Source organism: Melopsittacus undulatus, chromosome 6 (assembly GCF_012275295.1).
Source record: "Melopsittacus undulatus isolate bMelUnd1 chromosome 6, bMelUnd1.mat.Z, whole genome shotgun sequence".
In the NCBI taxonomy this organism is placed as follows: Eukaryota; Metazoa; Chordata; class Aves; order Psittaciformes; family Psittaculidae; genus Melopsittacus; species Melopsittacus undulatus.
In genome coordinates, this window is record NC_047532.1 from 45,589,738 (window position 1) to 45,878,095 (window position 288,358).

The 288,358-nt window shown below is 40.5% G+C and overlaps 6 protein-coding genes and 3 non-coding genes across 21 annotated transcripts; 2 read left to right on the forward strand and 7 right to left on the reverse strand.

The window, feature by feature from the left end:
• Nucleotides 1-7,334: 7,334 nt before the first annotated feature.
• Nucleotides 7,335-28,375, reverse strand: MCCC1 (methylcrotonyl-CoA carboxylase subunit 1). 6 transcript variants are annotated; one of them, XM_034063717.1, is made up of 20 exons: nucleotides 28,281-28,344; nucleotides 27,745-27,849; nucleotides 27,096-27,142; nucleotides 26,087-26,226; nucleotides 25,568-25,663; nucleotides 25,279-25,400; nucleotides 24,180-24,327; nucleotides 23,531-23,652; nucleotides 22,705-22,816; nucleotides 22,319-22,400; nucleotides 21,150-21,277; nucleotides 19,273-19,456; nucleotides 18,657-18,766; nucleotides 17,042-17,258; nucleotides 15,924-16,010; nucleotides 15,313-15,362; nucleotides 12,889-13,026; nucleotides 11,464-11,571; nucleotides 10,355-10,426; nucleotides 7,335-8,843 (listed from the first exon to the last, which is right to left on the reverse strand). In XM_034063717.1, coding segments are annotated over exons 2-20 (2,085 nt in total). In that variant the 5' UTR covers nucleotides 27,747-27,849; nucleotides 28,281-28,344; the 3' UTR covers nucleotides 7,335-8,723. The 6 variants fall into 6 exon arrangements, 4 of the variants coding, with proteins under 4 accessions (XP_033919608.1, XP_005147014.3, XP_033919609.1 ...); XM_005146957.4 differs by lacking the exon at nucleotides 27,745-27,849 and having other exon boundaries at nucleotides 28,281-28,375; XR_004549679.1 differs by lacking the exons at nucleotides 7,335-8,843; nucleotides 10,355-10,426; nucleotides 27,745-27,849 and adding an exon at nucleotides 13,446-13,912 and having other exon boundaries at nucleotides 11,523-11,571; nucleotides 12,939-13,026; nucleotides 28,281-28,375.
• A 6,928-nt stretch (nucleotides 28,376-35,303) lies between these two features.
• LAMP3 (lysosomal associated membrane protein 3) lies at nucleotides 35,304-56,124 on the reverse strand. 2 transcript variants are annotated; one of them, XM_031047136.2, is made up of 7 exons: nucleotides 55,983-56,124; nucleotides 51,277-52,061; nucleotides 49,838-49,960; nucleotides 47,026-47,083; nucleotides 45,135-45,302; nucleotides 41,262-41,402; nucleotides 35,304-35,473 (listed from the first exon to the last, which is right to left on the reverse strand). In XM_031047136.2, the coding sequence occupies exons 1-6, from the start codon at nucleotides 56,023-56,025 to the stop codon at nucleotides 41,263-41,265; spliced, it is 1,317 nt and encodes a 438-aa protein (XP_030902996.1). In that variant the 5' UTR covers nucleotides 56,026-56,124; the 3' UTR covers nucleotides 35,304-35,473; nucleotide 41,262. The 2 variants fall into 2 exon arrangements, with proteins under 2 accessions (XP_030902996.1, XP_030902995.1); XM_031047135.2 differs by lacking the exon at nucleotides 35,304-35,473 and having other exon boundaries at nucleotides 36,997-41,402.
• Nucleotides 56,125-59,878: 3,754 nt separating this feature from the next.
• Nucleotides 59,879-219,626, reverse strand: MCF2L2 (MCF.2 cell line derived transforming sequence-like 2). Its single transcript, XM_034064321.1, has 34 exons — nucleotides 219,485-219,626; nucleotides 204,222-204,305; nucleotides 191,890-192,004; nucleotides 182,465-182,555; nucleotides 181,125-181,244; nucleotides 175,570-175,686; nucleotides 172,205-172,354; nucleotides 171,063-171,187; nucleotides 169,377-169,491; nucleotides 168,542-168,661; nucleotides 167,084-167,275; nucleotides 166,088-166,279; nucleotides 165,537-165,714; nucleotides 155,496-155,599; nucleotides 151,936-152,024; nucleotides 106,477-106,543; nucleotides 105,248-105,363; nucleotides 103,893-103,962; nucleotides 97,413-97,505; nucleotides 96,803-96,895; nucleotides 93,045-93,170; nucleotides 88,188-88,406; nucleotides 86,807-86,899; nucleotides 86,331-86,409; nucleotides 83,121-83,193; nucleotides 79,835-79,944; nucleotides 75,812-75,907; nucleotides 71,810-71,899; nucleotides 69,610-69,681; nucleotides 67,813-67,899; nucleotides 65,533-65,651; nucleotides 64,858-64,970; nucleotides 63,766-63,869; nucleotides 59,879-62,544 (listed from the first exon to the last, which is right to left on the reverse strand). The coding sequence occupies exons 1-34, from the start codon at nucleotides 219,624-219,626 to the stop codon at nucleotides 62,444-62,446; spliced, it is 3,855 nt and encodes a 1,284-aa protein (XP_033920212.1). The 3' UTR covers nucleotides 59,879-62,443.
• Nucleotides 113,392-153,621, forward strand: B3GNT5 (UDP-GlcNAc:betaGal beta-1,3-N-acetylglucosaminyltransferase 5). 7 transcript variants are annotated; one of them, XM_031047066.2, is made up of 4 exons: nucleotides 128,807-128,935; nucleotides 129,123-129,409; nucleotides 129,791-130,296; nucleotides 146,241-153,621. In XM_031047066.2, exon 4 carries the CDS (start codon nucleotides 146,562-146,564, stop codon nucleotides 147,684-147,686), a length of 1,125 nt encoding a protein of 374 aa, XP_030902926.2. In that variant the 5' UTR covers nucleotides 128,807-128,935; nucleotides 129,123-129,409; nucleotides 129,791-130,296; nucleotides 146,241-146,561; the 3' UTR covers nucleotides 147,687-153,621. The 7 variants fall into 7 exon arrangements, with proteins under 7 accessions (XP_030902931.2, XP_030902926.2, XP_030902927.2 ...); XM_031047067.2 differs by having other exon boundaries at nucleotides 130,227-130,296; XM_031047065.2 differs by lacking the exon at nucleotides 129,791-130,296.
• A 31,943-nt stretch (nucleotides 219,627-251,569) lies between the features above and the next one.
• Nucleotides 251,570-266,379, forward strand: RFC4 (replication factor C subunit 4). Its single transcript, XM_005146933.3, has 10 exons — nucleotides 251,570-251,925; nucleotides 252,517-252,595; nucleotides 257,707-257,786; nucleotides 258,961-259,080; nucleotides 259,941-260,084; nucleotides 260,370-260,490; nucleotides 260,945-261,070; nucleotides 263,281-263,361; nucleotides 265,135-265,251; nucleotides 266,152-266,379. Exons 1-10 carry the CDS (start codon nucleotides 251,792-251,794, stop codon nucleotides 266,245-266,247), a joined length of 1,098 nt encoding a protein of 365 aa, XP_005146990.2. The 5' UTR covers nucleotides 251,570-251,791; the 3' UTR covers nucleotides 266,248-266,379.
• Nucleotides 266,380-267,248: 869 nt separating this feature from the next.
• EIF4A2 (eukaryotic translation initiation factor 4A2) lies at nucleotides 267,249-274,401 on the reverse strand. Its single transcript, XM_005146934.3, has 11 exons — nucleotides 274,275-274,401; nucleotides 273,081-273,126; nucleotides 272,857-272,989; nucleotides 272,458-272,597; nucleotides 271,252-271,420; nucleotides 270,953-271,062; nucleotides 270,686-270,829; nucleotides 270,148-270,285; nucleotides 269,779-269,868; nucleotides 269,462-269,541; nucleotides 267,249-268,053 (listed from the first exon to the last, which is right to left on the reverse strand). The coding sequence occupies exons 1-11, from the start codon at nucleotides 274,301-274,303 to the stop codon at nucleotides 267,909-267,911; spliced, it is 1,224 nt and encodes a 407-aa protein (XP_005146991.1). The 5' UTR covers nucleotides 274,304-274,401; the 3' UTR covers nucleotides 267,249-267,908.
• LOC115946176 (small nucleolar RNA SNORA63) lies at nucleotides 269,943-270,068 on the reverse strand. Its single transcript, XR_004080286.1, has one exon. It is a non-coding gene; the product is annotated as a small nucleolar RNA SNORA63 (small nucleolar RNA).
• LOC115946179 (small nucleolar RNA SNORA81) lies at nucleotides 270,460-270,638 on the reverse strand. Its single transcript, XR_004080289.1, has one exon. It is a non-coding gene; the product is annotated as a small nucleolar RNA SNORA81 (small nucleolar RNA).
• On the reverse strand, nucleotides 272,677-272,748 carry LOC115946180 (small nucleolar RNA SNORD2). The gene has a single exon (XR_004080290.1). It is a non-coding gene; the product is annotated as a small nucleolar RNA SNORD2 (small nucleolar RNA).
• Nucleotides 274,402-288,358: the final 13,957 nt, after the last annotated feature.

Sequence of the window (288,358 nt, forward strand, 5' to 3'; positions counted from 1 at the left end):
GGTTGTAAGCATTAAATCACAGTTTGTACCAATATCCGAGACAGATGATTTTTCCCTAGAAAGCTTACTTTGCCTACTGCAGATTTCTGGCAGCTGAGGAGGTTTGGGAAAGCAGAGTATTTGCTGATAAAACTCTCAGTGGTGGCAGACTGCTGGTTGCAAAGGACTAAGGTTTGAGATCTCATTCTTGTTCTCATCTCCTGCTGAGCTGGGAGCTATTAAAATAAGCTTCTGTATTTGTATTACATGACTGATATGATGGCACACACACAAAAGAAATAAAGACTTTAGAAAACCATTCTCCATGATTGATGTCCAGGGTTTATGTTTTCTAAGGAAAAGGGCCTGAATTGTTCCTCACTTATTTCACTGAAAAGCAGACCTAAGCTTAGATGGGAGTGTGAGGAGTTAAAAGTGCTGTTTGGAGAGGAGAATGAGGCCTGACCTGTGGAGTGTCCAGTTTTGCTGGTGTTCTGAAATGGTAAATTTAAGAGTTGTCTTCATATTAAGTACATGGTAATATGTGTGATTTCAGCTATCCTGAGAGACGCTAGTTGCCTAGATACCTTGAATCCTACTGAAAAGCGTGATTTTGGAATCAAGGATGGCTGCAAAATGGCCAGCATAAAGAGCCATGAACACTGCACACCAGCCCAGTCCACATGAACCAGGGCACAGGAGGCAAAGCCAAACCTGAAAATCTATTTCACTGAGTTAGCTAATTGCCATCACTATAGTGTGCTGTACAGACCTCCTACAATCTGAAGAAACAATTTAGACCTGCAGAATTACTGTGACATGTAACAATAATCTGGATTCCTCAGGACAGAGACAGGATTTATAAGTGGCTTTTTTTTTCCTAGTATCTGTGAATCTCCCTAGTTTTCTTTAGTGCAAGAACTGCTGGGTTTTTTTCTTTGAGTGTGTGTCTGGGGACACACTGTGCTTACTTTTTTAACAAGTTGTACATAAGGTTATTTTAACTTCAAAGAATGTTGAAAAGGTCTTTCATTTTACTTCTTTTGCTCACTGCATAATGTACTAAGCATATTTTGAATGTTTTCTTGTTTAGGACCTAATTAAAAACATATACCTGATTTTATGCATTCAATGTATGTTTAAAAACATTGCTTGAAAAATTCACCATTGCTACAACTTTCAGTTCAATCTATTATTTTCATTGTCAGCCTGGGTTACTAATTAGTAGTATTTAAATTAGCTGCAAGTCTGGTGGAATTTATTCTCAATACTTTAATATTCAGAAATTGTTCCTGCTGTACCATCTTTTTTTTCTGGGAGTCAGGATATCTGAAGTCTGCTTCCAACTTTGACTGACTTGTGATTTGATCTCTCCAACTTACTAAATTATTCCACATTATGAATTCCCATTGTATAAAATGTAGAAAATCATATTTAACTGCTTTGCAGAAGCTTCTTATTAGGGCAGATAAAAGCTGATGATTCAGTAAAATGCAAATCAAATAAAATGTGTGAAATGCAGATTAATGCTATTCCTATTGTACATGCTGTTTTGTTGTTGGCTTGGGTTTTTGGTTTTTGTTTGTTTTGTGGTGTTTTTTTTATTTGAGGGTTTGTTTGGTTTGATGTTTTTTCAAGTTGAGTTACAGAGTGAAATGTACATGAGAAAATGGGTGGCTTTCTATTGCCATTTAAGTTGTAAATCTTGGTGTTACTGATTTTAGTGGGAGCTACAGTATGCTCTTCTGTCTTGTTTATTACAGTGCTTCCATGGGTATGTCTGAATTGCCAAATCAAATGTAAGTTACTGTACCCAGAGCTCTTCAGTACCACAGCCAGGCTATCTGGTGCCTCAGCCTGAGCCAGTTTGATTAGACTGCTTGAGTTATCTTCTCCATACATGGTGCACACTGCAGTAGGCATATCCTGCACAGCAGATGCTTCAGGACACAGTCAGATGGCCCCAATTCCACTCATGTCCATATGCTTACTGGCAGGCTGTACATCTGCAGATGTAGATCTGCAGTTCATGACGTGTGTACCATCTGAATTTCAGAATTTCTGAGTAGAGGGAGATGCTTTATAAAGCAGGAGGCGCCATGAGGCTGCCAAAAAGTGTACGTGTACATATTCAGAGTAAATTGTCTAAATTGGGCTTTTTAGCTTTTGTACAACTCCGTCCAGCATGGCACACCAAGTCAGACCCGTGATAAACAGCTCTGTTATTTGTAAACATGACACATGTTCAGTGATACAGACTGGGAGGAAATATTATTCATTGTGCAATCTGCATGCTGCATAATCACTGTGACCACAGTACATAATGACTTGTTTAGTTTATGGTAATGCTGACATGCTTGCTTTGCTTTGTTGTGAGATCCAATGATGTTTTATCATCTCATGTGAACCCTAGAAGAACCAGTCAGTGATTTTTATAAATCCAGGTGTGTCAAATGCATAGTTGTGATATAACATTTATCTCTTTTACACTGACTTGAGCTCAGAGAAGAGGCAGAGAAGAAAGTCTTGGGTGGAATCACTACAGAATCCATTTAGTGTAGTCCCCTTGTTGAGAACTTCCAGTTAGAGCAATTTCTGAGGAAGAGCCCCAAGCTTTATGAAGTATAACGGTAACATGGAACAGCTTGGCATAGAAATGTCTTTCTAACCCACATATCTTTTTGTCAGATCTATTTTCTACTCTAGAAAGCTAAACCACCAATTCATCTTACACTGATGGAATAGCTGTAAAGTGGTTACAACTATGGCCCTTTGCCTGCAAATGCTGACCCCATGTTTAACTAAACGAGCAAAGTCCATGAACTGTTCTGCACAAGTTTTAATGCCACTTTAAACTCATGAAGTTTGTTAGCATCCACAGGTACAGACACTGTGGTCTGCTCCTATCCACTTGTTCAGCTGATACGGTTGGAACATCTCTATCCGTCTGTATTTTTTTCTGCATTAAAATAATCAGAGGAAGTAAACAGTCCAAGAACTCCTGTAGGTATCTGAGCAATTTAACCTGCAAACTGGCACGTCACTAATCTCTGAAGATTGTTGTTAGTAGATTGCAGGGACGGGTGTTCACCTTCTACCAAGTTTTTCATCCTTCATGGATTACACAAGAGGCTAACACGTTACTACACCCAGTCCATGGCACTGTTCTACATGGTATTATCCCTGGGAAGAAGCAGGACAGGTTTATGTGACAAAGGAAGAAAAGTCAGGTCAGGGAGTCTAAGAAAGTCTGAAAATTTCTCATGTATATAACTATGTACCCTGGCAGGCCTGAAAAAAACTGAGACTGTCCAGGACAACCGATGGACAACAGTCAGCAGGACTCGCATTGGTTTTGCTGGTTTGGGTTTTTTGGTTGGTCGGTTTGGGTTTTTTTGTTGTTTTCTTGGTTTGGTTGGTTGGGTGTTTTGGTTGTTGGGTTTTATTTAAACTCATCAGGAGTACTGAGATACATATACTAAAATTAAGGCATTTTAAGTAATATGAATTAAGAACTCAGAGGGCTAAAAATAGTGAGCTAGCTAGTTGACATTTCCTTAGTTCACAACTTTTGTAAAAAAGGTATCATCTTTATAAACAGAATGACTTGAAATTTTCCAACCTATGAACCAGTCAGTCAGACAGTGCCATCATAACTATGATTTCATGATTAAAATCTATACCTTTGAACCACAAGCAGCTTTCCATTCTCACTATGAAGAATTATAGGTAATTTTAAGAATCCAGGAGACTGAAACACACTATTTCCCTATTATGGTACATGCCAACTTTAATTGCTTAACTTAATAAAAATAAGCTATGCTAATTCAGAGCACATTCTGCTATTAATATATGAAACAATGATTTAAGTTACATGTATGGGAGTCAGAGCCTTTTGTTTTGAGATAAGCAGTCTACAAGAGTAATGCAGACATACAAAGCAAGAGTAGCAAGAGGGTTCTTACCTCCTATCATACCTGTTAGACATTTAGCTGTTTCCACTCCTCACAGTGTCATAACAGCAAAATGTCTTTGGAAACATGTCTACAAAACCCAGCCAATATTAATTTTCTGATATCAAAGTGGCAAATGGAAACATCCATGCCCCATGACTAGCTACCAACATCAGTACAGTGGGTAAACTTCATGGAAAATATGCATTAAGCATATCTGTACGTAATAGTTCTGGGTTTTAAATTGCTTCATTCTAGTACACACTTGATAACATTTTATAACTCTCTAGAGCAGGAGCTATGTCTTACGTTTCTTGGATTCTCAGCAGAGGACACATGGGGTTCTTGCCTGCAGTTACTGTTCCAGTGTTTATCTCTGAGTGCTTCCATGTGTGCCATAGCATGCTGGTGAGTGAGAAAAAAAAATACAGCCCAGGGTAAGATGTCTCTTTATGGAAAGGTAAAAGAGGGATGCAGCTCTTGACAGCAGTTGTTTTCACCAGTCAGTCTTCGCAGTTTTACTGGCTCTAGTAGGTTAAGAAGCAGGGAGAGTGGAAGATGTTAAGCAATTATGTTGGCTGCCCTTCACAGAGACCAATTACCATTTCAAAAGCAACTTTTTGGCACCAAACTGTTTATACTGAAAACAGATTGTCCTGGTTTAACCCCAGCCAGCAGTTGCTATCTCACACCCTGCCCAGGTGGGATGGGGAGGAGAATCAGAAAAAAAAAAAAGTAAAACCTGTGGGTTGAGATAGGAACAGTTTAATAATTGAAATAATAACAAAAAGGAGACAGCAAAGGGGCAGAAAACCCAAGGAACACAAGGGATAAACAGTACAATTGCTCACCACCTGCTGACCAACACACAGCCAGTCCCCAAACAGTGATCAGTGCCTCCCAGCCAACTGCCTTCCATAGGGAGCATGGCAACCTATGTATGGAATAGCTATTTGGCTCATTCTGGTCAGCTGCCCTGGCTGTGCATCCTCCTGGCTTCTTGTGTCCCTCCTCACTGACAGAACATTAGAGACTGAAAAGTCCTTGATCAGGGTAAGCACTATTCAGCAACAACCAAAACATCACTATGTTATCATTATTTTCATTGTAAAGCCAAAATACGGAATTGTACCAGTTACTAGGAAGAAAATGAACTCTATCCCAGCTAAAACCACAACACAGATAAAAACTAAAATCCAGTTACTGTTAGAATTTCAAAATCCAGTAGAACTCTAGACAGGCATTTTACTTGTTTATTACTGCTATGATAAAAATTGTGGGGCATTCAACCATAATATCCATGTTTATTTTAACATGGATTCATTGTATAATCAACACATTTTAAGCTAACATAAAATTACATCATTATGTTTACTGCATTACTTTTGAAAGAAGAGAGCCTGTGTTCTAAGAGATCCACATCAGTTTGCATAAAAATAAATGCCAAGGTTTCAACTCTGAATTTTTGCTTTTTTTTTTTAATATGACATTCAGTTATGTATATTACTTTCCAAATAGAATTCTTTTGCAGAGGTCTATGCCCCAGTATCCTAAAGATACTACGTGTCATTTACCGGTGAAGCCAGTCACAGCAGTTGGAGTATCTGTTGAGAACACACCCTGTGTAAAAGCTGTAAGTTCAGACCTTAACCCACTGCCATTGACTGCTCCATAAACACATTCAGTGCAGCACTGTTGGACTTTTTACATCCAGAACAGATAAATAATTCTTGATCTCACTGAACAGAATAATAATCAACAGAAGTTAATGATAACTGTGCTGGTTGATAAGCCCTTTAAAATAGGTACAAGCCTCTTCAATAAAAATAAAAATTTAAAGAGAGTAGTATGTTCAGATCAACACCCCATCCCCAACTGACCAAGTTTTAAAGGTCCTGCCAAACACTTGAGTATTATTTTCTTAACCCTGAAGACAAAAAGTAGGATTTTCTGGTAACTAGGTAGTATAACCATTACAACAAAGGACTCAATACACATTGGAAACTTTAGGCTTTATGATTCATTGGTAATATATTTACTGTCTAAAAGGTTAGAAAAAAAAATAACCTTACAAGTAAAAATAGTCTACACCTGAAACTATAGTTTTACCAGCAGGCATGGAAAAATAAATATAAGTCACTCTATCCACATATTTTGCAGTGTTTTGATAAACATCACCTTATTAAATAGGAGGAAACACAGTCAAATATCTATTAAGTGACTTGTCTGAAGTCACAGTGAGTCAGTGGCTGAAATAAAAATGCAGACCTGCTTTCGAAACTTCCTGTGTCCTAATCACTAATCCAGCATGAATTCAGGCTCCACACCACAGATCTTCACTAGGTATATAGTAATTAACAGCAGCTGAAGAGTGCAAGAGAGATGGAGATCCCACAGGTGGGTAACTGAAGTTTATGAAGGGCTGTCCTTTTGGTATGATAACATCCACACTACCAAGCAGGATGTTCTATAACTGGTATAACCAACTGACCAGTAAGCTCACTAAGTGTTACTCTCTGATCCCATCTCACAAAAGCCATAGTCTGGAACACTAGTGCCCTTGTTCTTTCCTGTAGGCTATCAATTGTGACTGAACTACACATCCCATGACTGGGTCCCCTCTCTCTTCCAGTAGCAAGAGTAGGTAATTAAAATTAGAATCAGTTCAAATTCCTTGTTTCTATAACATCTGTTACTCTTGTATCAGAACTACATCACTATTTGAAAAAGGTACATTAAAAATGAACAACTGGCAGAGATTATCCTTTTAGCTTGAATACTAAAATACTCCATTTTAAACAATTACCAGTTTTTTTCTTCCTTACTTTACACTAAGTGTTCTACAGACAACAGTTTAGTTACAGCTATGTTAGCATCATATGGCTCTTATCAATTCACATTTATAATACAAGGATTTATCTGTAATAAACAAAATTTCTGAATATTCTGTAAATTAAAGTCCTACACACCATGTCTCCATTTCTAAGGGATGACTTTTTGTCATATTGTTTCACTGGCTGGCTGAAGGAAGCAGCAAAGGCTTCCTGACAGAGAACCTCATGCTGTGAGTTTTAACGTTTTGCTACAGATTCAGTGTAGCAGAGCAAGTCTAGAAACACAGCAGTGACATGTAGAAATTAAAAAATAAATGCCAAGCTTCAGCATCTCTTCCGGACTGAGTTCACATTTCTATATGTAGATTCCATTTTTAGATAAAACAAGTCACTAAACTTACCTGCAGCACAATCCATTACAACTGTCTGGATTACTGCTGCCTAAATGTGATCTGCAGATTGTGGTCTACCATCATATGATATCTGACAAACAGCTCCTTAAAACACTCTCATGCATAAGTATAAGCAACCAAGGAAAGAACAAAATGGAGAAAAATGAAAACAAACCTAAATTCAAAGTTAGGCTTAATTTTTATTTGGCAGTAAATGAAAAAAAAAAATCACTGTGGCAATATTCTACATGATGATCACTCATTTTTTTGTCAGATAGCCATTGGATTACAAGGAAAATTGAAAAGTATTACAGTATGCTTTTAACATGTAGACCATCCAGAGACATTAGTTCTACAATTTTTGTCTGCATTGCAGGCAAGACTACACAGTTACAGCATCAGATCAGAGAACTGCCTGACATATTTATTAAAAAATTAGATTTCATGTAAGTATAAGGATCCATTTACACAGATGTAACTACAAGTCTGGGATCACTGCAGCATCTGTGGGTGTTCCTTTCTGCAGTATCAATCATACTATTGTCTTAAATTAGTATATCAAAAGTTCATATGACAAGCAGAACTTAACTAAAAAGGTGAAAATATTTTGCAACAATTAAAACACTTTTTCTTTCCCCTTTTCTGAGGTGCTTTTCAAAAGAAGTTGCATTTATAGCAAATGATCAGAATACTGTGTCTGAGAAATATTTTCTTTGCATATCCTATCAATAACCTACCAGTTTTCCCTATTGCAACACTGCAGATACAAAATATACTAAGTATAATATATATATATAAATACATAAACAATATGGGAAAAGTAGTAAGGATTTTGAAGTCAGTATTTTGGCACCTTAAGTACCCTTTAAGTATTAAAATAAGATTACCATTTTTCTATGCTACTTTATGTTTGAAGATAAAGTGATTTTTTGGAAAGCAAATGTTCCAACTGATTAGTGTAACAAATGCTAAAATGTACTTGAAAAATGCTTCGTATCAGATATTTCAAGGTATATTTTTGAAATTAAAATTTTCACTACTCATTGAGGTAAATAGGAAAAGAGATGCACCAAAAACAACCGAAGAGAGATCCCAAATTCTCTATTCAGGCAAAAATGTAAGCCACAAACAGGAATTTTTCTAGAGAAATGTATTCATAAAAAAATTGTCACCTTTCAGATGTTCTTGAAATCAATGCTGTCACTTGTCAGGCAAAAAAAAGCAGCTGTGAATGAAAAAATAGACAGAAGACCCCTGCTGTGTGTAACTTACAGTCCTAACTAACCTCTCCCATACTGTATGAGTTCCACATCTTCCAGTGTAATGCCTTTTCACAGGCAAACATAACCACTGAACAACAATCACATAGGTCCACAAGTTATATATATGATTACAGTACAGTGATATCCAAGTTTCAGTAAAGTCACCATAATTTACTGTCAAACTATGCAGGAAGTGCTGAGGAAACCAATTCCCCAATCTATTGTACAAAACAGCTTGCTGAAAATATGAAGAAATCTCCTCCTGAGAGAAAATCAGCAAAGTAGAAAAAATAAAATGCAGCTTCATTTTGTTTCTGCCTCTTCATCCATGAATTCAACTAACGGAGCATGTCTGTTGGCCTGGGCACCTTCTTGGAAATTAACCTTTTTTACCACTCCTGCCTTTGGAGCCCTTATGGTATGCTGCATAGAAACAGGTCAGCAGTGAACAAGTGGAGTACTTTGCACCTCACCCCCCAGCAAATGCTAATATTACTCTTTGGTGCAGTTAAAGCAGAACACTATTACTCCATCTGATATGTATATTTATTTTAATTCTTTTGTTGTTTGGTTGGGTTTTTTTAAAAAAGGTTATTCTACTCCTTTTTCAAGTTTTATTTTCACGTCAATATTTATTTTTATATTGATACTGAAGATTAAAATACTATGTTGTTATATTTTGAAGCACGAACAGCTGAATGTTATTTACTTCTCTAGCATTTTTTGTTATTATAATAAATGCCAAGCAGAGGTAATTCAGTTTTAATCCAAAATGTTAATCATATGGCAGATTTGTTCCCTTAAGTGGTATCTAAAGATTACTAAAGATATTTTTGTTTGCTGGCCAGGAAAGCTCTTAATTAAACAGATACTTGGCTACATCCAGATGAAATACAAATACAACTACTGACAGTAATGAAATAGTATGTTTACATACAATAACAAGTAGACCGGTTTGGGCATTGGTATCAGGTTAGTTTTCTGCTGAAGTTTTGTTTCTTGGTAGTTCTCTATGTAGAGTTAGTCTAATATTAAATATTAAGTCTAATATCAAATATTAAATATTAGATATTAAATCCTCACATCTAAGCAAGCATTAATTTAAATAACTGTTTTTTCAATTTAACATCTTTTATTTCAATAGCACTGAAAAAAAAGACAACTCAGATAATGTCTGTCTAAGGTATCATCTGGAGAGGCACAAAAATTTAGCATCCAATTTCAAATAATTTCAGGTGTAATTTTTTTTTAGTACAGTCGTATTTCATGCCATTTTAGTGTCATTTATGAAAGGACATGGTAAGGGAAAAGCAATTTTTCTCAACAACATTAATTCTGCTACCACAGACTGAAATTTAAAATAAACTAATAGCTTAACCAAACCAGTACAGGCCAGAGTCAGGCAATGTGGCAATATACAATGGCCAAAATGCTGGTCCACTGAATGTCACATGGACAATTGCAAAGTATCTTTAGGGTACTCTTGGTAAAATTTTATGTAAACAACAATAAAAATAGTATTTAAAAAAAGTCCTATGCATATTTACAAGGTCACTGTTAGCTAAATTTCTGTATAAAGTAGCTGCAGACATTACATACATGTGCTTATATCTTAAACAGTGAGCAAGAGTACACCCAGATAATTTTCTGCTAGGAAAGTGAAAGGAGGGAAGGGGAGAGAAGAACTGAGAAAGCTAACCAAATGAACATTAAAACATCTGCAGAGTACCATAGATTATATAACCATCATTTGTTAATAACAGCAAGTATAATCCTCTAAAATCTAGTCAGACAATGCTTGCTTTTCAGCATATGAAATGATACCGACATCTGCAAGCTACTGCACCATACTGCAATAATGCAACCAAAAAATGACTAAATTATGACCAGAATTTTATTTTCTCAGTAATTAGAACCCTTTACATCTCACCTACCTCCATTTTCATAGCTATCATAACCATCAGAGGGTCTCCAGTCTGAACCTTATCCCCTGCTTTCACAAACACCTACAATTCCAGAGAAAATTTAGAAGAAATCATGCATATCTGTACCATTAAACATCATCAGCTGACTTTGCCTAACACAATCTACTGAGTGACTCTGGTTTTGCAAAATAGCCTCATATCTTTATTACTGTTGCATTGGGTATCCAACTTCTCTAGATAATACTCAAGGAAAGTGAGAACCTATAGATAGGTTCAGTAACACACAACAGGATGACCAGGAAGCAATTTCTGTATCAGAGAAAAAACACTAAATAAGACAATGTATTCCACCTCTTTTGGGTTTATGAGCTTCTATTTTGAGGCAGAAAGTGCAGAACCTTTTTCCTGGAGTCCCTGAAGTCTTGAAAATAAAATCTATACAGAAGATTGCAGGAGCCACCTCGTTTTTCTATGGTAACCGATTTATATGTAAGAGATCCGTGTTCAGTCAACTCCACCCTCTGAAAGGGTTCATGCCTTTTTGTTGTTCATGCCATTTTATCACTAGCAGAATTCTTTCAACTGCTAAACTCTCCTGGAAATGTTTTTTTTCTGCTGAAACTTTGTCAATGTACAGAGAAATACGCAAGACTTGCTAGGCTAAAGAAACAAAAACAGAAACAGAAGCAGCAAAACACACAGCTTAGCAAAAAGGCATTTCTATTTCTTTTTTTTGCAAGTACATCTAGCATCTCACTCTTCTGGTTAGATATAATGAATCACACTGTAACACTGTAACTGAACAAAGCCTGTAACACTTCAGGGAACTTCGCTGTAAAAAGAAATTGAGATGAAGAAGAAATAACTTAAGCAGTAGGGTTACTTAAATATTCAGATTTTCCAGAGCTCTAGAAAAAGAAGACTAGTAGCCTGAAAAACTCGGCTGCTGAAAACTCAGAGTAAACAGGGCATTTTCCAATTGGAAGAAGTCACATAGCACGACATTTCTGATACCGATTCTTTCTTTCCTGGCAGTACAGAAGCAAACACCATTTCTGGAAGAGTAAACTTGTACACATATTGGAGAATTCATATCCTACCCGTATTCTTATAATTACCTTTTCAACTGTGCCTGTCATGGGTGCTACAGCACCACTTTTCATTCCCACTGAACTCACTGCAGATAAGTATTTGGGTACAGGAAGGCCAATCTGAGCACTACCTTCCTGCAGAAATAAAATCAATGACATATGAGTTAAAAGCATAAAATAATACTACTAGTGCAATATGCTAACATACAGGGAAAGAACAGATCCAGCTTCAGCGAAATGAGTCAACTGTTCAGGGTGGAAGAGGTGTGGGGTCAGAGCAGCAAAAGCACTGTCAGTATGCTTACTACTTCACCAGTATCCAAGTCCTCAAAAGCCATGGTGGCAGCTGCCAAGGGTCAGCAAGGAAGGAACTACCCCTGGGAAAAAGAGGTTCCACATGGACCTATGTACCAAACCCACACCTTCCCTATTCATGCAGCAACAGCACAGGTTTTAGAAAATGTGCAAAGGCAGGTTGTTGCAACAAGAAAGACAGACATTGGCATCTTCATTGCCAAGCATTACCAATGAGCATTTCACAACTTACAATAAAGTGGATTCAGCACTGAGTTTAGTGAGAAATTCTCACCATTATTCAAAATTCCTCTGTTCTTCTCAGACTCACTACCCAGAGTTTCCCAAATACTAATTCTCCTGCACATCCTACCCATACCCTAAAACTCCTATGATTTCTTCTAGATGCCCCCATCCTAGACTCCACTCTGATACTATACGAAAACCAAGCTTTGCCATTCCAGCATGAATTATTTTGTCCTCATCACTGGAGTAGCGAAGTTCTCGATGCAGTCTGCTGGAAGTCTTAAGGAGCTCAGAGCTAGAGGTTAATTACTGAAATTAGTACATAATAATTTACTTATTTATATTACATTTGTATTGAGTTACTTTAAGGGCCTATCAGCTTTTTAACTACAAATAAAAAATTACAAGCCTGATAATGCAAATTGGGCACCTCTTCTTTCAAATGTCATTATTCATGCAATACAAATAAGGCTATGGTAACTCGTAATTCAAATTTTTTAATATTAGCTGAAGTTACCCTTCCTCAGACAAATATACATTTTTATTATAATTTTAGAAATGTAACTGATCCAAATAATTATCCATTTGACGTAACTGCTACTCTTCTTTAATCTAAGTTAGAAACTTCAACATTTTGATATTGTGCTTTCCCCTCCCAAACCATTATTTGCAATTCTCATTCAACTAATTACATTTTATCTTTCTAAATGTAATTGATTTTCTTACTCACTGACCATAAGCAACTAACTTCTAACTGTAGCTATAAACCCAACATGTATTAAAACATTATGGGCCAACATAAGAACTTGAAGTTATGATTCTCTTTCACATTTTCTTGCAGTTTATATTGTTCATTTACATGGATAAAGCTCTGAAATTTTATACTTGAAATAATAAAGAAAGGAACTTTACCGAAAAGAAGAGATAAATTGTGTTGTCCAAAATGACCAATTTGGACTTACACACTGTTCCATTTACTGAAGACCTCAAGTAAACCGAATCATCTTCATTGAATATCTCTCCAGAAATCAAGAAAGTTTCATCTTGAATCTGAAAGTAAAATACTTTTATAAGGACAAAAGCTAACCCTTCATGAACAAAAAACCAAAAGCTAGTATTTGTAGTATACACTCATAGCATGTAATTCTTCACAGATTTTAAAGATTTTATCTTTTTTTTCAAATTCCAGAATTATCTTACATATCCTTTATTTTTCTGTTAACAGTCTGTATTCCATAATCAATGCAATCAGCTCCAAAGATTAGCTAACATGCTCTCCCATGACATTTTTTATCATAAACTATGCAATAGTTCAAATATGAATAGTATTCAAAATACAAAGGCATACTATCAGGAAAAACAACAACAGCAAAAATCAAAGTGTTTTGTTTAGCGATGATACTAGAACCCAATATTTTTAATTTGTGCTAGCATATTGACTTCTATCAAGTTGAAAAATCCATACTAACCAGCTGACATCATAAGATTACACAATGCTTTCCAAAAGATAGGCAACTTCCTCAGTCTTGGAAGCTTATAATACAGAAACTACAACATACTCAGTAAGCCTACAAAAGGAGTAGTGGAGAGCAGTAATGGAAACAGTGTCAATTAGACGTCAGAACTGCAAAAGAAATACCAAATGGAAAGGCTATTTATTTGTAGGCAACCTTTTCATCTACATCAATGGAAACTGAACCTCTGCCACAACTTCAGAATACAAAGACAGTAAGAATATGAACTTAAGTGCATTACATTTAACTGATATTTTTATTTCTAACATCACTGAGCAAAGAATCAAGAGACTTGCTGATCTTTTGGGATGTTACAAGTTGAGATAAAATTCAGTCTTCATTTATATAGTCCCACACTATTTTTCCACCGAACGAAGACTTTAACATGCATCAAAAGGATACTGTTGATCAGATATTGACCCCTGAGGATAAAGAAATAAATTCGTTGATCAGCATCCTGAGCTGGGGTGCAAATCTGGGCAACACCCTGGTCAGCACTGTGAGGGTTTACCAGTTCCACAGACTAGCAACCTGCTCTAGTTGCCTGGTCTCCAGGCAGGTTTTACGCCCCTCCAAAGGCACTGTCCTCCTTGTTATCAGCTCCCAGTTCTGTTTCTCCATCCCTTATCTCCAGCTTCTCTCCATTTCCATCTCAACACACATTCTCCTTTGTTCCCTGTGAGTCTACATTCTCAGCTGTTGCCCTTGCCCTTCCCCTCCCCGAAAGGCCTCACTTCATTTCACTTCCAGCCTCTTTTTACTTTTCACTGATATTACTTATGTAATGTGTAAAAGCTCTCCTGCATTATGTATGTAATCTATAACACTCAAAATCATGTGGATATTACTTGAAGGATGTGGGTTATCTCATATGAGTAGAAATAAGCGTTAGGGTTACCCAACATGTGGTTATACACATGAAAGCACAATAATTTTCTCGCTATTTTTCTGATATGTTTTTCTTTATACAGTCTAAGCACTTCATAAATACTGTCTTATTCTCTTAATTCCCCTTTTCTGAATATTGGTAACAAGAAGCTGAACTACAGACTGCATTCGTAAGCATACATTTATTCTGGGTGCCAAATAAAAGAAAAACATATTTACCTCCAAGTGATGCAAGAAGGATATTCCACACTCAGCAAAACACAACCCCCATAAGCCACACAACTGGAAACTATCAAACATGCACATACACAAATATCTAGTTTAAAACATCTTAAGTGGTATCCTATAGGATCTCTAATAACACAGAGAAAGAAGCCAATTTTATGTGGCATCATTCAATCATTTAACCAGCTTTACTAGTCTCATTCCTTATCTCGTTTGGTAATTACTTTCCAATTTCCATCTTCAAAATAAAAAAAAAAAAAGTTATCTTACAGGTAATGCTCTAGAAAGCTTTTATTTATCCCTCAGGAGATCCATTTCATGCACAGAATAAAGCAGTAGTCCCATGCAAAAAAAGCCTTTTTAAGTGCAGATTTAAACATAACTCTCAATGTTTTAGAAAGATAAATTTAAGGAAGAGAAAAATAAAGCCTGATCTTTAAACACTGGAAAACCAAATGCTTTCCTTAGCCTTATTTTCAAAGTATTTAGCACCTCTACCATGCCAATCCAGCGTCTAGCAAAGATAATTTCAGGCCAAAATAATACAACTGCAACACCAGCTGCAAGCAAACCAAGAACAGAGTCCTGTATTAGTAATTACCAAGGAACTTCAGTAATGGTTAATACCAAGAGCATTTTACAAGAAACTTTCTTCTTTTACCTAAGGAAATATCTGGGAAACAAAAAAAAATAAAATATGGACTTGTACCTGCATGTTGTATGACCCTTCTTGATTGTAAGTTACAGCTACTTCCACAGCTGTTCAATTAAAAGAAAAAAAAAAGGTGCATGTGAGTTGATTTAATTATAGGATCTAGAGAATAATAATGTATACACAATATTTAGTGCATCTTTCTTGGTAAAAAAAGAGACCTACCAATACTAAGAACAGGTATTTTCAAATTAGCTTCATACACACTGAATTCTGGACAATTTGTTTTTCAAAGACAAACACCTGAAGTCATGCTCTGAAATCTGTATCAAGTTACCTGGACAGAAAGCAGGTTTTGATGGGAGAAAGTGCTGAGCACTTTCATACTAAAATGAAGTAAAAAAAGTCAATGGCACTCATGCCTAAAAAATCTCAATCTTATTCATTTAAATGATAAACATTAGTTGTGTTGTTTTAATTTGGTTTGCATTTCCTCAAGAAATTTCCTCAAGTGGATTAAGCATTAAGTTCTGTGAATTCCCAGCTGAAACTGCTTAAAACTCATACTGCTTCTGTTTGCTGTTGGTTAGCCTGAATACTCAAGCACCAGTTGAAATAATTTTATCCATCAAGTACCTCCTCTCCCTCCACACATTTTATTAACTTACTGTTTTCCCCATCCAGCAGAGACAGCCTTCTAGTATGACATATATTTAGTCTCCTGCCAGTGCTGGATGCAAACGGTGAGAATTTATCTAAAACACAAAATACATAGATATGTTACTTTAATTGTACTTTAGCAATTTACACCACAAAAAAATTACTGTCCTACTATTTCTACCATCTTACTTACATATTTATATTGCACATTAAAGATTGAGGAACTACTGTAATAGTAACAGTCCCTCATTAAAGCTTCAACAATGAATAAACTGATGCTGTGTAACCTACAGAAAATGTAACACTAACAGCACTTACTAAGAAGGATATTGACTGCTCTCCATGAAGAGATTCTTGAACAGGAAAGCAAAATGGGACTTCAACTGCAACACAGCTGGTTCAGATTAACCTTTAAGTGAAGGTTCCAACTGTAAGAGCAGCCAAACATGGCAGCAAATTGCCTGGGAAGATGGAGGTGTTTTCGAGGATGGATCAGATATTGCTTGATTAGTTCATCATCTCTTAAAGCAAAGCAATAGTGTATGTGAATCTCTCCAATCCCACTCTCCCATTTTTCCAGGATAGTTAAAGTGGAGAAGAAAATTAACAAGGGTGTTTGCAGCATGTCTTAGATTTATAGGAAGCCTTTTTTAACAGCAATCACATGCCCAACTGGTATAGCCATTAACAGTGTCAGAACTCAAGATGTCCAGTTCATTCAATTAAACCCTATTGCCTCTCCCAGTTCTAGGAAGGTAAATTTTATCTCTGAAGGCCTTGGGCCAACTGTAAGAATAACAGTGACAGATACTCACTGTTTATGCTTGTAAAGAACAAAGAGTACACCGTGACACTAATTACGCATACCAAGGTCTTTCAGATAGTGCCTACCTGAAGTGCTGTTGGAAGGAGTCTGTACATTACAGTGCTGATATATTTGATATCTGTCCCTTTACAAGAGTTATAGTTTGCTGTCTGGGTAAATATCTGACAGATGCCAGAATGCAGAATTTTGAGCAGCACAAAGTAAGGCAAAGAAGGAGCACACAAATTAAATATTACACATGAGCTCACAGCACTGTCTCATCCAGTCACAGGTAAAATAAAACAAAAGAATGATCCTTACCATCTGACTGATCTCTAAAAGCTTCGGTTAGCATTTTCTCTTTCAGTATGAGTCCTAGAGCTGCCTGACACATAACTTCATGTGGGGTTGCCTTTTTGGTTGGAAATAGTTCATGATGGTGTTGAGGAATGAAATTAGTGTGCACATTTCCAGCCTCAAACTGTGGATGTCCTGACAGACTCAGTAAAAAATCAATATTAGTGCTTAATCCTACAATCTGTAAAGAAAAACAAACATATTGCCAAATTGAACTGAAGTTACGAGTATATAGATTTCTAGTTAACTTATGAGTAGATGAAAGATTGATCTTTCTTCAGATAGCACTAGCAAAATACAAAGTCTACCAGCAAAATGTAATGAATCCAACTGGTCGGGTTTATTACCAATGAAAACATTGCTTTTAAATAGAAAAACTAAAATTTAAAAAAAAACAATATGAATACTTTCTCAAAAGCACTATTTTTAAACTGCTACCTTTGTCCACTGTGAAGTCAAAGAAAGTTTTCCAGCAATGATAATGGGAGGATATTCAGAGGAGAAAAATAAAACACCCTCCCAAAAAAACCACAAAAAACACACAAAGCCACCAAAAATCTCACCCTACTGTTTCAGAAAATCATGCTCTGAGTATTTAAAAGATTACCAGTATGAAAAGCGCCTCTTACTAAAAATGAGTTATAATAGTTTAAATATTCCTTATTTGATCTTTAAAGAGTAAGAAATGGGAACAGTGACTTCTATAAGTTTACTACATACTATCCATTTCCTGTACTGCAAAATTACTATTCAACCAACATGAAATTAGAAATATTTTAGAGAAATCAGTGAAACTTGTAGCTGTATTGTGCTGTAATATTTATTGACAGAACTACTAAGAAAATTCAGGTAAGGGGAAACCCACAAAACACTCAATAGATTCCCCCCTCCCCCCATCTCTTTCACTTGCAGTAATCTTTTAGCTAAAACAATAGTGGGCCAAACATTTTCAGTACCTCAACCATGTTTGTTTTTTATTTAAAAGTATGAATTAATTCTGCACAAATAATATTCAGTCTCACCTCAAGTCAAACCTCCTGAATTCCTCTTTTGAAAAGAGATACACACCTGTAGTTTTTATAGGGGAAAAAGGGACCACTTCTTAAGAAGAACTAACAGCATTAAAAATTCTCTGTATTTCTTTACCATGTGTGTCTTTTAAAACTTATGGGTTTTTATTACTTAGAAGTTATAAGTAAACATCATCTGACACAAATTCTACCTACAAATTCCTTTAGGTTTCAGAAAGGTCACACTGCAATTGAAAGTGTTGTTATTCAGCCTTACTATTCTATAAAGTCCCAGCTGCATCACTCCGCTGAAGATACCACAAACTTAAGAGAAATCTATGCTTAAAACCAGACTTCACAGTTATCTTTACTCCCTCCACCAATTGCCAATTAGATAAAAATACAGTTTCTCCAAACAAATAACAAATCTTAAACTGGTAGTGGCAAAGCAGGCTCCCTCTTAGAAACCACTTTTGGTTTACTGTAGTATTTTATCCATATTTTGTTTGCCTGATATCTTCACAAATTTGGCTCAATATCTGAAATCATACTGGGTTCCTTCTACTTACATTATATTGATGCAAACTGTATCGCAACTTTCTCAGTGCTGCTTGACGATCCTCAGCCCAAACAACTAGCTTTGCAATCATTGGATCATAATGAACAGAAACCTCATCACCTAAAATATATTTAAAATATGCTGTAAGACTAACTCAAGTATTTCTGAAAGTTGGTAATGCCTAGTACTGCACACCATATGGCATTAAACTCTGACACAATTGATGGCCACATTTCTGTGTCCTTAAAGAATATTAATCTTTAATGATGTGATCTGGCATTTCAATTCCAAGGGCAACTTCAGTACAGACTTTTCAAGAGGTAACATTACTCAAATTCAGTTTTTACTGTTGCAGTCAGAATGCAGGATTGATAAATTGTGATGAGTATATAATCAGCATGATCCAATGGACAATAATTTGGATACAGGTAAGTAAGTAAAGAGGTAAATAGAATTTTCAGCGACTGACCAAAAGTAAATGGGCAATGACAAGGAAGAATAATTCTGTAGAGATTTGTCTTTATAACAACACCCTGACAGACAAACTTATTTAGGCTGAAGAGGGAAATGCTGAAAAAAAAAAAAAAGCTGCTGATGCAAAACATTTCTGCCTTTTTTTTTTTTACCTTGTCTGACTCCAGTTTCTATCCTGGTGAAACTATCTGGTGGTGGGGTGGATAAGTGCAACAATGGCCCAGCCCCCGGCATAAAGTTATTCTTAGGGTCTTCAGCATAAATTCTAGCTTCAAATGCATGGCCTCGGAGCAGAATCTCTTCCTGCATTAGGGGAATCTTCTCTCCTGCTGCTACCTGAAAACAGTAGTTTTTTGCCTTTAATGTGGGATCAGTATTCTGGAGTGCCAGTGTACAAAATAACTTTCTTCTAAACATGAATGAGTAGAAAACACACTCACAATGCACAAGAAGAAAAAAGTGGTACATCATACAAAGTTAGTTCTGAAGTTACTTCTTGTTTTCATCTGGGAGTCACCAAACAAAGGATTTTGAATTATTATTGTGTAATTTGGCCTCCTAATATTTCACAGATCTAAAACACAGCAGAAAAATAGTGGGGTTTTTTTCCTACTAGTTATGTCCAAAAATAATTAAATGTTTAAGTTAAAGTCTGGTCAACTAAGACAATATTTTATTAGCGAAAAATTGCTCCAAGAACAGATGATAAAATGGATTACTGGCAGCCAGCACTACTGGCATACACTGTTGATTCTCCTGTATAATGTCAGACCTGCACATTTCAGGGAATGTTTCTTTAAAGGGATTACTAACAATTTAAGACCCTTTAATGGGGCAGGAAGCATCATTTTATTACCCAAAGGAATTCACATTACAAATATAAGAATACAAATAAACACCCGCAACACACCATTTTGAAAAAAAAACAGGACTTTTAGGGACAAAATAATAACAAGAAGTCTGCTGCAATTAAGCACAGAGGAGACTTTACCAGGAAGCTACACAGTTTTAATCTGCATCGGAAAATACAATTTCCTATTGAAAAAATAGCAACAATTCATCTTTTAAGTGTCAGAGGTTTTCCATACCCTGCCTTCTGCCACCAAACTATGGATTTCAGCACAGACAGCAGAATATAACTTAGTTTTCAAACAAAAAGTAGTACTATACAGATTCACAAAAATAATCTCTCCAAGCACTGATACATTTTTATTCTATTGACTCATTAAGCCACATGCCAACAGCACAGTACCTTTCCACCTTATCTCTTTCTTCAAGTATTGTTTGATCCCTGTTCCAACTCAGCACTCAATGCTCAATTTCCATTCCCACATAAGGAAGCCAGAAGTTCCTTTTTTTTGCAAAAGCATTTGCCATTTTAGTTTTCTGTCTGGTTACACAGACACTCCCCTCCCTGCCACCTACTTAAGCTCAATGTGTGCTGCTGTCCTCACTTTTTGATTTATCTAACAAAAATTGTTTTTCATTTCCAGTTCCCTAAGGTCCAAAACTTCCTGTTATCATTTGATCCCATCTCCAAATTGGGTGTGTGAGGAAATAGCCTGCTTCCAGTCCACACAGCTATATATTTATTCTAGAATGTGACTATACTGATGTAACACCAGACACATGTTTTTGTGAAGATTTTTTTCTCCTACAGCCTGATCCAAGAATTTTGGGGCCAGAGATGCACTTCAACTAGAGTTTCCAGAAAAATTCAGCATGGCAAGGGAAAGATCAGGACCCTACTTCCTCCTGCTTTCCACATTCTCTATAATCTCTTTAAATATATTTTTTTAAATGCTTTTTCTTTACATAACTGGAAGAATTTATTGGAATTCTGAGCATCTATACAATGCTCTATAAATAAAGTTATACAAGATGTTCCTTTAGAGCAAAGGAAACTCTACCCTATTAGCTGAATAAGAGATGTGGATCTGAAAACCTAGCTGGTCTCTCACAGGCAATACCAAGGAGCACTATTTACCAGATAAGAGGAATTCTACACGTAAAATCAATGAACACTCACCCTAAGCTGCCATTCCACCAAGTCTGTTCCAGTGATCATCTCTGTAACTGGGTGCTCTACTTGCAGTCTGGTATTCATCTCCATGAAGTAAAAATTATGTTGGGAATCCATAATAAATTCCACTGTTCCTGAAGTAATAAAAGGGCATTCTAAACCAAGACTTCTTCAGAATGGATACTAAACACACCTAATTTATGTCAGGACAAGACTATTATTTCCAAATCAGATACCATGAGTTTCATTAAATTCTATATAAATTATCTTAAAGAGTCACACAATTGAAATTTGAAAACAGAAGTGTTGTTTCCTAGCACATTTACACATCCTGTGCTTAATCAGTTCAAACTTAAACAGGGGAAGTTCAGATTAGACAGAACGAAGAAATTCTTTACTGTGAGGGTGGTGAGGCGCTAGAACAGGTTGCCCAAAGCAGTGATAAATGCTCCATCCCTGGCAGTGTTCAAGGCCAGGCTGGATGAAGCCTTGGATGACATGGTCTATGGTAAGGTGCCCCTGCCCATGACATCAGGGTTGGAACTAGATGGTCTTACAGTCCCTTCCAATCCTATTTTATCATTCTCTTCTACAATAAAAGATGCATTTCATTACAAGCTGTTAAAAAATGCATCAAAACTCTTTATTGTGTTTATGTATAAGACATGCAATTATTGGGAAAAATAAAATAAAATTCCAAGGAAATAAGTGAGAAAAAGTCACTAATTTTAGCAGGCTATTTTTCATTTGGGAAATAGTGTGAACTTCACAGATAGTGAGCTGTTTTTCTCTTAAAGGCTTTACTGTTTGAATATAAAGTATTTTTCTTTGTTGTTGGAAAGTGAGTGTTATGAATGTTAGTTTGATCAGAGCAAGGGAAAAATAATTTCTCTTTCATCAGGCAATCCAGCTGATTGAATTATCTGCTCTGATTTTTTTTCCTTCTATTCTTCAGCTGGCATTAGTCTTGAGCTCAGACCAGGTGTGCAAATTTAAATATGCAACTGCATCAACTTTAACCATGTGATTACTTCCTTAAACCTAAAAAAAAAAAAATAAAAAATCGGGGGATGTGTATCATACTCCAAAACACACAGATCCTATTTGCCTTAAGTCTTATAGTCTTACTAAGTTAAAAGCATACCTCTGGAGCAGCCATACCTTCACAGACTTACCTGCTCCCACATAGTTAACTGCTTTAGCTGCTTTGACAGCAGCTTCTCCAAGTCTCTTTCGAACTTCAGCATTAATTCCTGGCTGTAAATAATAATAATTATACAAAATGTTATAAATTATTGTGAATTTTGATGATATTAAACCTACTATGCATGAACGTTTTGCAGTATTTAGTATCTGTAGTGAAATCCTTATCAATAAAATCTACATATTTTTTCCCCAAGAATCATTTTGCTAAAGTAATTTTTTCATTTAGAACATTTTCTGCAGCAAAATTAAAACAGGTACTGAGATTTAGAAATAAATTAGTACCTGCTAAATAAATTTCATTAGGGTTAGCAATTATTTTAAAAATATGTAGGGACTGTAAGAACTTTCTGCTCACCCCTGGTGCCTCTTCAATGATCTTCTGATGTCTCCTTTGCACACTGCAGTCTCTTTCAAACAAGTACACTGCATTGCCATGCTGGTCACCAAATACTTGGACTTCAACATGCCTGTTCCATAATAGTAAATGTTTCAGTGAATTTCAGTAAAGCCCCAATCCTGCAACTGACTTCACCCCAACAGACTTTGAACTTGTATAGAGTCCTGTATACTTCAGTATGACTTTATAGGTTTAAATGTCTGTCCTCAGATAACCAAAAATGTAGAAATGTGGCTGATATTATGCAGGATTTCAATTGGTTTAGAGTTCCATAGGTCATCATGCTCAGTATAAAAACTGGGGAAGTTGGCTGGGAGCCTTTAATCACTGCTCAGGGACAGGCTGGACATTGGTGGTGAGCTACTGTATTGTATATCACTTGTGTTTCTTAATTTTATTCCTCTCTCACTCTCTGTCATTACTATTGTTATTACTGCTGCTGTTATAATAATTTTCATAGTATAAAATATATTATTATATTTTATATTAAATTATATACATTACATAATATACAGTAACACACATTATAATATATGCTATATAATATATAGTACATAATTATTATATATTATTAAATATATCATTATATTTTACTTTGTTTCATTTCAATTATTAAACTGGTTTTAGCTCAACCCATGAGTTTTACCTTTTCCTGATTCTCCTCCCCATCCCACAGTGGGGGAACAAGCATCTGTGTGGTACTTCTTTGCTGTTTTGGTTTGCAGGTTTTTTTTAACATGAGAAGAACTATCACAGTGTTTATACTAAAACATCTATTTCTCACCTTGGATTATCTACAAATTTCTCAATCAGCATTGCATCATCATTGAAAGACTTCTTTGCTTCTCTCTTAGCTGATTCTAGTTGGTCCAGAAACTCCTTTTCTGAGTGAGCAATTCTCATGCCCTAGAATACAGAAGAAAAGCATACCTAAATGTCTAATAATCTGATACACAATAAAAATCCTTGTTATACACAAAGAGCAAGAAATTTCAGAGTAAAATCAGCTTTAGACAGGAAATTCACTGTAAATAGTGTCTTGATGCCAAATTCTTAAATGTTATTTCTAATCACTTCTTAGGCAACATTTAAAACTGTTAGCAAAAAAAAAGTCATAGAAACCATCAAAGTAACAATTAAAGTAATCTAATTTTACACAAATCCATCAAACAACTTTTTCTGCTTATGTGAATTACCAGAGATCCCTTGAAATAAACAAAACTCTTCCAATTCATACCAGCTACTTACCTTGTGCCTCACCACACAACAAAAGGAAATGAGATTTCGTAGTGCTAGACTGACTATTAGTAATAAATTTTAAGGAAAAGCAGTTTTCTATTTTCTTTGGGTTTAGATTTGTTTTAGAATATTCTATTACAGACACTGAGACATGATAACTTTACACCATGTGATGAACAGATTAGTTTCTTTACCTTTCCTCCACCTCCACGAACAGCTTTAATCATTACTGGATATCCTATTCTTTTGGCATGTTCCTTTAGACACTCCTCTGATTGATCTTCTCCATGATAACCTTCAACAACAGGAACGCCAGCAGCAGACATTATAGCTTTGGAAGTGCTTTGACAGAACAGTTTCATGTTTAGAATGATAATATTCTTTTTTTTTCTTGCTTTAAGCTCCAAACCTGTCTATGTTTTCAGTGTTAATTCTGCTCACATAAGTAGTTCCACTGACCTCAACAGGACTAATTACACAAGTAGGTTACATTTGGATTGTAATTAATAAAATGCTTCAAATGTTTGGTTGGATGGGTTTTTCCTGCAAGCCCCTACACAAAAGCATAGTCAATTTCAGGCTTATGCTTTTTTCCTGTCTTTTGAGCTACAGGCCAAACCTAGCATTTTCAAATTACAACACTGTATCCTGCCAAAGCTATATTTAAAGTTGTACAAAGGCAAAACTCTTTTTATGATACAGGCTGGATTCATATCAGACATAAAACACCTCAGCATAACAGCTCTGGCTTCCAATCTGCATGCAAAGTTAGTTAAATTACAGAGTTAATTTACGCTCAGATTAGGAAGTGATAAAAAAATTAATTATCTAAAATTAGTATTACATAGTTCATGTGTTAGTAATCACCTAATTTCCATATTCTTGAGTTATACTTCATACCCTGGAAACATTTCTTTGACTTAAGTAACTAAGAATAAGATTCTTTGTGATGAACAAAACTTATCCCCCCATTTTAAATAAACCCCTGATAATATGGGTATTTCTCTTCCACTGTTCTTTTGACCCATACACAAATATCTGATCTGACTGCTGAACCCTTACCTATGTAACTTTGCAATGCCCCAGTTCTGGAAAACTAGAATCAGTTACATATTTAATTACAAAAATTTTAATTACCAAACAATCTTGTTTAAGTCAAAACAAAAACTGACAGAATACAACCAACAAAAACTGACATAATAAAACAATTATGGAGCAGCTGGTAATTTGTTAACAAAATAAGCTTTGGCAAACTATAAACTGCATAGCCAAGTAAAAAGCAGAAATAGATACCTCTTAATACCCATATCTCTGATAGCAGATGAAGGTGGACCTATGAAGATGATTCCTTCTCGCTTGCACAACTCTGCAAACTCTGTGTTTTCTGACAGAAAACCATAACCTGGATGAATAGCCTATAACAGAATAATGTTACCATCCTATTTTTATATGTTTACCTTAGAAAACCCTGAAACTTCCACTGAGTTTCACGAAGACAACACAAGATGGAAGCAGCACAGGCAAAAATAAAGAACTAAAGGGCATGGTAGTAACAGAATATTTAAGGTCATGATCTACTTGCCTGAGCTCCTGAGGCCTTGGCCACCTGCATTATTTTTTCTGAGGCCAAGTAACTCTGCTGTGAGGGTGCTGGACCAATGCAATATGCTTCATCTGCCTGTTATAGAAAAAATACATTTAATACAGGTTGTTTAATAGATAATGAAAAGCGAATTTAACTGAATTTCTGAGTCAAATACATTGTTTATTAGATTGCTAGCATGCAATAATTTACACCACTGTCACTCTTCATACTCAACTGGGTGAAACAGTTTCGACTTTTTCCCCAAAACCAGAGTCCTTTCTCTAACTTCCTGGCTACTCCAGCATTAGAAAGTCAAACCTTAACTCACTTCCTGTAAAGCTGTCAAGTGCTGAGACAGAGACTAGACAAAATATTCAATGATTCAAGAAAAACTTGGAAGTCACTCTACAGAGGTGAAAATAAACTGCATTAGTACATAAATCTACTTGCACATTGAACTGATCAATGAGAAATAGTGTTGTTAATGAACATCTATCAAAAATGAATATACTTCACCATTGCTACGTGCATGGAATTTCTGTCTGCTTCACTGTAAACTGCTACAGACTTCACACCCATTTTCTTTGCTGTTCGCATCACTCTGCATGCAATTTCTCCTCGGTTTGCGATAAGAATCTTTCCTATGTTGTGACCTCCTGTTTGAAAGGATGAAGCCATCTTAAAATTCAGATTTCTTTTTAATCATTTATAGCATTTATGCATTTCTTCCAATAATGAAAAAAACCCTGCTTCACCAAAAAGCATTTCCATGCTAGTCTTTAAGGTTTATCCTTAGAGTCCTTATGCAGAAGTATGCTTAATTCAACTTCTTTCCTGGTCTGGACCAACTAGGGAACAATTAAAACCTGTCCTCACTGGCTCCTCACACCCCAGAAGTAATTCACATTTCTTTGATGAGCACAGTCACAAACTAATAACAAGGCATAAAGGCTTTGGGGGTTGGCTTGTTTGTTGGTTTTGTTTGAGTTTTTTTTAAGTAGCGACTCACTAGCTTTTATGAAGTCACATGACAGTTACAATGGTATAGAAATACGCACAGGCATAACTAAATAGCTTAAAACTAACTAATATAATCAAAGCATACCTCTGAATTCTGAAACATATCTTTTTAGACAACTTGACAACAGGGTCAGCTTAAATCACCTTGCTATATACTTCTTACTTTCCTTCATATATTGTTGAAGTACCATTTTACTTAAAAATCCAATTCTCTCACACTTTACATTTGTATCAGAAAAGGACTCGGAGGAAAACACCACAAAAATAAATACTTTTCATTGAGTATACGTAATTATGGCAAAATTATTCAAAATGTTCTTTACACATTAAAGAATATTTCTGTTAGGTCAGCTACAGACTCCTGTTTTCAAAATCTATACAAATATTTAATATTTATTTTTAAAGTGTACAGTTTTTCAGGAACTAATGGTCTAAATCTAACTGTAAAACCACCCACATTACACAAGCAATTAAACCTAGTGGCTAAAGAAGTTCAACTTCATACCTATCGTTGAGGCACATTTCACAAATCTTTGTACTTGGTTCCATCGCCTGTACAATTACAAACACACAGCAGTGTTAGAAAAGTGTATGAAAAACTGACCACCACTCTACTTTCATTTTCAGGTAAGAGAAGAACAGAGTTATGATACTACTTACACAGAACACACTCAAGTTCAAGGAAGGTTTGTGTGAACTTCACTAGATCTCTCAAGTGCTTGCATTTAGACACAAGATAAATTACTCCCTTGCTTTTCTATCAGCATTCAAAGTCTTTTTTAGTGGATAGTGGTATTTATTAGAGACAGCAACACATGAACAACCGCAACTTAAAAAAGCTTTAATGGGAAATAGGAGCTGTGTGTACAGAGAAAAGCTGTAGAGATAAATAATGTTAAAGATAACAAGAAATAAGAGCTATGAAGAGCTATTCTGAAATTGAAAATAAAACCTCAACCAATTAATACTAAAGAAATGAGATTGTGAAAGCTTAAGTAAATTCCCAGAATTGTTTTCATTTCACACATACATCAACTTTGGAATCTTGGATCAAGTCCAGCAATTCTTAAACAATATTAGACAAAAAGACACGAGATGCCCTTGGCACCACACAACCAAAGGCTGTTTTCAATAACAAGAGAGGGAAGTTATACATTTCCTAAGCCCCTTATAAACCGCTGTCGGAGTCACCAATTCCTATTGCACCGGCTTCCAGCTGGCGGAAGGTTAGGAACGACAGTTTTCAAACGCCGAGCACCCTAGACAATTTCATAGAACCTGTATCAACTACTAACACTATGCTTGAAACCCTGGGTGGTTTCTTTGCTGTTTCTAACCCCAGAGGAGCCTAGGGCACCAGCATCCCACGTACGCACACACCCCCCAGCAGCTGGCAAGCGGAGGCCCAGCTCCCTCGCTCCTCCCAAGGCGCAGAGCCTCTCCTTCCCTCCCTCCGACAACCCAGCCAGAGGCTCTGCTTTGTGAAGCGTACCCCGGCGACAGGCCCAGCACCCGCCGCCGGCTCCCTCCCAGGAACCGTCCCTGCCCCTGCCCGTCACCCCCGTTAACAGCCGCCACAGACCGCGCAGCCCCAGCGGGGAAGGTCACCCCCGGCTAAAGGGCAGAGCAGCCGCCCACCGCCCCAAAGGGGCCTTGCAGGCCGTGTACCACGTGCCCCCGCCACACTCACTGGCGCCGCAGACCCCAGAGACAGCGACCGCAGCACTTCACTGCCAGCAGCAGCGCCATGTTAGTGAGCGCGGGGGCCGGCGGTACAGGGGTGTGTGCGCCAGGCCTGCCGCTAGTGGCTGCGCGGCAGGGGCGTGATGAGGCGGGGCCTGGAGAGGAGGAGCCGATGGGCGGGGAGCGGGAAGAAAAAGCGCGTAGGGGGGTGGGATGTGGCGAGGAAAGGAGGTTTGAGGGGCGGTGGGGCGCTTTCCCCGGGCGACATGGGAAGGGGGTGTGTGAAAAAGCTATGGGGGGGGGGGGCAGACCGGGGAGGGCTGCCGGGGTTGCATGACACCGAGAAACAGGGCAATAAAACGGCAGGTCAAATAGAATTCATATAAATGTGAAATGATGTGACCTGCAGGACTCTTGGCTTTATTTGTGGATGTCTGGGCTCAAAGCTGACAGTGTTCCCTGAGTGACATCCAGAGTGGCAATGGAGCAACAACATGAAACGTGATGGGAAGTTCACAGGAATTTTCAGAACTTGTAACATCCTATCCCCAGGCCCAACTCCCCAGCACAGAAGTGTGTCCTCTAAGTGGAGGAGCACATCCCAGCCCATGGTGAGCACAAGGCAAGCAGGATAGGCTGGCCTGGGCTAGGCTGGACTGGCCTGGGCTAGGCTGGACTGGGCTGGGCTGGGCTAGGCTAGGATGGGCTACTTTAGGATGGACTAGGCAGGGCTGGCCTAGGCTAGGCTGGACTCGGCTGGGTTGGGCTGGGTAGGCTAGGCTGGATTAGGCTAGGCTGAGCTGAGCTGGGCTCAGCTGGGCTAGGCTCGGCTGGGCTGGGCTGGCTAGGCTGGGCTTGCTGCTCTTGGCTAGACTAGGCTAGGCTGGGCTGGGGTGGACTAGGCTGGGCTGGGGTGGACTAGGCTGGTGTGGGCTGGCTAGGCTAGACTAGGATAGGCTGGGCTAAACTGGGCTAGACTAGGCTGGGCTAGGATAGGGTGGGCTGAGCTAGACTACACTGCCCTGATTTGGTCTATGCTGGGCTGGCTGGGCTAGGCTAGGCTAGGGTGGGTTAGGCTAGGTGGAGGAGCACGTCCAGCCCTGTGGTGAACACAAGGCAAGCAGGATAGTTTAGGGTATGCTAGGCTAGGCTAGGCAGATGTCCTGGGTTCAGCAGTAGCAGTCATTTTTTCTCCTTTTTAGTAGCTGGTGCAGTGCTGTGTTTTTGTCTTTCAGCATGGGTACAGCACTCATAACATCGTTGTTTTTAGTTACTGCTCAAATATTTAGTCTGACCAAGGACTTTTCTGAGTCTCATGCTCTGCCAGGGAGAAGGGGAAGCCAGGAGGAAGCACAGACAGGACACCTGACATAATCTAGCCAAAGAGGTATTTCATACAACAGCACATCATGCCCAGGATGTAAACTGGGGGCAGTTACCTGGGAGGGCGAGTTCACTGCTGGGGTCAGGCTGGGTATTATTGCTCAGCAGGTGGTGAGCAGTTGTATTCTCTTCCCTTGTTATTTCCCTTATTATTATTATCATTGGTGGTAGCAGTAGTGGTTTGTGTTATACCTTAGTTACTGGACTATTCCTATCTCAAACAGTGGGAATTACATTCTTTCAATTCTCCCCATTCATCCAGGAGTGGGGGAAGAAAAAGGGGGGAGTGAGAGAGTGACTGTGTGATTTACGGCTGAGCTTAAACCATGACAGCAGAGGAGCACATCCAGCCCTGTGGTGAACACAAGGCAAACAAGCTAGGCTAGGCTCAGCTCGGCTAGGCTCGGTTCAGCTAGGCTACACTCAATTTGGCTAGGCTAGGTTAGGCTAAGATTAGCTCAGCTAGGCTAGGCTAAGCTTGGCTAGGCTAGGGTTGCCTAGGCCAAGCTAGGCACTAGGTTATTCTAGGAGCTAGGCTAGGCCAGGCTAGGCTAGGACAAGCCAGGGCAGGCTAGGCCAGGGCAGGCAATGAGGAGAAGCACATTCCACCCTGTGGTGAGCATAAAGCAAGCAGACTAGGTTGGGCTAGCCTAGGCTAGGCAAGGCACGGGTAGGCTAGGCTATGCTAGGTTAGGCTAGGCTAGGCTAGGCTAGGCAAGGCGCGGTTAGGCTAGGCTAGGCTATACGAGGCTAGGCTAGGTTAGGCTAGGCTTGGCAAGGTGTGGGTAGGCTAGTCTAGGTTAGGCTAGTCTTGGCTATGCTATGCTAGGCTAGGCTGGGCTAGGCAAGGCTAATCTCAGCTCTGCTAGGCTTGGCTTGGCTAGGCTCAGCTAGGCTAGGTGCTAGGCTAGGATCTAGGCTAAGCAGTAGGCTAGGCTAGGCTGGGCTATGATAGGCACTAGGCTACGCTACACTAGGTGAGGTGCTAGGCTAGGCTAGGCTAGGCTAAGCTAGGTGACAGGTTATTCTAGGAGGTAGGCTAGGCCAGGCTAGGCTAGGGCAGGCAAGGAGGAGGAACACATCCCACCCTGTAGTGAACAAAAGGCAAGCAGGCTAGCCTAGGCTTGGCTGTGCTGGGCTAGGCTAGGCTAGGCTAGGCTAGGCTAGGCTTGGCTGCTCTAGTCTTGGCTCAGCTAGGTTCTGTAGGCTTGACTAGTCTAGGCTAGGCTAGGATTAGCTCTGCTACTAGGCTCAACTCAGCTAGACTCAACTCGACTGAGCTAGGATAGGCTATGCTAGGCTAGGCTAGGCTAGGCTGGGTTACGCTCAGTTAGGCTTGGCTAGCCTATTCATAGGAGCACGTCCACCATTTGGGGAACACAAGGCAAGCAGGCTAGGCTAAGCTAGGCAATAGGCTATTCTAGAGGCTAGGCTAGGGCAGGCCAGGGCAGGCTAGGCCAGGCCAGGCAAGGTGGAGGAGCATGTCCAGCCCTGTGCTGAACACAGTGCTAGCAGACTAGGCTAGGGTAGGCGCTAGGCTAGGCTAAGCTAGGCAGAGGAGCTTATCCTGCCCTCTGGTGAATACAAGGCAAACAGGGTAGGCTAGGCTAGGCTATGCAGAGGCACATATCATGCAATATGGTGAACACAAGGCAAACAAGCTAGGCTATGCTAGGTTACATGGAGGAGCGTGTCCTGTGCTGTGGTGAACACAAGGCAAGCAGGCTAGGCAGGCTAAGCTAGGCTGGGCTAGGCTAGGTTAGGTTAAACTAGACTAGGCTCAGCTATGCTATGATAGGATAGGCTAGACCAGGCAAGGCTAGCCTCAGCTATTCTAGACTAGGCGCAAGGCTAGGCTAGGTGCTGGGCTAGGTGCTAGGTTAAGCTAGGCTGGGCTATGATAGGAGCTAGGCTAGGCTAGACTAGGCTAGGTGTAAGGCTAGGCTAGGTGCTAGGGGAGGGAAGGTGCTAGGCTAGTCTAGGCTAAGTGCTAGGCTATGTTAGGCTAGGCTAGGCTAGGCTAAACTAGGAGATAGGCTATTCTAGAAGCTGGGCTAGGCCAGGCTAGGCTAGGGCAGGCCAGGGCAGGCTAGGCCAGGGCAGGCTAGGCCAGGGCAGGCAAGGAGGAGGAGCATGTCCTGCTCTGTGGTGAACGCAAGACAAGCAGGATAGGCTTGGCTAGCCTAGGCTATGCTAGGCTTAGCTGCTCTAGACTTGGCTCGGCTAGGCTCCGCTATGCTTGGTTAGCTCAGCTAGGATAGGCTCAACTTGACCTGGCTCATCTTGGCTGGACTAGGATAGGCTCTGCTAGGCCAGGCTAGGCTAGGCTATGCTCAGCTAGACTAGGCTAGGGGCTAGATTAGGCTAGGCAATAGGTTAGGATATGCTAGAAGCTAGGCTAGACTAGGCTAGGCTAAGCTAGGCACTAGGCTATTCTAGGAAGTAGGCTAGGCCAGCCTAGCTAGGGTAGGCCAGGGCAGGCTAGGCCAGGCCAGGCAAAGAGGAGGAGCATGTCCCACCCTGTGGTGAACAGAAGGCAAGAAGGCCAGGCTAGGCTAGGCTAGAATAGACTATTTGGAGGAGCACATCCCACCCTGTGGGGAACACAAGGCAAGCAGGCTAGGCTAGGCTACGCTATGTTGCGCTAGGCTAGGCAGAGGAGCATGTCCCACCCTGTGCTGAACACAATGCAAGCAGCCTAGGCTAGGTGCTAGGCTAGGCTAGGCTAGGTGCTAGGCTAGGCCAGGTGCTAGGCGAGGCTAGGCTAGGGTACTCTAGGTGCTAGGCTAGGCTAAGTGAAGAAGCATGTTCTGACCTCTGGTGAAGGCAAGGCAAGCAAGCTAGGCTAGGCTCTAGGCTAGGGTAGGCTAGTCTCACCTAGGTGCTAGGCAAGGCTAGGTGCTACACTAGGCTAGGCTAGCCTAAGCTAGGTGCCAGGATATTCTAGGAGCTAGGCTAGGCCAGGCTAGGCTAGACTAGGGTAGGCCAGGGCAGGGTAGGCCAGGGCAGGCAAGGAGGAGTAGCAGGTCCTGCCCTTCGGTGAACAGAAGGCAAGGAGGCTAGGTTAGGCTAAGCTATGCTAGGCTAGGCAGAGGAGCATGTCCCAACCTCTGCTGAACACAATGCAAGCAGGCTAGGCTATGCTAGGCTAGTTGAGGTGCTAGGCTAGGGTAGGCTAGACTTGCCTAGGCACTAAACTAGGCTAGGCTAGGCTAGGCTAGGTGCTAGGCTAGGCTAGGTGATTGGCAAGGATAGGCTGGGGTATGCTAGGCGCTAGGCTTGCTAGGCTCGGCACTCAACTAGGCTAGGCTAGGCGCTAGGCTATGCTAGGATATTTTATGTAGGCTAGTCTCGGCTCGGTGGAGGAACATGTTCGGCCCTCTGGTGAACAGCAGGAAAGAAGGCTAAGCTGGGCTGGGCTAGGCTGGGCTAGGCTAGGTTGGGCTGGGCTAGGCTGGGCTGGGATGGGCTAGGCTAGGCTAGGCTAGGCTACGCTACTTGCTAGGTTATGCTAGGATATTTTATGTAGGCTTGTCTCGGCTTGGTGGAGGAACATGTTCTGCCCTCTGGTGAACAGAAGGCAAGAAGGCTAAGCTGGGCTGGGCTGGGCTGGGCTGGGCTGGGCTAGGCTAGGCTAGGCTAGGCTGGGCTGGGCTGGGCTAGGCTACACTACTCGCTAGGTTATGCTAGGAACAGGCTACTTTTGCTCTTCAGGATTTGTAGGTTTATGGGACCAGCTACTGCATGGGCTTGCACACCTCCTGTCCTCCCGTGTGCACAGGGGAGTTGGGCCTATGGTCTGCCATCATTGGATTACTGTTAGTTTCCATTTTGACCTGGATGTTGTAACACAGCAAGATGAGGGCAAATCACCAAAGTCACCTTATTTGCCTCAATCATGCCAATTTACTTAACTCAGGGTAACAATGATGTTCAGGTTAGCTGTGATACTGACTGACTATAATAAAACATTTTCAAAGTAGCTTCTCCCATGACAATGTTTTTAATATTACTTATATATAGAAAAAAAAAAAAAACAAAACCAAAACAAAAAACCCACAACCAGCACTTAGTCAAAATAAGTATTTCTATTTGCTGTTTACAAACAGCAATGCAACCATGCTTTTTCACAAAAGAAATACACAAGCTATCAGTCATAACAGTACTAATATTTCACGTGTCTGTGTTTTCCATACTCTGAATCATTAGCACAATTTTTTACATACAGATCTTTGTTGGTATGCAGGTAATCTCTGCTTGTTCCACCTTTGCTTTTTTTTGTTATTTGGCATGGTGATATCTCACACCAGGACTCAGTGGCCGTACTAGGTTAAACAGACACAGGATCAGCTTGGGGATATAATATGGTCCCTTGAATCTGACTGCAAGAGGCTGTGGGCTCAGCACTTGCTCTAAAGATGAAATTTTGGAAACTAAACTGTTAAGTGAAGCTTCCACTTTTCCATAATTCATTCACTCCATTTTTCTTCAACATAATATGCTGGCAGTTTAGACGTTACCTTAGTCTTTCAAAATTCAGATTTAAAAGAATACTCAGCTGGTTTAATTTGTCTGCAAACACAAGATGGCAGCATTTTGCGTAGTTTGCCATTGAACATTGGGAAGAGCTACAGCTCTTTTGACAATGCGTAAATCAGAGGCTGTGGAAGAGTTTATGCTTTTGACAGTAGAACTAATGGAAGTTGCAAACTCATTTATATTACAAATCTGCTCTTGGTGAAGGCATGCTGCAAGCATGGCTTTTAGGGCTTGCAAAGTCAAGTGGGATCACCCAATTATATACACATACTGTTGAAAGTGCAGTGTAATAAAACTGAAATGCAGAAATTAGTAATTTTCTCACTGCCACCAATAATATGCTTAATGTGCATGTGCGTAGATAGAGGCACTGTGATGAACCTAATGATGTACTGGATAGGTTGGATTGGCAACATTATATTTTATTGTGGAAGCTTGGCATGTCTTGAAAATTTCTTCAGGTTAATAATCTAAGTACTTTTCCCACTATTATTTTTATCATGAGCAGGTTGTGAACATCACCATTTGTTTGAAATATCCATTAGTTTTCCTTGAAGAGATGAAAAAAGGTCCTCCCATGACTAAATTAACGAGGTTAAACATTGTCTGGACTCATGAATCATATTCTTCAGAAATTTCTGGGCTATAGGAAAGCCCCAGTAAAGCTGAGGTTCAAACCATTAGGGTCTGATGATCTGTGTCTGCAGTCTGCACAGATTTTCTGACTCAAACTTAACACTTCCCTTTTCTTCAACAGCTCTGGTTTTTCTTGTGTGTTTGTTTCTGCATGTGGGAAATGCCACCTGCTCCTTTTTAAATTTTTGAAGAAAGAGTTAAATAAAAAACTGAGCCAATTAAATTATAATTTAATAAAACACTTAGGATCTACCAACTTCTTAGGCAACAGGACTTGCAGAAAAAGGGAAATGTAGGGTTTGTGACATTTTGTGGCTATCTGGGAAAGCCCAGGAGTATGAGCATTGCTGTGGCTGATAAACTTCTGACATACATACCCCTGCATTATTGGCATGCAAAGGCCGCAGCCATGGATGTAAGAAGGAAAGTGTAGTCTCCAGGTGTCTTGTCACCTTATTAGTGAAGGGTTACCTTCATAAAAATCTTTCTCTCCTCACCCTTGTTATGTTCCTCAAATTAACACTTTCAAAAATACTCTTTTTTCTTCTAGACACTCTGATATAAAAACATTTCTTCTGTGAATTCTCAGCTTCCATGCTTCTGGGACAGTCCATGGTGTGACTTACAGATGGGGCTTTTTGCCTTAAAAGGAAAAATGATTGAGTATTCATTCATCCGCCATTAAAGCTTGTCAAGCAAGAGAGACTTTTGAGACATCCAGCAGGCTTCTAAGGCTTACTTCAGACTCCCAACCCACAGGCAATGAAATGCAGAAGGCCCCATATAAATCCTAGTTCTTCAGCTGAAATACATCTCCCAAGTGTGTATTTACCATCCCAGCTTCAAAAACTAACACGAACAAGCCAGGAACCTTGTCCACTTAAGTGAACCCAGCACCAAATTTAATATTGTACCGAGCCGAGCAAACGTAAAAAAGCAGAGCAAACTGACTCTGGTCTCCCTGCAGTGACACTTTTCTACCAAAGGGGCTTTTAAAGCTTTCACTTTGCAACTTGGAGGCATTAAATTATCCATCATGTAGGGATGTGCACTGACACTAGAAACAGTAATAGCAAGTGAAACATTATTATGGTATGTTATCACTGATATACTTTCCGCTGCCCTCATTGGCACTTCTCTAGCAGGTAAGTTCCTTAACCAGCTGCTGGCAGCAGAGAGGCTTTTCTCCCCCAACTTTACCATGCCTTCTGCCTTCCTACAATCCATCTAAGAACCTTTGCTTCCTTAGCCATGAAAAGTATGCCATGTGAGACTTATTCAGACATTTTAGAGCCTTGTCTCACTACAGAGAATATAGTTTTCTGTTCCCACATCTGCCCACCCCTCTCCTTCCTAGGCACATGCCACATGCCAACAGTGACCTTAGACGCATTACAGGAACCTGCACCCAATTCAGGGTTTGACTGCAGTTATTAGCCAAATGTAGATCTAGACAGATCTAGTTTCAAGTTTCTTTGAAAAGCCTTAAAGATGAAGCAGAAGAATTTTTGAGTGCCCCTCTCTATTGAGAAGTTTACCTCACACAGCTGTCTCACAGTTTGGATATTTTAAACTAGCTGTTGACATGACAAACTTCAAAATCATGGCGAAGTCACACAGAACCATAGACTGATTGAGGTTGAGAAGGACATTTAGCCATCATTTAGTCCAGCCCCACCCTTTGGGAAATTCCTTTGACCAACTTAGAAGCTGTTGAATTTTTTGGTTTATGTGTGGTATTTCCCTAGCTATTTATTTCCTCTAATTTCCATAACTGCACACTGGAAGGACGCATTCTTCTCAAAAGACTCTTATCATAATGACTAAGATTATTATCTGTGAAAGCAATGTAAACATGAAGTAACAAGCATCCATCGTCTCTGCTGTGAGTTATGGTCTGTGGGTTTTGGTCCAATAGGAAACAAAAAGATTTGGTTGTATAAAGAAATATAGTGAATTTAGATACTCTGGAAGTTGTGCTGCTGAAACAAACATGGAATGGAAGAAATAATCATCAAAGTTATATATAGAATATAGGTATATCTGTCTGCGGCTTGTGTCCAGAGCTCATAGGACGCTTCCTGTTTGTTAGATTAAACTTGTATTTTAAACAATTTAGGTGAAACAGCACTTGAGAGATAAAATAATTGCGCAGCAATGCATACTTTCATGACTAAGTATGACCTTTATTATGGAAACAATAACAATAGAAAAATAAAGAGTGTATCTTCTCATAGCAAATTATTTTCTAGCAATCACATATTATAGCAAGCTAGAAGTGATCAACCAAACCATCTTCATACACTCAAGATGCCTATCTACATCTCCCTCTTTCAACTAGAATTAACAGCTGTTTTTTAATCTGTCCACCAGAGAGCAAAAAGAACTGAAAGAAAATAAATCTTGCTTTATAAACTCCTTGGTGATTTGGCTAAGTATGACATCATCACACCCATGGGATACTCTTAGTCTACCTTGGGTGTGCAAGAGCCCACAGTGAATGGTCTGAGGTGAGAGTTGCATCAGAGAATCAGGGAGCTACATGGACGTGCTCACCTCCTAATCTGTGTGGCCCCACTGTTTCCTGACCAGCACGTGCTTGCCAGTGAGTTCAGCATAGCTTCCCTAATGGGGCTCATCATATCATTATGGTTCAGGGACGGGTTGTTCTGAGCCTGCAGCTGGGAGAAGAAGTGAGCTGGGGGTGCTGAGTCCAATGCTGCTGGTCACTCTGGGACCCAGCTGCAACTTTGTCTCCTCCCTGTTCTCTTCTCTCTACTCTCTGGGTACATGGGCTCAAGTTGACTATATGAATGGTTTTGGCAGGCAGATTTTTAGGTCAGGTTTGTTGGTAACTCTCTGTTCCAAGCAGTAAGCAGGTTGTGAACAAGTGTCTGACTATGGCAAAGAGCAGCCCTGGAAGGGAAGCAATCTACCAAGCTTAGAAAATAATATTTTCATTTACATCCATATCAACAGGAAGCAAAGAAACTACGCTGCTCCCCATGGTGTAACTATTATGGCTCACTTAGTATACAACTAGTTTATCAGAAGATCCTCTCCTTTGTGTGGTGTTTTTTTAGGGATTTTTTTGCTCAGAATGTTTCCTCAGACAAGACGTTTAAAAAAAGTCTAGCAGGACCAAGACCAATTACACCTATAGTCTTTGCACTGGGAGGAGGACCTTAGAGCAACTCCATTAGATAAAAAAGTGCCAGCCAAATATCTTCCTAAATTCTGTCAGAAAACAGACATCAGCTGTAAAAGCTGCACATGGCAGCTCAGTGAGCAGCTGGGCTGTCTAATTCTCGTTTAATGTTAAATTCAGAGAGGTAGCGCTCCATGCTATGCTGGCATGCTGACACACCTCTGCTACAGGCTGCTTGTGTGTTTTGTGGTCAGTGAAGGAGGTGACAGCATGTAGGCTGGCCTGCAGGTGGAAGAAAGGCTGCACTTAGTGGCTGGGATCTCCTGATGCAGTAAAGAATTCTCCAATGGATCCTTTACCACTGTGAAGCTCTAACCCCATTGGATTAATTTTGCTGCATGTTGGCAGCATTTCACGTGAGTTTCCAACTGTTTCATCAGTTTATGCTATGTGCCCTTCCCCCGTGCTGTTTAAAGCAAGCCCAGAGTATTATTCATCTAGAAAGGACAGTATGCAGCTTCATAAAACCAGCAAATAACAGCAATAAAAAGCATTAAAATAAATCAGATAAACCTGAATCCAAACACTGCTCAATACCAAAGCTTGATTCACTATAGAAAGAAAAAAGATTAACAGTATTAACTAACCCTAAGAACCAGAGGGATCTTATTAAGCCCAGGGCCTAAACCATGCCACTGAGTTCAGTGGGCTGCTTGCCCACTAACAGGGGACAAAGGAAGAAGAGTGAAAATAAGCTAGGTAAAGTTCACTGAGCAATATTGAAAGTGCTGGAGCCTTTTACAAAACAATAATTGAAATACTCAAATTTAAGGTTGAGTATTCAGCTGAATACAGTTCAAATCACTGCATCTGTATTAAAGTCTTGAAGGTTCAGTATTCTGTTTCTTGTTCTACTTTACCTCATCAACTGCCTCCCTTGCTCACAGCTCATTCTGTGCAGAAATGCTTCAAAATTGTCTATCTTATCAGGGAACATTTCTGGAGATGTGATTACTTCCACAGCTACATATTCTGTCAATTATGAAACAATATGACCATGTTTCCTGCTTGATGCAGACCAGCATCTTTTAGTAATTGACGGAATGGAAGGATTTCTTTTTATTTCTTAATTTAAATAAGTAAAGTCTCAATGATTAAACACTAATAAAATATCAAAACTATTTTAAAAATATTTAAGGGAAATTAAACTCACACGATATCATCATCAGTTTAACCCAGTGAAAATGCAGTAAGGTTCCACCACTATTAATAATTGGTCAGGATGTGGGCCATTATTTGTGCAGATTAAACTAGCTCCCAGAATTTGTATTTTGTTTAGATCCAGATTCAACTGTCAACAAGGAGTTTTTGCAGATTACTTTGGTCTGTCTTTTTTTTTAATGGGTGCCATTCCACAGCCCTTTTCCAAGCAAAACTTTAACTGGTAAAATTTAAGCCATTACCCTGACTCCTAAGGGGAAAGTGTGTTCTTATTTAATATTGTTTTCTCTTATTTAATATTATTTTATCTTCTGCAAGATTTTCAGACATGATTTCTTGTAATTTTTATGTTCTGCAGTGAACAGATGGTGTGGTATGTGCACATGTGTCCTTGTGCACATTTGTGCATATGTTTAGCTTTGTAAATCTTTTGTGACAAGGAGATTTTTCCTTGTTACAGCAAAGAGCATTAGCTGAACTTAATTGCAAAAGCAAGTCTGATGCTTTCATCACTTGCTTAGCAGGAAATAGACTACAGAGTGTATCAATTAGTGTTCTTTAAAACAGCTCCAAATTATTTCCATATGAAAATCCAGCTCCTCAGCTGTGAGCATGCTGAGTAGCATTCACTTTGGGCAGAGTTTGTCCAAGGCCTGTGCATGTTTTTATTTCCCACAGAAGCCTTGAACATATCCCATCATAGTGGATTTCTGTTTGTTCATGGACCTTGTGCAGGTCTACCACAATCGTGGCCACTTACTCCCTGGCATTTTCAGTGACCATGGTATCTTCCTGGATTAAGAGAGACCACAGAGCTGCTGTCTCAGTAGAGGGAGTTACCAAGTTCAGTGGCAGGCATTGAATCAGATCTTTGTTTGAACAGGTGAAAGGGGTGATTTATGAGCTCTCACAAGACCACAAAATATTAAGCTCTTTGAATTTATCATGCAAAATCATCAGACCACATGTCACCGTGTTTTCACACCCTCATGTTAGATTTCTCCACATTGTATGGCAAACATGTTGCAAAAGGATGCTGTGCCTTGAGCACCAATTGACAAGCGGGGCAATTTGGCCTGGTGTGGCAGACGGATGCAGTTACTGCCTCCAAACTCCTGCCCAGTTCTGCTGCACACCTCAGCTGCTTGTCAATCAGCTCCTGAATTGTGCAGTTTGCAGGATAGCACTTCAGGATAAATTTACCAGTGTCAGATTGCTCGAATGTGCTGTGCTTTATGAGGCTGCAGCTCAAGAATTATTGACAGAAGTTCAGACATTTTGCAGCAGTGCTGAGACAAGCAATAAGAAGTGATAATTTAGGCACACACTGGTCAGGCAGCCCCTGTGTGACCTCAGCTGGGTAATCTCTTATTTGCATCCACAGTCACTGGAAACTAGAAATTTCTCTAAAAACACTGCCTCCAGGATAAGAATCACATATTAGTGCTCTGTCCTTGTCAAGGGTTTAATAGGAAAAACAAGGACTTGCAGAATGTAACCCTGTTACATACAGGACTGGTGAGAACTTGCCAATGGAAGTCACACACTTGCCCTGAGACTTCAGCATACACAGTGTTCCCACAAGGCTTTCCCTGAGCTCTGATTTAACAAGGTTGTCTGTAGCTGTGGACCTCTGGTTTAGTCACTTGAAGGTTGTGTTACTGGACACATCTATTTTAATAAATCTAAATGCTATCTTTAACAAACCTGATGGATTTTCTGGGGAATAGTGATACTGCTTGCTTTAAGCTATTTTTAGGCATCTGACTTGGGTGGTATGAACTGCCTACTTTGTTGATAATATAAAGAATTTAAGCTCCTCACTTTGGTCCTCTGAACTATATCTAAATTAGATGCTAAGAATAGCCTAAAGTAGATAGTATGAGTTCTCTCCTTCCCACCTTAAAGAAATCATTTCCAGAAATATTAGCTTTAAAGACATTGGTGTCATCCCTTAAAATCACTTAAAAATGTGGCTTCAGGGTAGTGAGATTGCCAGGTAGAAGCTAAAACTCCTGTGACTTCTCTACTCGCTATGCACATTTGGAAATACAAGTGCACCTCAGATACGTTCGTATCCTCTTTGCGGCTTTCTTCTGGAAATCAGGAAAGTGGCAAACATGATGACTAACAATCCCAGGATACTCAGCCCGACTGCAATGGGAGCAGCTTTGCTGTTTTTATCAGGAAAACATTCTTCTTCTGAAAGTAAAAGCAGATCAGGAAACGTGTTACAGCAGAACAATGTACCCCTGGACTATACATCTGCATTCCAGAAAAGATAAAAAGTTGGCTAATACAAGGAAGAATTTCTCAAAACCTTGGTTTTTTTTTTTGTTTCTTTTTTCTTTTCCTCTTTCTCCTTCCTGAGCTTTACTTACTACACTTTTATCTGTAGTGAACCCTGCCTCAAGAAAACAACACTCACCCCATTCAAAACAGCTAAATGCTTCACTGGAGAATGACTCTGCTCTTTCATGTCTGCAGTAACCGTTTTACCATCAAGACCAGTGCATACACATGCAGGAGTAGGAGGCTTTCTTTCTGCTAGCAGATGTGGAGCATCTCACTACAAAGTGCAAGTCTGAAAATAAAGAGCAAGACACATCCTACATGGACAAAAACTGTTCCTTTGTGGCATCTAGTGGCTTCTGCCCAGTAAGAAGAGTCAGATCAGAGAAGAGAGCCCAGAACATCACTGGTGCAGCAAGGACCCTAGTTAAGTCAGTATTTCCTAAGAAAAATAAAATTCTAATTATTCTCCATGTTTAATTCAGAATGTTTGTGGATAACTGTGGCTGAGAACATCCAGAGATGCCAGGAGCCTTGGACTTAGTCCAGGGGGTTGCTTTAGCAGTACCATTGTAATTTTATTGTGCATATGATAATATCAGAAAAAGTTTTCATAGAATGTTTATGTTTTTTTTCTTTTTATACAAATAATATTTTTTAAGAACCATCCAAAGACATATTCACTCTAAACATACCTGTTAGCTACAGAGGGGGAAAATACTGACTTTCTCAACCAGTCCCTACCCAAATGAATATTCAAGTCATCTTCCGATTAAATGGAAACTCATTACTTAAAAATCAACTTCCAGACTTGGGTAAATTGTTGGCTTTCCTGTGGAGAGACTGCATCATCTGGGTCACCAATCTAAACACAATATTTACTGAGTGACAATGGCAGAATCAGTGTCAAATTCACAATACAGCAGGTTTAGCCTTAGGAGTAAAGGCAAGGTCTGGGAAAGATCACTAATGTGTTATCCCAGAACAGGATCAGTCCTCCATCTACCATCTGATCTATAGGAAAGGTCCTTCCTTGGGCTCCAGGGAAACCAAGATCTCTAGCATGATGCTTTGAGTGGCACCTGAGTAGCAAACTATGCCTTTCACAGGGTAGCTTGATCAGCTGAACCCCACAGTGTATCCCAGCATAGCCATGAATCCAGTTTACAGCCATAGAGATTAATCCAGTTTACGAGGGAGAACCAACACTCTCTGCCTCTTTCACTCCCTGTGACTATTCCAAAGTAGATTTCAACAACATTCTAAGACAAACCCCTCTATTGTTATTGTCTAATTCTGATGACTATGCTGGCACAGATCATAGCTTAGTTTGGCTTTTCGCCGGTGGGAATCTTTATGCCAATGGTGGGCAGTTAGCCCAGGGAGCATGTGAATGTATGACATCACATCACAGCTCCAGACCCCCCACATGGCTCTGCCCCAAATCTGATCTTCTTGCCATCTGATCCAGATAGTGATTTCACATGGTGCAATGTCCCAAAGCTAAAAGCACCAGCATTCTACTAGATGCTGCCTTTAAAAGGTTTGTCTGATTAATGTAACCTGCAGTTAAGGAAGTGAGCTGAAAAGTATTTGCATTTAAATATTGCAAAAGCAGGGGATGTTTGAATTGGCCATTTTGCTTTGACAGAACATTGGGCTATGAACCCTAGGAGCTGTTTCTGATATACTGAAGTGCAGTTCAAAGGACACTTTTATGGTTTTCTGGACTCAAACAAATAACACTGCTGCAGTCTGTACAAAACTGTAAAGAACTTAAAACCAATGATCATGGGTGTTTTCTTTTTTTCCCCCTGTTAAACATAAGCAAATGAGGAGCAACAGAAGTGAAACTATCAGTCTTGAGACACCCAAAGGGAGGAGGCTGGTGAAAAGTCATTCCTTTGCTGAGGGTTTTCTCTTTCCAAATCTGCATAAACAACACAGGCATGTAACAGTCTCATAACCATTTCATGGCCACTGGGGAATTATTTCAGAGGTGGTAGCTGCTTTCTCAGCCTGTTGGTTAAGAGCAAAACCAATTTAATTTTGTATATGGTACTGATTAGCTGAGATTAGCCTGACCCTGGGATGGGGGAGGAGGAGGAAAAGAGAGAGTCTTTCTAAGCTCTGTCTCTCCTAGAGGTGAGGCCCTACCAAAAGCCATAAATGAACTTGCTCAGTATAGAAATTTGAATAGGAATGTGGGGACCAGACAGGATCTCATAAGTTGTTTCAGCTCAGTGTTATCCCTTGAAAAAGACCTTGATGAGAATGAGCGCATATATTGGATTCTCAGTGTGGCTTTTAAAGAAAAGCATGCAAAAAAGAAAAGAACAGAAAGTCTCAAAAAGCCCCAAATGTTGTTTCCCATTATATTCCTTTCAGAGTAAAAAATGCAGCCAAAATTGTGACTTAACAAAAAGAATCTAACAGAGCCAAACTGAGCCAAAAGTCAGATCTAAAGTAAAAAGAAGACTATAGGGGCAATATTTTTTAATCCTGCAGAAAGTCAAATGTCACAAGGGAATGTTTTATTAGTGCATCTGAAGGGCTGGAGAGCTGATGAGCTTGTCTGCCCACCTGAATTCTTCTATGGAAACTCCCTACGAGGAAGTCACAGAAATGAGAAGATGCACAGTTTGAAAGTGATCACAGGATCCCGTCTAGTCCATCTCTCTGCTTTTTGCAGGATCTTTCATGCATCTCATGAAAAGTATGGCAGTAGACCCTGAGAGTATCCATACTGTGAGGCACAGGAGTTTCCTGGTGCACCCAGCAGCGTTGGACCCCACAGCCCGGTCAGGTCCTGGCTGCATCACTGGACAAGAAACAAGGATGACATCTTATTTCCCTGTGGAAGGAGCCCCAGGTGTGGGTGTAGGGAAGAAGTTGTTATGAGCCCCAGTACATTCTCCCAGTGTAAGCAATCCAGAGATTAGGGAAGTCAGTACTGGTCTGTCCTTGTCTTTTACTAAGCCACATGGTTGCCTCTTTGTGGTGCTGCTCAAGACGGGACAAATCACAGAGATGAGCATCACATTCATTCTAGAACTGTGAGCATGCCAATTGTGCTCCTTCTCAGAAGCACATTTCATCATGTCTAGACACAGCTGCTCTGAAAGTGTCATCCTGCATTCACAAATATTCCTTATGAGTTGGCAGTTCTGCTGCTGCAGCTGTGGGACTTCATGAGTGTCAAGAGCCTTGCAAAATAGATAAAATCTGACTATACTGAGAACAGTGACCTTGAACAGATCTGTGTATTAGAGGTTTGGGCATTGCAATGGTAGTGAACACGCCCCTGCTTGCCCTGGGGGAAAATGCATGAAGAATAAAATTGTGGTTGTAGAGCTGAACAATGAGAAGGTGAAACAGAAGGTACTTAATGCAGGAGGAGAAGATACTTTTCCATCTTCCATAGGTATTAACACTGTGTTGAAAATGATTCAGAAAAGGGTGAGAAAACAGTATCAGGCAGGTTACACTATTTAGAAGCTATTACAAAGTTGTGATTGCACTATAGGTATTAACAGGATCACTGTGTGTGTATGGTTGTAATCTAGCAGATTATATCTGTGAGGCTACCAGAGTGCTGACATGTAAATCCCAGGAGGGTGGAAAAGGTATCCTTCTCCTTACCTTTTCCAAACTGGTTACCAACAATATCAAATGCCTGCAGCTGCATATTAACAAAGAGTAGCTGGAAGTTCTTCTCCAGATTGAAGGTTTGCTTGCTGGCACACTTAAAGGAATTCCCCAGCTTTGTTGTAAACATCTTCTCTTGTACAGCTCCACAGTAAAGCATACCTGGAGGCCATAAAGACAGATAAAATGAGAACCCACACTAACTGTTGGAATCAACATCTTTCTGAGATAAAATGGAGGATCCACGGTGCTTTGGTAGAGCAGCAGTCACAGATGTGACTAAAGCATGGACACTTCCCCCCTAAAGTATCAGTTACATTTCTTCCATGTTTAAATGAGTCCAACTCAGCTGAGCTTGGGTCTGAAAAGGTGGCTAAAATTCCAGATGCTCCTTCAAATCATATTTTAACAACTTGAGTCTGCAAGAAGGGGTTAGGATTCTCACAGGAACAGACATCTGTCTTAGGTCTCCAGCACAGCTATTTCCAGACAAAACAGAGATGCCATCTCTGTATGTATATATCATGTCCGTATTGCTTTATGCATTAAATATGTTCTTAAATGTATTCCCATGTCACAGTAATTTATGGAAAATCTGGCTCAAATTAAATTCATGAAAAGATCTTGTAACCTAGGCATATCCTTTATGCATATCCTCCTTTATAAGCAGATATACCAGTTTAAAGCAAAATCATCCACATTACCAACTCTGCATCACTGTATCTCAAGCAAAACTGCTGGCACAACAGCACACAGCATACTCTTGGTCCCCTTCAGTCAAAAGCAGTACACCAGTGTGTACTGATACAGATAGTTCAGTGATTTTTATCCCTGAAAAGATACGGGTTTGCTTACTGCACAGGTACTGCTGGTGGTCTGTGAAAAGGCAGCATCTGGCAGAGAGGCAGTAACAAGCAGGCAGGGATAGCAATGGCTCTTGCCAGCACCACTGGGAGGACTCAAAGTATATTTGAAGATTTTAAAACTTATGATTAAGCAGTTTAGTTTGTATTTGCTGCGGTTTGCACTTAGCGATGCACATTTAGACTGAGACCATCCCGAGGAGACATGTCATGTGGATCAGCTTTGCTTTTACTTCAATTGCTGTAGATCACATCCAAATACTCATGAGTAACAAATGGAGAAGTGACATAACATAGTCGTTATCCCATCACAGATTTGAAATATTTGGAAGAATTTGTGCAAAATTAATGTCAGAGAAAATCTGAGGTGATGCCTTAGAATTTTTCTCTCTGACCTAAACAATGTTCTCTTAGCAATTCTTGGTATGTCAAATCCAGAGCAGCTCCTGACTGTTCAAATGGTGAGAAGCAGGGTTGTATCAGAAAAAGAAAGAAAGAGAAGAGCACAGACAAGGTCTAAGATTTGAGGATAAAGAACTTCACCCTGGGTCACCCTGTATTTCTACAAAATCAAGACAAGCCTCCTCTTGATACTGGTGTATTTGAAATTTGGATCCAGCTCTGCATTTTTGTTATCCAGATACTGTATTCATTTAGTACACTTATTAGATTGGAAAGATGCGTCCAGACAAACTGGAGTCACAGCATTTTTGTGGTTCTGCAGGTAAAATCTTTGAGGGCTGTTTATATATTAAATTTAGGTTTCAAGTAATCTCTATTCAGAGAGAGGTGGGGCAGGGACAGTTTTTGAGGACAAAAGGAAAATTGAACAATTCTGATAAAACTGCATCCTAGTTCCTTCTCTCGCATATTCATACCATGAGATTTAGGTGAATGACATGTTGAAAGCCTGATTGAAAAAAAAAAACAGTTTGCAAAGATACAGTGTTTTAAATATGTAAAAGCCTATCTCACACCCAGAAGAGTTCAATATGAAATTAAGACAACGTAAAATTACTAACCTTCAGAAGATAACTGTAACCTGGTCTCAATTTTACTGACATAGTAGCTTGGAGCTTGCTGCAAAAGAAGATGTATCTTTATTCACAATACATCCTCATATTTGTAAAAAAAAAAAAAATACAGTTCACCACACCAAAATGGTCACAAAGTGTTTCCCAAAGAAAAACATTTTAAAGCTCCATCATCAAGACCCAAGAACCAACTTGCCTGTATGTATTGTTTTTTTGTTTCCAGGTCACTCCATCTAATAGCTAAGAAGCTGGTGTCATGGAGCCGCTTCAGCTACATCACCAGTTCTGCTCAGTTCAGTGAAACTGAACCATAGAGCTGTAGTTTACACAGATTACTAAAGCTAGACATTTGTGTGACGCTTGTGGCAACCAAAAGTAGGAGGGAGTTAAACAAATAGTATACGTTGCACAAATTAACAGGCATATTATAAGGACATTTTATTTTTATTCACCTGTTCTGCTTTACTGAGAGTCCCTACAGTGCTCTCCTGAGTGATCCTGCACTGAATGAATCCATGCTGACCTGCAGTCTGACTGCTTGCAGGACCTAAGCCTGCGCCTTCAGAAGGACTTGGGACTCGCAGTGCTGCAGAGCACTTTATGCATAGATGTCCTTCGCATGAGCAAACTGCAGAATGCAAAAGAGCTTCTGTGTTCTCAGTAATACTCCTACTTAAAGGAATAAAAAAGTGAGGTTAAATATTACCTTTTTTTTTTTTGGAGGCAGCTCTAACTTCTGTTTGGTCACAGTTAGTACCTTGGCTGGGGGAAACACCTGCTCCTACTTCAGGTCTTGTGGGTTGGTTACAAAACTTCCTTTTTTCAAGTTCTTTGCAAAAGGCAGCTGCAGCAGTGAGTACTGAGTCAGCCTCTCACCTCCTGCTACCCTGCACCAGCACCCCAGCCCTGTGGCCTAATCCAGCTCCTCTTTCACCAATGAAAATCAGAAGTGCCACCGTGGGAGCACTCCTGGTTCAAAGCAGTTAGAGAGACTGTGGAGGACAAACACATAAAAATCAGCAGCAAAATGATTTCATATTAACTTGAATTTCAAAGAAGTTTGAGGCAAGCCCTGCTATTCTCTTGAGGCTTATCTTTAAGTGAAGGGTGGATTGTCTAATTCTGTGCCAACAACCACTTCTTTTAGGGCAAGAGAGGTCAAGTATCTCCTAAAGGTTCATGTCACTCTCCTTAGCACTGCTGCAAGCTGGGGCTTTCGTGGGTACTTGAATCATCAGACTTTTTCTAAGGATCCTTGTAACACAGAAAATGCTCACCTTGTTGCAGGAAGCATACATTTAAAGCAAATACTTATGATCTGAACTGAACCTTTGTTTTAAAACAGCTCCTTGATTTTTTACCTCACTTTTCCTTTGTAGCTTTTAGAAAACACTCTGCCATAAACTAAAATTAAGATGATTCTTAATGGAAATCTTTTCTCTTCTCAAGCATTAATGACTCAGGAGTGGTATAATTTGCTGTTGTCTCTTGGACTTTCTATAGAAAAGACTAATTAAGTGCTTGTACTTAATTGTCATTAATTTGGGCTTGGAACCAGGCTGTAAGATTGACATTTTGGCTTGATTAACTGAAGGACACAGATCAGCACTGATGGCCAAATACAGCTCTGAACTGCTATGGAGCTCCAGGATATGGTCTTAATGCATGTAACATTCATTCAGAGTTTGATGGGAACCAAACCACACTGTATTCCTCCCTGTCCATTAATAACTTTATACACAGTATTCATTTCTGTTGTTAGCTCCACTGGCATTACCACCCAGCCATATTAGCTTTCAGACAAATAGTACTGCGCACTGCCTCCCAAAATGTGTAAACGATGCAAATGTCTGAGGAAGCAAGAGTATGGCTGCACTCAGCCATTTTCTCCCATGGTTACCAAAATAGCAACAGCACTTTTGGTAGCTTATGTTAAAGCCTCATCCATGTACGATGCAGTCCCAGTGGGGAACATGGTAACAACAGACACAATGTCAAAAAGAAAGCTTGTTTTCCTACCATGTAAGTAGGGCCTTTCTCTTGCCCAAGTTTCTCTGCATACTTATAAGTCTCCTTAGTGTGGTACATTTTAAGGGCACTTACCTACAATTTTGCTGTTGTAGTTCACTTGTTTGGAATTTTCCACTGAGAAATTAGATAAAATTAGTCCCTTTCAGGGGTGGATGGGCTGTGGCTCCTTGACACTTACAACTGCATAGACTGACCTTTCAATTTAACAACCACAGTTGGCTTTTGGCTGGGCAGATGTGATACTTGGCATTTATGGGAAGCAAATGACTAACCTCACCTGTATTCAAGTGGTCCTTGAGACACCATTTTGGAAGAGCAATTTGATAGTTTGAGTTAAGAGTTCCCAGCACACATACCTTAGTCATCTGCAGGGACTATAGTCCCAAACCTGTTTCCTCTGTTCTGCTCCAATCCAAACAGCACTTTCTATCAGAGGATGGCAAGGCGTACTTATCCTTCACTGCATATATGAACCTTTCCAAACTGAAAGTTCAGCTAGACAAGATGTGATTTAACGTTGAAGTTAGCCCTGCTCTGAACAGTGGGTTGGACCAGGTGGCCTCCAAAAGTCTTTTCCAATCTGAATTACTCTGTGGTTCTGTGAATCTAGCCTCTTGGGAAGGATGGGAGTAATAGTGTTTTATATACAGGTCAAAACTAGCATAGAGATAGATAAAATGCCTTTCGCACTGTACAAACTGGTTTAAAGGCAGTCTAAACTCCACCTCCCCAGTTCCAAACACTCCTTCTCTCTAAATGCAACAATTACCTTTACAAAGGTGAAGTTTACAAACCCTCCACTGAAAGTTATGTTCAGCTCAGACTGCACCATCCCACAGCTTCCAAATGTCTGTGTCACATTGGGGTTGACAGTCATGTACTTCATTTGCTTCTGTGGAGAGAAAAGACATTGCAGGGCTGCTGATGGAGAAGAGAAGGGAAGATTACTAAGAAAAAGATAGCAGCATTTATTTTCCCCAAGACAGGCGCTGGGGCTCAATTAATAGGCCAGTGGTGGTAGCAGCCTAACTGCTGTGTGCCAGGGCTGTTCCCTGCTCCTGAACCAGCACTAGCACTTGTCTGACACATCACCAGCCTGTTCCAGTGGGTAAGATAGCAGAAAGTAATAGTTTTCTGCTCATTCAGTGAACTGATACAATTCAGAGTAGGGTCAGATGAGTGCTGGTGGTAATTTGAAGAGGGGGAGAAGTGGGAAATTGTGCCTGAAGGCAGGAGAAAGATCAAGACAGAGGCGGATAAGGGTTTAATTGCCTTTGACATGTGTTGCTCCTCATATCACTCTGGCCCCTTCTTTATGTCCTCCATAGTTCATCTCTAGCATCTGCCAACCCACACTGTAGTCTGAAAGGAAAGCTCTGCAGCCCTGAATACAGTTGGGCTCCTTCAGTCTCATCTCAAACACACCTTACTATTGTAATAGGCATCTCACCATGGTCTGGTGAGGCTGGGAATCATGCTTTCCTGTCTGGCTTATGTCATGAAGAGGGATGAAAATTACTTTTACCAATATTAGATATGTAAGAAACTTTCAAACCCCAAACATGTAATGGGTTTGGCCCAAGGCATATGAACTTCAGAGCCTGAGACCCCACATATCCTATTAATGGAGGCTACAAAACCAAAGTCTGAGTGACATAATCACACTTTCAGGTTTTATGACATCTTTTGCTAGACTATTCACACCATTCACCACTGCTAAGAGAAGGTACCAGCTGCCCAGCACCCCTGCTCCGGTACAGCCTGGCAGTTCCTGTGATTCTAAAATCTTCATGTGTCAGTACCAGGGCAACCCATCCCTGGATCCAAGTCTGTGAACTGATAATTTCTTGCTTTCGTTGCAACTCACAATGTCAAGCCCTTCACAGAAGTCAACTCAGATTTTAACTAGTCTCCCATTCTAGAAAACACAAATAATAGAAGGCTGATCTACTCCCCCAGTACTGCTACTGCACACACATCAGTGAAATAAGAAAGCACTCATATGACCCACTGACATCATCATACAAGCCAAGGTGCACCAGCCGAGGTGCTGTGGCACAGAAAGGCCTGAGACTGGTAGCAAGCCACGTTTTTTTATCATACAAGCTGCCTCCTGAAAACTGATTTGAAAAGAATTAATTCCAGTGAATGAAGAAACCTTGCAATTAAGTCGTTACAAAGCTCAGCTTTGTAGTGCTTCCACCTCACCTGTGCATTTTGAGCCATCAACTGCAAACCCATGACTGCTTTGATGCAGGTCCTGTTCCCACTGGAAATGGTGTATGTGCCAGTGGGGATGGGAGAAGGCTGAGGTGCAAGAGTGGGCCTTGCTGTCATCATAGTAGATGGGATGGCTGTTTGAGTCCCTGGATGAATGGTTGTTGCATTTGTCATGGCTGGGGCTATTGAACTTTCAGGTAGTGTTGTTTGATTTCCAGATCCTGTGGTGGGCTGTACAGTTTGCATGGTGGTGGCTGTAGTATTTATGGCAGTAGCTGTCATTTGTGTATTTGGTGTTGTATGTTTTATGGTTGTGTTTGTGGCTGCCGCTGTTATTTCTGCACTCACACATGCTCTGTCTTGCTTGGTGAAGGACACAGGGTGTATGGTTGCATTATTCACTACAAGTGTAACCGTTTCCATTGCCTGGGTTGTAGTCTGACCAGCTGCAGTTGTATTGTCTGATGATATTGCAGATACCATCATGGGAGATTTCCGGCTGATCACTTGCGTGGTGGTTGCTGCTGCCTGGTCTGTCATGTGATGACCTGGTGCTGTTGTTACCTGATGCTGGTCTGTTGTCTGCACAGTTGTTCTATGGCTCGTGGATGTTGTTTTAAGAGAGCCTGTGCTGTTAAAATGAACTGTGGTACCTTGGTGGGATGAAGAATGATGACGGGGGTGTGGCTGAGAGGTAGTTGTATGTGTGAAGGATATGGTTTCTGGAGACACCTTGACCCCTAAGGCCACTTCAGCAAAGCAGGAGGAAAATGCTGCAAAGAAACAAGTAAGTCAGTAGTCTGAAAACCTTTATGTTTGACATTTCTGCTGATAGCTACAATGTAATTGCATTGAATTTGCTATCAAATGGCCAATGTGGTTTAATTCTTCATTTGGCTCCAGTCATGATAGGAGAGTAAAAGCAGACATGCTGTTGGACTATCTATAGCTTTTCACTCCTCTCCCAGTCTTCACATCTCTGAATAAACCCACTGCAGTGAAGCACATTGGCTCCCAGTTCCCTGCACTACTGTTACGGCTGAAGAAGCCAAAAGATGCCAGAGGTGTGAGCAGACCTTGCACAATCCCCAGACAACACAAGAATTCTCTTACAGGCAGTAGTACAGCAAGATTTACTAGAAGCAAATTATTAGGATCTAAGGCAGATGAAGTGTATATAACGGAAAGAGTGGTTGGTTACTTACCAACAAAGCATGGGGAAACGGGACATTTTTTATGCATGAAGGAAGTGAGGCAGTGTAATGGCCTTACAGTGATTCACAATAGTCTGGGAAACTGGTCTGGGAGACAAGGAAATTCCAGATATTTATTTATGGTTTTGTTGTAGCCAGGCCAGCTTGAACCCCAAAGTTCTTCCTCCTGGGAGGTATCCAAGAGGATGCTCCAAACAAGAAAAGACTTTTTAGTGATGGGCTTTCAGCCATGAGAAACACATTTCAGGGTACAGCATCCAGGGGCATTTGGGACACATCTGGAAATAGTCACAGCACCAAAATTACACTTCCATCTTATACCATTTACAGGAATATGTCCCTTGCAGGGCTGAAAAGAAAGCATCTGCCTCCTAAATAACAAAGTGAAGAAAAACTGGGAAAAGTATATTGAAGAGTAGATGAAGGTCAGAACTCTTCTGCTCAAGCCTGTCATTATAAATATGCAAGAAGACCCTGTAAAGACAAAGTCAAGCTAAAATAAACCATAAATCACTGATTTATATGAATTCGCTGATGTGCATGAAGCTTCAGGTGTAGTTAAATGCTTTTCTAAATTAGCTTGAGGACAGAGATGAATTCTCTATTTTCAAGAGAGAAGGGACCTGTGCTGTAACAAACTTGACTCCCAGTGTAGCTGCTATCATCAGAGAAGTGCAACTTGATACAGTTGAAAAGACACAAAAATAAGAGGACAGATTCCCCTGACTGCAAATTTATCAGAAGGAACCTAAAAATGACATAATTAATATGATACTTTAGTTCTTTTTCTCACTTTCCTTTAGTCTTTACCACACCTTATGGCAGAGTTGAAAAGCAGATAACTTCTCTCTTTCTCTGCGTGCTGGTGGAAAACCAGAACAGTTGCTGTATAGCAGCCATAGGTAGCCGCAGCTAAATGTGTTACCACAATAAAAACAAAAAAGAAGTTGCCATTTTCACTTTTTTTCCCCTGTAAGACTGCACAATAAACTACCTTTAAATTTACATGTCTTAAATAATCAGTACTTCTTAGCTTTTTGCTCAACAGATTGGTTTTGATTACTGACCAGATAACATTTATCTTACAGACAGGGAGAGAAACATTATTTCACTGACATTTGGATGCCAGACACAGCTTTTAAATGAAACTTTATTTTCCCCAAAAGATCACTTCAACCTAACTATTTTTCATTACAGAAGTGTTCAGCCTGATAGGGTCACTGAGGACTAAAGTCAGAAATGTCTTTGGAGTGGCCTATGGCTCACGGTCACCAGGTGACCTGCCAGCTCCTCCAGCCTCCCACAGTTCTCTCAGGCATTTGGAGGTTCTGTCAGGGCACAGCCACACTGCTAAACCTAGGTCATCTTCTCAAGAAGCATTCAGCCACACGAGCTCCCAGGGATAGGTAAGAATTGTTGACTGTTCTCTAGTTGCACCTAATGAGCTTTGCTCTTCCTGGGTAGCTGTTGGAGGTAGTTGGGTAGCTCTGCTGAGTGAAGGGACAGGTGGGCCCATGGGGTGCCAGTCCTACCCTCCTGCTAAGGTCTGGAAGGTTTCACCATGGCTCCCTCATCATCATAGCATTGCCTCTCAGGAAGCATGCCTCTCAGCAAAGGAGCCACCTGAAAAGCTCTCCATCCCCAGCCCCTTTCACAGCTCTGCCATTAAAGAACAACAAATACTCGCAGCTCTGCATCCCAGATGCAGTTAATCTCCCCAGTTTGGTTTTGGTCTGGTATTTTTTCTATGAAGCCAGTTCATAAAGTCATACGACAAACATTTTGCTCAAGGGACACATGGTCCCTGGGGTGTGTCTTCCTGGAGCAAACTGCAGTCTCCTCATCACACCTTGGCTTCAAAGTTGTAAGCTACAAATGTCGAGGGCTGTGTTTCTGCCCAGCAAGTTTCTTTGCATGCAACACTCCAGAATAAGGCCTCAGAAAAGGATCAGGGCAGCTCTTGGAGATTCACTGCTCCCAGTCTGCACCTGGAGCCCTCATTTTTGTGCTTTGGTGACAAATTTTAGTCAATGACAGCAAAGGAATAACAGTGCTCTGCTCCCAGGCTTTCAGTGTAAGGTGGAGCACTCGATGACATGATCTGGCTGTGACATTTCTCAGTCTGCTGTCCTGTAACAGAGTGGGTGAAAAAAACTCACTGAGGACTTCTTCCCCTTCCTGTCTGACCGCACACTCATGCTGCTCAGCCACCCAGAGGGTTTGTTCTGCTTTATGCTGCCCAGAAGAAACGCCCATATTTAGCTGGCAGGTTTTGTGTGGACACAAAAACCTGACCCAGCTCCTACAATCACTGAAAACACTCTCACCAGCACAGTCTGCTCTGATCTGAGTCCTTGAGGAACTGAAAAAGCCCCAAGATTTCCTGAGAGGTTTCAGTACTGTCACAGTTTCCCTTTAACATAGGAGCCATTTCTTAAGCGTCCAACCCATTAGACCTTTATCCATTAAACTCTGATTATGTGTAATTCCCTATCTGCACAGAAAGACTTGACTTTGTGGCATTAGTAAAACGTTACAAGGAATGATCAAACATGGATAAGGAGCTGAGGAAACAAGCTCTTTCTGGTCAAAAAGATCCATGTTGACCCTGAGTTATTAATGTTACCTCCTCAGTCTGATCTTGCTCTACTTTCATGTATATGTTTGGAAGCTACTTCAACAGACTCTGTCTGTGAAGTCGTTGTGGGAAAGCAGAGCAGATAACAGCATGAGATGCTTATGGTTGAGTCCCTAGCTGGGAGGGCGACAGAAGTTGTTACTTTGTGATCCCTGTGTGCCAATGGCAAAGTCCACTGCAGAAATCCAATGCCCCACCAGCGAGCTTAAATCTTTAGCCACTACAGAGATTAAGTCATGCTCTGTCTTTCTTAATCTGGCAGAGCTTGTACTGCTGCGGGTGCTGAGGGATGACTTCACATGCTGGGTCACATCCTTCTTCAGGCTGGCTCCACAGGTTCACAGAGCAGCACTAAGGATTGGAGGGTGACTGTGATGTGGTTTGTCACCGAAATAAGCCCCAGCCTGCCTTTTCCAAGCCCCTACCTCACTCTTGCTTTCCTGATCATGCTCTGCATCTTGCAATGCAGGCAAATTACTCAAGCAGCACTTCCTTAGTTCTTATTCTGCTTGTCAGTTCTGCTGGTCTGGAAATAACTTTTAATTAAGAAAAGCAAGCCCCCAAAAGTCTGCTTCTAATACTATTTTCAACTCACTCCATCACACAGTCAGAGTTCATCACCACAGACTGCAAGGGAACATTCAGAGGTAAATATCAGACCAACTATACCAGCTGCAATGAAATGTATTTCTACTTATTTCTTAGAAGTGGGACTTTACTAAAAGCCCTGAGTGCTAGCAAGAAAACTAAAGTTTCAGTCTGCTAGGTGCTGTCCTGACTGCAAGGAAACAAAGCCAGCATACTTCATTTTCCTCATAGAAATGGTGGAGGATATTACTCACCACAGGTGGTTAGCAAGATGAATTGCCATGTGCTCCTCCCCATGGCCAGCAAGTTTGAGAGATGCTGCTTCTCACTGTGGAGTGAATAGAAAGGAGATCAAGGTTTCCTGGGGACTGGAAGGTTTCACTTGGTGCAGGGAGTGCTCAGTCACGTGGCTGGAAAGGAGGTGGGGAGAGAGGGGGAGACCTTGCATCTGTAAACTACTGCAGAAGAAAATAAATTATGGTTAGGACAGGAAGTGAAAACAGAAGGGACTGCTGGGCTAACTAGGGGGAGGACAGGCTCTCACTCTCCAGCTGAGATCTGGGCCATTCTGCAAGCCACATAACGCTGCAAACGCCTCTCCCCAGTTTCATAACCTGATGCAGACTGCAGCTGTGCCTCAGTGGAAGGATACAACCTGTAAATCAGTGCTTTTCCTGTGTTCTTTTTTAAAAGTACTTTCCTTAGAGCCAAACTCTTCCTTTTATATTAAGGTACAGAAGGGAGAGGTATGATCCTGTGCCAGCTCCACAGAGCACCTACTAAAAGCAAGACAAGGCTGAGCAAAGCCCCAGATGCACTCTGATTCCAGCTAGGGACTGTCACCAGTCTTTGCTGTCTGGTTCAGCCCTGCTCCAGGGGCTAAGCTTGTAGAAGGTGGATCAGCTGTGGTGACTCACCATTAGTCTTGCATCCAAACACACTCCTTGGCAAATAGCAATGCCCCACCTATGACCCATGAAGTGTCCTGTGCAAACCACGCCAAGCTGGGACAGGTGCTGCACAGGCAGGTCCCAGCACGTGTAGCTGTGCACCAGAGATCTGCAACTGGAGAATGTTACACTTGCTCATGTGTGTGGCTGGATTTCCAGTCCTCGGCCTTTGCCGTGGGGACTGCTTGGTGTGGGGAACTGTCCTGGGTTCAGCAATAGCAGTCATTTTTTCTCCTTCTTAGTAGCTGATGCAGTGCCATGTTTTTGACTTTCAGCCTGGGAACAGTGCTGATAACACCGAAGGTTTTAGTTGCTGCTTAGTCTGTTGCTTGTTTAGTCTGACCAGGGACTTTCTGAGTCTCATGCTCTGCCAGGGAGGAGGTGAAGCTGAAAGGAAGCAGAGACAGAACACCTGACCCAAACTAGCCAAAGAGGTATTCCATACCACAGCACGTCATGCCCAGGATGGGGGTAGTTACCCAGAAGGGTTGATCACTGCTCGGTCGGGCTGGCTATCAGTTGGTGAGTGGTGAGCAGTTGTGTTCTCTTCCCTTGTTATTTCCCTCGTCATTATTATTATTGGTGGTAGCAGCAGTGGTTTGTGTTATACCTTAGTTATCGGGCTGTTATCTCAATCCGTGGGAGTTACATTCTTTCGATTCTCCTCCCCATCCCTCCGTGAGCAGGGGCAGGAAGGGGGGAAAGTGAGAGAGAGGCTGCGTGGCTTGGACAGAGCAAGACCCACACATGGGATCTGGTGTGGTCCTAAGTCTTCACTTCCTCATATCAGTATTGCACTGCAATAACGTGATACAGCCAATGACTTGAAAACTCAAGTGAACTGAAGTTTGCTCCCAGAAATCTGGGTATTTTATGAAATTAGTTCCAATGTATTTTCTCTATTTGCATTATGGTTTTACATTCCCATTTTTACCTGCTTGTCCTTCTACATGATCCAGAACATGCATTTGGGTCAACTAGCACTCCCTAATAAAACACTGGTAGCCAAATGTATGCGGAGATCTTATAAGTTATCCCACAACTTCCTTGCCTTCTGGCTGCAGCATTAGCACATGCAGTACTGAACTGTGTGAGCCTTTGCACTCTCCTAATAGTCTCAGGGATTCAGGAACATGACTGAGGAAGAGGGTAACAGGAAAAAAAAAACACTGTGCCTTTTGTGACATGTGTGTTGGACAAATAAAGTTATACTGGACAGATGTGTGGATTTTTTTCAGCCATGATGATGTGTCTTTACTGACACTCAGTTATTTTGAATAGAAAGCAAGCCATGTGACTTTTTACTTCAGATAGAGACACCAACCACAATGGTTTGTACTAGTTATAATTTTTATAAATTTCAAACAAAGTGTGGTTCTACACAGGTCAGAATGGCCTGGTTACAGGAAGTTCATTTGCACATTTTTTCTCATAATAAATTCATACATTCTGTCTTGACTGGGAAAAAAGAACAGGTATTTCTGTGCTCTTTCCCTGTCTGATTATCTCTCGTCAGTCACAATATACAAATACATCATTATCAACACCATGAAAAGATGTAAGAAAAAAAAACACTTAGCTGGGGAGAAGAAATCTTAGCAGCTATTTCAGCTCCAGCTGCAAGAACAAATACACAATTTGGCTCTTTTTCATTATTATTATTATTATATATTTCTAATGATATACATATCTGAAGTTGAGTATTTCTGGAAAGGAAGTGCATGGCCTTCCTCATACCCAATCCTGTTTAAAATCTCAAGTGTCTAAGAAAATTATGAGTAATAAAATGGCTTTCCATCACATACACAACCAGAATATAAGACACACACACAGCTTTGCTGTCACTGGCAAGAAAAGCCAGTGTTCAGATGTGGTTCGGCCGCAGCCATTTATGATCGAGACAATGACCATTGGTCTGATTCTCCACCCACTGGGGTTAGACGGGAGAGGAGGAGAGGGTCAGGCCTCATTACAGTTTAGTGTGGCTTACTAAAAGCAAGACTTGTGTATCATGGCAACTGCCCATATACCTGTTTGTCATTGCAGTACATAAGGAAGGAGTCTACACCCAGCTGATCAGAGGCAGTTTCGAGGTTGCGAAGTTTTAAAAGTTTCACAGAAGATGGCAGCAGAGCAGAGGGAGGAAATCCAAATCAAAACCTCAGCCCAGAGGGCAGGTCTCACTAGTCCAACCCAGACAGAACAGCCAGACAGCAGGCATGGACTCACTGGTCAAGCAGCAAGGGTACAATGCTCAACCATGAGTGCTGCTACAGCAGAGATACACCTTGGACATTTTCTCTTCTACAACTGAAACTTAGTAGCAACCATTACTTTTAAATGACCTTCTGTTCACTCTCATCTTCACCAAACACTGAAATGAAATCCATATTTGAAAACTATGACTTTTAGGTCTACCTACCTGAAAATTATAGTGTCAAAGACCTACATACAGAATAAGTATACCTCAATGCACACATTAGTCTTGCTAGACATCACCAAATCATATTCTAGGCTGTACATAAAGAGTCATTCCCTTAATTATCACCTTGCTTGGCAGAAATACAGTAATTAAAAGACTACCCCATCTACTAATTAAAAAGAAAGAAAGAAAAAAATCAAACCCCATTTTGTCTCATCAGCAAATTCAGAGGGTTACTTCTTGCTGGCTGTTCTCACACTTTTCAGCAGCCTGCTCCATCACAGAACTTCATTCTTTAAAAACACAAAGCCAGCAGTGTGGCACTGTCTCACTGACATCTGCACCACAGGCATCAACCAGGCAAAGGGCCTGGGTTACTCCCCAGCAGCAGCTGCCACAGTTACAGAATGGTCTGAGCTTGGAATGTGGAGACAGAAACAGGCAGAAACAGTCTCTGGCTCACTGGCACTGCAGGAAGGTTAAAGACACAACTAGTGGCTGTGGGCTCCTTGCTCAGGTTCAGTAATGTCCAAGGATAGCTGATACAACGTGTTCCCAAAGGCCACTGAGAGCCAGGGTGCTGTGTCACTGGTGCCCACAGCCATGGAGCAGTGAGTTACTTGTCATCCTCAGGATATTCATGGTGCAGAAGTGACTCAAACTTTGGTTAAACAGGATAAAACATAAGATTTCTGGGGGGGGGGGGGGGAATCCAACAAATGAAACCCCAAACTGTTTTCAAAAGCAAAGCAGGGAGGAAAACTGTTATAATCCAGCCCATACATTTGCAGTTGACATGACAAGATGGTGAGTTGGGTGGCAGGATACATTTCTAAGGTGCCTCACAGGATACCACTATTGACACTAATGGAGGGTACAGCAGGACACATGGGGTTGAATGTTTTGCTTTCCCCTGGAGGGTCCCCAATTTTTGAACACATGTTAAAATTTAGCATCATAAGTCAACCAAATAGCTCCAATTTTTTTCCAGTTTTAGGAAGATTTTGAGGCACCAGGCATATGGGACTAGCACACTGTCACCCTGCACACAGCAGAGCTGGGAAATGGACCAGCAATAACTGATTTTCCATTTCCTGTTCAAATAGAGCCTTCCCACTGCCATTTCACGTCATCAGAATGAGATTCCTGTAAAGAAACTCCAAAGTGCAGGTTTGCATCTTTCCATCTGTCAGCAATGTCACAAGTCCTAGTTTTGGCAGTTTCATATACCCATAGTAACCCTTCCCTACCTTTCTCTTCACATACATACACAAGCATACTATATTTATCAATGTTCAGTCAAAGCTCCCTACCCATTTCGTGTTCTATGCTTAGGGCAGGTGTAGACAGAAGCACTGTTATTAGGTCATGCAAAAATTACTCAGAGCAATACAGAAACCAAAATGAACTAATTTTGGGGAGACCATAAAGTAACTGCACTGCAAGAAAACATCACTGCATATTTCCTTAGGGGACTGAAAGGAATCAATTCTTCCCTCAAGATGTTCATGACTACAGTAGACTAATAGGATTCATGTTCCTGAGAGGCTACATGTCATTTTTAAGGTAAATAACCAGCACACAACAGACAAGCTCATACGTCTGTAAGACAAAATTAGCTTCCAAAAGGGTACAGAACTCTCAGGTCCTTTAGTCATGAAAAAAAATGTCAGAAATCACAGAATTTAGATACTGAGGGTTAGAAGAACCATGGGAATTAAGCACCACAATACAACTCATAATTAACCAACAAGCCTTCACAGGCAAACAAAATCTGAGTAAGCCTTTACCTGCTCTAATGCTTTTTCTTGAATGGGACTATCTACTTTCTTCACAGTTATCCTGACACATACACTAGGATATTTACAATGCCAGCCTCCAGAGACACAGGGAAAAGCATTCAGGTCCCCCAAAAAAATCATAGTAATGATATTGAGCCCTATGATTTGCTCAGAGGCTCAGATACTAAAGAGTGGGTTTTGGTTTTGCATCATTTCTATTTTTAGTGCTTTCGTCCCCTTTGTTATTTACATAGAGCACCACTAGTCTCAGTGTTAAACCAAAAATAACTAATAGTGAAAGCCAATCACTCACTCTTGAACTTCTAGGGTAACTTTTAACAGGTTGATCTTTGCCTGTTTACAACCCTTAGTCAATATTTGTCTTTGCTAAGGTATTAGCAGCTTTTGTGGGACCTAAGACCCAATTACCATCAAAACCCTTTCATGACTTAACAGCTGCTCTAAATGAGCTAATGGCTTATAGAGGAATAGTAACATCTGGGATCATTTTATATTATACATTACAGCCTTATGGCAGAGATTTGGTAGTCTTTTAATTAAATGTCCTGGAAAGAAGTATTGAACAACAATCTATCCACTTGATGGAGCATCTAAGGCTCACTGCCCATTTGCAATGGTTACGTATCTTCCATATAGGGGATGAAATGTATCTACTCCATAGCACAGCACACAAAGAAAGCATGCAGTCTAATCAAACATACGACATAAAATGGCATTCAATTGAATTCTCAGCACCAAATGCAAAAGATTGTGATCCAGCAACCACAGACTGAAGAGGGTGGAGGGGTACGACTTATAATGTAAATAGTTCAAATATTCTGTGTCACAGTAGCTGTTACACATCTTTGCTTCCCTAAGTCCTGCACCTCCATCTCATAGCCAGGAGTTGCTATCTGTATCATTTCAACACAATTCTCTATGCAGCAGGACATTTGCTGTGCCATTCCAGAAGCAGTCATATCATTAATGCCCAAAACCTCTCTGATGGTCGAAGCCAGAAGTTTCATTACCACAACCACCTAAAATGGGATGGTTTTGGTGTTGACCATCATCAAAAGGGCACATTTGTGATGTATCAGCTGGAATTAAGGAGGATGGGGAAGGCACAGCCAAAGGCCAGCAAACAGAAAAACCTCCAGGTGACCCCATGGTAGAGCAAGAACTCAACCATGCATGTGCCCTTCTGCAGTAACTTGGTGTTCAAGTGAAGTTGCCAAAAGGTGCGTGCATAGTAACTCTTCAGCTCTGCTGTTGACCTAATTTAGGCCACATCTTCTGAAACAGTTTGATAATCAATATGAGAAGGATTTTTCTCCTCTAATACTGAGAATGGGTTTCAATCCTTTTTGGATGTTTAATGCTCATTTTAAGGTTGTGTTTCCCAGCTTGCCAGGTGGACAGCACAGTTCTCAAATGTTCATGCTGATAATGTTTTAGCGAATGATGAACCTCAGAGCTTGTGAGAAAGGCAACTTTAATCCAGTGTCCACCCAAAATTAAAGAGAGATGGATGAGGTCCTGAGGAAGGAGGGTCCTGCTGTTCAGCTGCCAGCCCTCTGTTCTGCTGGGAAGCTTTTGGCCACCTCACTCTCCTTGGTGTCTGACTCTACTGAGGCTGTACTGCAGGAATCGTTGTACATGTCTGAAAAGGAAGACATGGGCATTGTCATACAATTTGCCTAAAGGACATCCCATCTATAGTCTTGAGGTTTATTGTTAAAAACATGAAATAAAATAAAAAATGAAAGATCACAATTCTACTGCTCTCCTAATTGCTTCACTAAAGGCAACAGAGGTTATTTTGGCATAGAACTAACTGTAGTGTGTGTATGGCTTTTTTTATTTTTTTTTTCAACCATTAGACATGTCGAAGAAATGAAAAGACACAGTTAGGCACTGAGGGTAAAGACAGAGCTGATCTGCTTTGGAGGTGAAGGAGCAGCAATTACCAAACTCCCCTTAAAGCACAACAAAGAACCCTGGTTAACTTTCAGAAATGCTTTTTCCACTTCAACAAACTGATTAAAAATAAAAACTCAAATCAACCCAAAACTAAAATCAAAAGAAACATGTAACTCAGAATAAAATGCTAGTAGCTCTCTATCACAGATCCCATAGAAATGTCTATGCCAGATTGTGCTTTCTTCTGTTAGCAGAAGAAAAGCAGGACACATTTTGGTAAATCATACTTAAGGATGAGCAAAAATGAATCTAAAACTGTAAACCTTTAATCTGAGTAGCTGAGATTCAGCTTTGCCAGTGCAACCTGTCTGGGTGTTAGGTCAGAACAAAAGCTGAAGAAAGGATGACTTTTAGAGCTGATTTGGCTGAACACTCACCAGAGCAGCATGTCCTCCAGCCTTTGGAACTAGCAGTGAAATATGATGAAACCCGTAATGGTTCATGAGATTTTGTTTTCAAACCTAGACCAGAACCACAGCTCAGATGCTAATCTAAATTCAGAAACTACCCAAGTCAGGATGAAAACTATGCTGCAATTATAACACACTCTACCATATGACACACTTGGGATAGCTGTAAAGTAGCCAGCTTGGGTACTGGAAGCCTCAGGAATTTGGTAGGAGATTCAAGTTCTGTCCAGGAAAGGAAAAACAATTAAACCATGCCAAGGTAAGCTGTTCTGACTAACTAGATCTGACACCCACATCATCAAATTTCAGGCTAGCTGAGCTGCAACACCAGAGGCTGCAGCACGGATGTATACACTACGGCACTGTTACAGATGCAGCATTTATCACATTCTTCTTGGGTATTAAAAAAAAAAAAAAGAAAAAAAAGGAAAAAAAAAGGAAAAAAAAAGAAAAAGAAAAAACAAATGACAGGAATACATTTTCTCTGTTACCTGCATTGCTGTTCTTAATTATGTTGTTACTGTCCCCCTCTGCTGGCTGCAATATACTGGAAGGAACCCAGTCGCTTTTCTCGGAGATGAGTTTCTTCACTAACCTGAAATTCAGAGAACAGTCATTGAATTTCTCTAGATTCCCTTTCCCTGGGTTGCATTTCTTAGAGGTGCACGTTGAGCAGCTATTTCCTAAACTAAGGAAAAAGGCAGAGGACCTGGGCAGTCCTGCAGGTAGGTAGCCAGTGACTTCAGTTTCAGCAGTCTCATATAGTGACCCATATCCAAGAGCAAGCACACTTGCAAAGAGACTCTATGACAAGGAACCAGTGTCCTTGGCCTGTGTTTGAGACCCTTGATCAAATTTAGAGCTTAAGAAAATGAATCTTTTATATTATCTATCCCCTTTACTGTAAATTCCATCCAGGATGGATGAGTTTAGCTCACTTCCCACCTACTTCACCCTGCGGGACTTGTTGCCATCTCAGCTACATGTCAGTTCTGAGTGAAGGGTTTGACTGCATGGGCACTTCTAGGAGATCAGATCTTCTTCCTCCAAATTACCCATGGTAGGAAAATTCAGATGTCCAGCCAGGACCATTCCTAACACTTGTCAGCAAGAGGGAATAAATACACTAAAATGTAAGTGAGCTCAAGGGAGCCAGATTCATTCTACTTTGTCAACCACATTTTATATCTAAGTTTTTGGGGCTAAAAATGCTCTCTGGTTCACTGCTGCAGCTCAGTGGAAGGCATGGGGATTTTACTAATGTATCCTATGGGAGGGTGCTGCCTTGACAATTGGCTAAAGGTGTCAAAAGCCCAGATATTCTCCTCTGTTTCCTTTATGCAAATTTCCATTCTCTTAACCCTCATATCACAAGCATGTGGAATGAAAACCAACCAGGTGGAATTAATGAAAGCTGCTTGTATGTTCATGCTTCCAGCTGCCTCTTTCATATTTTGGTCAATAGGATGAATGGATATGCATTGATTTTTGAGAGGCTTTAACATTCTTTTGAATATTTTCCATCTTTTCCAGAAAGTTATGGCTGTTCTGTCTGTAAGATTCTGTCTCTCTTCTGTACTTACCATTGACCATTCTCTCCTTCCTGCACAAATTGCACTAAATCTCCATCCTCGAGTGTAAAAGAATCTGGAAAACAGCTGTCAAAACTGCCTTCTACCCGAAAAAGATTGGTCCCCTAAAAGGAGTGAAATCATGCACCAGAAATACAGTTACTATGGATGAAAGAACACTGTGCAAGAGAGAGAAAGTTTAGTTAAATACTGAACTGGGCATTTCAAGCTGGCAGATTTCTTCTGTAGGGAATTGTGTCACTTCTTTTTTTATCATGCTCAGGATATATATTATTCAAAGCTGGGACTGAACTGTGCTGAGAACTCAGGTTTTAGAATTAAGCAGCCAGCCATTATCCTGATACAAAAACTGGGTTTGTGACACCACGCCACGTTACCTGGAAAAATCTGAAATTACTTTTTTTAAAGGCTGAGAGTTTTCAGTAACTCACTTCAGTAGCAGGTAAAGCTACAGCTTACAAGTAGGGGTCAGGTTTTATGGTCCTGATCCACAAAGCAGTCTTGGAATAATCCTCCAAAACTCCAGATGAGTTTCCATCTTCTTTATTCCCACACAGCCATGAATTTAGGGCTGGTATAACCCCAAACCTTGCAGGTAAAATTGTGATCTTTAAAGAAGAGGAGGCTACACTAGGAAGAGGCAGTGTAATTTGAAAAAATAATTACGTTGTTAGGGTTGGTCTCTTCCTCCAAGTCAGAAGAGTTGGAAAGTTCATCTGTGCTGGAGGGGATGGCTTCAAAATCCTCAAATGTGTCTAGAGATGGCATTTGCCTGCTGGGCCAACCTTTTCGAAGAAAGTAAAATAAAAAGAGTTAGCTATCAGTCATTAGCCTCTTTCAGACTCAGTCTTTTAAAAACAAATTTCAACTTCATTTCTCACTATTCCACTTACTGAATTGCTTGTGCCTTTTTACAGCTTGTTCCCTGATTTTGCCATTAAAATTATGTTGCAACAATTATTCTGTCTCTAAAAGCCTGTGCTGCTTGCTGTCATTTGTGGGAGTGAAGAGTGGTGGCCACAGTATGCATGCCCATCAGTACCTTGAGCATTTAGCATTGCTAAGTCTCTTCAGTTCTGGAAGTACATAAAACAAGCACCAGGAATACTTCTGTAGAGCAAGCACCATAGCAAATGATAACTTTTGCTGATGTGGTTTTCAGAGGGCCAGTCTCATTCAGTTTCCAACTTACCTCCATATGCTTATTTATAAATTGGAATCTGACGTAATTGAATTTTGGTTGACTTCTTACCTCCTTGTCACCCTAAGGTGATATAACCACCTGACCAACTTACAAGACTATCCCCTGGGGAAGGTTGGAAGTACAGGGAAGGGACAGAGTGAACAAGGCACAAAGACAACCAGACCTCAGTAGCAGGTAGAGAAGATCTCATTAATTTCTGCTGTTAGCAGTCTTATTGCATGATCTGAACCCAATGCCACCTCAGCCCAGTGGAAGGGACAACCCAAGCACAACAGCCAGACCCTCTACCTACAAAGGCATATCCAGAGGATATCTCCTCAGGGAAATTTAGGCTAAGACTTATAAGACCAGCCTGACACTCCGATGGTGGAAAAGTAACTCAGCCTCTTCTATACAGATGGCAATCATAATCTGAATTTTCCTTTACACGTGATACCCGTCCCTTTTCTGACAGGAATGACTACAGTCCAGCTAGGAGGAAACCTTAATAGCCTTAACAGATTCTAAAAAGAATGGAGTTAGTCAAATCAATGTGCTTTCCTACCTAATGAACCTGCTGCGCATTAGCTGATTCTCACGGACTCAGGCTAAGCAGATGCTGAATCAACTTGTTTACAGGCTGTGGGCTGTTGCTCTTGGCAAGGCAAAGCACTGCTCTGACAACAAGGCACGAAGACAAATGCTCATGCAGTGGGATTATGCATAACCCAGCAGTTATAACCCACAGTAAAACCTGGCCTGAGACAATACAAAACCCAAGCCAGGCAGTTCAGGCAGTGAACAGAAGTGATCTAATCTGAGAAAAATAGGTTTACTCATCAATTTATTTAATCCCTCCCCATGCACATCTTCCCTGTTCCAGGCGCTAGTCGGTTGTGGTCATGCAGTTCTGCAGCCTCTTCTCCCTCCTCTTATGCTGCGGCTGTGACTACCCCAAATGCCCCCATTCGATTGCAAGAGAGACAGTGACTTTCTTCCAGCAGAGCATCATCCCAGTTATAACCCTTTAGGTATCGTTAGGTCATCTGAACTTCTCAAGGTGAAAACTAGCCACTGAAGTGGCATTCATGTGCTAGGTTGTGAGAGTCCCTGCCAAGGTCTATACCAACACAGTTCTGAGACAGAAAAGACAATTTCAGTTACAGATCATGCAGCATATAGAGCTGAACCCCATATTCTGTATCAGTATAAACTGAATCACACCAGCAAAATACCAACAAATGTCTAAATGCACAAGAATACATTGATGCTATCTAGTGCCAAACCATTACAGCAATTTCAGTTCAAATTCACAGGTTGGGCTACAAGAGACAAAAGAAAAAATATATCTCTCTTGCCCTTAGACAAATTTTAAGCTATCTGCAGAAACCTGAACCGCAAGGATTCCTTACAAATATATGCATCAGACTTCTTCTTCCATAGGAATCACCATTTTCATTTCAGAGACTTAGAAATAGCCTAAGTATTAAGTACCTAATTCAAGCTATAAAGTAACACGGATCAAATTGTAAGGTCTCTGACATCAATTAAAATAATTATTTTTAGCTGTGCCTGAGTTACAGGAAACCAGAATCTGGGACATTGTTTCTCTACCTGCCGGTGATCCAAGCTTATTCTTTCATTGATTTCATGGGAAATAATGCTCATTTAAAAAGAAAAAATCTCTTGAAGTGGGAGAGAGTAAATATTATCACAAATTATATTACACTCTCAAATTGAGATGATGTTTTAATTTCATTTACCTGTCTGTGAAGCAGATCTAGGTACGGGTCTCATGGTGGAACCGGTATTACATTTAGTCTGGGCCAATATGGTGTTCTCAAAAGCATCTGTCACAGGAAGTATAATTTGTGTCTTCAGGGTCAAACAGTTACCAGACAACAAGTACAAAGTGAATTCCTGTATCAATCACCTCTGCAACTAGGAGTTCCTTTAACAAACAGGTGGACTGGGGTCCAACAGTTATAAAAGAGAAGACATGTGACCAGCACAAATGAGTGAAAAGACAGCAGCATTCCACAGAAAAACTGTAAGTCTGAGAAGGACAGCAAACAGCCAACTGAATCAAATAGAAATACTGATGTTAATTAAGGAAAATGATTGCTGGGTGAAAAGTGCAGTGTTCTATTTCTCTACAGCTTCCTTACACATTCTTAACATATTTTCCTTGCAGCATTTTAAATAATTCTGTAGGTGATGGCATATGGTTTTGATGCTCATCCATGCAACAACAAAAGCAGATCAGGGAGACTCCTGTCCAGCCAGAAATGAATTATTTCATACTTGATGAATGCAATGCAATTTTGTGGGGAAGCTTGTATCCAAATACATCCTTTGTGTTATTAACTCTGTCAGAGCCCTGGCAACAGCAGCAGTATCTCCTGGTAAAGGGATGCTAATGTGCATTGTTTCCCTCTCAGTTTGGTGAGGGATGTTGTAGGGGGTGGTGTAGGGCCGTGTTTTAACTACTGAGGATCAACTCAGCTCTGTCCTGTGGACAGTACCTGCACCTTGAAATCCTCCCTACCTCTGCAGCCACATGGTTTGCTGGATCAGAAGTATCTGCCAGTGATGAAAGTGAGATATAAACAGCAGAGTTTGGGAAATTCTGGTACTGGGTACCAGGATGATTCAAAACATACTGCTGTGGTCACCAGCAAAAGGACATATTCTGCAAACAACAAAAATATTTCCTCTGCTGCCTCTGAATTGTTTCTTCCAACCTCTCTGTTCTAGTCTTCTCTTCTGCTGAGAGAGACATAGAAGATAGCTCTGATATGTCACTGATTCCATCACTGATCTGGCCCCTGCCAAGGTTTTGTGCAGATCAGCACAATCCTAAGAAAGGATTCCTCAGCCTGAAACTCTCCTCCCTGTCTTGCAGCAGGGGTTCCTGGCTGCCTGTGCCCCACAAGTCAACATGTGATGGCAAATCCCCATGTAAAGGGGAAAGCTGACAATGGAAGCCATTGATCTCCCAGTGGCTGAACACTTTGGTGATATTAAACAGTAACTGATGAATCTGCTGCAAGAAATAGGTAGAAATTCTGCTTGGCTGAAATGAAACACTGCACCTTAAATGGATATTAATGCACAATCTAGCCTCTTCTGTAGTCTTCATGCTCCTCCTTCTCTTATTAGGTGTAGACACTAACAAGGGAAGATGGACACAAGCAACCAGACTGCAGGTGAAAGTGAAAAGTTGCCCCTTGGCTCCCTGCTGCTGCACTCTATGGAGTGAGGCAAAAGCCAGACAGAAAATCCAGATCCAGATTATATTATAGACATTACTTCCCCAAACAGGAAGAGAATAATGGTTTTCTTTTAGGCCCATCCCTATGTGAAAGTTGGTAAATATAATGAGTGCAGGGGACAGGTAAGGGGGTGACGAGCTGTGTTTATCACAGTTAAACAGATAACTGACACCAAGCCCCTAATGGACTCCAGTGTTGTCTGCTAGCAGTGATGACATGTGAATCCAGTGAATAATATAAAAAGATTGCCAAACAGGTTTTCATGCAGGATAGAAACACTCGTACCTTCAAACCCCAGGGGAGTTGGGTCACTCTTTATTTCATGTCTCTTGACTTTAACTGCAGGAACAAGGGGACCTGTGTGAAGTTTGCAGAGTCATAAGGCTGTAAATAGCGTTAAAGGAAAAACTTCCTTTCCCATTTCCTAGAAACACTACCTGCCTAATATTTTCCGTTACACCCACAAGAATGACCAACCCCTAAATTCTAGGTGATGAAGATTAACACTTCTGTGATGTGGACAGGAAACAGATCCCTTTTGATAAGACAGTGGACAGTAACTAAGTGTATCTGCTTCCAATCACATTTCACAGATATTTTCTCTCACTCTTGCCCAGCACTAACAAGACTAAGTCACAATCTCAGCTTTTTACCCATGAGGTTGGCAAGGAAGAGCCCACAAATGCCAGCACTTATATGCCCCACTGGACTGGAAGGCATCCGTCATAGGTCCTCCCCCAGTATCCTGACTCCACATGTGGAGGACTGGTGATGTGACGGAGCTGAACTGTTAGCAGTGAGGATCAGCATGCAGCAGTATGCAGTAGCCTTGCATGTGATGATCCAAACACCCAAGCTAGACCTGTATTTGGCTGATGCTGAGACAAGATTCAGGCTTCAGTTCTTTTTTAAACTGAAATATTTTCTTACAGCAGATGCTGTAAATAAAATACTTAACAGAAAATCACTGATTTCCCACCCCCATTCCCCTTTGTTTTTAAAATCATTACAAATGCAGTTTTCTCAGCATTCAAAGAAATTGCCAGCAGTCCTATGGTGGACAGGATCCTAGGACAGGGTTTTTTTTTTTATATATGAAACTGTAACAAAGTTTGAATTTCAATGTAATTCACACATGCTGTCTTTGATAAACCACACTAGAGAGCAACCTGTTCGCCCTTTATCTTTGTGCATATGTTCTTCTTTCTGTGCTCTCCCAGCTTCATTAATAAATATTAGGAAATAATTGTGTCTTCCCATAATTTAGTAACATCACATATGTCTGAAGTTGTTACTGATGACAGAAAGCTATGAGAATGTCTTCTCCTGTTCTATGCCAATCATTTCTATCTGGTGATATTTTAGCGTTATGATCTAAAGAACCTGGCAAAGAAACATTTGTAGGTCGCAGTAATATCACATCCTTCCTCTGCCAATAAACCCCACCACAATCTCATTTCACGACTGGCTCATTGCACAGTCAAGAATATGGTTCATATCCATCACAACTATTTAGAATAAGATAACACTGCAACCTTCTTCCTGACAAATGTATAGCAAATATTTTAATACAAATGAATTTAGCCATTTTTCCTTCTATTTTGGTTTGTGAATTGCCCTGCAAATCAGTTCCTCCACTTTGTTCCAGGAAGTGACAAAGGACAGTATATTCAGAATTTGATGTAAGACCATATGTTCTGTTATCAAAAGTAACTCTAACATGTAGGCATAGGTGCCTACAATCCCATGGGTTGCTTTTGAGTTTAAATGTAGGCACTAATGCCTACATTTAATTTATTAATTTATTAAATTAATTGTTAAGTTAATGCCTACATTAACTTAAATTTTGTAAAAGTGCCTTTTTTTCAAAATAATTACAGCTCAAAATAATAATGATAAATTCCCAAGTAAACTGCAGAGTTCAGTGCAGTCTAGGCATGTAGCTCCATTACACATGCCTAAAAATGTCCTTGCAAACACAATTTCTAATCATAAACATGATTATGCTAAATATGCTTAAAGCTGGCATCTATTACTACTCCATTTTTTGGCTCGATTTCAGGCCTGCTTACCATCTGATATCTGCTATGAAGTGAGAAGATTCTCTCCTTGAAAGCAAAATTCCAGAACAGGTTCAAGGAAATTGAGAAATGATTTCTATTGAATTTCAGTTAATCTGAACAAGGGAAAAGTAGGAAAACCTAATCTCACATCAGCCATAAATTAAGATAGTTTCTACAGGAACTAGCACCACTCTTCAAAGCCTATTATGGAGAAACTGAGAAGAGCTGGCAGCACACCTTGATAGATGTTCAGAATGTCATGGCCTGCAGGTGTTATACTGATCCTGACACTTCTTCTACTGGAACCCCTTGCATTTCTAAAATTTGAGCCTGATGCACTCACTGTGTGAACAGCATTTGGCAGTATTATGTATCAGTCAGCAGGAATGAGAAGGGTAGCTAAGCAAGCAGCATGACAATACCTTTGGTCACAGCAGAAGCATTAACTGTGGTGCTGATGGAGGAAGCTAGGGAAAAGCGACGGGTAACTTCTCTTTCCTTAGATTCTGGATCTGGGAGAATAGACAGATGCAATGCAGGGCAGGATTAGATGTTAATAAGCACTGAGGGTAAAAGATGTCCAAAGAAATGCAGCAGCTAGAAAAGGGTAAATAAAGGGTAGGTTGCTCCTCTAAAACAGCCCGGGAAAATACCCTCAACAAAATTAAAAGAGTTTATATGAACTTATTTTCAAAGCAATTCCAATTGCACCAGTTTTATACTTCAGAAAAAAGACTTATGGCAATTAATATTTTAGCAACCAACTAGTGTATAAGTACTGCTACAAAACACAAGGAGATGAGCATGATGGTTAGAATGGTGTGTTTGTTTGCAGGTAATGTTTGGATTATTTAGACATGGAACTGTTTGTTCTGTGATGACTGAAATACACTGAAAACCAGGCAGGAACGGTTTCAAGTTCACATTTGTAATTTATAGAAATTAACTGTGTGAATGCCTGAAAGCACTCTCTGAGCCCTCATCCTTACCTAGGATGTGGCAGAATGGTGTAGATCAGCTTGGAGAAAGTGAAAGCAACAGAGGTAGGTTTTTTCTTTATTCCAGTTAGGATCCTGTCTTTTCTCAAAGTCCACTCAGGACTGAAGACACAGCTTCCCCAGATTTCACTATGAGATGTGAGTAGCATTTTTGACTTTAAGTATTTAATAATAAATGAACTGTCATCTAGCTTCAGAGAGTACACGATGTTTCAAAACAATTCAATGTCATTACGCAGCTCTTAAAAGACTGTGTCTACACATCTACAAGCACATGAGTACACTTCTTGCACCTACCAACTACAGCAGCACTACTTGGGAGGAAAAGTTTCTTATTTACAAATACTTCAGGATTAACTTTTTGTCTCTTCTTGCTGAAAACATTCTAAGCACACGTGCTGCATTAGCCAAATGAGTATTTTCCACTGAGACATGAATAAAGCTATTCATGTGCTTCATGTCTTGGTTTCACTAAGGTACTTGAACATTTAACTCAACCAGGGCACAACCTCAACTGAAAATGGTATTAGACATGGCTTTAAATATTTTGTTGAATGTTTTCAGATTTCTTAAAAACTATTTGTGAAGTTTGTGGTTTGATTTTAAAAAATAACAAAGAAATATTTATGTAAAAATTAAATAGTTCTTTCTATTTTCACTGAAAAAAAAATCCTGGGATAGATGAAGAGGTATTTAACACAAAACTCTTTGTAGCACATGCTTACATGCTTTGTGGAACCTTAGCCCAGATGCTCTGAGATGGCGCCTGTGATTCAGAGGGCCTTTCCTGTTCCAATTGTCTCCTTTCTCTTATCACATTTATCTTCCTTTCTCTTTCCCTTTTTCTTTTTTTTCCACATGGCAAGCTGGCATACAGCACTGGAGTAAATGGAGTTTCAGGCAGTTTTGTATTTCAGGTTAAAATGTTCTCTACAGAGCTATACTACTGTGAAGATTTCCTTAGGAGGGATCTTAAATTTCTCTTTCCCATCCCTCATCTTCACATTTCTTATTTTGATGTTCAGTTACACAACATTCCTCTTCAGTTTGTTTTATTTCTGCCTGGTAAATGTCACAGTCACTATCTCTTTCCAGTGGAGCTGAAATCAATGTGCTTGGTTGAACTGCAATTCCTATAATGTCTTATTATGCCAAAATATCAGGAAACCATACTAGCTCCTTAAAATCTCAGTGTAATTTTAACTGTAAAATGGCTGCTGTAAAAAGGCTGTAAATTCTGTATCTGCCAATGCACTTCCTTATCAATTTACTCATAAAAGCACATATTATTCAAATACGTCCCTATTCAGAGTTCCCCAGAAAGGGGAAAGAAAAGGTTAAACTCTGTTCTCAGTGATAATTATAGTAGATGACTCCTAGCTTAGGTTGCTGTAGCTGCCCTCATTAAAATACAAAGAAATTTTTACTTTATAATTAAGATGCTGAGTTACATTTACACCATATCATGCAGCTCTTAGAGACCCTGTGACAATACCAAGAATATGAACTTAGCTCTGCAAACCAAGACAGCTAATGCTGACCCAAGAGCGGGGAGATACAGGGTGCTATGAGTGTGAGGTTTCATACACCTTGGTGCCAGTTCTGGTATAGCTGCCTTGGGGGTCTCTGCACTGATGGTATGCAAGACGGTAAAATTTCTCTTCCAGCATTTCTTTGTCCAACATGCCAAGGTGCTTATATATGATATTTTCTACCCCATCACATCCAGCCGGGGCAGACAGTTCAGCAATGCTTTGAGCATCCATACTTCACTACCATCTGATATTCATCAGGCAATCTTGTTTTTCCTCTGGTTAATCTTGTCATTTAATAGTCTAAATCTTCCCTTTCATTCTCATGTATTCTGGACATGACCAGACACAATGGGTCTCAAGCAAAGTATGCTCAGCTCAGTATACCATCTCCTACCACAGCCAGTAATGAATCCTCAAAGGAGTCAAGAGCAGAACAAGATTATTGCAGTAATCTCCCTGTTACCTTTGCACAGCCTCCAATCTGCCTTAACAACAGCCAGTCCATATAGTGCCAGCTCAGCTTTGTGTCGTCACTCCCTGCAGAAATGACCATACTGCAAATCATCCAGTTTATTTGCCAGCTCGTTTCCCCTCTGCCAGGACCAGATTAGTAACTGAACAGCATAACAAAGTGAAATGAGACTGTGTAATAGAAGTGTTTCGCAGGAATCTCATGTAACAAGACCCACCAAGACTTGAGCTTAGAGTGCCTACAGATTAGCAGGTATGAACTCTTCTGAAATGTGCTTTGCTCTCTAGAACACTGAATACAATGCAAGACATTTCACATAATAAAAATTCAGATGAAAGAGCAAAAGAAGTCCAAAACAAAATTGTAAATTCACTCAAATTACATTATCCTGCATTTCTGAAATCTGTATTTTGTAATGTCCGCAAGTCACAGGATCTGAAAGCCATTCCCTTTTTGTGTTCAAAAGATTGAACTGGTTTGTCCATCTTGGGTCTTACTACCAAGTGCAGCCTTAACCTTGCACCCAGAATCTTATGGCTGTGTTGGCTCTTGGTGTATTCTCATCTACTTTACAACACTCTAATTTCTGTATTTCTCTTTTTATTCTTTAATCTTACTTCTTCCTCTTTGGATGCTCTAACACTTTGTCTCACATAAGAAACATTATTTATCAGACAGAAGAAAAGCCATATAACAACTATAAAAAGAGTAATTATATTATCTTTCCAGAAAGTAATTATAAATAGTTATTCAATTTAATTTATATTCAGATTTCTTTCTTTCCTTTGAAGTCTCTTCCTTGTACAGCTATCACAGGAACATGCAATGCTCTCTACTGGTGGATATTAAATATCTTCTAAATCTTTACGCACAAAGACTCCAAACACACCATATAACAGTGTCATATAATTAAGCAGAAATGGCAATAAACCCCAGATCTTCTGAATTCTGGTTCTCTAGTGTAGCCACTAGGCCATGGCTGAGCAACAAGTGAAACAAACAGAGAGGTCCAACCAATGAGCAATTTAACACATGAAAACCTCATGTAACTCAACACAGAGATGATACTCTTCCCTTCAAATCAGTAAATTGCTGAAGGAAGCTAGGTTGGTGGTTTAAAACAAGTTCACACTTTGGCCCTTGAGAGAAACTGGAAATATATGTTATTTGCACTGTGCACCAGCAAAAGACCCAACCAGTCATCTCAAAGGTGCTTTGCCAACAGTGCCATGGGAGCAATTTTTGTTAACAGCATCTTTGAGAAGATAAGCCATGTGTGTGCATCAGACAGGAGCATTCTGGTGAGATGAGGCAGCACTTTAGGAAATAGTGATGGATGGCATTATGGGATGGAGAGAACACTGTGTGAGTGCAGGAGACAGATGGCCAGAGACCAAATGCTGCGTGGGGTGATTTTACCTTTGGGTGGAGCTCTGCGGTTGGAAAGACCTTGCAATGTGAATCGCTTTCTAGCAAGCGCTGTGCGCTCAAGGTTAAGGCTGGTGGAAGCATCAACTAGGAGAGAGAGGGAGAGGGAAGAGAAATAAGGAAGGAAGGGTCAGCTGTTCAGCTTATGGGAAAGGAAAGGTTAGCACTAGATGACAACTGAAAATAAATAAACAAATAGATTTTGATTCAGTTCAAGCCTGAGCAAGAGCCAATCAATCAGGAAGGTGACATGGGGTCAGGGTGGTTAAACCAGATGAGCCAAACAGAGCCACTGGGTTGAGTTTGGCTCACTGAGTTTTAATGGAGAGCAACAACAAAAAGCAAAACCAAAGAAAAATAGGTGAAGGGATGTAGCTCTCATCAAAGGAAAAATACAGCTCAGCAGCAAGCTCATTAAAAAGGACCTAGTGTGTTTTAGCATAAAAACACTGGTTGGAACAGCAAGGTTGTAGGGAGAAATAAGAGACGAATCCTTACAGTGCATGTACAGACACCAAGTGTTACCAGCAGTCCCACTTTTGCTATCCAGTACCAGCACTGAAGAGTCTCCCATCGTCAGCTCTATGGCTGATACGCTCTCAGCCTTACCTGCTGAAGTCTTTCTAACAGCCTCTGAAACTGGCGTATAGTCATGCATTTGCTTTCATGATTTGCTGGGACATAAGGATTGCCATGCCAGCAAAGCTTACATGCCAGGCTCACACATGGATAAGCCAGCCATGCTGCCTGACAGTTGCCTTTATAGAGGTAAGTCACAGATGGACCTAGGTCCTAAGACTCTGGGCTTGAAAGATGCTCAGTTACACTGCAGGAAACAGGTGGACCTAGATCAACTCCATGCATTTCTGCCAAATTCTGCATCTGCCCCTTTCTTTGTGTGGGCAGGTAACACACAGAAGATATACGGCAAAGGAGCAGGAAAAAAGCTGTGTTTTGGCTGCCTGGTTCTGTGCCTTAGGATTTAACCAACAGCTTTTTCTTCCTCTTTATTTTATACACAGCCAAGTGAAAATCATCAGAGGGACAAATAAATACCAGAAGTACAAAGGGAATATGAAGAGACAGTGAATCCGCCCTGACAGACAAGCAACAGACAGACAAGTTGTGCTTCCAAAGGAAAGCTCATCCCATCACTTCCTGATTTGCAACCAAGATAATCCAGGAGTTGAGATGCCTGCATGCTTAGGTGGGTGTGAGGTGAACAGATTTTTAATAATACAGAAGCATTGTTTTGGTGGGGTTCAGCTCCTCCTACCCAGTGGCCTGACACCAGCTTTGGACCAGGCAGGTGCACCTGGTGAGGAACCACTGTGGTTTCAGCAGTGGAGCACTGGGAAGCGTTTGGCTTTCAGACTGCATGTGTTGGCCTAAAAGTCATTCCCTGCCGTGTCTGCTCCCACTGTGAGGCAATTTTTGTAAGGATACTGTAGCTTTTAAAGAAGCCAGAAACTGGTGTATAAAATACATTTACTTTCTGCTTGCATAGAGCAAGAAAATCCATAGTACTTCATTATCAGTCATCCGGCAAGTACAACAATGCATATGTGGAGGGGGTAGGTTTGTATGTTAGTTCTTCAGCTATGCCATTATATCATTTCAGTGAGAGACCCCTTAGGATTTCATAAGCCCCAACAGCTTCTCGGCACCAGCCAATCATTAGACACTAGTCTCTAAAGACATGTTGTCTCCACCCAAGTTATTTCAAGTCTTATCCTTCATTCGGTAGCATACCAAATAACCCTGGAAACTATTTCCAAACACAATAATGACTAGGCCCTCATGGGCAACTGGTTGAAAATGAGCTTGCAATGGGTACTTGTGACAAAGAAGACCAACAGCATCCTGGACTGCATTAGGCATAGCCTCACCAGCAGGTCCAGGAAGATGATGCCAGGACACCAGGAGTGCTGTGTCCTGGCCTGGTCTACCCAGGACAAGAGAGACGTGGAGGTATGCGAATGAATCCAGTGAAAGGCCATGAAGATGATTAAGGGATTGCAGTAGCTGACATGAATAAAGAGTGAGAGAGCTAGGATTGTTCACCTTGGAGAAGAAAAGGCTCAGGGGGATCTTATCAAGTAAAGAAGATGAAGTCAGACACTTCTCAGTGGAGCCCAGTGATAGAATGAGGGAGGCAATGGGCATAAACTGAAATATGGAAAATTCCATTAAAAAAAACATGAAAAACACTTTTTTACTATGAAGGTAGTTAACGCCTGGGATAACATCCCCAACACAACTGTGTAGTCATCATCCTTGGAGCTATTCAGAAACAAACTGGACACGACCTTGAGCAACTTGCACCAGCTTTCAGCAGAGTAGTTAGGCTAGGTGGTCTCCAGTGGTTCCTGGAGGACTTGGCTCCCATACAGCTTCAAGTCAACGAATCTACCAATCAGGTCCACACGAAACTGTTTTATATGTAGATAACTCAATCACAGGCAGTTATCCATAAAAATAATGAGACTGAAATAGCTTGCCAATAGTGTCCTCCCCCTCCGTACCATAGAAAACAGTATTTTAAAATTATCTGTTCACATTAACTACATAGATATTGAGAGAGTTACAGTCAGTAGGTGGCACAAGAGAGACAGTTTTGGCAGAGAACCCTTCGCGCTGCCTCTGTACTGGTTAGCACAGCCATGCCGTCCCCAGAAGTCTGCGTCTGGATTCCTCTACACCTTTGAAAGCAGGACCTAATTGTACATTTTTGAGACTGCAGAATCCCAGCAGAGGTGCCTCAAAGGACACAAAAAGTCTCAGTGGGACATCGAGAGTCGGATAGCTTCTCTGCCGGCTCTCTGCACAGCGTGTTTTACAGCCCAGTATGCACAGGCACACCCTGAATCACAAAATGGCAAGTGACTCACTGCTCGGCACTGCAGGAGCAGCCACATACCAGGCTCTCGGCTGAGCTAGCAGAATTACAGCGAGAGCCCTGAGGAACTGGTCATGGAAAAGCAGAAGACAAAAAGAATGATAATCAGCATATAGGGTGATCCCAATTCTCACACTGGACCAGTTAAAAAACATCAATAATTTTCCTGAATATTTTTTAAAAGAGGGCTTACGAATTCCAAATGAAAGCCTATTTTTCAGCTTGCTTAATTAAAAAAAAAAAGTTTATATTTATAAAAAATACTGAAATAATACTGAAAAAATATCGAAACAGGTTTTTAACATTGGATTTTTTTAACGAAGAATCCTTAACTTTCTCCCCAGAATTAAAACATTGCAATGAAAAATCATTTGGTAAATAGCCTAATTTTCAAAGAAAAAAGTATTCAACTTCTTTTTTTTTTTTTTTCACCATCTCTATTTATACAGAGGCCTGCTGTTACTTCAAGCCTGATTTGGACATTAATTTCTTCAGACCTCACAATTTTCTTTTTTCTATTATAAAAGCCTTTGTTCTAATGTTTCAAAATACTACCTAAAAAGAAACTGCTGCTGAAATATGTTCTGTTTCTGCTGCTACCAGATGAGATCCAGTTTCTTTTTAGTGTTCATTTTAACTTACATTGTATAGAATGTATCTATTTTACTCATGCCCTCAAATAATGGAGAGACTTTCTGTGACCACATGTGCATTTATTTACTATACACTAGAGGGGAACCTATACACAGGAGGCAAAAAATAGTTAGTAAAGCTCATAGAGTCTTAAAATTGAATGTGACTAGAAACTAACTTAGCCAGGACATAGAAGGTTATTTGGACCCCAACTTCTGTTTTTTAAAACACAAGCTGTATAAAGAACACTGTAATGCATCAAAACTCACATTTAAAAAATCCTGAACACCAGTTTCATGGTGTTCAGGATTCACCAGTTTCATGGCACAGTCACTCAGCTTTATAGCACTGCTGTGGTTTCTTTTTGATGCTGGGTTTAAATAACACACTTTTAAAGTATCCTCATAAAACTTCAGAAATGAGTATGCAAAAATAAATATATTACCCATTGGAAGCAAAAAGTTCTGTCTCGGAACTCCTACCTCTCTTTTGTCTTGCGCTGGGACTGGAATTCCTGTTTTTATTGTTAGATGTTTCCACATTTGATGTCTCAGATTTGCTTTCATATATACTTGATGATTTCCTGCTATACCTTTGGACAAATGAAATACAAAAATAGTTACATTCCTGCTTAATACCTGATGGAGTACTGAGCAGTAAGTATTCTTTTTTACCCTCAGATATGGAAACCAAAGGAATAAAGGGCAGGTTTTAATATTCTGTGTGCTACATAAATCTGTATCTGTGCAGGCACATATGGTTGGAAAAGCCATTCTCACCCTTGCCTCCTTGATATGCCATACAATAAGGGATGTGTTTAGCCAGAGTTGGGAAGGGAAAAATAGAGGAACAAGCTGATTCTCTGAAGAAGCCTTTTCTGTAAGTCCAACAGATTTGGACAGAAGGAGTGGGAACCAGGTAAGAAAAGTGGACCCCAGTTTTCCATCCTTTGCAGAAGAAGTGTATTTGACTCCAGGAGAGAAATGGGTACCAGATGGCATGTAGAGGTCATACCATGCATAGAGAAACATAGAGATTCCAGTGGCTCCAGGATCTTCCAGCTGCTGTTTCTTCTCTTCTTTGAAAACAAGAATCCAAGCAGGATGTTCCTGTCTATAGCTGAACCACAGATGAGGGCATGCATCTTGCCAGATTTGCACAAGTACTGGCCTTGTAATCCGTAATGGAATCGTCCCCCACCCCCCACCCTAGGTTTGTACGGCATTCAACCTGAAAGGTTTTCTCATGGTTCTTATCTGTATCGTTTTGCAAATGTCTGGTGGTTTAGTCTGGGTGTTTGACTGTTATCTTTGGCAGACTGCTCCACAATTTCATTGCATCTACACACTCCAAAAATTCTTTCCTAAAATGCTAGTTATTAGCTAGTTATTACATAGTGTTTAGAATCTACATATGAACAGTTGTACTTAACATTCATATGGTTTGTTTTGCTGTGAGGGAAGGTCCAAAATATCATTAAAAACTTTAAAACATTTGGAATACTAGAGATCTGTGAATACGTTTTATAACTACAGGCAGCCTGGGACTCTTCACTTTTTGTTTGAACCTCTGACCTGTTTTTGATGGAACCTTAACAGAGGTCTCTGTTACCTCCTGTACTAAATCAAAATGTGATTTTGAAGCCTGATGCCAGGTATAAAATGGGGCTCAAAATAAATATGGGAACAAATCCAAAGCACACTCATATTTCCTTATTCTTTTTTCTCTGTTCCTTCCCAGCTAGGCTGAGATAACGGTGAAACATGCAGCTGCCAGAGTTAAAAATTTACAGCTGTGAGAAAGACACCAAGAAAACACACCAGCTTTTCTGAAACAGCATCTGTAGTAAAACTAAGTCTTTGTTATATATCATGTGCTCAGGATATTTTTGCATGGATGTATGACTGAATCAGTCGCTTCCAATAAAGCAGATAGTGAAACAGTTAGAACAATGGTCTGCTTAAATTTCATATGTTTAACTAGATTAGAAAATAATACAAAGGGATCACTTCATTATCACTGAAATGCAGCAGCTATCCCTTGAGATACAGCAGCAATAAATACCACAGGATATCTCATTCTGGGATTAAAATGAAACTTTGGGGAAGAATTTACAGAGGGAATTTGAATAGATTGAACAGGACTCAGTGACATTCAACAACCACCTGTATTAAGGGCACTGACTCCAAGTGTCCCTTTGCCAACACCTCAGCTCCAATCATGAGTCAGCCCAGTCGTACCTTATCTCATGGAAATGCAGCTCTCAGCGCTGTGGTGGCATATAAACAAGGGGTAGTCTTTTTCACTGAACAAATGACAAAGGATGCTCAGGGAAGGGAGAGCATCCTGAAAACAGATTTCTCCAATGTTACAGTACAGGTTTGATAATTCTTAATTTATAATATATTATAATAAATTATAAAAAATAATTATTAGTAAGTAGAGTCATTGCTATACATGGCCAACCAAAAAGATGGTGTCTATTGGTTAGGTAAAATCTCAATAACTAATTAGCCTCCAACCACTGGCTGAGCACTGATGATGCTGGTTGCTAGTACTGTCTACCACTGGCTTACTTGTAGCACCTTTCGCAACTGGAGGTGCTTAGTCATGTCAGTCATAAACACAGACTATGACCATGTGGGTGGCTATCACAAGTCTAGCTTCTTCCTTCCTCTCCTTGCTCCCACCCAGCATCCCAAAATAGGCTGCAGGAGGAGCTCCACAGTCTAAGGAATTCTGGATCACTCCAGAATTCACAGATGCAAAGCCATCTTGTGCTGCAGTTCCCCCATCCTTGCTTCTCTCTGAGACACATATTACAGAGGATCAAGATGACCTTTGCTCACAGCAGCCAACAGGACACCATGCACTTTGTGCTATTCATGAAAGCCTAGAACATTGTTCTTTCGTTAAGACTTACTATATTCTTCCTGTCCCTATAATACCCCAATATTTGGAGCAGATGCATCTAACCTCTTCTTCTCTGGGATAGTTGGTAGAGTGAGGATAACAAACATCTCATTTTTCCTTTGGTTTAACCCACTCTAGGACAAATAGCTAATCAAATGGCTTTTCTTCCTGGAGTAAATTAATTTTCTGTCAACATATTTTGTCTATAATTTATGCTCTGAAATTTTTCACTTAAAGAGTCTTATAAGAGAGATATGCGGCTGGATTGATTTCAAATATTTTTGTGATTGCATTTCATATTTCACATTAATAATTTTCTTCTATCCCCAAGGTAGTTTTGCTGAAAGATTTTTCACGCTTAAACCTTTTCAGCTTAAACCTTAAACAAAGCAAACGTAACCAACCTTATAGAAAATATGGTGCAGGATTCACAGCACTGCATCTGTTTAAAATTTCTTGCACTGAGTTGTGGATCTCTTGGTGTGGTTGATCCTGCTAAAATTCTATAATATCCCATACCAACTTACATTAAACTTGACCAGCAATTGGGTCACTACAAAAATTCACTGACAGCTCCTGGAAATGTTCCAATACGTTTTGTCTAAACTAGAGTTAATCTGGAGGTTTTTCTTTTGCAAAACCAAATGATAATGTTTGAAGTTAATTCTGCATTGTGCTTTTAGTTTCCTCATGAGCAGAATATTTATCTGTATTTACATGTCTTTAAAGAATTTGAAGATAAACTAGTAAGTCATATCCAGGAAGCTAAACACACAAAACTGAGAATTTATGGACAGCAAAAGCACAAAGGCAAGACAAACATTGGTCCTGATACACCATAATAGCTGTGGTTACCTGCTTGCATTGGAGGAATCCATTGGTGCATGGTATACACTCTCAGTGATTCTTTGGTGCAGTTGACTTGCTTCTGTTAAAGAAACAGTAAAAAGACATTGCTCCGATTTATGCAAATTGCTTCCTTGTTTGCATAGAGGGTTGAGAGAGAGTGAGAAATAGGAGAGATTTTGACTACTCTGCAATAAAAATGGAACACTTGTACTTGAACAGAAAGGCATATAGTGATCTTAAAGACTGAAAATGTAGCTCACCTAAACAGCTCTTCTACCCATGTTTTTTAAGTGCACCTTCTCTTTCTTCTGTACCTCTTCCTAGCTCATGCACAATATGAATCTAGAGAATGAACATATTGGTATTTTCCTCAGTATACAAGTTTTGTATAGCTTTTTCTGGCTTTAGTAACACATGTGTATCAGTCCTTTTACACATGCAGACTTCAGTAGAATATATCCCCATCAGTCTGAAGAATGCTTTTGCTCAGCATCCTGAACAAACAGCAGTAATGAAATGTTGCTCAGATGACATATGTTCACTCTTTTGGCACAGATTCAAGGTAGCAATAGACTCTTTTTTTTTTGTAAATGCTGAACAGAGAAAGATTGTCAGAATGATACTGACAATCTGGCTTTCAGGAACAGAAGTATCTGACACAGAAGTGAGGAAGCAATGGAAGGAGCTGCTTAAGCTCTAGGATCGAAGGGCTATTTCACTCTGAAAGAAGATAAAGCTCCTGTCAATGAAAGGAGAACAAAGGGACAGGGACAGAGGCAGTACTGAAAGATTAAACTTAACAAAGTCTTTTGTGGGTGGGAACGCTGGGACAAAGAAGCGCTCCGGGTGGGGAGTGAGAAGTAGTTCCGTTCCTGGTTTTGGCAACAGTTTCACAGCCTTTCACAAATCACTTAAATTGCATCCATAATTCCTTTGCCTGCAAGGGACAATTAATGCTCTTTGGAACTGGGGAATCAAGCCTTGTTAGCCTTTCATGCTCACTGCAATATATGATAGGGGGTGTATATATGCTAAGTGTTTGGACACTAATGACCTATATGTTAAACTATTTATCACATACCTTTGACCACCTTCTTTGCCCTTTACTCACACATTCATCTCAGCTGGTTCCTTCCAACATTCCAACTCCCTCTGCAACTCCTAACAACAGTCATTAAAAACATCCCAGACAAACGTATTCCTCTTCCTTCTGTCATTACAATGCATAGCTGGAGAAATATCGAGTCTTGGACTAAGCATGAATTAAAGCCTCTTCTTTCATGAGTCATTGGAAATAGAAACAACTGTTCAAAAACACAGGACAAAGCATTTGCTTCCTGTCATTGATATTGTAATAAGGGTTTTGATTCATGTCATCATTTGGGAAAAGGCAATGGGAAGAGCTGCAATAACATATAAGATACTATTTTTGCTCTCTGACTGCTGTTAAGCTAGCTTCACAATGAAGGAAAACTAGACTTTACTCATAGAGCAGGATGAATGTCATCTTTGAATTTTCTCAGAATCAGACTGGCTGAAGTCTTGAGTAACTAGGCTTGACAAATAACTCTGTTGAGCAGGATGCTGGACTCTGATGTCCTGAGGTCCCTTGAAATCTGAAATGTTCTGTGACCCTATGATCTTAAGGCAAAACAATAAAGAATGTAAAAATATAAACGTTTTCAAAAATTTTCAGTCTTGATTCCTGCATAGCTTTCTCTATGCATGGAAAATGCATAGTAACTCTAGCATACAGGGCTTGTATGCTACAATGATTTCACAAATGCTCATCTGGGTGACATACAAGCTTCATTTGTCTAGAGACACACATGGAGGATTAGCACTCTATTCTGTTACATATATACATTTTCTCCATAAGCTACTCTTCTCTTTGGTGGTATTCTACCTAAAGCCAGCTCTTATGCTTCAGAAGTAAATATTAGAAACCATATCAGAAAGTACCCAGATGGAGTCCTGGAAATGCACTGATAAGAATCTTGAATTCTTTCCTCAGCAGTTCCTGCTGAACTGATCACACTGAGATTCAGAATAAAAAGGAGAAAGGATGAAGACAAGAACAGTGACAAAACACCTGAGTAGTAAGCATTGTAAAAGGTGTCTTGTTATTGGTTGGATTAAATTGCTGAAGCTAATGTGCATAGTTGTTTCCCTCCACTTAAGAACCTTATAAGAACTCACTGTCTCTCTGAAACAGACAATTAAAATAAAGGTGACCTTTAAAGTTAAAGCACAGGCACCGGTTTCCATGTAGGACAAAGTCTGCTTAGGAATCTGTAGGCTGTGAGCAGTGAGGCCTTCCTGGCATTGCTTTAACGAGAGGTGTGTGTATGAGAGAAGCAGGATATGACAGGTCAGGTGAGAAGCAATGCCAGGGCCCAGGGAAAGTCATTATTGGACACAGATATGGGATTTTTGTCCTAAGAGAGCCTGAAAATTACTTTTAGGACACTGTACATTCTTACTCATAAACAGAATAGTATCTCAGATAGCTTTTACCAATATGTTCTCTTACTACATGGAATAACCTAACTGAATTTTGTCTGTCTTGAGTTCAGTATCTTAAAAAAAAAAAAAGGTGTCATTATTTTAGGTACTTATGAGGCTTCAATCACTCGTGCTGTGCAGATCACAAATCACCTTAATAGTGACATCTCTATGACAGAGGGAGACGTCATAGATCATGTTTTACTGGGAGGTCACCTAGACAAAAAAGATGGGATAATTGACTGACATTTAAAACATAAGTGGGTGGCTAGATTTGGAGTAAAAACACCCAACAAAGCAAAACAAAAAATGGGACAGAGAGGAACAGTTACTGTGTCTGGCCATGTATGTAGGAGATCTTTTGTGCCAGGTCATATGAGAAGGCACAGAGTGAATACTGGGACCTCATCTCACATGCTGATGTAAATGGATGTTTCTAGGGTTGCAACTTGAGAGGAAGAACAGAGGAACATCATGTTCCTCAGACTAAGTGTGAATGGAATTAGGATTTCTGAAGTTCTAAGACATTTTCTTTGACCAGGATAAGAGTTTCAATGCCAGTAATGCTGCAGCCACCCAACTGATCCTCACATAGAAGATCTGATTTTCCTGGTGATACTGAACAGCACAGTAACTTATTCCAGCTCTGTGTTGCCAAACACAGATACAGAAAGAAGGCAACACTACCAAATCTCACTCTCTGTGTCCTACCTCTACATGCTTCCAGTTGTCCTGTCAGGACTTTGCGAATCTCTGAAATCCAGGTGTTTTTCAGCTCAACAGAAGATGCCTAAGAACACAAGAGGTAAAGGCAGAACAGATCTAATTAAAGCATGCTGCTAATCACTTGGCTGCCCTGAACTACATTTGCTCTCAATTTTCACAAGGAATGGAACACTGTCCAGCTTTGAGCAAAACAGAAGACACTCTTCAAGAAGGAAGACTTACCATGAATCTAAAATCCTGTCCTTGCTTTTCTGTCTAGCTCTTCTACCCCAAATCACAACCATTTTCACAATTAAAATTAGATAAATGGATCATTTCAGTGCCAACACAACAATGAGACTTCCAATGGCTATTGTTTCTTGAGTGTACAGTACAGTAAAAGTCATGAAACTGAAAACTTGCTTAAAAACAGTTCAACCGAAAGTAAGTATAGACCTTGGATGAAAAAGGATTGTTGTTACCTGAATTATGTAGACTTCTTCTCTGCCATTATACCAGATCTCAAACTTCTTATTATCCCCTTTTACATTTTCTGTAATGCCCACCGTGCTCATCTGTTTCAAAATAGTAAAGAAGCAGCTGGAATCTGGAAAATGTCAATAGTCTTTAAACTCTTTATTCTCTGAGAAGCATTTTTAAAACGCTGCATTCACTTCTGCACCTTAGGGAGTCATTAAAAGTAAAATTCAGACCATGTTATTTCTCAACATCTAATTTACCATTCATGGTTTTGATTGTTTTAGGCAAAAAAGTAAGAGCTCAAAAGTAACACAAGCTAACGCCTGATCATGACTTTATCCTCTTTGCTTTTCTTGAACTGTGGATCAGTTTTCAATCCTATCCTGCTTTCTCTCCACCTATACTACAGTGACCTGTTGAGATGGGAGAGGACAAGGGATGGAACAAGGCTTTGTGAGACTCATCTGTGAATCTAGACAACATGAAAAATTCAGTGTCATTTCAGGAAAATTAAAAAAAGAGGGGAGCAAGCAGCTAAGTGCCTAACTAGACAAGATGAACAAGGAGCTAAAGAAAATAATTATAGATTTCTTAAGCAATAGATTCTTAACCACAATTTTGAAATCTAGCTGCTATTACACTTACCAGCTTCCTATCTTCTTCCTAATTTGTTCATCCCCCTTGTTCTGATTTGCCTCAGTGTTGGATGTGAAGATTTAAATAGCTTTGATTATGTCATAATTCCTGCTATCTCTTCAGAAAGACTTCAAACATTCATATGAATTTCTTTGCTCCTTGAACCAGATTCTATTACAATTCCTGTCTGGTTATCCTATAATAGGCTTGTGGCATCACACTCAATGACCCATGTTAGTTGTCTGAAGTCACAAATGCCACATCAATGTGCTTAAAGAGAAAATTTGGCCTGCTTGTGAATTCCCAACAGAAGATGTCCTGATGCATAATCTAGAAATGTCACTTTTGCAAATAAGAGGGCAATTCTACTGCACTGTGATTCATCCGCAGCTATTATTGTCACAGAATATATCTGTTCAACTGATATCAATAGTAAAACTTGCAATGAACTTGGAAGATGCTAATAGGAAGAACAATGGGAGATGCAGGTCCCTTGCTTCTCTTTATGGGACACTGGGAAAGAGGCCTATTTGTATCAAATTGCAAAACCAAGCTTCACATCTGGAGTTGCAGTACATATGGCTGTGTTTGTCTTCAGATCAAAACTAAATGGGAGCTTTCATTCACTCAGGAGTGTAAGGTAGCTCTAGCTGTATACCTTCTTCAGTCTCCACAAGGAAGCATCCCTGTGTTGTGAGCACACCAGATTTATTTCACCACCACCACCACCATTACCATATTTATTACCTTTAACGAATTTTTGAAACTGTATGAAGCAGTCTTCTCATGACCATCTGTGTTCTCCTCCCGTTTCTTGCAGAAAAGTAGCATCTTTGTATAGAGGAAGAGGTGTCTCTGCATTGGTTTGAATCTAGCCAAGTCCTTCACCTTGTGTCCCTTCTTGTGGTCAGTCCACACATTGAAGGAACCTTGCATCAACAGTTTGCCAAGCTCACTAACATCACCCTATCAAGCAAGGAAAAGAGACAGCCTGTATCACATTTAAACTAGGGCAATCCCAGGCACAGTTTTCCCCCAGTGTTGTTTAAACTTCCAGGCAGAAATGTACTTTGGCATCCCATGTTTTGGACAGTGGACATGTTACAGCTGAAATCCCAGCTGCTTGTCTCCTTGCTAAATCTATGTGGTTTCTTCATATAACCACTAACCTATTGCTTTTCATGTCCATAATTGCTCACTCATAATTAGTGTCTAAGGTCTGTCTCATGATCTCTTCAGGTCTGACACACAGGCTGTCCCATCTGATGACCTCAGAGGAAGCACCTTATGGCAAGAACTGAGTTTCAAGACTCCTGACTCCAAGACAGTATGAAGGCACAGTGCAGTCCAGATATCCAAGCAGTGGGCTTGGCTCTGAAAGATCTCATTTCACTTTTTGCTAAGCTATGAACTGCTTTTATTCCTGTGCAAAACCTTGAAAGATGGACGCTTAGATGTCTAAAGACAGATTGGTGCCTAGAGGTAAGTAGGTGTGTAATTCTCTCCCATTTCTTTAAAAGCTTTTTCAATAATTTCTCAGCTCACCATCTGCAAACTATGCAATGCTGTACAGCCTTGTGCAAATAGGGAGTAAATGTACCAAGAAGCCATAAATGTACCTGAAGGAGAGTGAAATTAAGCCCTTGTCTGAGGACCACTGACAAGTAAGTACTTCAACTGATATAAATATTTGGCTCAGATGCCACCAGCACAATTTTTTCTAGCATGGTTCTGTACTAAAGAGTGTAGCAGTGTGTGAATAGAAGGCATGGCAACATCCTTATGGCAACGGGCTTCATCAAATAATGACAAACATAATTGTCCTAGCAGCAAGTTTTTCTAGGAATGCTTTGTATAGTAAGTTGATGGAATAAATTCAGTGCCTTATTAAAACACTTATTTTCAACATTTATACATTCTGTTGATTATAAGGTGAAGATTTTGGCTCCAAGTGGGAATGCCTGATTTCTTAAGCTAAAAATTGCAACCCGTTCTCCCTCCTGCTTCCCCTCCTGTAACTGAGATCATCCTGCAAAACCAGGGTTTTATTAGGTACTTTTCCACTCTGTGTCAGGGTATTATTAGACTCTCAAAAGCATTCAAAGCAACTCAGTAATTTCTATAACAGTCTCCCATCTCTAACAAAGAAAAAAGAAAAAAAAAAGAGTTGGATATTTTGATTTGTGCACACAGGACTGTGTGCATGCAGGTGTAATCTGCAAGCCTCTGAAAAGCATATTGGAAAGATGTAAAGCTAAATAAATAAATAAATTTAAAAAACCCAAACAAGCATAGTTTCAACATAGTTCTAACAAGGCTGAGAGGCTGCTGTCACTCTAAGCACTGTTCTATATAACACTGAGTTCCAGAAGCTCAGTTCAACTCTTATGATAGGTCCATGTCTTCAATCTTGGATCTAGGACTGGGATTACAGTAAGTGAAGTGGGAAGCTAGCACTGCAGAGTGAAAGAAGATGGGCAGGGATGGCAGTCTGCAGCAATACCACAAAAGACTTTGAATATCAGCCCACAAGCCTTGGACTCTTCAGTTTGGGCTTCAAACAGAGAAGAGTACACTGTTTCTGGTAACTTGTACAAGTGGACAGCAATATTTTGTCCTAAATTAAATTTATTTAAAATCAAGAATTTGATCACTATCTCAAATATAATTATTCCCTGTTAGAACAACACACTGTATCTCATGTTTGTGGAAGATGAGAGACACTATGTGAATGGCTTGAGTGCTGCATAACTCATAAACAAACTACCCAGACCAGACTGTATACAAAGGTTAGGATCATAGGAAACATCTCTAAAACTTCTGCTCTTTAAGCTTTACTCTACTTTTTTGTGGCTTTGTCAAAACATAAAATAAAATCTAAAACCCAACCAACCAATCCCAAATTTCTTACATGAGAGGGCAGATCAAGTCTGCATGTGCACAGCTCCAAGAAGCAGAATATCCTATGCAATTAGGAGCACTCATCTGCTGCCACAAAACCTGCTTTTCTGCTGGCATATTATCCTTCTCTGAAAGGTGTTCTAGGCAAGTATTTCTATCATGCCTGTGTGGGAAAGACTCCACAAAATGGGGTGTGGTTTCATGAGCTATGGGAGGTGTTTATCTGGCATCACAGCTGAGCTTCTGGGACAGATGGAACAGGGAGAAGAAATTATTGGGTTCATCCTCTTTCACACTTTCACCCCATTTAATATTGTGTAACAAGCAATCTCAGGAATGCTGTCAGCATTGGGCTACACAAGCCATGTTTCATTTAGTCATGTCTTTCAGTTCAGCTAACAAACTGAGGCAAAAATCTAATCCTCAGAGCTACTACCTGGTGTTTCATAGAAGACTGATAAATTTAAAGTAGATGCTAAAAAGCTCCTACTTTTGAATTTGCCAGGGACAGGAATGCTCTGTTGAAATACAAAATTAATCTGAGAGTTGAAAGTAAGGAATGGGCAAACACAAGTGAAAACACAATCAATTTTAAAAAGGGAAAAAAGGCAGATCTGAGGAAGTACAGATCAGTCATGAAGCAGATCCTCTTGGAAACTATGCTAAGACACATGGAAAATAAGGACGTGATTGGCAACAGCTAACATGGTTTCACTAAGGGCAAATCATGCCTGAAAAGTTTGGTGGCCTTATATGATGGGGCTACCGCACTGATGGATAAGGGAAGTGTGACTGATATCATCTACCTGGACTTCTGAAAGGCAGCTGACACTGTCCCACGTAACATCCCTGTCTCTAAACTGGAGAGACATGGATCTGATGGATGGACCACTCAGTGAATAAGGAACTGGCTGAATGATTGCACTCAAAGAGTTGCAGTCAACAGCTCAGTGTCCAAGTGGAGAGCAGTGACAACTGGCATTCCTCAGGATATGGAAGCCCTATTTAACATCTTTGTCAACAACATGGACAGTGGGATTGAGTGCACCCTCAGCAAGTTTGCTGGTGACACCAAGCTGTGTAGTGCAGTTGACACACTGGAGGGAAGTGATGCCATTCAGAAGGACCTTGACAGGCTAGAGAAGTGAGCCCGTGTGAACGAGTTCAGCAAGGCCAAGTACAGGGTCCTGCGCCTGGGTCAGGGCAATGTCAAGCACAACTACAGGCTGGGTGGAGACTGGATTGAGAGCAGCCTTGGGGAGAAGGACTTGGGAGTGTTGATTGATGAGAAGCTCAACATGAGCTGGCAGTATGCACTCACAGCCCAGAAATGCTGGGCTGCATCAAAAGGAGTGTGACCAGCAGGGTGAGGGAGATGATTCTCCCTCTCTGCTTGATACCCCACCTCAAATACTGTGTTCAGCTTTGTGACCCCCAACATAAGAAGGATGTGGAGCTACTGGAGAGAGTCCAGATGAGGGCCATGGAGATGATTAGAGAGCTGGAGCACCTCTCCTATGGAGACAGGCTGAAAGATCTGGGCTTGTTCAGCCTGGAGATGGTTCCAGGGAGACATTAGAGCAGCCTTCCAGTAGCTAAACAAGGCCCACAAAAAAGCTGGAGAGGGCTTTTTACAAGGGCATGTAGTGAACTGAGAGAGGGTGGATTTATATTAGATATTAGGAAAATCTCTTCACAATGACAGGGGTGAAGCACTGGCACAGGTTGCCCAGAGAAGCTGTGGCTGACCTCACACCTAGAAGTATCCAAGGCCAGGTTGGCTGGGGCTTTGAGCAACCTAGCGTAGTGGAAATTGTTCCCACCTGTGGCAAGGGGTTTGGAACTAGATAATCTTTTAAGGTAGCTTCCAAACCCAGCTATTCTATGATTGTGTCAAGCCACTCTATCCTGCAAAAAAAAAAAACCCCACAGAATAAGTCCTCCCACTCAGTCAGTATAGAACCCAGCACTTTCTCAGGAAGCCACATTCTGCACAACTGTTTTTCTGGTGTACAGAAGTCTTGTTACTCTGATCTAATAATTCTTTGAGCCCAACTTTTCAGTACATTGTTTCTCCTTGACATTTTCACCCTGCAGCTGTTTCAGAATGGGCAACCACATCACCCTCAGGCCTGATTTCACCAGGCATGCTTTCACTTCCACTTCTCACTTAAGGGCTCATTCCATATAGGCAACAGTAGTTCTTGAAAGTCATATGACTTCAATGGAGTTTCAGTAGAGGTATATAAATCTGTGGGCCTTTGATTTGTACTGTGGTTGTTATATCATGTTTCAGATAATGCGTTTGCCAGTCACTGGGATGGATTCTATTACCCAGTTTAAATGGAAGACAACTTTTCATCCCTAAGTGCAAAAGATTTGGAAACACTTGAGTTGCATAGGGGTCTCAAAGTTCCAGCAAATTTCTTAAGTTTTGTCTGTCACACTTGCTACCTCTCACCTACAAATGAGTTTTGGGTGTGATTACTCAAAAGGGCTGCATTTGTCTCACTTCCTCACCACATTCCCACCCCCACCTCCATATGACAGGTATACTGACATATATTTTTGGTCACTGAGTAGCATCCTTCAAGAATGTGGCACAGGCTCCTGCAAAGTATACTAACCATGGCACAGCATGATCAGCAATGAGAGGAACATTGGATGGGTCAAGATCAGAGTAAAAGCAACAGCAAATAGTACCTCATATCCTGTGATTGCTATCTGGTGCATGGCATCATTTACTGACTTGATGATATCAAGCATCGTGGCTAGGGCTTCTTCCAATTCAGCAGTGCCCTCTGAATTCTTGCTACATTTCAGCATTTCCTGATTAGAAAAAGACGCCAAAACTACTTTAAAACTTCTTATACCAGATACCACCATATGACAATAATCCCTTGAAATTTGTGCTGCCTAGACAAGTAGCAGAGCTATAGGAAAAACAAACACAAAAAAAACCCCAGGGCTTTCACTAGGATTGTCACTGAGGACATACATTTTGACCTTTCAGACATTTTCAAGTTTTACAGGTTTGTTTAAGATGAGACACAACCACTCTGACATATTTACAACGAATTTTTTTTTTGACGTCACAGAATTACATCCAGTTTTGTTTTTTTTTACTCCACATCTGCTACAAAAGAAACTCAATGATTTCATTGAGGTGTTAAGGAATTCATTATTTCCCTTTGCAATTTTTTCCACACAGTACTTCTTACAGCTGTGAAAAATATAAATTAATTTCTATTCTGAATTTGGTGTATTTGACAGTCCACTAATCACGTCTTAGTTAACTCCTGTCAGATGAATAAATTCTGCATGGGAAGAAGTCACTTCTTGTATAGATGCTTGTAGACTTATGGTCAAATCTCACAAATCTCTCTTCCTATATTAAATGAGACTTCTTTAGTCTGTAAGACAGGTTTTTCAGCTCTTCTTTTTTTTTATGGAAAAATAGGCCAGATTACTATAAATCTTTCCCACCTCTTATTCTCTACCTCTACAGTCTACAGATCTATGTCCTCAAATCTGAAAGCTTTTTTTGAGAGCTAATAATTTTGAAGAACATTGACAACCTCTAGCAAAACCTCATCAAACATTATGTTCTGCTTCAAATATGGGAAGTTATTCCATCTTCCAACTCTTGCACAAAGAACAAGAAACAAAGTTCTGGACAAGTTCAGGAGCACCTATGCAAAGCAAAGAAAGAAACAAAACCTTTTGAAGGCTCAATTTCTGTAATCAATTCATACACAGAGACCTTACTGAAAGTTCCAAATATTTAGGGCAAATATTTAGTTACTTATAAAGATGACTTTTCTTATTGCTATATGTGTCTTTTGCTTGGAAAGTTCTTACCATAGCTCAGGATTTAATTATCTTCCTGTAACCAATGGCTATGTCCTATATAAATCCTGAAAGACACTAAAATCTTTATTTTAAATGAAATTAACTGCCTTGCCTCTTGCTCTTCTGCCTACAGAGGAGCCCTGCTGATTCAGATATGCAGATCATTTTTTCTCCACTCTTTTGTACAGAAAGCTGTTACTGCCAATGAATATCCACTGAAGATGAGAATCAAACTCTATGTCTTTGCTAAAAGCATCTAGGGAAGAAAAGGTTAACAGATATAAACCCACACATGTTTTGTGCAGTCTTTGGAAAACATGAGTCTCAAAGCATCTGGAAGATTCCAAGAATACAACACAGAATTTGAAATCAAAGCTAATCAGAATTCCTACCATTAAACAGAAGCAGTAAGATGACTGAAGCCAAAAGTAGTAAGATAACTAATCATATATAGTGACCTGTAATTTTGATGCTTGGAATCTGCATCCATTATTCAGCTGAAATAATAAATTTACTGCTTTTTAGTGAGACAATAGTTCCATAATTCATAATCAGATAATCACTTTATCCATCATTATTTACTCATCTACCATTATTTACCATATACCAGTGGAATGAAAGAAGTGTTTGGCTGGATACAGTTTTCACTTCAGAAATGCAAGCCATGAAGAAACCAATTCTTGTAATAACAGCAGCTCATTAAGAACTACACAGTAAGTGAGTTTCATTTTGTTTCCTTATGCTGACAACAATGTAAACAGAAACCATACTCCAGAAATATCTCTAGAAATGAATCAAGATTCTGAGAACTTTAGTAATCTTTATCATAGTAAGAATGAGACCCCTTCATCAGGGAGACCATTGACATGATTTTCATTCAGGCATATTATTTTCAGACAGATTTTGAGTTTGGAAATAATTTAATCAAAAAATTGAGGCACTTATGTTCCCATAAAACAGAACTGAAAAAAGGTAGTTCTTGCAAACACCAAACTGCAGCAGTGTCTCCTCAAGTGCTTGGGTGAACAGGGCTTAGAAGGTAAAAACATAATGCATTCCTGTAGCACCTGTTGCACAGTTTCTAGGATGAGGATAGATCCCTGCTCTCTGTATAGTGGGCATGCTGCTTTACAATATTAGTTAAACTTTTTGAAACCATAGTGTTGCAATAATCATGACTCAGAATTTGCCCATCACTCAAGTCACACAGCTTCTTAAGCACTTGTTTGTTACCATTTTCAGACTCCCATTTCCCTACACTTTAAAACGCTCCTGCTGCCAGGGAAAAAGTACACCATCTTCATAGACTTCATAATCCCTGACAAAGTAATTGTCTGTGCCAGTGTGTTGTTGCTAAGTACAAAACTGGTCTGACAAGCTTCAACCCCAATAGCTGCAACCTGCTTTGCCTGAGAATTTTACCCCTTGATCTGATCTTGGTTTTATTTACAGTCATATTTCAAATTAAAAGTAGAATGTGGTTTACTCTTGTTCTTCTAAAGACCTTGAAATTTTCTCCCTTGTCACAGAAGAGTTTCAAGAAATGAGACAAATTTACTTCTGGATTACGCTGATGTAAATCTACTGAAATCAATGAAGTTGCATCCTTGTTAATATCCTCTTTCAATATTTGGATTCTACAGTTTTGTGTAAAGTCAATAAGCTGATCACAGAATACTGCACAAGTGAATGGCCAGCCAGATCCTCATGTGTCTTAAACTGACACAATTTCACCAGTGCCATGGTAGTTACTAGCTATTAGCAAATAAAATTGCAGCCTAATATTTTCACTGCAGATTTCATGCTAAATTTCATGACAGTACGCAACACTACATTAAGTCCAGAGGCTTGAGAATTGTCTGCAATTCACCTTTGTGACCTTCCCATAAAGAAAGTGAACAAACATTATTTTGAAGAACTGAAGAAGACAGAAATTTAAGCCACCATCTCCAAAAAATGTTATTGGTTTGAGAGCACATTATTTCCCGTTGCCCAGTTCAGACCAAAATTTCAAGCATGGACCACTCACAGCTGCAACCAAATCAAGATGGAAGTTCGCATATTTATCCTGTGGAAAAGGTACAGACTATTTGTTCCTAGCTGGGTCTTTAAAACAGAAGCATCAAGAGGGTAGGGCTTCTTCTGAAAGGTATGGGCTACAATCATGGTAAAATATCAGGTTCAGAGAGCTGAGTTTCATGAAACATGAGCAAATGTCAGGGACAGGATTTAATGCATCAGTTCCTGGTTTGAAACTGTAAAACCATATGCTAATACAATAAAACAAAATTCAAAGACAAATAATAACTAAGTACATAAAATACTATATAAAATATCTTGCTTTATGTATATATAGCAGTACAGATATATATATGACAATACACTGCTGTTGCTTAGGATATAAGTATTGCTAAGTAAAAGCAGCTCTTATTCTGAAATGGAAGTCCTTTCTTTGACTGTTACCATTTTACAACACATCATTACAAAGTATTTGTTGAAATAAGAGTATTTATTTCCAGGTAGTCCTTCAGAAAACATTGCTGAATTGCAATTCTGCAAGTAAAACAAGCTATGCATTGGAATTCTTAGCACGTTCATGGAGAACTTACCTTTAACAGCAACTGGTACTTGGTGATTCTCTGGACTGGCTTTAAGAGATAAGCATCTAGAGAGAGTTTATGATCCAATTTACGCTGACATTCCTGTAAGAGACAATACGGAAGAAAAATACAATTGTGTCTTGGAACACAGGCAAGACACCGAGATCACTATCATTTTCTAATTTGAAGATTATATGTCTGTGAATTAATTGAAAGATAAATTGGTTCCATCTTCATAGGAGTTTCCAGGTTACCTATGCCACAGTGAAAACATCTGAACAAGAGCAAATGTGTAGGTTCAATTTAGTTTCTAAACTGGCATGCACTTGTTTAGGAGCTTGCAATTATCTGGGGTTTGCAAAGAAGCCAGCAGTTCTTTGGTTTGGGTATGGCCTGAAGAGTCAGGCTCCTGTCCAGGAAATCTACCTACCTAGAAAATTCTGCCTACCTAGCCTCTTGTAGGGAGCACCTTGACACATACTGAGCACTTGCCATCAGAATAAGAAGGGTGCAGAAAAGTCTGTTTATGCTCTAAATTTTCTAAAGAAAGAAGAGATACAGAAAGAAAACAAGCTTTGATGGTCTTGCACTGCTAGTCTGCAATGAAACTAAACTCCACCTGAAAAAAGATGCTGTCTCCACACTGTCTCCAGAGAGCTTCAGACCTCGGCTTGTTCTGACAGTATTTTTCATATATTTGGAGGTCCTCTTTCTGCAAGACAAGAAGAGTTTAAAAGCAAGGTAAGAAAAAAGGATCCACAGAGCATCTGCCTTGAGTCACACTTTTTTACCTTCCATCCTAACACATGAAGTAATTAATACATAGGAATAACTCTGTATGTAAAAATACACTGCATCTACCAAACTTGTTTTTACTCCTGCAAAGTTTAATACACCTGAAAAAAAAGACTTTTCTCACTTTTTGCATGAAGCAAGGAGATTGCAGACTGGAAGACACATCATATAGGGATGCTGGTGAGGGACTATTCATTAGGGACTGTAGTGACAAGACAAGGGGTAATGGGTTCAAACTTAAACAGGGGAGGTTTAGATTGGATATGAGGAAGAAGTTCTTTACTGTAAGGGTGGTGAGGTACTGGAATTGGTTGCCCAGGGAGGTTGTGAATGCTCCATCCCTGGTAGTGTTCAAGGCCAGGTTAGTGTGAGGTGTCCCTGCCCATGGCAGGGGGATTGGAATTAGATGATCTTAAGGTCCTTTCCAGCCCTAACTATTCTATGATTCTATATAATTGCAAAACTGCTATCTTCCAGGGAGGGGAATAGATGGTGTGAAAACAAACAAACAAAAAAAAAACATTAGAAATGTAAATTTTGTTAACAGTTCTGGCATAGACTGGTAATTGCAAACAACGTTCCACACTTAGCTAAAGTTCACATGTTCAAAACACTTTGAAAAGAGTGTTGGTTCTCCAATAGTACAACATTGAATTAAAATGTAGCAAGTTTGTCTTCTTGATGTACCAAGCCAGGCAGGGAGAAGTACTTAAACCCTGTCCTATTCAAACTAGAAGTGGGTGGATTCATTTGATCCCTGTTTACCTATGACTACACTCCAAATGCTCTCCAGTCCATCCATGACAAAAATCTTACTGAATTCAGTGAAAAAAAACCAAACAAACAAACAAAAAAAAAACCAAAACAACCCCCCAAAAACAAAAACAAAACAACCTCTATAAAAGCCCCGAGAGGTATATTTTGAGCTCCCCAGCTCTATGGGTAGGTGCAGACAGACAGGCAAGTGTTCCTGTGCCAGGTTCTCTGCTCACTGGCTAGACTCAGTCAGCACAGAAGCCCTGCAGCCTTACGGCCATGGAGCAGTGCCATAGAGATTCCAAAGCAGGACTGTCTGTGTCTGACCAGCTGGGAGCTTCCTATCTTTGTCAGCACCTATCTTGGTGAACATGATCTCAGGGAATCAAAGAGAGCACTAAAAATAAATATCAGGAATTCCTGGCCCTTGTCTCTCTGCTTTCAGTCTACTAGACAGTGCCTGGACAATATTGGTGGAGGGAAAGCATTTTTTTTTGCACAGAGTTACAAGAAGAAATCAGTGTTGCTGCTGCCTTCCTCTAAAGACCTAAACTGACATCACTCTGATTAACTGGATGTGAAAGCAGAGCTATGCCATGCAACACTTTGCTGTGTTAAGGATTATGCAATACAAAAAGCTTTGTTGCAACTTAATAGAGTATTAATGGAGCTATTTCAAAACAAGTACAGAATTTTCTCCTCAAAAATAGAATTGCTTGCACATATTGCCTTGGAAGGAAGTGAGCAGGAGGTAAAACAGACAGATATAAAAGTAGGAACAATGTGTAATCAAACATTACAATTTGTTCCTGGCCCACAGAAACCTAGTAAGACTGGGCAAGAGCAATAGAGACAGCAACAGTCAAGATCACTAGTAGGCATAAGAGAAAAGTACCAATTTAAATTTAAAGAAAAGGTACAGTAATCAATAGTTTACCAGTAAATTGTTACAGTGGAACCACCCTATGCCAATGCAATTTTCTACTACTGCCCAAACCAGTGACACCTGTTCAGGCAGATACTTACATCTTTAAATGCAGCTTTAAATTTTGTAACACTGTAAGGAATAGGAAGTTCCTGATTAAATTACTAGGATCAGACTCTAAAATGCCAAGAAACAATTAATTTCCCAATTACTCAAATCACAGTCTTGAATGTTCCACACATCTCTATTTTCATATCCAGATGTTCTGGCTTCTTGCTGGTACTTTTACACCATGCCCATCTTTCCTGGAATGTTTTTCCTTTCCATGGTGATTTGTATCCTGGATCTTTGTAAGCTTTCACACATATGGCATATATGCACAGTTCTAATTACGTTTTTGACTGCTGATTTATGAATAAATTTTTGTTCGGATTAGAATTTTGCCCTTTGAATCCAACTCACAGGTTTCTGGTCAGCTGCTACAGTCCTTTCACAGATAGCTTCCTTTTCTAAAAGCTTCTTTCTCCCAAAACAACCAAATGCCCCATCTGCTGGATCCTATTCTATTATTCTCTCTTCCCAAGGTTAACAATATTAATGAGTAAACAGTGGTAATCCACAGTGAGTCACCTCTGCCAGGCACTTCACACGGCACATGTTGGTAAGCAGTCTCACACACCTTTTGTTCTTCCTGTGCATTCTTGCCTTGGTTTGATAAGCTTTCTTGCTTTGCAGCCCTGTGTTTCACACATCAGCCCAGAGTGTCCTTCTTGTTGCTCATAAAAGCACTAGAAGATCCATCCTGCAAAGCATTTAGTACACATCCCACCCCTCTTTGAGCATCTGTGCCATCCCTGCCACAGAGAGCAAGACTCAGGCACCAGGGTGTCCCAACTGCAGCTCACAGATGCTTTCAAGCAGCTCTGGAATCAGGCTGGAAAGTCAAGGTGTGATCAGACATGGTAGCATTCTTTAAATCTGAATCTAAAAATCAGTCTGTTCATAATTGAAGGCCCACCACGATGTTGTGGCAGGATGGTTACACCCTCAGAAAGAAAGAACAACGGAGAAGTGAATCTGCAACAATGCAAGCTTCCTCCCAGAACTCGGTATCAGCTCTTAACAGCAGCCATTTCAGTTTCCTCACATGCCAAAGCAAGCACAGTCATAACTCACAGGGCAAGCCAGAAGCCTCTGCTCAGCAGGAAGATATAAAAGCCTGCCAAATCATGGGGAACACAAATACACAACCAGACTTTTGTTTGTGCCTCGTAAGGGCAATCCAACAGAAACAACAAATTTCTGGACTTTATGTGGCTTCTTCTAAAAACAGAACATAAGGGCAAGTTCTTGAATCAAAGGTGCTACTGTGTGAGCAGAGACATCTCAAGAGAGGCTTTTGCTTTCATAGTGTGAAATTTGGCATGGAAAGAAATTAAATGCATGATTTAACCTCTTATTCAATACATTCAGTGTTCTTTGACTAGGCCAGAGAAACTGATAAGCAAAGGTGACAGAGAGACCAATTTTCTTTGACTTCACACCTGGACCATAGCTTTAGTGCTGCTTTTAGACTCGAAAGGATAGTGAGGAGAATTGGGCTCAATAGGTGTTTTTACAGAGAGACATAAGCTACAGTATTTAAGCACAGAATTTGAACTTCCCACAGAATTACAGGATCAGTTCAGTGTCAAGAATTTCTCTTTATCTCCAAATCCAGGTATATTTGCAACATACACACTATTTTACGCCTTTTCAATTTCAAAGGTCTGCATTCTTCAAAGACTGTTTATCCTGTTTTGTATAAAGACTTCACCACAGTGCTTTCCTGCTCAGCATCTGAATCTTAGAGTAACAACATATTGCTTAGTAGAGTCATTTACTCAAGCTCTAAATGCTTTGCTGTTAAACTGAAAATAATTCAATGGATTTATAATCACATTTACACTTGTATAGAACCACAGAATCAACTAGGTTGGAAAAGACCTTTGAGATCATCAAATCCAACTGTTACCTGAGGACTGACAAGGCTACCACTAAACCATGTCACTATGGGCCTCATCTACACAGATTTTGTACACTTCCAGGGATGGTGGTTCGACCACTTCCCTGGGAAGCCTGTTCCAGTGCCTGATCACCCTTCCAGTGAAAAAATTTCTCCAATGCCTGATCATCCTTTCAGTGAAGAAATTTTTCCAAATATCCAATCTAAATCTCCCCTGATGCAGCTTGAGGTCATTACCTTGTGTCCTATCATTGCTACTTGGGAAAAGAGACCAGCCACCTCCTCTCTCCATCCTCCTTTCATGTAGTTGTAAGGAGTGATATGATCCCTCCTGAGTCTTCTCTTCTCCAAACTAAACAGTCCCTGTTCCCTCAGCTGCTCTTCATCAGACTTGTGCTTCATACCCTTCAATAGCTTTGTTGCTCTTCTTTGGACCTGCTTCAGCACCTCAAAGTCTCCCTTGTAGTGAGATGCTCAGAACTGAGCACAGTATTTGAGGTACAGCCTCCCCAATGCCAAGTACAGGAAGATGATCACTGTCCTGGCCCTGCTGGCCACACTGGTTCTGATACAGCCCAGGATGCCATTGGCTTTCTTGGCTGCCTGGGCACAAGCTGGCTCATGTTCAGTTGTCAGTCAGCACCCCAAGGTCCTTTTCCATCAAGCAGCTTTCCAGTCACTCTTATCCAAGCCTGCAGCGTTACATGGGGTTGAGACCCCATTGGTGTGACCCAGGGGCAGGACCCAGCTCTTTGCCTTGTTGAACCTCATACCACTGGCCACAGCCCATTGATCCAGCCTGCCCTGATCCCTCTGCAGAGCCTTCCTACCCCCCAGCAGATCAACACTCCCACCTAGCTTGGTGTCATCTGCAGATTTACTGAGGGTGCACTCGATTCCCTCATCCGGATCACCAATGAAGATGTTAAACAACACTGGCCGTAATACCGAGCCCTGAGGGACACTACTAGTGACTGGTCGCCAACTAGATGTGACACCATTTACCACCACTCTTTGGGATCTGCCATCCAGCCAGTAAAGAATACACCCATCCAGTCCATGAGCATGAGGAGAATGCTGTGGAAGACTGTCAAATGCTTTCCTAAAGTCCAAATAGACAACATCTACAGCCTTTCCCTCAACTACCACCTGGGTCACCTCCTCACAGGAGATCAGGTTGGTCAGGCAGGAACTATCCTTCATGAAACCATGCTGACTGGGCCTCATTCCCCCATTTTCCTGCATGTGTTGTGTGATCTCATTTAGGATGATCTGCTCCATGACCTTCCTCAGCACTGAGGTCAGGCTGACAGGCCTGTAGCTTCTGGAGTCTTCCTACCTGCTCTTTTTGTAGAGAGGTATCATGCTGGCAAACCTCCAATCCTCTGGGACTTCCCAGACTAGGACTGCTGATAAACGATCGAGAGTGGCTTGGTGAGTTCATCTGCTAGGTCCTTCCATACTCAAATATGATGCTGTGCAGCCTGGCTTGTTTGTAAATTGGGGGCATAGCCTTTGGAAGTATCACACATTCATAATTCCAATTGAAATCTTACTGATACCCTCAACATCTCTGACAAATGAGGTGTGTATGTTTCATCCAAATTTGTATTTCATACATCACCTTGTTAAAAAAAAAAATAACACATACTCTGGAAAAGCAGCAAATGCTAGATGTAGCATAGAGTAGAAACAGAAGGTCCTTTTGACTATAGGGAAGAGGACAGATTTTCTCATTTATCATGCCTCTTCCATCTCCCACATAAAACAGTCTTACTCAAGCAGTTTGTCAGACTATGAAAATGGTAGCAATCCACCAAAACTCCCCCCCCCCGCCCCAGGGAGGCATCTGAATGAGTGCTATAAAAACTATATAAGTGCTATAAAATGAGTACAGGAAACAGAACTAACAGTCCCTAACTAGGGAAGATGGACAGGGAGGGACAAGACTGGGAGCTCTTGGAGGAGAAAATTGCAGAACTTAGGTACTGAAAGTCACAGAAAGTGAAGACACAAGGATGTGACCAAAACCACCACTGCCTGTGGGCTTTGGGCTTTCCCATGAACAGAGATCACTCTACTTTTTTTTTTTTTTAGAAAAAAGCTAACCCTAACTCCTCTAAACTTGTAGGAGAGTAACTCTCCTGAATGGTGCACAGAAAAAGATACATATGATAAGACAGGAACAGGATGTAGTATCTGCACTCAGAGCAATCTGCTCTGTCACCATTCCGTGCTTATTTACAGTAGGGTGGTGTCTGGGATACATTAGACTGTAGGTATACATTTGTCTGATATGAAAAGCACATTAAACATTTCATTACTGATTATTTCTTTTTTAAACAGAGGTTAAAATACATTGGTAAAACACTGGTTACAGACCTCTTCCTGTCAGTAAGCAGGTAAAAGTTTGGATTTCAAAAAACACACTTGTTAGCTGTTGCTTAATTTGGGACTATCTCCTTATGTGGGTTTCCCTCATTCACGAAAACAATCTGAGTGAAAAGACAGGAATAAATCTGTAAGTATTGTATGATAAGACCATAGATGTTCCTAGGTACCTGCAAATTCTTTGCTGCAATCTGCAGAAAAACAAATCTGCAGAAAAATTTACTTACTCTTTTCAAAAAGCATCGGGCAAGAAGCTCAGGGTTTTCAATGCAATTTTCTATCTCCTTAAGGAAAATCCTAAGAGGGAGAAATAAAGCAAACAGTAATATAACATCCTACTCCAACTGTGTGCTATCTTCTGTGTAAATCCAGCTTTAAACCTAGGTTTTTGTAGTAAGAGTTTTCAACGGGGAAGATAACAATTCTGACACAGAAAGAAATATATATTTTAGAAAAATGGGATGTGATTCACAGATGTTTGCCTGAATCACCAATAGTATCATGTTTTCATCTGCCCACAAGCAGATTTGTTTCCAATATGTAGCCCAAACACCTGCATCTCATTTAGCTATGAGGATTTTTTAGAACAGCTAGAAAAGACAGAAAAGCTCTGTCAGATGCAGTAGCTTAATCAGCAAGCAGCAAAAATATGGCATGTTGTCCAAAGGCTTCTGCCGTGGAGACCAATGAACTAAGCATTTAAGTGAAGAAAGACCAGGCTTGCAAATGCAGGGGAATGTAATTCTTCAGATGGAAGACATATTCTTTCAAAATAATACATAACCTGGAAAAGAATTTTTCTACTATGTATCAAGTACTCTGGCATGATATTTAAATTTACACAAGAGGCTTATTTTAATTTCTTTGTTCAACTGTTTGTTACACATGATGGGTAATTATTATCCAAATAATTCCTAAATTCTCACTTTGGCTACAGCCAGTTTTACTTACTGAAGGCTAGGAAAAGCAGGGAATATACAGAAGTAGCCCTAAACCTTGTGTTTTGAAAGAGAATAAAATATAGATTAATATTATTCATAACTGGCATTCAGTAGCTTTGAGCACTAGAATACCTTTGTCCACAGTGTGGACAAGGCTTCCAGAAAGCTTTATGCTCATGTGAAGGATAAAATTCCTTTAAGAAGTGCTATCAAATATATCATGTCTTCTGATGTGATAACAGAAATACAAGACAAATATGCTGAACACTAAGAAAACTTCCTCATAGAGAGTTTTGCTAGAGAAAGAACATTAGGATTTAGTCCACCGCCATCTACCACTCTACCAAGAGAACTGGTAGAACAGTCAGCAAGAGAAACATTCAAAATTGATATTGCCAGGTGAAATCACTAGTAAATGCACAAAAAGGTGTAATCTTTTACAAATAGAAAAAAAATACAAAAAAGATGAAATAGATGATCTTGGAGGTGTTCTCCACACATGGGCTTTATAGGACACACACAGAAGCAAAGTGAGGATGACTTTTCCTGCCTGCGTATGTGTATGTCGAAGCACACCACATAAAGGAGTAGAAATGACAGTAGCAGCCGAGGGAGCAGGCCAACCACCAGTTCTCACGTGCCTGTTGTGGAATTCATAGATTTCTGGGAGGTTCCCAAAAAGAATTTCCTTCTTGTTCTGGAGTGCAGATGGAATCAGATGTAGTAAACTGGGATTATCCATTTCTGAAGCATACCCCTAGAAAGAAGAGTGGAAAATACAAGCAGCCTGTTTTTACCAAGGAAAAAGTACTGTGTCCAGGACACTGAAGAGGCTATGTGCTTTTTGTTCTCAACTGAGCATAAGAAGGATTCTCTTATGACTGCTTCTTTGTTGCTTCCATGAATTTCTGATGCTTCCAATTTTTCCCAGAGCTTTTACCTGATAGCTGTGAAAACACATTTTTAACCACAAGTGGACAGATTAATGGATCAACAAAAGAGATGAAGTTATCTCCTTAGGATTCAAATGTCATTTTGCTCATGTAGGTGTGGAAAATGCTAAGTTTGATAGACACATAACTTTCTGCTAAACTGCTTCATTGCCAAAGGTTTATTTTGGATTTATTTGTTGAACTGTGGTATTTGGCTTGATTATTGTTTCTTGTAGAAACTGGATTGTCTTTCTTCAATAAAAACTTTGAGAGAGAATTCTGAGTGCAGAGTTTAAACCAAGAGTAGTATCAATTACCAGAGTGGTAAGTTCCCACAAATCAAATCCAATAAAGAAGCAGCCACATGGTTGTAAAAAGCAACTATTTGGCCCTTCAAGTCCCAACCCAATACAAGCATCATTAAGCCCTACTCAGCCTCCATTCTTCCAGAGACTAAGGACCTCAGACTCCACATGCATGTATCCTACAAGTTTCAAAAGCTCAGGAGTTATATTTGCAGTGTGACCTGCTCTTTTCTGTGTACCAACACTACCTGGGACAATAAACAAGAGGGGGAAGAGGGCATTTCTTTTTCTCAATCATTTTCCAAACCTACATTCACCAAAATTTAGTGTCTGGCCCGATGGAAAAGAGGGTACTGTTTCTCATCCCTATTAACTATTTCTCTGTCAGTAACTTTGAGCATTGTGCAACTTCTATCATTCTGGGGTTAGAAAAGGTGCCTCTTCCTTTAAGCCCTGAGGGAAGATGTTCAAAACATCCTTCCCATTTTCCATCCCCAGGGCTGAGCTAGCAGCCCGTGTACTCTAAGCAGGAGGTAGGAGGTGGGAGGTGAGTGCTCAGCCCATGAAGGATGTGCATTGGCAGTGATGACTCAGAGGTTAAGCACCAGCAGTCATTTCAGAAGAGTTTCTTACCTCTATTATACTTTGAAGTTCTTCTACATAAACTCGTTCTGTTTCTATCAGCTCATTGATTATGTGGCTAAAAGACAAGAAAGATTGAGAGTAACAGTTTAACAAAGGAGATATGAAAGAAAAAACACTTTTTGTTGCATATTTCTGTTTGTGCCTCTACACAGAAAAACCTCTGAAGGTCATTTCTCCACACTTGAATATTTTGCCTTGTTGATAAGCTTAAAAGGCCTGAACATGCCTTGGACTATTTCTTTTTTCTTTTTTTCGGCTCCTTTTATACTTCATCTTGGCTTCTGTCATTTTTATACCTACAAGTCTGAATAAAAAGACTTCAAATGCCCAGAAGGCAAACAAAGAAGATTTCACCTTCTAATAGTAGCTAAAAATACTCAACAAAAGGGGGTTATATTTCCCAAGGCTATGTTTCATTTCTGTTTTGCTCTCTTTTATAAAATAAACAAAATTGGTGTTCAGACTTTCTTTCTTTAATTCATTGCAAAAACAGCCAACAGGAAATGTAAGAACCCTTAAACATGAAAGCAAATTAGAGTGAAATATTTACACTATATTTTGAACTTTTCATATCTATTATTAGTTTAGTGCTCCGACGTAACTCAAAGATGCCTGATTTATCTCACAGAAACATGAATGTAACCAGTTCACTTTTGGACAGATAACTAATTAGATGTTAAAATTGCATAAATCCCTCAACTTTTTTCTCAAGAAAATGTTGCCTTCAATACACTTATGAACAAAGTTTCCAGGGTAGCTCTTCCAGAGGTTTGAGCAGTTTCTCCAAGTTGAATGCTTAGCATTTCTTTCCTGGTCTATGCTTCACAAGAGTCTGTAACCATACAGCTACATCAAGCAAAAAAACATCACGAGAAGAACAATAGGGAGTAATGAATAGAGGAACTGGCATTTGGCCAGTCATAAGCAGCACACATCCTGAACCTAGTAAAGTGTAGGCAAGTTTTGGCATCAATACCAGCATATGCATTTGTCAAATAACTCCCTGTACATATATTAGGATAAGGATGAAATCGGTGATAGCTGAAGAAGAAAAATGTCTTGTGCTTGGAGACCCCTCTACCTCAGGAACTACCTGCCACTTTGCATATATAATCACTACCATTAATCCCAGGTTTTCCCCTGGAAATATATTCGCCTAGCATGCTACTGGCCAAAGACATCATGGTGTGTCTGAAGGGAAGCCTCTAGAGTAAATGGTATAGGAACCACATATTTTGGCAAAAATACAGATCTTTGGTATTTTAGTAAAAAGCTCTTCAAAACACTGGAAGAAATAGAAAACTGCTCTTCTGCTGCTAGTGCCAGAAGCTTGAAGTATCTCATGGCTGCTTTTTAAAGGAAAATGCAAAGACTGGGAAGTCACTTCTGTCACTTCTTCTGGGAAATTTGCTCTGCCTATGTCTGGTTAACTGTTTTTCATATACCACACAACAGTCACGTAATCAGCCAGACCCTATTAGCCCCTTATATCATGAACCACATTTGTACTGGTGCATCCACTGAAAGTGGATTTTGTCATTCTCCACATTTTTTTAGGATGCCCTTTTTCAGATTAATAGATTTCTAATAAACCTTCCTTTAAATGTTTTATCCAGGCATTTGAAAGTAAAATACTTGCATTTCAGGCAACTTGAAATGCAAAAGCACTGACTAAAACCCTACTAGGTTACTAAAACAGATTCATTGATTTGCTTTAGATTTACTCCATCTTTTTCAAGGCAATATGGTTTTGCAGGCTAGGTTGGGACCACTTACTCTGGTCTTACATGCTATTAGTGCTCTATGGATCACTGTTTAAGAAACATAAATACTGAGAAAACTAGAGTTTACCTTTATCTGACACATAATGTTTCAAGTTTTGTTTTAAAATAACTGGGATTTCTTAGGTATCTTGCCATAATGCCTTAAGTAAAGACAAAATTGTGAACTACCACAAGTAGGAAAATGGGTCATGGTTATAACCTACACACTGCAGAAGTCCTGACTCCAAGTAGTTGACCTCCACATTGATCTCAATTTGAGATATTTATGCACAGGAAAGCCAAATCTAACACCAGGCTAAAAATGCTATCACCCTAATCATGACTAAACAACACTCCTATCCAAACACAGGTACAAAAGGATTCTGCAGTACTTTGCACAGCCTCATGTAAAGCTAAGCCATGTTGGACTCTAACCCATGGAAGAGGCTCTGCCCACATTTTTTTGAATTTGTACATCTTTGAGCTGGAAAACGTGTTTGGGGTATGGTCAAAGTACTAGATTACTCCTCATGAGATAGATATATCTCATGCAAGTAGCCATAGAACAAGGGGGAATGGCTTTAAACTGTAAGAGGGTAGACTTAGATTAGATATTAGGAAAACTTCTTCACCGTGAGAAGTGTAAGGCACTGGCACAGGTTGCCCAGAGAAGCTGTGGCTGCTCCATCCCTCAAAGTGTTCAAGGCCAGGTTAGAGGGCACTTTGAGCAACCTGCTCTAGTGGAAGGTGTCCCTGCCCATGGCAAAGGAGTGGAATTAGATGATCTTTAAGGTCCCTTCCAGCCCAAACCATTCTATGATATATGCCACTTTAACGCACTTTTGTGAGAACTGCAGAATCAACACCCCAAGGGGTCATTTGCCCAAAAATGATTTTACAAATATTAGTACTTGCTTTTACAGTTGACTGAAACAAATAAAACTTTTATGGTTATACATGCCTTTCTTTTTAAGAGCTATTGAAGTTACTGCACAGACCAGATGCAAAGCAGGACAGGCATATTGCTACTATTCTAGCATCACTACCACTTACAGCACTGAAAAGAAATCATGAGGACAATGCACAATTTGTTTCTGGAGTCAAAACTTTAGCAAGCCACTAACAGATATCAAGCTGTTAGGATGGTTATATTCTTGGTTCCATTGGTAGACCTAAGAACCACTGCTCCACACTTATTTAATGAATTCAAGAACAGGTTTGACATTGTCTGAAAAGGTTGTTCCATCAGTTACAAGTTTTGAAACACCATCTTTAACTTCAGTGTTAACCTACATTTAAACCTGAATTTCTGTTTATGATCTCCAGAACCAGTAGACCTAAAATCTCATGTTGAGCACCTGGAACTTGATGAAGTTTATTTAATGCTCCAAATTCATACTTCCAAAGAGCTGCTGCACTGTTAAAAGAATATATGTAACTGAGCAGGTGTGATAAAATCATCAGAGAAACTTTATGTTTTAAAAATTTAAAATAATCTTTAAGTTCATCTTAATATTGAAAGATGCTTATTTAGCTGCAACCAAGACATGGATCTTCCAAATGTTATTTAGTCTATTACCTAACACATTAATGAGAACTGACTCTAGAGCAAACCTAACACTTAGATCACAATTATACCTGAAAAACAAATTATTGGTCCATAGGTTTCCTAGTAGCTGTCATAAACAAACAGTGTGGTGCCTGTCAAAAGCACAATTCAAAGTAACCCAGTAAGTAGAACAGAGGCCTGGGATGTTTTATTATCCAGCCTGCTATGAAAGATGAAGAAAAAATGAATAATTTTAATTTTTTCTGATCTCAGTTTAATGCAGAGTAGCAGCTCTTGAACCACCATTGTAAGAAATCTGGGGGGTTTTAATTAATTTACCAATCCTAAACTTGTTTGGAAACATTGTCCATTCAAGGGAACAAAAAACAATAAAAAAATTTTAAAAAATCACATATGAGGAATATTTTATTAGAGGAAGTTCTGTGGGACTCCTAAGATATTGCCAGTGTAGTTATGAGTTTGTCAAAATCTAACACAATTCTTAAACATTTTATTTTATTTCATTACTTATCTTCATTCTACCTGTAGATTTATACTCAGAGCAAATGCTTTTAGCATTGTTATGAAAAAATTACATAATTAACCCTTTCACCCTTGAAAAGGTAGTGTTAGTAATTTTATTATCTCAGTTTCAATGACAACAAAACAGAGACAAAATCATGATGGTACTCCTTTCATCTCCTGGTTAGAGTTCAAGAGCTTCATATCTCTAAGCCATGAGTCTGTACATAAAGGGTAATCATTTTCCAATACTTCTCCACAGCGAGATAGCAGGATTTGCTGCCTAAATAAGATTTTCATTGTTCAGGTTTTGTATTTTTTCTTCTTTTTTTGGTGTTTTTTGTTTTGTTTTTCTTTTGGGGTTTTGCTTTTTCTTTTTTTTTTCTTTAACTGTAGTCTTTTTCTAACCATAAATTGTGTCCACATGAAAAAAGAGGAATTTGACCAAACATTCAGCATTCTGTCAGACTCAGCACACATGCTTTAGGGCTATTTTTACACTTGCCTCTTATTACCCATGCCCAAGTACATCTCTGGGATTTCCTGCTTGAAACATAGGAGCTATATGCTTAAGCCTCCCACTGTCCCCAAAGCAGAATATCTTTCCCACTCCTGCAAAGAGCTTGGAGGTTGCAAATTCTATTCCTAAGGCTGCCACTGGTTGAAAGTGTTGCCTGATACAATCCATCCCTTTATCTGTGCCCATCCCGCAGTCTCCAGACGTTATTTTACAGAATTACAACACTATTCTTCTGAAAGTGCTATTCTGTATTTCTTTTCCCAGTGCTACAGCAGCCACCAGGAACACTCAGCACAAACCCATCAGAAAAGAGCCTTAGCTCCACTGTTCCCAGAGTAACTTTCCTGAATTGCTCTCCAAATAACAACCACAGCAGCAAAATCTCAAACATTAAAGGCCAATGCACATGAATCACGCTCTTATCAAACTGTTGACAATATAAAGCTGTGCACTTGGTCAAGGCCTTCACAAACCTTAGAATTGCCCCGACAAAGATGCAATTTAAGAACAGCAAAGTGCTACCTAAATGTACCTTGCTACTGTGGGAAAAAGCACCAAGAAGGTATAAAGGAGATATATTTATATGCACCATGTGAGCATGCTAGCTTGGTAGAGAGCTCACTATATGACACAAGGGATTGAATGGCATTTGAGACAGTTTAACAGCCTAGAAAACTGGCAGTGACATCATCTGAATTTACATTAAGCTACAAAGAGTGAAATGTGAAATGTTAATCTCTTCCAGTATGTCACAGAATCATAGAAGCACTTAAGTTGGAAAAGACTTTTAAGACCATCAAGTCCAACTGTTAAACCAGCACTGCTAAGTCCACCACTAAACCACATCCGTAAATGCCACATCTTTAAATACCTCTAGAGATGATGACTCCACCACCTCCCTACACAGCCTGTTCTTTTGACAAAGAGTTTTTTCCTAATACCCAATCTAAACCTCCCTGGCACAACTTGAGGCCATTTCCTCTTGTACTATTGCTTGTTACCTGGGAGAAGTGAGGCAGCAGACTTCCGTAAGAAGTGGGTTCAGTCTGCATATTGGTCTTTCTGTTAGCTTCAGAAGGGAGTCTCCTATGACAACCACCTGTCTTTTTTTTCTTTATGGAAGCAGTTTTGATGCAGGGCATAGGCCAACTTAACCTCGGTGACACCTCCATGCTGGATAAACACCAAGCCATTGTCATTTGGCTCCACTTGCAGATCCCCACACGTAATATGCGAGTGCACAGAGGAGATGTGCCTATTGCGCCATGCAGGAACTTGTCACCACTGCCCCCTGTCCCTTAAGTCACTGTGTTCAGCTGGTCGAACAGAGGACAGGGAACCCTCCATATCACAGGCCCTGCCCTTAAGCAAAGGAGTCTGCCTACCTGGATGCACCCCTACAGCTCTGCTCCCTGCTCCGCCCACTACTGGCACAGAGGCCTGGCACCAGGGCAGCCGCAGTGGGTGCAGAGCACGGAGCAGCTTTTAGCCGGGAGCACCTTTGCTCATAGGAGAGCTGGCATGGCCCCAGAGCCACTGCCGCATCCTGCCCTGCAGGCTCACAAGTGGTCTCTCGCCTCCCCTGAGGGCCCCCTGTTTGGGATACATGAGTGCTGTGCTGGAGCCCTGTGCTGCAGATCACCGAGGCACTGGGGGGCACATGGGGCATCGAGGATAACTCAGCATGCAGCTGCTGTGAGTGTCATGGCTGAGGAAAACAGGATAGAGCAACTGATGGGACTATTTGTACAGCCGATTCTTCCATTCCCCTTTTTATCTTGTGTTGTCTCAATAAGCATAGTTAGGTTGGAAGTCATTCCCGGTGATCAGCTACATCGTAACTCCTCTTTACACTGTCTAACATTTGAACGAAGTTAGTATCACAAATGTGAACATACCTGATTTCTAAAGAGAAAGGACATTGGAACTTAGATGAAAATTAAGACAAATGTAGCTAATCCATTGTCTTTCTAACTGCTAAGAAGAAAGCACAGGGCTCACCCTATGGTTTCTGTCCATATCATCAGAAATTAAACAAAAAGTGAAACAGTGAAGGAATGAAAAAATGTATCAGAAAAAATAAGAATATAAGATGATCAGTGGCAGACCAGAGATGCAGGTCCTTACTATATTTAGTTTTAAACCTAACTCATAGTTCCTTCAGTCTTTCTTTTTTTTTCCTGTGTCCATGTCCAAACTACCCAACAAAGTTTCATGAAGATTTCTACCAGCTTCCAGGGCTGTCACATGCACCGCACGAGCCTAAATCAGCAGACTGCTCCTGTGCAGGTGGCAGCAGCTGCAGCACTGATGTATCTGCCATCCCATCTACTCTTCTATTTCCTTTCCCTTTCACAGAGAAATAGGAAAACAGGAGATGGAGCAAGGAGGGACCACTTGAAGCCTTCCCCATTGTGCTAAGGGAGCGTCATGGTTTGGCCATTAAGTATGAGGACTTGCATCCTATAAATGGGCTCACTGCAGCTGGTTGTGTCTGAGAGGATTCAAGAGGTCATTTCAGATTAGAAGCAGCTTGCAGCCTCAACTTTGGACTCGGTATTGTGATTACAAGAAAGACCCAAACACTTCCCTTGGTGACTGGAAACTGAAGAAAAAAACAGGTGCAACTGGAATGTCCGAGGTAAAGGGGGTGGGAGGGAAACACATGACACCTTCCACACTCCATTGTTCCTTCATTTCAGAGACGTTTTACAAGAATATGAGGTTTGGATGGCAGCAGTCCAAGGACAACAAAACTCTTGAGTTGGCTAAGTTTATGGGCAGCTCTCACAAGGATAGTTCCTCACCAGGATCATTCCCATGTTAGCAGGCCATCTCAACATAGATGGTGAATGATTAGGCATCTGAAGGTCTAAGGTTTCCACTGAGTCTTAGAAATCACTAAGAGACTATCTGTAGTCATCCTTGTTGCCTGTAAAACGTCCTTCCACTGGCATATACTCGATCCTTCCCTAGCGAAACAAAGAGATTGGAAGAATCTGGTCCCAGTAAATCCCAACTCACTAGCTTTCCTGGTGTGGAACTAGTAATGCAAAACACTGCTCAGGAGGGCGAGGCCAGCTTTCTCTCTGTGGAGGGAGTTTACTACATGTTCTAGCAGAGAGGGTTCAGCCACCACTAACCTAGGCAAAGCACTCTGGATGGCAGGGCCTTTGCTGCTACTGTAACTTGGTGGAATTAGGATGTGGCTGTGGCAGGGAGTAACCACACACAGGCCCACTGTGTGTGATGTCAGATGTTCCTCCAGCAGAGGAAACTTCTCGTGATGGGAAACTGTTAAAACGCAGGAACTAGCTCACATTTCTTTGAACTATTGAGCCGGGTTTCTAATGGAACATCATGGCCTTGGTTACCCTAAGACCACACTTCCCACAGATGTGATCTCACATCAGTTTCCTTTGGCCAGATTATTCTTGCTTTGGCAACCATGACGTTCTATGGCCCTGCAGCACTACTAAGATCTCACACATTGAGCCAGTTTTCACCATTCTTAGCTTTGAGAGGCACTGCAGTGCTAGCACAGTAAGGATGATAAGAAGGGAGAAAGTATAACAGAAAACTGTTTCTACTTTGTCATTAGTGCTCTTTCTGACCTATGGCTAGTTAGTCATGCCATGCTGAAGTGAAAAAAATAAATGACTGCATAAAGAATCATCTCCAACAAGGGTGAGAATATAGGCACTGCAAAAGACAGCAAAGCATAAGGAAGAGACTTGTTTTTAGCCAAGGTTGTAAGCAAAACCTTGAAACTGAGGTAAATGCTGCTATTAATTAGCACAATTCACTTGAAGTGCTGCATTTCTCTGCCACTGCCTATTCTGACACTCAGCCCAAATGAAGCTATTTATATCACTGTGGACTATAGCAAATAGTCCAAATATAGCAATTAGCAATGTTGTTAGCCAAGTATGACCTGATCCTGCACTACACTGACTTGTTGGAACAAAACTTTGTCAATAGGTATTTATATGAACACACTACTAGAAAGGTCTTCACCAGGGTGACCATAAGGAAGACATGTACCAGCCCATTATATATTAACAACTCTTCCTCCTTCCTTCTTCCTTGATGACTGAAGAAAAGGAAGCATAATTGAATGGCTGGCAAAGCTCCCCAGGTGTGTCAGGTCTGCATCACAATTCTGGTAGGAGCAGTGTCAGATGTTTACTCTGCTGTGACATGTGCTACCTTAAAAAACCCTATCATACCAAACACAGCGAAACACTAAGCAAAAATAATACCTGGAGAGTATCACAACTTACTAGTATATCTTCTGGCTAAATCTCAGTGGCTTTTTGCTCATACAGTTACAATTTGTACATCCTGCTCAGATGGCAATGTAAAACTAATTCAGGATTTTTGTTTCTGTAGCTGTGCTTCTTCTCTAACAATCTCATTGGCTTACTTCCATTCCCAGATCTTGATTTTATGCCAGCATTTCCTGTCATATGGGCTTGTCCTGGTAAGAAGTCTTTTCCCCAAACACAAATTGGAACTGTCAAACACAATTAAACCAGTGAGTTTTTTTGGAAAAAACAACCACCAAACAAAACAACTCCCCAAAACATCACAACAAACCAATAACCCCCGTTCGAAAAAAACAAACCAACAAACCAAAACCACCTATAAATCATAACTGGTGCTCCAAAATTATTATGCTGCAGAAACCTGTTTGTATGACTGCTGTGGGACCAGCTAAAAATGGCACTCATGCATGGGTACTCCATATCTGTCTTGCAAAACCAAATGATGGTGGAAGATGAAAAGTTAACATTTTCAACAACTGAAACAGCAGAACACTAGTGTGCAAGAGCAAAATGCTCAGTGGAATTTATTAAGTTAATAAAAATAAAATATACATAACAAATATATCAATTGAAATAAAAAATACTCATTCTTGATATCTGAGGCTTCGAAAAAACCCGAAAAGTATTGAAGGGCACTGTGTGCAGTGCAACAGATACATACACTTAGAATAAACATCAATGCTGGATAGAGCTGGACATAAGAGAAGTGAGAATGAAAAATATATGGTTTCCAGAAGTGAGCACAGTGTTAAAAGACTTTCTTGGCCCAGCACTCCGGCTAGTTTTAAGTGTTGTCGAATTTCTATTTCAAATATACATAAAATATAACAAAAATATGTTTTGCAATGGTATCTCCTTTGAAGGTAGTAAATGGTGAAAATCTCACTGCCCCAGTGGAAGCAGAATCACCAATAAACAGCACATCCAGTTTTGAATTAGAAACTGCTACAAGAAATTCTAAAACTGGTCTAAGCTTAAAATCTCAAAATTATCTCTGTGCTATGGAATCAAAATGAATGTAGAAATGTCAGCTGTTGTGTAGAGGAAACTTCCGTTCCACCTACATAATTGCTTTTGAGAGGATTTTTTTTTTTCATCTCCCACAGTGCTAAAAGTGCCTTTTTCACTTGAAAAGTATTCTCAGCTGAGATTGTGCAACAGCTCAAGTGAAATTTAAGTAATGAGTCAGTCGCTGTACTTTACCTCCTAAAGTGGAATGAAAGATCATTCTGGACATAAGAACTTTGTATTTGTTAGTTGATACAGGAAACATTTCTGATTTCTCTGACACAATCTCTTTTTTTTTTTTTGGTTCCCAAATGAAAAAGAGCAATGCCTTGAAAGAACAATGTTTGTTCTTAAAGTACACTTCACAGCTGCAAATGAACCCAAACCAATCAACTTTGAGAAGCATAAGGGTTTTAGGAGAGTAGTACACTCCATCTCATCTGAAAATTAGTGCCCCTTAGTGAAGATATTGTAATTGCTTGCCTAGGTGATCTGATTCTGCTTCAGTGTTAAATGGATTTGCTCAAGTTGTTATGGAAGTTCTTCTGAGCAGAAGGACTGTATTTTTGATAGAAACGTATTTCACAATCGAAGTTATAATTTATAATATTTTGCTGCTTCTGAAATGATCTGATCTGTGCACATGTAAGATATTGTCCCACATTCATTGTTCCCAAAACAAATTACCTTGGGGAAATATTTTTATATATCTTAATTAGTTGACCTACATTATAGGAACCAGAACATAGTTGTTAATGGAGAAGCAAATTAATGAAATCACCTACAGAGGGGAATAATATGAATAGAGGACTAAAAGTCAAGCAAGAGTTGTTTCTCATCCCAGCATCTCAACTGAAATGATGTGGCAGATTTGAGCTAGCTTTAGACAACGTGGATACTGCAGAATGGTCCTTACTGTAGGCCAAAATAACATGCTGAGTAGCTGTGTAAATATTTGTCAGCTACCCATATTTGTGAACTAACCATCAGGCCCACCTTGTGATTTTTGGTCTTTTAACCTTGCAGCTGCACCATTCTATTTGATGTGAAAGATATATATAGCTCTAGGATATCTCAGCATTGAGTAATCAATTAGCTAAAAGTAGGTGAATAATTTGTGGATCAAATTTGCTACTAATGTAACTGCTTAGTGGTGTTAGCATTTGGCCATATTTTAGTAGATTGTAGTAGGTTGCTAGTAGTTCATTATCTATCCAAACTACTCCACATACATGCTTGTAAAATATCTGCATGTTACTGAGACATTGCAGATTAACAGGATGCTTCCATATGTAGAGACATCCACATAATTTCTTAGCATTGTTTGCTAGCTTGAGATTATGAGTATTTACATATAGGCCACAGAAATAATTTAATGACTGAAATCCCACTATTCTTCCTTAGAAACATTATCTGATCAAAAGAAAACTTTCTGAATTCTTAGAGCCAGGCAAATCTAGTACAGCTGGATCTTTCATTTATTACAGCAAAGTATATTGCATAAAGCACTTAGAGTAAGGACAGGGGAGAAAGAAATAATTCTTCACTACACTTGCTTAAGAAGGGATGTGATCTGCTGAACTGAAGTAATTTAAGGCACTGAAGTTTACCAGCCAACAAAGGAAGGTCACTCTTTTTAAAAGTATAAAAAAATAAAAATATAAGTATATACATATATGTATAGCAATTAAATAAAAGATATTAATATACTGATGTTGAGATTACTTTCTCACTTGTTTGTAGCTAGTAAGGACTAGAACATACAGTCACAGGTTATATTAAAAAGATAAGACCTCTAAAATGAAGCACTTGAGATTTTGCATGTCCTGTCATTACAGGAAATCCACAGTGTTCCTCTGTCATGTAAGCCATTTCCTTCCTGAATGCTTTTTTCTTAAAAGTTGGAAATAGAGCAGGTAAAAGATCCCCAGATATGTAATAGTTTCTGACTTTTGCAAAAACTATTTTACAGTTTTTTTCTGTGCTGAACCTGACTTTTAAGACAGAAAATTTCAGTTTACATGCAGTGTATTTTTTTCCATTCCTTTGTATATGTAGATATAATGATATCTAAATACCAGTTAACCTCATTGAGCAAGAAATCTGATAAAGGCTGACAGTGCCTTTCCATACAGGTGGCAAAGCATGGTATTTGAAAAGGGGCTTTTTTGAAAAAGTAAAAGTTACAGTGGTAAACCTCCAAAACTTTTGAATAGAGAAGACTAAAAAGCTAAACCCTAAAAGTAGGTTAAAGGAAACTTGATAGGAACTATTTATACTGAGAATTCATGTTGACTACTAGAGCTCACCTAAGCAAACCTAAAACATGCCCACAATTTATCTCCAAAATTCTGTGTAATCTCAGGTGGGTATCCTTGCTGAGGTGGTGTGACAAAGAAGGGTTTTGGCATTCTGCTTGCTATAGATTCTTACATCACCCAAATATTTACTTTAGAGCACCTCCATTTGGTGGTATGACTAACATTTCTCGTGCCTGTTGTACTCATTCATCCTCCTCCTGTCCCTGCAAGGACCATGTCATGCAGAGACATTTTAGTCTGGGAGAAAGAAGCTGAACACAAAACTATTTTTCACTTCATGCAAATGGCAACACAAATACTATCTGCAGAGCCTGCTACTGGAGGAAGAGAAGACCTCCAACAGTTTTGATTCTCATATCTGCCATTGATATCTTTGGTCTGCTAGACACTGGATGGCCATTTGGGTAGAATGAGGAATTATTTTTAAAATTAATAATAATTTGATTTTACAGACAGCCCTGAATTTACATTGGAGAGGGCAGACCAAAGAAGTGCATGTTGCACTTGGGAGGGGATGAATTTTATAAAGATGCCTGGTTCCTATGTTCATTTGTATTTCAAGCACTGGAACAGGCTGCCTGAGGAGTGGTAGAGTCACCATCCCTGGAGGTATTTAAAATACCGTGTAGATGTGACTCTGAGGGACATGGTTTAGTGGTGGACTTGACAGTGCTGGGTTAATGGTTGGATTCGATGATCTTATAGGTCCTTTCCGACCTAAACAATTCTATGATTCCATGATTTCAGTCTGAGACATGACCTTAAGGAAATTCTATCATGCAAAATCTGTTTCACCCTATAATAGGAAACAGCATTGTGCCAGACTTAAAATCTGTGGTCCTACTGCCTGAGCTTTGGTTGATCTGTTGGATATACCCTGCTTTTAAATGTCTTCAAGAATCAGTATTCTGTGGGGTTGGGGGGAAATGTTAATTACATGACAGTGGGAATGGAACAGGGAAAGAAAATCCCAGCAAGCTAAAATGGAGTTTATGGAAGCACCTGGAAAACGTATTCTGCTTTAGTTAATCTCTTCTTGGGACATTTATATTAATAAGTTGTGAACTGCCATGGCTGAGAAACAAACACATCCTTCTTTTGTGTGTCATGCTTTCTCTGCAGCTGTAATCTGGGACAGAGGGGCAGGCAAGGATCATACCACCTACAGCTACCACACTCCACCCAGCAGTGACTGGGAATCACAGCTCTTAGCAACATCCATATCCATTTACTAAAGCTATACTTAGGACAACCTTCCCTATCACACCTGTAGAATGTGGCTTGCAGAATGTTATGATAAACTTTGAGGAAGAGGGAGAGACACTGTCTGTTGGAAGATATTCCAAACTTAGAAAGCAGCTTTAGAGAACTGTAGGACAGATGCCAGCTGGAAAATGTGTTCAAAGGGCTTTACGCAAAATTCTCACAATTGCAGATTGCAAGAATCTGGGAGTATATTTCATGATATTCTGGTAACAATATTACCCCTGTTTCTTACTTTTTTCTCTAAGCAGCTGCTAATGGACAATGTCCAAGATAATACAGTGAGACAGACAGATTTCTGGGCTCATCCAGAACTGCTATTCCTCTGCCTTTTTTCCTGGAAGAATAGGAAGCTTGATTTTATTAATCTCAGTGTCTGTTACAGGTCTTACACAAACCTTGCCTACATTCCCCCTACAGGGGAAATGTCTATTTTGCTACTTCAGTGTTTTTAGTTAGAACTGGAGCTCAGTGCAGTTGCATTGGTGACGGGATGAGGTAAGAGCACACTATACCTGGCAGAGCTATTACAGAGGTTGGAGCTTTTGGTGTCCTTTACTCATGCAGTAACTCTGGCCTGAGACTACTAGTGGGGGAGCCAGCACAAAGAGCACCCATGCATTTTTAGCAAGAACAACACGCTCACTGCCATACTATTAAGCTCTAATTCAGGTCAGATGACATAAAGGCAAGATTGTCTATACCAGTTTGTCCAACATGGCTATTAACCAGCGAACAGCATTTGAAGACAGGTTTGCAGTAACTAGAAATGCAAATAAAGCATCAGTGCCTTCAAACTAGAGGTTACAGAGAAAGATCGACAACAGTGTATTAAAAAACCAGGATATGCACAGGAACTTTGCAGAGTCTGCAGAGGATCTGCTTGACATACAAGTAATACTATAGAGAACAGAATTCCTTTTTAAACCCACATGAGGAAATAATGTTCCTGATGGATGAAAAAAAGGTAAGTGAATTTTCAGAAGGAAATACAGCATTGTAAACATGAATATGTCACAAATATTCCAAACCTGGTTATTATATTCCCAGTTAATGAGCAGCTTGCTAAATGCAGGAAGTAAAGTTAGCAGTGATTTACCAAACAGTGCAATTGATAAATCACTGCTCCATTGCATCACTAGCTACACAGAACTGAGTGATCTCCCATCTGCTACGTCCTGTCTGCTACTGTCCTGCAAAACATGCAATTATTTAGATCAGGCCTGTGTGAGAGCAAGTCATACGTCCTGATTAGGCAACATGACATGCTCTTTGTACTGCTATAAATGATAATGTGAAGTGCTCAGCACTCCTTCGTGAGCTAATTCACATACAGGAGCTGCATGTTTTTGATTTCAGATCAGTTTAAAACCCAGTTTCATTGGAACTGGTTTTAACAGTGTATGAGGAAGACAGGGATGCTTTGTCAACTCTGACTGGGGAATTTTAAAACTAAGGGGTGTGATTGCTCCTAGTTTGTTTCAGTGTTTTCTTAGCCTGTCACTGTCCTATGCTTTAAAGTGGCACCATCTGAACTGAAGTGGTATAAAATCATACCTGTGCCTCCCCTTCTCTTTCCCCATCCATCAGCTTGGCAGTGATAACAGGGCCGATTAACATCCTCTGCTTCTTGACTTGTGACTGTGTTACTTAGAATTTCTAGCTGTCCTTCATGCAAATAGAGAAAGCCCAAGGACTTTTGACCTGCTATGCCAGAGCAAGCAAGGTTCTTATGAAGTGATACAGCTACAGTTATGAGAGAAACAAATACAGGAGCCTTCAGGCCCACATTTGCTTCTTCAGACAAGATGCACCCAGTCCTAGGCCAACACAAAGCAGCCTTTATTTGCATATGCTCTATAAACCCTGAGATGGAGCAAGGGGTGGGAGAGAGCAGAACTTCAGTAAAGTCTTGGATAGGCATAGGAAGTAGCCATCCAATGGAGGATGCAGATCGCCTCTCATTGACTATGTGCTGGCTGAAGTTTCCAATGCTTCTCAGGTGGAGCACACATTCCTGTGACACAGGACAAGACAGAAGATACATCTGATCTTAATCTCCCCATGTGCTTAGAACAAACCAACCATCCAGTATATGCATGTGGCCAGCTACATTCCAGGAGCCTGCCCAGAGCCAGCAGGCAGCAGAACAACTGCACAGAAAACAAGTTGAGGAATTCCTGGAATTTCTGAAGAGTATTTAAGAAAACTTAGTATCCAAATGCAAGTACATATGAAAGGTAATGGCAGAAGTGGCTGCTTGCCCCTCTTTAATACTTGATTAAGTACAAATTTTGTAAGAAAGCATGTGAATGTTGAGAGTGTTTATTTCAGCTGTTCTCTACCTCCCAGATTCTTTGGGAGCAAGGACACAAGGACTCCAGGAAGCCTCCAGAACACTCAGTAAACCACTGTATTATAACAATAAGATTTTTTTTCTCCTGTTCGTAACAATTTTCCCAGTTCCCAGAACTATTTGGATCTATAGCAGGAATATGTCTCCTCTATCAGTAGCAAGATCTCCCTACATGGCAGAATACACTTCACTTCAAAATTCTTCCCAACCCTCTAGGCTGTAATTAAGACATGAAACTACTGGAGCCAATCTTCCCAAAAGCAAAACTTCTCTGAAAACAAAGATTCTTTAAGGGTTGAAAGAGATGATGGCAAACAAGAACTGGCTAGTGGCTTCTTGAAATTTCTCCTGCTGACTGCTCTCATTAAGTCTGGTGAAAGAAAACAGTTCTCTGTGCCTAATAAAAAGTTAAGAACACAGCTTCTCTTTTAAAATGTAGTCTCTAAGCTCTTCCCCTCTACCAGCTGAAAGTTTTTATGACTCTGGAAATGAGACTGGAAAGACACATTGTTGGGGTTCTACTGTAACACTTCTGTCTCAACAACTCACTCAAATCATCTTATCTCAAGGGTAGTATGGTATGGCATGGCACAGCATATTCTGAAATCTGTAACATCTTGCATTTACATACTGTAGGGAAAACTTTGCAACGGATCTTACTTATGCCATATAAAAGGGGAAACTGATTCCTCCTTTTGTGGTCTTTCGGTCTGGAAAAAGAAAAAAAAGGTTCCAGAGAGACCATAATAATACGGACTTTCAAAATACAAAGGGGACTTATAAGAAACATGCATTTACCAAGGCGTGTAGTGACATGACACGGGGCAATTGTTTAAAACTGATTTAGATTGGACATAAGGATGAAATTTTTATGAGGGTCACAAGGCACAGGAATAGGTTACCTGGAGAAGCTGGAAGCTTCCCCATTAGGTTGGAAGTGCCCACCCATAACCGGAAGTGTTCAAAGTCAGGTTGGACAGAGATTTGAGCAACCTGATACAGTGGAGGGTGTCCCTGCCCATGGAAACTATATGATCTTTGGGTCCATTCCAACCCAAACCATTCTATCACTCTGTGATTTATCTCTGCCTCCTGTAGAAGCTCTGCATCTTCAGCTAATAGCTAATAAAGTAGTGGATCTTAGGTCCTTTCTCCTACTACACAGCTCTGATGATTATAACAGCCACTTGGACACCAAAGATTTTAGCAGCACCCCCTAAGCTACTAGCATTTCTGACAGTCCACACCTAAATTTAGCAATTCCCAGAATCAATGTCAGCTCAACTTTGCTATTGCTCATTTAGAATAGGGCTCTGACACTATATTCTCATTCTGAAAATAGCTTCTAATTCTTTACTCAGAAGTGCTATCCTGTTCTACCCACACAACCTGCTAATTCAGTGATACACTTAGTTAATTCTCATCTTCAGTGATGCCCAGACTGATTTATGAAGCTTCCCAGTTCTTGTTAGATAAATATCATCAAGGAGAGGCCTGACCCAGATATTGAGATACACTGAATTTAAAGGACTCTTATATTTAAATCATATCCAAATCTGCAGTTGGAACCTGTCATTTCAGAGTACAAACACCTTCAGGAATAGACCTGCAGGTTGCACACTACAGGATGTGAGTTTGCAAAGTGACAGCTTCTGCTGGTGTGCAGAAGTGATGTGAGATGCTCCACAGGTTCCCTCAGCATGTAAAGCAAACTTTATGTGCACATTCACAGGAGAAGCAATGAGTCTGGACTGTGTACAAGCTTGGAAACTGTTTTCCATGTATACGGAAGTGCTCCATGCATATGTGATAGATAGGGCCATCCCATATTCTTACTTGACTCATTTAGATCCCATAAATAATAACTCAGACTCCAAGTTCTAGAGACAGTCATTCATGAAGATAACTCTATCTGAATATAAGCTCTAGGAGAGCTTACAGTCTTATAAGAATTTTATTCAGAAAGCAGAAATTATGCTGCTTATGTGACATGCCACAACTGAGTATAAAACCACCAGTGCCTTGCAATTTTCTAGCTTATTATTCAGCAGTAATACACATGAATGAAAATCAGAAATAAGTAACACTACCGTAACTCCTGCCACTGTACACCTATAGCTTCAATAAACATGTTGCTGCGCTTGTAAGTGAACAGGCCATGTCAAGGCCATGCTGACAATCCATTGATAATATCAAGACCATGAGCAAGATCTGGGCAGCCATCTCATGCAGAAAGTTAAGCTGTGATCAGAAAGTCCAGGAACAGATGTCATACTTTTGTGTTTTCAAAGGAAACTAACAATGACTAACAAGGTCTCCCAACCCTTGTTGCAAGGCAGACTAGAAAAATGACAGGTGAACTATAACCAAAGCCAATCAACCAGAAAATATTCCAAATTTACAGGAAATTCAGTTTTATATCATGCCTTTGACAGTGACTATGCACCAGCATGAGTGCTCAGATAACCCGGTGAGTAAGATGAGTTGACCCAACTCAAAAATAACTTCACAAAAAGCAAAAGAGTCATATTAGCTGCACAGCTGCTAGGCCCATACATTCAGATATGAAGGAACAACATGGTGTGGGTTTGGGGAGATAAAGAGGAAGAAAGGAGAGCAGCAATAGCATTAAATGAGCTTAGACTGATTGTGAAACTGTCATCAGAACAGACCTATGCATCAGATTTCCTTTAAAAAATGGTGCCACACTACATCTGACTAAATCAACTCCCCATAATAATGTCTGAACATGAACTGCAAAATATCACAGTAATGTAGTTAATGCATATAAGATACTAAGGACTGTAGTAGTTAGGACTCCATGAACTTTGGTCAGTTTTCAGTAATAACATTGATACAGGCTGTCTACAGCCATTTGTGTCAATGAACTAGAAAGGGTTGCTCTTCTTGTGATCTTATAAAAGATGTCCAACTGTTTCACACTTACAGGCTACACTCAGAGGCATGTGATTATGAAAGAGCATCAGATTTCTCATACAAGAACCATCTCATGGATATACAGAAAGATTTGAAAATGCAAACTGAAAGGCTCTCGGTTAGAATATAAGACAGCTACAAAGGACACCTGAAAATAAAGGCAATGAGAGTCCAAACTTACAATTTTTTGAGTGGAGGGTGCTGGTTTGGCTTACCAAACTGAACTGCACTTCTGGATTTTAAAACTGTCTTTCTACTAAATAAATACTTCCTCTCATGGATTTTAGGCCCAGACTCTGTGTATTGGCCTGCACTGGACAACACAACAGTTAGGGCATGCAGATGCTGCTTGATCATGATACTCCACCAAGATATACGAGATAAAGGTGTAGCAAATAAGCTAGAGGCACCTACCACAGCCCCTCTGACAGCAATATGCAATTTTGTCAGGGCTCCATGTAGACTAAAAAGAACTGAATGACAGACCTCTGATCCCAACTTTTTTGTGAAAATACTTCATTGGTAAGCAGGCTTCTGTGTCACTTTTTCTTTTTTAGAGACAAATGCCTTTAGGGAAATTTCCTTCTACCTTCCTCTCACACTGGGCAAGGATTGTTGAAAGTAGCTCATAAACAGAGCAAGAAACAATAAGGGCAGAGCAGCTTAACACAAATCTGCAGGAACTGCAATTCATGCCACAAAATTGTAACGTTTAGGTATTTCTCTCTGTTCTGTTGAATCTCATCAACTCATTATTTATGGTGAAATAGGGCCTGAAGTCTCCAGCCAGATGTAAGACCAACTGTGCCAGGTTGCATGCAGGGAATCAGCCTGCCTAAAATCCCATTCCTGCAAGCATGCGACTGTACTCTGGCATCCATTCTCAAGTATTAGTCCTTACATCACTTTGCTCTCTCAACACCTCTGAAGACTTGAGACTGTGCATACTGTAATAGTGCATGGCAGAGTGTGATTAACACATAGGGTAGGTGTTTCTGGAGAAAAATGTGTGGGGTGCTTTTTAGAGTAGCATGCTCGATAGTGCTGTTTTCTTTTTTGTTGGTTTAGATATGCAACCTGCTATGTACTTTTGTCAGCAATGAGGCCAAAGTTGACAAGATATTGCTGGGATGGGTTATTAAAGGTTTGATTTATAAACAAATAAGGGTAATGTTCTAAGAACACCCCTCCCTAACAACAGTACTGGTGAAATGGAAGAGGTGGAGCTTTATTTCTAGATAGGTTTTCTCTCAACAGAGGTCCTGACCATAAAAAAAGAAAAAGAAGAAAGAATGAAAGAAAGGAGACAGAAGACAGTAGGACAATTTTTAAAAATTATTACTAGAAAATAAAATCCCTGAAGTGATAAACAGAAACTCTCCTACTGTAATTTCAGGCCAGAAGCGGGATAAAGTCTGCTTCCTTCATTGACACAGAAGCCTCTTTTAAATTGGGGAAAATTCTAATCAACAAAAATAGGAAATTAGGGAGCACAAATAAAAGATTGTTGACCCTTTCAGCAGATGTAACTTTTCAGGAATAAAGTGGACACAACTGCAATACAAACTCAGTTGCAGCGCAGATGAGAAGCAGATATTTTTTGTTCAATAATTTAAATACCTTTAACTTTGCTTTCCTAGTTCTTAGAATGTTGTAATCTGTTTCCCAGTTACATACACCTTCAATCTTAAAGGTATCATCTGGTTTTGAAAGTGTGACTCCTTGAAGCTTTATTTTCTGGAAGCTGAGTTATCAAGACAGATTACACAGAAATAGTTTGAGTTTAATTTTTAGGTGTCTGTGGAATATTTGACTTTGGAAGGCTCTGAGTTGAGACTTTTTCAATGCATGTGTTTGGCAAGCTGGCCTCCTACACATTAAAAATATTAAGTTAAAATTGCATGCCTTTAGTAGTATTTGGTTGAAGCATAAATCAGTTATGGTTTGGGGTTTTGTTGGGTTTTTCCAGGTAGTTCTGGAAGGAAGAACCTAGGTGCTATATTTTTTGTCTCTCTGGTTTACCAATTTCAACTGAAAATAAAACCAGAAAAAATGAGTATCACCAGCCAAAAAAATTTATACTCTTAAGTTTTTAAAATGCCTGTCATTGAGAATTTCCACTTCTGAAAGGGTATGTTTTTATCACAGATAAAGTGCTCAAATGGGATAATACTTAAAAGTAAGAATTAAGAATAAACCTATTGAAAAAAAAACCCAACAAACCCCAACATATTTGTGAACTAGAAAAGGAATCAGCAATTATAATTTTCATAAGAAAAAAATAATAATGCTTTGTTTATAAGGTTATTTTTACTATTATTTAAACACTGCTTAGGTAATATGCCAAATTTATGCAATGATCTAAAAACTTTTCCTTCTAGGGTGACCTGCCAGTTGTCAAGAATTGTATTTGGTCTTACTGCAGAATCAAAGAAAGATAATGATCTTAAAGGTCTTTTCCAACCTAGCTGATTCTATGATTCTATGTAATAAATGTTATCAAAGGCTGCCATGAAGTGTTTAGTCATATTAAGATATATGACAGGAGAAAGAAAGGAAAGATCAAGTGAAAAATTTGTTAGGCCTTGAAGTGTCTCCAAACAAAACCTGTGGTACAAAGCAACACTTCCTCCTGTGGGATAATTAACTGCTCAGGTTCTACCCTTGCTCTACTTTTGCCGGGCAGCCATGACAACAGTATCCTATCTCTGATTTTCTCTCTTCTGTGAGAAAACAATTCCTCACCTCACAAAGCTGTCACATTTATAGCTGCAAAGTGACAAACAGACACTAATTGTCATGATTGACATGCAATAGTTAAATTTCTATGAAGTCAATGATGAGGTCAGGAATGATTCAGATCAATCACAGTCATGTGAAAGAATGGGAGATACACAATGGGCTTGTGTTTGGTATTTACGTTCAGTGAGAAATCCAACAAACCATACAAGGCACTGCCTTATAGCAGCTTTTCAACCCAGTTAAATGAGTACTTTTTTTTTAAGCTAGTTTGCTCTTTACAAAAGTTTTGCCAAAGTGTATTTAAAGAAGGCATGTTAATAGCGCTTACCCTTGCGTTTTTTTTAATACTTCCGTCTCAGTCTACTGACCTTGGAGACTGACTTATTATTGATGTACTTCAATGAATCAGGCATTCCCCTCAAGATTATGCAAATAAGTTACCAAGGTTTGCAGGGAAGCTACAAGAGAAAAACACCCTAAACTCTACTCTTCCTTCTTCTGAAGATTTTCCACAAAAAAAGTGAAGTAAGTTTCACTGTGACCTACAAACTAACTGCCCAACAATGTTATTTTAGCCAACAGTGTTACTATTTTAGTTTAGATTTATTTAGCACCTCAGACACTTAGAGCAGCAGTTAGGTAAACTTTTATTGTGTGCATAAGACATTTTTAAACATGTAAGGATTTCTGAAGTACTAAAAAACATTACTTTTAGTGCTTTTGAGTGTGGTTGCAAGACAGTTACCCCACCTAGCATACTGGAATCTCACTCTCACCACCTCCTGGGGAGAGAGAAGTGTGATAAAGAAGATTGTATCGCTCTGGCACACCGGGAATGTGGGTAATCCCGAAGGCACCCAGTGTCGCAGGCGGCAGGGTGGTTACAGACAGCGGGACACCTGTGGAGATCTGGGGATCCGGGGCTGAGCCGGGGAGGAAGGGAAGGAGGGGAGGAGAGCAGTAGAAGGAGGAGAAGAAGGAGGAGGAAAGAAGGGAGGAGCCGATTGGCTCCCAGGGCCCAGGGAACTCATATGCTGCGAGCCGGCCCTGGGCTGGGCTGGTTTCTTGTCCCCAAGGAAGTAAGAAAAAAAAAAAAAAAGCAAGCAGAGGAGAAGCAGCTCGCTGCCTGGTTTTCTTGGTGAGATACGTAAATCTGTGCTGGGTGTTGTCCCGTTTCCCCGTGCTTTTAAAGTGTGTTCGCTTGCTCAAAGCAGCCGGGTTGTTCGTTCCTCAGCTATGTGTAAAGCGAGCAGCTGGGTAATTTAAATTTAAGCGAAAATACTGGTTTTCTAAATGCTTCTTTTCTCTTCTCTGTTTGGCTTCAGAGATCATTCTAAGGGCTGGTCTGTTCAGGAAGGAGGGTGTCTCACTTATCCTCGTTTCTGGAATTGCGGTTCCATATTTTGAACAAACAAGTTTTCCGGCTGCTTTGTTTAAAAGGTTTCTTCTGCAGACCGCATCCATTAACTCCGTGCGCGATTGCCTTGCGCCTGCCTTAAAGAAGGGGCTTGACGGGCCGTGGGATTTCCAATTTCTGTGATAAACAAGACCCAAGCTTCAGTGAAGTTCTACTGTCTGTTTTGTGTCACCTTCTAGCAGATTCCCCCCAAAGGTATGATCATTGTCTGGCGGTCGATTTTATTATTAAAAAAATATACTAGAAAAATGGGAGGGTGGAGCAGCAGAAAAGCCTTCAGAAGGTTTTTTGTGGCCTTTTCAGGGTCTTTCTCGTCCCCTGAGCAGTGGAGGGAAAACTCGAGGCCACCCGAGCACTGCGGTGAAATAGTTCATTCAAAGCAGTGCTGTTTCCTCCCGCCTCTTGTTTAATCGCCCTCCTGGGCTTCTATTTAGTGCCTTTTATTTTTTTTTTTTTCCTGCAGGAAAAGTGGGGTTTGTTTTGGTTTAAGGCAGGGAGTGTGGGTTTTTGTTTTTGTTTTTTTTTTTTTTACTTTTTTATTTTTTAATTGCTCTTCCTTAACTGTTCCCACCCAAGAAACTCGCAAATCCGGCCGGGAGTTTCTTCTCCGCTGAGCCCTGGGTTGCAACACGGGGACGCACTCCCGAAAGCGCTGCAGCAACCCTCCCCTGGCTTCTTTAGATCCCTAATTACCGCCGGGAGTTCGTCTCCCTGGTGGAAGCCGGCATGCAGGCCGCCGGCCGTCCCGCGGGAGCAGCCCTCCGTCAGTCTTTCGGGGACTCCATAGGAAAAATTGGCTTGGAAAAACGCATTAGGTGAAAGGGGGAGATGCTGGAAGCTTTCAAACCGCGCTAAGCAAAGCTGAAAACGGCTTCTTTTGTCTGTGCTCTTGGGCCGGCTGCGGAGTTTCAAACTGTAGGGTGGCGGCAGGGCGCGGCGGGAGGTGAGCTAGGGGCTGGGCCCCGCTTTGTGCCCCCGCCTGGCTGGAAGCTGGTCCCTTCCCCCCTCGCAGGCTGCTCCTGGGTTCGGCGGGTGCTCCGGGGGATGCGGATGGAGAAGGCGGAGTGGTGGGAAGGCTAACGGTGCGTTTGGGCCGATTTCGGGACTGGCGGGGGGCGGGACATGGACACACGGGACCTCCAGCCCCAACAGCGCGAGCTTCCGAGTATTTTCGAGCGGAAACCGGGACGCCTGGGTTTTAGAGGTTTTGGGGAGAGCTTTGGGCGGGGGGAGCTGTGGGAGCTCTGCCTGGGGAGTGGGGTGGCGGGGCCCCGAGGGAAAGGGGCGAATCGCATTGGCTCACCCCACTGTGGGGAGCACAGGAAACACCTGAGAGAACATTGGGAGAAGCAGCTTTAACTGCTTCCGAGAAAGATCCTGGAGTATGTACAGATGGAATACTATCTTTACTCCGATGTAAACAGCTCGAGTATAAGGCAGTGACAAAAAAAAAAAAAAAAAAAAAAAAAAAAAAAAAAAACAACAAAAACCAAACCACGTCTGTCATTCTAGTCCAGCTATGTAAAGTACTGGAGAACTCAGTACATGCTGCTTTCTTGCACTGCAGCATCCTCGCCCAGTGATTGCTGAGGCTTATGCCTGAGGATCTCAGCAGTAGCGTTAAAACTGAGACCAAGCCATTAGGCCTTAGCTCAAATAACGTTACTTTTTAGCATAAGTATGACTTAGCACTTTAAATATGAATGTGCACTCAACAGAGAGCCCCTCAGAGAGTGGGAACCTGCCCTTCTGGTGAGGCATAATAAACAATGCATTAGAATTCAGGCCTGTAGATGGCTCGCATCTGCTTCTGTAAATTGCTTCTAAGCAGGAACATCTGTAATGGTAAGATATGATAACAGTCTGAACAAAGAACTAAGCATGTAGCTCCAGGTATTAGTTGAAAGTTAAAAGGTAACCAATAGACTGTCATTGTAGCCCTAACCCCAGTGTGAGGTAGGATAAGAGGACTACAGTTATATAACTTGTCAAATTGTATGTATGGATGCTTTAGACACAATCATATTGAGATGAGAATGTAAAGTATAAGAAACCCTAGAATTTACTGTGCTTTGGAGGTGTGTATGGCGGTTTGAACCCCCATGTGCTCCCGGCACCAATAAAGGTCTGTGCTCTGCTTTACAGTGTGTACTGGGAAGTGATTTTTTTTTCTGAATCAAAACTACTAGCGGAACTGTTGAAATCTGTTTTGTGTGACGCAGTCTTGTTTTCGCTTTTCCACCCCAAAGAGGGAAGGGAAAATGGTGAGGTTAAGCAAAGGCATAGATTATTTTAAAAAAGGGAAAATGGTTGTAATCTAAGAGAGGATAAATGCCAGCTTTTCCTTGTTGGGCAGGAGACGTTAAGTGACTGTTGATAACAACAGCCATGGAATATTCTTCCAATGTTCCAGAAGGCTGGACATAGAGTTGGGTGTTGCTCTGGTATTACAGGAGTTCCTGATAATTCTGCACAGAACTAGTTTCACAGAAGCCCAATATCCATTATCTACAGAAATACAGTATCTTGGTAAAAATGTGGGAGTTTTTTACTTGTAAGGTTCTATTTTTCTCTGCTTAGAAATATACTAACAGTCTCTGCTTACTAGTTCTTTTTCATTGAGTGTATCAAACCTGGACTACTTTCTGCTTCCTCTAAGTTTCTAAATTATCGATAAGCAAACAAACTGCTGCCCAAAGCAGCAGTTGGGACAGTCTCTCTGACATCTGGCCAAACTGGAGTAGTGAGTACTGAACCAGTGAATGGTAATTCACCTACTGATTAGGGAGAAGCATGTGGATAACCCTGCAAGACATCATTTAACATTTGAAATGCCAGTGGCTTGTTTGGTGCTATTTTGCATCTACAGTGTTACAGCATCTAGGATGTACCAAGTGTTGCCTCATCTCCCATGGTTATCAGTTTGTGCCTGTGGAATTATCTAGGTAATCCTTTAATTTGAAGATGTCATTTACTGAGAGTACAGAAGTACTGAGGGGTTTTTGTTTGAGGAAGCTGCTGTTATTGCACTAGGTCTGCTGTGCCTTGCAGCTGGCAAGAAAGTGGTGAGAACCAGAAAGTGATGGATTAGCATGGCACTACCAGCTCTGCCTTCCATACAGTGCTTGCAGAGTTTAGTGAAGTACCTTCCTCAGCTTCCTAGGATATGCACATCTTGAGTGTGGCTATCTGATTATTCAGCAAAACTAACAAATCTTTCAGTTCCAGTGGAAAGCAGCATAGTCCACCTCTGTCAGGTTGGCAAGAAGTGATGGCAGTAGTTTCAACTGGTACAGGAGACATTGTGTATATGGAATCTCAGCAATATTCAGGAAATTGTCCTCATCCTGAACTGAATCTGTGCATTCCTGAGTCTTCAAAGACTACACTAATAGTCATGGACAATTGAGAGGCTTCCTCTCTTTTGTAAGATTTGCCCTTGGCAGAGAGGGGAGAAATGCTATAAAAGTATCTTTGAACTTAAATTCTGCAATGGGGAAACAATCAAAATTATGGAAATGGGATGATGAAAGACCTCTTTTGCTTTGGAATTGCAACTTTTTAGAATGAACCTGTACTTGTTCTGAAGTTTGCCTGGTGCCTAGGTGGCTGCATAGTCTGATCTTAAACTTAGATGGAATTGTGGCTTGGAGATGCTGCTACTACATGCCCAAATAGCTCAGGAAATCTAGCAGATCCCAAGACTGCTCAAACAACCTGTGAACACATGACCTCAAAAGGGTTGTAAGTGCTGAAGAGGGACATAAATTGCTAAGACCACAGATTGTAGGAGTTCCTGCCTTGTAGTACAGACCAAGTTTGCTTGCTGTAAACCAGTTTCATGAGGTCAAGCTTGACTGGTACCATCTCTAGATTGCTGGATGTAGTCTCAAACTTGAAAAAAAAATGTTTGGTCACTCAAAGCTCCCAGGAATGCTGCCATGCTCTGAAGATACACAGTTACCTCTTGTGTGAAGCAGCTCAGCCTCAGGTGCAGCAGCTTTGGAATAAAGAACCCCTTTTGTTAACACAGGCCACATTGTTGGAGGTGCTTGGGGATGTAATGGCAAAGGAAGAGATTTTAGCTGGTCCTTTTTATTTAGAGTTGATGAAAGCTGCTTTGAATTGAACTTGCTGTTGGCCCAGTAGGTCACTTTCTGCTTACATATCTTTTCCTGCTATATCCTTAAACTTCAGTTTCTTCCAGTTTCACTTCTGCTGAGGCCTGAAGAAGCTTGTGCTAATTGACTTAAACTGGCCTTTTTTCTTAGGGCAGGAAACTTACAGCTTTGCATCTTTAAACTGCTACTCAACATTCACCACTGCAGCCCCTTCCCCAGCCCTCAATTAGTGTTTTATTTTCATGGAATGTCCTTATCTTTTTCCATGGAAAAAGAAACAGAAGTGAATAGATTTTCTTCTACTTGACTTGATTTAGTAAAGAAAGATTAGTCTTTCACTTTGTGTTGTATACTGGGGTGTATAATCTGTGTGTTTTATCGGTGACACTAGACAAGAGTGCTTTTGGAACTCTTCCTTGTAACTTTCCTGACTTCCTATAAAATATTTATTCACTATATATATTAGTAGGAAACCCTTGTAGTGGATAATGGGGTGGCAAATGTGTATCATGCTTTAGACTGTTTTCTAAGGTTCTGGCTGCTTTGTCCAGAAGACCTGAGCAAAGTCTTGTGGTGATTACAAGTACTGACTTTCTATTGCATTGTTCTTAAAGCTCAGCTTTCTAGAATGATGCAGCTTCTTTCATGGATGCTTTTGTTCTTCCTCCTGCCTTACATCATCCCTGTCTTGTAAGTTCTGCTCCCATCTTTGTAGTTTCCTTCTAGAGTCCATATATGGGTGTTTTGTGGTCTGTATCCCAATAAATTCTGTTTGTAGTTTCTCTTTAACTCAGTTTCACTAAACTGTCATCACAGCAGTTCTCAGTTTGGTGCTGTGTGTATGCTAGTGCTGTATGTAGTACAGATTTTGGCCTTATGTTAATCTTGCATAGAAGTGTGTGCATATATACATGAGATGTATTTTTATATATATGAAGATACTATTTTTACTGGCTCTTCACATTTTAGTGTGACCTACTATCCATTTCTCCCAGGTTGAGACAAGTACTTCTGGTTAAATGCCATTGCACAAGCCCCCCCTTCACATCATTTACAAAGACTGTTGTCTTAGAGAAATCTTACTGTTTATTAAATATGTTGGGAGTGTTTTGCAGCTCCTTTGTTTGACTTTTCTTATCTGATTTGAATCTTGAAGCTAGGCCTGAGGAATTGCTTGTTTAGTCTCTGTTCTGTGGGTTGTTACAGCCAGTGATTTGTTAGCAGCTCTCAGGACACTTCAAGTGTGGTAAGCTAGAAACTGCAGGATGTGGTTCTTCACTGCTACTGCTTACTGTACTGTCATGTTTCTCTTAAGTGCATATAGAGGGTGTGGGTTTGGTTCTTTGCTTTTCTGTCATGAGCCATGTTTTCATAACAATGAAAAGTAGACAACTGCCTCCTGTTCAATACCTTGCTTCGTTGCGGGAAAGGCTGTATAAAAGGCTAAAATTCTCCTTGGTTCCCACAGAAGTAAGAGAGGATTAAAGGAATTCATCCCACCCAATTTGCAGACAGGCTTAAACAACTTTATATTCCAGCCAATCTGCAGTGCCTTTGTATATGCTGAGGTGGTTCTCAATCCACTTTATCATAGAATCATAGAATAGTTAGGATTGGAAAGGACCTCAAGATCATCTAGTTCCAACCCCCCTGCCGTGGGCAGGGACACCTCACACTAAACCATATCACCCAAGGCTTCATCCAACCTAGTCTTGAACACTGCCAGGGATGGAGCATTCATAACCTCCCTGGGCAACCCATTCCAGTGCCTCACCACCCTAACAGTAAAGAATTTCTTCCTTATATCCAGTCTAAACCTCTGCTGTTTAAGTTTCAACCCGTTACCCCTTGTCCTATCACTACAGTCCCTAATGAATAGTCCCTCCCCAGCATCCCTGTAGGCCCCCTTCAAATACTGGAAGGCTGCTCTGAGGTCTCCACGCAGCCTTCTCTTCTCCAGGCTGAACAGCCCCAACTTTCTCAGCCTGTCTTCATATGGGAGGTGCTCCAGGCCCCTGATCATCCTCATAAAAAACTGAGATGTGTATGTCTTCCTGTCTTGCTGGAAACAAACATGGACACGCTCAACATGAATATAGGAGAAGTCTTCTGTATTGAATCTGTTTTTAAATTTACAAAGAACCAACAGCTCTTTGTGTGGAATATTTGACTGTCTTATTAAACTTTTTAAAATGTGAAGACTACATTAAAGCCTTGAAATTTATGTAGTGGTATAAAATAATTGAACTAGACCTTAGTTTAACACTTCACTACTGCACTAAAGGAAAAGGTTAACTAGCCATATGAATCCAGATCTCATGGAAGTGCTGGAAGGTGGTGGCTTCTGTCAGCAGCTGTTGCAAATGCAGAAAACATTCTACTCTTAGTCCTTTTTGATCACCTGCTCTTCCAGTACACTTGGCTTTAGCAAAGTTTCCTTTGTTGCTATCTTTAACTCTCTCCCCAAAACTTACAATTACTCCCCAGGAAGTGGTATCTTTGACAGAGATAAATACCATCCAAAACTATTTAGTTCGTGCTCTCCAATCTATCTGATAGAAGTTTGATTTTACTGAAGCTACCTGTATGTCCTAACATAATGCTTCTAGCATGTTTATTCAGTTTCAACTTAAAACTATTTGGGGCTTTCCCATGGCATTGAAGACTGTGTGAATGCTCTAAGAATTACAGTCTGGAAGTTAGTACTTGGGAGAAATGGACAGTTTGTGTTTGCTAATTCAAGATGACGATTTGCCTAAATTCAAGGTGCTGTTTATGTAATTTTAAATTAATTAAAAAGGCAAGTTCTTTAACTTCTGTTGGTGTATCATGAATGACTATAGAAAATGCTTCTATAGAAAAATATTGTGTAAATATAGATATAAAAATAGTGTGTGAATAATACCTGCTTGTCAACTTGAAAACTTTGTTGGCGAGTTTGTTCCTGGAGTTTTCTCTGAATCAATTTATAGGAAAATAGTGTGTAAATAGTGTATAAATATATACTTCACTTTTGCACAGCATCTGCATATTTTGGAAGAGTTTTAGCAAATCAGTGCTGAAATACTCCAAATGGGAATAAATCCCTTGAGAAAATAAGTATAAATGCTAAACAAGAAGTGAATACATGGTCAGATAGACTGCTTGCTCGATTCAAATAGACAAATTTCCTATTAATAAAATCACCAGATGAGATTATCCAAGAAGCAGACAGGATTGTTAATAACTCTTCCATCAGCCCCAAGTAGAATACATTTCCTTCAGTTTAAGAGCTGCTAGCAGCTATGCACAGCAGTGAACAGGAGGGGGTGAGAATGAACAAGGCATGATTCTGTTATGGGCTGAGGTAAAAGGAAACGGTGTTCAATGACTATCTGTTCTTAAGTGCTTGTAAATCTGTGGGTGTATGGAACAATGAAGTGGCTTAAGCAATACTTGCTCTTGATTTCAAGAGGAGAGCTTTGAAGTGTGTGGCAGCTCTGCTACCTCTGTGGGGTTGATGAGGCTTTAGGGGGTCATCTTAAAGACATTCTCTTGCTCATAATTTTTCCCTCATCAGAAAAGTTATCTTTTAAATTTCATTGTATATGCAGATGCTTTCTTAGATATTGATAAAAGTATTGGTTTTCTTCAAAGAGCTGCTTCTTTTCTAGGCTGATCCTATACTTGCTTTAAGAGGAGTATCTTAAATTACCAGGAGGCCTTTGCATGTAGGTGTGTGATTTGCTAAGATACATCTCTGTACATTCAGTCTAGCATTACACCTTGTGCTTGCTTAGTGTGTATATATGGTGGGGAAAGCATGGCCTTGATATTGAAGAAAAGGGTACTTCTCTGACACAGAGAAAATTACTCTATACTGGACTCTATTACAGGACTGGAACCTGATTTGCTCCTTAATTTCTATGATGGCATATAAAGAACTGAAAAATAGGCAGTGTTCTTGACTTCATGATGTGGGTCACCTTAGTGAAAAAGTTTTTAACAAAAGTGATATTGGCTCTTACTGACCAGGTATTATTAGTATGGGAACCAGCACTAGTGTTTTGCAGCCCAGCCTCCTCCAAATTCTGTGTATGTGGTTTGCAGGTAGACAAGTAAACCTGCAGGCTTGTCTCCCAGGTCCCTACTTTAGGTTTGGGAACATAAATTACTGAAGCAAAAAGATTTGAGGCAAAAAGGTGTGATCCAGGACTTTGCTCAATTCTATAGAGTATAAATGGTGTCTGGATGGAAGTTTGCATGCTACTTGGCTAAGGTTGATGAGCCATGCTTGAGATCGAGAGGCAGGTTTATTCAGCTGAGCCAATTTGCAAAGACTAGATGGGATGATACTCTGTGGATTCATGAGTTCACATATCTGTGCTAACTTAAATCTGGAGACAGCTAGTCTAACAACACTAAAAACCCACCAGTTCCTGTAGCCTGTAAGTTAACCAGTATTTGTCTTGACTTTAATTGCAACAGGTTTTATCATCATTGGTCTAACTGAAAGAAGAAAAAAAGAACAGAAACCTATTTTCTAACCTACAAATTGAACATGCCATTGGTCAGTCTTCCTGCCTTAGTGTCTGCATGCTATTGATGCATGTAACATCCAAATTTTAACTGTAAACTTTTGTTGCAATATGGGATATCCTTCTTGAATTTGATGCTGAATTTGGATCACAGGCTAGAGTATTTTCTGAGGAAGAGAAATAGACTGGAGAGCAGATGAGAGACTATTTGCTCTGGAGTGGAAAACTTAAAACATGGAACTAGGATAGAAAAGTCTAGGCTTGTTTAGAAAGGGCCATAGTACAACAGAGTTAGCCTTTTGTTTAAATGAATCTTTTATACACTTTCTAACTCACTGGTCTGTTGTTTTTTGCCCTTTTTTTGTTTGTTTATTTGGTTGGGGTTTTTTTTGCTTGGGTTTTGTGTTGTTTTTTTAAATGTATTCTAACTAAGGAAAACAGCTTTAAAGTGAGGCCCCACAGAAAGGCAGCTTAAACTAATCTTGCAATTGGTGTGTCGGTCTTTGACTTTCTCTCTTAGTTTGGCAGTTAGCATGGAAAAAGTCTGCCTGAGATAGTTGTTGAGCTTGATCTTCAGGTATGGCCTGTAGAGTGGAACAGAAATCACTTTAGGTTTGTGAGGAAAATAGGCAGGATATAACATCTCTAGATCTAGCTGCAAATAAATATTTGAATGGGCTTACTTAGAACAGGCAGCTGAAAGAATTACCAATTAGGTGAGGCTCTGATGTTGTAGCTCTTCAGTGTTAACAAACAGGGATTCAGCCTTAATGTGTAACTAGAGAATTTGCATTTTCTTGTCTACCAGTGTTGAGCTTTGGACTGGATCCTCCACTGCTTGCTATTTCACAATTGCTTTCTCTAGTATGGGGAAGAGCATTTTCTTCAATCTTCAGCTCAAAGCTGCCATGTGTAACAGGATGTCCTTCTTGCAAGGTTATCAGGAATACACTTTTGTAGAGAGGTGAATACACTAATGTGGGATTGAAAGCAGTAGCAAGCTAGCCTGTTTTGTAATGCCTTACCCACTTTTGCAGGCAAAATGTATTTACAATATTCTGAGATTAAGTGATATATGGTCACTAGAAAATTCCTTGTACCACTTGTAGAGAAGCTTCCAGATAAGGTTCCAAATATGAACAGAAATTACCTACTATAAAATTGGAGGGTGGGAGGCTTTCTGGAGGCTATAAAAAGTGCTGACTCAGAAGCAGGAAAAACGGGTGCTGTGCAACTGGTTTTGATACTTAAGCTCTGCCATCCACACCTGACAGGGTAACATTAACAGCTGCAGTTAATATGCTCTGCCTCTGCCACATGCTTTTGCCTTAGTACATGGGAGTTGAAAGGGACATGTACCAATTTGGCATGTCTTTAAATACTGGCACTGTAAAAGTGATCTTACGTAAATGCAGACTGTTGTTCAGCATAGCATTAGAGCTCATCACTGGCATCTGCTGAAACAAATGCAATGGGTTGTACAAACGGTACCATTGCAGCCTTTGTAGCTGTGTTTTAGAGCTCTGAGTTGTCTGCATGGAAGTTAAGAACTTCGTTACTCCTCAGAAAATAAGGGCATGCAGCGACAATCATGTCACTGCCAGACTCTGAAACTTTGGAATATTATCATTAATGTCAGTATAAAGAATTGTCTCTTTTAACCCAATCTGCTGAACACAAAGCAAAAAACTTCACGTTGCTTGTGCATTTTGTGCAGAACCCCTTGAACTAAATGACTCATGTTTTGCACGCTTTTATTATGGAAAATGCAGTGCTCCCTTCTAGTTTGTATGGGGAAGAGTCCACAGTGGATACCCTAAGTTAAATCAACTGAAAATTGCAGTCTAAATATAGATAGATTGATGCTTCAAATATGTGATTCTGCTCTGCTCCTGCTACCTGTACAAAAGCTATTTCAAGGAACTGATCCTGATGAAAGCAATATAAGAAGGCAAGTCTGGCCTTTTTGGCTGATGTCTCCAGTTTTATTTCCTTACAGCAGCTGGGAAGCTTACTGCTCATTTTAGAGTTATTTCCCAAGTTTCCCCTCTCCATTTCCACCCAGTAATTATAGCAAGTGCAAACCCTCTCTAGAAACTAACATCTCTGCTGGCAGCTAGCTGTTTCCTGGCAGAGATTCTGCTTCCAGCTCTGAAGGAGTTGAAGTGCTTCATTCAATTACCATCTAATTCTCTGCTATCCTTCAAACAAAGAACGCTTCAGAGATTGCCCCAGCATTTAGAAGTGTTACATATCAATGAGAAGCACCAATTGGTTACAGCTTTCAATGTCTTATTTTTGTTACTGCAGTTATTTCTGATGCAAAGCTTCCCTGGCAGAAGTGCTGTACTTAAATGTCATTTTGGGTTTGTTTTGGTTTTGTTTGTTTTTAGGTTGTGGGGGGTTTGGTTTTTTATTTGGGGGGCAGGGGGTATGAGGTTGGGGTTTTTTTTTGTTGGTTTGTTGTTTTGTTTTTTTTTTGGGGGGGGGTGCGTGGGTTTTTTTGCCTTTTTAATAAGGGGATTGCTCTTAATGGAGCAACTTCAGAATCGTGTTCACCTTCAGAAAATCAGGTGTCTGAGCAATCTAAGACCTCAACGCATGCATAAAAAGTCTCTAAGAATGCTGATTCTACCATCCCAGGAAACTGTACCCTGTCTGCAAGTTGCTAAAGAACTTGCAATCAAATATGAGAACGGAGAATATGGGTTAAATATTCTTGAAGCAATTTTGAAAGCTACTGTCAGTCCTCCCTGCACTAATGTTCCTTATTAGTGCGAGATCTGTGATCTGCCTCTAAACTTTACATAGATCTTTACAGCATTAGAATGTTTTGGTTTTTTTTCATTTTTAACCCCATTGTCATTTTGACTATATTTCCCTAAAAGGATATCTATCCAGTTTGCCTTCAATTTCTCACCAGTTTTGTACAGAGCAAGGTGTAACACTGGAAGTTTTGATATTACTTGAAATTATTTTCTTTGCAGGCTCTGTGCTTGTGTTTTCTTTCCATCTTGGTGCTTGCAAACTATGAATGAAGGCTTAGTTGACTAAGTACCCTTTTTTCCCTAAAATTAACTTCTGTCACTATGGCAGGAAATCCTAGAAGTATCAGGGGTATAACTTGCTCAGTGTTCTGCTCAGGTCTCTTTTGAGACAGCTCATGTATAAGAGGAACCTGAAGATTAGTTTCAAATCAACTTATTATACACTAAGTTTCTTCAGATAGTGGGGAGTGCAGGAGGAGGACACAGGCCAGGGTAGAAATGACAGCATACCTCATGAAGGCATATGTTAGCAATGGGAAAATGGTCAGAAGAGCCTGGGTTTCGTAATCTTGTAGCTAAAGCTGTAAGCAGCAATGTCCATTCAGGCTTTGCTCCCATTAATTTAGGCACATACTTTCTTACCCTTTAATTAGTCAGTTGGAAGAGAAAATCTTGATAAACATGTAACTTTGTGTCTCGATGGCTTATTTGATGTGCTAACTGGACTAGATTTCCTTTGGTCTTTTGGTGTGTAAGCAGTACATAAGTCGTAACTATTTAAATTACTCAGAAACCAAACAGAGCAAAAAAAAAAAAATTAAGCTCTACTTAAACAAAACTCCCAAATATGCCAAAACATGCGTTCTTTGAACCCTGTAGCTCCTTTCTAAACAGATTTTTGAAAGCTTCACGAAATTCCAACCTGCCCTTTTCAGGATTGCTTCTTTGTTACACTAGGCTTGACAGAACTGTCTGAATTTAAATCCAGGTAGGGCTAGTCTTCATCCCTGCAGCTTTAACTGAAGTGTGTCTGCTTCTCTGTCATCTCTGTGGACACATTTCATTAATGCTGTAGAAGTGGTGTTGCAGCTTAGGTTCATGTGACATCTGAAGTCTTGCAGCAGGATAGAGCATCTCTGCAATGTGCCTTCTTACCTGGACATCCCACTCCACTATCAAACAAGCTGATTTGGAGTAGCTCATATGACAGGAATATCCTAACTTTAGCCCAAAAGTCTGTCCTAAGGCTTCAAATTTTCTGTCGTAATACACAGCCTGTTAGCCTAAGAACTAAAAAGACCGAAAGCTTTAGAAACAATGTGTATTACATCTGGTTCTACAAAGGAAATCCTTGAGTCCTGTTGTGCACTTAGGTTAGGCTCTAGATACAGCTTGACCTGAATCAACCAAGTATCAATTCTGATACTTCAGGGTTTCAGCAAGCTGCTTTTGAAGGGAAAAGGCTGTTGATGAGCTGTTGATTGGCTGGTTGAGCAACCACATAAGCTCCAGAGCTATTGCAAGCTGTAAAAGGTCAATTCGGTGAGGATGAGAGGGCAGGGTTGGGGAAAGAGCGAGACCCAAACTGACAGCAGTAAGCTTCTGATTGATCTCAACAATCACATAGAATTGCACCCTTAAACTAAGTGGTTGTTTGATACAGCTAACAAGATACAGACACAAGAGATTCAGCAGTTCTTCAGGTGACTGATGTTTGAAACTAGGCAATATTTGAGGTGTTCCTTCTTGTATATCTTCCGAGCTTTCTTTATCTAAGAGTTGTTGATGGTAGCTACAAGCTGATAGTATAAACTGGTTCTATTTAAAATAGTGTTTCCTGGAATATCCTGCACTGCCTGGGAAAGCCTTGTGATCTAAACTTATCTTTTGTCTGAGGCAGAAGGAATGAAATATATATAATCTATTAGAAATTAATTGAAGCCCCACCTGTGTATTGTACCACATGAGAAAATTTGGAGCTGAGAGTTATGGTGTGTTCCCTCTGGACAATCTTAGTTGGTCTCTCTCAGATTTAGGTTTTATCAGAGTGGTGGTAGTTGGAAAAAATCTCCATGTTGGAAAGTCTTTTTGTTGTCTCTTCATGGTTCTTCCCATGAAGGTCTGTCTCTGGTTTTTCACATTTGAAGTGTCTTTAAGTTTCTTTAGGGCCTCTATTGTCTGCTTCTCCTCAGTGGACTTTCCAAAACTGTTTTACTTCTACCCTGAAATTAGCTTAAAACTGACGTTTTTTTCAAATATTGACTGCCGTGAACACTGAAAGTAGCTCCCTGAAAGATCTGCTTTTCTGCAGTGGTCACTCTACAGACTCTGGAGTTTGCATAACAAACTGTGCTAGCTTCACTTTCATCCCAAAATATATGCTGAATGCAAAGTACAGAATTGTAAACATTTGCTACATTAAAATGAAAGTAATGTTTGTGGAAATACCAAAAGGTTATATAACAAACTTGTTCAGGGAACAGCGGGATTGTTGCAGGGTGAAGAAAAGCTTGCAGTTCTTGCAACTGGGGAAAGTTGTGAATCTTAAATCTACTCGCAAGGAAGGCAGCTATAGAAACTGTACTTTGTTCTCCCATTTTCTCTCCAATCTTAGAGTGAATCTAAAAGCTTCCAAGCCATAAGCAAGCAAATGCATACCAAGAGACAAAAAACCTTAATCATAGTCAGAAAAATTACCATCAAGTGTGTTTCTATCTCTGTTTCACCACTCTTTCTCTTGCTAGGAGAACATACTGGTGTGTTTGGTAGTGTGGCTGGCTTTTTCTTCCTCAGAATTATGAGAATCAGCTGGTAATGAATAGCTCCTATGGTGACTCAGTCTGTTCCCTTGTTAAGGGAAGGGGCATGACTAAGCCCAAAGAATGTGTGTTGCAAATGGGCTATAAAAAATTCTGAAAAGGAAAGAGATTATTTGTGTACAGACACCTTCAAAGTCAGTCTTCAGGCTTTTTTTGAGGGAGGTGGGCAGCTAGATATAGGCCTCCTCAAATTTCATCAGTATTGCTCATCCATATATATACATTATCAAATAGCAATTTAAAGTTTTAACTGAGAGGTATGTTTCTGAAGAGGATTCTGAACTTCTCTCCACTAAAGACTGATCTAATTCCCTTGAACTAGAGTAAGGAAATGACAGACCAGACTGATCCAGACTGCAGTCAGCTGACTTTATGGCTTGCTTTTTCTTCAAGCAAAAGCTTAAGTTTTCTTCCCAGCATTCCTGACTTCCAGGGATTGGGGTGCTAGGGAGCAGAAAACTCAGTCTATGTGCATCTCTTGTCCCCTGATATCTGTTCCATAATTAAAGCTGTTTCTGTTGTCACTTGTGTTTTGTGGTGGGTTTCTAATGGTTTGGTCAATGGTGGGGTAGTGATTGTTTTTTTGGTGAGGTTTTTTTGATTAGCGGATTTTTGTTTGTTTGTGGGTTGGTTTTGTTTTGGGAGGGGTTTGGGGTTTCTTTTGGGTGTGTGTGTGTGTGTTGCTTCTCCTTTCTCTCCCTCCACCTGGGGACTTTTATTGTTACCTAGTGGCAATAACTATCATGTAGGTTAGTTTCACTGCTAGTCCTCAGTGACCTCTGTCACTTTGTGGTGTTAACTGCTGCTGTCTTTTACCAGATGACATGGGCAATTGCAGGCTGTTGCCAAAACACATTAGCCAAGTGTAATCTAAAATAGTTCTTCTGTGTATTCCTGTGTTTACCAAGGTAAACTTTGCTTCAAGCGGTTAAACAGATTTTCCTCCTGCTCCCTTTACTTTCAGAAAAGTTAGACAGCTGCTTTTAAGCTATCATGAAGGTTGAGCTTTTTTTTTTTAGACTTTGTAAATGCAACTTGGGGAGATGATGCTGCAGCATTTGTGCTAACTGGCCAATTTCAAGCAGAATACAGATTTTTGGAAATGAGCACACAAGTTGGAGGGGGAAACTAGAACTTATCCTCACTCTCAGGAAGTTAGTGAGTGTCATCAGACCCACTCCTCCAAAAGGAGCTATCAAATATCTGGATTTCTGAAATACTGCAGCTTGTTTGCATCTCATCTGCAAGAGTAAGCTTTGCAATAGCATTATGTTGTAAAGTTGCTGTGTTGATAACTCTGGGGTGCATTGTTTAACTTCCTGTTTTCAAAATAAAAAGGGTTTAAACTGATACTATAAAAAGCGCTGACTTCTGTTCACCAAACTGCCCATACAGCTTTTCTGTTGTGCACTATAATCTGCAATCCTCAACTGCACCAGTGCATAGTTTCCATTTTGAGGAGGCAGTCCTCTCTCTGTGGTAGATAACTACACCACAAAATTGCTCAAAGTTTTCTTATCTCTATAGTCTGTTGCAGTCTCATCATGCTATCTAGTTGCAAGACCTCAAATGGGTAAACCAATTTCAAAACGTGTTGCATGTGACTTCAAATGTAATAATGGTAGCTTTTGTTCTCTTGCTTTGGGGGTTGTGTTTTTGTCTTAGAGGTGCTTAGCTTGTGGGGTGCCATTCTTTTTATGCTGCTAGTCTGATATTTCTTGCCTGACAGGAAGCATGCTCAATTGTTGGGGTTGTACAGGATGAGCAGGTAGCTGCTACTTCAGGCTGTTCTTGTTTATTAGATAGGAGAGACAACTAGCTACAAGAACTGAATTTTACAAAATGTGGAGTGAGAAGGCTGGATTTGAGTGGCTTTTTGTGCGTTGGATACTTCACTAAGAACTAGCTGGTAGCAGAGATGGCAGTGCTGCATTGTTAACTGTCTGATCTTAATAGTTGTATCTATGACAGGGGTCCCTACCTGAAGAGTCTGGTACAGATTACTGCGTAACTGACCTCTGCACTACAGCTCGGGTTACAAATAGTCCTTATCTGCTGGCCGTGGTAGTCACACGGCTGCTTCCCTCCCACAGCCCTGCCTGGGGGGTCGAGGCAGGGGAGCAATGCCGCGCTGGGGCCCTGGGTGCTACCACGGCCGGAGCAGCGAGCCACCGATATAGGAGACGAGGCGACGTGCAGGCAGCGCCTTCCCTCAGGGCGGAGCCGGCCGCCCCGTGAGGAGCTGAGGCACGGGAGGCCCTGCCTAACCGGCGCAGTGCGGCCTGCAGCCAAGGTGAAGGGAGGGCTGCGCCGCTTGACTCCATTCTCTTCGGGCCCGGGCCCTTCTCTCCGGGTGGCCGGTAGGGGTGAGGGAGGTGAAGCCCTCTGGGGCTCCCCAGTGCTCCCACATCCAGGAGCAGTCCCAGATCTCTGCGTGGGGCTTGCTGTCAAATAGACCACCCAAAGACAACTTGTAAGCCCAGTCATTTGCAGGGTGTGTCTTCCTTCCAAGCTTAGAGGAATGAAAACAAAATGTCATCCGTTGGTTAGTGGCAATGGATTTTTCTAAGAATGAGCTCCTTGTGCAGAACTGAAACCTCTGTGTCAGGTTCTCCTTCAACAGCTTCCTGCAAGCTTGCTCTGTGCCACTGAAAACCTCTAAGGTGCTGCCAGGCTTATTTGTAGGGGTGGGTGGTGATGGGGAGTGTCTGAGTAGTCAGCTCAGTTTCATGACCAAACCTAAAATCTGATATGTTAATGACAGCTGACTAAAACTTTTCTCCTCTCCCACCTCTTTACAGTTGGCAGGTATTCATCTTCATGGAGACAAACACATGAGAAGATCCAATCAGAAGTGTGGTGGTCAACTCAAGATGCCCAAGGGAAAATACTCATCTACAAGCCTCGTCTTTCAAAACTGCATTCTTTCAGTCAAAGAAAAACATTTTTGGAGAAAGATGACTTGCGAACAAAGCTGGCTTTGCAAGGATGCTGAATGAAAGACAACATGCCTTACAATGGACACTTATCTTGAAGGGGTGACACTGTGCTCTTAAACTGAAACACAAGCACTGTGAAAACTGATCCTGAACAAGAATAAGGATCATAGAAACTGCATCAGAATGTTTGTTAGTCCCAGGAGAGTCAGAAAATGCCATTTTTTGCAGATATTTGCCACGTGCTTCATCCTGTGTCTCATGATTTTTTGGGGACCATTTGATAATCACATTGTGAGCCATATGAAGTCCTACTCATACAGATACCTCATAAATAGCTACCATTTTGTGAATGACAGCCTGTCTATCAACAGGGATAACTTGGACAGAGTATCAAGCTACCAGTACTTGATCAACCACAGCGGGAAATGTCAGCAACAGGATGTCCTTCTCCTGTTGTTTGTGAAGACTTCTCCTGAAAACCGTCATCGAAGAGATGCAATTAGACAAACTTGGGGAAATGAGAAGTATGTTCATTCTAAACTTAATGCCACCATTAAAACTCTCTTTGCTTTAGGACGACCAACAGATCACCTGCTGCAAAGAGAACTTCGACTGGAAGACCAGAAATACAATGATTTGATTCAGCAAGACTTCTTGGATACTTTTCACAATCTTACTCTTAAATTGCTATTGCAGTTTAGCTGGGTGAATGCCTACTGTCCTCATGCCAGGTTCATTATGTCTGCAGATGATGATATCTTTATCCATATGCCAAATCTTGTTGCTTATCTCCAAAGTCTAGCACAAATGGGTGTTCAAGATCTCTGGATTGGTCGTGTCCATCGCGGATCCCCTCCCGTAAGAGATAAGAGTAGCAAATACTATGTTCCATATGAAATGTACCAGTGGCCCTCTTATCCTGACTACACAGCTGGAGCTGCGTATGTAATATCAAATGATGTAGCAGCTAAAGTATATGAGGCTTCATTGACTCTCAATACAAGTCTTTATATAGATGATGTTTTCATGGGTCTCTGTGCAAATAAAATGGGAATTGTACCACAACATCATGTATTTTTTTCTGGGGAAGGAAAGGCTCCGTATCATCCCTGCATTTATAACAAAATGATGACATCTCATGGACATGTATATGATCTTCAACAGTTATGGAAGCAGGCTACAAATCCTAAAGTTAAAAAGTTCTCTTCGGGAGTTTGGGGTAGAATATACTGCAGGATAGTCAATATAATGCTTCTCTGTAAACTATACTATGAGGACACATATCCTTGTTCAGCTGCATTTGCTTAATACTTGAATATCTGTGTTGAAGATCCACTGAGCCAAAACAGAGCAACAACTTTTTAGCTGTTTATTCAAAAGATAAAGAGGTAAAATTCACATTTGAAAATGGGGTGGGGAGGAAAGAAGGTCCTAAATCCTATCCAGAAACTTACTGGAATAGCTCTCCTATTATACTGCAACTTTTTACATTGTAGCCTGGTTTTTTACTCTTGAAGGGATGAAAGTCTGGATTAAATAACTAATGGACTTGACTTCTACACTTTGAAATGCATGGTGAAAATGTGTTACTTTGAACTTGTCAGTAAAGCTATGTGAACTATGTTTTTGTCAGTAAAGCTGTGTGAACTAAGGCACATGATAAAAGTCTGCTATAACAAAATGGAATAGACATTTTAAAACACAAAGGAAAGTAAAACTGACTTGATGAATGAGACTTGCAGCAGTTTAAGGCAAAATACTACAAATATTCAGCATTTCTCAGTGCTTCACAGAAAGTAAGTCTAGACCTGTACAACTGACAGTGAATGCTAGAAGTGAAGAGCTACTACAGTCCTTTTCTCAAAGCTCCCTAAACCTCTGAAATAGGGAAATGGTGTTTGAGTGCCCTCTGACTTGGTTGTTTTAACAAAGGAGCTTCCTTTAGAACTTGAAAAAAAAAACAAACCAAAAATAAAATATTACTCCATGTAGCTGGTTTTGCTAATCTTTCTGCCTTCGGAAAACTGAAGCAGTATATTTAAACAATCCAATTGTTAATAAGCTAAATGAGTTTCCTTTTACAATGCTTCAGTTTTCCAGTATTCATGGTACTAAAAAGTAAGCAGAAGTCCCTGACAATGTTACTTACAGCTAATTTAAAACTTAAAAAGTTTAAAAGGTAAAATGTCATTCTTGTACTAACAAAGAGAGACGGTATTTTCTGCGCAAATTTTGACTTCACAGTGAAGGGGTAAGGAAATGGTGATCCACAGAAATTCAGTACACAAATCAAAATCACTAAAATATTTCTCCTGGAGTCTTAAATACAAGATTGTCTTTAAAATGTCAGGGTAGTTTGTGTCCACAACCCCCTGTATCTTGAATATGTTTTAATGGTAATATCACCTGCATGAGAAACAGAACACCTGTGTGTTGTAAATTGGGCTAGAACTAAGTGATACTCAAACATCAACTATTATAAGTTGTATTGTGGTGCCATATAAATATTTCAGTGAACCAAAGCTCTAGCATGTCTGCAGTCTTTTCTTGTATAGCTCACTAATGGTGTTTTCACGGACTCTCAGGATAGGTATTTTAGCTGCTAATTGCCAAACCTGTGGTAGCTGTTTCTGAAGTAGACACCACTCACACAAGGTACAGTCAGATATTGCTTTTGAACTCATTTATTTGATGGGAACAAGCTTTAGTGGGGAACTACTTCTGAATGCTTGATTGAATCAAGTTTATCAGCAGAGAAATTATAATGCAAAAGCTCACAAATTATCAAGCCTCTGTTCGAAATATACTAATTACAGAAGCAATACTACTTGCTTTTGGTCTAAAACTAGCCTTTTTCTTCTGTCTGAAATTTCTCACTGTGTGCATTACTGATCTGTGTCTTCTTACTTTACCGTAGAACAGCTATACAAGACTTGGCATCTTTAAGCTGCAAGTAGTAAACTTTATTTAAATGACTGCTACTGTTCTTGGAGCTGTGCTGCAGGTTTTAATGGTTTGAAAAGCTAATGGTACATGTTCGCATAGACAGAATACAGGATTGAGTTTGCTGACTGTTCTCTAGGCTGCCGTTTCAGATGGATGGTAGGTAGCTATTGGAATGAAGTGAAATATGTAACTTTCTATAATTGGTTTTCCAGAAGGAAAAGAATAAGAATCCTAACTGAACCCAAATGTTGGGTATATAAAGAGCCCAGAGATATATCATCAATGTCAGAATGATTGAAGGATTTAACAGCTGTACCTCAGAAAGAACAAATCCAGCTCCTGTTCTTGCCAGAACAGATTGATTATAGTACTAACACCCCCCGCAAACAAAACCCAAAACACCAAAACACACACTGAAGAGCAACCACCCCAAGACAACCCTAGATGTATATAACCTGTTGGCTTATGGAGAATTAAATCCACATATAGAAAAAGTAGTATTCTATACTGAAGGAAAGCTGCTTCATCTGATCTCTGACCTGTTGTGAGCCATTTAAATTAAGCTGCACAGCAAAATGCCCTGCTAGAAAAAGCCACCCTATTCAAGGCATGGAAAGAGGGTCTTCATATGCAGTATTGCAACCAAAATGGTCTATTAGGACTACATTTTTTTCCAGCATAACTATGTGTTGGTATTTATTGTTTTCACTCACACAGGCAAATGTAAAGTAAGTTTAAAGTAGCTTAAATTAACATTTAAAACACTGATTAATGTTGTTTGCCATTATCTGAAAGTCCCTTTTGACCATTGAAATATTTTGGTTTACAGCTGGTTTGACTTTTAAGTTGCTTCTTAATCTTAAAAGAGCCTTGATGTTTGTAGTATGCATTTTCTTTTGCTGCAGTGAAAAGAAGTTGCTTGCTGAATAAAAAAGAAAGCATGAAGGCACTCCTTTTCAAAAAATGGAGACGCTAGAAAGCTTCTTATTTTCCAGTTCTAAACTTTGACTTAAGATCTGTACACCTTTATCTAGAACCTTTTTTAACAATAGTCTCGGTGCTCCAATGCAGGGCTGTCAGGTTTTACTTCTGCAAATAAAACTGTATCAGCCTGAATGGTCACTCGTCATTGAGTTTGACATTGTTGCACAGAATATTTAATGCTATTTTTTTACCTATTTGTTTGGTTTGCATCAGTTTCCCTTTGATATTACTAATTTTTATACAGAATATTCAATATTTATTCTTAAACTTTGCTCTGTACCACAAAAAGACAATTGTTTTGTAAAACTTGTTTTGAATAAACAGATATTTCTTTTAAGAAACAAAACAACAAAACAAAGGTAAATATCTCTTGTTGCTTTCTTTGTAACTGACAGGCTTACCTCTGATGTGCTGAAATGCTATTCTGAGATCCCTCTTGTTAGAGGATTTCAAACTGCTTTCCCCCCTCCTTTCCCCTGCTTTCTTTCTATTCTGCCTTGAATCAAACCTTTTGTAGAACAAAAGGTGAAGTAAGTGTTCTTGAGAAAAGAGACAGCTCAAAAATTTGTTTACCAAGTTTCTAGGTCTAAAGTTGTGTAAAACCTCCAAATATTAGAAGCTTTATTTGTTAATATTAACTCAAAAGTTGTATGCTCTCTTCCTGTAATCATTCCTCAAGAGATGTGTATCTAAATAACTTCTGTTTCAGATCACACTTAGCACCTTTTGAAAGCTAGCTGCTGGTTTGGAGACCAGTCATAATATTTTCATAGGGTGCAACTAAGATAGTAATAAGTTACATTTTTGTATGTGCCTGCAATTTGTCTAGCAAAATAGACAAGCTACTGTTTTTAGAAATGTAGTCTTTTACATCAAGTAATTTCAGTGTATACCTGTGTGAGAGAGAGGCATAATGTAGGTATAAACTATCTAAATCATACTGAAGAAGAGAACAAAGAAAGTTATGTCAGTGAGGACTGTGGGTTTTGACTTGTTGCAGGGCGGGTCTTTTTGTGGGTCTTTTTTGGTGTGGTTTTTTTTTTTAGTTGCTCCCTTTGGCCTAGAAACAGTGCAGTTCAACTAAATTAAACTGAGTTTGCTCGGTACTCTCTGTTAAACTAAATGACTTAACTATTTGGTGGTTTAGAATACATCATTAATAATCTTTTTCTCAAGACTTCACAGAAAGGGAGAAAAGATTATTGGTTGCATTTAATGAAAACAGAAGCTTCTCAAAAGCATATAGTCAAACATGAATATCCTGAACACAGTGAGGTTAATATGGCTTCTTTTGGTAAATACATGCAAGGTTTATTCTAATGACTTCTCGTGTCACGTAATTAATGCTTCCAAGAAAAACAACAACAAAAAACAAACAAAAAAAAAAAAAAAAAAAAAAAAAAACCCCACAACCAGAAACCCCAACTAAACCACTAACCCCAAACAAAAGAGAAATCTTGCTTGCTTTTCCAGCTTGATAGACTGTGTATAAATGTATGTCTATAAGCATTTCAGGGTCTTGATTATATCTAAATAGTGAACTTAAATCATATAAAATGTACTAAAAATGCAGTTACTTGCACTCTAAGAACAACAAAAAGATACTGGTTCACATGTGCAGCCTTACCTCCTCCTTGTTGACAAGTTCTCATCACTTTCACTCATCACAAGGACTCTGCTAGATCCTCCTTGGCTGGCTTCATGCATCACTTCAATCTGAATAAAAAAGAACACAGTAAAACGGAAAATACTTAATTGCTGATGTTGTTACTTACAGAATTTTTAACTTTTAAAAATAATAAAACCAGATCCTACCTAGTCTAGTAAGTCACTGGACAAGTTAAAATAATTCTAGATGTGTAGATTGTAAATCAAGACTACTATATTTTTCTGCTTTCTTGCTCAGTATTGGTGTGGGAGGCATTCTTGACTCCAGGCAGTGCCTTTATGTTTTTCTGCCACAGAAGGTGCATTATCTCCTAATGTAGATAGTTGCAGACATAACTTTCTTTTCCTTAGACTCTGAAATACTATGGTTTTTTGTTTCCTGCCTGAAGCCAGCCCAAAGACTTCACGTTTTCAGAGTTCTTTTTACAGTACCATCTGAAGACGCATGGGGAAACTGTCTTGTGCCTCTGAGAAGTGCCTTTGTACTAGCAGCAGTATTATGTAAGTACATATGCGCTCAAATACTGAGCACATTATATATTTGCAAGGGCTGTCCCCAAGTTGTAAGGGACTGAAGATTTTTACATAATATTTTGAGAAACATTAACCTTCTTCCTTGTACAGTCTTGCAAAGTTGGATTATTTCAACTGTGCTCCAGGCAAGTTGTAAGCAGGCTTTTCCTCCTTTTGCCTGTGGTTTTAAAAGTACAAAGTACTACTGGGGTTTACATGAAGGCCATCTCTTCAAATTCAGTGAAACAACTCAGTGGCTATGTTTGCAGTTAATCCAAGACAATATCTAAACTCCAGCAGAGTCTTTTAGGTTCCTGAGCACTTTCATTTTTAAGGGCTGATTCTAGCGGGGGGAAAAAGCAGTGGCCTTTCTTACCGTCTGTGTAGCCAAATTCATTAGCTGGTTGGTGATGATGGAATCCATTGATAAACTATACTCACATGAACTAGTGTCAGAAGTAAAATACAAGGAAATTCTGTAGCAACAATAGGAGGGAAGGAGAGTGGGCATAATTTGCATTGTAGTCTTGTAAAGTAGATTTAAAAATGAATGAATGGATGTTTTCATAAAGCCTGTACCAGGTTGTTGCATATACCTAACTGTGGGAGGAATGCAGCTGATCACCTGCATTACTGATGAGAATAAGACTGATTCCAAAGTCACTTTATATGAGTTTAGATAAACGTGAGAACAGCTGTATGATACTGGTGATAACTAGATTTTGGGTTGTGCTTATTAGTGAAGCTGTAAGGCTCTTTTGGCCATTTCAGAAAATGTATTTAATTTAATTTTTGCCTTTTACCTTTGGGAAATAAAGGTCAAATGTGTCAGCAAGTCAGGGTATGAATAATAGAAGAGTTGGGTTGAAGTAGCTTGCATTATATCAAAAGTTTAATAGAATTGTGCCAGGTAAACACTTGATAAATTTTTAGCTTTTTGTGCCTCAGGGTAACACTATTCCTCCCCTTTTCCCTTCTGAATATTTCCATCCTCCCAGAAAATAAAAACCAATAAACTAACAACCCCCCAAAACAACTAATTCTAATCCCGTTAGTGCAGAAATCACATACAGATCAGATCAAACCATTTTTTAATTTTTAAAGCAAAGTAGCACTTTCATGTGTGACTGTTACTGGTGTAAGAAGTGCCAAAGTATGAGTCTTGTTCTGTGGATTACTCATTAAAAATTGCAAAGTCAAAAATGTTTACTTTAAGAATATCTTCATTAATAGTGGGCTAAAGTGGCAATCACCCAGGGAGTTTTCATCATAAAATGTGATCTCTGTTACTGGATATGTTCTCTTACAGGGCTCACCTGTAAAAAACACCTTTAAAATAACTAATGGCCTATGAAAAAGTTAACTGCAACTGCAGGGGCTAATGTGTCATCTCGTTTCCCTGGGGTCTAACTTATTTTAGGTTGGGACATTTCCCCAGAGATATATTGACAAAGCTTATTCCCTTCCTCCTCTTCTTCCTCCAAACTGCTGAACAGTATAAAGAAGGATACTTACCGTTTCATAGAATCATAGAATAGTTAGGGTTGGAAAGGACCTTAAGATCATCTAGTTCCAACCCCCCTGCCATCTTTCCCATACTACCCAAGTTCTTTTGCTATTCTTTTTGAATATTAGTTGTATTGTTTCCCTCAACACATTCATATTTTTCTTCTTCAAAACATACCTTAAATAGCATTTTTTACTATTCTAATGATATGCTGCCTTAAAGAGATAATAATATATGAATCTTAATGCAGGGAAGATGCAAGAACATTATTTCCAAAGTTATTATTTAGAAGGCTGTAAGTGAATGGCATTGAATATGATTTGATTTCTGTCTTCGGTAAACTTTTAACTAAAGGGGATGGTGGCAAAGCTACATAACACTTGTGCACAGAAATACAATGTCAGTGATACTCCTGTATCTTGCAAGTACATTTAACATATTTGGATTTAGACCATGTACATAAACCAAGGGAAAATGTGGGTCCCACTGGAAGGAAAGGGAGACCTGGTCACCCAGGACATGGAGAAGGCTGAGGTACACAATGACTTTTTTGCCTTGGTCTTCACCAGCAAGAGCTCCAGCCACACTGCCCAAATCACAAGGCTGGGAGTGGGAGAATGAAAACCCCCTGCTGTAGAAGATCAGGTTTGAGACCATCTAAGGAACCTGAAGGTGCACAATTCTGTGGGACCAGATAAGATATATCCATGGTTCCTGAGGGAACTAGTGGATGTATTTGCCAAGCCATTATTTATCATATTTGAGAAGTCGTGGCAGTACAATGAAGTTCCTGCTGACTAGGAAAAGGGAAATATAACACCCATTTTTAAAAAGGGAAACAAGGAAGACCCAGGGAACTATAGGTTGGTTAGTCTCTCCTCAGTGCCTGGCAAGTCTGTGGAGCAGATCCTTCTGGAAACTGTACTAAGGCACAGGGACAAAAAGGGGGTGATTAGTGACAGACAACATGGCTTCACTAAGGACAAATCATGTCTTGACAGATTTGGTGACCTTCTGTGATGGGGCTGTGGCACTGGTGGAAAAGGGAAGAGCAACTGACATAATCTGCCTGGACTTATGCAAGGCATTTGACACTGTCCCACATAAACATCCTTGTCTCTAAACTGGAAAGGCATAGATTTGATGGATAGACCACTTGGTAAATAAGGAATTGGCTGCATGGTCAACTGAAAGAGTTGTGGTCAATGGCTCAAAGCCCAGGTGGAGATCAGTGATGAGTGGTATTCCTCAGGGGTCAGTACTGGACTAGTGCTGTTTAACGCCTTTGTTGGTGACATGGACAGTGGGATTGAGTGCACCCTCAGCAAGTTTGCTGATAACACCAAGCTGTGTAGTGCAGTCTACATACTGTGGGGAGAGGAAGCCATGCAGAGGGACCTTGAGAGGCTGGAGAAGTGGTCCAGTGCAAACCTAGCGAAGTTCAGCAAGGCCAAGTTCTCTTGGGATATGGGAAGTACCCACAACATAGATCCTCCTACCTTAATTCCACCTTTAGTCTTCTTAATGTTTTTCTTTTTTGATAACTCTACTTCAGAAATGGTCTTTGGAGGGCAGGAAATTTCTGTGGACCTCCTGTTGGTAGCTGAAGGAGTCAAAAAAAAAGTAACATTAGAAAATGTATGCTAAAGTTTGAAATCCAACTTCCTAATAAAAACTATGAGCAAAGATCTTGCCACATTAGTGGCAACTGAAACCCAGCTTAGAGAACTGAATTGTGGCCGGAGCAGTGACAGATCAGACAGCACAAGAGATGAGCTTCATTTTTTGGTGCTCCATTGTGTCTCAAATTGGCATCTAAAAATCTACTCTGCAGTGACCCCTTTGGTTTGGCTTCCTCCCTGGCAGCCATCTTTAGGGCAGCACAGGTAAATGTTAGCCAGCTGTATCAATTGTTGAGTAATTTTCAGCTGCAGTTTTTCAGCTCAGGTGGTGTTATGTGTGTGGGTTTCCAACACAAGGAAATTTTGGTTCTAGTAATGGTCTGCTAATGTCAGATTACAAATGACTGTTCTCTGTAAGGTTTCATCACATGAACAAGTCTGAAAAGTGTAACCATACAGGTGTTCAGCAAATCACTGTGACCATGTATGTAATGCCAGTGAATCAGAGGAAATTACTTCAGTATATGCTCTGTCATGTCAGGTTTGTTTGGCCTTGCAGCCTCAGTAAACCACAGTTGACAGTGAGCTGTCTAATGCTACTAGAAAATCCCTTTAAAAAGAAGCCCACTTATCCTGAGACTGCTGTCCAAAGAAAAGTTCTAGAATGAACTATGAGAAGAGGCATCATACATTTGGCTTGAGTAAAAAATAGCTTCTCTATTACAGTTTTTACTTTAAATTGACAATAAGTTCACAGTGCATGCTATATGTGTATAAGGCAAGCAGTGCCCTCCTTTTTCTTAGTTGCTTATTTAATACAGGCATGTAATAGTAAAGCCAAATAAGAATACTGGATGAAGTGATCAAACAGTCTGGGTCAGGCAACAAAGAACAAAATTATTGCAAGTTTGAGATTAAGTCCTTTTCAGTTCTATTCAGAGAAAACTTTCCAACTGAACAAGAACTTTTTCAAAAATAAAAGCTGGTGTTTTCAAATGCATCTGGTAACACTCTGTTTAAGATGATTTCACCAAGTTTAATGTCTTGAGGCGTTGAGAGTCTTGGTGGTCTCTAATAACTTTCTTCTCTGTGAGAAGCTGAGAGATGCAATAAAAAGATGCAGACATCTTTGAATGAGGAGGTCACAGTACCAAAAGACTAATGTAGGAGAGGGCTGAATACTTTTTTTAAAGAAACTCTGCAATTTTTCAAATGCTCTTGTCATTAAATTATTTTCTAATGTAGTAAAAAAGGGAGAAAAAAAGCATAGAAACACCCTGAATTATATGCAGATAAAAAGACAACATATCAGTTTCATAGGCAATAAAATAGAAGCTGATGTTTCTTCTACCCGATATCTTTTCAACCACCTTACCATGCAGCTGTGAAGAGAATTAATTAAAACAGCTTCTCTCCAGCTCTCCCCTAAATCTTCCTGGTTTTATCACCTGCTGACTGACATGAGAACTTGGCAATGTCCATTTTATGCCTATTACTTCCTTACAATGACTCCATATTAGAAAGTTTCTTCAACAGACCAGTAAAGTCTGGCAGCTACCAGCAGCTATAATGAACCACTAGAAAATTCTTATGGTTCCCAGGACTGAGCTGAAATGCAAATGTCGACTTTTTGGTTCTTCCGTCACTCTCTTTCAAAATATACAGCAGGGGATTTGTTTTAGTTCTGAGCACTACTTTCAACAGATGCCTTTTTCCCATCTTCAAGAAAGCTTTTCACAACGTAGTTATTGTTCTCTCAAAGGTACTATTATTTCACCCCAAAAGTAGTGTACTGGCATTTTGAAGCCAAGAGGAGGGTAAGGCAATATGCAGCACATATAAGCTCTTATTGTCAAAGTTCTTCATACCTTTCTAATCTGCAGGAAGGATGATTTCTGCTGCTGACAAAACCAGAATATTTGATCATCAACTCATTGATAAATTTTCAAACAGGCTCTTTTATGGTTTTTTTTCCCATGAATACCTGAGTAAAGTGGTTACAAACATCAGCAAATGCTTCCATACTAATGCATACTGAAGATTCTGTTTAGCCTTAAATTCTCATCTACTGCTGTCTTGACAAGATGCAGGCTGTGATCATACCTATCACACTGAACAATATTGTCTCTTATAGCCTCTCCCAACTATAGTGTATTTATACATTGCAAAAACAGCACTAAAAATAGTCTAAGACTCGATCACAAAAATTGTAATTCAATTAAAGAAACAAAAATATTGTTTCATGCTCTTTCCCCGCATGCTTACCAGGCACTTCAGAATACACTAGTTAATCTGCCATTGTCCAGTTCCTGTATCTAAATCTGAGTTCAGCCCATTGGATTGTTCTACAAAGTTAATTCCAAAGTTTTATATATAGTGGATGAGTTATTAAAAGGAATGGAAGCAAAGAAAGTAACTTCAGGAAACCCAAGAACTTCTTAGAACAGCACAGTCAGCAATACCAAGTTGTTTGACCTATCAATCAGAAAACTTTCTAGCTTGAAGGGATGGTTGATACTGGTATGAAAATCCTGACTAAAAGCGGTCAGCAGAAAACATGGAAATCAAAGTTAGGACTTTGGTGTCTGGATCACAACTTGCAAACTCACTCAGGAAAGAGAGCACTGGGCAGTTTAAGAGAAAGATAACAGGTTCATAAAAAGCCCAAGTACAGATGCTGATTGATCCAGCAGCAAATTGTGCAGATCAGTTTACCACTTTAGTCTTGGCTTCATCAGCATGACACTTTTCAGAAAGGAGGAAGCAGATAGATGCAACTACTTCCGTTTCAGGGGTGAATTTGATTCAGATTGACACAGCAACTTTCCTCTTCCAATTAGACCCATAAATTAATTGAAAACAGGAAGCAATCTGCTTTCGGTTATGCTCCAGAGTATTTCTGAGTTACTGACTGGCCCTGCATGTCACTACATTTAGGTACTTTCTGAAGCACTTTAGAAAGAAAGAGCCCAAATACCTGCCAATTATGATTGGACTAATTACTGTGAAATGTTTTGTAAGGGAAACTCGCTTACAAAATTCAGTACAGTTGGCCATTTCAAGGTCATTATTGCACTGTACTGCTGAGGAAGCTGAGAGTCATAGGTTCAACTGCCTACTGAAAGGTCTGCATGGTTTCAAGGTTGTTTCAGACTGTTGTTTCACAGTACTCCACTGGATAATGAGTAATGGAGATTTCATTTTGAATTCATTAATATTTTAAATTGCTTGATGCTGCTTTTAAAGAAAATGTTGTTAAAGGGTATTGTATGCAGAGGTAAGCTTTTTATTGCAAAGATATTTCCAAGAAAGCAGGGTTTGGGTCTATCACTTGCATGTACCTGGAGCACCACTGGGCTTTTTCTATGGGGCTTTAGTACTGCTTACTGGTTTTCTATGAACAAGTTGCATGATAAATACAGAATTACTGTTTTATTACCTAGCCTACAACACATGGTAATGTGGACTGTACTGTCCCTAATGGTGCTAGAAAAGGATGTAGACTCATGTGCTCACTGATGCTTTGCAGCCTCTCCACCACTCCAGAACTGAGAACAATTTATTGAGGGCAATGTGCTGTGCTGCTTGTGAGGAAAGGCTGTGGTTTCACCCATTTCCCCACCCTGCTCCTGTGTGGCAGGGTACTGGCACCATCTCTCACAGTGGGGGCTACATCACACAATGAGGCACAAACAGAACTGTGTGCAGGTTGCAGGTGCTCAGAGACAGCTGGATTAGCCCATCTGAGTAACTAGTCTCAGGTTTGTTCCTCCTAGAGTAAACATAACTCATTAGCTAGCAAGAGACACAGACTCTGTAGTCAAGGGTTACGACACACACCCAGCACTTGTAAGACATTCAAAGCCCCCCTTAAATAAATATGCTTTACATTTAGGTCTTGCTTGAATTTCCCAACCACATGCTTCCCCATCTGTTTTCTGTGGAAGAGTTTATGCGTTCTCACTGGTCACCTACAGCAGAATCAAACTCCTTTTGAGAACAGGCATGCAAACACCTAGTCTGCTAAAGTGTCTATTGGGACTTGCAGCTCACATGGTCTCACAGGAAGATGAGTTTGAAGATAATGGCTTAAGAGTTGTTTTGAATGCTGGAGATGACAAAACAGCTTGCTTAGACAAGTAGAGCATCTAAGGTTCATCATTTAATGGCTTAATACAGAAAGTCTTTTCAATTTTTAGGCAGTATGATCTATACTTCTTTGCTCTAGCAAAATTGTCTTCAAGCTCCCTGAACATCTGCCCATATAAGAAGCATGGAGCAAGACCCCTGTATGTGGAATATTATCCTGCAAGGGGACAAACTACTTGGTTTCCTCAGACTTGTCTGAGTGTGATAGCAGCTACAGACATAAAAATGAAAGCATCTTTTCTCTACTTCATTTATAGAAATATCTTGAACTACAGAAACTGGTGGTTTCCCAAAACCGTTAATGAAAATCACATGCACCATCTTTTCTGAGTCAGCTAATCCTCTGCATCCTCACTTCTCCTGCACACATCCCCAGACTCTGCAAGACATTCTTATATTCTCTATCCAGATGTTATTAGTTAGTGAGTGTTATGCACTAGTGACTGTGAGGAATGCTGGAATGGATCCAATGAGCAGTTGTACACATTTAACTGAGATGAAACCAGTTTGAATTCTATTATTTAAAGAACTGAAAAGGTTCCAGCTGTGTCTCCCCCTATGCATTTCATGTTCCAAGTTGGCCTTCTAAGATGGTTGTAGAGCAAGTCATGGATTTTGTATGTGCAGTGTGCTGTTGAACATGCTACTTGCTTAATGAGCTCACAGAAATCTTGACATCTCTGCTCCTGTATTTCATATTTATGTTGCACACAATCATTTAGAAGACAGAAGCTCAGCTACATGTGCAACCCTAATTTTGCCCCTTTGCTGCTAATGCCTCTTGGTTCACACCCCTATAAGAATCCTTGTCTCATTCAGTGCCTAGAGTCAAGACCACTTAATTCATGAGCAGCTATTTACTATTTTGCTTTATCTGTGTTTCTCAGTGGGAGTCCAGAGCCTTACTATCCACATGCTATTTCAACCCCTGCTATGAAAGTAATTGTATTTTTTAATAGCCTTTTTTACAATTCAAGTGCCTTGTAAATATTTACTGAGCTGTTTTCACAACACTTCTCAGAGGTAGCAGGCTGTTATCAAGCCCACTGAGTTCCACAGATAAAGATCAAAAGAGAATACACTACTTTGGGAGACCAACTTGACATTTTTAGATCTAAATTTTCACATTACTGAGTACTATATGCCACTTCACATATTGAAGAGAACATGCCCTACCCAGTAATTCTGAATTCAGTCTTTCACTGCTCTTTCAGTGTAGATTTCTTCATATAGTTGCACAAGTCCTTAAAAAAAAAACAACCCTGCAAAACTGCACTAAGTTGAATCACATTAACACCCACAGGGACTTTTAACAGGGTTGAAACCTTTACACCTACAGCATCAGCTTCTCTTTCCCATGTCCACAGGAATAAAAGGAGCAGTAAGTAGTCAGAGTGTCAGGGATGACCCCAGAACAGTTGAAAGCTAACTGAACTGTATACAGCTTTCCCCTTCCTCCCAACCTCTGCCCACACACTTCTGCCTCCTTTTTGTGTCAGCACTGCTGTTCATGGGATTGGATGATGAAGGGCTGAACTAGCCACAAAAAAACACCCATCCACCCCCAGTGGCAGTTTTCAGTTTCCTCCTTTGTTCTCACTAGTTATGTGACCATAAGTTCCAGGAGAGAGCAGTTACAAACACACTGCTGTGCTGGGCAAAGAAGAGGGAAGAGAAGGAGACTGACAGCCTTGAATTAAGAAGGGCTTTAAGCTGCCACAAGACCATACTGTAAGGAAACTAGCAGTGCAGGGATAAGAAACATATTTTGTCTCTGTGATCCAAAGATTTTTGCTGACAACAGAGAAAATGAGACTATAGGAGCTAAACTGTAGCAGGTTCATATATAATGAACATGTATGAGCTTTTGTTTTTTTTTTTTTCTTCAAGTGCATATAATTCTGCCACATCTGGGCACTTTAGGAAGGGACAAAACTATTTTGTAGTGCCACATTCTAGCTCTCACCAAAGGTAACTAAAGGGAGACTATTTTCCTAGCCTTGTTCACCGAGATGGCCAAATAATTTTCTACTGAAGTTTTCCAAGGAAGTATCAGGCTGAAGAAGATAGCCTTTGGGAAAGTTTCATTTCAAAGAGTTAGAGTTTGGGAGAATTACAAGCAAATTAAAATAGAAAAATGTGAACTACAGTCATCCCTAATAGCTTGTACTATCTTTTACAGTTCTGTGGCTTATCCCACTGTACCTGACAGCTTGTGGGCAATACTAGCCTGCATGGTTTGACTTTGCAGACCTATCCCAATTCACTCCAGCTAAGGAGCTTTGTACAGAAACAGACCACAAATATGTAGTCAAATCATCAAAAGTGATACCCTCAGAAGTGAACTAGAGCAAAGGAATTTCTGCATTAAGTGCCACTTCTGTTCTCTCAACTTATATATGGGCCAGTTTAGCCATTATTAGTTTTCAAGCAGCTTCCATTGGGAATAAAAAGGGTTCTCCTTGAAATAAGATGTCATATATACTCATTAAATATTTTCAAGGCATTTATTATAAAAGAGTCAGCAGAGGACTTTCTGGGTTGATCTGTGAATAATTAAGCAGATTCCCGCAGCTAAAATGTGCGCCAAGTCTAGCTGGCATAGACTTTTGAGCATCATAGAATCAAAGAATGGTCTGGTTTGGAAAGGACCTTAAGATCATCTAGTTTCAACCATTATAATTCCAGCATCAGTTTTTCAGTGCTGAATAGACCCATCCCCACAAAATTTACAAGTTCATTTGTGAAACCAAAAGCTTTAAGAAAACTGAAGAAAAATGCTTCAGAATTTCCTGATCCACAGAAAAGCATTAGGTGAGGTAGAGTACAGTTCAGCTCTGAGCTGCCTTTCTGGGTCTTCTCTAAGTTAAGACTTTGCAAAGAGTCACTAGAGACTATTAAGGACATAAGAAACTGTCACAGTCATTTCTCTGACAGAAATATGCCCTTTCACTCATACATGATATCAGCTCTGCCTGTATGCACATATTCCATGTAAAATAAAGAGTCTCACCGTTACAATAATGGAATATTTCATGCCTGAACTTTCACATATGTTAAGATTTTTTTCCATTATCACCCTGTATTAGACTGAATTTCTCGTACCACTCCTTATTAGGGAAATACATAGTCAGCAAGTAAAAAAAAAACCCAAAAATCTATTCTGAAATGAAAGTAACTTCTTTTTTCCCTTGCACAGACAACCACTGCAATATTGCCATGGTATTGTTTCATCTGCTGCCTGGGGACAAAAGCCTTTCTTTCTGGCCTTCTATTTCTGTTTAACACTTTTTATTGCCTTTGCCTGCCTTTGTATTTACACAGCCTAGGAATATGGTATTTTATTTTGCCATAATCTGTTTTGCAAACTTTTAGAGATGTTCAGGTAACAAATAGTAACATGTTACAGTATCTCTTTCAAGATGGTGCTCTTAGCCTCTCTCATTTTCCAAGATGGTGTTCAGTAAATTCTCTCCATAAATAAATGCTGATCCTGTGAGTGTGAAGCGAGTGCACAGAGGAAAGTCCAAGAGAGGGTAGCTTCAAGAAAAGCAGAATTTTACAGCCTCATTTTCAAGGCTTGGAATAGAACTCAGTGTCCCTCTTTCTATTCTCAGCCACATTTCAGACTCAGACTGTGAAACCCCTTGGTGAATCACTCAGTTTATGTGTGCTTCAGTTTTCTTTCAGAGGAAAAGATACTAAAATACTTACCACCAGTACTTGCCAAGAGCTTTGTCATTCTGAGCAAAAGGGGACTTAGGAAACTTAAAGTATGTAGTGGACAATTTGGATAGTAAACAAAGGATGCCATTACACAGAATATGTAGATATACATGTACTGTTCATGGAAGTTGAAGTAACTGGGTTGGTTTTTTTTTTCTTTTTTGTACAGAATACTCTAGGTCAACCATCTTCAGGCACAAAGAATCTGAATGAGTTGCTACAGTCTACTTACCAATGTCTAGACAGGACTGGGTTGCACTTTGCATCTCCTCAGAGCACAACTGGAGTGACATTTTAAAGTAAATTTAAACTACCTAGTAATTTGCAACAGGATATCAGAGGCTAATCCTTGTTACACAATCATCCTGTATTATGTGTGTAACACTGAACTATACTGCAAGGGTCAAAGCAAGGGATCATCTCATGATTTTCTGTGAAAAAGCTCATAGTACAGGGTTGTCTGTATGAATGAGAATCAAACCTTAAAGTATTGTCATTTATATTCTAGTGACTATTCTTTAAGGTTCTATCTATACCAAAAGTTTAATTAAAAAAATCTGCAAGTGCTCTAAAATGACAAGAAAGAAGTTCAAGAAACACAAGAGACTGCATGTATACACAAAACCACAAGACTAGCATTTAGCCTGAAGATGCAGTTTCACAACAGGTGAAAGCCATTCTGTAGTACCACTAGCAGGGACTAGCTAGTTCTGACCTACTGACCACCTAACACCATTTTTCTGCGACTTCTTTTGCTTCAGCAGTAGTGCACAATCTGATCAGTTTTGAAGTTAGTGCCATTTTGAGCAGGGTGATTGGGTTATGTGGTCTCCAGAGCTCCCTGGATTTTTGTAACTCATGCGATGGAAAACTAACTACTACATCATTGAGTTTTCAAGGTAAATCACAACTCATACAGCTAATCGACTGTCAACAACAGTGCAAAAGGGGAACATATTACTGGAGGATGTGCAGGTAGCAGAGCAGGATCTCTTCAAAAGAAATGTGCTCTCAGCTTGCCTTAAGCCAACAGCAAAGTTGAAGCTTGAGGTAGCAACTGTATGTTAAAAACACATAGTTTGGGGAAAAATGTACAGATGTCAAACTGGTGTAGTAACTGGAAGAATTTTTTTTTTCCTGGGTAAGAAAGGATGAGTGTTGCGGAGCAGAGGAGAACAACAGGGACATTTGTATGACCTTGTGATAGCATGCCTAGAAAGCAAAATGGTCAGGCTACTGGCTGTCCTAATCTTCCTGCTGCGAGAGCAAGTTCATTGTATGCTCTTCATGCAAATTAGCTTTTTCCAAAGCTTTTTGTTGAAGGTGCCACTTACAAAAAGCCCTAAGTTTCCCTTTTTAAATTTTTTATAAGCATCTCTGCTGAAAAGGGTCAACCCTTTCTTGTTACTACTGGGTAGCTGCAAGATGCACTGTTTCAAATTAGATTCACCCATGTTCTTTTTGCAGAAAATAGCTCTCTTGGTTAAAGGTATATGCTAAGCTTAAGTAAGGAACTTTGGGTAAATTCCAAACAGAAAAAACATTCAACTTATGTAGTTAGTAGAGGGCAACACTAGGAAGTGAATAAACAGTTATGTAGAGGGGGAAAAAAAAAGTTGCACCAATATGACATTGTCACTAATGAAAACTTAACTTTTGCAAGTATCTGATTGAAGCTTTAAAGATTGTGACCCTTTAAAGCCAAATATTCATATTACAGTATATGCAATGTAAAGTTGGTTAGTGCTTAGCGTAATTTTTTTTTGTTTGGATTTTCAAGAATTGGCTGTATTAAGACACACTGAGAAACAGGATGGAAGTGTACTCTGGGAATTAGACCTAAGAAGAGAAGGCTGATTTTTTTTTTATTCACCCTTGTTAGTATGTTTGAAGTGACAGATATTTCACATTAATTTTTAACATTGAGCCCACAGCACTGACACTGAATATCATATGCAAGTCTTCATTCTGATAACAAAACTCAAACATGATCATGTGGAGAAAACATTGGTGTGTATCTGAAAGCAGCTGTTCATGACCTACCTACTCCTGCTGGTCTGGTAATCTTTGGTGATGCTCTCTTTGGGGAAGATTCAGGATGTGGGGCAACAGGTTGTACTGGCCGCGTCTGTTTGGCTGCCAGCTTCTTCAGACTTACTTGCCTTTTGTCAAACATTTCTTGTACATCTTCTAGTTTTTGTAGAATTCTTTGGGCATTGGCCTAGGCAGAGAAAAAGCAAACAACACATGGTTGTGCTGGACTGAGCAAAGAAAAGACTTCTGTTACCCAGACTCAGACTAGAGGTGAAGATCATACTGTGCTGCTGTTTAATGCAACCTAGCCCATGCATTCTGCACAGATCTTGGTGTCACTGAATAGGACATGATGACTCATGCAGTCTTTCTAGCACTACTCTGAAGAAAATCACACGTATTTGACAACTGCTCATCCAAGTAAAACTTACTGCAACAAGTGCTCACCTCTGTGCCCTTTTAGTGTAGGAAAAGAGGCATATTTGAGCAAACTCAAATATACAGACACTTATGTACAAGGCAATCGGTAATTTTGAAATTCTAAGTTTGAGGGAGTTTACCTTTATTTCAGGGGTGAGGATCATCTCAAACTGATTGTAGAACTCCTTCGGGTTAGAGAGCTGGTGCTCCTTAGCTGTTACCAAGAACTTTTCAATTTCAACGAGTGCAGTTTCAGCTCCCTCTTGTGACTGGCACTTGTCCACAGCTTGGGAAGCTAACAGGTAGATTCCAGCTTCACACCATTGGCTTGCCTTTAGAGAAAAATGGGGTAAGAAGGACTCCACCATCACTGACAGACCACGTTGTGAAGTGCTGTTTCTACTCCACAAAATAAGGATTTGCCCTAAAGTCACTAAAGGAAATCAATGTTCCTTCATAGCACCCAACAGTTGCTGGCCACAAGTCACCCCACCTAGATACGTAGAATAACAGCAAGTTCAGTTCAGCTCTTATGGGTTAGATGATCCAGTAACAGGTAAAATAATAATAATCTGAGCCAAGAGGGTAAGCCTTACTGTGGTAACAAATCAAATCTCTCAGCTGTACTACCTCATTTCAGTGTTCAGTCACACAATTATCCAAAACCCAAAAAGAATATTTGAATCGTATAAAAACTCCACAGAATTTCTTAGGCCCCCCCCATAAATGTCAAACGACAAATGCTCCAAAATAGTTTTTTACTATAAAACTTTGATAACTCTTGTTTCAGATGAGGCTGGAATAGCATGCAGATATTCTCAAAGCTTTTAGCTTGCTATTCTGTCTAGATCAGAAAAAGGGAAAACGACTGAACAAGCAGTAAGCTGTTAATTTTTAAGCACTGGAATACATTTGGTTCTCATTTAAAATTTAGCCCATTTTGCTTAGTTTTATTTCCTACTTTTCATCATTTAAAAACCATAATTATGGGAAACTACTGCTCCAGTTTTTATAGTAACGATTTCTGAATGAAATGGAGAAAAAAAGAATACTTTTTCTCTTCATCCAAATTACCTGAGTTTATAAAAACATTCATTTTCAGTTACTAGGGCTGATATGTGAGAAGGTTCACTCACCTTATCTAACTGCTTATGCAACTCAAGAGACTTTCCCAGAATATCATACTTTTTCTTGGTCTCATTGGTAAAGTCATCACAAATACGCCTGAGTTCAACACACTTTGGTCTAATAGAGTCAACTGCATAATGGTTGTTTTGGATGAGCTGTTCTCCATGCAGAGCTAGAGATTGGGCCTTCTCCAAAGGTTCCTGGCAAGTTAATGAGAAAAAAAATCCAAAGTTAGATGTCAAAATGACATGCATAAAAAAGTCATTCCATCTCTGTAATTCCTGCTGTAGCCTGGAGGTAAAGGTTTGGAATATTAATCCAGTTGGTATGTCTTACTTTGTTGTCAGTGGGTATATTGAAACTCAAGAGGTTCCATCTGAATATCAGGAAACACTTTTTTTACTGTGAGGATGACCGAGCACTGGAACAGGTTGCCCAGAGAGGTTGTGGACTCTCCCTCCTTGAAAATATTAAAAAGTCATCTGAACAACCTGCCCTCTTGAGCACCCTGCTCTAGGCAGCCATGCTTGAGCAGGAGTGTTGAACAAGATGGCCCCCAAAAGTCTCTTCCATCCTTAATTATTCTGTGATAACTGTGATTCTGTGATTGTATGCCACCTTCTTTCTCATGAACTGGGGACATTCATTATACAAGTTTTTTTCCCTACAAAGTTCCCAATAATAAAAACCCCTGTATTATTTTACTTACTAATTGCTGGTTTATAATGCTTTAGTTTATTTTTCAAGATATACTTTGGAAAACTCTTCAGAGTACAGTTCATAAACTTAATCACAGTAGGATGAAATTAGAGGTGGCTAACAGGAACAGAGCATACATCAATACCTTATGTGACATGGTCAGTGAAAGGAAAATGCATGTTACTGTAACTTTTCTTCCTTTATGTTTCTAAGGAAGAGCTGTGCAATGATCACAATATTTCTAAATCTTAACCCTGTTCTTTAAAAAGATGAGCACCAGCTTTTTCATTTGTTCATGTGCATCCTCCTCTAATTCAACTTAGACATTTTTTTCAGTGCTTTCTAATAATACTCAATATGATGTATATCATGGCTAACCAGCTGATGGCATTTCAAAGTCCCAATGTCTGGAAAAGGTGTTTATTGGAAAGCATAGGTGTTCCTCAAACTGCTAAGTATCTGAATAGAATGCTCTTGAAAGTCTGGCCAAGGTGACCTGTTAAGTGTTCTGAGCTTTTCCGATTGCAAAGATGGACCTAACCTTTCCATGTTTGAAATAACAAATTTTGAACTGCATTCTAGCTTTCCAAGAAATGCACTGGAACTACTGGGTCTGAACAACTCTGGCTGCTGGAAATTAGGACCTGAGTTTTCCAATTTAAAATAATGACTCATGAGAAGAAAGCAAGCATGAAGCAAGGAAAATGACAGAGAAGTGCCTAGAAGATTATGTCCTTAGCAGGTAGAATACTATACTGAGTGCACACCTGTCCTTTCTCTTCCAGTTGTTTCTGTTCCCTTAGGAGGTGCTCCACACGACTCACACTGTCCCCAATGTCAGCAAAACCTGCTTGTGCTTCCATGAGATTATCCAACACCAGTTTTACCTAAAACATAACAGCAGCAACAAAAATAACACAAACAAAACCACCCCAAACAAACAGACAAACCCAACAAAAAGACCCCACTGAAAATCCCATCACAAGATATTCATAAAATTATAGCAAACTTATGTCTCCTAAATATTCACCTACATCTTTTAGAAGAGTCTGCATATCAAATTTATTCTTTCAGTTTGTTCCTGCATATCAAGTTCAGTCTTTCAGCTTGTTCCAAAATGGAAAAGCCAAGGAATAAAGCAGCATTCAACTATTCCTCAAGGACTTGCCCTGCTTCTCACTATTTAGGCCCACATAGTTTTGAAGACCTGTGACTTCAGAGTCTATAATATTCCAGAGTCTGCATTAATTCAGCCTCTGGGCTGGCAGTTGGGCTTGCTGAACTGTATTGCAATGACTCTGGTGGGATTGGATTTACCATCACAGAAGTGGTATTTTGTAACATCATACATAAATGCAAAATGATTTATTGAGAAGTTGGTGTATCACACATTGGCTAAAGAGGCACTTTCCTCACTGTGCTTTTTTCACATGTTGTAAGATATCTGATAGCTGTCAAGAATTAAATTTTTGAATATCCATTCCCTGTTTCACAATGAAGGGCTTCTCTTGCAATCTCCTTTTTTTATTGTCAGTATACTTTGAGTATGAGTAAAATTTGATCTTATAAGGGAAGGATAGACAAATTGAACAAATTAAATACCTCTCTAAAATCCTGTTCAAAGTGTCGTAGCTGCAGGCATTGTTCTAGTTTTAGGTGATGCTTGGTCCAAAATTGATCAAAAGCCTTTTCTGTTTCATCCAACTGAGCTAACAACCTGTTAAGAAATCAGAATTAAAAGAACTTATTTATTTCCTATAGTTCATTTCTTTTCAGTTACACCAATTGATGGCAGAAAGCAGAGTAGGGAGATGGTGGGGAGCCTATAATGTAAGAAGGCTCTATGTCAACTTTCCCGTTAACAAGAGAATGAAATTTGCAGTAGGACAGGCAGGAGTGTGGCTGAAAAGTGGCAACTACATGGCTCCACTGTAGCAGTTGCAGTCCTGCCTCCTGACCTTCAACAAGAACACAGAGTTGTTCCACATGCTGGCAGCCAAAGGCAGCTGTCTCTCTTCAGCTTCCACCCAATTCTTCAACCATAATTCACCTCAGATTACTAAAAACTAAGTATGATGCAATTATTATTTTAAGGAATGTTTAAAGCAGAACTCTACAATTTGTCCATTTTCTTCACCCATCAGAAATAGGCAAAGACTGAACAATTTTCCCAGTCAATTAAAAACAATAGATTAGAAGCTCATAATGCCTCTCATGGATATTGCTTCACTCTGTGTAAATGATGGAATATTTATTCACAAAGAAATTAGAATCAAGGCATCATACATCTTGAGTAAAATGCCTGACACCAGACTAGTGAATCATCCTCACAGTCTTTCAATGATCTATTAACTGTACTACAAAGCAGAACAGTTTAAATGGATGAAAGGAAAATGGAAAAGGAAAAGGAAAGAAAACAAGTATTTTCTGAAGATACTATATTTCAATAAGTGGGCACTCTTTGGGCAGGCAGGAGCCAGGCCTGATCTACTACAAGCTCAGTGAGTACTGGAATCATCATACTGGGATAAATGCTAATAGCTCCCTCTTATTCCTCTCAAAAACAAAGTCCTGTTTTTGATCTACCTCTGAAAAACATGTTTTTAATCAAAGGTAGTTGTTGAATTCAAGATGAATTTGCAAATTCCTTTGGGATGACTGTTTAAAAGATTTTAAAGTATTCAGTGAAAAATAGCAGCTCAGCTTTACTTTTGGCTGCTTTGTTCCCAGTGAATGCAAACGCACTGAAACACTGGCACAGCATTTCTCTTTCCACTGCATCACATGGCACAGCAGAAACTTCTACACGGTGACTAAAAGCTTTATAGTAATAACTAGTATTGCAGGAAAGAATAGGGGTTTCTCTCTCTCTGTGCAGCTATGAAGAGGAATGTTTCAGCGTATCACCTTCATCTGTTCTTCCCCAAGTATTTTCACAGACATGCACAAGCATATACTCTCTCATCTTACATAGATTCAGATGCCACTTTCTAACCAGGCATAGGAATTTGGAAGATCAATATGTTACATGGTAAGTAAGTCTCACATCAGATTTTCAGCCAGGTAGTTAGTGGTCCAACCAAAAATTACGAAGACATTCAGGACTGGTTTGAACTTGCCTTGACAGTTTAATCAGGTAACTTCCTCAAAACTATTCCCTTCTCTGAATTACGTAACAAAGCTTAACCACTGGGAATTTCTCACCTGCATATTTAAATCATTTAAGTTACACTTGCATTTCTTACAAATAAATTAGCGACTTGCACAAGGTAATCCAGCTTCACTAACCTTTCCACTGTTGCGACATTTTCCAGCTCATCTGAACTGAGCTTGCAGTTGGCACTTCGGGTGACTGGCTCCCTAATGCATGTCAGTAGGGTGGCTCCCTGCTTCACAGCCAGTTTCAGCTCATCCTGAGGGGAAAGAACAAGCCAAACAAATTGTATGTATTTACTGTATCAATGCTCACATCTCTCAGATGTACAACACAATAATGCTAAAGGAAGATTCTTTCATAGGTTGTTAAATACTTAGAAAAAAATATAAATGCTTACTAAAGAAGACATTTTTTTCTAGAAACATAGAGACTAAATCCATTCACATTGAATGATAGATACGTTTCTAAGAAAAGGAATAGTATATAACTTCTGAGAAGATTACATTTCTGACCTGGCAACTTGCAAAATAAATTATTCTACCACAGATTGGATGTGTGCTGCAGATTGTTCAGTGAGCTGAAGGACTGTGCTGAGACATAGCACTTCTTAATGGAATTTCCTTAACAATATTGTGACAAGCTGAGACACAATGTGTCAGTCACCAAGGAGTCATCCACAGAAGGAGGTGTCTTCCAAGCATGAAACATGAACATTGAAAAGGATAATGAAGCTGAAACATTAACGTGTCAGCTAATGAGTCCCCACATCACTGCACACTTCTTGTATGAAACTTGTTCTTGTGCTAATATAGCTTAAGTAACATTTTTTCTCTTGTGTTTAACTTAAGGTGTTTGTTGACAGCAGTAATGTTTTCTTCTGAGCCTTATTCTACAAAGCTAAACTTGACCCAACTCTTTTTGAAAAACAAAACAAGTCATAATCTAGCTAGATCATTCTGTCTCTTTCTGGATTATCCTTAAATCTGGTCTAGTGTGAATTCATCCTTTCTGATGAGCTCTTCATCAGGAGCCCATGCTATTCCAGATGTGACCCTACAACACTCTCTCATATAGAAGTGACATTTCCCTGTTCTATTATTCCTGAACCTGCAAAAAGTCCTTTTTCATAGTTCAATCAAATCAAACTTCTGAACCCAGGTTTCTGTCCTCTTCTGTAATTTCCAGACAATGGAATCCCAAAAGATGGCAGAAAATTTTGTTTAATCAAAAATCATATATTGAACTGATGGTGCTGTCTTGAGACAATATTCACCTTCAGCTTGCCGTGGTGGTCAGTGTGTGCAGAGAGGAGCTCCTCTGTGCACTGCACATCGTTGGGAAGTTCAGTCTCTGCTAGGTCTGTTCCAAAAGTCTGTAGCATCTGTGCTGTTGTTTTTACTGTCATTGCAAAGTTTTCAATAGCCTGGAAAAGCAAAAGCATAAAGTCACAGACTGGTTATTTCCCCTTAGCCCCATAACAATGCTTAGTCCTTCAAGGCATACTGTGCTGCAAATATTACATGCTTGTAAACCCGGCCATGTTGCCCTTCATTTGGCAGATATGCTAGAAGTGACAAAATAAATCCCTGTGTCACAAATGATCTTTTCTTAGGCCTACAAATATTGTCATCTCCATGAACCAGCTGGGGAACTCCCAGAGCTTAGTACACATAATGAAACCACAGAGGACATCAACTTCAAAGTCAGGACTGGAACTTCAGACCCTCTGCCTATGCTTGCTGGGAAACTTTACTGTGTTCAAAATTTTAGTGAAGGCTTCATTTAAGTTGAGGGGACTCTGAAAGTATTTAGGGCAAAGCCTTTTTATATTTACACAGCCATTATCCACCCAGCAGCAATCTGTCTTCCCCCTGGCTTTCAAAAATGTGCATCTTCATCCTGCCTATCTGTACTAGATGCACCCCAGTCCCTCCCTCCCATCTGTTTATATTAGTACACAAATACAAGAATGACTCACTGCAAATATAGTTTAAATACATAAATTCATTGGAGCATTGCTGTTTGTTTATATCTTTGGTGCATCAACACATAACATATCAGAAAACTTTAGTTTTCCTGAAGGGGAGGTGAGAAAGGCTTAAAAATAATGCTGCATTTTCAGAGTAGAATATACTGTTTAGACATGCAAGTTATGATAAAAACTTTTTATCTAGTAGCAAGTAACTGCATGGGATATTTTTTTCATGGTCATGCCCCATTTTTTTTTTTTAGGGACTGCACTGTTTTGTTTAGAAAAACAGTATTTTATTCTTAACACTTTCTGATCAAATCCACCCAATGGCTTGAGTCAGTCAACAGCATTAGGAATACTTTTATACCCAGTCAGAAACTACACAGTTATTGCAAGTTGTATCCCCTTCTCCAGCAATGATGGGAATTCTCCATTTGCAACCATGACAGTTAAAATCATGCTGTGTGCTCAGTGAAAAACAAACTAGAGGTGGATCATCATTCTAAAGATGCAGAGATAAATTACATTCCATGTATGTGATGTGAAACATGTCCCAGATGAGTCAATGCTAGCAGAGTTCTTAACCTTCTTCCCTTTTTTCCCATAAATTCCTGCTTGCTTTCAACATAAGCAGCACAGACCTGCATATGCTCTGGCTTAGCTCTTTGCAGCTGTAGCCTGCTGTTCTCATCACTGAAACTACTGGATTAAAGTTGGCTGAAATGTCACACTTCTGACTGCAGTACAGACAGAGCCATCCATGACCAAAGACCATTTACTAACTGCCAGAAAAGTACTTTGTGAGCAAGAAAGCTCATAGGCTCCCAGCTATTCAAGATAAGAAAGCAAAAACAAAGAGCTGTGAAATGAGATTGCTGTTTCACTATCATTTAGCAACAGTTTAAAGCTGTTTCAGAAAAAAAGCACTGGCAGGACAGCACCTGAGAACAAGAAGAGGAGCAGCAAAAGGCATGAAGACTGTAACTCGGCAAGACTGAAAGTTGGGTTGTTTCAAGGTGCCGTGGGGGTTGACACTGCCCTTATGACAACTTCTTACCCAGCAGAAATTCCTTGGCTGTCTGCATCATGAGCTTGTCAGTGTTTCACTTAATAGCATGTTTGCCTCCACTCTCTCCTGTGCATATGAGTAATAAATTATTTTATATACCTAGGTTACATCTGTGGGTTTGTTTTTTCCCCCAAGTCTTTATGCTTGGTAAAAGTTTTTCAAACAAATTTAACCAAAAGATCTGGGGACTACGTCACATTGTCACCTCAACGTCACCTCAAATCTTGGCTCATTTTTATCTGCATATTTTCCAAAACTATATATTCATGCTTTCTGTAAACCCCTGTCATTAGTAAACAGTACAGCCTTTCTTGTACTTCTTTCTACTCCCCTTCCTCATTTTTTCAAGCCTTTAGCTGTTTGGGGGCTCATATAGATGATTCCTTCAGACTTATCTTTCCTACAAGGACAGTCGCATATTTTTGATACTTTTAACATGTAAGCCTTTCATATATCTCAAGTCTAACCTCAGTGTAGTCAGCACAGCTATGAATGTGTTCAGACCAGTGTTAGAGGAAATTCGGATTCTGTATTTGCATATTTAGAAGCTTGAAATATTTGGTGGTTCTCTAGGATAGTAAAATTTAATTTCATAAGGACAGTAAAGCACAGAAAATGATAAAAGGGAAGTGATGAAAGTGACAAAACTGACTTAACAAAGCTACCTCAGAAAATCTTTTTTTCCAAGTGTGAGATCTAACATGCGGGTCTGCAACAAAAGACTAAAACCCAAGACTTCTCAGAAAACTGCAAGTCCTTGGGGCTACTTAGGTATGAGTTCTAACATACCACCCTTGCAAGCAGACCCATAGATTCAAACACTGCATTCAGTCTTTGAGAAACTAATTAATTTTCCAGGATCAGAACCCAGATTTTCCCATATTTACTTAGATAGGATGAGAAAATATCTAGGCTGCTAATCTTCCAGGGCTTGGGGTCTGCTTTTTGTAAACTGTTACGTTTTCTGGGTGCCATGAGGAATTGTTTTCATTGTTTTGAAGCAGCCACTGAGATGCATTGACCAACCCAAAAAGGGAACAAACAATCAAACCTGTAACAAGTTTCCTCAAAGACAATAGAATAAAAAGGTTTTCTGCCTTCCTACAATTAACTGCCTTCCACTGCTCTAAGTAACACATAGCTGGACTACAAATTTACATAGCACAGAAACAAAACCAAAGAAATAAAATCAAGTGTTTTGAGTATTTTTCTTCTCTTAAAGACATAGACTTAATTAAACATTAAAGTGAGAATTTTGACCTTTGATTCAGTAAAGTGCTAAAAATTATGTTCAACTTCAACCAGGAACTAAAGGCCTATGAATGTCATCAATTACTCAAAAGATAGGAATGTGCCAAAGAGCCTTGCTGAGTAAGGTCATAGTCCAGGTGAACAGTGAGATACAGATCACTACTTCTGTTAAAGACATTTGGGGAACTTACCTTTCTCTATTTGAGTCATGGATTTCCTCTTTCCATGAGTCCGTAGGAGAATCCATAGGTTGAAATGCAGCTGAAGAGTTACTAAGTAGTTGCTCTACATTCATCATCTGAACAATTTTGGGTGTAGACATGTGTGTAAGAACACCAATACTCACAGTTCTGTGATGTATCCACTGACTGTGGCCATACTCCAGGGTTCCTCCCAGCTCCCGGGTCAGCTGACTTTTGTCAATATAGCCATGCAGATCAGAGACAGAATTTAACATGATGATCTGAAACAAATCCAGACATAATGGACTGAGAGAAATAACAAGCCCTCTCAAGCATCATTCCTAGGATCTGGGTTTGCCTTAAACATATGATCAAACTGCATTTCCACCATAGCCAGTAAGTTCCCAGTATGTATTTATTCATGCAATGGATGGTTTATTTTCACTAGATTTTCATCACAACATGCCTACGGCTATTCCTGAAACTAACCATAATTTGGCATCATCTTGCTCCTTGCTAGGCTGAAGATGCAGTCATTCTGCATGTACATCAAAAGCAAAAGCATAGTGTTTATAATGTTCTCACAAACTTCCATTAAATAATTTTTGTATTCTCTAGGTAACTTTTATTTACAGAGAAATCAAGGAGCAAACAGGTTAAATAGCTCCCTCAACACCAACCACTTGACCCAAGGAAGTGCTGACATGAGATCAGAGAGATTAAGATTTTCCTTTCAGCTCTATCATTTTTATGGCACTGTATGTCCACTGAGTACACTGCATTATTCCATTTTAAACCATAATGAAAGAGAAATGGGAGACAAACCTAAACAAGTTTTCTTAGTTTCTTACCACTAGACCTGCTTAATGAAAGCAAAACTAGATTTACATTCAGCTTTGGGTAAGCAGTATTACCTTTGGCAAACACTTTAATTATGCCTTGCCTAACATCTAGAAAATACACCATGATTTCGGCCACAGAAAACAAGATTTTGAGAAAAAATTACTAGAAATGTTAAGGCTTATGCTTTAATATATGTCAAATGTATTACTTCACTCTAACCGACGATGCATGTTAGCAGCTCCAAGGGAGAACAGTCAGTACACTTGCAAGCTCTGTGGGCAATGAGATGAGCACGGATGTGTAGAAGCAAGAAGACGTATGGTTCTAGACTGACAATGCTCTAAGAAAAGCCTCGAGAACAAACCTGAACAGGTTTTTAGCTGATCTTTATTACAGAATCATACTAGAATAATTTAAGTTGGCAGGAACCTCAGGTCTCTAGTCCAACTTCTTTCTGAAAGCTGGGTCAGCTGAGATCAAATCAGGTTGCTCAGGGTGTTCTGGAAGCCTCCAAGGACTGAGACTGTCCAACCTCTTTAAGCAGTCCGTTCCACTGCCTGATGAACTTTGTGTTGAAAAAGCTTTTCCTTAAGTCAGACTGCCCTTGTTTCACTTTTTGTCAGTTATCTTTTCTCCTATGGTCATGCACAACTTGGCTGCATACTTGGAAAAACTGGAAAGCTGCTGGTATGTTGCATCAACCCTCCCAAGCTTCCCCTTCTCCAGGCTAGACAAGCCCAGTTGCCTCAGCATCTCCTTATAGAGCACATGCTCCAAGCCCTGACCTTCTTGTTGGCTTTCTGTAGACCTTACTTCAGTTTAATACTTTTCTTGTACTGGGGTAACCAAAACTGGAGACGGTATTCTCAGTGCTATCTAATAAGAGACAAATAAAGCAGGATAAACACTTGTCTCAATCTGCTGGCTATGCTCCTGTCAGTACTGTTGCTGTGAATTCAGGATGCAGACAGATTCCTTTGTTGTCAGTGCACACTGCTGGCTCATATATGGCTTTCTGTCTACCAGGTTCTCAGGCCCTTGTCAGCAGAGCTGCCCCCTGGACAGTCAGGCTACAGCCTGTGTTGCTATCAACAATACAACATTGTTTGTTGTTGGGATGGAAGAACATGGGCTCTTCCTTATTGAGGAAGAAAGTCCTTCCCAGTTGCAGGACTTTGTATTTGTCCCTTGTTTATTTCATAATATACTCGTCAGCCCATTCCTTGAGCTTACATCCTAGTGGCTCTGTTTTTCAGTGTACCCACTGCTCCCCAGTTTAGTGTCATCTGCAAACTTGATGACAGCACACCATGTTGCCTCTTCCATGTCATTGAGAAAGATGTTAAACAGCAGATATGACTACATCATTCCACTTCTTGCTGACCTCCAGGTAGAGTATGACCCATTGACCATTACCCTCTGAGCCCAATCATGCAACTAGTTTTTAAATCCATCTAGTTCTCCACCCATCAAGACTTCAGCATCCTAACTTGGATACAAGAATATTGTGGGAGATGCATCTGGTCTCATGAACCTGTATGGGTTGAATATTCTCAAGTAGTCCTTAACTCAGTAACTCTTTACTTTCAGCAGTTTATCTTCACCTTGAACCCAGCTGCTAAATAGAGGCCAGGAGACCTTGTTGGTGAAGATACTGAGGCAAAGAAAGCACAGAGTATCTGAGTGAAAGCTAAAGGGGAAAAGTATTCCATGAATGTGTTACCAAACACTGTTTTGTTATAATCAAGAAAAATCAAAAAAACACATCATCTTGGACTAGCCTCGGATTGGAGTATGCAGTCTATGCACTACTTCTTAACTGCAAATTACCTTTAAGAAAGTAGGTCTTAACTGCCTTGTAATTCTTCCTCATCAGAGATGTTGCTGACAAATTGGAAATCTTTTGATAATCCAAAGTTCACGGAAACTACAGAATAACACTGTCATAGAATCTCAGAATGGTTTGGGTTTGGAAGAGACCTTAACTATGATCTAGTTCCAACCCCCTGCCATGGGCAGGGATATCTTCCACTAGACCAGGTTGCTCCAAGCCCTGTCCAATGTGGCCTTGAACACTTCAAAAGATAGGGTATCCACAACTTCTCTGGGCTTTTCTTTTAGGAAGATGTTTGCTTTAAGCCAGTATGCTCAGCATGAGCCACAAAGCACACCAGCTATGGTGCTACCTGACACAGTACAAGACTTCACCCTGCAGGCATCTCTGCAGGAGGAAGCATGAGAGCAATCCAACATCCACCTAAGAAACCAGTCTTACAGAGGCTTAGCATCTTCCACTTCTTGCCAGACTGAAGACATCCACATTCAGTAAGCTGTAGCATACAAGAGAGTAGCAGTTAGGAAGAGGAGGGCCTGCATAGGCAGGCCAGCACAGGACACAGAGCTACTGTGGGGTTGCTTTGTGATGGGTTAGGCCATCTGAAAGAAGTCACAGCCTACAAAGATCAAAGAAGTGCTTGCTATGGAGAGATTATTCAGCTTTTTGTGTACACTATGAAGCTGGTTTAACTCACTTCCCAGAAGGAGAGGTTCCTTAGGTAAATCTCTGGGTGTTCCTTTTAAATTTCCAGATTTTATTTCAGATGAATCCTGGTGTATCTCCTATATTCCTGTACCTTGCCCTTGGCTAATGATATTTAATCAAATCACTATCCCAACAGAGATTTATCTCAGGGGATTTTATTAACCACATTTGTATGTCAATAAATCTTATAAATCCTGCATTTCCTTATTGCGCCTGGTTTATTATTTCAGCTTTTATTTCCTGGTCTTGTTTGATCTTCTGACTTCGGGTCAATTCAGTTTTGATTTAACCCAGCAAATCTACTTTACTGAATATATTTGCAGTCTGATAGTTCAGATAAACTATTTAACAAATGTTTCCTTAACAAATGCACACCATAATATTGAAGCCCCTTTTCAAATGCTTACATCCTGGCCCTGACTCACTTATTGTGATAGGAAATGCAACTCATCCACAGCCCAGTTATGACATTTCTGTTGTCATAGTGCCAAATGCAGAACATGAATGAACACCTGCAAACAATCTAAAAGCTGATGGTGGTATTAAAGGTAGGTACTGACACATAATTGCTTGAGTAAGGATATCTCCAATGGGAGGAGAATTCTCTGGCCCTCTTCTCATGCTTGGCATGTAGGATGCAATTTTCGAGGACAGAGAGACGTCACTCTTAGTAACTAACCACGTCCGAAACTGGAGTAACATAGGGGCATGCCTGTGTTGGCATGGTCTTTTTAGGAAGGTCTGCAAACAGAGGTGAAAGGCCCCTTCACAGATCAGGACAGACCCCGAGAACTTAAGACACCTTTAGCACAACCCTAAGCAATTTATGATAACATCAGGCATATGTGGACAGCAGGTATCTGAAGACTGTCTATGGCTATCTGGGCAGGAGGCAGGCAGATCTAGCAACAACCATATCATTCGCTTAGTTTTGTAAGACTGCCCTAATAGCTCTGTGGACAAACCCAAGATGGCTCAAAATCTGAATGGCCAAGACAATCCCAAAGTAAACTCATACCTTGATTTTCCTGCCCATAAGAAAGATGAGTTACTATTTAATACTTACTGCAGTGCTTGATCCCTGTTCAGAATTAACCTCCCTTCCAACTGCCATAGTTTCAAGTAGAATTTGAAATTCAACATTGTCATCAAATAAATTCCTAAAAGTATAGAAAATGCTGAATTGTTAGAAAATGCTAATTCTTGGTGAAGTTGTCCCTTCCTAGGCTGCAGTTGCTGGTACAACAGTTGCTATAGCAACAGACTGGGGCTTATTAAATACAGGAACATCCAGGTTTTAAGGGGCTATAAAATGGAAAGATTTTGTTTTGTAGCCAAACATGTATTTTTACATCAATTTTGCATTTCAATTACCAAAAAGTAACCCCCAAACTACAGTCAACATTACAGTTTAATCCACAATAATCAAATTAATATTTGTGGTTCCTTTTCTGTATGCATTGTAATAAACAGGCTGCTGTCTCTTACTTCAGAAGAAGCACAAAGTATTTTAAACACCTGATCTTCAAACTTAGGTATAGACAGAGGTAGAATCTGTTGGAGGAGAGCCACGGATCTTTTGCAAAACTATATAAAACCACAAGCAAAATCCAAAACAATCATATGAAATTATTCCAGTAAAGTCATTGTGGAACATGGTATGAATCTGGTCCATGATGAAATATCACCCATAATCATAATTCAAGTTTGTTTATAAAACACTTTGAAATCACATGCAAACATGCAGCTATGAACAACTCCCTAAAGAGCTCTCTTAGAATAATCTAAAACTTAAACTCTTTCAGGAATGCTAACTTACAGCATATGCCAAGTGTATATAAAAAGAAGTAAAAACCAGACTTTGAACCTTGAGGGCATGGGGATCAAAGGCATTAAGAGCAGACAATGCTATGCAAGCATTTGACAAGGCGCGGTCAGCAGTCATGTGGATAATACATAAAATAGTGCAGAAGTCAGCCCTAGCCTTTCACTTCTCTGTAGTACTAGATAGTTATGTTTGTCACCAAAGTGAGAAGATGTACCTCTACCGACATTAGGGGAATGGCTCCAATGGACTTATATGTCAATACTTAAATAACAAGTCACATTTTATAGCTAGACTGACATAGGAGCATGTCCATTAAGTACTGTGAAGCATCCACTGGTAATTAACTCTTTAACATTACTATTATACAAACCATACAGACCCAGATAAAAGTCCCTGGTTTCCACATACAATAAAATTTTATTTAGTGGGTTATGAGAAACTGCTGACATCTGATAACTGCAAACACGGAGATAAAGAAAACACATGGGCAAAAAATGAATGCTTACCGGTACCTTCATTTTAAAGTCATCTCGATAGAGTTTAATGCCAATGTCAGCAATTGCCCTTTGGATAAAGCGGGAAGGTCTCAGGACAAACACTAGCTGCAGGTTTCCTGGAAATGCTCCCTGCAAGAAACATGGAACTATTAGAAGGCATAACGCTGCCTTACAGGAAAGCCAGAGGAATTTTCAGCCAAGTGTTCCCTGAAGAGGGCAAAGCATATAGGACTTACTGAACCGTGCTCAGTCCAGCTGCTAATAGTATCAAGTTGGTCTATTCAGTATGTGCCCGTTATCACAATCTCCAAAACTGATAGAAAGACTGACCCTTTCTTACTGCCCAGCCATGCATTGTTTTCTTATATGGATTTACCAGAGAGCTCCAAAGTTTCTTCACTAGCACCTTACTTCCCGAGATCTGAACCACGCCTAGCCCCTTTTGTGCTACCACACCACAGGTTTTCCCGTTTCCTAGGCTGCCTCCACTAGAGAGCAAAACTGGCTACTAACGTTGGACTTGGTGAAAGAAGATGGTGGCACAGAGGAATTCCCCAGGCTGACCTACCTTCTCCTTCTGGAACGGGGTTTTAATATTTTTAACCTCGCATATTCTTCCCCACACACAGGCGCTCAATACATTCATCAGACATGGCTCTGTGTGCAACACCCATCCTACATCTCTCACGCAGTCCTCTGAGCTCATCAACATTAAAAAAGAACAATTTCTAGAAGAGAGCAGCTAAAAAGAACTGAGAATGAAAAGCAATTCTGTTTAAATTCCTTGAAAAAACTTAAAGGTGCATTGGTCATCCCTCCTACACTTCTGTGTATACATGCTTGCTCTCACAGCAAATATTCCTAGTAATAGGTGTATAAAATCAGCCGCTTTCGTTGGCACTGAAAATCAGTGCTTAGCTCTGACTTTTGCAAACAAGACAGAATAAGCTATTATGAGTTTCTGACAGAGATCGCTTAATACCACGCAAACAGAAGCCCCTTGAGATCTGTTTCTTTCGTAAGGAGGCCACATCATCACACCAGTGCACAGAAGTGTACGTCTGTTATACTCTTCTAGGAACCTATTTCAGATTACTAGAATTTGTATTGCAGTCTACCCAGCAAATAAGGAATTTGTCTTAATTCAGCAGTAAATAAGGCTGTGTAATTTGCTTCTGCACCTTCCTCCCTCTTTTATTTAAAACTCAAGAGCTTCAGGGCAGGGGAGAATCTGCATCCACAGCTAGAAAATGTGAGCTAAAAATGAGCACATGAAACTGTATCCTGTGCTGAAGGCTCAACAGATAATTTTAATTTCCAGAAGACAAATAACAAAAGTAAGCACTTACTGCTATTCGTGTCAGGGATGCCTTGACTGCGCTCCATTTGTCCCGTCGTCTGTCTATGATGATGATGAATCCAATGCTGGCAGCCTCCAGACTGCAAAACAGATGAAATAAGTATGCTGGGTTACATGGAGATACTCCTGATCCAAGGAAGTGTACTGCAGAAAACACAGCCTCTGTCAGATCACCCTGTAAGCCTATTATGAAAATGCAATGTAGAGTAGAAAGAATGAGTATTTGGCAGAATTCACATGAAGACAAAGCTGCCAATTTTTCTCTTTCCAGCATGATGCTAGCAGCTTACACAAGACATGAATACTTTATCTGCTTAATCTCCCAGCTGCTAGGCTACCCTGCTACCAAACTAGGTGATACTAATAGCTCAGGATCATGAATTACACTGTGCTGTATTGAAGGCAAAAACCTCAGATCTTGTTTTCTCTGCAAAATAATGCAAGTTATTGGACACCACACTTCAGTCTTCATTCTCCTAGTATGCTGATATCTGTCAGGGACACATAGCTCCAAGGGAGCCTGTATTCCCAACTATTCCCCCTTGCTTGTGTATACAATGCCCCAGGAATTCTGGTAGGCAAAGCAGGAACTGAAGAGTTCTATCTTGCCAACCACAAAGTGGTTCTGGGGTTGCAAGTCATTCAAATATCCTTTTAACATAACTAGAATAACAGTGACTGTTCCTTCTCAGTACTTTTCAAGGAGGATCTATCAGGCAGTGATTTGATGTCCTGTCCCATCTACATAGGCCTCATAAATATCCCATCCTCTATCACAAAAATCCCACTTTGGTGAGCAGGGCTTCAGTGGGACTGCTCTATTCTGCCTCCCAAGAGTGCTGGGGAGATGTTCTTGGAAGCTATAAGCACACACAGAGAAAAATCTCCAGAAATGTCATTGTAGCACATCGGCTTAGCCATCTCTGGACAAAACAGAGGCAGGCAGAAAGAGCATAAATTACATAATCAAAGGGCATACTGCAATCAAACACCCAATCACAGATTTAAATCAAAATAAATTGTATAAAACATTTCCTTGATCCCTTTTCCATTGTCCATACAAGAAGCAACCCAGGAACACCATTTTCATGGGTCATTTTGTGCAAACTTGTGTCGATAATCAACAAAGAGCACTAATATTAGCAATACTGAGCTTCTGCTGTAGCTCTGCAGGATTAAGAACAATAACCTGAAAACCAAAGTGTTATGCAAATCCAAGTTGCCATGAAAGTGTTTTTAATAGCAATGTGCCCTTGTGACCAAGAAGGCAAATGGCATCCTAGGGTGCATTAGAAAGGGTGTGGTTAGTAGGGCAAGAGAGGTTCCCTCCCCCTCTACTCTGCCTTGGTGAGGCCACATCTGGAATATTGCATCCAGTTCTGGGCCCCTCAGTTCAAGAAGGACAGGGAATTGCTTGAAAGAGTCCAGCGCAGAACCACAAAGATGATGAAGGGAGTGGAACACCTCCCTTATGAGGAGAGGCTGAGCGAGCTGGGTCTCTTTAGCTTGGAGAAGAGGAGACTGAGGGGTGACCTCATCAGTGTTTACAAATATGTAAGGGTGGGTGTCAGGATAATGGAGCTAGGCTTTTTTCAGTGATATCCAGTGATAGGACAAGGGGCAATGGGTGTAAACTGGAGCATAGGAGGTTCCACGTTAACATCAGGAAGAACTTTTTACTGTGAGAATGACAGAGCACGGGAACAGATTGCCCAGGGGGGTTGTGGAGATATTGAAGGCCCGCCTGGACAAGTTCCTGTGTGATGTACCCTACTCTTGCAGGGGGTTGGACTAGATAATCTTTCGAGATCCCTTCCAACCCTTGGGATTCTGTGATTCTGGAAAAGGAAAACTCACTTCTTCTCCCACTTCAATATTTTTACATCATTCCTCTGAGAGCAACAAAATTCAATTACAGTAAATGACCTTTCCTCTTAAGCCGTGCAACATGCAGCTCTTTCTTTAGAGGAGAAAAAACGTGTTTGCAGCAGGGCCTCTCAAGTAGGGAAAGTAATTAATCCACTTTTCCTGATACATATATCTATAGATACACACAAATATATACATATCCTTCAATAGTTCAATGAAGGTTTCAAGGAAAACAAATGGCAGCTTGGTATCTATGAGTTTGCTCTAGTTGTTAGGGAAAAAATGTTCATATGAAGGCAACAAAGAAATTGTATGTATTGCAGACTTACAGAAAAGGTGTGAGGAACTAAACACAAAAGTCTCAACCTGGGGGCTTGCTGAAGTACCCAAAAATCTGCACTGGTTTTATCAAACTGCTTCTGCTGCTGGGACCAAAAATTGCTTTGGAAGGCTGAAAGTCATGAAAAGCCTGGGCAAATCAGCCTCAGCCTCCAGAGCCCAGGCAGTATCTCTGTGAACAGGATGCCTGCCTTGCATAGTGGAGACATACAGGATGATGGCAGACCTTTTCTCTCTGCCTTGACAACCAATGTTGCTGCACTGGTGCCAGGAATTCTGGTTATATCAAACAGAGAAGGTTGTGGTAAACTTGCTGATAGTTTGGAAATCAAAACAAGGACAAAGTTATGCATCATTTTCCTCCTTTCCTTATGTAACACATGTAAAGAAAAAACCAAACCCAAAACCCAAACATTTTTATTTAATAATGTGCCAAGAAACATTTAGGACAACTATAGAAAGAAAACAACTGCTAGAAATTGTAGGGTACAAATGTGTTTAGGAAGGGCACTTTTTTGCTTTTCTATTTTTATTTAATACTTCAGCACAGCATCTCACTCCAGGAAGTTCCAGCCAAAAGACTGGAACCCCCCACTCCTCAGCATCAGAGCTGCATCCACCCTGGACACATTGGTCTGCCAATCCTAGTGGCAACAGCCCCAGTTATTCTGTTTGCTACAGATGAAACTGGAAGCTACAAGCCCCCAGTCCTCCAACTAATACAAACACCACCACCCCAAAAGGCAAAAAAAGCCTTTGAGAAGCTATCAGATAAACACACTCTAAAAACCAGACTGTGGTGCATTGCACCCAGTTCCCTGGCCTAGGCAACAGGAGGCCATCCAGTCAACACTGGCTGCTGTCTTGACCATCCAGTCCACAGAAAACTGGCTTTAAAAGACAGGATCACACTCATTAACAAAATAAGTTATTAACAAACTCTCCTACATGCAATCCACCAGTTCTGACTAATCCAGAATAAAGTTTGAAAACATTTGACGCTGATAATACTAACACTTGTCACAATCCAGCGCTCCCAAAAACAACCCCAGCACCCTCATGGGCCTCTTGATAAAGCACAGACTCAAGCATGCTCTGGCCCCATACAAGTGGAGATTAGCTCTTGGATTCACAGTTCTTCAGATGACCAGAGAAATGAGTAATCACAGGATACACATGCCCCTTGGATTTCTTTACTCTTGCTGGGAAGAGGATTTGGTCCAAATATATGGTTAACCGGAACAAATACAAAAAAAAAGCTTATTGTGATTGTTTCAAGAGAACAAGGTTACAAATCAACATCCACGTTGCTTACAGTGTATTACTGAAACTAGTCTAATGTTTAGATCAAAGTTACTAGTAAAATGGTGAGACATGAAGGGGGAACTAAGTCAGTGTAATTCTCCTTTCAACAGTAACATATTTCAGATGACCTTAGAAGAGGCTGTCTCTAATACACTTTATATATTTTTGACAGCCATGTTAATTTTTGAGAACTATGTTAAAGCAGAAGGAATATGGGAATGTAAGACCCATAATTTGGGTAAAATTGGTCACCAAAATATGGTGTCTAGTCCAGAGAAACAGAGACTATATTCTGGAATCAGCATCTAGCTATGTTTACAGCCCAGAGTGGTGCAACCAGTTTGTAGCTGCTGAATATCTAGAACAATAATTGGCTACATAGAATCAGGTTCAAATCTGATGCAGTACCACTGAAACCAGTGATTTATAACATAATTCCCAACAAGTAGGTGTGTTAGCTGAAGCTAACAAAATTCTGATATTGATCTACAGAAATATATCATTCAACTACTGTCAGATTAATAAAAATTAGGAAAATCTGTTCTTGACAAAATTTATGATGTAGCCGAACCACAAGTAACTATATCCATAAGTGCCATATTCACACATAAAAATTGCCTTGTTTTGCCCATCTACCTGGTTTGAGAGACTGACTACAGGCTTTCGAATAGCAGGGTACCTGGAGGATTGAAGGCCTAAAAGAATTCAGAATCAGACCCTTATAATCACTCTTTGGTAAGCAAACTGCAGTGGAAGTAACTGACAGGACAGCATCTGCCAAAAGCAACAAGTACAACTGTGTTTAAACAAACACAAAGGTATTTCTCCCAATAAAATGTGTCTCTGTGCATGTGAACCAGCTTTTACGTCCTATTTTTAAAAGTAAGTCCCTCAAACATGTATATAAGAAGTCACTTAAAAAAATGACCTTTGCTGTTTTTTCAAGTACATATTCATGAGTATTTCATTTTTTTCAGATATTCTTCTGCACAGGGATTTGTAACACCACAAAAGCATCCAGGCATCAGAGGATCAAGAAAAATGACATTCATTGATAATATGAACAAGAGCTTATGAAATACAGACAGAAACAAGAAAATGCAAGAGAGAAGCAGCAAAAGAATTTTCTCATGAAATCGGGCTTGGCAGGAGTGGTCATGGGAGTGGGGAGAGCTAGGAATAATGAACATATGGGAATAGGAACACTGCTTATCAGTTGCCACTGCACATCACAGTGTTGCAGGCCAGTTAAAGAGACAGACTGAGGAAATGGAAGATGAAACAGATACTTATATCATGACTTTGATTGAAATACGAGGAAACAGTAAGGAAAAAATACCGTTAAATGTGCAGCCTAGCTATGGTGGAGTGCTACTCACAGCTTTCTCTCCAAGACCAAGCGTAGTAACTGCAACTGGCTGCCAAGCCTGCCAAAAGGTGGTGCCTGGCATATGGGACTGCAGGGGAAAGCACAGGCCAGAACACTTTATTACACAAACAGTTCAGGTACAATCTTAGTTGCAGAAGAGTATGAAAACCAAGCCAAAACATGAGATCTGAAAGAGATTTGTCAGGGTAAATTGAGAATCAGGCCATTAAGCAAACAACTCAGGTACTATCACAGTACACATAATTTACAACATTGAACCTATTACATTGTCTGAGAAGAAATGGTTAAGAAACTGGAGAATTGACTTAAAAACTACGGAATTTGAAGAAGGAAAAGAGTTGGGAGAGAAGATGAGAAAACCATATGGTGCTAAAAAGGAAAGCAGCTAAGCAGAACACAGAAGAAAATGGGGGAGAATATATACATCACTCAAAATCACTCTGGAAAACTACATAAAGGCAAGAAGCAAACAAGCCAGAGATACATGGCTATAAATCTTTGCTGCCACAGGTTGATGGATGCAACATGACAATGGTCTAGAAAAAAGAGGTGCCATTGGACAACAGAAAACTCAAAATGGACCTGATACAAAGCTAGAGTTCAGCCTTCTGCAATGTTATTCCCTGCTTTTCACCTTGATGTTCAGGGACATGAGCTCTGTGTGAGCCTGTATAACATCTCAGTCCTGGGGTAAAGGTTGGACTTGATGATCTTAAAGGTCTTTCCCAACACAGTTGATTCTATGATTCTGTGGCATCAATTGTCTCCACCAAGATAAGTCAACGGTATTTGTATGTATGTTTGATTGCTTTTTTTTTTACTAGATAGGGCTGATTTAAGACTTAAATTTAGCCAGGAAAACAGAGAGTGTCAGCAAGTGATCCCATTTCAGTCAGCATGCTGAAAGAAAAGGCCAAACCATGGTCTGAATGTCATTTGGCACTAAGAAATACATGCAGGCTAACAGCCGTAGGAGGAAAACTAGCCATAATGGCAGCCTCAGTGCAAGTGGATGTGCAGCTGAGAAACCCCACTTGTGTGTATCCAGAGGAAGGGAGTTTGTTTAAAAACAAACACACACACTCTATCAATACTTTCTCAGTATCAGTACTGTAATATCTCTACAGTAATATCTCTCATTTAGGTTGGCCCTTGATTACTGATCTGAGGAGGCAAGGAGGTGTCCAATTCCCTGACCTCTCTCTTTTGGAAGGAGAGAGGGGCACTTGTTTAACAAAGTAGTTGATCCATGTCAGTTGGAAGAGAAGGAAATTCTGGCCATGATTTCTTTATTCAAAGAAAACAAAAAAGGCCTTTCTGGAGCTATCCATTGTATGTGTGCATGCACAGAGGTACGCAAGTGCGTACACTGATGCTACTCAATGTGAATGTGTATGTATGTAGACCCCTTTGGTGGAGCACTCTCATGAGCAGGTGTTGAACAAGAGAGAAAATTAATCCAATTACAAAAATGTCACTGGTCCACAACAGTTAGACTATTCTCTTTGTCACTGTGTTTGATATCTGCACATCTGCTTTAAGAATCAAAAGAAAAGGTGAACTACTAGCAGTGAAACAACATGTACAGGAATGCTGTTGTAATACACACAGTAGTATGTAGTATAGTAGTGCTAATGAAGGTAACAAAGCTTTACTGCTTGCTGAGAGGTATGAGAAACTCTTGGTGCATGGACCAGCAATTGCAATTAGCAAGGCTCTGCTGCACCCAAACCTGTCTTCCATTTATGCTACATTAAGACTGTACTTTATATAATTATGTCATAAAACACACAGCCAAAGCATGCTGCTCAGGTTCCTCCTCTTCTAAATTACTACCTTTGTCCCTCACCATCCACATGTAGGGTGGCAAGTTTCAAATAGTGGCTCAAGAAATGCAGTCAATCTTTCTAAAAACACTGTAACAAATACTAGCAAACTCCCTGGAAAACTCACATCCCTACAGCATGATCTATTATTAAACCTAAGTGTCAAACCAATGTGCTGGTCTGCAGAAAATGCAGGTACAAATCCCAGCCTGTCACTGACCTTGAGCAGGTCATTTATATCAAACTGAATAGTCATTTACTCAACACAAGTTTTGGTGAGCCTGTCTGTAATGCAAGATACTACTTACACATACCTCGTCACCTGTAAAATAAGCATATTGCAGCTCTCCTGAGTTACAAAGTTTTGAAATTTAACTCATAATTCTTTGCACATTGCTCTGTGATTTCTCAGGGGAAGAAAAAAATGTGAAACTGGTAAACGGAATCAAAGAAAAGGTCCATCTAGCCCAATACTCTGTCTCCAGTGTTTGGTAGGTAGTGGATACTGAGGCAAGAGGAAAAGAGAGAACAATCTTTCTCTTAGCATATTCTCCCAAGTCCCAGCATTAAGGAATATATGAATTTCTTTAATTAGATTTTGCATCTGAGCCACTGAGTTCAGCTGCCGGTGATAGAGCTATCCTTCATTAATTAGTTTAATTTCATTTGAACCCATCTGTACTTTTGGCTTTCACACAGGCTGAAGCAGCGTAAAGCATTTCTGCCTATCACTGACAGCATGCAGTTCCCCAACATGTGACAACATTCCTGGGAATCAGTATACCCACCAGTATACCAAATATAAAGAACTGGAAAACTAGTTTTATGCTTTTATCAGCTACCATTGTTTTATTAACCCTGAAGCTGATCATCCTCCCAGTCCTGCCTCTAGTGAAGAAATACATAAAACAAAGTTTCTCCTACAAGAACAAAAACCCTACTGAGCAGAGTGAAACAATGAAGCTGTTAAGTTCACAGTATGGGGTTTCTTTCAGCTTGCTTTGGCAACTTAGTACAGGGAATACATGTAGGTGAAGCTGGAAAACTTCTTACTCAGACTTGAAGGAGGCATGCTTTCCCTTCATCATCCTCTAAGCACCTTTACACACAAGACCACAGGAAATAGTAAATCCCTGCTGTGCTTCCAACTAGCACAAACATGGTCCAGAGACAGGATCAGGGGACTGAAAAAATATTAATCTCTTTTTTTGGATCAACAAAAAGTAATTCAGCAGCCATGCCTTAGCACATTTCCTCAGAGCAGTGGAAGTGAGTTAGTTTCATTATCCTTGCACAGCTGCAAGCAAACAGCAAGGAAAACATCCTAGCTGTGGAGCAGTCTCCCAGTAAATGAAGCATCAGAAAGCACATGGTGCTTGCCAGAATCCTGTCAACAGATCATCTGGCTTGCTTTCTCAAAACAGAGAAAGCTTGCACAGAAAGATGCACCCAGAGAACAAACAGTAATAGAACCTATGTAAGTTTGGCTCCTTCCAGATGTGACTTTTCCCCTGTTACATCCAGCTTCCCTGAGTTTTCACAAATGTCCCCCCTTAGCTCCTTTTTGATCTGCTATTTTTACTGCTGCTTTTCAGATCTATACCTCCTCGCACCCAGTTCAAGCACTGAACAGAAAACCTGGCCTGTGTAAAGCTTGCTTTCCCATGCAGATGGTCTAAGTGTTTCCTAGGTCCTCCTGTACATAGGAAAGTTTCATATGGACTGAATGGATGCTGAATCACTGGTACACCTCAGTAGCACCACTAAAAGCAGTGAGTCACTGAAGAAGCAAAGTTCTGGAGGAAATCATAGAATCATAGAGTCAGAGAATAGTTAGGGTTGGGCCATGGGCAGGGACATGGGCAGGGACACTTCACACTAAACCATGTCACACAAGGCTTTGTCCAACCTGGCCTTGAACACTGCCAGGGATGGAGCATTCACAACTTCCTTGGGAAACACATTCCACTGCCTCACCACCCTTACAATAAAGAATTTCTTCCTTATATCCAATCTAAACTTCCCCTGTTCAAGTTTGAACCCATTACCCCTTGTCCTATCACTACAGTCCCTAATGAAGAGTCCATCCCCACCATCCTTATAGCACCCTTCAGATACTGGAAGGCTGCTATGAGGTCTCCATGCAGTCTTCTCCAGGCTGAACAGCCCCAACTTTCTCACCCTGTCTTCCTATGGGAGGTGCTCCAGTCCCCTGATCATCCTCGTGGCCCTCTTCTGGACTTGTTCCAACACTTCCATGTCTTTTTTGTGTTGAGGGCACCAGAACTGCACACAATACTCCAGGTGAGGTCTCACAAGAGCAGAGTAGAGGGGCAGGATCACCTCCTTTGACCTGCTGGTCACGCTCCTTTTGATGCAGCCCAGGATACAGTTGGCTTTCTGGGCTGCAAGTGCACACTGAAGTCAGCTCATGTTCATTTTCTCATCAACCAACACCCCCAAGTCTGCAGGGCTGTTCTGAATCTCTTCTCTGCCCAATCTGTAGCTGTGCCTGGGATTGCTCCAACCCAGGTGTAGGTCAGGCAGGATTTCCCCCTAGTAAAGCCATGCTGGCTGTCACAAAGCACCTTGTTTTTCATGTGCCTTAGCATGCCTTCCAGGAGAATCTGCTCCAAGATTTTGCCAGGCACAGAGGAATCAATGGACACTTGTACTTAGCCTTACCTGGGGATGCTGGTTAGATATGTGACCACGTTCAGAAAATCTTCATCAGGTATGTCACTGAATCCTGCAAATTCTGGAAAGGTTATAATTGGTGCCCCATCCTTCCCTCTTCCTCCTGCAATAGAGAGGTTTTAAGGATGAGAAGGTGATTTTATGCCTTTGGGCAGACTGGTCAATACTCAAATGGGAAACACTGGCACCTCTCAGTGAAAAGCACCCAAATTCAGTACACGTGATCAGTTCCCATTTGACATTATAATCCACTGGAGTTTCATTACCTCAGTTTACTCCAGCTGAGATTCTAACCTCTATTGTTTATTCTCAGCTTTCTCATTAACCAGCTGCATAGTTCTGATTACATGCTTTCTTTGGTTCTGTTTCCCATTTCCAAGTAATTTATTGTGATAATATTACAACATTTCCCTGTGTACAGGTTACGGCACTTTCTGATTTCCTTCTAGACATTAAAGGAAACAAAGTACTAGAGCATGGAAGCTTTGAATACACACATGTAACCCATGACACAGGCCTAAGACTATTACAGTCTTAAGTCTTTTCTTAAAGAAAAAATACTGAAAGTGCGTGGAGTACTTAATCAATGCTCTCATCTTGTTTATTTCCATCAAACCTCCATTAAAAAGGACAGTAAAGACATAAGCAGCAAGGTCAAGAAGAGTACCTCTCTGAGGGACTCCCTGATCCAAACAGCAGTACTCAAACTCTGGTAGAGCTATGGGAAGCATGGTGCTGAGCCCTTGTACCTGAGCAGCCTTTACATTTCTCCTGACACAATGCTCAGCTAAAGATGTAGTACACAGCACAAACCCTGCTGACTTGCAGGACCAGTCCTAACTGGGCATCAGTCAAACCACTCAGAAGTTAACAGGATTTTTCACACCAACTTGGACTCAAAGCCAAGAGCAGACTAATGAGGCAGTGGCACATAAAGGAAGATTATGAGACAAAGCTTTCATTATAGGTACCTTATTGCTTAGCACTGCTGAGGTAGGGCATTAAGGACTTGCTTTTCCCTGAGTCTTTCTCCTTACTATGCAATCTCTGGTTTTTGCACCAGGCTGAGGAATTGTTTACCAACCCAAAAGCAAGCCTAATCCTGCAGCACACACAATTTTTCTAGTCATTTATCACCTTTAGAAGATTCTTATTCAAGGAAGAGCCATACTTAGGGTTTCCCTTAGCAAAGGGGAAGCTGTGGGAGGGAGACAGAAAACTACCTTCCTCAAGGAAAATATCCAATAAGTTATCATATTAGGAGCATGGGAGGAAAGAGCATTGGGGAAAAAAATATATACGAGTTCTCATTCCTCAGAAATACCCTCTAAATCCCTATACCGTTGCCTTTCCCTACTGATAACCACAGCTGATGCCACAAACCAGTTGCTCCTGCTCCTGTTTTGGTAGTCATTGCATAGAGGGTGCTCTAGTAATTCCTAGCTATTTCTATGTAGAGCGATCAGTCCCTTGCTCATCCTGATCCTGCCTCTGCCCAGCCCTCTCACCCTCAGTTGTATTATTTAAAGTCCCTTCTGTGCTGTCCAGCCAGAGAACTGGGATGCTGTGAGGAATACAATGTTTACATAAAACAAAAGTCAGAGCTCTAGAAAACAGGAATTTTTAATAAGGAAACCCTTTTTTTTCTTGACGTTTAGTGATATGGTGGCTTTATCAGAACACTATCATTAGTTCTTTTCCTTTCTGAAGGTTGATTCTTGATTTACTTATATCTGAAAATGGCTGTGTTAGATCATCCACTAAATTCATTCTGCTAGTGAGAAAACAGGCCTACAGAGATTCAGAAAGCTTTCAGCCAAAATGCAAAGAAGGAATATTATAATTCACACTGCAATAAATTGGATTTCAAATGCTGAGCAGAGCCACAGCCTCCACACTGACCTCCACGTTGGCCTTGGGATAAGGGCAAGTGCTGATGCGTGGCAGTTTGATTTCATGGCATTCTAGCTGCACTATCTGCAGTCAGCAGTGACACAGAATATGCTGTCATGAAAATTTAGTCAGATTTCCCCCAGATTTCTGCACTCTAGAGACCATGAACTGCAGGGACCCAGTTAGGGTGGTTTGTTAAAGATTCTCAGTGCCATCTGCTGGAGACAAGCAGTAATACCAGGAAAATGAAACCTGGAGCTTGCCTGCTCTTCTGTCTCTTGCAGAGTTCAATGCACGCCAGGATACTTCATAGATGGTATCTTGTACGCAGTCACATGATTCCTGGGCACCAGGCTTACCCATTCACCTATTTAAAATAGGTGAAGATACTCTAAATGGGAAAGATGGAATAACCTGAAAAATTTTGGTTTAAGGCAGCAGTATTTGCCCCTGGAGGATAAAATAAAGATTCCCCTAGATCCTCTCTTTCAACATCTGATAGTTTACCTGCAGTTATACTCAAGATTTGTTTAAACTACAAGTTTCACATGGAACTTCTAATGTTCCTGCTGACCTGAACCTCTTTGTGTCCCTTTTATCTTCTCCTTCTCTTGCATTCACATTCATATATGTGCTCTTCTTCATCCGGTCTTTTTTTCCTGAACTAGACAAGGTAGGCTGATGGTGCACTATATGTATGTGGGTGTGTATTTTTGTCACAGGATCTTCTCCTACAAAAAGCCATCCAAGGAATTAATGTAATCAGATTAAACACTCACTTCTTCCCCTCACCACTGGCAACAAATCTAAGAGGACATTTGGGAAGCATTCAGTTAAGAGCCAGGAGCTAGCTCCTTGCCTTTGACTAGGCCGCACACTCTTAGCTCTTAGGCTCCATCTCATTCTCCAGTGTGAAGTCAGCACTTCCTGCTGTAACCAAAACAGAAGAACATTCAGGAAGTTATTGAATGTAGCTATATTTCAGACAAGGAAATAAATAAGGAAACACTCAGTTCCTGCCATATCATGAAATTACAGTGCAATTTGAGAGAGATTTGTGATCAGAAATTGTTAAGTACTATAATAAGGAGAGAGCAGGAATGTCTGAAGTGTTGGGTGACAAGTAATAACACAAATACATTAGGAGTGGCTTGTTCCTGCCCATATTTGAAGCTTAAAAAGTAGTTGAGGTACAAGGGAAAATGATCCAGAACCATTTATCCATATATCTAGCAAGGAAACAAGAGTGAATATTAAGGGATATAAAGGAAGCTCCTTATATGCCAAAGGTGTTTGGAAAACTCTCTCCTCTGGATAAAAAAGCAGTTCAATACATCTAAATGTTAATGCTTTTTTTTTTTTTCCCCTGACACTAAGCCGAGATTTGCTGCAGTATGCAGATTTCTGCAGAATGTGAATTGACAAGCTGCAGCCCTTTTTTTCTGGGCCATAAACTTACCAGGGAATTGCCACTAGATTTCTTCTAGTCCTTGAAAGCAGCCTTTAACTGGCTGCTACTCATTGTCTTGGACGGGCAGAGAGCACAAAATAAAAACAAACAGGGACAGTCTTCAGTCAGCTCCACAGCCATAAGGACTAAGTGCACGGAATTTGGTGCCAAGACTGTATATTATCCTCGAACGTGCTGGGACTGTGCATAACCCCCACACTCCTGGGCATCATTTATGAAAAGAACTGAATTGCTGAACAGAAAATGTTACAATTCACCATAATTAAGACTGAAGGGGGCAGAACAAGGTCCAGCAGCTCCATGAAAGTCCAAATGAAAAATAGTCCTCAAAAGCAAAAAGAAACCCAAACAACCCCCCCCCCCCCAACCCCTCTCCAAAAAAATAACAAAAAAAATAACAAAAAAAAGAAAAAACACACAAAGGACCACACACACACACCAAAAAAAAAACAACAACAACCAAAAAAAAAAAAAACAACAAAAAAAACCCCAAGCATTTTAAATGATAGAGGGCTGGAGGAGTGAGACAGAAGTGCTGAAGCGAGCCACATGAACCCAGCACAAAGCTGAGAGGGTTACATTACGGCTACCTGAGGCATGCCGGCTCTTTTCAGCGGTGTCTGTGAAGCAAGGCAAGGGGCCCCAAAGACGGCAAGGAGCAAAGAAGCTTGACAAAAAGCCAAAGCAACATGAGGCACGAGCTCAGCTAAAGAGCCCCACGGGAGAAGCGAGCAATAACTCGAATTTGGTGCAGTCAGAAACAGAAACAAAGACGCACTGAAAACCAGATAGCAGGAGCACAGCCATATGCCTACGTGCCGTCCTTACGCAAAGCATAAGCCTGTCTCGCTGACTTGCAGCTCCTCCAGCCGCCATTAGATGCCACCCTGCAGCACTCTTCAAGCAACCCAGCCACCTCCAACACCTTCGGGCAGCTCCAAACGATGGTGCCAGACCAGCCAAAGAGCAGCAGCTGGTGGCAATGGTCCTAGCAAGGAGCCGCCACAACTGTTGGAGGTTCACCTGGCAGGAAAGAAGGTTAATGGCTATCGTCTGGCTGACCTAACATGAGGCTCACTCCTGACCTTGTCTTTGCAGAGCCAGGCCATCCTGCTGGCAATCTCTTCTGCATCACTGCTCCTTAGTTAGACCACAGGCTGCTCCGTTACAGCTAGCCCCAGTTTTGCCTCATGGGGAAACTCAGCAACATCTCATCTAACATATCCTGATGTGGACCTGAGCTCCTCTCCCAGATAGCACCCACAAACACTGCCACCCTGATTCAGCTCCATCAATTTCCCACAATAGATCCATTTCCTTTCTGCTCTCTAACTCTGCAGATAGCAACTTGCTTTGCATCCAACCCAAACTCATTATGCCAAAGGTACAGTCCCTTTGCTCTACTGCTGCTCAGGGAAGGGCATTCTGATTAAAGATACTGATTTATGATCAGAGGTGAATTATTAGCAAGGAGTTAAAACATTTGCATTTAGGATCACACACAGAGGTGCGTCAAACTCAACAACTTGGAGCACAAACAAGGCAGACAACGTCAGGAGTTGGAGAAGCAGAAGGCTAGACTGTCTGGAGAAAGGCAAGATTTAGGAGGAAAAGATTACAGTCAACTCGACCTTCTGCCTGGTTTGCTACCCAGACTGACAGCATCCCTTTCTCCTCCTTCTCCTGGACACATTCCTTATTTTCCACCCCAGCTGTTTGCTCAGCTTTTCCCCTTCTCTTGTGGCCCAAGGGCAAAGGGACAGGAAGAACCGGGGCAACAGGACAAAAACTACAGATTTCATATGGAAGGCAAAGAAAAGTAGGAGAGGTAGAACACAAGCAGTGTTGGGGTAGTACAAGGCACAGTAGTGGGACCATTGCTCACTCTTGTGTATACCAGTTCCCCCAGTTCCAGGACAAAACCCCGGTGTTCATACTTGCTCCTATTAGATAAACTTTCCAGCTGCCAATGCAGCCTGGCTAGTTGCTGCAGTGAAGATGGGGCCAGAATTCAGCTGTGGAAACAAAACAGCTGAAGTATTTGGGGGAGGAAGATGCACAGGGGAGAACAGGATATGGCAGCAGAGAAAATTTAATTTTGCTTTGCAGTGTAAAGGGTGTGACTGACAAATGAGGTGCGAGTGCTGAGTTCTGAGAGCTCTCACAGCTGAAGTTGCAGGTTGGTAAGACTGATGTAAAAGCAGCAAGTAATCACAACTGCAGGCTAGGTTCCCAAACACAGTGATGATCCTAGGAAATCTCACACTCTCTAGTTCTAGCTCACCTATACTTCCTGTCCAGGGATCAATAATATTTATGATTTAGGCAATCAGGGGTTACACCAAAGGTAGGATTCGGAAGGTAATATTTAACTACAGATTACCAAATATGCTGAATCTCTAGGGAAGGAAAAAAAATCCAACAACACAAAAAAATCACTGACAAAAAATCAAGCAAACAAAAAAACCACAGGCAAAAAAAACCAACAACCAAAACCAAAAGACAAAAATCCCAAACCAAACAAAAAAAAACCAACAAAAACAACACAAACCAAAAAACCCCACCCAAAACAAACAAAAAATCCCACAAAACAACCTCCACCCAAAACCCCCCAAAATCCCCCACCCTTCCCACTCCAAAATAAAAACAACAACCCCCCTTCCCCCCCCAAACAGGCTATGGGCAGAAGTTCCAAAAGTTTGTCTGCAAGTTTATGGTATTCTCTTCCCCAGCCTGCCACAGACACCAACTCATCAGTTGGCATTGGGGAGTGGAAAGTTTTCTTTCGAATTTTGCTGATGCATGCAGGCTAACTGCTTGGGTCTGCCCACATGCAGAGACCTCCCTAAGTCATATTGTGAATGCTGAATTTCTTATTAAAGTTAAATCATGTTTCCTGGGTTTAAATTTTTACAAACCGTACAAACTCCAAACTATCCTTTTGGTGAGGTCAGGCCAGGTTTTCCAAAAGACTCAGTTTAAACAGGAAGCAGATGGTCAAACACCCTCCAGGCTTTGGAAATTAAATAAACTGGCTTCAGAGTCAGTTACCATTTTCAGATATAGTCTCCCATCCACTGAAGTCCATTGACTTAACAGGAGCAGGACATAAAGAAAATGAATCTCTGCTAATATACTTCATGACAGTTTGTCTAATAAATTCGTGATTTAGTAACAGGATCCATTATTGCTGCAAATGGCAAATTGAGCTCTTTGACAGAGTTAATTACAGATGAGAACAGGTTGTGAAGCTGCAGATAAAAAGGAGGGGTAGTACTAGTTCCAAGAACAGACTGGTACAGCGGGTTATTAGTCTGTCAGAAGGACAAGAACAACACTTTACCAGTGGTTTACCATTCTTCAATAAAAAAATGGTATGTGTAGAATAGACAGGCTTTCAGTACTTCCCAACTTTGTGATCTAGTTCCCTAAAGAGCTACAGGAAACAAACATAGCTGTGCACTCCTATGTTGTCACAGCTGTACGCCTGTAACTATGAGTTCAGTTTTTAGGCAGTGGTTTCAAAACTAGAATTTAACCACAAGAACCTGTGCTGCCATCAGATCTCACAAGCTAAGCAGGGTTAGATCAACACATGGAAAAAAAGATGACCAAAAAACTATGTGATTAAGGACATCGTCACACTACACTGCAGTCTTTTCTATGACCGCAGCAACCAGGGAAACTTTTGGAGAATTTCCCTGTTCTTGGTGTGGATAGTAGTCTTAGGCTGGTAGCAGGAGGGTCAGGACAAACAGGATGCTGCTAGTATCTAACACATTCATTGTAACTAGACCCCGACACAGTCAAACACCAAGCTCATTAGGCTTGTTACATAATTCCTATCATCTGGTCAGAGACTGCAAGGCAGGCAGATCCTCTTCTAAGAAGTTTTTACACAGCAGTAGTAGAGGAACGCGTTTCTAATGAGTCATGTTCAGAGAAAATGTCATGGTTTAAACCCAGTCAACAACCAAGTACTATGCAGCTGCTTGCTCATTTTCCCCTACCCTGTGTGATGGGAAGGAGAATCAGAAACAGGTAAAACCCATGGGCTGAGATAAGAACAGTTTAATAATGGAAATAAAGAAAAATATAATAATAATAATAAGGTGGGGAGAGGAATAAAACCCAAGAAACACAAGTGATGCACTATACAATTGCTTACCACCCGCTGACTGATACCCAGCCTGTCCCCAAGAAGCAGGTGGTGGCTCCTGGCCACCTCCTCACAGTTTTTATACTGGACATGATGTTCTATGGTATGGAATATCCCTTTGGCTAGTCTGGGTCAGCTGTCCTGACTGTGCTCCCTTCTGGCTTCTTGTGTCTCTTCTCACTTGGCAGACCATGGGAAACCAAAAAGGCCTTGATCAGGGTAAGCACTACTTAGCAACAACTAAAACATCAGTGTCTTATCAACATTATTCTCATAGTATTCTCAAAACACAGCATTCATTGTACCAGCTACTAGGAAGAAAATTAACTCTATCCCAGCTGAAACCAGGGCAGAAAACAAAGAGCCTTTGACTTCAATTATTCTACTCTTTTCTGGTTACTTCAAGGGAATATTATATTTTCACTGTCTGTTATTAACAGCCACCAGCTGTTAATAAACAGTCATTTATAACACACTGCAACAGTCAACAATTTATCCATTATCACTGGACAAATGGATCTGGGGTCCACAGGATTGAACAGGAGAGCTCAAAAAAGCTAGAGGCTTTGGAGTAGCACAAATCAAACTCACTGCTAACACCCTCCCAGCTGCATGCAAGGAAGAGCTGGGCTAGCTGCCCTCTGGAGGCTGCAGTCTACAGAAGGAAAGAAATAACCCAAACTAGTATAAATCAGCATATACTATTTTTATGAAGTTGCTATGAAAAATACATATTATATGCCCAGTACACTCTACAAGTAAATTGGGAATGTCTTTTACCATATTAATAAAGCCAAAGAGCAGAGGGGTTTTTTTTCAGACAGTGGGTACTGAGCTGGGACATACCAGCATGGAAAATGAGGAAATAAACTAAGTATCAGGAGATTTTTGGTCTCCTTGTAGGCAAGCACTGAAGCACCAAAATATTTGTGGTTTCCTGTGCATAATGAAAAGCAGTAGACTTTAAGGAAAAACTGCAGAGCCACCTGGGAAACAAAAGTATAATAATCAAAATCAAATGAAGTAATTTATGTGTGAATTACTTTAATAAGTAAAATGAGGCAGGAGAGTGCACAGATCTGTTTTCATTGGATGAAGAAAACAATCCTTTGCTAGAGGAAAAAGAAAGCTATACTTTTTTACAGAAACTAATTTTTTAAACATATAGTAGTTTCTGATATTTACCTAAACCCAGTCTGCAGGAGGCAAGAAGGAACAGTAAGGAATATTCTTGTTATGTTTTACACATGTGACTCACCAGTGGTCAGCAATAGAATAAGGTACTGGGCTAAAGGGACCTGTGTTCATGATTGACCTCACTTGGAGTACTGTGTACAGTTCTGGTGTCCTCAACATAAAAAGGACATGGAAGTGTTGGAACAAGTCCAGAGGAGGGCCACGAGGATGATCAGAGGACTGGAGCACCTCCTGTATGAAGACAGGGTGAGAAGGTTGAGGCTGTTCAGCCTGGAAAAGAGAAGGCTGCGTGGACACCTCATAACAGCCTTCCAGTATCTGAAGGGGGCCTATAAGGATGCTGCGGATGGACTCTTTGTTAGGAACTGTAGCGCTAGGACAAGGGGTAATGAGTTCAAACTTAAACAGGGGAAGTTTAGATTGGATATAAGGAAGAAATTCTTTATTTTAAGGGTAGTGAGGCAGTGGAATGGGTTGCCCAAGGAAGCTGTGAATGCTCCATCCATGGCAGTGTTCAAGGCCAGGTTGGACAAAGCCTTGTGTGACATAGAATCATAGAACAGTTAGGGCTGGAAAGCACCTTAAGATCATCTAGTTCCAACCCTCCTGCCATGGGTAGGGACACCTCACACTGAACCATGTCCCCCAAGGCTTCATCCAACCTGGCCTTGAACACCGCCAGGGATGGAGCATTCACTACCTCCCTGGGCAACCCATTCCAGTACCTCACCACCCTAACAGTAAAAAAATTCTTCCTTATATCCAATCTAAACCTCTGCTGTTTAAATTTCAACCCGTTACCCCTTGTCCTATCACTACAGTTCCTAATGAATAGTCCCTCACCAGCAACCCTGTAGGCCCCCTTCAAATACTGGAAGGCTGCTATGAGAAAGACACTACATGTTTCCCCCACTGCAGCATGATGAGTTCTCAAGGAAGTGTCCCTGCCCATGGCAGGGGGGTTGGACCCAGATGATCTTTAGGTCCTTTCCAACCCTAACTATTCTATGATTCTTCATAGGCTAACATGGGGATTTCAGAATGGAAGCACTCAAGTTTCCAAATCTATCTGTAAACTTCAGACTAAAATCAGCTTAGAAACTATGAACTATACTGCCCTATTTCTTATTAGGATATTATTTCTGGACTGTACTGTGGATATTTTAGATAAGCCTGAAAATTCTTCAAATGGGATTTTTTATTTATGTAGATGGGGGCATGAAAGATACCTTTTCACTCACTTCCAGTACTTGTTATTAGTATTTGTATGCTGTTGAACCAGTTATTTGCTAATCCCTAACAAAGAAGCCTCTCATCCCTGTCTTCTATAAAGAATAATTTCCAAAGACTTTAAGTTCCCCAGGTTTAAACAGTCTTATTTAACATCTGTCTCATCACTTCAAAGAATAAAAGTACATCAAATGTGAAGATTTGAATTTGTTGAATTTGCTAAAATAGCAGGTGAGAATACAGGCACTACTAAAATGATGAGTCCATAAAGAAATAAGAAAATTCTTTTTCATGTTTATCCATGACATTTTTGTGCCATGTTTAGTGTTCTAGCTGGAACTGGAAATAGAGTTTTCTTCCTGCTTAGTAAACCCCCTCCCACAAGTTGTTCATTTCATACCATACTTGGCTTTTATTAGCAGCTTCAAATGTCGCAAGGTAATGGGGTTTGAGAAAAGCAGTCCTTCACATTTTACCAGATAGGCATTACAAGTGAGGCACTGAATTCTCAACATGCACGATGTTCTTTACACTGATGTAAGCGTTGTCAGGCATTCGTGTGTCAGTTAAGTCAAAGGCCTTGAAAAGAACAACCTTGGTTTCAGCAGCTCTGCATGCCTGGTGCAGAAAAAGTAAGCAAAGTATTCTAGAGAGTTCAGCTGATAAATGTTTTCTTGTTTAAGAAGAGCAGACAAGCATCCCAGATGTGATCTGACTGAAGTTAACTTCATGACCCAAATAGACTTGAACAGTGATTAGATTCCCTGTTCCCTTCCTTGTATTTGGAATATTTTAACATCAGTTTAGCACTAATAAAAGGGATGTAAATAGCATTCCCAAAGCAGTACTTTCAGCGAGGATTAGTTTCAAATTTGACAACAGTCCCTGGATTAAGAGACTGCCAAACACCACCCATCAATCACTATTTTTTGCTGTTAAGCCACAAGCACCTTAAGGAAAAGGGGTGCCCAGCTTTCTCTGATCACCTAATGATTGTGAGACCTTGTTGTGGTATCTGTGCATTAAAATCTCTGGCAGTCAGGTATGGAGCACTTAACAATGATACCAAGTTACTCACCGTCCTCTCCAGTTTGGCATAGCAGAGCTATAGTAAGCACATGGTATGCAGGCAAATGCCTGAAGAGCTGAAGGAGAATTCTGCAACAAAAATTGTCTTAGGAATTATGTTACACTAACATTTCTTAGTTACCCTACACTGAGAAGAGTGGGATACAAAAGGTTTGAGCAATTTTATGCAGTTGCTAACACTGTTCACCACAGAGATTTGACTTTATTAGGAAATCTAGGAAGATGTGACCCCGAGATGCTTTACTGTAGACAAGAAGACAGCTGCTTCCACCTCTGTTCAGTCAATAACCTCTGCTGAATGCAAAACAGTTAGTTATTAAGCTTATGAAACTGCCACAAGATGCTACACAGAAACCTCCAAAATCAGAGCTCCATAAACAGAATTCTGAGTAATTTAAGATTTGGATTTCATTTGGCAGCTCGACATGTACGTAAAATTGTGAAGATGCAGCAAGGACTGGTTCTGATGAGTTGATAATTTGCAGAACTGGGTCTGTGTACTTTCAATGCACTGTGTACCCAGTACTCCTCTTCACCAAGCAGAGAGGGACAGGCTGTCCAAAAGGAGCTTACGAACATCTCAGTATTTTGTGCAAATTCATGATGCTTCACTGTGTGTACATGGCAAAGAAGGAAAGCAAGTTCTTAATTTCTTTGCAGAACAGATGGAAACAGACACAAAAGTTGTTGCCAGAGGCCATCTGAGGGTCCAGATAAGGATTTCTCATCTACAGTACCCAAAATAAGTATATTAAACAAATTGGCATATTTCAATATCAGTTATTTATTCAGGGCAGGAACTGCATCACTGTGTGTGATTGCAAACTTCAGGCAAACAAAGGAATATGTAATAATAAAATCTTTAAAAGATTAGAACCTTGCATTTTAGAAATTAATCATTTCTAAAACAAAGGCAAATGAGGAAGAAGGGGAAGGTCATGAATAACTGACAGACCAAAATCTTTTCCCACAAACCAGATGATCAGATATTGTGCAAAATATATGTACAGAATTATTTGTTTAACTTCTTACCCTCCAAATCCATTTCCCTGCACCCCACTGTTGAGAGCATGGAAAATTCACTTGCCTCAAGAAAAACGATTACAGCAAGCTGTCATTTATTACTTCCATACACTGTGGCTGATTGTAAAAGCACTTTTCATTAGCAATATAAAAATACTATTGCAACTGCTGTACAAAGTTGAAGGGTGACAGTCAGCATGGCAGATTCCAACACATTTCCAAGAGAATCCCAGTGTGTGATTGACAGCAACTTCTTACCTGACAAGATAGCAAATTGCCTGTGCAGCTGCTCTATTATATCCACTGCAACCAGCGGCCGTATCTCCTGCTGCATGATTTCATCTGTGCAAGTGAAAACAGAAATATTTAATGAGTTAATAAAACCTTAATGACAATTTTCCAGCAAAACAAAGATGATACTCAAAGGAAAAAGAGCTTGGCTTCGGTATTGGTTCAGACTGTCACAGAGAAGTTTATGATACAGAGTCTCATCTGCAGTGTGCATGCTTTATTGCCTTATGATTCCAGAGAGAGCTTTTCATAAAACAGCTCTAGTAGACTTGGCAGAACTTGTCACAGGTTTGCTGAAGCTTTCAGCCTGTTCTTTCTTCTTCATGTTCCATATTAAGCCATGGCATTTGGCCTCCCACATGAAGCAGCTTTTCAGTTTTTGAAAAGCTTTTACTTTTTTTTTTAAAAAGGTAAGATCTATTTCAGATACAGTGCCATGTTCCACCCTGAACTCCCTGGTCTCTGCTTGAGGACTTTGCATAACCAACCAACCCAGAACAGTTTCTTTTGCTGATGTTTTTTCTACTACAAGCAAATACATAGTAAAAGGAGGAAATAAGGAGCCACAAGGCTTCCTTCTCATGAAAACAAAGCCTGTTCTTTTGAAGTAAACACTGAGAAGTTAAAAAATAACATGGCAAACAGCTGGGGGGGAGGACGGGGGAATAAAAAAAAATTACAGTTTTTGTGTGTGATCTATTTAGTGACCAGCAACTATAATCTCACACTGAACTAATCTGACCTCTTTCTGTACCAGGTGCACCTACATGTTCCCCCCATTCTTCACCCCAGACCAGCAACATTTACTCCGAAATATCTGCCAGCCTGGCTGTTTATGTTATAATAGTACCTATTGTAATTAGGCCTTTAGCCACTGTACAGCTACAGAACAATCAGTCATGGATTTTACAGCTCATCTCTAACTGCCCAGACAACAGGTAGAAAGAAGAAATCTGGGTCCAGATACACCACAGACCAGAGTTAAGGCAGGCAGTTGCTCTGCTTCAGCATCAAGATTTTCATTGACGTCAATACTGAAACCTTTTAGCACACCTGGTTTTAAACAAACTGTCCAGAAATAGAGAGGTCAGAGAGGTTAGAAATCAGCTTCTTTCTGCTGCATCCTAGTCTGCTTTACAAAATGCCATCTCTATCTTTCTTTCAGGCATCCACTCTGATCCTTTCCAGAAATCTAGGATTCTAGGTTTTAAATTACACTATGTTACTTGGAAACTTTTTGGTTCGTTTTCAAATACTTCACTAAAGACTTGAGACAAAGTAACCAAACAACTTGTTGCCCTCTCCTAGACAGATGGTGATGCACAGTATGTGAAGAAGTTACGCAGGTTTTGGCTGATGAGCAAAAAAGGCAATAATTCCAAACAATTTGGGGAAAAAAAAACCCCAAACAAACTCAAGAAGGCTGATTCTGCAAATCCTCCTTTGAACTAAAAAAGGGAAAATTAAAACTAGAATGAGGGATGGTCTTGATGAGGGATCTTCACTTCCATATCGTTTATGCACCCCACTGTCAGCTTCACTGATTCTTGACATTGCAGGTGGCTAACAATAACTGGAAGAGCAAACTAATGAAGTTAAAGAGCTTGGTTTCAGTGATGTTTTGCCAGTATGAAGGCATCATTAATATCAACCAGTCTTGAGAAAACAGAAATCCCCTCTCCCCCCTTCATAGAGATGTTTTGTTAAGTTGCTCTAAAAACAAATTGGTTTCCTATTTCTAAATATGCTTTTTCTACCAAAAGAATTTTGTGGTGTAGGGATATGATGAAGTAATAGAAACAAGAACTGCACAGTGCCAGTTAGTTCTCATTAAACCCCCTGCCTGGGCAAGCTGTGCCACATGGCATTTGCTGTAAACCCCACATTCATCAAGAGACATTCAGATGATGAGAAAGGTGGTATAAAATATATTTGGTGACTAGGAATCACACGCTCAAGAAAGGGCATAGCTCACACACTGACATGCTGGGAAAATAACTTTTAGCATAAGAAACCAGCACAAGACTGAGAAAATCTGAGGAAATAAGGTGCCTCCCAAGCCCAAATGGAAAATCAGTTGACGTGGCTGTGAAATGTCAGCAGCTGTAGCCAACAGCACACAAGGTCACATTTGCCCTCTTCCATCTTCCTTTAGGACAGTGCTTAAAGGTAGTTACTCTTCAATACTGATAATTTTGTAATAGCATTACAGGGCTTGCAAAAGAAGTCCTAGTCCTTGGAAACATATGATTACCTGGGGCTGCTGAAGGAAGTTTAATCATTGACTAAAATAAAAATGTGAAAAAAATTTTGAAAGCAAACAAGACAATAGAGTTCTGGTTTAGTTTTACAGCCACGCATTTTACCTAACATTAGTGAGCATTAATACATTCTTATCTTCCACTAAGTATTCCAGGAGGCTCTGCAGCCTTCCTGATCTGTGTACTGCAAGCCATAAGCCTGCAGGAAGTGGTGTTCAGCCTCTTAGGTGGAAGAAATGTACCATTTTCCTGCAGGATAGATACCACAGCAAAGAAAACCTGCTTTTTACTTACTGATAATGGGCATGTTTTAATTCATTACCTGGGGACCCAAAAGTCAACGAGAAAGTTTTAGAAACCTGACAAGCCACAGGAGCTTTGCAACAACCACCTGGCTTTATTGCACCTTGCTAATATCTGCAGAAGAGCTTGAACAATTCCTGGTCACTTCAAAGTAGTCCTGTTCTCTGATAGAAAATCTGTATAGCCATGCAGCTAAAGATCACATCAAAACACACACCAGGCAAATGGCTGAAACATGGTTATCTTGACAACCTTGACTCAGGCATTTCCTAGCTTCTCTGTCATTATTCTTGTGGTCTTAGATTCTTATTTATTTATTTATCTATTTTTAACTGAAGAGGCAGTTACACATAAGCTTCTCAAATTTAAAAAAAGAGAAAAGCTTCACTGATCAAACAGTATTAAGTGAAACACCACCAGTCCCCTACATAGGTCACCAAAGTTCAATCTTTACACATATCATGCAATTCTTCATTAGTTGAGCTAGCTGAATTTGCCAGGACAGTTAAAATAAAGTAAGTTCATCTATTCTTGATTCTCCTCTTAAAATTGCTATAAATTCAATTCCTAGAGAGAGCAGAAAAATTAGGCCTTATGGTTTTGCTTGCCAAGGTTTCCTATGAAGGAGGAGAAAAAGAAAAGCAATTACCATAGCCATCTGTCTGACCCAGCTTCTCCTCCCTCCCAAACCTCTAGGGAGGCTAGCTGCAACTGTGCTATCTAATCTTTAAGGGGAAAGCCATTCAGTTACGCTTCATAATACCTCACTCAAAAATGAAATATGCTTGGGCTTCCCCACATATGCACTTGCCTATTTTATTTCTTGCCACAGCTGTACGTATTCCTGCAGCAGGTCTGGAGCACAGCCCACAGAATGCTGCCTTCAGAGCTACACCACCAACAGCTGATTAAAAGCAACAAGGAGCATAATCTTTTCCCTTCTCTTCTCTGAGCAGACAGAAACTAGTTTACATGCTAATGGCAACTAATGGCTTCCAACAGTATTGGAAAGATGACCTGCTGGAGTGAAAGACTGGACTGCACTGAGTAGATTGACACAGCAGTGCCTGTTACTTCATGAAAGTCAAACAAAAGCAATGAGCCATAACAGTATTTCTTTGTTTTTTATTGAGTGAATGCTACAACTGCCTGGCCTTCTGTTGACTAGGAGAGGGAGGTGCTTCAATCCATCACCTAAAGTCACTCTTCTTGGAATAATGGGTTACAAATTTCCAGCATAAGGCCAGAGATTTAGGACACCTAATATTATGTGCTAATTCTTCTTGAAAAGTACCAAAAGGCAACACAAATTCAGAGTTCAAAAGTTGCAAAGTACCTACAGTTCAAATGTTCTCAAGTCCTGTGTCTGCTTGCCATGAACAACAACCTTTAGCTAGGAGTCTAGCAGAGCTTAGTTAGATTTCAAGAATGAAACGCACTAAGGAGACAAAATTGCCTATCTTCACTAACAAGGTTTAAGAAGTCTACAGGTTTCAAAAATATTCTGTCCACCAGAATTTCCAATGCAAACCCTTAAGCAAAACATTTCCCTTCCTGAAGGCCAAAACCAACTTCAGTGTTATTACATCAGAGAAAAGAGCTCTTGGTTTGAATTTGGGTTGTGGGGGATTTTTTTGTAATTCTAGTTATTTCTCTCACCATTTGTGGCTTTTGTTCACTTTTCGAAAAGGTTTATTCTTTCAGCCCAGACAGAAATAGCAAGATCAGTTCCTGATACAAGCTGGCTGTGCTACAGACTGTTTGCTTTAAAGAAGAACTAAAACTCTGGCTATAAACAGAAAGAAAATCCCATCCTTTCACTTATTTTCCTGCACATTCACACCTTTTTTTTTTTTTGCTAACCCATGCTGAGTCAGCTGAAAAATAAGCCAGGAAAAAGGTTATTGGAGTAAAGTGAAGCAATTTTTTCTTAGTTGATGGCTTCTTATTTGGGTTAGCTCTCCGTAAAGGATCTTGAACGGTACAAGTACTAGTAAAGCATGGGTGGGAAATGGCAAGGCCAGGACTATCTCTTCCAGCAGAGAATCACACTTAGATCAGCTTAGAGAAAAGCTAAAACGCAGCATAGATAGGTGACTGGTGTCAACTTTTCTCTCAGATAATTTGCTAACCAAAAACAACTATAGAACCTATAAAGTGTATTTGTTGAAATGCAATTTCTATTCTCATTAAAGCCAAGCTTCATAGGAAAGTTTGCTAATGAACTTCCAAGGACAGAAGATTCTTCTAAAATATTTAAGTAACTCTGTTCATGTTTGGAGGAATCCCTAAAATATTTGTTTGCTTCTTTAGTTGAGTGGTTTAAGGTTTTTTTTGGTGGGTTGTTTGCTTGTTTTTAACTGTTACACCAAACCAAACTTTGCGTACACTAACGTAGTAGAAATCTGGACAAGCAAGGCCAGGAGCAACACTCCAACTGTCTTGAGTGATCCATGCCTGATATGCCGTCATCCCTTGAGAAGGGATAGATCTAGGCCATGGTGTGGATGGAATTGCCTTGCAAGCTTTCCAAAACAATGTCCATGAAAGAGAGAAAGGTTAGAAACGCACACCTTTCTCTGAAGAGCTCAAAACCCTGTGTATCTATTTGGGCAGAAGCTGAACTAGTGCCTGATGTGACCTTCTATTGCACGGTATATCTGCTCTGAAGTTTTCTCCTTTCATTATGCAAGTTGTAATCAATATTTCGAAAGCATTCTACGCAACCTAATGAAGGACCTACAGCTTTACCTGAGCATTGCTTTGCAGGCACATTAAACATTTCTTCCAATTCTAGGTACTTCTTAGGATCACTGCATTTTTCAGTTCATCTCATTGGCTAAATTTAGTGTTCACTTTTAACATAAAATTACAGGAGTGCAGAGGTCACAGACTGAAAAGATATGTTTAGTGGTTGTGGTTTTCCATGCTCCAGGAGTGGTTACGGGCTTTGTTAAAACAAGCTATTCTTACAGGCAGGCATAGTACACACTAAGAGTCTACTATGGCTAACTTGGAATAGGGTGAAGAGAAAGCTGTTTGTATCAAAGAACTGAAATAACGTCCTCCCAGCAGGAAATCCTCTCATGTTCGGTTTCTTGAGTAGGCATACTGGGTCACTGTGGTAACTGGAAAATCTTACCACCCTAAAGATGCAAACTATGCTTCAAGTTTACTAAATGAAAGATTCAAGAGAGGCTCAAAGTAGTCGTTAGTGGCAACCTCCAAAGGAGATATTTGAATGCTGTCCAAGTAAGAAAGTGAGGATATTATGAACTATCCAGAATCAGCAAAGAGCTAAAGAAACACACCATTCCAAATCATTTGCCCAGCAATTGTCAGGGGGTTTTGGCGGACATTGCTTGATTTCACATAACACACACTGGGATATTATAAGGGGATCTTACAGCCTGCTTCCAAATGAAACACAAACACTTCTCCAATAAAAGGCATTAAAGGCCAGTGTCTAAGCATCAGCTTCAAGAAATTAGTCCAGATTTACAGCAGCATGGCACAGCTCCTTTCTAGTCCCTCAGTAGTGAAAACTTGATGGTTTCTAATTTTTGCCAGAGAAAAGTTAATTCGTCTTCCTTCCAAAAACCATGCTTCACAACAATGCTGTATGCTAGAACACAAATTCATGCTCATAGAATGGAAGACAACAAAAGAAGGTTTCACATTTCCACACTGTCATGTTAAAATCCAAGACTAACAAAAAGCACATGTCACAAACTGCAAAGCTAAGATACATTTGCAACAATACTTGGATACCAAGCTCATCAAGGGAGGGCAGCCTATGTGGCAGACTTCATTCCTTCCTCCCCAGAACTTGCCAGCAGAGAGTTCCACAGCTGAAACAGCATCTTAGAAAAATTTTACCCACTGTCTGCTCTGAATTATTGTATCCAGCAAAATTGTTTCAGAGCCTATTCCTACAATTTTTGAGGGACCATTTGGCTCAGGAGCTGCAGTACTGTTTACTTAGTCCTGAATAGAGGCCAGTTAGCTCAAAAATATTTCCCTGGTTACTACCATTGGAGACAAACAGTGAGACATAGCAGCCATCGCTGTTGCCAGCAGTACTCCGAACATATACCTCAGTTACAGGATTCACAGCCAACCTCTCTGCCCAAGGAGACCCAGCCACCCTTCCAGCAGTCTTCTCCAAGCTGTCACCAGCATCTCGGTTCAGATGCCCATCAGGAAAAGCAACAGAAACAGACTGCAAAAAATTATGCCTCCCCTGTAGACCCACACACACTCACAAGCATGTGCCCTCCCTTGTGTCGCTGGCTGGCTTCTCTGCAGTCCGTCTGTGGTAATGAGTTCATATGAGGCAGAGGGGACGAATGGAGAAGCAGCCTCCTGGGGAAGCAGTCCTGGATCTAACCAACAGTGCACCAAAGAGCTGACGCTTTCCTGGAGGAGACTGGACAAATTGCTTAGTAACTGCTCCAACAGAAACCACAGCAGAGACCTCCGATACCCCAGACCAGGCTTTAACTATCCCTAAGGTACAGCTGGCTTCTTCCCTCACAGGCAGCTCTCCATTCAGATCCTTAGACACTTTGAAGGAATTCACAGCTTAGCACAAACAAAGGTACATCCCAACAAGAGGCAAAACAAATTCAATTGCTCAGACTAAGGCATGGAAAGGGCTCTAATTAAAATAAATAGCAGAGTATTCAAGGCCAAGGGAAACCAATAGTGCTGCTATGAATGGCTGTCTCAGTGTACTATCCCGAAGGCACACCCACACACCAAAGCATAGTAGTGCTATTTAAAGATAAAGGAGAAGACTGCGTGAGACCTATGAATTTGGCTAGAAACATGATGATAGCTTTTGAGCAGTGGAGTAATCTGTTCTGCATCTCTAGTTCAATAAACACTTCAGGACACAGGTTTGCACAGCACATGAAGAGAGTTCACATATGCTTTCTTGCTGGTGTGGCAATGGTGACATGGCACCTACAGCTGTCTGAAGTAATACCAAGTCACCATTTTAGCATTAAGCTGCTTGATAAAACTGTACCTCTACTACCACAAACCCCAGCAGCTCAGTAACTTCAGATAGAAGTCACTCTTTACCTAGGGTGTAGAAGAGTAGTTCTCCCCTAGGATGCATGATGTAGTAGTAACAGTTTCGGGTTTTGTGTCCTGCAGCAGTCAGGCTCAAAAAAGACAAGCATCATTTGTTTTATAGATAGAGAAATTAAGGCATCAGGAGAGGAATCCAGGTCACCAGCCAACCTCAGTTTCCCTCACCTGCTACAGACAGACACTATTAGGTGGATAAAGGCAGATTAGGAGAGCAAGCAAGGTATGCAGTATGTTTTTACATTGCCCTCTATTTCCTCATCATCTCCAAACTGCATGCTAAAAAAATTAATTTACCAGCTGCAGTGAGTGTGTAATGTTACTCTCTGCTGCCCATACTGATATAAATGTCCACATGTAACTAATACACAGCCAATATCTGTTGCTCATTCCAGATACATTTTGCTCTTAGGAGGGGAGGCTGCGAGTAGGAGATTCACCCCCAGCTCTGCTTGTGCACAGAGAATAGACAATAGCCCAGCTACTCACAGAGACCCAGCTCATCTTCAGTGGGAGCCCTGCAACAGGGAGCAGAGTCAGTGCAGAGGTGAGTTCCACAGCCAGACCCTGGCGCAGTGCCCTGCCCTCTCCCAGGCAGCGTTCCTAACCTTCCTGCAGAGACTCATCCTCTCTAAGAGCAGAGGTCAAAGAAGCTCCAAAGTGTTATGGACAAGTGTTCACATCAATGTAAATGGCTAAAAATGTGACAGATGATTAGACTCTAAAAATCATTCTAACCCCATGTGTAGAGATGCTGCAGAAGTAGCAGATCCAGCTGTGGAGTTATAAAACTAAATGCTACTCTGCATGTGAACAGAAATAACCAACCTTATGGTGGATTCCTGAGATAAGGAATTGTCATGGTTTGAGCATGTTTTGAGGTTGGTTTTGTTCAAGGTTTTTTCCAGCCAGGTGGAGGAGGGGAGGCCGGAAGGAAGGAGAGACAGGACACCTGACCCAGGCTAGCCAATGAGGTATTCCATACCATAGCACGTGATGCCCAGGATGCATACCGGGAAAGGGAGGAAAATGGAGGAGGGAGCACGTGGTGCTCGGCCAGGCAGGGTGGAGTGAGTTATGGGTTGGTGGCTGGTGGGGTGTTGTATTCTCTTCACTTGTTGTTTGCTGTATCATTATTATTTGTAGTGGTAATGGCAGTGGTAATTCTGTGTTATGCCTTAGCTATTAAACCGTTCTTATCTCAATCCGTGGGGGCTACATTCTTTGGATTTTCCTTCCTAACTCTCCGGGAGTTGGGGGACTTGGTTTAAACCACGACAGGAATGAACTCATTGTAGAAGAGGTACCAAGAAATTCCTCTTAGTCCACTACAAGCTCAAAGGAAAGCTCATCAGGCAGCACTTTTAATTTCATAAGCTAGATTCACAAGTGTCTGACATTTTTTCATTTGCATAATTAGTAAAGGTAATTTCAGCATGCATCTGTAAAATGTCTTTGCCAAGCTGAAAAGCCTTAAGTTGTGTCTCAGTAGAACAACAGAGGCACTATCCAAATATTGTCCCACCAGCATACAGCACATGGAATATAGTAACACAGATGTTTCAGGTTTTGTTACTGGGTATTGGCAAACATCTGCAGTGCATATGGAAGTTTACTTAAAAAAAAATAAAAAAATTCAAAGACCTGATCCCTCCTTTCTATAATACACCCCAATTTCATTGAAATAACTGTCACCATCCAAGCATCAGACCCCACATGTTCATGTATTCACACCTGTGGATATGGGTCTCCAAAAGCATGACAAGGAATGGCTGGTACCTAAATGCCTCTATCTCAGAGAACATCCTCCCAGATTCTTTCACTGCAGGACTGGGGGGACCACTAGGTTCATTGTGTTTGACTTAGTGAACACACAAGAAGTTCACAGAAATTGGATTAAACCAGCATTTTAGAAAGCTCTTTAATCTTATGTCAAAGACTGTAGGCAACTACAAATCCACCTCTCCCCCTAAAGCTGGCCTAACACAAATAAATTGGTTTGTGTTTCAAAGCTCTCACTTTAATTTCCAGTCAACTGATTCTTATTGTGGGTTTGACTTTTTTCTCTGGCAGATCTCCCTTCTTGAGTCTTGGATCAAAGGGAAATGAAACAGAGTACCCCATTCTTTTACCTCTTCCCACCTTACCTCAGCTTTTCCCAGTGCTAGCAGAGGATGACCTTACTAATTAAGAGCATCCCAATTTCATAATCAGATCTTCAGTCATGTAGATTCTTGCTCCTTAGAGGCCCCTACAGCAACATACTGCACCGAGGTGGTGACTCAAGGGTTTAAACAAATAGCCTGAACTCAGCAATCCCCAATTTAATGACTCACAGTCACGGTTTCTGGATACGAATAAAGTACTGTTGTTGTGCAGAACGACTTTACTGAGACACCCTGGCTTAGAAAAAGGTGGGAAAAAAAAAGGTAAATGCTTGCTCAATAATTCTTGTGTGTTGTAAAAGCCTGGAGGAGTTTTCCCCCCTTGAGAAATGGAATGAACTAATAGGATCAGAAATCTGTGCAACAAGACACCTGGTATAGTCCAAATATTAACACATAAAAAGCAGGGCTGCTACAACCAAACTTTATTTATCATTCTTTTATACTTGAGCACAAATAATTCTACTAGATAACATCCAGGTGGTGAAGGAGGTGAGCCTATGACTTAGAAATCTCACTAGGCAGGCTAATCCACAGCAAGATACAGATAATAAAGAAGCAGCATAATTTGTACACAAGATTAACATATTAGCACTTCAGAATTGGATACTTAAGCAGGACTTGAAGCAGCAGAACTGAAAATGGAGACCAAGCTTTGTGGGCACAACCAGGGGGAGAGCTCTGCACAAATGTTCTCCAACCTTCCAGTGTATTCAGCATGATTTCCCCCTGAAATCTCCCTTGACAGTTTACACTACAATTTTGGCAATACAGAAAAAAGGAAACCGAGCTATTATCTTGTGGTAATAAGTCCCACAAGTTAACAAAACATTACCAATTACAGCAATCTGTCTGTGCTTAATGCTTTTCCATTTCAAGTTGTTTCTTGCTCTGGTATCATGGGAGGAAGGGAAAAACATAAATACCCAGAAGGCCTCTGCTATAACTTGCCCTTCAAGAATTTGTTCTCTTGATCTTCTCAATACTACATTCCATTTATCTCTCAAAACTTCTTTTAAATGGAAATCAAGCTACACCTTCCCTATTTTCATCACCATTCTCTGGAATTCTCTGATTAGGTGAACAGAGCTCAGTATTGCTCAATAGCAGCAGAGCAGGCTGCATATCAATGGGAACAGGTGAAGAGAGACAAAACATTTAAGATGACCTTTTCTCAGAAAAACTTCTGTGGAAAACAGAATAATATTTTATTTTAGCTATTTTCTTTGCAGTGAGAGCCAGCTGAAAAACATTTATCCCAGGTTCCCTTGGTAGCACTTTATATTAAAGATGATACAATATGAAAATAAAACAAGCAAAATTCTGAGCAACACACAGGGAAGCACTGTGACCACATTGGAGGGAGTTTAGAAATATCTTCCACTTACTTCCACTGCAGATTTCAGTCTTCACACAAAACAGTCACTTTCTCCAGTAACCAGCACCTTTGTGGAAAGGTCAGCCATGTGGGAAAGGAAAAGAACTTCTCATTTATTTCACTATTGAAGGTAGAAAAGCTAAAAAAAGTCAGTTTTCCCAGTTTATATCCAAAAGTCCTCCGATCCAGGGCCAGGTACCTCCACTAGTTTCACATAAACAACACACTCCTTTCCCTCAATATTAAACCCTAGTACAAGGTCATCCTGACAGAAATAAACCAGACCCTTTTCCTCCCTGAACAGATAGATCTGAAGAACTACTTTTCATTTCCAGCAGTAAGAGAGACACAGCAGTAGAACTGAGAACAAGTGCCCATGACTACTGGACAGACAGAACTATGGCATTCCTCTCTCCTACAGGAGGACTAAATCAGAAACACTCTGTTAGCACAAGAGACAGGTCCCCATCCTACTGGCAAGGAGGATCTTTCCTGCGCTTGCAGCAACTGCGAAATCCTGAATAGCCTCAGTATTTGTAGAACCATAGAATAGTTAGGGTTGGAAAGGACCTTATGATCATCTAGTTCCAACCCCCCTGCCATGGGCAGGGACATCTCACACTAAACCATGTCACCCAAGGCTTCATCCAACCTGGTCGTGAACACTGCCAGGGATGGAGCATTCACAACTTCCTTGGGCAACCCATTCCAGTACCTCATCATTCTCACAGTAAAGACCTTCTTCCCTATATCTAACCTAAACTTCCCCTGAACTGTGCAATCCTCAGTGTCTGCAGACTCATGACCCTTGTTTATGCAGCCACCAACCCTGAGAACAGATGAAAAAACACACATTTATTTACATAAGAATATATGTTCTGCATGCAGCCTCAAGCTCAACAGCATGCAGAAGCATAGTCTAATCAGCCAATGATTATCCATCCATGTAAAGCTCTAGTAGATGTGTGGTTGTATTGGAGGACTCAAGCATCACAAGGGAAGCTAATAGAGAGCATCTGTGGCCAGAGAGGTCCATTTTCACAGGAGGTATTCCCAAGCATAAAAGTTGTGAACTAGCAGTTGGGTGATATGAATAGTCTTATCAGTGCTATAAAGGCATATGAGCCACTGTCCAAGAATATTTCATGACATGAGGCTAATGCTTTGCTTTCAGCCTCAGTATTTCTTTTGTGAGGAACTGAGAACACTACAAGGAGGACCAACTCTGGACAGGATTCCCTGCCACATTTCTTACCTGGCTTCTGCGAGCTCTTTCCTTTTGGTTGTCAGTCATAGCAACTTGGAGCAGCTGCTCTCAGAGAATCCCAAGGTCACATACTGGTACTCAAAGTTGCACCATTTGTATATCAGACTCCAGAGGGGAATTCAGCACCAGTAGATGAGTTCATAAAGCAAGGTCCTTCCTCTACCTGTTGCTGGGAGCTGGGGCTGTGGAGCTCTGAGCAGTCATCACAGGGCCATAGGAAAGCTGCCCTTCAACTAACCCCTTACAGTGGTACATTCTTTTTGTAAATACACACTATTTTCATCTTTTTACATGAACAGAAAACTACAACCAAGCTTGAAACCACTCATCAAAACAAATCACACTGAATCAAAAGAAGCCTTGAACTTGCATGATCCAGGAACTGGATTGGCTTGGCACAGTGTTGCTTGCTATGGGGTACTGCGGATGAAAGGCAGGTTACAGCAGGCCACTTCAGGCCTGACTGCAACCACATGACCTTCATTTCTGCTGTAGTTACCTGTCTGCCTTCCATCTCATTCTGATACTTAGTACAGGAGAAAAAATTGCCACATATTATTCACAGGGCTCCAAAGGTGTGGTCTGCATGTGAAAAACACTTCATGCCAACTAGTCCTCAACAACACTCCAGCTGGATCTTTGCACTGACCCTAAGTGAGAATGAAGTCAGAATACACCACAGAGATCCATAATTCTGCATTGCCACTATGCTCAGACAGAGCTAGCCTGAGAAAAAGACACACATCCACAGCTAGAGTTTGTCAATGAGTCTTTGCTAGTATCAAAGGACTAGCAAGATGAGGCAGGCAGAGCCAAAGTTCTCTGGGACAGATCACCTTTCTTCTCCTGCATTTATGTCACACCTACTGCAACAGGAAACTGGTCTAACCTTCAAGGGTAGCTACATCATCAGGATCCACTATTTATGAAGGTGGGTAATTCCCACTGCTTCTGCTTTGCAGATAAAGAAACTAATGCCAAAACTAGAGATGAGTGCAAGGTCAGAGGCAGTTCAGAGCAGGAGCAAAGAACCCAGGCAGTGTTGGTGTTATAAATTCCTGTGCCCTCTTGCCAGCTCTTCAGCCACCTTCTAACATTGTCACCACATGCAGAGTTTGTCACTAGTGTATTCTCATAGCTCACACAGCTCTATTGAATGCAACTGTGCCCCTAGAAATTACATAACTACTCTCCCTCCTGATGCCTCACTGGCAAAATTCATAATAAAAGCAGTGAAGATGCTTTCTGCTTCACAAAATGGCAACAGGCTCAGACTGACTTGACATATCTGCTCTCTAACAGAAAATGATTTTCCAAGGGATTTCCACCCATCCACTCTGCCAGGTCATCTCTCTATGTGAGAAGCAGGGAAGGTGTTTCCCTGGGAACAGTAACCATGGCAAAGCTCTAACCAGCATCTTCCCCTCTTTACCTACAGGAAGAAAAGGAATAGCAGATGCCTGAGATCTGCCTCCAGGAGGCCCATGGGCCCCCAAAGCTGTAAGCAACCTGGAAGCACCTGATCAAAGATTCAAGAAGGAATTTCCAATTAATTCTGTTCTGTTGCTTACTCAGATACCAGACATTTCTGCCATGTTGTGCTGAACTCAGAATGCCTCATTACAAAGAGTGCAACTGGAAACATCAGTGTTACTGAAAGGTCAGCCAAATACAACAATGCGTAAGTAGGCACTGAGCCCAAAAATCAGTGTGGATAGATAGCCAGTAGAAGCAGAGGTACAACAGACTAGCTTTGCAGTTTTCAAGCCCTGGCATTGTGTGTTAGAGCCCTATTAAAGAAAGCATCTGCAAACCCCAATTTGCCAGCAGATAACCTGCTTCTGGGCCACATCTTTTTCTGCGGAATATTCTCGATATACCAGACTGAATACAACTCTTTGCTGAAGAGATAATTAAAACATACTAAACACTTAAGTTGAATGCAGAATCATGTTGCATACTTTGGGGGATCTTTTTGTCATGTACTAGTGAACTTGCAATAAATTTCTGGATTTGAGGTTTGCTAAGTATTCATTCAAGTTAACAGAGCAAATGACACCAAAGAGTTTCTTTCTCTCACATGACTCGTAGAGAAAAAATGTTCTATGATTCAGCAAGCTTGATAAGTGACTAAACAGCCAACAGCCTAGATCTCAGCTACCATCACTCCACTTCAGAGTTAACATGCAGTTAGCACAAATTGCCAGGACACCAGTAGCAACCTACTCAGAGTGGAATACTGCCCTATACCAAAATTGACTCACATGTGGCACAAAAAGCTTGATAGTCCAAGTTTCTGTTAGGAGTACAGTGAAACCAGAATCTTTACAATGAGAAAGATACTCACGTTCTACATAGTAATAGGAGCAAAGGGTGAGAGGGTCAATGGGGTCATTAAACCTAACACAAACATTCATACCAAAAGCTATTTTACATGCACAACAAATACCTGCTCTGGGCATACACAGAAACCTCAGTGTCTAACACTCAAATGAAATAAACATTTATTCAGAATAAGTCTAGCACTTATTTTAACCTCCTCTAGGTCAAATCACTGCAAGTATCCCAGAACTATGCAGCCAAGTCAAATGATGCACTTATACCTCAGTAAATACTCAAATCCAACTACTTGCGTTTATTTACCACTGACTCCTCAGAGAAAACATTAGAAAAATAATCTCTTTTTGCATATCTCCTAGGAATGCAATGCAGCTACCACTAAGAGAAGGTGCTATTTCTTTTAAAGATGCTGCACATACCTTTCTTCGCCATACGCTCCAATCTAATGCATCCTCCTATAAAGTCATGATAAGATTTCATTTCTCCTTCTGTTATCCGGACAGCAGTGAAAGGTAGATTCCTGGGCACCTGTTGTCCACATTTCCGACACCAAGAAGCCATTGCCACAGCTCAGGAGATTCTTGACAGGAATCTGCTCTTTCAGTTTGCTGGAATTCAGCCTGATTCTTCAGCCGTCAGTCCAGGCTGGTGATTTTATCCCACTTAGTTCATTCAAGGTCACCCACGCCAGCAGGATGTTCGCCATTGCAATTGGCTAAGACTTTTATAGGCTTACTGACTGTGTTTGTTTCTCCTTCCTTCCTTTCAATATCAGTTTACTTTATTCTCTCATTCAGAATTAAAGCTGTGAACCTCAGCACAGCCCATGCCCTGAATGGCTTCCTTATCATTAATTTAAAGCTATCTTATAAGCAACAATGAAGAGAGAAGATCCCAGAAGCACACTGCAAGATCACAGACTGTCTCTTCAAAAGCATACCAGATATGATCATGAAGATTTTTTTCTTAAATATTTTTCTTCATGACTTTTGGTTCCTTTTGTGCTTATGATTTTATGATTCACCACCAAGAATGGATTTTTTACTGCTGCATTTCAGCTTGGACGGTGCAAGGAGACTGCTCTGCAGAGCTGCTCAACCAATTACTCATATGCCTGGCAGTGGCACTGGGAGGCTGCAACTGTACAGAAAAGCCCGCTGCTGCTGTGCACAGTCCCTGCTCGTAAGATCTGATAATCTAAATGAGCAGAGTAGCAAATGGAGGACAGAAGAGAAATACTGCTGGCAGACAAACTCGGCTAGCTGTGCAATCCCCAGCCCAAATTCAGTTTAAAAAGAACTTAGATCCATCAGTTTGACACCAAAAGAAGAAATCTGAAACATACATTCAGACATCTCTTTTGAAGGGGCTGGATGTTTAGGTTGACTTTTTCCATTTTAATAACCAATATAATACAAAGCATTGGTTAGAGAGCCTAGTGAAGAAACTAGTACTAGTGGAACTGAGTGCAGAGAGCACCCAATCCCAGCGCAGGGAGGAAAAAAAGGAAACCTTCCCTGGAACAGGGAGAGGACTGCACAGGAGAGGCATGAACGGGCACAAGGCCAGCACTGGTGACGGTGCAAAGAATACAGTAAAAACCTACTGAATCAGGGCTGAACTGCAACGCAGAGCTCAACTGCAGGGACCTGGCTATAGAACAAGGCTCCTGCAAGGATCTTATACACAGGTCAGGAGAGTCTTTGCCTTCCTCTGCCTCAATCACGACTACCAGTTGCCACCTTACATATAGCAGAGGGAGCAGGTACAGAAAATGGCAAGCATGCTTCTTTGGGTCTTCTCCATAGATAACACAGAATGAAGGGCTGCTTTCTGGCTGCTCCAGAGAACCATGACAGAATGTTTGGAAAAGCTAAGAAAGAGAACTTTTTCTGCTCATGAACTGCCAGCATTGCCTAGCCACATCATCTGGGTTGGTCTGTCAATGAAAAAGCAAGTAAACAAATGAAAGAAAGTGTAATCAGAAATGAAAAAAAAAAAAAAAAAACAAAAACAAAAACAAAAAACAACCCAACCAGCAATCACACAGATATCTTTAAATGCCATTAACCAAATCAGAAGACCTGCACCAGTTCCTAGTTTCATTAGAAATACCAGTTCACCTTGGAATTGGAACTTGCTGACAAGTGCTTGCTGTCATGACTGTATGGCCAGAGGATTGCCATTAATTTAAAGTCAATTCAGTTTAAATCAGTCCCATATCTCTTTTCACAAAATAAGATGCTTCTGCCCCCAAAAGCAGTGCTCCAATGGTTGGTATAACTGTTAACCACGAAACATGCAACAAACATACTGGGTCTCAATGATGCTGGCCCAAATGGACATAATTTCTTGTGAAGAGTCAAGAATTGAGATTGGGAAAGCATTATGTGATAGAGAAAGGAGTCTGCTTCTGCTGCATGTGTAAATGAGGCAGCTAGAAAATACTGTAAAACACTCCCTGTTTGCAACTTACCCCACACAGTCATCAAACAACTGTGGGGAAACAGACATCACTTTTCCAATTGACCCTGTTTCAAGAAAGGTTAGTAGATGAGACTCAAAAATTGCCTCCCTTTTCCACCAATGATTTAAAAACAAACAGAACTCCCACAACACCAAAAAAAGCCCAGTAAAATTAGCAGGAAATAGCTTATTTATTCCTGAAGACCAGCAGCTCCCCCCCTATGTATAGTATTCTACAAAGCTGAGAAATAAGTAATCTAAATCCAAGGACACTATTGAGAATGATACACATAACAGCTAAGAAAAAAAAAATCTGTATTTCATTCCCAAAACACTATCTTCAGGTTTTACTATTTTTATGTGATGTTTTATCTAATGTTTGAACTGCTTGATAGCTATGCTGAAACACACTATTCCTTTTGCATATACCTCCATGACCTTCTTTCTCTCTCCCCCACCACACAGATCATGAATCTGATAAGCCATAAAGCATTGCAGCAGCTTGAAGTTAAGGTTTACTGTCAGAGCACACTTAGTGCTGTTACAGGTAGCATCCCTTCCATTGTTCAGCTAGAAAATGGAAACTGGTCTTTTCTATTAACTTCCATTTATTTTCTTCCAACTAAAGCAGATCAGGACCCCCTCCCCCTCCTTTTTTAATAAAGGACTACATCTCAGGCACTGTTTTAAGCCTCAGTGAAGGAGCAGAGAAAAATAGTATCTTTGCTCTTGAAATTACTTCTAGCATACAGCACTGTTGCAACTACTACATGCAGTTACTGGACTAGAAGGCACTAATTCCAGTGCCATATGGCTTCAGAATCTCATTACACTGATCTGCTTAAAGTGATTTCCTAACTGACGAGCAAAGCATTTTTGGTCATCTTCAACAGTGGGAAACAAGAGCTCTGCCACTGCTGGCACACATTTACTCCCATGTGAGCTGCCAAAAGCAGAAGTGAGTATAGCAAAGATCAGAAGACAACCTAGGCAAAGAACTTTTTTTGCCATCTCAAACCTGTATAGACATCCACAGCTAATCAAGGACCATTACCATCATTATTTAAAAAAAATGAAACAAGCCAGTGCCATCACTGCTGGATTAGAGAATCTGCCCAGGAGATCAGGAGATGAGTGGAATCTTCATAGGTCAAGCACTGGGCAGGACTTCCTGCTGCACCTTCAGTGTTTATTTTATCTAGCTCTCTTGACCTCTGCAGCCAAGTGCACACCAGCAAGAACAGAAGGCATTTCTGTCCTGCTAGGCATCTGCTTGGCAAGGTAAACAGATTCCCAAAGTTACCAATCTGTAACTGGCACAAGGGTAAAGAGCAGCTAGATGCAAGGCCTAGGCTTGGATGTAAAATTATTCCAGTCCTGATAATGAAAATGCCTAAGGACGTAAGTGAGGCTAAGAGCCTTCCTGTGCAGTACATACCTAAAAGATAGCTTTTGGCTTAAAGAGATAGGTGAATAAAATTAAATAAAAGTAAATGCAAAAGGAACAGATGAGAGAGATACTCGGTAATCCAGAGAAAGTTGTGATCCATAAAACAGCCTGTCAGGCCACCATTCTTCTACACTCCTAAACACCATGATCACCTTACCACCAATGTAGCATGCACTGTGAGAGGTGGATGCCCAGGGACAGTCTTTGTGCCACTGCCCTCCAGCAGCAGTATGAATGCTGAAAAGTCTCTGGGCATCAAGAAGAGAACATGCTTTTCTCCTCCTCCTCTGTACTCTGTCACTGACGCACTGAGTCATCACCCATGTGATGCTAACCCTGATTCTTGCTAGCACCGAGAGCATTGAACTGCTCCTCTTTCTCTCCCGCTTTACCTTTTTCTCCCTGCAACCAACCACTGGAGCACTCACACTGCAGAACAGCTGCTGGATCCATGCAGCAAAGACCACCACAACAGCTTCTTTCCTTGAGAGGCAACTGTGTACACTCCTTCATGGATGCAATTTTTTTTTTTTTTGTTACTGCAACTCATAACTTACAAGCAGATAAAGGAGAACACCAAAAAGAGACAGGGATAAAAATAGGATCTGCAAGAATTACAAGGCTTGTTCATACTCAAGTCTTCTGGACACATGCCAAATAGGAAGAAACAGCTTCTCACATTACGCAGTACAGTAAAGGCATTTCCAGTGTTTTATTGCCATCTCTCAAACACTCAACATCTGTTACTATATAGGGTGGGATATTGGGCTTTAGGGACTGTTTACTTTTTCCTGTTTGCATGTCTGTGTATTGAGGTTCACTGAGTTACTTTGAGCAGTCCACAAAAAAAAGGACATCCTATCTAGAGTTTTCTAAACACCAAGGTTTCAATTGAGCTCTCTCAGCTGGCAGGTACGCATCAAACACATTCACATCCCCTAAGGCAAGACTTGCATTCTTCTAGGGAACTGAGGATAAAATTGAGTCAAAGAGGAATGACTCCCTCTGGCCAGGCAACTGTGAAGTACATGTTGTGTTTTTTTTTTTTTTCCTAGGACAAATCTACTGTCAGAAACCAGAGATCTGTCCTGAAGGACCTGCCCACACAGGAAGGCACCACCTGCAAATGAGAGGCTGCAGCACTTTCTTCTGTGTGCCCCCACAAGCACAATCACACAGAGCAGCTGGACACTGGTATACACCCACACAGAGGCAGTAGAAATTTTTCCTGATCAGCACCTGATGCTGTACAGCTGCTCCTTACACACATCCACCCACAGCCTTGAACCCCTGAGCCACTCCCAGTTTATCCTCCCCAGCTTTGTCTCTAAGCCATCACCTGTAATGGATTAAAGGTTTAAAAAGACACAACCTACAGGGTGATTCCTCAAGCTATGCCAAAACAGGATAACCTGTTAGCACGTCCATCACAACATCTCTCCCACCCAGAGCACTGCATTATGCACCAGGGTGCAGCAAGGCCGAGACACTGGCCTCAAAGCTGAGTGATGCAGCTGATGAGATAGGAAATTGCTCTTTAGTCTGCCAGGAAACTCCACTATAAACATTTTCTGCTGACCAGCACAGATTAACTAAATAAAATGTATCTAAATCCCACATCCGTTTATGGACCTTTGTCTCAATAGGCATAGTCCACTTCATGGAACATAGCATTGAATAAGGGTATGTACTTCTCCAGTGATTCTCAGCTGAGTGCTTTGTCACCACAGAGATACTGTTGCTTCTATGAAATAGGCATTTTTCCATTTAATTGCCAATAACAGGATACAGTTTAAGAATAATATTTTTGTTTTTTTAAAGTATGCACCTAAAAAACATTTAGAGAAGGCTTGGGAGGGAAGGAAAGGGCAGAAATAATTTCACCTAGTTTTTCCCCACAAAAGCCACCAAACTTTGGTGATGAATGTGCAACACCTCCCACTGTCTCAAGAGCCCTTTGAACTGGGTTATACTGAGGAGAATCTTTAAGTGCAAAGTTGTTCTGCTTAAAGAAGCAACAGCAAAATCGTTTGAAAGCAGCTAAAAGCAGTATATTCACAACTAGGACTATTCTGCTGTCAAGAATGAAACTATGACAGAGCTAACATAAAAAGACTGTTGACATGACCTTAAAGTGGACAGAGGCATACAGATCAAAAGGCATGCTATCCTTAACTACTATATGTATCCATAACTACTCCCAAATATAGGTCAATCTTCACTGGACTTCTGATTCTCTGAGGTACTAGAGACCTGTGATTGCATTGGTATCACCTAGAGTTAGAGGCAATCAGCCTTTGTTTCAAAGATCTGTAGCAACATTGATGTAGATTAGCATGACCTCTCCTGGATCTGCAAACCAGAAATATCTGCCAACACCATCTCAGTAGCAGAGCACCCTTTTCAGTTAGCTTTGGAGCATAGCTCCAGATACTGACAGGCATGCTACAATATGGGCAGTGAACAAGGTTGAACACCACATTATCGTATGCACCACTAAAAGAAGTAGATTTTAGCAGATGACACATCTTCTGGATTCTGCATTTATTTAAGAAGGATTTCAGCTCCCAACGTACCTGCTGCTGCACCAATGCAAGCAGCTGGCAGAGATCTCTCTTATCACAAGGACTTTTGTACCATCTGACTCCACACCCCAGCAGAGAGCAATACCACAGGCAGACTTCAGGTACCACCCTGTTCACCTAACCAATGCTTCTAGATAGCACTGAAACCCAGCTATAGCATGAAGGAGAATTAGAGGCAGCCTCCATCCAGCATATCACTAGAATTAATTCTTTAGTAATATAAAGACATTCAGAGTAAATAGCCTCATCTGTTCCTTCTCAAATGCTGCTTCCTTCCAAGATGCTATAACATCTGAAGCATCTCTACGTTTTCTTTCACCTCTTGTAGCTCTGAAGTCTCCAAGATCTCTAGGTTAACAACGGAGTGCACAAAATTACTATCTACAGTCACCCTACCTGAAGAGAATCTAATTGTTTAATGTGCTGGTAAATAAACCATAACTGTTGCTTGCCTCCCTGGGTTCTGGAACACCCACAGAATCTCTTAGATGTAACTATATTTCTTTCCTTCTTAAGTCTCTGAACCATGTGAACTCGTGACATTAGACTCAGATCAGGATCTGAGCCTCTCCATACAATACACAAATTTCCAGTCACCCACCTAGCCTCTAGGTCTCCCACATAGCCTTCCAGAATCCCAGTCATCTTCCCAGCTTCCTAACAACCTTCAATTCTTCCAGACACCCTTGCAGCTTCCCACACATCACTCAAGCTTCAATCTTCAGATCAGCCTTTGAAATACCAAAGCTTTCCAGCCCTACCTCCTGCTTGCAATACAACCTTCTATATTTCTTTCTACACATAAAAATCTACATTATTCTTCCAGCAGTATCTCACCCACAGGTCCTTTGGAACAGGCCAGTGGCCGTTCACCATGCCACTATTAAAAATAACACCTGTTCCTAATTGCTACCTGCTTTTCAGGTGGGGAAATAAGAGTTTCAGCCCCTCTTTAACCCTCTCTTTACTGCTCCCTTGTAGCATAAATTAACATAATTCTACACAGTATTTTTCTACATGTCTCTTGTTTTAAATATATTCGTTTCAAGAATAGCAAACAACTGTGGAAAAAAAACCCAACAATATTTTTAACTGTGTCAGAAGCATTGTAAGAACACACCAATCAAGTCTTAAAATACAAATAATGAAGCATAAGGAAAAATCTTCAGCTGGGAACTGAATCCCAAAGTATTCAATTTGTCTAAGATCAATTGCAATTACTGCAGTAAAGATAGAAGACAAATGGAGACATACCAAGAAATATCCCTTTCTTGGCTGCAGCCTTGAACATGGAGCACAGAGTGTTTCTCAACTTTATACCATTTGTAGATATCCCCATCTTTTCAACACTGTATTTGAAAAGAGTGTCTTGCTTATTAGGGTTTTGTAGTGTTGTGTCAAGTGAATTACTACTATGTACACATTCAGAGGCAGTAGGTCTGATATTGAAGGCTGAACTGAAACTGCAAGGAATGAGCTAATTAGTTGTAATGAAAACATAATAGTAATAAGTGAGTTTAAAAAAAACCCGATCAGAGTAGTGGCATTTCAGGGAGGACAGAAACCTCCTGCAGAGCAGAAGGGCAAAAGCTTGCTTCATCTTGATTTTCAGTACAAATACAGACCGTGAAAGTGGGGCCTCACAATCCTTCTGTCTTTTTGGGTTTTAAGCAGGAGGTGTCAGAAAAGTTACCACAGGGCTAACTGGCTTGTAGCAGACAAGCGTTCATAAGTGACATTGCTTTTTGATCCTTCTATGTCGGCTCTTCCTACCATTGTGAAGCAGAATTCCCCAGGTGTTGGATTGTTCACCCACTAATAGGGAACGTGAGTTGGGATTGGACCACCATGAGACAGATTAGTTTTACCCTACTGATGATGTGTTGTTGCAATAGTAATCCTGCTCAGTACAAGAGGAACCACAGGTTCAGACCCCTAGTGCGTGCGCTTGGCTGAGGAGCCACTGGTGCAAGGCTACCATCTGCGGGCATATGACTGAACGCCTCTAAGTCAGAATCCCGCCTAGACATTTGATGTTGTACTGTTGCAACATTGGTCGCTCCAGATTGACCCAGGAGATGACAGTCTTGCTTAGAATGAGTGGGTAAAGCCCTTCCCAAATCTTCGTTAGCAGAGACAAGCCATCCTCATAGGGGAAGGAAAACTAACTTCAAACCTGGGCAGATGGAGCTCATCTAACCTTGTAAGGCCTTCCATCCAAGAGAAGGACACTCTTATAAAACCTACGACCTGCGGACTTCACTGTCACTGTCCAAGTTTGCTAGCCCCTGGCAGTTAAACCTCAGGTGTAAAGGGTGGGGCCAGTTCTGTGCACGCTGCGCCTCACCTAAAACATCCACTGCTCAGGCTGGAAGGGCTTGCTCCCACTTTTCTCTATGGACAGGCGAGGGTCGAAACAGCAGGTGACAAGGTGCATGGGAAGATGCAGATCCAGCCTTGCATGCAGGCAGATCAGGACTTTGGTCACTCGAGGTTGCCTCAGGAGATGACAGCCCTGGTCGGAAACTTCCTGATTGACTAAGCAGCCTTTTTTCCAAACACATTTGCCTATCCCACATGGTCTTAGTCACCATGCTTGTAGTAAGCGCAGCCAAAGCCATCAATCAATAAGTGAGTTTTAAAATCAGGTTCAGTGACTGATCCCAATACCAGCACTGGTAGTGGACACAGCAGGTATTTTAGAGCATGTGGGCTGTACTGAGGAGATATTTTACATTTGGCAGCAGAGTGTACTCAGGGTCCTGGGTGCACTAATCAGCCTTAACTGAACGACAGAGCACTCTCAGCAGAGAGTCCCACCAACACACCCTCCCCCCAGTGCTCCAGCTGCTCCATTTAAGCGAGTCCCTAGTCCCTCTTATGCTGTGGGTAATGCTGTTGTCAGCTGCTTTCTCTGCTCTTGCTGACCTGGTTTAGACTTGCTAGATTAACTTTGACCTGATATGTCATTTAGATCTGTCACTATCTCTGCTCAAGTACTGTGGGACTGCTCTCTGAGGGATGAGAATGATCATAGTAATGACAGCCTTATTTTCCTGTAAAGTGTATTCCTAATCCTTGTATTTCCTGGCATAAGTTTGAGACTGTTAATAACTTCTATAGGGTTCAACTAAGTTGTCAAAGTCACAACAGAGTCTCACATTTGCTGGAAGAGAAGCTGCCTTAAGATTAGCTCTTTCTTGTATTTCCTAGAGATTGAAATGAAGGGATGTTCTTACTCCTAAATAGGAAAATGGCTTTTATTTAAAACTTAGACATCTTAGCTCCTAAGGAGATCAAGAATTACACACATATACTCCAGCTATGTCTTTTTGTAGTAAATCCCAGATTAGGTCAGAAGCTTAAATAGAGAACTTGTATATCCCAGTCTTCAAAGGTACAGCACCTATCTCACAGGCTATGTATCTCTGGAGACCATGCTTTTCTCCGAATTCGTACTGTGTGGGTGATTTGCACTTCAATGCTGTTGCAGTATGGAAACGGAGGTGGCCTTGCTCCTCTTGGGTTTGTGTAGAGAAATGGGTACACCCTCCTGTGCCCTCTAGTGGCTCCTCTGCAAGACGCAGCGATGGGGACCACCTCAAGCTCATCTGACGGGCCTCTCTGTCAGCAGTGACGACTGGGTACCAAATCCTGCAGCGCCTAAGATCTCTTGGAGAAGGAGCTTGAGGGAGTGAGGTTCCTCTGCCCACCTCTGTGACACCCTGCCTTTCAGCTCATCTGAGAAAGGAAGATTAAATGGTTTGATCATATCTTTGAGATACTTTGAGAGTAGAAATTGAGTGCAAAATGGCACTGATGTGCCCTCTCCCCTGCAGTGAATAAGGCTACGCTAGCAACAGGAGCTGCTTTCCTGAGACCAACAGACCCACGCAAACCCTTCACCAGGAAGCAGCCCTGCTCTGGCATCCTGCTGGACAGATGAGGATGAAGGGGTTGACTGTGTTTCACCTCTCCTCCTTCCTGTGGCTGGACTGGAAGCCTTGTATGGTGGTGGCAACCCAGCTCTGAAAGGAAGAGTGGGACAGGCAGAGTGTGGCCTGTACAGAGCTGCTATTGAAATTAGTGGGGTAGAATGGGCACAGATTATGACTGACAAACTCGTCTTTGCTTCTGTCCAAACAATACTGCTCTTCAAAGTGCATTGGCTGCTAGCTTTCTTTTCCCATTCAAGATATAACTATGCACAAGGCTCTGCTGTATAGCCACAGTGTAATTCAACATGATCCAAAATGACAATTGCACATTGCTGAATCTGCATTCTCCCCTAGCTGAAAACAAAGCCAGAAAATAGGTTTTTTATGAGCTACACATAAAGGACCAAAAAGCATACCTCAACTGAACTGTGGCTTCAAAGTCTCTGTGAAGCCTTTTCTGACTTCAGTATGGAAGGGAAAAAGATACTAGAAATTAGTAACAGTGCAAATGTGAGATATGTGAAACGGTGAGAGTAGCTCTGAGTCTCTCTTTAAAAAAAATAGGAATTTTGTTTTCATAAAAAAAGCTGATCACTATAACAAGGATTAATCAGATTTCCCCAGCAGGCCTCCTGCACCGACTACTGGCATGTAATTGCTGGAGCGTTCTGATAAGTTATGCACCTGATTACAGCTCAGGGTCATACTGAGGCCATAGCTATTTGTGTTTAAAATAACCTTTTCTCTGAATATTGCAAGATCAATAGTATGGCTCCTATGTGTGTCATCAGCTTTGGCTTTTATGCTGCAAACACCAGTATCGATCACTTCAGAAATTAAGCTTTGGCTTCAGAGACCTCTGGACCAAAATGTAATGGATAACAGTGAACTTCAGACTCAAAGGGAGGAAATATTTGTAGTAATCCCTTGTTATGTGAAGGATTATTGACTGATAACAAGAGACAAACTCTTCTGGTTGTAATTCTAGCCACAGCAATTTTATTAGAATATTAACTCCATAACAGAAAATACTAATAATAATTTTTTAAAAAAGCATTTGAAGTGTTAAGGTTGTTACATGTATAATTAACAGCATATCCACACTCCCCACATCCAAATAATCTAATTTCTACTTATCACTGTTATTAGAGCTATGTGTTTGCTGCAGTTCTTTCCCCCAGTACCTGTCTGTCAGGACTTGCACATCATAGAATAGTTTGAATTGGAAGAGACCATGAAAGCTCATCCGGTTCCAACCCCTCTGCCACAGACAGGGATACCTTCCACTAGACCAGGTTGCCCAAAGCCCCATCCAACCTGGCCTTGAACACTGCCAGATATGAGGCAGGCACAGCTTCCCTAGGCAACCTGTGCCAGCACCTCACCACTCTCACAGTAATTTTTTTCCTACTGCCTAATCTAAATCTTCCCTTTTCAGTTTAAAGCCATTCCCCTTTTCTTATCCCTACATACCCATGTAAAAAGTCCCTCTCCAACTTTGTTGTAGGCCCCCTTTAGGTACTAGAAGGCTGCTCTAAGGTCTCCCTGGAGCCTTCTCTTCTCCAGGCTGAAGAATTCCAGCTCCCTCAGCTTGTCTTCATAGGAGAGGTGCTCCGGACTCACTTGAGCAGATCCACATCCTTATGCTGGGGGCTCCATAGGTGAACACAGTACTTCAGGGTGGGGTCTCATGAGAGCAGAGTAGAAGGGGAGGATCACCTTCCATGACCTGCTGGCCACACTCCTTTCGATGCAACCCAGCATACTGGTTGGCTTTCTGGGCTGCAAGTGCACACTGATGGCTCCTATTGAGCTTCTCATCAACACCCCCGAGTCCTTCTCCTTAGGCTGATCTCAATCCATTCTCCACCCAGCCTGTAGTTGTGCTTGGAATTGCCTCAGTCCAGGTGGAGGACCTTAACTTGGCCTTGCTGAACTTCATGAGACTCATACTGGTCCACCTCTTCAGCCTGTCAAGCCTGTCAAGGTTGACTGCACCAACCAGTCTTAACTAAAGTACAGATATTGCAATAATTATAACTGGACATGCCAGTAACTGTGGACTAATCCTCTACCTATGTATAACTAAAACACGGCAGCTACCTTAAAGGTCTCAGAATTTAAAGGCAACAATCACTCTCCTGAAAGATACAATCTCTGGCTTTAGATTTTCTTCACCTCTCCATGTCGCAGTATCTTGAAGTGGTTCTCCACTGTTAACTAGGAGTAACTCATATAAAGTCTCTGGAGCTCAAGGCATGTATTGAAGGAGAAGAGTCCTGTCAGAATCTGTTGCCAGGCAGACCAAAATGCTGTTGCATTGTTTGGCTTGTATTTATGTCTTGGAACTGCAGATAGCTACTCTTGTATCCAGGGCCAGCTGTAGAGAATCCACTGCCCAAGGGAAACTGGAAATCATACAGATCACAGTCATGCAGAGAAAGCAATAGCTAAATGGTTTGCAGCCCCTCATATCTTGTTGCCCTAGGCAACAGTCTGCACTGCAGAAGTGGCAGATCCAGCCTTTCTCATATTAAGTCTGTTACATATGGTGTTAATATATGGATTGATACTATGAAAACCCTAATGCAGTACCACTGGGGTGCTCGTATATTAGGTGATATGGGTGGGTGCATAAACAGTCTCAGGATGAGAGCTGCTGATTTCCATCCAAGATCTGTGAGACACAGATGGAGGTAACTGGAAGGACAGAGATTATAGCCTGCATTCACAGATGTGGGGCATCTGACTCAAGATATTCTAGCTTGGCTTCTCTTGAGCTCTTCCAGGAACTGACCCAAGATCCCCAAATGAAATCAGAGCAATTCAGACAGTAGGTTATAAGCCTCAGCTCCCAGGGCAATGCCTGCACTGTGCTGCCTCTTAAACCAGTTTGCAGCAGGGGCTACAGCTGAGTACACTCAAAACATACAGAAATACCTGGTCCTGCAGAGTGCTGAATATCAGTAGGTCCACATTTATTCACACAAAAATAGGTCTTTGCACCTTTTTGGATCAGAGCCACTCTGTTGTAATATTGATAAGAGATCATTTCCCATCACCTCTTTGCAATGTTTCAAAGGATTTTGGCTTCTGCAGCAATTTAACCTTTACTCTCATGCTTGAGTAATTCAGGTCAGGAATCAATGACTTTTAAAACCAAAAGCTGGGCTAATAACCTGAAAAGGACCTTTGAACCTCTGTTTCAGCTTCCAGAGGGTCAGCTTTGCATTCACTGTAATAACCCTGCCCTTACTGCAATGGAGTTCTCGGAGAACTGCATCTCTGTTGCATTCATGTAGCTCTGGAATCCGGGAAGCTCTGCCAACATGAGGGAGAGCTGGACTGGCTGCCTTGAAGTGCCATACAATCCTGTGTCCTCAGATCAAGAGGGCACTATATGGTAGTACTTTATACCAGAGCCAAACCATGGGAGCAATTCGTCTTTGAGGCAGGCAGGGAAATGATATTAAAATGAGTGGCAGTGCATCTCTACCAAGGCATGGACAATCAGTGAATTGGCTGTGCTTGTTTATTTTGACTTGCCTAAAGGATTCAGGACTCAGATTTCATGACAGCAGTGATTTCAGAACAATGCGTTTTCAAGAACACTCAAAACAAAATGCACAGAAGGTGTAATGCTGGTTTTGAGTTACTGTGTGCATGTTCTGGTAAGCAAATAGACAATTATTTCATGATAGCATGGATTTTTTATCCTGGTAGCCTGTCTTTCCCTTGGCCATTTTGTCTCCGATATTGTTCTGACTTACTAATAATGATCCATATGCCATGTTATCCCTTTCACGTCATTCTCCAGCATTTCCCTATGTGAGTAGGAGCAGGCAGCTTTGTAGAGAACTCAGGTCCCTCAAAAGGCTGGAAAAGATGGAGACAGAACACAGAAGCTTTGTAAACTAAGTCCTAGGGTACACTGCAATTCAGAATTGTCTAACTCAGTTCAGTGCTTCATCCACTACTACATTGTAAGGAATATTCTAATAGAAAACAGAATAAAAGACTATTCATTATGCCAAATTACTTGCAGGCCTCTGCTGAAAAGTCATAAGCCTCCTGTAATGCTGCACTGCAAATGACAAGCGGGCATATACAAACACAGTGTGTTTCAGCCTTGAATAAATGCTGTTGCTTCAGACTTATACCAGCCTGAGTTCACATGCTGGATGTGAACTCTCTTCCAGTTCATGGAAGCTGGACTGGCTCTCTTCCAGTTCAGTCCCTGCCCATGGCAGGGGGGTTAGAACTAGATGATCTTGAGGTCCTTTCCAATCCTAACTATTCTATGATTCTATGAACCTATGACTCCTCAGAGGCAGTTATGTCTCTGACTCACCGATGTTATCTCTGTTGTGCTTACATGACAGTAGAGCTTGAAGATACCTTGATCTTAAACCAACTGTCCCCTATGCCAAAGAGGAGCCTGCTGTGCTTTTTCCTCTGCTAAACACCCAAGGTTTTCTTTACAGTGTTTCTGGTCTCAAAGCAGTACCTCTCTCCTTGCCATGATTTACAGATCACTTAAGGTATTTACAAGTGACGGTTTTCCATCCAGGAATGTGAAAGTTGTCTGTTTCTTCACCCTGTCTCCCTACTCCTCCTTGTTTTCAACACCTGCTGGGTGTACTGCACTGGTTAGTGTGAGTCACCAAAGCTGACTGACTAATAATGATCCATATGCCATGTTATCCCTTTAACATCATTCCCCAGCATTTTCCTGTGTGAGCAGGAGCAGGCAGCTTTGTAGAGAACTCAGATTTCTCCCAGTCACTGACCCACCGACTATCTGGGGAAATACAGATGCTGAACTCTGAAATGAGGTATAAGAGGCTCAGTCAGTGAGCAACATCATCAGAATCAACACAAAACATTTAAGGTTTATCTTCTCCCTAATGCTTGAACACAAGACCAGCACTGAAAAACAGGAGAAAATATACAAATGGGGCTAGTATCATGTACCAGACACTGTGCTGTTAAAATGACCTTAGCAGTCACGAAGACTGATCCAGAGAGGTTCACCCTAGATTGAATGCTGAGTCATTCCTCAGGAGCTAAGAAGCCTGAAACAGTGCCGAAGAAAGGAGAAAGGAGTAACAGCAATGAAATTGCTTAGCCTATACTGTATACATTGAGACAGTCTTGTGCTGCAAGTGGCTTCCCAAGTGCTGAATCTGTTTGCTCCAGAGAGATGTCCTTTCAGGGGATGTCTTGGATTAAGGCCCCATATGGAAGGTGATAAAAGGAATTAAATAAAACATGAGGCAAGTGGAAAAAGGCCCTTGTATTTAGCGAGCTGCCTGGAATTGTGATAGACATCAGCTCAGTTTAATTTCCAATGAGGCCATCTGATCTTCCCTCTGCCACAGAGATGGGAACAGACAGGGAGTTCTCCCTACCTCCTTTTGGCACTATTTCCTTTTTAATCTTGGAACTTAGCAGTGCAGAATGGTCACGACTACCTACCCTGTTAGCAAGCGATGACTTCTGTCAGCACCAGCAGCTTTCATTGTGCCTGACCCAGAGATCTCACACAGGAGGAAACTTCCTATACTGCTTTCCTCTGAAGAGTCCCCCAGCCTACTCCTTCCAAGTAACACTGGGCTTCTTCTGGGGTGTTTAAGAGGAAAGGGGGAAGTGTCACAGTTCTTCAGTGTCGATGAGTTGATGGGCTCAATGACTAGCTCATTGAATGATGCTGCAAGAAATCACTTTTCCCGTGTTTGTGACCTAGGCTACCTCATTCTTCCTTTCTGCGTTATTACTTAATAACCAATCTTCCCACCCTCAAAAAAAAAAAAAGGCAAACAAACCAAACAAAACCCAGAAAACCACCACAGAGTATTTTGTAAAAGCCCATTCTGGAAGCCAGTAGTTCCTGCTTTCTGCTATACTAAAACTGCCATAGAGGACTAACACTGTCTGAAATACTGTCCTGAGGCAGAGGTAGTTCAGGAAAGTAATGAGAAGAGCTGACCCAAGATGCTGACCCACATATAGACTTGATTGCAACTGAAACATGCATCTTAGAATAATTTGTTTGAGTCACAACTACTTTCCAGGCACCAACAGGCAAACTACAGAGCCCAGAAGAGCTTTCTAAGGATGCACAGGACCCAGTGCCTGGCACTCATAGGTGTGGAAGGGACCATAGGCAACACCAGTACTAATAGCAAAACTTGGATCCTGCCTCCTGACTTTGCTTTAATAATTTCCTTGCATGTTAACCAGTCCTCCATTCATCCCCTCCAAAAAATCAAACACCTACAAGCCATATAGAGGTAGGCTAAAAAATAAAGAACAGAGAAAGACATTAGATTTAACAGCAGCAATGTGGAGGCTTTTGAAACAGATGGTGACCTACCAATTGACAGATTGGATCACACCTCAGCTCCATCCAGCCTAGTACCCTGTCTCCAACAGTTGCCATCACAAAATGCATAAGTAGGAAGTGTGAAAACCCTGCAGCAAGCAGATGGTGGATGGTAGCTACTCCTATTCCCTTTTCTTCCCAACATACTGGTATCTTACTGGCTTGAGAATGAAAGCTCAAGGTTTAACAGCCAGTTTTGGGGAGGATATCAATAAAGGAGAAAACAGCTGAGGCTGTAAGCAGATTTTCAGTTCTGTGCAGCTTTGCATGGCTCTGCTTACTGCATGCTGCTTTAAGAGGAATTATTAATGGCAACACACCTGGATATTGCAGGATTTTTGTAATTTTCTCTTGAATTCTGTTAATGAGAGAGTCAGAGTCACATAGAATCATAGAATAGTTAGGATTGGAAAGGACCTCAAGATCATCTAGTTCCAACCCCCCCTGCCATGGCCAGGGACACCTCACACTAAACCATATCACCCAAGGCTTCATCCAACCTGGCCTTGAACACTGCCAGGGATGGAGCATTCACAACCTCCCTGGGCAACCCATTCCAGTACCTCACCACCTTAACAGTAAAGAATTTCTTCCTTGTATCCAGTTTAAACCTCTGCTGTTTAAATTTCAACCCGTTACCCCTTGTCCTGTCATTATAGTCCCTAATGAATAGTCCCTCACCAGCAGCCCTGTTGGTCCCCTTCAAATACTGGAAGGCTGCTATGAGGTCTCCACGCAGCCTTCTCTTCTCCAGGCTGAACAGCCCCAACTTTCTCAGCCTGTCTTCACATGGGAGGTGCTCCAGTCCCCTGATCATCCTCGTGGCCCTCCTCTGGACATGTTCTAACAGTTCCATGTCCTTTTTACGTTGAGGACACCAGAACTGCACACAGTACTCCAAGTGAGGTCTCACAAGAGCAGAGTAGAGGGGCAGGATCACCTCCTTTGACCTGCTGGTCACACTCCTCTTGATGCAGCCCAGGATACGGTTGGCTTTCTGGGCTGTAAGTGCACACTGAAGCCGGCTCATGTTCATTTTCTCATTGACCAACACCACCAAGTCCTTCTCCATAGGGCTGCTCTGAATCTCTTCTCTGCCCAGCCTGTAGCTGTGCCTGGGATTGCTCCAACCCAGGTGTAGGACCTTGCCCTTGGCATGGTTAAACTTCATGAGGTTGGCATCAGCCCACCTCACAAATGTGTCAAGGTCCCTCTGGATGGCATTCCTTCCCTCCAGCATATCAGCTGAACCACACAGCTTGGTGTCATCGGCAAACTTGCCAAGAGTGCACTCAATCCCACTGTCCATGTCACCGACAAAGATGTTAAACAAGACAGGTCCCAACACCGATCCCTGAGGGACATCACTCATTACTGGTCTCCAGCTGGACATTGACCCATTGACCACAACTCTCTGTGTGCAGCCATCCAGCCAGTTCTTTATCCACCGAGTGGTCCGCTTATCAAATTGATGTCTCTCCAATTTAGAGACAAGACATCCCATATGAAAAAGTATTCAGCTAAAGTAAAAGACTGAATGTAGAATAGAAATCCCTCTGAGCTGATATTTCCTGAAGCAGAAGCAGCCTTAGTGTATTCTACTGTTTCTACTGGTTCTGGAAAGCTTTTCAGTCACCTCTTTCTCCCTAAACATCAGGCCAAACTATCATATAAATATTTTGCCTTGAGACAAAGCTAAATTAGTGTTCTGGATTCCCACGTTATTACAGTTTCTTATGGATTTTAATTGTGATCACACCTCAACAATCGAAGTTAAAATGTGGGCTTTAAACTTGTAACATTCTACATTTTGGAGAGTGCACTAGGCACATCTGCACATTTGTCATGGATTTCTGTGAAAGCTTGATTTCCACATTTATAGACATAAACTTTGCAGCATTAGCAAAACACTTTTAAATAGTTCTTTACTAAGCAGTTCCCAGTGAAACATCTGCACAGAATAAGGCTTGTAGAATGGGGTAAAATTAATAACCACAATATAGGAACAAAGATGAAACCAAGTAGCTTTGTAAAGCTGTGAAACTAAAAAAGATAAATTGTTATTACCTCTCCTTTGCCCCATGCCACTGTCACATGTGGATTCTCTGAGGTCTAATACACTGACCTTATTATCCTTTTTTTCACTAATTACATCTTTCTCTTCCCTTCAGTCACTATTTTCATCATTTCATAGAATCACAGAATCATAGAATAGTTAGGATTGGAAAGGACCTCAAGATCATCTAGTTCCAACCCCCCCTGCCATGGCCAGGGACACCTCACACTAAACCATATCACCCAAGGCTTCATCCAACCTGGCCTTGAACACTGCCAGGGCTGGAGCATTCACTACCTCCCTGGGCAACCCATTCCAGTACCTCACCACCCTAACAGTAAAGAATTTCTTCCTTATATCCAGTCTAAACCTCTGCTGTTTAAGTTTCAACCCGTTACCCCTTGTCCTATCACTACAGTCCCTAATGAATAGTCCCTCCCCAGCATCCCTGTAGGCCCCCTTCAGATACTGGAAGGTTTGCATGAACTTAATATTTTGTGACCTTCATCACTTCACCAAATCAGGTAAAAACTGGCCAACAGTTTAAAAGCTTGATTGGGATACATAAGAAAGGATGCAGATAATATGGTCACAGAAGGTCATTTTTTAAATAGATGCAGGTAAATGGGCAAAGGAACTCTACACTACCACTTTTTGTTAGCATGAGATCTCAAGCAAATTTAGCAAATACATTTCTGCAGCTTTCTATTGTTCTGTTTCACTGGGAATACAGTGATAGATGCACATTCCATGCTGGCATATTATGTTTGGGTAAGGAAATCTGTTGTGCTATGATCAGTGGAAAAGACCAATTACCTCCCATCGCTCACCAGAAAACTGTAAGTAGGACAGAGCCATAGAATCAGTGGTTCGAAAAGTTCCTCAAATGCATGAATGCTCTAAAACAAAGGGAAGAATTTTCTGTTGCAGGCAGTGGAATTTCCATTGCCTTGATTTAAGCCTTTGCATAGCAGTAGCAGAAGACCTATTCAATATGGTACCTTGAAAGCTAATTTCTTAAAAATCTTTTTTGTGTGTTCTTGTTGTAAGCAGGCACAGATCAGAAACCTTGCAACCATCTATCCAGCTGTGACATATTAGATTATTCGAGGCTTTGCAGCATAAAACAGCTTCTGGGTCTTGTGGTGCTAAGCCATTTGCCTCGGACAAGCGCCAGCTTGGGTTATTCCATTCTGCTGACCTAAATTCCTCTCACACAGTTAAGTGGATGCAGTATCATCCCCCACTTCCTGTCCCAATTTGTAGCACAGCTTCTCTTCACATACAGAGGTGCCCCTCAGAGGCACCTTATTCTGCCCCTCAGAGCTGATGGTTAAGCCAAGACTGGTAGGAACTGACCCACCATGGTTAACAGATAGGAATTTTAAGAGATTGTGTAAGCCCTGAGATGCTCACCCTAAACCAAGTTCTGTCACTGATTTCTATTTTGATCTCAATCAAGTTGCTCAAATTCCTCTCTTTCTCTCTCGTTCATGCCACCCCCCCCCATGGGCAAATTCTTCTTGGGTAAATAAGACTGTAAAACCAGATGAAAGCTAGTACGAACATACGGATCTTTTTCTTGTATATATCAATTGTGCAATGTACTGCTTTCTGCAGTTTCACACCAGTGCCTCCCATACCACGGATGCTGACAGACAGCTCATCTGGATCCAGTTGTCATTTGAAGATGTGAGGAGCTCTTACAACTTAATTGGAAGTTAAGGGAGCCTCTAACAAAACCTTGCTTCTAATGCTCTGTAGAATTCTTCACTGGTAACAAAGAAGAACCAAGCTCTGCTATATCCTTTTGAGACAGCTGTCAGTTGTGGAAGCTCCATCTTCTTATAAAATAATTTTCAGAATAAAAATCTGAGGAAAATGGGGCACTGGGTGGAGGTGCTTTTGTGTGTAACTGTGCCAGGACAGTGCCCACACATAGCAAACCTGGCATCAGACTTCAGGGAGCCAACTACCAAGTGTGGGTGGGTACCAAGTGCACAAAAGCATATTCTGGTGGGCTTCCCAAGCTGGAAGAGCTCTACCATTCCCACATGCAAACAATTCTGCTACCAGCACGAGACATGCTACCCAGCAAAGCTTCTTCCTTCCCCATCACAGAAGAATGCCACTTGCCCACCTACCCAAAAGACAAGCTTTTTTCAAACGAGATGAGTGTTTCCTAACACCTCCCAACTATCAAATTTCATGAAAGTAAGTTAAGTTAAAAAAAGAATTTTGATGACGTTTTAGTAACAAGACAGCAACATTTTGTGCTAAATCTTTCATAGCAAGCAGAAAGCCTGCTAGCATTCACAAACTACTCCTGTCTTAGACACCTGCAGTGGCTCCATTACTTCACTCAGACCAAGGCAATTAGGAATGATCTTGGAGATGCTGAGGGAGCAGAGGGCTATTTAAAAGATCCAATTTGGTTCTCTATTTTTTAACACCATGTAAAGATGTGCTTCATGTCAGGGTGCATGGTACTAGAAAATTACCAAGTTAAGATAGATGCTGTGATGGTAGGTAAATAACTTCAGTTCTTTGATTTTAACCTACGTGAAGCAGGTACCTATATGTGAAGTCTGTAGCAGGCTAAGAGGCTTTTTTAAAATGAGTACGTGAACTGTCTAATACAAGCCAGCTAATGAGGGATTAAAGCTTCTGCTCAGGACAGGTAAGTTGAGCTCCAGGCAATTAACTATGTTTGTGACACTCTTATTGACACATTAAATAAATAAACTGGTGTGTAATCTACCTCACACAGACCAAAATGTTCCCATAAAGGTTTTGCTGCAAATATAAAAGTATTTCTTTTTAATGCTCCTATAAAGTTCTGTTTGGCCTCTTGCAATTCTTGTGAGTAAGCTTATTCCCTCCTACTATTGGGTGAGGCAAGAGCTGTACTCCCAACCAAGAGCTGGCTACATTCTAGACAGCTTGAATGCCATCAGTCCAAGCAGTAATACTAGTGTGATAGATGCTGTAAAAATACTAAACAATATAAAGTTTGTTCATGGTGAGGGATCCCCTCAGTTTGCTAAGGATAAGATCCCTTCCTCTTCTTGAAGCTGTAAAGATTCCCATTGAACTTTGAAGAGACCCCAGCAGACATGCAGGAATTACTGTTTCGATAAGCTACTGCTGACTCAGCTAAGGCAACTCATGTTACAAAGCGTGATTCATAAACATGGTGTATCATCAGTGGGTTCTTCCTTCAGCCAGTAACATTTTTTTTTACATTACTTGCTTCCATTTTTGTACAGATGCTTTTTCCAGTTACATGATTTGATAAAAAATTAGCACCACCTACAAAAAGGCAGGCGGACTCCACAAGTAGATTCTGATTTCTAGGTCTTGAATGGCTGGGAAAATGGTGGGACTATCTTTCTCTGATGCAAGCTGGTGGACAAGGCTCTGGCCTTGGTGTGAAATGGAAAAAAAAACCAAACCAAAAAAGTAAAAAAAAACCCAATCCCCCCAAAAAGACAAACAAACAAATAAGCAAACAAAACACACACACACAAAAAAAAAAAAAAAAAAAAAAAACCACAAAATAAGATCTGAGAGCTTCATTCCTCTCTGTAGGACTGACCTGCTGGTTGACTTCCAGGAAACCAGTGAGATTGTCTAGCCTCAGCCACATGACCCAGAAACCTCTGTATTTTTCAAGGAACAGGGGAAAGGTTCATGAACATCTTTCTAGTGTCCAGAACAATTTCCTACATTGCTAAATGCTAACATACTGCTATGTTACCATTAACAAATTCCTCCTGATATCAAGGAGGGTCCTCAGCATGGATGATAGGGACCTGTATTGAGTCTAACAGGAAAATCAGGAGATGCACAAATCTCTTTGGCTCCACTGAAATGCTCTTCCTAAAAAAAAATTAAATGTGAAACATACAGAATCCAAAATTGTCATAACAACAATGTGAATTCATGTGACATTATGTCAGTCTGAATGTGGCTCATATTAAAATCCACATCTTCATAATAAAAATGTGATTTCATGTGACTTTGTGTCAATCTGAATTTGTACAATTGCAAAGCAACTCATGTTGGCATCACTGGGTCAAACAGGCTGATGCTGCAAGCTATCCTGGCAATCATACTCTCCCATACCAAACCCCAGCTGAGGTTACCAGGACCAAGACTGATCCTTGGAGAAGAGCTTGGACAGATGGGACCTGATCTTAACTATTTTATTCAGCTTAAATCTGCTTTTGTGCTCTTTCTTTAGGCAAGCTACCAAATGCATTTGTTTTCTTAAACCTAGCTCCACTGCTACAACTAATATCAAACCCAAGAAGAACTGTAGTCTAAAATCTTGATTGTATATTCTCCAAAAGCCACATTTTGGTCACACCATGTTTTATATACAGGTTGAGCAAAGTAAATGGCAAAGGCATTTCATGAGCCTGTAAAACATCCTTGGCATTCACAACACACAATCCACTACAATCACTGACAGCTAAAATTTGATCCCATACAATTCACCAGCATCTTCCACTGTCTTACTAGTTTCAGGTTATTTTGTTCCTTGTAGTTTGGTCCCCAATGCTAGCAAGTGGGTAGCCAGCACAGACTTGTAAGAATGCCAGTGCATAGTATAGGGCCTTACCTGTGTTCACTAGCATTTGAAGATTCACAAACAGTAAAAGCAAGCTTGACATGGAGGAGAGCTTTTCAGATCCTGTCCAAGCACCTTCCAGAACCCTTGAAACATCAGTGGCAATGAAAGACTGAGAATGGGCTGCTATTTTAGTATCACAAGGAAATGCAAAGCACATCAGCAGTGCTGTTGCTCTATCGTTATTCCATCACTCCCTTTTTTCTACCACCTCTCTGCAAGGACTGGGCTTAGGTATTTTACACAGATCAGTTCACAGGTAGGACTCTCTTTACTTTTCTTGTTTCTGCTTTTTTAAAAAACTGCATGCTTGAAAAACAAACAAAACCATCAATAAAAGGGTACCTAGTTGCCCATAGCCACGGGTTTGCAATCTGCTGATGGCTCCTATTTCATGCACAGGTGTGATATTGTCACACAAAGGCTTCCTGCCTGCATAGAACATCAGCACCTCCTGGGGAAATAGGGCCCCCAAATCTATGCAAATGTAGTGAGAATTAAAAAAAGATGTCTTACCCACATGGGTGATAACCGTAGTCAGTCGCTGGGTGAGCTCCTGATGTGACATCTCTTCCTCTTTTAACCAAAAAAGCATTTCACACAGGGAACCGCACAGCATCCAAAAAAAGATACACCCAGAGTGGGAGGCTGCACACTCACTGCCTCGCCTGCACACAAAGCGAGGACCACTCCCACGGCACAGCCCTTTCAGCTCTCACATCTTCTGCCGACTGCTCACCTCTACCAATTTCCTGCCGTCCGCACATGGACCTGGAAAACCTCCCCCCAGAAGGGGATTTTACCCCCTTTGGCAAAAGGAAGGGAGCAGGAGGGGGAAATAAAAAAGAAGCAGGCGAGTTAATTGCTTATGGCTTTTTTTCCTCCTGTCTCCCGCGGATGAGGCGAAGGATAAAGAGACAAACCAGCAGGCAGATACCTTCCTCCAGGGAGACTTTTGGATGGTGATGCTGTGAGTCAGGGAAAAATCCTGGAGGTAGGAATGGCATGGGGAGGAGTGGAGCTGGCAGGAGAGCAGTAACAGCAGCAGCTGCTCTGCAACACTCTCTTCACCAGCCTGCCTGGGAGTCAAGAAAAACCCACCCGCAGTCTCTTGTGCTCCCCCTTGGCCCCTGGGGCCCAGATGCCCTGCAAGTTGTTCCCAAGTGGAACCCTGCAATGTCCTCAGAGACCCTCCTCCCACACTCTCTGAAAGCCCTTGCCTGACAAATGGGGCTGCCGCTCACAAAGGGGTCAGTGGGCTTTTCAGGGGCGCTGTAGCCAGAGATTTTGTTGCCCCCCTGCATGGACAGAATCCCTAGGATCCTGGTGTTACTGAGCCCACAGACCCTGTACAGCTGCACATGTACAAGAATGGTGAATTAATTAGCCCTGGGTGGTCAGGACTTAGCTGCTATCATGGCCACGTTGCTCAGCTGTGCCCATGGGGAGGCAGGCACTGGTGTTCATCAGTGGGCCAGAGCATGTCTGTGGGAAGCAGCTGGCCCTGGGTGCTAAGGACACAGCTGAGCCTTGCACAGATGCATGACTGCCATAAGGCAACTGGCTGCTGAGCTACAGGAGAGCTCCATCAACCTCCCCAGCTACAGACCCAGCTGAGATCTGAGAAGAGGAAAAGTGAGGCAGGCAAGAAAGTGAGAAAGGGCAGAGCATGACAGAGACTTGTATGTCTCCATTCCCTCTTTTCACCTCCTCCTTTGAAGCCTACCTGAAGCTCTATGCAAGATACTTCTGCAAATGGAAAATTTACTATGCATCTAAAAATTAAGAAATAAAATAGAGTGCAGCTGTCTGAAAGCTCTGCTCTATTCCTGCAGAACAGATTCAGCTCTAATTCCAGATTTCTCTGGAATCCATAGGATTTTCCCTGGGTTCATCTTTTCACACATGTCAAAGAACATGACATGTATACACAAAGCTGGAGCTGTAAAATACTCCTGTGGGTTCATCAGATCTTACAGCACAATTAGTGCATCAGTCCTGCTGTTGCAAAAGGTTTTATCTACCTCTGTAATGGGAAAATCCTATAATCAGCTGGCTGACCTACAAGCCAGCCTGAATCTCTCTGCTGTTGTCCTAATTTTTGGATGTTTGACCAACTGTACTGAGAGGTTTCTTGTAATTCTGTTGAGTTAGTTTAACAGCAAGTCTCCTGAAAACAAGTGGTGAGGATGACTTCAGAGCCACACACCTGTCAACATTTTGGGATTAAAGCAGAAAACATTTTTTTTTTTTCCTGAGATCCTCTTTTTACTGCCCATCTGTGCAGTAAAGTTCAAACTGTAAGGACCCTGACTAATGTTAAAATGATTCCCTCAACCAGGAAAGAAATACCATCACCAGGAAATAAAAGCATATGGGAAGAAGACTGACATGCAGATATAATCTTTGGAAGGGTCTGAAAGACCTGGGATGTTTCATTTTGCTCTTGGACGTTACAGATTTCATGTAGGAACATTTGACTAGAAAAGTCCTCATGTTTCCAGACACTTAAGATTTTGGTTTTGTTCTGCTTTGGTTTTTTGTTTTTTGTTTTTTTTTTTTTTTCTTTTTTTTCTGCAGGCAGACACTGTATAATCCCATTCATAAATGAAATAAACTACTGAAAAGTGGTGTAGATGGTTTGCTCTCACTACTCCTGCAGCAAGGTTGTTCAAGAACATCAAGGATAGCTAAGAGCTATATTAATTCTCAGTTATTTTAAAAACATATGTTCCTACACCAACATAGTTATTCAGCATCAGTAACTGCAGACACATGTATCTTTGCTATTTTAAGATTCTTATTCTTTTATCATTTGGTTTTGCTGGCTTAGTCTGCTTTCCAATTTTCCACTATACCTTTAATAACTTTTGAACCTGTTGGTAAATTGCAATCCAATTCAGGAGACAAAAATCAGTTCCGTACAAAACCTGAAAGGGGAAAGCATGCAGCATGCAGCAGAGACTGAATAATTGTTTTGCTGCTGCTCCCTGCCCAGCTTGTACAATGGAGTGGGTTTCATAGGATTCAGTCCAAGCTGAGGGTGCCGTCCTATGATGCAAATTACAGTGAAAAAAAGGAAGAAAATTTGGGTTATTTTAGTGGGAAGGTTAGGGCTGTGGGATGCAGCCATGGGACACTAAACTCCACCATTTTACCAATAATGAGATTATTTCTTCATACTGCCAAGATTCAGTGGTGTCTGCACTAAAAAAGGCTGCTGTCCATAGTGTGAAATGCAATTACAAATTCCCAAGCAGAAGAGCCACAGGGATTCAACCAAGTCAGAAATACTGCAAAAGTGCTGATAATCCACAGTTCTAGACCCAAGTTAAGAGAAGGAAAAAAGGAACCTGGACTACAGGGAGCTCTTGGAGACAGAGAGAAATGAAAGACCTGCACATGTCGCTTGAGGAATGGCTCAAAGATGCTGGATCAACTTAGTCCATCACTGTTCTGGTAACAATTTCCAGTGCTGTTACTATTTGTGAAGCTGAGCCAGCACTTTTATCACAAATACAGACTCATCCTCTGAAGGATAAAACCCCTGCTGTTACACATATATTAGAGGTAAAGAGAATGATGATTTACATTTCAGGCACAAGCCAGGGTCTCACCAGAAAGTAGGGCTGTACTAACACCATGATTCTCTATTAAAATGATGGCCAACGGGCAAAAGAATTTGATTTTTCTATAGAGTGACAGCCTGAAAAATCACCAGCCACTTATTAGATCCTGAATCAAACAGCTGAGGCCATGGTAAGCCATTTAAATAAACAGTAAATTCCACACCGCAAACAAAAAAGGTTTACAAGATCCTATGGCCTGGTCAGGTGGAAAAGGAAACTCTCACAGAAATAAAATTTTTAAAAATAACAACAATAACAAAAATCTTATTTTTTTTCTTCTTTTTCATCTTATATAGCTATGTATCTCTTTCTTGTGCTATTAAAAACCAGCCAACTGAAACCAAAGGGCTAATAAAGATCAGAATCAGACTGCCCATTAAACTAGTCTATCTCCTTCACTGCATTATCTCAATTTTCCTAGTCCTACGTAACCTTTATGGGCTCATCCATCTCTTAGTTTTTCAAGAAAATCTCCTTCCAGAACACAGTCACAACCTTCTGGTGTACAGAGTGTATCTGGAGACACTTTCATACCAGAAAAAAAGGCATGATGATGGAATAACAGAAAAGTTGAGAATCCCTTTCCCAGGTTTCTTCTTCTGTGAACAAGCTACTTGGGTATCATATCTCTTCCTCCCTTAACTTTTGTCTGTAGACTGTCTGATACCCATACCAAATGCTGGGGCCCTATTATTCACTGGGAAGAACTCTAACACTGTTGGCACAATCAGAAAACACAATTACACTGTCAACACTCTCACTGGTTATGGCAGTACTTCAGATCTGCAGCACATTTCCATTACTAGAAGAAACTGGCAAATGAGTCAGATAGTTCTTTGATATATAACTATAAAGAAGGCACACAGAGTACTGTTTCCTTTCTGTAACATTAATCATGTAGTAAAGGAAAATACCGCTCCATATTTCAAGATTTCTTAATTTTGTTCATTTTAGAACATATCACTCAATAGTGCTCTTGCCTAGCTTTTAAAAGGGTCACATGAGTAGGGCTTCCCTGGCTGTTCCCTGGCTCTCCACTGCCCTCTCAGTTAGCTCCAGTGACAAATCTGGGCCTCTTTGCTGAAGCTTGTATGTATACTTTTTCTCCCACACACAGCTACCAAGCTGTGCCTAGGTCTCTGCCTTCACACTTAACCTCCTGCCTAAGCATGGCAAAGCGTAACCTGCTTTGCCTCAGATGCTGTTTTAGCTACTTTACTTTAAAAGGAGCACAACTGCATCTAACATCCTTTCTGAAGAAAGAGCTCACTAGTTCTAGCAAAGCTCTCTGCCCCTTTCACTTTCTTCCTTCCCCATCATAAACCTTTTGTCACCATCATTTACATCAATCATTCACTGTCCATGCTGCAGAAGAAGCTGTCCTGACACAGAGTGGGGGAGCAGCTCATCTGTGAGTAGGACCATTAATATACTCTTACAAAAGAATGTATGAAACAGGCCACTTAAAGACAGAGTTCCTCTCCAGTATTCCCCTTTCAAATTGTAGCAATCTCTAGTTCATGGATTTTCTGAGCTCAGGTTTGCAGTTGCCTGATCATATTTAACACTCTGTTTCTTTATGAATTTGCCTAGTTATTTTTTTAATCTATTTATCATTTAATAGCCAGAACATTTGGTAGTAACAAGATCTGGAATTAAAAAATACATTGTGTGAAAACAAAACAAACAAACAAACAAACAAACTTCTTTTGGTTTTAAATCTGAAGCCTGATAGTTCAATTTCAGACCTGTGGTTCCTGAGAAGGAATGAGTAATCCCTATTCACAGTATCCATCTTAGCCATGACTTTCCATACAGTGATCACAACCCTCAGGCACTCTTTCCTGAGCTGAGCTGAATGCTGTCCTAGCTACTATCTCTTCATACAAAAAAAAAAAGAAAAGAAACAATTCATACCTTTCAACATTCTTACCGTCTTGCTTTGAACCTTCTCTTGTTTACGCAGCTTGCACAGTGAAACCTGCCAGTTACAGTCTGCTCTGTGTTGCTTATATAATTCTGAGAGAAGTCTTCCAATGCCGAAAGACATTAGACAAATGTTTGTGTTAAACCTTGAAGAAAATCCATATATACCTATTTGTACTGCATTCATTTCTTTCAACACTTCCCTCTTTTAAAACAAAGCCTGAATTTTTGACAAAGCTGTTGGACAGTGATCCTGTAATTTCTAGGGTCAGTTTACTTCCTAAATTCTATGAAGTTTATTTTAAGGAAGCCACTTATCCACTTCCAGTGTCATGAAAAAAAACTCAGACTCATCACCCAGAAAGCATTAATGTCAACTGGATCAAGGCCTAGATTGATGGAGGCATGGCCAGGTCTCCAGGGCAGCAGGCAGAGTAACTTATAAAGACAGATGTCCTCCCCCTAATCAATTATCTTGTCCTGTTACTGTCCCTACCCCTTATCACCAAAGGAGCTCTTGAACCCTCATGCCATAGTTGTACACCTACAAATGCCGACATAAGAAGACTGGGAAAAAAGCAGACCAGACTTCCCATTTAGGTCAGTTCAAGCTGCCTTGGAAGTTCAATATTGCCCTGCCACCAAACAATGTAGTCCCTACCCATCCCACCAAAAGCCCCCACTTTTATCTCCTGTCTTTTGTAGTAGTAGTGCAATGAATTGGATCATTTCACTGACCTGCTGGATCTATTTTTGATTAACTGTGAAACTAGATCTGAGGTACTTGGAAGATAATAGGGTTCAAGTGTGGCTGGAGGATCTGGCTATGATGAAAATGAGGAAGGTTGCTTTCAATCAGTATCAGTAATGAGGCATCTGCCACTGGCATACTGTATTTCTTTAAGACCAACACATCATAGGTTGTATAGTTTTATAAATTAAAATAAATAGTCTTATATGAAAACAAATCCAGCATCCACCAAATAATTAACATTTTAAAACTAAACTGGCCTTTCTGTGCATTAGATCAGCAGTTGCTATGGGCTACATCTGAGGAGCACTGATGAGGCTAGCGAAAAACACAGTCTTTGCCATGGGAAACACTATAGTCAAGCAAATGACTCAATCAAACTCATTACTTCTGAGTTTGATCTGTTGGACCTTAAGATGGTGAGTGAATGCAATTCAGTAGAATAGAGCAAGCAGAATTTTCAGTCCTTGTATATCTGAGGGAAAGGGAGCAAAAAACAGCGACCGAGAGAGAGGAGCTTGCATTTCATTATTCCTGTCTGGAATTCTTAACTTTGGTTAATGACACAAAAAGTTGTGTTACGAAGTTAAGTTCATGTAGCAGACAGGAAGTTCCACTGCTGAACTGAACCTGAGTCTCATACATAGTTCACAAAATGCTCAAATACCAGGTATATTTAAAGCTGCCCAGTTAGGGAGAGTGGATCGAATATAGACCACCAAAGAGAATGAAGCTTTTTTACAGTTTCAGAAAGGAAGCTAATCAGTTCTAGTTGCTTTTCCATCCTTACCATTTCCAAGTTATCATGATTTAGAAGTGCCAAATATAAACACAGTGGGAGAAAAAAAATATATTAAAAAGGCATTGTATTTTCATCTAGAACAAGACAACTTCAGTAATTATATGTGTAGGCACTTCTTGCTGCTAAGGCTATGATCTGGATTTCATGCTTCAATGAATGCCAGATGAAACAGCTTATTTAAGATTTTCCAGACAAAAATTATAGAGTTGCCTCATTGACACAATGAAGTATTTTCAGCCTAAATTCTTTCCCGTACCTCCTTTTTCAAAGACTGTTCTTATGTTGCCATAGAGACCATTCCAAATCTTCTCTTTTCCCTTGCACAGGTTCTATTCCAGGCAATCACTACCATGGCTGCCCAGGCCACTCTGGCTGTGTCTCATGCCCAGGAGTAGCCAAGGTGAAATAGTAAAGCAGACCATCTGTAACTATACAATATACAGCTGCTGGCAGCAAAATTATTTCAATTTTTTACCCACAATGCTGGTACACAATTGGGCATATAAGCTGTAGCTACACAGTGCATGAAGCTAGAGGTGATTCACAGCTATAGGCTGGGCAGAGAAGAGATTCAGTGCAGCCCTGTGGTTGGGGGTGTTGGTTGATGAGAAAATGAACATGAGCCAGCTGCAGTGTGAGCTCACAGCCCAGAAAGCCAACCGTATCCTGGGCTGCATCAAGAGGAGCGTGACCAGCAGGTCAAAGGAGGTGATCCTGCCCCTCTACTCTGCTCTCGTGAGACCTCACTTGGAGTACTGTGTGCAGTTCTGGTGTCCTCAACATAAAAAGGACATGGAACTGTTGGAACAAGTCCAGAGGAGGGCCACGAGGATGATCAGGGGACTGGAGCACCTCCCATGTGAAGACAGGCTGAGAAAGTTGGGGCTGTTCAGCCTGGAGAAGAGAAGGCTGCGTGGAGACCTCATAGCAGCCTTCCAGTATCTGAAGGGAGCTTGTAAGGATGCTGGAGAGGCACTCTTCATGAGGGACTGTAGTGACAGGACAAGGGGTAACGGGTTCAAACTTAAACAGGGGAAGTTTAGATTGGATATAAGAAAAAAGTTCTTACTTTGAGAGTGGTGAGGCACTGGAATGGGTTGATCAGGAAAGTTGTGAATGCTCCATCCCTGGCGGTGTTCAAGGCCAGGTTGGACAACGCCTTGTGTGACATGGTTTAGTGTGAGGTGCCTATGGCAGGGGCGTTGGAACTAGATGATCTTGAGGTCCTTTCCAACCCCAACTATTCTATGATTCTATGTGGGCACACATCAACTGCCAAATCTACCAGGATGTGGTTTTGTTATTTAAAGTGAACTGTCACATCAATCACACTCCTCATTTTTGCCCTGACTTTACTGTAATGGAGATTACTATAAGTAATGTGAAAACAAAAAGGATTCACTTTTTCTTCACTAGTAGCTTCTGCACAAGAAATCCCCGCGCCCGTACACCTGGGGGAGCTGCTCGCATAGCGACAGCAAGGGCCGGGGCATGTTTTGGCAGCGAGGACCATACGATCACAAAAACCTAGGGACAGCTGGAGCTGGACCCGCCTGGGACAGACCTCTCTATCGTGGATTTCCAGGGGCCCCCAAGACGCACCTCAGCCGTCAGGGCAAGGAGAGCAGCTCCTGCCTAATGCCGCCATCTCCTGACAGGAGAGCCCTCTCCTCAGCTCGATTTCAACACTGCTTTTGTACAACGGCTTACGGCAGCTGGGAGGAATGGCGAGGATCAACCACCAGGCGCCAGCACCCCATCAGACCGTCCCCCCCCCGGTAGGAAACCCGGCCATAAGTCTTGAGGTCCTCCCCCTTCCGCTTTTCACGCCAGGAGCGGGAGCATGCGCAGAGCTGCCGGCGGGCCCTGAGCTCTGAGGCGTAATGTAAGCGCCCGCCTCCGCGGCGGGGCCGAGCTCTGTGGTTGGGCCTGAGCAGGCGGAAGCGGCCTCGCCCCGGCCGGTGGCGGGTTGGCGGGAAGGTCTGGCGGGGCCTGCCGGTGTGGCTGGTTGTGCTTGAGGTGTGGCGTGTTTGTGTGCGCGGCTGTGTTCGGCCTGGCGGCTGGGCTGAGGAGGCTCTGAGGTGAAGGAGACAGCTAGAGCCATGCAGGCCTTCTTCAAAGGCCCGTCTACGATCAGCACCAAGCCCCTCGCTGCTAAGGAGAAGGCTGCGGCCGGCGCAGCGGGGTGCAGCGGGGAGGGCAAGAGGCCTAAACCCATCCCCTGGGTGGAGAAATAGTAAGGGTTTTTCTGAGGTGGTGGGGTCGCTGGCTGGGCTGGTTCTGGAGGGGTGTCTGGAAGAGGGAGTGGGTGTGTAGCAAAGGGAGTTGCAGCTGTAGGTGTTTCTTCCTGGGAGAGCAGCTTTAACTTCTTCTGTTATGGGGGAAACCAGCTCCATCAATTGCTGTAAGAGCCCTTTATTGGTGTTAGTGATCAGAAAACGCCTCTCTTGCTCCTATCAGGCTGTGCCCTTTCATCATTGTGGCTTGGTGTGAAAGTGTAGGAAATGTTTTGGTTTTGAGAAGCCTTTAACAGCTAACAAAGTGGTAAAATATTGCAGTCTAGTACAGTTCTGCTTTAAAAAACAGTTCAGGCAGGTGTTTACAACAGAAGTAGACAAGCTGCTTCCTGAATAATTAGATCACTTCAATAATACAGACCAGAGGCGTTAGGCAGATAATCTTGTTATGACTTTGACCTCAACTACAAAATTATCTGTAATTCTTCAGAACTTGATGTAATGAGAAAGGGAAGTGTCGTTTTTTCTCTATTTCAGTTTTCTTCTGAAACTGTTAGCTAACAAATTGCATTTGATGTCTTCTTGTTTAGTCGCCCCAAAAATGTGGATGAAGTCGCCTTCCAGGATGAAGTTGTTGCTGTGCTGAAAAAGTCCTTGGAAGGTGCTGATGTGAGTGTAATAACATCTACCCAATCAGTGTGTTTAGGCAGAAACTTTGAAAACTTCTAACTCAGCAGCTGTCATTTTTGTGGTTTAACCACAGCTGCTAACTGGGTACCACACAGCTCATTCTCCTGCCCCAAGGCATGAGGAGGAGAACTGGGGAAAAAAAGTGAAACCTGTGGGTTGAGATAAGAATAAATTTAATAACTGAAAGAAGAAGAAGAAAAGGGGAAAAAGAGGACTAAAACTAAAGAAACACAAGTGATACACAGTACAGTTCCTCAGCAACCACTGACAGATGCCCAGCCTGTCTCTGAGCAGCAATTGGTAGCTACCAGCTGACTCCCCCCACTCAATATATTGAACATGATATTCTATGATATGGAATAGCCCCTTGGCTAGTTCAGGTGTCTGCTCCCTCCCCCATCTTCTTGTGCCCCTCACTGCTAGAGCATGGGAAAGTGAAGAGTCCTTGACTTAGGGTGAGCACTACTCAGCAACAACTAAAACATTGATGTGTTATTAACATTGTTCTCACACAATCTGAAACACAGCACTGTACCAACTACTAAGAAAAAAATTAACTCTCCCCAGCCAAAACCAAGGGAATGATTTTTCCAGTGGTACTTTATGAACAAGCCGAGTGGCTTCCTCATAGCATGTTACAAAATACGCGTAAAATTTGTGATGTTTCCAATGCTCTAAACATTATGAAGTTGTCAGTTCTGTGATGTACTTTGAATCTTTCTGGGAAGACTCAGTTGATTGACTTGTTAATAGTTTCAAATCTGGAAAGGCTTCTGTTGTCACTATACTACTTTTCAGATAGTACTTTTGACATTCCTGTTTAAGAGAAGAAGGAAATTTTTTTTCATACAAAAGTCTGGATTGCCAGTCATTCCTAAACAGTTCTAGTGATCTATCATTGCTTCTGTGAAACTGATAAAAACTAAAACAAATGCACTTGTTGGCCATAAGGGAAGTTACTTATAATGGTATATATATACTACTTAGATACTGATTCTAGAGTTTTGGGGTTAAAGTTTCTAAGTAGTCTTTGGCTTTGAAAAGCTAAGTGTGACAGTTGCACCAACTTCACTGCAGTGTTGGCTTCTGTGATGAGCCTTTTCAATTGCTTTTGTTTATACTTGCATTTGCTTTTGAATAAATATTTAGTAAATACTCAGTATGAACAATGTTTATTTCCCCCAAACCAGGTGAGAGGGAGTTGGAGGGACTGAAGGGAGATACAAAGTAGGTATCCAAGAGATGGCTGTGCTTTTCTACAGATCTGGACAATTCCTCCCCTCATACATGCTGAAATTTTTTGTTTGGTTGGTTGGTTTTTGTTCCACATTTCACCTAGAAGGGTCATTCTTGTGCTCCAAAAGCTGTTTCTGTTTTCATGGACTGCCAATGCCATGAAAGTGCCAGTGGAAGGGGTTGGTAAGGATGTTCTGAAAATTACATTTGTGATTTGGCTTTCTGCTCACAGAGACCTTAAAGAAACAATTTGGACCTTTCAGAGTTTTACTCAAGAAACCTTTCATTTGTAGTGTGCTCTGATGCACTATCAGTCTTTGGTATTTGAAAATTTTACCTTAAGGCAATTTGCTCTGTAGTTCTGATTTTTACTGATATGAGCTTATTTCTATCTAAAAATATTAATTTAATCAGAACTTTCAAAAGCACAAGTACCTTAAGTGTGAACAGCCAAAATGGAGCTGGTGTGACAGAACTTGGGAAGACTTACATAATTTCTTTCTCTAGCTCATGTCTCCAATTTACTTTGAGAATGCTGTTGTAATGTGACCGTATCATGTAGCATTGTACCCATGGAAGTTTGTGTTTCAATAGTAGTGTTGCTATGTATTATATACTGTGTATTTGTACAGTTGAGGTAGTTAGTAAGAAACTACTAGCAGCTAAGGAAAAAGGAGGTACTGCCACTTACTCTGCCTGGACGTATCAGCTGTGGAACATCGCTTAGGTGATGGGTTATGAAGTTCTATTTTGAGCAACAGTTATTTAAAACCTTACAGCTTCTGGATCAGCAATGTTTCTTAGATTATGAGCCTCTTATATTTGTGTTGGCTTTTTGCCGCCTGAGTTAAAAAGCCAAATTACAACTTCTGCTTATGGCTACAGGCTTTGTATTTTGCCATAGCTACCCAAATCCAGCAAGGCATTTGAGAACAAAATCGTGCAGGTAAATATGTGACACTTTTAAATTTTGGACATTTTTATTAGTTCTTGCAAGGACTCATTCTGTCAAAAAGGCAAAAGTGTAATTCGAACTTTAAAGTGGCTGGTACTTATTTCAGAAGTTCTTACTGAATTTGGAGATCTGGTAAGATCAAAAAAACAGCTGTGACAATGCTGTAGGTTTGTGTAATGTGCTTTATTTAAACCTTAGTATTGAAAATGGAAAGTGGGTCCTTTGTTGATTGGCCTCTATTTGTAGGCCTTGGTTTTGGAGCTGCTAGATGGAGCATAACTTTTAAGTCCCTGATACATCTCCACTTGTAACAGCAAGCATCTGTCTTGTTAGAAACTAGGGAAAACAGAGTCCAAGTGGTTTTGAACGGGAGAAGCCGATTTCTGTCTTCCAGGACTGTTGATTTGTTCTTTTTTTTCTTGGCAAAGAAATGGAGAAGTGTTATAGTATTCTTTAGTTTTCATTTACTTGATGATATCTTAATGACTGAAAAAAAGAGAGTTAGGGGTAGAATTATTGTGGCAATTTTTCTCTTCACTTGTGCTGAAACTTGTAGAAAAGTAATTGGGGTTCACACTATATGCGGTAACTTTCCCATAAGCAGGGTGATGCCTGCAGGTTTGCTGCTTACCCCTGGCAAGCATGGAAAAATGGATAACCAGATCAGGTTGCAGCCTGTTTAAAAATACTGCCACCGTTGCATAAGGGAGTAGGCTGTGCTTGATGGAAAAGTAGTGTAAATACTGGTGATAACTTTAGTGAGAAATAAGAATAATTGCGGTTGTAACAAACATTAATAAAGTATGTATTTAATGCAATTAGAAACATTCTTATTAAAACTTGGTACCTGATAATGCTTGATTTGAGAACTAGTAGAATGTGAATTAGCGTAGAGCCATGAAATTATGAATCTCCGTGAAAATGCCTGTCCTTGTAGTGTGTTAACCTAACATAGTAGTTGATGAATTTTCAGCTGGCATTCAGTTAACATTTCCTTTCACTGGAACTTTCCTAAAAGATACAGGGGGGTAGAATTGTTGTGGCATCTAATCAAACTTGGAAGAGTGTTTGGTTGCGCTAGATACTGTTTACTTTTCAGTAACTAGGGAAACAATCAAATATTGGTAGAGCAGGCAAAACTTGAAATGGATTTTATTTGCTATAAAATGATGGAAGATTGTAAATATTCTGTTATTTTACAGTACATACACAGTTGAATCTGTTATCTGTGTCTTACCCAATTGTTAAAATGAGATGCTTGTTACCAGACTGGTCTGTCTCTGTTTCATGGATTGTGTACTTATGCATTTTTCTCTGCTACTTGGATGTGTTTGGTTTTGCTGTTCCCATTCTGTCTGCATTGCTTCCTATATTCAGCACAAAATTTTCTAATCTAATTTTAGTTGATCTTTTTTAAAAACAGAACCTTTATTAAGGGCTGAAAGTCAAGTCCGACTGAGAGGTTTGTCTTTTTGCTATTAATCAGAGGGTCTGTTAGATTCTTGTTCTAAGAATATAAACCTGGAACATTGCCCTGTCAAAAGCAGCAGTTTTCAGGTGCAGTCTGATGGCAATGAAAGCTGTAGTGTAGAAAGTCTGTAGTATAGAAAAGAAAGCTAGCACTCCTGTGCTAATTAGAAAGCTTCTTGAATTCAGCCAAAATGTAGTCATGGCTAACTTACACAAATTTGATTTTTGCCAACTTATGTGTTGCTCTGATATATTTATGGAGAACAGTCATATTCCCTCTTAGCTTTTGTTTTGCTGAGCTAACTAAATCACACTCTTTAAAAAAATAAAAGTCACTTCCCGTAAGATATGTTCTTTACTCCTTTAATCACCTTCCCCAGTTTGAATTCATCATCCTTGACTAAGGATGACATGAACTGTGTGTAGCTTTCCTGATTAAGCCTTAATAGCCCGCTCTTAGTATCAGTAATTTTCCATCTGCATTGAAAGTGCACATCTTAGGACTACCATGTTAAACAGGCTTACACTGTTCCTCTGACAGACTTTTGGCAACTTTTAGTTTATTCCAGCTGATGAATTCTGGACATTTAGCAGATATTTAGTTGTATTCTCAAACTGAGATTTTATGCTTTGTGCTGCAAAATGTCATCCTATAATCATTACTGCAATCTTTGTTGTGCTGCTTTGATCTTCCTGTTTCAGCATATTTAACACATTCCTATTTTTCATGCTGAGGTTATTAATTTAATTATTTGAAAGATTAGTTACCCTAATGTCTTAAAGAAATTAGGTTAAGAATCTGGTCTCCTCCTTCAAAAAATCCTTGGATGGATGTAGAAATTTGCCAGCACTATGCTGACAGTCCTTTACAAGCATCTCTGTGATTAGTGTTAGGCTATGTCTGCATTGCACTTACAGCATTCACAAGCTACCTTGTATTTATTGCAGTGAAGTTAATGACAGCACAGAATTCTTGGCATGGGTTGAAGATGGGGAGTTGAGAAAGTAAGGGATAGTTAACCTGTGACAGGTTTTGAGACACCTGCACTGCTGATATTACCCAGACTGTTTCAAGGACATTCTTGGATAAATTTGCATGTCACTGCAGTCATAACAGTAAGTTCTGTAAGCCTTAGTAATCTCAAACATGACCTGGAGGGAATACATCAAAACAAAATATTAACTGAAGTATTAATTTTGATAGAACGTAACACCAAATAATAGCTTGTTCATGCTGTGTTATAAACGGCAATCATTTGTCCTCCTTTACAGCACTATGTAATGACCTAAAGGTGAAAGACTTGATATTATTTACCAAGAAGAATAGATAGTTTCTGGTCTATGAGGTGCACAGATTTTCAGTAGGTGTTCCTGTTTGTGGTTTGTTTTGTTTATTTGCTTTTCATAAAATGGTGTGTTACTGTTTCAGCTTCCCAATCTGTTGTTCTATGGCCCACCTGGAACTGGAAAGACTTCCACTATTTTAGCAGCTGCTAGAGAACTCTACGGGTAAGCTGGAGTCAAGTTGCTTTGTTGTAATCAACTATCATATGTCTTCTAATCATGTGATGGAGTGCCTCTGGCCATTGCCTGCTCTTATGTAGCTTCTAGGTCTTTTTCAGGAGTACCTTCACATTGTAATTAAGCTCTGAGATTTCTTTCTCTTTTGTCCTGTCACAAGTCTTTGCTTTTTGTTACTAATACAGACTTACAACACTTCAGACTAAGAGCCATATAACTCTGTAACAAAGAGTATGAAAAAAATGGCTTGCATATGCCTTACTGAACTTTGTAAAGGGATCCCAATTTTAATTGAATATTCAGTAAGCTGATAGCTACACTTAGATCTCAACGTATTTCATAAAATGCCTGAATTGTAGTCTTTTTGTTATGCACCATTGAATTGTGTCTAGAAATAATAGTGAGAGTCTAAGATTCAGCATGTGTACATTCATCAACTCACTTGTAACACTTAGGGGTTTGAGTAGTGAATTCAGTGACCCAAAAGGAAAAAAAAAAAAAAGGATGAGAAGGTGGTTTGATGTTACGATCAAATCTAATTCTAATGCTGACTTTAGTATCTCTCCTCACCACCCCCCATCATTGTTTTTAATTTTTGGCTCATGTTGCTTTTTAGAGAGAACCACTTCTATTTTAATAGTAGGAAGACAGTTTCACATTTATGTCTATTTGAATTCCCAGAACTTAAAATCCACTGGCTGGTTTGTTTTTTTAAATCAGAGGTGCTGCTGCAATTAGTATTGCTGCTAAATACTGCCTGTATTATACCCTCTAGGTATTTCTTTCTGGTAGCATTGCAATGGCAGAGCCCTACCACTGACTGTATCTGAGCATTTTACATGTTCTTCCATGTTGTTCACAACATATAACTAGAAAGGCATATTATATAGTGCTCTGAACTTACAAAGCCAACTTCCTGCTTTCTTTTTCCTCAATAACTGATGTAATTTTGCACCTCATTTTTTGCCACAGTCTGGGAAACAGTTGTAAAAATAGCTAATGGAAATTCATACCTCAACTGTCTTTTAATGAAGCATGTTATTTAGCAATGCTGGCAAAAATAATACCTGCTGTTCAGAAAGCCCAGACAGGTTATTGAAATACTTTATAATGCATCATTACAAGAACTAACAACTAATATGGTTTAATAAAAATTTTGCAGTCCTGAATTATTCCGGCAAAGAGTCCTCGAATTAAATGCCTCTGATGAGCGTGGAATCCAAGTAATTCGGGAAAAAGTGAAGGCTTTTGCTCAACTTACTGCATCTGGAAGCGGTTCAGAGTAAGTGCTTAGGACAAAGCCTGTGTTTTTTTGTTTATAATTCTAATACAAATAAGGGGTAAGCACTGGCCAGGAATTTGCAACACGGAGTGCTTGGACTAAGCTTTGACTTCATGTGATTTCATGTTGAGATTTTGATTACCTAGGAGGAAATTTTACCAGTTCTGTTAGAGTTAGAGACAGACAGGGAAAATCCCAAAAGATAAAGTCTTCTGGATTTGGTGATAGGTAATTGCCTTTGTAAATGTAGTCTTACTACCATAGAAAAGCTTCTGTGGGTAAATTTTGGTGGAAGTTGTTTCTCTAGTATGTCTAATCTGTAGCATTGCTTACAAGATGGGTGCTAGTTTCTAAGATGCTAACAAGATTCTGGTGTAAGGTGGCGAGGCCTGTGAGGGTGAAGCCAATATGTGTGGAAAAAACAGTGGAAAGTAGCAGAAAGAGACTGCATGCCAGGACTATCTGGCAAGAAGTGGTCTTATGTACTGAAATTAGTCTGTTGCAGTGTTCTTTGAAGTTCAGGGAATTTTGGAACTTGGAAAAGAAGAGCTGCATTAGTTGTTAAAAGAATAAACTTGCAAGCAAGAGTACATATTTTTGAGGACTTTTGGTGGTATTAAAGTGTCAGCCTTTCTATGGGAACTCAGTCCCCCTCCTTTATTACCAGTCCTTTATTTAAAAATAATCAGAAAAAAAATAATTGAATATGTTCTATTTGTCAGGTATAAATAAATGAAGTATGACTTGCTGCTTGCAGTGGTATGGAGTTTTTGTTGTTTGGTTGGTTTTTGTTTTGGTTTGATTTTTAACTTGGTCTATACTTTGCATGTCTCCTGGATAAAAGATTTCTTATTTTTCAGTGGTAAAGTTTGTCCTCCTTTTAAAATTGTAATCCTGGATGAAGCAGACTCAATGACTTCAGCAGCTCAGGCAGCCTTAAGACGCACAATGGAGAAAGAATCTAAAACAACACGTTTCTGCCTTATTTGTAACTACATCAGCAGGTATGTGTGGAATTAGTTGCTTATTTGGATTTGTTGCCATTTTTCTTCTGTAGTTTCTTCCTGCCCCCTCCTGCTGAGAGATTGACCTACAGGTTTCAGTTAGAGATGTAGTAGAGGTGTAGCTATGTGAATACAAGACTGAGGACAATGTGTAGGTTTCAACTTGTATTTTTCACAGAGTTGTGGGTTTAAGGTTATTTTTCCTTTTTCTGCCTTGATATCTTTACCTGTGTGAGCTTGACCCATGCATTCATTTACCAAGGACTTAACCTTCCTTTCTTTCAGAATAATTGAACCTTTAACATCTCGATGCTCCAAATTCCGCTTCAAGCCTTTGTCAGACAAAATCCAACAGCAGAGGCTGTTGGATGTTTCTGAGAAGGAACAAGTGAAAATCAGTAATGAGGTAACTTCATGGTTGCCATGTAATTTTATTGCTTAATACAGTGCATAATTGCATTGCACTGAAAGGGGCTAAGTCAGCATACTTTTCCAGACTTGTCAGTTGTATTTAGAGGAAATATATAACCTCATTTAAATGTTATTCTCCTTCCAAAGATGGGTTGAATTTTAAGTCTTCCTAAAATCGGAGAAATGTCCACCAGAGAAAACTGAAGCAAAACTACAGAGCTTTTTGTTCTGTGCTGCGTATAGTTGCATTAAACCCTGCCTCATTATGAAATTGCCATCACACATTTATAAAAGTAGAGAGGTTGCTTTGTAACTTGTGTATTGTTCCTGTCTGTGACCATCTGCTCTAGACATTGTTTGATGTTTTAAAATCAGTGTTCTGAAAAAGCTTACTGTGTTTTAATTAACAGTGAACATATAACTTGGCATTTTCTGATATTATTTTCCAGGCAGTGTCGTACCTTGTTAAAGTGTCAGAAGGGGACTTAAGAAAAGCAATTACTTTTCTTCAAAGTGCCACTCGCCTAATGGGTGGGAAAGAGATCACAGAGAAGATAGTTACTGAAATTGCTGGGGTAAGCCATGCTTTATGGTTTCTCCTGTAATTAGTCTGAAAAGCATACGTGTAGCAAGTCTGCTGACTACCTGTATCTACTTCTGCTCAAAGTTTGACTAAAAAATTGTTTTATACTCATTCATATTACAGTATGGTGCCAATACACACCACCAGAATTTTAAAGATGGCCTGGTTTTGTACACTTGTTATATAATATCAAGTTTCTAACAGCTTATTCTCTAAGTAATGGAAATCTGTAAAATAGTCTTATAATTCAAACTGAGGTTGAAATATTCTGCCCATGAATGCAAAATGTGTTGCCTTTTGTGGGACAGTGGACTAGAACTTGACAGTTTTATATATGTGCATATTTATATGTATGTGGGTGTATATAAGTATAGACCATTGCAAAATATGGTTTAGAAACACCACAGGGGAGTAGCTTTCAGCAGCAGCTCATTTTTACCTAACACAATAACACCTAACTCATTTTCACGCTGTTCACAGTGACAGCACCTTTTCAAGGATGTTGCTTTTTAACAAAACAGCAGAAATTTCTTCTAGAATGACATATATAAAACTGACAGGGACAAGAGAAACCTGAGAGGAAATACACTTAAATAAGACTTTTGTGAAGGTGTTCCTATAGCAACAGAAAATTACCCTCTAAAGCAAGAAACATGAGATCAGGACTTGAGGAATTGAAAAATAAATGGGCTTTAATGAGGGACACACTTCCTTTGAAGGTGCTGCCATTGTAGCTGATTGTGAGCATTGTGAGGTTCTCACTTTGATGGTACCAGAAACTATTGCAACTGTGCGTATTTTACAGAACAGTTTTAAGCAACTTTCTCAGTGAACTTCTCATTCAGTTTTGTGTATCTGGCTGTAGGAAAGAGCTGGATTTCACTTACAGATATCTGTAAGTCACAATTTCAGAGAAACCTGGCAGAAGTTGACTGTAATGATAGGAAAGAAAAGCATGAAATTCCGTTATTGAATGATGCTTGTATAAATCTGTCCTTGGTTCAGCTATAGCAGTAATTTTTCTCTTTTTTAGTAGCTGGTGCAGTGCTGTGTTTTTGACTTTCAGCCTGGGAACAAGGCTGATAACACCAATGTTTTTAGTTGTTGCTAAGTAATGTTTACTCCGACCAAGGACTTTGAGTCTCATGCTCTGCCAGGGAGGAGAGGAAGCTGGGAAGAAGCAGAGATAGGACACCTGACCCAAACCTAGCCAAAGGGGTATTCCATACTGCAGCATGTCATGCCGGGTATATAAACTGGGGGAAGTTACCCAGAAGGGCTAGATTGCTGCTCGGGCCAGGCTGGGTATCAGTTGGCGGGTGGTGAGTGGTTTGTATTCTCTCCCCTTTATTTCCCTTATCATTATTATTATTGGTGCTAGCAGTAGTGGTTTGTGTTATACCTTAGTTACTGGCTGGTCTTATCTCAACCTGTGGGAGTTACATTCTTTCTATTCTCCTCCCCATCCCTCTGGGAGCTGGGGGGGGGAGGAATTGGGGGGAGTGAGCAAGTGGCTGCATGGTTCTGAGTTACCAGCTGGGCTTAAACCATGACAAAACCAAAGGAACCCAACTTTACGTCTTCATAAAGACTTCAGGGTCTTGGTTGTACATAATTTTTGTGACCTTAGAGTGAACTTAGTCCAAAAGATAAAAATAAAGAAGCTTTGAAACCAAATGGTCCAGGTAGTCAACAGGAATGAAAATGACTAGAGAATGTGGGCAGTGCTTCCCTGCTCAAAGCTAAATAATGATGTGTTAAGTTTTGTTCTTCTGATTTATTGTCTGATCATGTTGCATTGTGCTTTTTTAGTATGTACCTGGTATGTCACTGGAGAGAAATGACTTGCTGTTTCACTTAGTTATAGAATGGTTTTGAAAACACTGGCTGATCTTATTGTTGAAGTAGGCCCTCCACTTAGTGTCCTGAATAAGTGTGTTTATGAGGGTGACTTTGACAATTCACTATCACTGTATAGTTTTTATTTTAATATCACTACTATAGGACAAACATTACAGCCTAGCTCTGGCTCTTAGAATTTAGGTAGTTTTAGTTCTATACTTCCTTGAAAGCAGTCAGGTGTGTAGAGGAATGAAACCTTAAAATTATCTCCTTCATAAATAGTTTGCATCTGTTACTGTAGCCTCAACTTCAATTTAAGCTTACAGAGTTGAAATTAAGAAATGTAACTTCTTGTTACAGGTCATCCCTAGAGAAAAAATTGATGAACTGCTGTCTGTCTGCTGGAGTGGTTCATTTGAGAAACTGGAAACACTGGCAAAGGTAGAGTCCTCTTGGTGCTCTAGCCTGAATGTTTTTCTTGGTTGCTGCCCTTTGAATCCTTTGTTGCTGGGCTGAAGAATGTTTGGCCTCAGGTCAGTTAGGATTGACATTTCAGGAAGTGTGTCTTACTGCTTAGTACCCTGATCTTTCCCTTCTGAGCTGTCAAAAGAGCTGTCAAAGTTGCAAATAAGATTCCATACCAGTGTGACTGGCTTTCTCCGGAGTTAAACTGATGACATGCGGAAATGTTAGGCTGAATTAAGCAGAGTAGGAGTTCCTAGCAAGACATTTGGCTCAGGGCTTTAGAACTGTGTATTCAGGGGACTGGGATGGTCTCTGGACTACTACCTTCCTTAGTTACATGGAAGCTGCATTAGATGAGAAATAACTGAATAAAGCTGTAATAAGTCCTCAATTTTAACATATTTCATGTCAATCTTACAGTACAGCAGTGATTACAGTTGTCTTATGAACTGCAGTGTCTTAAAATAGATCTTGCCGGAGATGTCACAAGCTAAGGGTTCATAGAGGTAGATTTGTTTTCTTTTAATATAGAAGAGATTCTTACTCCCTCTGAAGAATGGAAAATTCCTCATCTCATGAGTTTAAATGAAGCGCAGTCAGTCTTGAACTGGATTTTAAATTGAGGAGTTGTCCCTGACAGAGGGGAGGAAGCCATAGTACTTTCTCTCCTCCAGTGAAACGTTCCCCCTTCCAGTAAAATGTTCCATGCATGTATGAAAAAAGCTGGTATTGGTTAGCTTCCTGCGTTTTCCTTGGCTGTACATGGTCGGGTGGCTCCGGTAGGACCTCTGGTTCTGAGTCTGGAAACCAGCAACAGATGTTAGAATGGTTTGTGCAAATGTCACTGCTTTCCACTTTAATGTTTACTTACCATGATGTCTAAAAATGTATTGCTCTTAAGATGTGTTGATATGGACTTTCTAAATCCTTAGAGCTGGTATAGGCTTTCATCAAATGACTATCAAATCTAATGCAGTAGTTTGGAACTGCTCTCCAGTTCCTTGAGAAGGTACATAATGGTGGGGTTTTGTTTCAAATATTAGTGCTTGATATGCAGTTGACGCAACTTGAATGCGTGCTTCTGCAAAGCGCAGGTGTATATTTTGCTGTAGAGAAAAATAAGATTGCACCAGCTCTTCAAATTTCATAGACTTCTCTGCATAAATGGCTTCCTGGACACCTGTTCTTAGTATCTGGTGGTTTTGTAGCTACACACTACTGATTTGAAAAAAAAAAAAATTAAATGTGACTATTAATTGCCATGGGTTTTACTTTATTAAAAAAGTTTTGGCTGCAGAGATCTCTGTGGGCCTAAGGCTGGCAACTGCTGGATGAGGAAAATAAAGTAGGTGGCACTCCAAAATGTGAAGGCTATGAAACTATCATGTGATGCTGTGGATGCTTTCCTAATTTTAGAATAAGATTGGACAGGTTATTTGGAGGTTGTTAAATGCTTAAAATGTTTCAAGCTCGCAAAATGTAGATTGTCAGAAGCTGGAAGTATATTTGGAAAAAATTATTGCTATGTGCATGCCAGGCTCTTGCAGTCTTTCCTAGGCACTCACTTGGGGTTGCTGTCAGGTGGGATGCTGGATTGCGTACAAACCTAACAGCTTATCCTCAAAGATGTAAAAGCTCCGTAATACATTTCAGTACAGTCTTTCAGTTCAGACAACTTTTAGATTGGTCTTCCAGTTTGTGGTGTTTCTGCTGCTGAATTGTTTCCGTGTTCCTCTCTGCCTGACACAGAATCTCATAAATGATGGGTATGCTGTTGCTCAGCTTGGAAACCAGCTGCATGATGCTGTTGTTGAGAGTGAAAATTACAGTGACAAGCAGAAATCTGTCATAGTCGAGAAACTTGCGGTAAGTCTGTAGCCTGAGTTAAAACACAACAAAACATTAATCTAAACTGACTAATTCTTGTTTAGGCACTCTCTCCCAAAATGCTGCTTTGATTTTTAGTTCTGAATGTTTCTTGGTGGAATCTAAATTTTTGTCCTGAGAAATTTCATGAGAAGGAATTGAAATCCAGCTAAGTGAATCATTAGCCATATTATATTGTTCTAATGGGATTCAAGAAGATTAGTAGGTTTGGGGTTTGGTTTTTTTTGGGGGTAGAGTGATGGTTGTGGTTTTAGGGGTTTGGCTTGTTTTAATAAAAGCTGGGAGGAAAAATTAAGATGAGATTACAGAACAGTTATGGTTGGAAGGGACCTCTGGAGATAATCTAGTGCAGCCACGCTGGGCCACCTAGAGCAGATTACACAGGAACACATACAGGTGGGTTTTGAATGCCTCCAGAGAGGGAGGCTCCACGACCTGCTTGGGCAGCCTGTTCTGTGCTCTGCCACCCTCAGCGTAAAATTCTTCCTCAAAATCAGGAGCTGCAAATTGCAGTTTTGTCCTGGTGTGTAAAATATGCCCTGTCCAAAGAGTTCATTAACTTGCTAAATTTTAACGAAGAAATGGCAGCTGTGGTGGAGGTTTTGCTAGAATCACTAAAGAGTGAATAGTGGTGTTCCTAGCAGTTACTTGCAGAGCAAATGGTACATTCTTTCCTATAAGCTGTCATGGCTTGGCCTCCCTGAGAACGTGGGAAGTAGTCTGTCCCAGGTTGGTTTGATGGCTGTGTAATTTGTGAGTGCCAGAGCTGTCATTGCTGATTAATGGTGAACATCATCTGGTGTTCCCCATTGTAACTGAAGGAACAACTTGTCTTAAGCACCATTTCAAGAGGCTTCTACCTTCTCTTTTCTGTTGCAGGAAGTAGACAAATGCTTGGCAGATGGTGCTGATGAATACTTGCAGCTTATGAGTCTCTGTGCTGTGGTGATGCAGCAGCTAACACAGAACACTTAATGACTCCTGCAACATTGGAACAGCTTTTTTTCACAGGTGGCCAAGGTTCTAAGAGCAGAGATCTGGGTGCTTTTGTAGTGGGTTGTGGGGTGTTTTTTTGCAATAAAAGGGCTGCTCAGCTGTTGGAAAAGATCCTGCTGAAGTATTTTGGGTGTTTTTTTCCACGCTACGTTTGAGTGCTCTCTAGCTATGGGGACAGTGGTGCTCCTGCTTTGCAGTTTGTTGTAGACTTATACCTGGAAAGGTAGAAGCATCAGAAAATGAGTGTATACATAGTAAAATCATCAGGTGAAAGCGGAGAAGGAAGTATGCATTGTTCCTCTTAGTTGACATTGGTTGGTTTTGAAAGTATTGATGTGGCAAAATAATCACGTATTTACAGATGAGGCCTTGGCCTGAGCTTGGCCCATGCTGCATCTTCTGTCAGCTCCTTCAGCATGAAATACTGCAAAAAACACTGTTAACTGTATTGCAACACCCTAAGTTCACTCAAGCCATGTAAGAAAAAGCATGGGGTGAAGGGGAGGTAATCCTCTCAAGTGGCTCGTATTATCTGTTCTTGCTGTCAAACCTAGTTTCAAATCTGCTCCCTGGCTACAGAACGTGGGGCTAGTCATGCATCTCTCTGCCAGTTGCTTTGAGCATCTGTTGGTTTCCTTGGTAGCAGTCTCAGGGCCTGGTAGTGCACACCAATGATGCAGGCAGTAGATTTTAGTAGAGTACTAAGCCAGCCATTTCCTAGTGTGATGGGTGTCTCAGCTTAGGGAGATAGACAGGTGTCTGTAACACTGTCACACAGAAACAGCCTCTAGCGCTTCAAGATCACCATCTACTGTAGAAACAGCCTCTGAAATCCCTGACAAAAGAGGAACGGTGTAGAGCCAGGCCTGCTCAGCCCAGCAGCAGCTGCCACTTCTGCTTTCCATGCCAGACTGAGCCTGGTCAGCCATAGCACCTCCCCAGTGAGAGACACCCCCCAAGACTCATATATTTACAACCTAAGTGAATATAGAAGTATTTTATTGAACATTCAAACTTCATTAAGACATGTGCAATATGGCAAATTTTACTGGGTTTAACCCTAACTAAGACAATACTATGATTGCTTGCTTGCTGGGGCTTAGCAACAGGGTCCAAATCACACTTACCACTAATTAAATACTTTATTGAATAAATACATATGAAACAAAAACGCATTTTAATGCTCTTATAAAAGTTTAGAGATTTTGAAAGGCCTTTCCAATTCAATCTGAAGTGTAAGTACATATAATAAAGGAAGATAGGCTAGTTTAACATAATTGGCTGACTTTATACAGCACTTATATCTTTTAGTCCATAAGTAAATTATTAAATGATAAAGAACATCTAATACAACCACTTCTATGGAACTAGGAAATAAATTTCTAATAAAGAAAAAATTTACAGACCCCATGACTTTCCACCCAACCCCAACAGTCTAACCCTAAAGTGGATAAAGCCAATGGCTTTCCCCACAAGAGCTCACGACAAAAAGTCGCTTCTCTTATCAAAATTCTGTATTTCTGATCCGTAATGAGCATTGAGACAAGATTCAATATATCCCCAAAGAAAGAAGCACAATGCACGTTGTGAATCGCCTATTCAGCAACAGCGAGCACTGTCAAACCACCTCATCCCAGGGATTAAATGAGATCAGCCACATTCATCGGCATCTCCTCCACTGTAGTATTGTAGAAAGTCTCAATGTCTCGCAGAATCCTCTTGTCCTCTTCAGTGACAAAATTTATAGCCACACCTTTTCTGCCAAAACGACCACCACGACCAATTCTGCACAAAACCAGAATGCATTTACACAGATGTTAACTAATCCACTGCAAATGTTTTCAAGATCCACTCATCATTATCTGCTGCTGCTGCTCTGGTATCTGCCACTGGCCAGGTTATACTGTATGTACAGGACCAGCTGCTACCAAAGCCCTCAGGTCAGAAAAACACAGCAGTACAAGAGTGTCCATCCTATGGAGAGCAGCAGAGCAGACAAGGTTATGAATTTGCCTGCAAATTAAGAATTTAATGGTATTGTGGGATCAAGTCCTGACTGCACCTCTCCCCCCTCTTCAGCCAGTACATCTGAACCCTGCATCCAGAGAAGCTGTTATTCACAAACCAGGCTGTTCCCATGCTTATTCAATTATAAGCAGTAACAAGGACAGCATACTTGAGAATTCTAATTAAACTTATCTGCAGTGCGAAAACTTAGGGTTTGTACTTTTTGTTCAACAGAAATCTAAACTCAACATTGTTTAAGCCCAAGTTGGTCCCTTACACATGTGTGCATACAGTTCAGTTACACCCACTATCAGTTCTACCTTGCTGCAGGCTGCACAATGAAGTGCCTTGTCCAAGAGCTAAATATGCAGAACTGGCTCACAAAGCTTAGCAAACAAGTGTGACGAAAAAAACCCCAAAACTTGCTCTTTAAACTGTGACCATAACAAATCCACATCCTAAATGATGTCAAGGCTGTATGAGCACTATCTTGTGTCATCAACTGCTGCTATCAACTTCTGTATTTTTTTACATCAAGTAACAAAGTACAGTTTACTTAAGGACACTCACTACAAGCAGTTAACCAAACCTAGGCCAACAAAACTCAGATTACTATTAGAAGACACACACCACAAAGAATCCTACTGTTTAAGAGAAGCCACCAAGAGCACAGAAGGTACTAGGAGCCTGAACACAGATGGGCCTCAAAAAATTGAGGCAGTTCTTTAACTGCTGGTTTGCCAACAGCGTTAAGGTTTGGTCACCAAGCAGCAGCAGCAACTGAAGATTAGCTAGGACCTGTACACATGGGAGCTACACTGCTGTCAAAATGCTATGTCAGTAAATGGGCATTGTAATTCTACTCCATGACCTATGTGACGAAAGTAGTTCAGTAGCTGGCAATTTTCCTCAGATCTCAGCTATCACTGAATCCATCAGATGTCTAAGTTTTCCCACTGCTTTGCTTTATTGTTCCAAGTCCTGCTCCTTCCTCTGTTGAGAATCAAAGCTGTGCAAAGTCAAGGCTTTTTAAAGCTGAAGCACCAATGGTGTTAGTGTACAGATATGCATGACACTCCTGTTACTGGCAATGACTAAAGACAGAAACAGGTGAGGTTTGGTGCCGATTCTGCAGAGGACATGATACTCTGCATTGCACACCAAGTAGAGGATAGAACCAACTAACCTGTGAATGTAGTTTTCACGATTGGTTGGCAGGTCATAGTTTATAACCAACGACACTTGCTGCACATCAATGCCACGAGCCTGAAAAGCAATAGAGAGTCAGTCACTCAAGTCACAGGCTATAGGTGAAGTTACTTATTCCATGCTTTTGTTGGCCACATGGTTAGTGATGAACTACAACTGTGTAGCCCATAGTGGAGCGTAGTCTTTACTCTTCCAAGAAGCTCCAAGTAGTTCAGGCTACAAGAACCTTCACCAAATTATGAAGCTTTTGGCACCAGCTTTAAATAAATGTCTTGAGTAGAAGAGAATGCTCACCAGCAAGTCAGTGGTGATCAGGACACGGCTGGATCCTGATCTGAACTCTCTCATGATAACATCCCGCTCCTTCTGGTCCATGTCGCCATGCTGTAGAATTATAAAAACCCTGTAAATACTACAGTTCCAATACTCCAGACTGGGATACCTCTCAAAAACCAGTCATGTATGAAACCCAGCGTCCCTACCTGCCGTGGGAACAAAGCAGGTAGGGATAGAAGGAACATTTTTCTTTAAGCAGGGGGAACGATAATACAGCACTGCACAGCTATATCATAACTTTCCTGCTTTTCACTCACAGCTCGTTATAATTTGGTTTTCAGTACATGCACAACGTCTCAGAAGTTACGTGTAAGCATCAATCCTTACCAGAGCTGAGACGGTGAAGTCCCGAGCATGCATTTTCTCAGTAAGCCAGTCTACTTTTCTCCTTGTATTCAGGAAAATAACAGCCTGTGTAATGGTCAGCGTCTCATACAAATCACAGAGAGTATCGAGCTTCCACTCCTGAACAGAACAGAGAGGGTCAGGAACTGCACTGTGCCACTGACAGTTCAGACATAACAAGAATCCCAAACAAAGGCTAAAAATCAAAAGCAATAACCAATTATCCATGCCCTAGTTAAGAGTTATATCCCATAAAACCTGAAGTTGGAACACACTAATTAAAACTTCTGCATCAACTGTTGCACCAAATCTTAAGACACAGGACAGCGGACATTAAGAAAGAGGTCCACCCTAGTCTTTTTTGATTCAGTGCAGTTCTTCTTCTTCTTGCATGTACTCTGCTAGCATTACTACAGAAACCAAAGCTCACCCTTGGTTTCTGCAATTTTAGCACAGTGCTATAACAAGAAGGTGAGAGAACCTAACTCTTACAGGCAGAGCAAGTACAACTGATACCAACCTCTCTTTCAACATTAATGTAGAACTGCTTGATACCCTCCAGAGTCAGCTCTTCCTTCTTCACCAAAATACGTATGGGATCTCTCATGAACTTTTTGGTCACTTCCAACACATCCATTGGCATTGTAGCCGACAGCAACACAACCTAGAATGAATTACTTTGTGTTAGTATATACTTAAGGACACCAGTTTTAAGACAATTCTGCAATTTTCAGCTACACTAACTAAACCTGCATCTATCAATTTAACCACATAGGTACTTTTTTACCTGAATGTTTGTGCTTAACTTTTGGAAGATTTCATAAATCTGATCCTTAAATCCACGGCTCAACATTTCATCAGCTTCATCCAGAACGAACATTTTGATCCATTTAGGCGCTATATAAGAAAAAAACAGGAGTATCTCTTAAGTTTCAGAAACACTACTTTTATTAACACCCCTCTGCTTTAAGACTAAACTTCCCAGTACAACTCTATAATGACAACAAATGTATTACTTAAGCTCCTACATGGTGTGAAATTTATACTGAAATTTGTTATTAAGAGCAAAATAAAATTCATACTTACAAAGGTAGCGTCTGTTTAACATATCAAACACACGCCCTGGAGTCCCAACCACAATGTGAGGAGCCTCAGCCTGAAGTTTTTGCATTTCATTGCGGACATTTGTACCACCAATACAAGCATGGCATGTTGCTCCCATGTAGTCACCAAGAGCCAGAATTACCTTTTGAATCTAAAAATAAAGCCCTTTTGTTAGTAGCAGTTCCTAGTACATTGAAGACTAAGCCCTATTACCATTGGTGCTTACAGACTTTGGAACTCAAGAGAGCAAACAAGGACAATGTGTCTCTTATGGTCGGAACAGGGAGCTGGTGATAATGGTTTTGCCCAGCTGCTTATTACTGAAGTTGTTTACTAGAAAGCTGAAGTCAGAGGTGTATTTAAATTTTTGTCCTGATTAGTTGCACTAACTAAAAAAGTGACCGTAATGCATCCATTGGCAGTAGTTAAAAAAGCAGGTACTCTGCTTTTCAACTGTTTCAACTTTTCAAGTTTCCAACTATCAAGGTCTGCATATTAAGCACTTACAGAAAGATCATGAAAAGAGTGTCTAAGTGCATTGCTATATGCCAGGTTTCAAGCATGTCTAACCTCACCCATCTTCAGAGTAAAGGCTGAACATTCTGATCACAGGCTCTTGTTCCACAGATCTGCCTTATACATAAAAAAAGAAAAATCTTTCCTGTCTTTTATTGTGTTTAGCTTTACCTTCAAGAATCTTCACAACAGCACTGGTATCTCAGTATCTAGTTCAAGACAATAGGAAGTTGCAGACATGCAGTAACACCGTCCAGAAAACATCACAAAAATATATGTGACCACATATACCTGCAGTTCCATGTTGCACAACTGCACACAAATTCAAGTAACTTTAAAAAAGTATGTTTTCTTTCCACTCGGAACACTGTGATAAAAGCTTTTGTATTTTGTTTTTCTGCTGAAGATACCCCCTCAGAAGTATACACAGCACTACAGCTGGCTCCTGCATCCCTGCCCCAGCACACCCTCCACATGCACCAACTCCTTTTTTGAGCGGGCAGAGAACTTTTGAGACAGAAGCCAGTTTATATCCCCCATGACTCAACACACGAAGGGTTCTGAATGGATATTACCTACAGCCCCTTAAGTAATCCATTTGTCTCACAGTTGTGAAACCTGAAACCTATGCAACACACAAGCAGTTTTTTATTTTAACTACACTATCAATACCTGTTGAGCCAGTTCTCTGGTAGGGGCCAATACTAGTGCTTGGGTCTCCTTGAGGTCAATCTCCAACTGCTGCAGGATGGAAATAGCAAATGTGGCTGTCTTGCCAGTACCTGACTGAGCTTGAGCAATCACATCATACCCTAAAAAAAGTAGGATACACATTTACTGCTCCCACACAGGTTATTCATGTTTTCCAGTTTATTTTATCCCCTTTAAAATAAGTGATCAGTATTAAAAGAGTTCTCTCCATCTCAGGTCAGTCCCGAAAGATGGTGTACCATCATATCACTTTTTTTAGTAAGGATTAAGAATAAGTATTGCACCATAAAATTCACCCATGCATGTATTTTACATTTTCCCAATTATAGAATGCTGGTAATAAATGAATCACCCACATACCTTTGATGCATGGAATAATAGCTCTCTGCTGAATAGCTGATGGCTTCTCAAAACCATAAGCATAAATGCCCCTCAGAAGGGATTCTTTTAAATTCATATCATCAAAATTGTCAACAATCTCATTCCAATTGCTCTGTAATAAAGGAATAAATACAAAATATAAAATCCAAGACTGATCTCTGTCAGTGACTATAAATTCTCTAAGTCAGTTCTCATGTGCTTACCTCAATGACACCATCGGGGTCCATTCCCTCTGGGCCGCCATGGTCTCTGTCACCAAACAGAACAAGCTGTTAAATACAGTAGCAACACACAGAGACAAGTCGACATCTTGGCTGCCAAAAGCCGTATCTGAAACCCGGGACAGATCATCATAGCAGGTGCTCTGGTATTTTGCCAGTGGCTGAACTCCTACTCTCTCCCCATTGGATGAGGTGCCACTAACCCAAATCCTCAGCTCTCCACGTGACAGGAGCCTTCTTGCCACAGCGGGGCTCACAGCAAAATTCAGACTTAAGAAAAACCTATCAGAAAAATATGGCTCAATCCTAAGCTAACAGACTAGACCTAAAAAAAAACTTCCAACCCAAACACCTAGCGGGCTAGACAACAACCGCATAACCCAGCGTACAGCGCCCCCCTCAAGAAGGCATCCTTATAGGGCGGGGGCGTGCACGCTGGTCCCGCAGTTGTGGGCAGGGAGCGGGGCAATGGCTGCCGCTGCGCACTCTTAAGCCAGCTCAGCCGCAGCGCCTGCCGTGAAGGGGGGTGACGGGAGAAGGGGGGCGGGCTCCAGGCTCCGCTGCGGCTCCCCTCCGCCCCGCCCTAACCAACTCTCGCGAGAGCTCCACCCCTGGGATTGCGCAAATTAGACACTGCGCGCAGGCGGAGGAAGGAGCCGGTCGCCAGCCCAGGGTGCCGCGCCCTCCCCCCTCCCCGAGAAAATGGTCTCGCCCTCAACCAGGGCTGCAAACGCGGGGCAAACCAACGGCAGAGGGCAGGCGGGGGAGACGGGTTTAAGAACAAAATTCCTCAACAACGCGCTCAAGCTTTTAGTCACCACATAGCTCAGTATGTGAGAATAAATTGAAAATAGCCATTTTCTTTTTTTTTCCAGGGGTGAAGATTGTTAAAAATCAACAACCCCCCCCCCCAAAGAATGGAACTTAAAATCCTTGTCGAAACGCGAGTAAGGAGAGAAATGCGACCGAAACGTCTAGAAGAGGGAGGGTCCAGGGCACCCGGGCTGTATAACCGCAGCGCCAAGCCGCCCTCAAAGCTCTCGCCTCGAACGTGCAGGCACCCCCCCCCCCCAGGCACATCCTCTCTCTTCTTTTCCTCTCCCGGGCCGCCTCCGCCAAACCCACTGAGTCCCTTCACGAGGAAGGGGCCTAAGGCCTTTGCACGCCGCGCCATACCTGCTATAATCCGCGGAGCCGCCTGACATGTTCCGATCACCAGCTCTGTCCACAACTGAAAAGGAAAGCCCTCCGCCGAGGCCGGTTTATATATCCGCCGTGCTGCCGGACTCGTTTTCTCCTGCTCTGCGCATGGATATACACCTCACGCCACAGAAAAAAAAATACACGAATCCCCCCATCTGAGCCCCCTTCCCAAGCGATACCACTCACTACTCTGTTTGAGGTACTCTGAAGGAGGTTTCTGAACCGATCGAGGCCAAGAGGTCAGACGAAGATAGAGCTACTTTTTTTTTCCTCAGGGAGCGGAAGGATATTGCACCACTGACTGCGTGACAGTACCCGGCTCCTTCCTCCCGCTCTGCCTCCCCTGCCCCCCCTCACTCGTTCTGCGCACGGGGTTTACTGCTCCGGCCCCTGCTGCAGCACGGGGGAGGGGGAGTGCGGCGCGGGCGGGAATGGGAGCGGAGGGGGCGCGGGGGAGCCGGGCCTGGCGGGGCAGGCAGCCTGGCGGGGCAGGCAGCCTGGCGGAAGGGTGACGGCGTGGGCAATGAGGCAGCTCTCGGTGCGGATGGAGCGGCTCTGTCATGTTTGCGTTTCTCCCGCTATGTCGGTTATTTTTAAAGCCCCGCTGCCTGGAGTCAGGATGGCAGAGGCGAGCCATCTCTCGAGAGGGAGGCCAGGCCTGGAGCCTGGGCCGTGGAGTTCGCCCTTCCCCTCCGCTCCCCTCGAAATGGCTCCTTCTTCTCTGCCAGGCTAAACAACCCGAATTCTCCCTCCTCGCTTTCTGGTGAGGGGCAGGAAGGGGCTGAGTCTGGGCTAGTTAGCGAGGGGCCGCGGATCAGTGAGGTGAGGGTGAAAGATGGTGGCGCTTGAGAGCTCCACGCTCGACCCCGGCCCGCATGGGCACTGGGCGGATATGTACGGAAACCGGCACCGCGGTGATGAGGCCGGCAGGGCCAGCGCTCCGCCCGCCTGTGGCTGAGGCGGCAGCGGGCTGAAGCGTACCCTACTGTCAGCGGCGTGTTAAAGCGGGATGTTTTCTATAGGGAGTGAAGGCGTATTTGGAGAGTATTTGTAGGAGACAGGCGGGGTGGTCCTCAGAGCGCTGCTGAAAACGCGGTGCTGTGATATGCCGCAGTTCACAGTATAGCCATGTCCGCAAAGAACAACCTGTCGAGGCTTAACACGAAGGTTAGTGCTGTCCAAAAAAAAAAAAAACAGTAAGGAAAACTAAATGATCAGTGATTATGCCCGTTGCTTTCATGCTGCTGTAGAAAAAAATATTGGTCTTTTTAATGCTCGGGTTTTACAACAATCTGTCCATCGATATTTCTTGCGTAGGCAAATAGTATAAATTGTAAGCAATAATTTGTGATAACTCTAATGGGTTCATGGGTGTCACTTCTCAAAACTTGTTTCCATAGTGATTATGTATGGAGAAGTGGAGGCAGTGCTTGAAAAATTGAGCCCTTTACTTGTCTAGAACATTGTGAATTGTCTAGAACCATCTAGAATATCCATAAAGGGTATCTCTGAAAGACTTAATGTACATCAGCTCTTCCTATGGTAGCACGTGCTGGGGTAATATGATCTGTAGCAACAGTGCAACACTTACCAATATCCCAGATAAATGATGTAAATGCAGTTCCTCTGTCAACCCATCCTAATCCTCTCAGGTTTTGTCCACCCATGCTGGGTAGAAAATACTGAATATGTTTCTTGTATTTGCAATTTAGACAGTCGAGCAACAATAACCAGAAGCCTTTTCAAATGAATGAGTGTTTTGTGTGGACCATTAAACTTCTGGTTGTAAAAGAAAACAGGATGGTCTGAAGAAGGAACATGAACACAGGTTTGTTCATGAACACATCTGTGTTTTTTTTAAGCTGGCACACTTAGATTTTCCATTAAAAATTACTTTGGGTCTAAAGAGAAGAAAAAATATTACTGAATATTTGTTTTAATTAAGCGTCTTGAACATTTATCAAGAAAGCTGAGGAATATGTATAATTCTTATGATTGGTTCTTAGTATATTTGCAAACCTGAGTGGAAAAGATTTCTTATCATGGAAATTTCAGGAAGGCAAGCCATCATTTTCCACAGATTTTAAATGCCTTTTTAAAAAAAGCATTTGTCATCTCAAAAACAAGCATCTAATTTATATTTTCTTGCAAAGAAATTAATGTAATTTCTGATACATGTGTATTCAAATCACTTTGAAGGTTTGGTTTTGACAAAAGTTTTTAACTACCAAGGCTTTCCTTGCTTTCTCTAAGGATAATAATAGGAGAAACTGCTCCCATTACTCTAATTTGCTGCAAGTCTTGCTTTACTTAACCAGACTTCATCCCTTAAAAAAAAATCAAAACAAAAAATACACAACAACAAAAAACACCAAAAAAAACCAAAACAAAACCCTTTAACCCCCTCAAAACCCCTTAGAATTTTTTTAACCATTAGCTTCAATCAAGAGACATTTTTTAATGGATTTTTATGATAACAAGGATCTTCTTGGGCAGATGCCAAGATTTCTTTATGCAGACATTAGGCAACTATGAAGGCAAACAGCACTATGTGTCCTGCAGAGCTCCTGATCACTGGCCACTCCTCCTTGAGGAGCTTGAAACTTCCATGTCTCTGAGAATTTTGGTAATCTGTGATTTACCTGATGATAATATATAAAGAAAAGACTGTGACCATATTGGTATCTCCTGCCACATGAGTTTGACAAATCTGATTAGTTGGACATGTTCGTTATTTTAATCCACTGCTATGGAATCAGACAGTCCTCAGCCAGGTGGCCTCTTGTCAGATGCTCTCCAGTTGCCTTATGTTTTGTATGACTGGAACTACAAAATTATATTTTAAGAAACAATTCATGGGTTTCATGTGGATGTTCCACATGAAGGGAGAAGAGGAAAGGCATCTGGTTGTTCCTCCAGTGAAAATAATTGCCTTGTTTCACCAAATGAAAAGAGGAAAGAAATTTTGTTTAATTACCTTCTTATAAGCAAAGAGTTAGAAACAGTGAATCAGTCCTCTTTTATTTTTGTGAAACAAAGTAGCAGAAATACAGGATTGTTGTCCTACCAGTGACCCTAACTGTACCACAAGAAAAAGTTTTGACATTTTGTGCTCTTTAAAACACTGTGTTCCTCAATACAGTGTTTGAGAGATAGCTTTTCAGCTATAGTAGGGCAAAAAGCCATTTCAGTGGTGAGCTCATGTCTAATTTGTGTATTTTCAGACTGGCAGTAGCCAAGCTCTGTTTCTGTTCTGAATATGAAGCATAGTGGGAGGTATCAAAAGGTCAGATTTTGTCACTGACAAAAATCTTGGGTTGACATTGGGATTTAAAGCCCCCTGGCTTTAAATCTTATTAAGCCTTCTAGAGCAGTCTCAACTGAAAACTTGCTCCTCAAGGACCACGTTCATGCTATCATCAGGCAGAAGGGATACCAAAAAGATACCAGTATGTCTGTGGTACTAAAAATAGGATCCACACTTTTATGTGCATGTAATATACTTCAATAGATGTCTTCCCAAAAGACAACCATAGTGACTCGTGAACTCTTTAGTGAGAGTGAACGTAATTATACATTTATTAACAGGGGGTAGCAGATGGACTAGCTGGTTTAGCAGCTGGGTTTCCAGTCATTATTCATGCAGATTGAAGTAAAAAGTGATGCATCTAAAGAAAGCAGTAGGAGCTGACACCTCCTGAAACTGAGCCTCATTTGAACATTCCCTGCTCATCAATTTTCTGGCAAAGGCAATGACACAGTTTGCATTAGGAGATCTCGGAAATCTCCTTTTAGAAATCTCATACCATGATTTGAATTTCCTGTGAAACTGTCAGTTACTTCACGGGAAACCTGGAAGATCCCGAGTTTCTCTTCTGCATTTGCAAGTCTGATGCTACAGTACCTACTGTATATTATTTGTCACAATTAGCAGGGCAAAGGAAGTAATTGTAAACAGAGTTTTCTCACAGTAGGTCACTTTAAGGATCAAGATGATTTGTTAGAGTGTTGTTAGCAAGAAGTAGTATTTTTCAGTTTATCACTCCCGAAGGATCTTGCCTAAGCAAAAGTATGCTTCCTCAGATGTAGGAGTGGATAGGAAAGATTCTGGAAAATCTCTAGGGGAGAGAGAAACCAAAAATCCAGGAGTCCCATGCTTGTTATTTAAATGGAGTCACAGGGTTTTATTAATGTTACTTTATGTCTTTATATTTTTTTTGTTGGTCATTCCACTGAAATTATAATCCAAACAAATAAAATAGTGAGAATTTAGAAGATGCAGTGTTTTCAATGCACTGAGAAAGCTCGCTTTGTATTCCTTAGTATCATGGTGCAATTGGAAACCCCCATTTTGATGACTTAAGGACATTAAGCCACTAGGCTTGTTTTGTCATCCTTTCCTAAAGCTATTTTACAACTTTGTTATTCTCTGATAGATATTGCTATCCTCTGTAACTAATCAAATTTCTGTTGGAAAATCTCAGTGATGTCTTTGTTGAATGAATTTGTAAGTGCATCCAGACACAGAATTTCCTCTCCCAGTTGAAGTTTTCTCTCACTGAATAGTTGTGCGCTAGACCAACAAGGAGCATTTTCAAAAATGCTTAAATGATTTAGGAGCCAAGCACTATAGAAAGCCAGTGGGACTTAAGCTGCTTTAGTTAATTTAATTATCCCACATGTTAAGTCTTTCAAGATATTCAGACTGGCACAGAAGATACAGGGTGGGTAGGAACTTCTGCTGACCAGCTGACTCACTTGTCTGAAATGTATGCATGGTGGTTTGTGGCTTGTGATCCCTAATGGCTTTGAGCACAAGTCTCCAAGGAGTGTTCCTGCTGAAGTTTTGCATATTTTGTTTCTTAGCTCAAGTTCTCACATTTCAAGTAAGATTTATTTTTCTTGATGATATTCATTTGTTAATCTATTTAAGATTAATTTACTTGCTTAAAAAAAAACAAACGGCAAAGTTGGGAGAATTCCACATTTATGGTTACTCATCTATTAATTCATCTTCTCTTAGAGTCTGGAGCTTTAATTCAGAGTTGTTGTGACCTTAGTGCCTTCAGAGTTCTGAAGTTATTATTCTGGAATAATGAACTTTTCTATCAATTTAAGCAAGATGGTTTGTTTTTTACACAGTGGGAAAGTTCTTGTAACCTGCTGCTGAGAGGAAGTGGCAGAAATGTTCTGGGGCGTCAGAGGAGCATGGTATTCTCAACCCTGTCTCAAAGGTTCAAAAATCTAAAGAACTAAGGGAAGTTAAATACTTATTTTTATAATAGGTACATATGGTTTCATCTTGTGGCCTTTGGACTTGTGACATATCTCATTTACTTAAGAGACCTGAAAAGTCATTGAGTTCCAACCCCCTGCCATGGGCAGGGACACCTTTCACTAGATCAGGTTGCTCAAATCCCTGTCCAGCCTTGGGCACTGCCAGGAATGGGGCAGCCACAACTTCTCTGGGCAACTTGTTCCACTGCCTCACCACCATCACAGTGAAGAGTCTACTCTCTTTCAGCTTAAAGCCATTCCCCCTTGTCCTTTGTTAGAGGAAATATGTAAATTACTGTTAATTCCTTAAATAAGTATAAAAGTAAGAAAACTATCATATGGGATCGCTTATGGTGATCTTGTAATTTTAGTAACTCTTCTGGTAATAAGAAGAATGTTGGCACAATAAAATCCCAAACCAAATACTTGAAATGGAAATATACTTTTCTTTCAGTGATTTTCTTGGTCATTCACTCCTCTCCATGCTATAAAACTCAATAGTTGTAGTTTTAGGTCTTGAATGTTCTCCTTGATTGATTAAATTCTTGCAGTTTTTAAGGCTTGTAGTCAAGCCCAGGACATGGAGTCAGCTTAGCTCTATTCTCTGTGTTGTTACAGACTCCCAGTGTGACTGCAGACATGTAATCGTAGCACTAAAATTGAGCAGATGACATTTATGAGAGACTCACTATTGCATTTTATTGGAATGAGAGCTCTTTCTGCACTCCAGTTTTCTCCTCTGTAAAATGGGGGTATTTGCCTCAGAGGTTATGTGTGGTCAAAAGCTTGAAAAACCTGGAGATCATTAATGGTAGGAGGCTTAACAATCTTTGATAGAAGTTTCATGTGTGCTTTCAGGGTAGCGTTTGTTCCTTCATTACGAAAGTAAAGAAAGCTTGAGAGATTAAGCAAGTGTCAGCTGCTGATAACATCCTGCCAGAGCACTGTGGTTACATTCATTTTTTAAGTCAATTGGAAGACTTCTGTGCTACCATGAAACAGTATGTGTTGTATATTGCTGTTTAACAGTCTGCAAAGAGCATTTTTTTCCAGTTCAGAGAGAAAGGTAAATATAAGCTTATGCATTCTTTGGAGGAAAGTATGTTTCCTTCTCATGCTGGTTAATTGTCTATGTAAAGTTATTTATGCTCGTGGTTAATTAATTTAGAATCCATTGACAAAGCTTGAGCTTTTTTATTGCTGAGCTGACTTCAGTTGTTTAATTTTTGAAACAGCCACTACAGGCAGACCTATTAATCTGAATTTAATTTTGAGTACCTTTCTTCATTGATAAAAAAGTTGAATGTTATGCTACTAGTAGGAGGACCTAATGCATGTGAACCAAGCCCAAAATGAGAACACCACCAAGGCCAAGCAGTTCATTGATTTTACAGGAGTATATTCACAGGGCCAGAGTTTGTGGTAAAAAAATAGCAGTCTCTAATGTGTGGTGTAGATATGCTTACCATGATAGATGCGCTATGTCCTGACTGATGAGACCAAGTCATACAACTTTGTTCTTCCCCATGCAGATTGTACATTTAGACATCAGAGCAAACACTCAGTGCTTTTCAGAGTATGCATGCAGTGCTGTGAGTTCCGAGGGCCCATTTCAGATTAGAAACAACAAAATGCCTAGGTTGTATCAACTGATACAGCATTGTACAGAAAGCTTTGGCATGAGTGTCTTACAGGCCTTTATTGTCAGAATATTAAAAATATGTTGCTCCCTGAACAGCAACAGTAAGATATCATAAAAATTACTTCATTGTTCTTTAACAGAAGCTCTTTCTGTCCATATCCATCCTTGTGTCTTAAATAAAGTCTCTTCCTCCTTCTCTAGCAGAGCATTTTAACCTCCAAAATAGTATTTTGCAGTTTATAGAGCTCATTACAACATGTAAATGTTAACACTAAAGAGAAATACTTTGTCATTAATAAAATGAGCTGTGTGGTACAAAGTAGTGTCTCAAGGGAAATCTTAATTCTACAAACTGCAAGTTTTCTACTGAGCTTTACTTTTTGAAAGAAAATAGAGACAATTCATTTCTGCAGATTACTATAGCTCAGATTCCCTGAGGTTTGTTTCTGTCACTGATACTGGCTTAATATGAAACTAGCGACAACTAGTTTTGTTTTTGTGCCCTTGTTTCACCTGCCTCTAAAATGGAAATTAAAATCTCCCCTCTTTGAAGCATCTCTTAGATTATAAACTGTTTAAGGCTGGGACTGATTGCATAATGTGCTACGCTTCAGCCTACAAAGCAGCCAGTACTGGGTGTGAAGCTGAGGTTCTACCTGGGTTAAAGTTTAAAAAAATTCATCAAGATAAACATTGCAACTTGTTTAATCATGTGGGGTTTTTTTTTGGTTTGTTAATCCTTCTGAGATTTTTGGGGATGAAAAATATAACAAGGCTTTTCTCTTTAGATGTTATAGACACTTGTTACTGTCATGATTGGGTCAGGAATATGTGCCTAAGAAGATTAAGCTGCCCAATGGGCTGCTAAGAAACTGTCTTGTAGCTGTTCTGTTCTGCTGTTTGGGGTTTCTTTTTAGTGTTATAAAGCCTCTGCAAGACAGTCCTTAGTCCCAATTATTAGCGCTTTATCCCAGAATGCTGTTATATATTATTCTGTGTGCTAATATACTATACTACCAGATGAGACAAAAAAAATATATAAATTGTAAGATAGTTGGGAATTAATTCTTTTAATCTCTGGTTACCTCCAGGAACAACTACCCATATTTTCCTGAGGTCCAGTGACACAAACAAGTGTGGACATGCACTGATGTAAGCACAGACAGGATACAGGTAATCACATTTTAGCCAGGAGTAACTGTGGCATTACTTAATGCTAATCTAGCACATGCACTTTAACATGCCATGTCACAGCAATTGGCAATTGCCAGAAACCTTTGTTCTTTACACAGCAGGAGACAGAAATGAGAGTTCATGCTGGATTTCAGAATATATTGCATACAGTGGGTTCATTCAATGGGTTCATTTATTTCATGCATGTATTGAAAAGTGACTAGATTATAATTTACTGGCATTTTTTTTTTCCAAAAATAAAAAACAAGTATATGCTTCTATTCAAAGCAATTTTATCTTGTACTAGATACTTTAAAAGCTTCTGATAATAATTGTTTCTGAGTCTTAAGGAGTGGTTTTTTTGCTATAATTTTCAACATGTATTTGTACCTCATTCTTCTAATTAATTTAAAAGTAGCAAAGTCAGGAAAATGCTAATTGATAAGCAGGCAGATACTACAGTACTCAGTAACAATCCAGCTACCTATATTTTTATTTTGCTTGCCTTCTGTCCTCTGTAGTTTGTATTACCATTTTAAAATATATTTTGGTATACACTTTTCTATGGATTCTGAGACTACAAGACCTTGTATGACTTTATTCCTTTTATTTCAGCAGGAATATAACAAACAAACCACTCATTTGATTTATGTGTCAATAACAAAGAGTCAAACAGTGACAAGATGCTTAGAGCTTCAGAACTTCATTTGGATGTGATATTTTGTGTATCTTAAGCTCAGACTTTTTTTTTTCTTTTTTCCACATTTCTGTCCGCGCAAACTGAGTTACCACAAGTATGATTTTCAGTTTATTACCCAAAAGGAGTTCTCTGATTTCCTTTACTGTTCATTTACATTGCAAACATTCAGCTCTTCTGGGAATACAAGTTTGTACGCCCAGGAACACACTGGAATTATGTTAGTTAATTTACATCACATCAGGATCGGCTTTGCTGATTTACTGTGTATCTTTATGCAGAAGAAAAGAGAGAAGAGTGAAAAGCATAAAGGACTGCTGCCTTAGAGCTGCTGTTGCCATAGAGCTGCTAAGGAGGAAAAAAACCGCAGCATGGATTTCTTCTGCTCTTGAAGGTAAGATGAGGGCACAGCAAAGACTGTAGGAGGGGGAGGGGAGGCAGAGGGAGGGAGAAGAGGAAGAAAGTCTGCGTCCTTGCTGTCTAAAAAAGGAAATTCAGTGTCAGTGTTCATGAGCAGAACTGCTGGTGCAGAAGAGCAAAGCTCTCTCAGTTGTTTAGAGCAGCAAGAATGATGAGCAAGCAAGTGCACTCCCTTGCTTTCAGGAGGAAATACTGCGAGGAAAGCAGGGAGGAGTGACTTATCGTTTAGAAAATACTGCTGCTTCCAGATAGCTGCTTATAGGTACTGCTTTGGCATTAATATTGTTACCCTGGGTAAAGACTGCTGTGAAAAACTCAGTAGGTAGATAAGCAAGAAGAAAAAGTGGCAGTAAAAAAATTCAGCATAATTTCAGCTGATTAATTCTGTCTGTATTAAAATGTGTCTGTATTAAAATGTGTGATACTAGTATTTTGATATTGCTTCACCATCTGATTGCTGTATTATTGTGTGTGTTTGGATAGAACAGCCCTTCCTTACAATTTCTTTCTTTTTTGCACTTCATGAACATTTATCAAATGGTGTTTGACTATTTCTGCTGGAATCTTTTTGAAGACTGAGTCAGAGTAAATTCTTATATAGCAGCTTGTTAGTTGGATTGAGAATCAGCAGTTCAGGGTATAAATAAATAAAAGCATGTTAAGGATTCAGAATTTTTCTTAGCATTACAGTTTTTCACTGTGGAATTTCTGTTCTTTGAGATTATAGCACTTAGCTCATATGTGCCATCTCACCATGTGAGGTATATTGATCATTGTTGCCATTTCAAAGGTATGTTGTAAGGAATTTGATAGGTAAAGCATGTTCTTACTAGTCAGACTCATTTTGTTATTCAGACTGAGCCAGACCCATTAGCTGCAGACAGTTTTTTCAGTGGTCTTCAGAACCATTCTTTTTATTTATGAAAGTCCCCAGTGCAGTCAGTGGTTGATGACATCCATTTAGATTTTCATGGGTCCCTCGAGCCATCCCACATGGCAATCAAACTTAATCCATGACTGAAACCCTTGCAATACAAGTGGTTGTGATTTAGTTCAATGTCAGCAAGGGGTTTATTCATCTGCTCCAAACAATTGTTAGCATCCTGCTGGAGTGAATAATCATGTTAGGACTGAGTTCCACAGAACATTAGGCACTACATTTCAGAATAGATTCCTGAATTTCTGGATCAAACCCATTTGGGTTCTTCAGAGACCTAAAGGGATTATTTGAACAAATATGACTATATAATAAACACCTTTTTATAGAGTAACTGTTCAAGAAGGAATGGACGGTCCCTATGCAGACTAAAATTTAGTTGCTTTAGATAAAGATTTAGTGGAAGGTTAGTGTTAGATCAATTTAATGTAGCTCTTCATTGACAAAAACAGGTAGCCAGAAACACAATATAGCTAATTGACAGGTTATTGTTTTGCAAACAGTACGTATATTCACTGGTTCCAGTTGATGGTGGCTAATATTTCAAATGGAAAAGAGAAGAGCTACAGCAGCACTAATATGGATATGTCTTGGTTGATTAATTGTGTCCAGTGTGTGAAGTGAAGCAGATGTATAACCTTCATGTTGACACTATTCCTATGCTAGGCTGTCAGGTACAATCAACAGATCTACCACCTTTAGAGAAAGTTTCAGAGGCATCTCTTATGATAAAAGAGACATGTTTTATGATTTAAAAAAAGTAACTTATTTGGAAGCTAAACAAAGCAGAAGAATTGTTTCTAAATCTACTCATCTGTCCATAAATTTGTGCTGAACTCTCAAAGAGGCAATCTTACAGTTTATGCTTGTTTTTCCTGCTTCTTCTGCCTAGTTTATATTGTGGGAATGGTCAAGAGAGTAAGGAAGTGTGGCAAAACATTATCCAGAACACTGTAATCTCTGCATTTGGGCCAGGAATAAAGCTGTTAAGCCACTAGTGCTTTTGTGGTTAATGCCAGGACCTGCACTGATTCCCCAAACTTTCCAACATATGAGGGTGTAGTGATGGGTGATACTGCCTGTAATTACCTTTATCTGCTTGTAAGGAGGTATTGTACTGTTCAGTGTCAGTCTCAGTCACTTCCAAGTAGCATCAGTTTTCTACACTGTAGGCTTTTTCTGAGTGCTCTAAGGCCTGACTTTCAGAACTGCTGAATACCTGTAATGCTGTTTAAAGTTAATGGGAGCACAGGCTTCTCAGCATAATTGAAAATCAGGCCTCAGCACTCAAACAAGAGATTTTAGTTTAACGGTCACAAGACTGATAAAGTGATAGTCTGAATTCTAGATACTTTATGGAACTGATTGTTTTTTTACAAAACGTATTGCCAGTATTTACTTGATTCCAGGGAAGCTGAGCTATGACCCATTATATCCCTTGATTTTTATTAATTTTGTTAGCATTATGACTATTTTACTTAATACACAGCTAGTAGAACAGCTGGCACATATGAATGAAGAGAATTCAGCTATAATAGATTTAATTCCCTGCGATGCTTTATGGCATTAATCTTTTTTCTGTTGGATTGAATGGCGAGGAATTCTGCTGTCATGCTTAAGGGTTAGAATAAAAAATTAAAACAATGTTCCTTTATTATTTAAATTTCTTTACATGCATCTGGTGGATTTTTCAATGTAATGAACTATAGTGTCTTGGAATGTCAGTCTTTCTTTAAACATGCTATAGTTCCCCCTGTTTTGTTGGTGAGCATTACGTTCACCCTTTGAAATCAACAATTGTCCATTCTTGTCCTCAGCTGTTCAAGTTTTTTATAGTAAACTAACTTCCAGTTAAAAATTCATTTTCCCTTGATAAAAGGTACATCCTCATTCATTCTCTGCCTTAATCAGTTTTGCCTGTTCACTCCCTTGTTTTTTGTTCACATAGTTATATTTTCATTTCAAGCCAAGAGATCTGTCAGGGCTTCTGTAATAAGTATATCCAGTGGAAGATAGAGAGTCATCCACTGAGTTCATACAGTGACTTCTCATAAAAGATATTTTGGGTTCAGGCTCTTCAGTTTTACAACAAATATACTTTGGCATGACTCTGGATTCTGTGGGGAATTCTGGTTCTCTGTGACTCACTTTGAGTTAAAACAGCAAGGGAAATACTTTGCTGTGTGAAACCAGTAATTTAATGCCTGATCTTCAACCCACAGACCAGCACTATCAGTATTCATGGCAGAAAAGAATCATTAACAGGTTTATAATCCCTATTACTTCATACTGGTAGGAGTTACTCCTTTGGAACTTACATTTAGCTTTTCATTGAGCAGCAGATTGAAAACAGTTCAGTATGAGCAGTAATTCATTGTAGCAAGATGCCTTACCCAATTAGGAAAGCCTTCGCTCTTTCCTCCTTAAAGCAGCCTTCTTATTTTAGAATTCTGTAGAACCACTGCATTATTAATTATATTATACCAATTTAACTTCACTTAAAGCTTTATTAAAACTGTGAAAGCTGAATTATACTAATGTAGCCATGTAAACACAGCAGAATTAAGAGTCAAGTGTGAGTAGCTAGTCACAGAATTGAAAATATCTATCCCTGCTGTTTTTTTGTTTGTTTTTTGTTTGTTTGTTTTTTTATATATATCTGAGGAATTTGTACACTGAATTTGGTACAGCTCTGTCTATATGACAATGGCCAGGCAGTGCTGGCATTTCTAATTCTCTAGGCAATTAGACCCATTTTATCTTCAGGTCTGATATTTCTAAATTGGGAGTAATTAGCTTGCTGGCTGAGAGACCTGAGAAAACAAGGGAAGAAGTTGTTTCTTACATCAGATCAAATGCCAGTGTTCTCCACATTTTCTGTTGTCAGGTGCTTGCACATCTCTCTCCCTTGGCTAGTTACACTACGTGAACACAGCATTACAAGATGGATGGAATTGCCAAGTATGATTAAAAGGTCATGTCTGAACTATAGCAAAAATCCAGTAGGCCTTCGATAATAAAGATGAGGAATGTTTTATACATCAGTTAAAATATGTATTTTTATCTCATTGTCACAGATGGAACGGACAAGAGAGCACATTAAATCCAGACAGCTGCAGAATGGCCATCAGGTGGCTCTGCATCTCAGCAGTATGATCAACAGAGGTTTAATTCAGACATATTTTCACACTCCAGCCTCTTAGTTCCAATTATCTGTATCAGAAGGATTCAATATTTCTGCTGCAGGACTAGCTATTATTTTTTATATTCATGAAATTACACTTAGAGCATTATTTCTATACCTTGCCCATAATAAGTAACTGGCATTCTTTTTTTAATGCTCTATTGATAGAGCTTAATATATAAAAGAGATTGCACAGACGTGGTGGTTTTATCTACAGTGTTACTAGCCCAGAAGAAACGCTGAGTGTTAAGCCTGCTAAACCTTTCCTGGCAATCACAAACCCCTAATTGTGCGTAAAACCTTGTGGCAAAAAATCTGCCATCTGCTGGCCAAGGAAAAAAGTACTTGTTAAGCTGCACCGTGAACTGGATGGATGCAGCGTTACAGCGCTGTTCCCCCAGTAGGAGAAACTGGTCTTCGTGCAGAGCTCTTCAGCAGCAGATCTCAAATAGGCCTGGACAGTAGCTTTCTGCTAGTATATTTTTCATCAGAAAGCGCTAGTTTGTTATAATTAAAACTTTCAGTGGGAACACATCAGTGAGAAATTGAAATGTTCCATTCTAAAAATACCAAATATTCTGTTCCAATTTTTTAGTCTATAGCACTTTGATTTTTATTACAAAATGATTAAAAAATATATTTTTTTTGCATTATAAAACCAATAAGTCAAAATTGAAATTGTCATCTTTGTCTTAAACATTAATGAATTCTCACATCATTAACTATA

Excerpts from the sequence above, each read along its gene's own strand:
- MCCC1 (XM_005146957.4), bottom strand. The coding sequence starts at position 28,339 with ATGGCGCTGCTGCTGGCAGTGAAGTGCTGCGGTCGCTGTCTCTGGGGT. Across the intron at positions 27,143-28,280 it reads CTCTGGGGTCTGCGGCGCCA|GCGATGGAACCAAGTACAAA; the intron begins GTGAGTGTGGCG and ends GTAATTGTACAG. Across the intron at positions 22,817-23,530 it reads AAATTTGTAGATAATCCAAG|GCATGTTGAAGTCCAAGTAT; the intron begins GTGAGAAATAGA and ends ATTATGGAACAG.
- LAMP3 (XM_031047136.2), bottom strand. The coding sequence starts at position 56,025 with ATGGGGAGGAGCACATGGCAATTCATCTTGCTAACCACCTGTG. Across the intron at positions 52,062-55,982 it reads CATCTTGCTAACCACCTGTG|CATTTTCCTCCTGCTTTGCT; the intron begins GTGAGTAATATC and ends GTTTCTTTGCAG. Across the intron at positions 47,084-49,837 it reads TAAACTTCACCTTTGTAAAG|CAAGCTCCAAGCTACTATGT; the intron begins GTAATTGTTGCA and ends CTTCTTTTGCAG.
- B3GNT5 (XM_031047071.2), top strand. The coding sequence starts at position 146,562 with ATGTTTGTTAGTCCCAGGAGAGTCAGAAAATGCCATTTTTTGCAGATA.
- MCF2L2 (XM_034064321.1), bottom strand. The coding sequence starts at position 219,626 with ATGGCTTCTTGGTGTCGGAAATGTGGACAACAGGTGCCCAGGAATCTA. Across the intron at positions 103,963-105,247 it reads ATCTATGAATTCCACAACAG|GATTTTCCTTAAGGAGATAG; the intron begins GCACGTGAGAAC and ends TCTCCCTCTTAG. Across the intron at positions 88,407-93,044 it reads TAGCAATCACAGGATATGAG|GGTGATGTTAGTGAGCTTGG; the intron begins GTACTATTTGCT and ends CTTGCTTGATAG.
- RFC4 (XM_005146933.3), top strand. The coding sequence starts at position 251,792 with ATGCAGGCCTTCTTCAAAGGCCCGTCTACGATCAGCACCAAGCCCCTC. Across the intron at positions 259,081-259,940 it reads GCATCTGGAAGCGGTTCAGA|TGGTAAAGTTTGTCCTCCTT; the intron begins GTAAGTGCTTAG and ends CTTATTTTTCAG. Across the intron at positions 260,491-260,944 it reads AAGTGAAAATCAGTAATGAG|GCAGTGTCGTACCTTGTTAA; the intron begins GTAACTTCATGG and ends ATTATTTTCCAG.
- EIF4A2 (XM_005146934.3), bottom strand. The coding sequence starts at position 274,303 with ATGTCAGGCGGCTCCGCGGATTATAGCAG. Across the intron at positions 272,598-272,856 it reads TATTATTCCATGCATCAAAG|GGTATGATGTGATTGCTCAA; the intron begins GTATGTGGGTGA and ends TACTTTTTTTAG. Across the intron at positions 268,054-269,461 it reads CGTGAAAACTACATTCACAG|AATTGGTCGTGGTGGTCGTT; the intron begins GTTAGTTGGTTC and ends GGTTTTGTGCAG.